At 43.2% G+C, this 227,297-nt stretch overlaps 5 protein-coding genes and 2 pseudogenes across 10 annotated transcripts; 3 read left to right on the top strand and 4 right to left on the bottom strand.

Annotated features, from left to right (window-relative positions):
* Positions 1-63,397: 63,397 nt before the first annotated feature.
* On the bottom strand, positions 63,398-103,711 carry Slc25a17 (solute carrier family 25 member 17). The gene is made up of 9 exons (XM_003470379.5): positions 103,537-103,711; positions 91,160-91,220; positions 87,947-88,013; positions 86,599-86,750; positions 70,495-70,611; positions 68,035-68,180; positions 67,855-67,950; positions 65,998-66,080; positions 63,398-64,147 (listed from the first exon to the last, which is right to left on the bottom strand). Exons 1-9 carry the CDS (start codon positions 103,588-103,590, stop codon positions 63,997-63,999), a joined length of 927 nt encoding a protein of 308 aa, XP_003470427.1. The 5' UTR covers positions 103,591-103,711; the 3' UTR covers positions 63,398-63,996.
* Positions 79,097-79,676, top strand: LOC106027861 (large ribosomal subunit protein uL22-like; annotated as a pseudogene).
* Positions 103,712-105,606: 1,895 nt separating the features above from the next.
* On the bottom strand, positions 105,607-132,318 carry St13 (ST13 Hsp70 interacting protein). Its single transcript, XM_063243680.1, has 12 exons — positions 132,011-132,318; positions 126,777-126,834; positions 124,184-124,259; positions 122,403-122,473; positions 117,987-118,053; positions 115,781-115,865; positions 115,432-115,542; positions 113,517-113,619; positions 111,172-111,288; positions 110,167-110,215; positions 108,067-108,191; positions 105,607-107,643 (listed from the first exon to the last, which is right to left on the bottom strand). Exons 1-12 carry the CDS (start codon positions 132,118-132,120, stop codon positions 107,515-107,517), a joined length of 1,101 nt encoding a protein of 366 aa, XP_063099750.1. The 5' UTR covers positions 132,121-132,318; the 3' UTR covers positions 105,607-107,514.
* A 246-nt stretch (positions 132,319-132,564) lies between these two features.
* Xpnpep3 (X-prolyl aminopeptidase 3) lies at positions 132,565-190,284 on the top strand. 6 transcript variants are annotated; one of them, XM_063243677.1, is made up of 11 exons: positions 132,733-132,802; positions 149,048-149,164; positions 150,295-150,442; positions 161,939-162,346; positions 165,966-166,168; positions 179,912-179,974; positions 181,248-181,361; positions 182,526-182,611; positions 184,492-184,672; positions 186,291-186,411; positions 187,796-190,284. In XM_063243677.1, exons 4-11 carry the CDS (start codon positions 161,995-161,997, stop codon positions 187,960-187,962), a joined length of 1,287 nt encoding a protein of 428 aa, XP_063099747.1. In that variant the 5' UTR covers positions 132,733-132,802; positions 149,048-149,164; positions 150,295-150,442; positions 161,939-161,994; the 3' UTR covers positions 187,963-190,284. The 6 variants fall into 6 exon arrangements, with proteins under 6 accessions (XP_003470428.3, XP_063099746.1, XP_063099747.1 ...); XM_003470380.5 differs by lacking the exon at positions 150,295-150,442 and having other exon boundaries at positions 132,565-132,802; XM_063243676.1 differs by lacking the exon at positions 150,295-150,442 and having other exon boundaries at positions 132,639-132,949.
* Positions 136,035-137,647, bottom strand: Dnajb7 (DnaJ heat shock protein family (Hsp40) member B7). Its single transcript, XM_013153175.3, is given in 5 exon segments — positions 136,035-136,520; positions 136,522-136,640; positions 136,748-136,866; positions 136,869-137,048; positions 137,051-137,647. Coding segments are annotated over 5 exon segments (897 nt in total). The 5' UTR covers positions 137,169-137,647; the 3' UTR covers positions 136,035-136,159.
* Positions 190,285-197,885: 7,601 nt separating the features above from the next.
* On the top strand, positions 197,886-207,325 carry Rbx1 (ring-box 1). Its single transcript, XM_003470381.5, has 5 exons — positions 197,886-198,077; positions 199,912-199,990; positions 203,332-203,402; positions 206,099-206,184; positions 207,168-207,325. The coding sequence occupies exons 1-5, from the start codon at positions 198,000-198,002 to the stop codon at positions 207,178-207,180; spliced, it is 327 nt and encodes a 108-aa protein (XP_003470429.2). The 5' UTR covers positions 197,886-197,999; the 3' UTR covers positions 207,181-207,325.
* Positions 207,326-214,387: 7,062 nt separating this feature from the next.
* LOC111757045 (small nucleolar RNA SNORA2/SNORA34 family) lies at positions 214,388-214,517 on the bottom strand (annotated as a pseudogene).
* Between the last annotated feature and the right edge of the window lie 12,780 nt (positions 214,518-227,297).

Raw genomic sequence — 227,297 nt, 5'->3', positions numbered from 1 at the left:
ATCATTGCAAGTTTGAGATCAATCGGGGCTACAAAGTGAGCTCAAGTCCAGCCTGAACTGCATAGCGAGACCCTGTTTCAAAAAGGCAAAAAGAAAAAAAAAAAAGGAAAGGAGTATCATATCATCAAACTCACTCCTAAATGCTCCCATTACCCTGATACCAAAACTGGAAAAGGATTTAACAAATAAAGAAAACTACAGGCCAATCTCCCTAGTGAGCAGATACAAAACCCCTCAATAAGCTACTGGCAAACAGAATGCAATGAATCATTAAAAGCTGGCTTTATCCCCAGGATGCATATATCAATAAATGTAATGTATTGCATAAACAAAAGAAGGATAAAAATCACATGATCATCTCAATAGATGCAGAAAAAGCTGTGACAAAAATCCAGCATCCATGCATGTTAAAGCCCTGATGAAAATAGGTATAGTGGGATCTTATCTCAAACTGAAAAAGTCATCCCCTGCCAATAACATACCAAGTGGGGAAAAACTGAAAAATTTTCCACTAAAATCAGCAAGGGTGGCCATTCTACCACTCCTGTTCAATACAGTACTCAAAACTCTAATGAGAGCTATCAGACAAGAGAAAGAAATAAAAGGAATAAATATAGGAGAAAAAGAAACAAACTATCCTTATTCACAGATGACACGATCCTTTATAAAGAAGACCCAAAAAACTCCATCCAAACACTCCTAGAACTAAGTAATAAGCAAACAGCAAAGCAGCATGAGACAAAATAAATACACAAAAATCAATAGTGTTCCTGTATGCTAACACTGAACCCATTGAGAAAGAAATTAGGAAAACAATGTCATTCACAACAGATTAAAAAAATAAACACCTTGTATTAGTCAGGGTTTTACTAGAAAGAACAGATATAACACGAGATATACAGATGTAAAAGCAACAAGATTGGCTGACAATGGCACCACAGAGTCTGATGCGGAAGTGTGCAGAGGGTGTCTACACACTGGAGGCCAAAGGATTCAATCCAAGATCTGGAGTTCACCCTGTGTCTCGTGCAAGTCCACACCAGCAGGCTGATGGGTCTGCGACAGAAGGCCGAAGGCTCTGTGATGAAAGGCTGAAGAGTCTACACTGGAAGCCAGGAGACAATGTCCAAACCAAAGGGGAAGACTGGAGCTTCTCCCAAGAATGGAATGCATCAGTCCTTCCTCCTTCCCTGTTATACCTCCAGGCGATAAGCATCCTAGGAGGGGTCTTCTACACCCTTGGGTCTGTAGATTTGCTAAACCCATGTAGTTAAGCTTTTAAATGTTTCAAGTTGACACAATCTGGCACTCAGGACTCATATATCTTTTATATAAAGGACATTTAGTCCATCTCTAAGAGTTGTTAAAGTCTTAACAGTTTTAGCATTGCTGAAAAGTCTAAGTCCCAAGTCTTTTTTAAGATCTATGGCAAACTTTTAATGATAACCGCCTGTATAAATGAAATAAGACTAAACATTTTTGAAATGTAAAGGTACAAGGTAATAATTACCATTTTAAAAGTTATAGACAGGGGAATATAAAGCATTGGAAACAAAGCAAGTCTAACATCTAGCAGGGTAAACATTAAGTCCTAGAGTTTTATGCTCAGCATTTGAAGCAATCTAGTTGTAAGCTCTAAAAGGCTTGGGTGATTTTACCCCCATGGCACTTTTAGGGATTTTAGCTTCTGCAGCTTTTTAAAAAAGCCCTCTCTACTTGCTTTTTGCAGCTTTCCTTGAATGATCTATATTTTTGGCTTTTTAAAAACTCTTGGGGTCTCTATTGTACTTTGACTTTACCTTTACATTTTTATAAATTGCCCTCTCAGGGGCACACTGTTTGGCCTCCCAGGCCCTTTGTAATTGAGGTGGAAGCCATATTCCCCCAGAATTTTTGTATTTTTTTTGCACCTAAAATCAGTGCCATGTGGATGTCACCAGGATTTGCTGCCATCTGGAGCAGTAGCCAGCATTGTTTTCCTCTTGGCTGTAGGGGTTGATTTCCTGGATCACTGGGCTCTGTGAACCTGATTGTGAAGAAAAACTTTTTTATGTTGCTGCCATTTGGGAACCTCATGTGGCTTTGTCACCATTTTGGAGCATGGCACTCTGCAGCCTTTTTCTCTAAGCAAATTTTTTCACTTTTGCAGTTTTGAGGCTGCAAAGGGTAGAGACCCACTGTTTTTTGGGATACCTTGTGACCATCTATTTTATTTCTCTGTTTTTTTTTTTTCAGCAATCAATATCTCAGTTTTATCTTTATAATCCACAGCTTTACTGGACTTCTTCTTTTGCCAAACTCACAGCATTTTAAACTATTTGGTTGGGCTCTTGTCTCTTGATTTGTAACATAAAGCTGGCTAATAGCCCCCAATAATAGCCATGCCACAGCCTCAACATTTGACTATCTTGAAATTTTTGCCAGATTAATCAGTCCATTTCCCTTAATCTCAGTCTCAGGCAAAGTCTCTGGGCATGAGTAAAATGCAGACCAACTTTCTACCAAGCCATAACACACATTGTGGGGAGTTTAACAACCAATAGTCTTTTTTTTTTTTTTTTTTTTTTTTTAAGCAGAAACCTCCCAAGCCTGGTCTTTACCATCATTCTTTTTATCAGCCTTTTGGTCTCCTGAGCTCTGACCAGAATCTCCTCTATAGAACAGCCTAAGCTGCTGTAGCTCTATGCATCCAGGTGACAAGTCTGAACCTTTTTAAACTCTGCCCACAAACCATTTCCAAAGCCTCTTGAAAAACATGGTCAGGTATAATCACAGCAATGACCCCACTTCTGGTACCAAATTCTGTGTTAGTTACTTTTTACTGGTTGCTGAGACAAAATACTGGATGCCCAAAGTTGGGAAAGGAAAGGTTTATTTTTTACAGTTTTTGGAGGTTTTAGTCTATACTCCATTGGTGTCAAGGCAGGGTGGCATGGCGGGGCCACAGTTCATGGTGGCTGCAAACAGCAAGGCGGAAACTGGCATGAGAGAGACACACCTTTTTCCTGCCATTACATTGTATTCTGGCTCCACCTCTATGTGGGTGTAGCACTGACAGCATCAGTCTAAATGCTAGACATGAACCAATCACAAATGCATAATGTAAACGCATGAGGCCTGGGGAGCCACAGACATAAACCCTGACACTTAGGAATTGACCTAACCAAGAAATGGGATTTTTATAACAAAAACTATGGTATTTAGTCCTATAAAAAAGAGACTGAAGAGGACATTAGAAAATGAAGGACAGCCAGGCATGGTGGCACATGCCTGTAATCCCATAAATAATGTAAGGATGGAGGGAGAGGGGAAGGGGAGGGAAAGAGAAATGAATAGGACTGAGACCCAGTATGTGTATGGAGCAACTCCGAATCATGGGTGTATGCATTAAGTCTCAGGAATCTGTACTAGCAAAGTAAAATAGAAGAATACTCCTCCCCCTTGAACACACGCCAAGTTTGCTATGATACATGTCTTCCCACCACAATCCGCTGCTTTTCCCAAATAAACAATCTTTAGAGTCTCTGAGTGTTATTTAAGCTGCTGAAACCAATTTGAGCCCCTGCCCTGAGGTGCTGTAAGTCAGCCAGTGCCTTCTCAAATACCTCTTTGGGTACTGCAGATTCAGTTCGGGGCCTTCTCGTCCAGCTCCATTTCTGACCATTTTTAAAAAAAGTATTTTTGGGGCTGGGGATTTAGCTCAGTGGCATAAGCGCCTGCCTTGCAAGCAGGCAGTCGTGAGTTCGATCCCTGGTACCGATAAAAATGAAAAAGACCAAAAAAAAAAAAAAAAAAAAGTATTTTTACCTTGAGACACAGTCTCGCTGAATTGTTAAATTGTCCGGGCTGGGCTCAGACTTAGCGCCGGCCCCAGGCTCCCATGCTGCTGGGGTTACAGGTGTGCACCCCTATGCTCGGCTTCGGCTGCCGCTTTTTGCAGGTAGCTTCACCCCTGTAAGCAGCAGCCACTACCTCAAGCCTGAAGATGGGGGACTGGGGTCAGGAAAGGACGGGGGCCAGAGCTGAGCTAGAAGGCTCCAGGCTGGCGGGCTGCCCTGCGATCCCCACAGTGCCTCTGGCTCATGAGTCACGGGAGGCCCCTCCTGTCCTTGCCTCCCAGGCTGGCCAGCTGCCCCGCTTCTAAGCCGTGGACGCTGGATGTGAGGGCTTTTCAGTTTCCTCTCTCCACCTGCCTCCGATTGTCCTCTCATCTGGCCAGCCTAGAAAACCTCTGCAGCTCAATAACGAGCGAAAAATCATTCATGCCAAAGAAGACAGGCTTCTCTACAGTGCCGAGGCTGTGTAACCGGGTCCCTGTGTTTCAATCCTTCTCACTGGGGAAAGGATGCAGAAGGGCTTGATCTCAAACTCCTCAAAAAAAAAAAAAAAAAAAAAAAGTTGTCAAATGTGTGTCAACCAAAAAGTCTTCAAAATTTTGTTAACAGAAGTTTGGGCCACAATTTTTGGAGTCGAAGCCAACATTTGGCTGCTGAGGAGCTAAGGCCAACCCATTGATGGGGTTTTTGTCTTGATTCTGAACAACCTAAAAAAGTATGTGAAGCTGGATGTGGTGATACATGCCTCTAATCTCAGCATTTGGGAGGCTGAGGCAGGAGGCTCACTCAAAGTTTGAGGCCAGTCCGAGCTATGTGGAAGCCCAGCCCCAATGACATATCAAGACCTTGCCTCAAAAACAAACAAACAAACAAACAAACAAACAAACAAAAAAACTGTTTATGAATTCATTGCCAGCTTTCAGGTTTACAGACTTACTTAAAAGTCTGGGTGACAAGCTTCTTGTGAAATATCAGGTACTCTGGCTACCAGCTTCTTGCTGGACCCAGGATTCCAAAGTTACACAGGTGTGCTGTGCCCAGTGTACCATCATGCCAGCTCTTCCTATTTGTCATTGGCTCAGCTGGCTCCATCTGTAGAAGTCACCCCGCTGCACCCCACAGTTAGCATCATCCATCCCTCGGGGCCTGGTTCCTGGACTGTTTTGTGGATCACATCAATTATTTTGGACTCTATACCAAATCCAGGGGGAACCATCAAAAGGTTTTAAATATAGGGGGGACATGATTAGATCTTCAAATTTAACTCATCACTTTGGGCGACTAGAAGGGAGAGACCAATCAGAAGCCTTTTTTGCGGGTCACGAGCACAGTGGTGGCAGGGATGGGCAGCAGAGGGGGACCCTGGGAAGTGAATTTGTAAAGTAGAAGCCACGGGCCTGGAGCAGGTGGGATACCACAGGGAGGGGAGGCTCCGTGACTCCACGTGGAAACAGGGAAGCCGATGGGGAGGGGCTTGGGAGGGCTCCACTTGGGGCTGGTGTCTGGGCAGAGCTCAGGGTCCCATCCATTTGCCAAGAGCCAGGCTAGAAGCAGGAATTTGGGACTCAGAGGTCCCCAGATTGCAGACCTGGCTCATCACAAGGCTGAATGCAGAGGCCAACGAGAAAGGGCCTCAGGCCTGAGTTCAGGAAATTCCACACACAGAGGGGGAACCGAGGAAGAACAGCCAGTTTTTGTTTCTGTTTTTGTTTGGTGCTGTGCCTCACACACGCTAGGCAAGCGAACATCCTGTCACTCAGCCATGCATTCCAGTCTCTGCGAGCAGAGATCCTGCTGAAAGTGTTCGCAGGCTGCCGGCGCTGAGGCCCATGCTGATGAAGAATAAAAAGCAAGACGGTGCAAGCAATCTGAAAAGCCAGAAAGGCAAGGAAGTAAAGTTCCCACTAGCCAGGAGGGGGTTCTGAGTAGGACACCCACAAGGGTTCCTTGTGGAGGGGCTTTTCAGGGGCTTAGAATGGAGCTCGGGCATCTATTCTAAGCAACAGAATCTTTATCCTCTAGGAGATGATGGATTTTTTAGGGTCCAGTCTAAGCAGTGCTGCCTGCTCATGCTCTGGGTGGGCCCACATGGCCGCAGGACACCTGGCAGATGTTTGCAAGATCTCTGGAGGATCTGACTCAGTAGACTCCATTTGGAGCTTCCTGACTGTTTTGGGGACACTGTCTTGATGCCTGCTAGAACCCTAACTCCTGTCTCACTGGTTTCTGCTACAGAAGGAATAACTGGCGGGGTAGAAGTAAACCCATGAAAGCCTGGCACCACAGGAACACAGAGTGGTACGGGGACTGGCACAGCTGGACCAAAGCTGCCCAGGAGGCCAGCCAATGTCCAGGTGGCCCCTGTGGACCACGGCTCCCTGGGCAGAGAGCAGCTGCCCCGCTAGGGGAAGCAAATGTCCCTCAGTTACCACTCTCATCGCTGCTCTCCAGGGCTTCATACTCAGCCTGAGCTACTCTTGCTTTGGAAGGATTTGTACTTGTGACCTGGTCCTGAAACACTGAGTAATATTTTGCAGCATGATTTTTTTTCCCAGTGCTTTACCACTGAGCTACATCCTTTGCCTAGTTTTTTTTTTTTTTTGTTTTGTTTTTTTGAGACAGGGTCTCACTATACAGTTCAGGTTGGCTTGAGCTCACTTTGTAGCCCAGGCTGGTCTCAAACTTGCAATGATCCTCCTGCCTCAGCCTCCTGAGTGCTGGGATTACAAGTGTGCACCACAATGTCCAATTTTTTTTTTTTAATTTTGAGACAGGGACTTTGCCCAGGGTGCCTCTGAACTTATGATCCTCCTGCCTCAGCTTCCCAAAGAGGTGATATAACAGTCATGTACCATCATGTCTGGCTGTAGTGTGATCTTAAGCATGCAGAGGTCATGGGTCAGGTATTCCCCCTCCATGGTATATAAGAAGATTTTGGATCTTTCAGCTCAGCCATGACCTCTGAAGGGTTAAAAGGGTAAGCATTCTGCTTGCTAACCACAGTAAGCACCAAATACTATTCCTGACAATTTAAAAAATGTTATTTGTTACGCCAGTCACCTTGGTGCATATAATCCCAGCTACTTGGGAGGCTGAGACAGGAGGGTCAAAAGATCAAGACCAGTGTGAAACACTTAGTGAAGCTGTGTCTCAAAATAAAATAAAAAGCATTAAAGATGTAGCACAAGGCCCTGTGTTCAAGCCCCAGAACAGAAAAGTAAAATAAAATAAAATAAAATAAAATAAGTTAGTCATTCATGTTTTCCTTTCCTACCTGCCATTAACTTCCCTAAGCTGCTCCTGAACCTTTCTCTTCTTCTCTGTTGATTGCAAAGCATGTACGAGCTCTGCTCTTGCCCCCTCTGTTCCCCTGTGCCCCCTGTACCTGATTTACCCAGACTCCCAACCCGATTCTCCAGGAGGCTTTCTCAGACTCTCACACGCATTCAGCCTCCAGTGAATTCATTACCTCTGAAACCTCTATGAACCCTCAGAGAGCCCAGCGCTGTCCCTGGACGCGTCTGAGCTGGGAATTTCTTTCCTTTCACAGTTACGGCCCTGCCTCTCCTAATTCCGAGGTCAGGGGCCTCTCAGTTCCCAGTGGCTGATTGCTGCCTACACCATCGCCCTTGAAGTGGCCTCCTGCCACACAGTCTGCCGAATCATCCTCCTGTCGTGGGAACTGTCCCCTGCCTCCTCGCTCCTCCCTCCTGGTGACAAGCAAAGCTTTGGCTGTGCAATGTGGGCTCTGGGCTCCAGCAAACCACAGGGCATCTCCCCAGGTTTGCGTTTACATTACTGAGGGCCTGCTGGGGGCCACAGCAATGCAGAAATGCCCCCGCCCCATCCAGGCACACACAGCCACTGTGACTGCCTGCGCGCTGAGTGACATCAACCAACCTCCCCTGCTCCTGGGGGAGGAGGCCACAGTGACCTCCAGTCTGCTCTGTTCCTCCTGGGTGGAACCCACAGTTCTCACACTCAGAACTCTCAGTTCTTCCCTCACCACTGACTCCCCCACTTTAACCCCTTCCTGGCCACAGGTGCAGTGCAGGCTCATGGTTCTGCAGGCCCAGGAAGTCCCAGCCCCCCAGCACCAGCATCCTGGGGTTGTGTGAGCTGATATACAGAGGGTGACAAGTGGCAAGGCAGAGAGGAAGGGCACTACGGCAAGTCCTTCTTGGCCCATCAAGGGAACCCACGAGAAGGGCAAAGGCCCTGTCGGTCCTAATCACTTCCTGAAGGCCTCATCTCCATCGCCCATACCCCACCCTGGACCTCAGCAAGAATCCAAGTAGAAGTAAGCAGCTTCCCCTAGGCCTGCTGTGTGTCACATTTAGTGCCACAGCCAGCTGCTCCTGTGCTGGCTCACGGCACTGCGGACCAGGGGTTCACGCAGGACCCGCTGCGCCTACTTGGGCTTGAGGGGCACCGCAGGCCTGGGGAGAGCAGGCCAGTGGCAGAGGCGGGGACATCAGAGCCCTAGCGTGTCACTCATGGAGATGTAAAATGGTGCAGCTGTTTCCGAACCCAGGCCCACAAGCTCGTCCCACAGAGCAGCCAGGATTGGAGACAAGCACTCATGGGGAACCAAGAAAGGCAGCACCTGGGGACTTTGCTCGCAAATCAAGGTCTCACCTGCTGTGGGGGTGGGTTTGTGGGGTGACAGGCATGGGGTGGGACTAATGAGGGACGCAGGCTTAGAAAGAGGGGGCCTATGCGTGTTTTATCTTGGAACTACAGACATCGCCCAGGAACCGGAGTGCTTTTCAGGGTGTGGTGTTTCCTGTCTCCTGGAGGGGAGGGACAGAGACCAGGCAAGCGCAGGGCGAGGTAACCTGCATCACAGCTCCAGACAGAACGCCTCTCCAGTGCCCTGCATGTCTACACGCAGGGCTGAGCAGGCTCTGACGCAGAGGTTAAGGCAGCTAAGGGGACAGACACACTACGAAGACAGAGACGCAGAACCTCTTCTCCGTGTCTGTCACTCACTGGGCGTCCACAGGCCCCAGCAAAGAGTCAGTGTCTCTGTAAAAGCAGCTTTCAAGTCCCTGAAAAGTAACCTAGGCAACCATTATCATCTTAACCCACTCCACAGAGATGTCATCTTGAGCAAGCTAGTGGGAGACCAACAGTGCATTGTCCAGCCGCCTGGCCTCCGAAATGAGCGATGCGTAAGTCAGCCAAAGACATGAAGCAAATGAACCTATTTAGTATTTCCCTTGGCAGCTCAGCCACTGTGGAAACGACTTGGAAATCCTTCAAAATGTTTACCATCTAGCGCAACAGTTCCACTCCTAGGTATGCACCTAAGAGATCTAAAAACACATTCACACAAAAACTTGGACAGAACTTGCACATGGACCCACCCTAATGTCCATTAACTAACTGGGAGATATGGACATGTGGTAAGTTCATACAATGGAATATTATTCAGCCATGAAAAGAATACAATACCAGTACATGCTAAGTCAAGAATGAATCTTCAGAATATTATCCAAAACTAAAGCAGCCAGCCACAAACGGTCATATATTGTACAATTCCATCTATATAAAATGTCCAGAACAGGGCAATCCATATTGACATCAAGTAGATTAATGGTTTCAGGGACTGAGAGGAAGGAGAAATAGGAAGGATCTGCCAGCAGGAGCAGGTTGGGGGTGATATAAAAGTTCTGGAATTAGATAGTGGTGATAGACTAAAAACCATAGAATTAAACACATTTAAAGTGTGGCTTAGCTCGGCAAGGTAAGCCTGCCTGTAATCCCAGCTACTCAGGAGGCTGAGACAGGAAGATCACAAGTATGAGACCAGACTGAGCAACTTAGACCCCACCTCAAAATAAAATAAGAAGAGAGTTCAGGGGTGCATTTTAGGGGTAGAGGGCTTGCCTAGTGTATACAAAGTCCTGGGTTTAATTCCCAGTGCAGCAACCACAGTACACAAAGGTAACTTTCATGAAATGTGGATTACACGTCCTTTTTTCGAAAGAAAAGTGGCCAAGTGTGCAGAACTGTGAGGCTGTGAGGGAGGGGAGCCGGGAACAGGGAGGGGTAAGAACACCAGGGAATAGTCCGGGCTCTGCATCAACCTGAGGTTAATTATTTCACGGAAATAACCCTGTGTGACCCTCGCAGTAACTCTGAGAGCCAGGTTTAAATGTGAACACTAGTTTACAGAGGAGGAAGGCAAGATCCTGGAGAGGGTGAGCGAGGTGGTGCGTGGTGTCCCTGTCCCTGCCATGTACCCCACAGGCCACCACTGGGCCCTGCTTGGGAAACCGAGGCCGGCAACACCTCTACTGCCACTGGGGACCTGGCTGTGCCCCACACACATGCAGGTCGTGGGCTCTGTGGGCCCCGACTTGCAGCTGTGCATGGGGGGAGCACAGCCAGGAGTCTGGGTTGAGTGCTGCTGGAACTGGACAGGAGCCGGGGTGCTGGGCTGTGCCATCCAGCCAGCCAGCCAAGGTCCTCACGAGGGGGCAGGGAACAGGCCATTTGCAGAGGACAGCAGGAGAGCACCAGGCCTCACCAGGAAGGATCCCCGCCAGGAAACCATATCATTTGCATTGCTTTGTTGGGTTGGGCTTTATTCTCTTTTGTTTTGTTTGATTATGTAAAATCCGATGGCAGGAGCAGCTATTTAAAAAGACAGCAAGACATAGTATGGTAGCCATTTTGGATTTACTGTTGGCTTGCTTTGAAGTCCTTTGTTACATTCATTGTTTTATTTTTAATGTTTATATTCTATTCTGTTCTGTTTGATTTTTACTATGTCCGAATATATCTGTAGCTATTTTGAAGACAACAAAAGGCATTATGGTAACTGTGGTTGATTTTGAAAGGTTTTGAAGTCTTATATAATTTATACTGGTTTATTTTGATTGCTTTTATTCTGTTTTATTTTCCTTGGTTTTTCCTCTTTAAAATAAATAAATAAGATCCTGGAGAGGTGGTACAACTTATCCCAGGAACCTGGAAAGAGGCTGAACCCAGGGCTCCCGTGCCTTGTGGGGACTCAGGTCATTGAAAAAGGACTTTTTTTTTTTTTTTTTTTTTTTTTTTTTAGGACTTTTTTTTTTTTAAAGAGACAAGGTCTCACCCTGTGGTTCAGTCCAGACTTGAACTCACTATGTATCTCAAGCTGGCTGGTGCTCCTGCCTCAGCCTCCCAGGTGCTGGGATTATAGATGTGTGCCTCCATGTCTGGCTTTGAAAGGGGATTTTGAAGGGTTGGCAGGACCTTGACAAGCAGAGATAGAGGAGAACAATTTTCTGGCAAGTGGACAAAACTTGAGCAAATGGGAGAAATGGACATGACCGGGGCGTATTTGTGGAATCATTCTTGACACTATTGGTGATCACCTGACAGGCACACCCCTTCTTCCTCACTGACAGAAGTCGTGGGTAACGGACCATCATTAGGCCAAGACTATCAGGACGAGTAGTTTCCCTGCCTCCCTTGCAGCTAAGATCTGCCTTAGAAACTCCTGGAAAAAGTTTTGCTTTCTTCATAAAAGGAAACCAATGAGGTTGATACCACCTGGAGTCTTTCTCCTTTCTCCGTCTGAATGTAGACCCACTCTCTGGAGCTGCAGATGCATCTAGGGACCACAAGACTGCAAATTGATGCACTGAGGTTGCTGGAGCAGAAGACAAAGAAGGCCCTCCAGGACATCACTGATTTTCTATGCAAACACTATCTTCCAGGCTCCTTTTTCCAGAAAATAAATTCTCACTTTCCCCCAAAATAAGACCTAGCTGGAAAATAATCCGTCTTAAAAGGTAGATCTCAAAGATGCTGGCACCTGTTGTCACTGTTCTCTTGCTGGGTGGCCGCTCTGTGAGGCTGATAATGGAAGGACAGGTAGATTGGGGCTGGCATTTTTCATCTCTACTTTTCAAGGCTGATTATTTTCAAGCTGGGTCTTATTTTCAGTGAAACAAGGTCCCTATTGGCACAAGCAACTTTTCTGTTAATTTCAGACCAAGGATATCCCTAAGTAATGAAAAATTAAGTGACAGAATTACTAAGTTCAGTAATTTGTTTGGCTAAAATGCAGTAAATGTGTTTCTTGTCCTTTCTATGATTATTCCATAAGATAAACTCTTAGGAGAGATATTACATCTAATGACACAGCATAGTTAATCATTGGCGTCTTCCAATTCTCCATTGCCCCTTTCTGACAAGGTTCTGATCTTCCAACCTGTGGAACAGGAAAGACTGATCCCCTCCGGCTCCAGGGATGAGCCTCATCGGCTTGTTACCAACCACTGCCTCCCATCTGGGGCCATTTGTCACTGTAGAAGCCAATAATTTTTCTTCTCTTTGCCAGGGGTGAAGGAAAGTCTTTTTCTGCCTGGTGTTCTTGGGAGAGCATTTCTCTTTCCTTCTAGGCCTGACCAGGGAAGACACAGCTCCATAGGTTGCCAGGGAAAAGCCTTCCTGCAACTGGAATAGCTAAGAAGAATTAAGTGTGGAGGAGAGAGAATCAGGTGCCATTGCTTGGGGAAAGGGCAAGGTTTGCTGAGCTGGGGCTACTTTTGAGCTGTTTTGCTGTAGAAGCCAATACTTTCTCTTTGGGTTTTGTTTGTTCATTTTGTTTTTGTTTTTTATCCTGGGGATTGAATCAGGGTCTTTGCACTAAGCTACATATACAATCCTTTTTTGAGACAGGGTCCTCCTAAATTGTAATCCTACCTCAGCCTCCCAGAAGACTAGGGTTACAGACATGTGCCATCATCCCCAGCTCCCTCCTGCCCCTTTTTTTGAGACAGGGTCTTGCTTTGTACTTCAGGCTGGCCTTGAGTTCACTATGTAGCCAAGGCTGGTCTCAAACTCACAGTGATCCTCCTGCCTCAGTCTCCCAACTGCTGGAATTTACATGCCCAGCCTTTTTTGTTTTGTTTTGTTTTGTTTTGGTACCAGGGATCACACTCACAACCTCGTTCTTGCCAGGCAGATGCTTATGGCACTGAGCAAAATCCTGGGCCTAGCCCTTTATTTTAAAAGTCATTTGAGATGGGTTTTCTGTTGTGTGAAACTTAGTAGTTATGAGTTATATCTAGATGTTCCCCTAGAGCCTCATGAGATCACAGGTGGGATTTTTGGGAGTTGGGTGGATCTAGGGTGTGTGATACTGGGATTAATGGTATGCAGTATTGAATTAAGCCACTGATTAGAATTAACATAATTATAGGTATAGATAATGGAAGCCTCACTCTGGGTGTGGCTGGCACCAATCAATAGGCTTATTTTAAAAAGAAGTGGAATATAAAGAGAGGGGGAAGGCAGGCTTGCTGCTGCTGCCCACTGTTTTCTGCCCTCTGCCTGCCCTGCCATGGACTGTTTCTCCTCTACGAGCATGCCACTCTGCCATGCTTACCTGCCTTGGAACCAGCTATGGGCTGAAACCTCTACAAACTGTGAGTCAAAACAAACCTTTCCACCTTTAACTTGTGGGTATTAGGTATTTTGTCTGAGCAATGAGAAAAGTAACTAAGACACTAGGAAACTCTGAGAATCAAGGTGTGAACACCGTAATGATTAAGCTGGTGTGTTGGTATTACAGAATGAACTGTGTCCTCCCAATCTCGCACGTTAAAGCCCTAAGCCAATGTGATGGGGTTTGGGAAGTGAACAGCTTTAGATGAGGTCACAATAGTGTGGCCCTCACAAGAAGAGACATCTGGCACGTGGTCTCCCTGTCTCTTTTTTTTTTTTTGTCTTTTTCTTTTTTATCGGTACCGGGGATCGAACTCACGACTGCCTGCTTGCAAGGCAGGTGCTTATGCCACTGAGCTAAATCCCCAGCCCCAACTCTCCCTGTCTCTTTTCACCCATGCACCCTGAGGACACAGTGAGGAGGCAGCCATCTGTGAGCCAGGAAGGGAAAGACCATAGCACTGAATCACTGGCTCCTTGGTCATGAACCTTGCAGCCTCCAGAATGATGAGAAGTGTCTGTGGTTGAAGTTGCCCAGTATTTTGTTGATCCAAGACAAGACCACTAGTGAGAGCTTTATTGGATTGTAAAGGACAGAAATCCAACAGCAACCAATTTGAGGTGGGGGGAGAAAAGGTAAGTATGGACAAAGCACAGGGGTCAGATCTGGTTCTCAGTCACGATGGGATCTGAGGCACATGGCCTGGTATTAGGGCAAACTCTCCTCCCTCTCTTCCTTATTCCCTCTCCCTGTCAAGTGGCTCCTTTTTTCTATGTTGGTTTCCTTTGCGGATGTTCTCCCACAGATTGCAGAGACGGCAGCAGCAGGAAGTGAACCTGCCCTGTCCTCCAACGCAGTAGCCACAAGAACGAGCCAGCTCCTTCTGGCTAATCCAGCATGAGTCCCACCCCTTTCCATTTCCGCCCGCTCAGGATCCTGGGAAATGGGCTGCTCCTATTGGCTGATATGCATCACGTGTTCTCCTAGTGGAACCATTCCATTGGCTGCTCCACTGAGCATGTGTGTCTGTGATACTGGTGTGTGTGGGGTGTGATGTGTAGGATGTGGGATGGGTGTATGTATGTGTGGGGTGTGCACGGTATGTGGTCCATGTCTTGTGTGTATGACCTGTTGTGTGGTTTATGTGTATAATGTGAGTGTGTCAGAGAGATGAATGGTGTGTATGTGGTGTGATGTGTAACATGTGTGTGACGTATGGTATATGTAGTATACATGAGATGTGTGGTGTGTGTGTGGAGTGATGTGTGTGTGCATTGTGCAGTGTATGTGTGATGTGTATACGAGGCGTGGTATGTGTAGTGTGTGTGATGTGTGGTGCGGCATGTGAGGTGTGGTAATAGCTCAGTGCAAGGCCTGGAGTTCAATCCCCAGTGCCACTAAAATAATAAAATGAAATTAAAAGGAAATATCATCTGAAGGAACTAAAGAACTGTAAACATAGCACCTTTAGGTGCAGTGCTCCCATAAGTCATGCCTGGATATCTCTGGCCCCGCTCGGCCTCCATCTCCTTGATTCCCTCAGGTCTCTCGAGCAAGCAGTGTTTCCGCCTGTCTATACCATCTCTGCCACCTCTGGCTTGATTGCTCAGGCTGAGCTCAAACTTGAGATTCTCCTGCCTCACTCAGCTTCCCAAAGTGCTGGGGTATAGGCACGTACCCCAACTCCTGACTCCTCAAAAAAATCTTTTTAGAAAAGCTTTACAAATGAAACAAGGGTTCTTATGTCATTAGGGTTGCAAGGACAGGATCCACAGTTTTACAGATGCTTGGGGCTAGGAGGAGCGTCACCGCCGCCTCGTCAGACCCGTGAGGATGGGGACACCATTGAACAGCCTTGTGTACACTCTGAGCCTGTCTGTACTCCCTTTGTGTTGCTCCCCCTTGTCTTCTGCCAGCAGCATGTGATTGCTTGGAGAAGATGAGGGATGCAAAGAGAAGGAGAAAGTCTATGTTCAGCTATGAACATACCAAAAAAAAAAAAAAAAGTATTTCTCAGTGTGAAGCAAGGTAATAGCGTAGGAAGCCAATCTTTGGCAAGACAGAAGAGGATTTTCTGAAAAATTTAAGTGCATGTCAACAGCAGCATCGAGGCCTGGTGGATGGGATCCTTGAGCTTCCCTGTGTGTCCAGAGTGAGAAGACTCTGAATAGGGACAGGGAGGTGGCTATAGGTGACCCTGAGAGCTGGAAGCAGAGGACACAGAAGTGGCACACATACATCTTAAGTACCTGGCATGGGGCAGGGGTGTCAGGAGAGGTGAAGGGACACTCCAAAGCTCTCTTTCCCTCTAACCCCACAGGAGGCTGTGTTGAACAAGACACTGTTCAGCAAGAAGAGGGGCAGGGAGTAGAGAGATGGCCTGGCTCCCTGTGACCACTGGGCCTCCTGAAATCCCCCTAGGGCCTGACAAGGGGTCTTGGAGGTGCTGAAGGACCTAGATGGCTCCAGAGACTTGGGGCAAAAAGAAAGATCGTAATATTTGGGGGCCTGGTGCCTGGGACTGAGTCATAAGCATTCACTGAACACGGTGTCAAAGGTCACTCCAAAGGGCCACAGGTAATCACTCGAGGAGAATGGCTATAAGAAGAGGACATTTAACAACTGAGCTGGTTGTGGTGCCCCATGCCTGAAATCCCACTACTTGGGAAGCAGAGGCAGGAAGAGCTCAAGTCTGAGATCAGCTTAGGCAACTTAGTGAGACTTCATCTCAATAAAACAAAACAAAACCCCCAAACAAACTTCTCCCACCCAAAATGAACAAATAAACATTTGACACACAGACACACATCCAGGAGGGACTATTTAACTGGAATGTGCTGGAGTAACATGAACCAGTAGATGAGGGAGTTTTTACATTTCCCCCATCCGGCAGGGGCTCATCAAATCTATTACAGGAAGTAAGGAAGTCACACTTGCCCCACATTTCCTTGTTTCCTGCTTCCTACTCCCCATGTCTCTGTGACCCAGGTCATCAGCAAACCCCACTGCTGCTTAGAGACATTTAACCATCATCGTACCCAAGATGAGGGATGGCTCCCCCCGCCTCCCGCCCCCCACCCCTGCCTGGCCCTCGAGTCCAAGTCATTGCACATTGCGTGGGGGTGGTGTGACCCCGGGGTCCATGCAGACCAGGGTTCCAACTCCCCACTGAGATCTCAGGCAAATTAAGCTCATAGAGTTGGAGCCCCACTTTTCAATTCTTATAAACACGGGGACAGCTGCTGTCCATTTATGGAATTGCAGAAAGCATCAGAAGGGCAAGTGACAGTGAGCCCGGGTCCAGCCTTCTGCAGCAGGGAGGGGAAGGCGCTGTGCTTTGACGCTGCCACCCATCTGTCCATCTGTCCTGCTGTTCCTGTTCCCTCTGCATCGGCCTTTCAGAGCCAAGGCAACTGACACAGATCCTTCAAGCTGACTTCAGGGCCATTTACAGGCAAGCTTCCCAGCCACAGACCTTTGGCGTTCTTAAAGAACAATCTAGAGGTCTGAGGATTTAGCTCAGTGGCTCAAGCACTTTCCTGTAAGTGCAAGGTCATGAGTTTGTTCCCCAGTACCAAAAAAAAAAAAAAAAAAAGAATAATCTAGAAAGGCCTTTTTTTTTTTTAATCTTTTTGAGACAGGGTCTTGCTATACAGTTCAATCTGGTCTTGAGCTCACTGTGCAGCCCAGGCTGGTCTCAAACTTGCAACAATCTTCCTGCCTCAGCCTCCCGAGTGCTGGGATTACAGGCATGCACCACCATGCACGGCTCTAGAAAGGCTTCTCTTGTGAAGGGGACAGACTAGTCTCCTTGGGAGGCTGGCACACTTGGTATCCCTGGGGACATCATGGTCCATGACATCAGTGCTTTGGTCCAGACCAGCCAAGTGCCATCTGCCCATGGTGGGGTGAGGCTCAGCCTGCTCTGTGCCCGAGGACACCGAGCATCACACAGCGACAGTTGGCCTCTGACAGAGACTATGCCTGATCTCAATAAAAGAACACAAACTCTGTTCTTTCTTCCTCAAGTGACGTGGGGGAAAGGAGCTCCTGCCAGGTGCAAAGAAAGAAGAGAACCCGCTCTTGGCAGCAGGGGAATCAGGTTGCCACAGCAACCAGCTTCTTCCCAAGTCCACTCATTATCTGGCTTTTGAATTCAACTTCCTCTTCTACGCACCAGCAGCACCGACTCCCCCCCCCCCACTCCCAGGAAAGGATGAGCCAGGGGAGCCACCGACTCCCTTCCAAGGCCCATCCCACCTGTCCCAGGACAGCACAGTATTTACCTTTTGGTCAGCGTGGGAAGTGTCAGGGTGACCGGTACTGCTCATAGCAGTGATTTACCAGAGTGGAAATTTGTACCCTTTGCACTGGAACTCCTGAGCGTTTAACCTCAGCATTGCAGCATCACTGAAAATAGCAAAAAGCTGGGCACAACCGTCGCCTGATAGGGCACTGGTTAAATACCAGTGTTAGTCACAGTGAGCTGCCTCAGATGCACCCGTATGGAAAGAGATGCTATGTTAAAAAAAAAAAAGTGGGGGAGGGGTTCAAATTCAAAGAGACAGAAAGTCGACTGGTGGTTGCCAGGGATTTAGAGGGTGGAGAGATGGGGAAGTGTTTCATGGGTGTCATTTCAGATTTACAAGATGAAGAAGTTCTGGAGACTGGTTGCGAATATAATCATAACACTACTGAATTTAGCTGGGCATAGTGACACATGCCTGTAATCCCAGCACTTGGGATGCTGAGGCAGAAGGATCACTGAGAGTTCAAGGCCAGTCTGGGTTACTCGATGAGACCCTGTCTCCAAAACAACAAACAAACAAACAAACAAACACCACGACCACTCCTGAACTCTGCACTGAAAAGTGGTCATGATGAGTGTGTGGCCCAGCTACTCAAGAGACTGAAGCACAGAGGCAGGAGGATTACTGCAAGTTCAAGGCCAGCCTAGGCCACCTAGTGAATCCAAGGCCAGCCTGAACTACATAGCAAGACCCTGTCTCAAAAAGTAAGAAAAAAAAAGAGGCTGAAGCAAGAGGATCGCTTGAACCAGGGGACCAAGACAACATAGGAAGAACCTGGCTCAAAAAGAGGAAAAACAAAGGCTAAGACAGTACATTCTTTTAAAACAAGTCCCAGCCAGGTGAGGTCCCACACTGTCATTCCAGCACGCTGGGGAACCAGTCAAGAGGATCATGAGTTTGAGGCCAGCCTGGGTTATGTAGCAAGTTCAAGGCCAGTGTGGATCAGTAGTGAGCACCGGTCTCAAAAACAAAACACCCCAAAACAAAAACAACCAACCAAGTTGTAGAAGGGGATGAATACTTACTTATGGTTATTTTTAGAGAGCTATTCAATTTTGGAAGCAGACACAATAAGCTTTTTTTTTTTTTTTTTAGAACTCACTTTAATGCACTCACAAAATTCTCTCCTGATATTTGTAGTTATAATGAATGGTTTTTCCATTTCTTACACATGTACAAAATTTCATAAATTAAAATAAACGATCTTAAATGTCACAGCACTTGTCTCAGTTCCTCCCATTTTCCCTTATTAATTGCTGCCCTACCTCACTCTGAAACTTAGCAGTGCCGTGGTACAGGGCTGGTATCACACACGGCGTAAGTGTGATGAGCCACATGGCAAGTGCTTGTCTTCCCTGGTGCCTGCTTGGTTCCTACTCAGCACTGTAACTTCATCTGACAGCTGAAATAGCCACTGGTCCAAGGATCACACAGAGCCAGGAGTAAACATATATACCTATAACAACAAAAGTGGACTTTCTTCTGTTTCCTCATAAGAGAAGCAAAAACCTGCATATTCACATGATTTACACTTAACAAACATATGAAATGTCCCATTTGGAGTTACAATATAAAAGCAACCAGTAATCACAAAATACACCCAAAGATTCAAATTGGATATTTTGCTTTTTAAAGCCTATTGCTTTTGACAGTTGTGTCGGGCTCATTTATTGTTATGTTGATTACTTTCTTTGATGGATAGAAGGATATTGCAGTCTAAAGAAAAGATAAAACTGTGAGGCAGTTAATGCTTGACAGAGAACTCTGCAGTGCCTGGAGAGACTGGGTTAGTCTCAGCATAAAGATCAGGACTATAGTAACAATGAATTTGACAACATAAGGCTTTGGCCCTAAGAGCTACTCTATCCAACAGCACTGATTTATTGGAAATACAAATATAAGTTATACAGAAAAATGATCCAGGAATGCAAGGGTTGAACGTAGTGATGCATGGTCAGTGTCTTCAGCCATCACCTGCCTTAATCTGTGCCTCAAAGTTTACTCTCTATGACACAGGCTTTGTTTTCTGCCGGATCTTGTTGCAAAACTTGATATTGAGGATGAGTCTCCCAAAACTTGGTGTGGTATGTTGGACACTGTTCAATGCATGTCCTATGGATTGGCCCATGGAACACAGAACAGGCAGACCTTAGTGTCTTCATCTTCACTCTGCTGTTGAAATAGTTTGCGATAATGATAACAGTCACAATAATGAGCGAAACCAAGTTAATAACAAGGACTCCCATATAGACTTCTCCAGGGAAGTCTTCCCCCGCTGCCTTTGGGCTGGAAACACATTTCAATTATTCAGCCACCTGCAGACTGTATCACTGTGCCATTCCCATCTGTTGGCTGTGAGTCCATGGTGGAGATGACGGGCTGAGGCTTTGTTTCTTGCAGTGTTGTATGCTGGGTTCCTACTGCTTGGATTGGAACAAGGAGAGTACTTTCTGTTTTGTTGCTCTGTGTCTGCTCTGGAGTTGGAGGGAAGTGGAGACACTGGCTGATGTGGGAACACTTGTGGACCCAGCTGGCATAACACTGAGGGGCACCGTTTTTTTATAAGACTGAACCAACTCAGAAACTCAATGTGGCAACAGTACTGGCCACTGTCACCCACAGTCACATTCTCAATGGTGAAGGACACATCTCCTTGACTAATCTTCCTATGGAGCCAATAGTGACTGTCCTTCCCATAGGTCACCCAGTGTCATCCGTCTTGATGAGTGTGCGGGAGCATCTAGAAGAGGGACAGGGTCCTCGGCCCAGCACATGTGTAAGACTGTCTTGATTCCCACTGAGTAGTTCAGGGTAGAGTAACCATCTCACCCACCATGGTATCCACTTGGTTAGGAAATACAGCACCTGTCTGGAGAAGAAGGAGACCTAAGGCCACCACCTGAGGCTGCAGAATCATGGTGACTCGAAGATATCTACACCACACAGGTCTTAATTCTCAGGATGCAGCTTCTCTTTTCACCTTGTTAATCACTGGACCCTGCTCAGTTAGCTGGAGATGCTTCCTCAGCTTCTTGCTGGCAGCTTCTCCTGGTCTGCTTCGACAAAATAAGCTTTTATCAACTGGTACTGATATAGGGGAACGAAACTCCCAACCTACTGCATGTCCCGTATGAGTTCCTATTGTCTAAAATTGAAGAACGAATTTTAGGAACAAGGGAGGTAAAAGCAGAGTGTATTCAGAAAGAGAGAGCAAGCTTCTGTCTGAGAGACAGAAGGGTCCCACGTGGGCTGCTAAAGACTGTCTTTTCCAGGGACTTCTATAGAGCAAAACCAGGAGGTGAGATGGGTCCAAAATGGAAACTTGTAAGGTGGGCATAAGGTGGGCCAGAACTATAGTCAACCAGTACAATTAATGGCTCAGGTAAAACTGACTGAATTGGGGACAAATGGGGAAGTGCGTCAGGTAGCAAGAAGTGACTCTTCCCATAGTGGGCTGGGTTAGTGACTCCTGGCTTCCTTGGGTGATGGAGAACTATTTAGAGTATCAGCCCGTAGGATGTAGGTGTATTTGCTTGATCTTTTGTCTTGAGGCCTGGTCCACAGTGGGGATGGAAGGGAGAGGATGATACTATTTATTGATTCTCCTCTGGAGAACTTTACTAACTGCAGCTGCTGCTGAGAGCTGGACAGACAGATACAGGGACAGAAACGGGAAGACCCTGGGAGGCCAGGGTGTGTGTTACTCAGAGGCTTGGCACCTTCTGCCTCTAAGGAGGTGGTACCCACACTGAGATGCTGAGATGGAAGGATGATCAGAGAGACCAACCGGGAGAGGGGAGGAAGCAGCATCCCAGGCCCATCTGCACAGGGTCTGGAGAGGACCTCGCCTTGCTGTGCACGAGAGGTCAACGTGATAGGAACAAAATGCAGGGACAAGGTGGGTGGGGACAGGTGGTGGCTCGGAGCCTGCCCTGTGAAAGGCACTGCAGACAAGGTGGCACATGCCTGTTATCCCAGCACTCAGGGAGGCTGAGGCAAGAGGATCACAAATTCAAGCACAGATTAGGCAACTTACTGATCTGATCTAGCGTCTCAAAATAAAAATGAATAAATAAATAAATAACCTGGGGATATAACAAGATGAGTGGAACCTGGGTTCACCCTATACTACTGGGTTCCGAGCAGGCAGTGACGTGATCTGACCTCTGTGTTAAGCGGGCGCTGGGGGGCAGGGCTGCAGGGGGCAGGCGGGGAGCAGAGACAGGGTATGATGACATCACGTCTTCATTAGCTTCCTGCCCAATGGCAGCCTGAAGATTTAGGTTTAGATGAGGATAGAAAATTGCAGCAATTACTGAAAGAGTTTAGAAGAGCTGGCTTTCAGAAAGCCTCCCAGCACTGCCAAAGGAGAGGACACTTGCTAGCTTAGCCGGGGTGGGCTGAGGCAGAAGGACTGCAGTTATGGGAAGCCATTCTCAAACTGCCAGGCACTGTTATCAGTGCACTCCTGATCAACACAAGGAGGCTGAGACCGGAGGTCTCGGTGCGGTCGGAGATCTGAATTTCTAACACATTTCCGGGCACTGCCAAAGCCACTGCTCCGTGAATCACACTCAGCACGGCAGGGTTAGGGGCCAGCTCTGTTTCCAAAGTCTCTGCGACAATCAAATTCCTTTTATAAGAGTATGAGTTGCATTTTTGCTGGGAAAAATAATTATAAAGCCTGCTTTATTGAGGCAAAACTGACAAAAGTCATATGTATTTACAGTGCTACAGCAAGATGTTTTGACATCCATCCACATTAGAGAAGATTCCCAGCAACATCGACTCACATAGTTACTATTTCTTTTTTGTGTGTGTGAGATAAGAAAATTTAAGACCTACTTTCCAGGCTTGGAATATAGCCTAGTGGTAGAATGCTTGGCTAGCACCCATGAAATGCTGGGCTCAATCCCCAGCAATGCCATAATTATAGTAATAGTAATAATAATAACAGTTCAGTACTTGCAATCAGTTCAGTTAAATATTGGGTTAACATGTTAAAGCTTTCTTAAAAAATTGTAAGATTTAAGATTTACTTTGCTAATAAATTTCAAGTAGACAGACACAGTCCTGTTGACCACAGTTGCCACGTGCTATGCATCGGGTATGGTTTATGGCCTCTGCTTGTTCAATCACCTTTCCAAATATGGCCTCCCGCTCTTGGACTACCAAATTGTGACGCATCTTTCCAAACTTACCCAGTCTTAGGTATATTCTTTTTTTTTTTTTTTTTTTTTGTACTGGGGATCGAACTCACGACCTCGAGCTTGCCATGCCGCTGAGCTAAATCCCCCACAGGTATTCTGTTAAAGCAACAGGACATAGCTAAGACCCTAAACTACACACTAGAAATCCAGAACTTACTCACTGTTTAAAAGCGAAATCATCCATTTACCTCCTCTAGCCCTGGTACCCACTATTCTATTCTCTGCTTCGATTTTTGTTTTTTCTGGTCTGAGACAGGGTTTCACTCTGCAGTTCAGGCTGGCCTTGAGCTCAGTTTGTATCCCAGGCTAGCTCTAAACTTGCAGTGATCCTCCTGCTTCAGCCTCCAGAGTGCAGGGATTACAAGCGTGTACCACCATGGCTGGCTGCTTCAGTTTTTTTAATTAAAAAAATTTTTGTGTGGTGCCTGCGATCAATGCTGGGGCCTTGTGCATACTAGGTGAGACCCTTGTACTGAGTTACATCCTCAACGCTAATTCAGCTTTTTTTAGATTCCCATATAAGTGAGATCAGGCAGTCTTTTTCTTTCTGTGCTTGACTTATTTCACTTCTAGAATGTCCTCCCAGTTCATCCAGGTTGTTGTAATGTAGTATTTCTTTCTCCTTTCTTTTTGCGGTATCCAATCCTTGCTATTTTTTATTTTGAGAGAGAGAGTTTAAATTGCTATATCAACCAGAGAATATAAATTGCTATATCTGCCTCGATTCTTCAGAGCAGTGATAATAAACCTTTTAGAGCTTTCAGTGATAATAAACAGCCCGCTATGGCATAGGACTGCTGCAGAGTGTAGATTTCCCTTTTTTTTTTAATAGATTGAACATGCTGGCCATGGTGGTGCACTCCTGTAATCCTAGTGTTATACTGTAGCCCAGTAAATGCTGTCACACTGTCAATAAGTGCTATCATCCCCGTTCTATTCTCGCCTATGCCCTGGGTATTTGACCTAATTACCTTGTAACTCCCTTTGCAAACACAGCTGTTTTTCACAGCTGACCACCCCAGAGCACTGACCACAGTGCTGTTATTTAACCTAAATGGCAGCCATACTGTTCTGCATGCCCTGTCACCCTGCTAACAAAGGTGTTAACCTTTGTTTCCCTTTGCAAGGGACAATTGTTCCTAGAATCAGTTGACCTCCAGTTACCTATATTCCTCTCAATCTTTGTCCCCCTTTTGCAAGAGACAATTGTCCCAGGAATTAGCTGACCACAAGTCCGCCAAAATCCTGTAGAGAAGGAACCGGCTGACCGCCGACTGCAACTCTGTCCTCAAGCAAGGGAAACAAAGGCCTTCCTCATTTTTGTCCCCCCCTCCCATCATTGGTTTTGTGGTTTTCTCCTATAAAAGTCTGACAAAATTTTAACCCAGTTACACAGCTTTGCAAATTCCAACTGCACTGTGTTGCTGGTGCCAGCTTAAATAAAGCACTTCTTTTTCTTTTAAAAGACATCTTGCCCTGTTTTTTGGACAACATCTTGGGGTCTAATTTTGGGGGTATACCACCTAGCACTTTGGGAGGCTGAGGCAGGAGGACTGCAAAGTTCAAACTTTGCCTGGTAAACTAACAAGACCTTGTTTCAAAAATAAAAAATTCTCAGTACCACCCCAACACACAACTAAATAACATTCCATTGGGTATATATTTTTCCCTTATCATTCATCTGCCAACAATTATGTTGATACTGGACGATAGCTGCTTTAAGTACTGTTGCAGTGAATGTGGGAGGGAAGACACCTTTTTGGGGTCCTGATTTCATCTGGACACTGTAAATGCAGAGGTGGGATGGTGAACCATAGCACAGCTCCACTTTTAATTTTTTTGCTGAGCCTCCATAATATAATGTTTTCCGTAACAGCTGTGCTGATTTACATCGTTGGTAACAGTACACCGGGTACCCTCTCCCCACGTCTTTGCCAGTATTTGTGTCTTCTGGTTTCTTGATAATTGCTGTGAAACAAGTGTGCTTTTGATTTGCGTTTTCTTGATAATTAGGAGAAGTTGCTTTTTTTTTTTTTTCCATATACCTGTTACCCATGAGGAGATCTTCTTTTTAGAGGTGTCTATTCAAGACCTTCACCCACCTTAAGTCAGGTTATTTGTTTTCCTGCTGTGGAGTTGTTTGAGTTCCTTACACGTTAAGCGTATTAAGCAATTATCAGATGCACAGTTTGCAAATACTCCATCATGTTCCTTAGGTTGTTTCTTCACTCTGTTGACTTTTCCCTTGCTGTGCAGAAGCTTTTTAGTTTGATATAATCCCATTTGTCTATTTTTGCTTGGCTTTGGGATCTGTTACATAAAATTCCCAGAGAGATGTAAGAAAATGTCTGCTTCGGAATTGCAAAGGAGCCCACAGACTGAAGAAAAACTCGGAGTCAAGCGTGGTGAGTGCCTGAGACTTTTTAGGGTTACTTTCACAACAGTGAACAATTTGGGGGGCCCAGCATCAGAGAAGCCACCAAGCCCCTGTGCCAGGCTACTAGTTTTACAGGGCATTGAAGAAACAGCAAAAGCAGGATCAAAAGCATGATAGGTCCTTGGAAAACCTGTGCAACCTCCGCTCTAGTCCAACATGTATTGGGAAACACTGCCCAGTGCATTGAGGGGCGACCTTGCGATGCTGTGGTCTGGTTGTGCAGCCTCAGCACCTGGTGGGGGTGGGAGCCCAGGGACCCACTGAACAGCTAGGAAGGCTGCAGCTGACAAGACCGAGCCACTTTGGCTCAGGTGCAGAGGACAGTTCTCACCGCAGCATCATATCCAAAAGACCACTGCCCAGAGCTACAAGACTTTTAGGGTTTCTTCTAGTAGTTTTACAGTTGCAGCTCTAACGTTAAAGTCTTCCATCAATTTTGAGCTGATTTTTGTATATCGCCTGAGATAGGCATCTAATTTCATCCTGCACGTAGCTATTCCACTTTCTCAGACTGTCCTTTCTTGGCACCATAGTAAAAGATAATCTGACCATAAAGGACCTCAAAAGGCAGCCCCACTAGGCTGCCTGAGCCGGGAAAGCACAGAGCAGCAGTGATGCCTCTGGCCCGGGCCACCAAGAGACAAGGTCACCCACCGAGTCTCACCTCTTCCAGTAAGACCCTCATGGTTCCAGTGCCAAAGGAGGAAACTTTCGTTTTCAGTGGTGCACATCAAGTCCACGGCCTTGTGCGTGCGGGCAAGCGCTCTGCCACTATGCTGCACCCCCGCCCAGAAAGAAACAGTTTCTAAGTGAACAGCAAGTACCAATTCTTATCAAGAAGCACGCAGGGGGCTAGGACATGGGAAGGCAGGCATTGGCGGGGAGTCAGCAGAGACAAAGCTGTGACCCAAGACCAAGGTGCTGGGTGCATGGCGGAGGCTGGCATCGGGTATGCCAAGCAGGGGGGAGGGCAGGACTGCTGGAGCCCTGGGTCAGCCAGGGTCAGCCAGGGTCAGCAGCTCACACACCAGGGTCTTCCTGGAAGTGGGCACTGCAGGTGGCCCTTTGCAGCCAGGGTGCAGCGCCGCAGGGCAAAGACTCCAGGACCAGAGTACCTGGGTTCGAATCCCAAGTCTCACTCACCATTTTCCCAGTGCAAACTCAAGCAGATAACTTACACTTGGGGCCCCAGTTTCCTCCTGTGAAAGGAACAGAAACACTTCGGCTTGCTGTAGGGTTAAGACACTGTGTGTCAAGCACTGAGATGGAAGATGGGCCAGAACAGGAGCAGGGAAAGCGCCGTTGTTCCCCTATAGCCTCTGGAGGCCTCTGTAAGCCCAGGCATGTGCCACGCCCGTTTTGTAGGGACAGACTCGGAGGACTGGAGGTCTCCCTGGACTCGGTAAAGGATCTGGCCCTCTGCTTTGCTCTCTCCTGTAGTTCCCATCACGGGCCAGGGCAGGGCTCCGATGCCCACTTCCCACAGCCCTGCTCAGGCGCCCAATGCCCACTGCTCGGTGCCCACCCCGGATCAACGGGGTCCGCAGGAGCTGGAGGTCAGGCGCAGAGGGCACAAGCGTGTCTCATCCTCCACCCGTGAGCAGATGAATCCACGCTGGAACTCACGGAGCCCCACCCCCACCCCGCGCTCCTGCTCTGCGGGATGGAAGGTTGGGGGCGGCTCCCGCCGCTATTTTACTTAATCCTGCCGGCTGGATGCAAATTGCTTTCTCACACTGCAGCGAAAGAACGCTGGTGGGCGGGGTGACGGAGGCGCAGGGCGGCCGCCTGCGCTGAACCTCCGAGCATCTCACCCCAGGCAGCCCCTGCCCCCCACCCCGTCCACCGGGGATTCCTCCCATCAGCATCTCACCACCCCTTCGGGACCCCCCCCCCCAGGGGTGCAATGAGGCCGCTGTGTCACAGGGGTGCGGAGAGGGGCTGGGGAACCCCGCCCCGCAAAGGCTCAGGGAGGGGCAAGTGCGTCACTGGGGCGGCCCAGGGGGAAGAGAGGCCCAACCCCCACCTTACTGCTGCACGGTTGGGCCTGGGCCCGTAGGATGTGTTTATTTATATCCACTCCCTTACATAAAGCACTCGATGTATGCAACGTCAAGGAAAAAAACAAATAGCTTTGGAAACTGATGCAAAAAGCACATAAGGGAAGTAAAATGAAACTAGAAAGATGCTGGCATCTAGCAGCATGCACTGAGCCATCCTGTGCAGTTGGGAACATGGGCCGTCAACTTGGCTCTGCCGACCCAGAAATGAAAACGAACAGAACTTCCGGGGAGAAGCTTGGCCTTACTTTGGTACCAAACACGCGTCCCTTTTGGATCTTTCAAAGGTGACCTTGCAATGTAGTGAGCAATGGCTAGAACAATCATTTCTTCTGAGGTGCTTCAGTGTGAGCCAAGGGTCTGAAATAGAACCCAAGAATAACTCTAATGTTCATCTGTACCATTTGTGATATCAAAATCTGGGCACAGCCAAAACGTCTCCCACACAGATTATGGTGCAAAGACTTGGTTTGGAGTATTACGCAGCTATTAAGAAGAAAGAGGAGCAACTTTGGTATTCACACAAAATAGTTCCCAAGTAGGATAGGCATGGAAAAAGCAATGTGAGAATGAAACCAAAAAGAAATGGAGCCCGTGGAGGGGAGTGAGGTTACTGAGAGGGTGTCCTGGGAGGGCACACTGGGACTCCCGCTGCTTCCTGTCTCTTGCTTGTTTCCTGGCTGCCATGAGGTAAGCAGTTTATCTGCCACATGCTCCCCAACATGACTTACTCTGCTGAACCAATGGAACCATGGACTGAAACCTCAAGCCAAAACAAACCTTTCCTACTTTTAAGTTGGTTTTCTTAGGTATTTTTCACTGATGGAAAGCTGCTAACATAAATGCCAGTACTATCCAATACACAGCTTCCAAGGCAATCCCTACCAAATTCCAATGACTTCTTTTTTTTTTTTTTTTTTTTTATCTTTTTCCTTTTTATCGGTACCGGGGATCGAACTCATGACTGCCTGCTTTCAAGCAGGCGCTTATACCGCTGAGCTAAATCTCCAGCCCCACAATGACTTCTTTTGAAGGTAGTCAAAAAAAAAAAAAAAAAAAAAAGCCATCCTGAAATTCTTATGGAGTCTCAAGAGATCTTGAATAGCAAGGAAAAAAACTATAATAATCTAACCAGGGTGGCAGTGGCATACGAGGAGACACAGACCAATGGAATAGAATAGAGAGTTCATGTGCCCCTTCACATGTGGTCAAATGTTTACTGCCAAAGATGCTTAGAAGGACACCTTTCCAAAAATGGTGTTGGAGTCAGGCATGGTGGGCTACACTTACAATCCCAGTGCTCTGAGAGGCTGAGGCAGGTGAATTGCAATTTTGAACCCAGCCTGGGTAATGTGGTAACTTAATAAGAACTTGTCTCAAAAAACAGAAACACAGTAGCCAGGCATGGTGGCTCATGCCTGCAATCTCAGCACTCAGGAGGCTGAGGCAGGAGGATCGTTGCAAGTTCGAGACTAGCCTAGGCTACAAAGTAAGCTCAAGGCCAGCCTGAACTGCATAGCAAGACCCTATCTCAAAAAGACAAAAACAAAAAAACAAAACAAAAAACCCAGGCTGGGAACATAGCTCAGCGTAAGGGTTCTGGGTTCAATCTCCAGTACACACACACACACACACACACACACACACACACACACAGACTAAAGCTATGAAACTCTTAGAAGAAAACAAAGAGAAAAGATTCACAGCATTGGATTTTTTTAATAAAGCACAAACAAGAGAAATACAAATTGAGAGGGGTGCATCAAAACACTCTTCTAGCCCAGCATGGTGGCTCACGCCTGTAATCCCAGCACTTGAGAGGCTGAGGCAGGAGGATTGTTGCAAGTTTGAGACCAGCCTGGGCTACAAAGTGAGCTAAAGACCAGTCTGAACTGCATAGTGAGACCCTGTCTCAAAAAGAAAAAACAAAACAAAAACAAAAAAAACCCCTCTCAACAGAATACAAAGGCAACCACAGAACAGGAGAAGACATTTGTAAATGATACATCAGGGAAGGAGTTGATATCCAGATTGGGTGAAGGACACATACAACCCAATAACAACAAAGCAACCTAACTAAAAGATAAGCAAAGGACTTCAATAGATATTCCTCCAAAGATGATATACCAATGGCCAACAAACCTGTGAAAAGACATTCAACATCTCTGATCAAATAAACCCCAACGAGATGCCACTTTCCACCCACTAGAAAAAAAGAGCACGGTGCTGGGGGCAGGCTGTGAATTGGGAGCCTGTCTGCCTTGCCAGAGGGAGCATGAGATGGCAGGGGTACCGTGGGGAGCAGCTCGGGACCCAGCAATCCCATTTCTGGAAGCAGGGACTGAACAGACACGCTCACACTTGTGTGTTGTTCACAATAACCAGAAGATGAAGGCAACATGAGCATCGTCACCAGATACAGGCATTACCACGTGGGCTGTCACCTTCATGCTGAGTGTCCTTCAGCAGGGGACCCGATAAAGCTTGGTCCTCAGGGGGCTCTGGGAGGCTGTGGCTCCTGTGTGAGACCTTTAGGTCCATGGCGAGGCCCTGAAAGTGGATCTTGGGGTCTGGTCTCTTTCCCTTTTGCTCCCTGGCTCGTGAGATGAGTGGTTTTGTCCTGCCAACCTCCCCAGAGGCCCAAATGATGAGCTAAGTGACCTGGCCTGGAACCTCCAATACTCTGAGCCAACCTTTTCTCTTTCCAAGTTAATTCTCTCAGGTACTTTGTGACAGTGACCAAAAGCTGACCGACACAGGCATCATTGCACATAGTGGAGTATCATGCAGCCTTAGGAAGGAATGAGATTCCGACCATGCTACAGCATGGGTGAGCTCAGGGGGCAAGCACAGTGCTGAGACAGGCAAGCCAGTCACAAGAGGACAAACCCTGGATGAGTCCACTTCCATGAGGTTTTGGAGCAGTCATATCCATAGAGACAGGCAGTGGAATGGTAAGGGCAGGAGCAGTGGGGAGTTACTGTTTAATGGGCATGATGTTTCCACTTGGGAGATGAAAAAAGTTCCGGAGACAGATATGCTGACAGTGAGACAATGATCTGAAGGTGCTTTAATGCTATGTTTCAAAATAGTTGAAGTGGGGGCTGGGGATTTAGTTCAGCAGTGTAAGCACCTGCCTGGCAAGCACACAGTCATAAGTTTGATCCTCCTGCCTCAGCCTCCAGAGTGCTGGGATTACAGGCCTGCACTTCCACACCCAGCCATCTTTTAAAAAGGCATTTTTTTTAATCGGTACCGTGGATCGAACTCACGACCTAAAAAACATTTTTTAATGTGGGACAGAGATTCTGTAAGTGCTGAGGCCCTGAGAGGTCCCCCCCCCGTGCCCACCCTGTCCCTTCCAGCTGCTGCTTAAGAAGAATGAGCCAGAGCTGAGACCAACACCCTGAGTGGAGCAAAAGTGACTTCTGCCAGCCAAAGAACCACAGCAGAGTTCCCTCTGCACACACGCCTCATGCAACACAAGCGCAGCGCACACTCTGCACACTCCTGATCCCACCCATCACACTGGGGGACACACGTACGCTGTGCATCCCCCCGACGGGTGCCGCTCACTGCAAACACACGCCTTACACAGCGTGCACTCTGCACAGCGGCATACCACAGGTACAGACAGGCACGTGTGGCAGTCACTACCGCCTCCCTCCCACTACGCACCCACCCACCACGTGTACCTCACGCGGTGCTGTATGCCACACGCAGCAGGCGCAGTCACACTGGGCACACCACACATACGCCTGTGCACTGCACTGTGGGCACTGCAGGCAGGCAGCCGGAGCCCTGAGCCAGAGGCACTCTCCCAGGCCAGCCCGGAGGAGGCTTCCCAGTGTCTGTGGAAAGCACACACACAGGGCTGCTGGCGCTCTGCTTATTCACCACGCTCCCCTGCCCTGGCTCAGGGACTGCTGTGAAATGAGCCCCCTCCTCGAGCGTGCCAGGGACTCCAAGGAAGCCCGTGCCCACCCCTGGCCGAGCTCTGCGGCTCCTCTGTGGGCCACTTCACTTTTCAGATTCCTGCTCTGATGGGGGGGGGGGGGATGGAAGCCCTGAGGCAGAGGGGCCCCAGGAGCCAGGGGACGATGGGGGCCACCTGACTGTGGGCATGGAGAGGGCTGTGGCAGGGCCGTGGGGAGCATGGGACATGTCAGCCTCGGGGTTTGACGCTGACTCCTGGACCTTGGAGGCAGCAGACACAATGGAAATCCGATGACAGGGACCAAGGATCCCGTGCCAGCCCCGGGGGAGGCTCCCTGCAGGATGGCAGAGAGACCCGGCCCAGGGCATGGCCTGTGCTGTGGACATTGTCCTCCCTGCACCCTGTCATGTACTCTGGATCTGGCGGTCCCCAAGGGCCCATGTGACACTTCGGGGAGGTCGCAGAGTACTAGAGGGTGCACAGGCTCTGCTGTGCTGCTGCAGGAGTCTGACAGCCACTTGGCTCTGGGCTCGGAAGCACCAGGGCCAACCCATCACCAGCAGAGACCTCCAGAGCCACTGGTCACTATAACCCTTTCCTCCCTAGAAGCTGATTTGTTTCTTTGCAGTAACTGGAAGCTGACCTACCCATCGAGCTGGCTTGAAGAACTGTTTTTCCAGTCACAATCCCCAACTGCTGCAAGTGCGGGCTGTGAGGGGCTCACACCTGTGCCTTCTTCCAAAGTCCTGCTCTTGGCTAAGGAGAGGCCTGGGTCCCAGCCACACTCCAGGCCAATGGCTGGGCTCATGGCTAAGGTAACAATAGCACAACCCTTTGTCTTTTGAGGGGAATCATCGCCCAGGGTGATTTCTGCTCCAGAGCTATCCATGAGGTCACACTGAGGTTGGATCTTTCCCAGCACCTCATCCTCCCAGCACTGGTTTCTCCCCAGAGCCCGCCCACAGTGAATCTCATGAACAGGAATCCCCCTGTCAGGGGTGCAGAATCCAAGGCCTCATGCAAACCTAAAGAGTCCTAATTTGCACTTAACAAGCTTCAGGGTGATTTCTTCGGTTCTTTGTTTTCCTCTTTCTCTCTTTGAGACAGGGTTCTCACTAGGTAGTTCAGACTGAATTTGAACTCACTTTTGTGGCCCAGAGTGATCCTTGAACTCCTGGTGGTCCTCCTCCCTCAGCCACCTGAATGCTGGGATTACAGGTGTGCACCGCCACACTGACCCAGATGGTCTGTTCATACCTGAAAAACGGTGAGCACTGCTATGCAACCCTCATCTTTATTCTTTATAGAACATCAGAGGGTTGGGGCTGGGGATTTAGCTCAGCGGCACAAGCACCTGCCTTGCAAGCAGGCAGTCGTGAGTTCGATCCCTGGTACTGATAAAAAGGAAAAAGACAAAAAAAAAAAAAAAAAGAACATCAGAGGGTTGAAGGCCCTTTGAGGCAGGAGTTTGGACTCCTACTTTTCAAGGTGCAAGCTCACTCTTGGATGCCCTCCTAGCAGCCTCTCCCTTCTCCTTCCCAATCATCATCCAACCACGTGCATGGGAGGGGTCAGCCCTGCAAGTGTGGACATTGTCCATCCCAGCCTCCCAAATGGCTCTGCCATGTCAGGTCTGCAGGGAACATAGCTGCCGGGGGCTGCACTGGCCAAAGCCTGAGTCCTGATGTATTCATTTCCCAGCACAAAACATCAGAAATGTACTGTCCTATACTTCTGGAAGCCAGAAGTCCAAAATCAAGGTGTTAGCATGGACCTGTTCCCACTGAGCCAGGAGGAAAGAACCCTTCTGGACCCTTCAGCTTCGGGGATCTACCCGCAGTCCTAACACTCCCTGGCCAGTGGCTGCCTCATTCCAGTCTCTGCCTCCCTTATCATGGGCCATCTCTGCCTGGATCTTTTCTTTCTTAAAAGGACTGAGGGTCTCCCCTCCTCCAGCTAATGACCTCATCTTAGCTAATGACAGACAATGACTCCGTTTTCAAATCAGGTTCTGTCCTAAGGGATTGGGGGTGAGGAATTCAACATAGCTTTTGTGGTGGGGACACAGAATTCAATCCTTAACAGCATCTCTGCTGTTCCTCAGCTGTAGGCTGCCCCAAGTCACGCTATGCTCTTGTTTCTCGGGCTGTGTAAAAGAAGAGCAGGCTGTTATGGTTTACATCTAGAAAGTCCCCCCAAAGCCCCAGGTGTTCAGAGTTGGGGCTTTGGGAAGGTGATTGGCTCATGGGGCCACTGAACTCCTGCGTGGATTCATTCACCAACGAGTTCGCAGCTGAATCTGCTTTAGGAGGCGCGGCCTGGTTACCGGCAGGTCACCCCTGGCCTGGCTGGGAAAGTTTCTCTAGCTCCCTGGCTCCTCTCTTCACCTCTGCTTCCTCCACACCATGATTGAGCAGCTGGCCTCCGCCAGACCCTTCCACCGTGCCTTCCCACCCAGAAGTCAGCTGACTGTGAACTGAAAATGTCTCTTTTAAATTGTGGGTGTCTGGTATTGTGTCACAGCCTCAAGGAAAGTGTCCAAGACAGAGGATGATCCTGCTGGAGAGAAGAATAAGCAGGGTCACCAGCATACACGTGTGCTGTGGCAGGAAGCCCATGGAGGCAGACTCTCCATGCTGGGCAGCACGCTCCCCACTAGCGGTCTCCTGGGCACCCAAAGGCTCTCCTGCTTTCTGTCCTCCCTGTCTGCTCCAAGCAGCCTAGGCCCAGGTGGCTCTGCAGAACAGCACATTATGTCAATAAAAGCTGACCCTGGAGCCTTTGAGAAAGTCAAGTTTAAGGGTCTGTTTTTGAAGTGCAAATGGGGCTGGGGTAGGGGACAAGCTGGGTGAGCTAATTGTGGATAAAATGTTCTTGCTGGTCTCATAATAACAGTGCAGGATGTGCAAATCAATCTTCCCAGGCAATTCCCGTTGCCAGGACGAAGCTGGAGCTGTCTCCTCTCTTCACCCTCCTGCTGCTGTGCTCCCCCTTCCTGCTGGCAAGGGTTGAACGTTCAGCATTTCTCTTAATTAATGCTCGTGATGGGTTCTTTGGCTGACATAGCCTGGCCTGTGTGTGCCTTACCACAGCACTGCATCAGCCAGAAGTCAGTTCTCTTCCTACCTGGGCTCAAAGCTCGCACTGATCCCCTTGCTGCAGGGGTGTGAAGGTCATCTCTACCCCCAGCCACCCAAAGAGTCCCTGAAGAGACCAGCTGGACTTTGCATCTCTCCCCACCACCTACCTGAGCCTTCATCTCACTCCCCTGCCCCTCCCAAAGGTTAATGCCTGGGGATTTTTTTACACACAAATTAAGGCTCCAGAGTAGGAGGCTTAATTTGCTCTAAAGCTATTCTGATTGGGTTTCTTCTGAGTACTGCAACCCTGTCTTGGTTACTTTTCTCTGGTTGCTGGGACAAAGCACCCATCACCCAAAATGAAGGAAGGAAAGGTTTATTTAGCTCACTGTTTGTGGAGGTTTCAGTCTGTAATCAGCTGGGTGCAAGGCAGGGTGGCCTGGCACAGGGGCAGCACTTCAAGCCAGCAGCCAGAGCAAAAGGGGCAAAAGCAAGCCTCTTCTCCTCCCTTGCATTGTACACTGGCAACATTGCCTTTCCAGGGCAGGTGTAGCACTCACAAAATCTCTGTGCTCCTGCACAGTAAGAAGATATTTACAAAGCAAGGATCCTGGCTTCCTGCTGAGTCCTCAGTTAAACTGCTGAACTTCTCAAGTGACACATGTATCAGCCATAACAAACCTTCTGCTTCTGATCTGCCCCTAACACTGGGCAGGATACAGGCCAGCTAGAGGAGAAAGTCACAGATCAGGAAATACATATGATCTCTTTAGACCTCAGCCTTATGAGAAGCTATGACAGTCTTGTCCTGTAACGTCACTCTCAGCCCAAGGAAAAGGCAAGAAGAGTGAGGACAGCTCCAGGGGGAGTTTTAATCCCTAGATTTTTTTTTTTTTTGAGACAGGGTCTCACTATGCAGTTCAGGCTGGCCTTGAGCTCACTTTGTACCCCAGGCTGGTGCCAAACTTGCAAAAATCCTCCTGCCTCAGCCTCCCAAGTGCTGGGATTCTAGGTATACATTACCACACCCAGCTAAAAATGTTTATTTTCTAATTTTTTTGTACCGGTGATCAAACTCACGATCTTGTGCTTGCCAGGCAGGCACTTCAGCGGCTGAGCTAAATCCCTGGCCCTATTTTCTAATCTTGCATCCTTTTCCCTCTAATAATACTATAAGCAACGAAGAGCAAACTGAGATGACTGCACTGGATTTATGAGAAGTCTTTTCTTCTTGCTCCCTTTCAGTCTTTGTTTTGTCCCCTTCCTGTCCCCACCCCTCCTCCTCCTGTTTTCTTCACCCTTCCCCTGTGCCCTGGTACTGCTCAGCCCAGGAGAAGGGTTGGCCAGCCTCTGGCGCTGAGGCTTCTCGGAAGGATGAGACCAGGCTTCTGCTGATGTCCAGGTGGCTTCTGGGAGAGTTAGGGCTAGGTGTAGTCACACAGAGGGGCCCCACAGCAACCGGACACACACGTGAGCACTTCCTGTCTCACCATGGGATGCTCTGTGCCTCTCTGATTCTCTGCCAGCTAGAAAGCCACTGCCAGATGTGCACTGTCCCCAACCTTGGGTCAGAACTATGAACCAAAATAAATCTCTTCTTCCTAACTTACCTAGTCTGTGGACTAATACGATGCCACTTCAAAGCCCCTTGCTGTTGGATCTTGAAAACACCAAGTGGAAGCCATCTCAAAGAAGCTGAAATGTTCCAAGGTCAAAGAAAAAAATGAGTAATTCCCCAGAGTTTACTGAATAAAGGCCCCCCAGGTGTCACAATATCATAGTGCAACAAATGAGGTCTTTTTTTTTCTATGCACTGGTAACAATTTTTTTATTCACACATGCTTCAAGAATTGCCTGTGAAGCTCTGAGGTGAACATCACAGGTAGGGCTCCCCCTTTTTAGGAAATCTAGTATTGCATAAATTCAATCAACGTTGCTAGTCACCCTGATTTTCCATTGAAGGGCTTTTTTTTTTTCCTTTTTTGAGCCAAGGTCTTGCTAAACTGTTATGTTGCCTAGTCAGAGTTTGAACCTGTGATCCTCCTGCCTCAGCTTCCCACAGTGCCAGCATCACAGGCAGGCACCACCATGCGTGGCTTTTTTTTTCATGCCTGGCTTTTTGAGAGACTGTTGATTTTGCAAATATGGTAAAGATGTTGGCTGGGGGAGCAGAAACCCTCCCTCCAATTCTGCTTTTGTGAAGGAGGGACAGTGACAAGGAAGGGAAAGCAGATAGTCTTGTCTCTAGAGGAATAGCCCTGTAGACACAGCACCGACAGGGCCAACTCTCTATCTACTCATGAGGTGAGAAAGGGACACTGGGAAGCCCAAGTCTAGGAGTCAGCAGAACACTTTCTGCACTTGCTGGGAAGGAACGATGTTGAATAGACTGATGTTCCAGCCTGTCCTCAAATTCCTTTGAAGAAGGAGACAATGGTGCCTTCCAACAAACACTGTCTTTGAAATCTGCGGTGAGCTCGTCAGAGGTCTCCTCGTGCCCAAATGACCCACCCTTCCTTCTCCCAGCTGGTCCTGACCCATCCATAAACCAAATCCTCCAGTGCCTGTCCAAAGTCAGTGAATTATTTATACCCTTTGAAGCAAGCATTTCAAAGCAAAATCTGGTGAGCGTAGTCACTCAGAGCTGTGGGTATGGAGCTGCTTATTAGTTACATCAGATTCTCTTTCTATTCTGCTAAGAACTGACTTTTTTGACTTGGTGATTGTTAGTCCTGGCTCTCACAGTGAGATCCCACTGGGGTTGGTTTGTTCGTGGTCTTCTGAGTGGCATCCTCCCTATTTTAATGGCCTAAATGCATAATGAGGAGAATGAATCACAACTAATAATGGGGAAAAAAAAACCTATGCAGGAACAAAACAAGATTCATTACCACAAAGCAGCAGCATTAAGGAAAGGAAGTCACTGAAGAACAGGGGAGAATACATAATAACTAATACATGTGCTTCTGGTGATTCTAAACACTTACAGGTATCTACTCATTTCATTCTCATATAACAATTTTTTTTTTGGTCTTTTTCCTTTTTATTGGTACCAGGGATCGAACTCACAACTGCCTGCTTGCAAGGTAGGCACTTATGCGGCTGAGCTAAATCCCCAGCCCCTTTTTAGTTTTTTTTTGGTCTTCATATAACAATTTTACAGATGAGGAACTGGGGGCAGACAGAGGTTAATTAGTTTGTTTCAATTCACACACAGTGTTAATCAGCTTTCCATGACTGTAACAAATGCCTGAGGCAATCAACTTAGAAAGAGAAAAGGTTCCCTTGTGTCTCACCATGTCAGAGGCTTCCGCCCATGTTAGGTTGGCCCCATTGCTTTGGGGCCTGTGCTCAGCATCTCATCACAGAGGGTATGTGTGGCAAGGCAAAGTCGCTCCCCATAAGGCTTTAAAACAAGAGAAAGACAGAGGGATAGACCACGGTCTCACAGTTCCCTTCAAGGGCACAGATTCAAGCATCTGAAGATCTCTGCCAGGCCCACCTCTTAAAGGTTCTACTCTCCCCCATAGCAGTACCCTGAGGACCAGACCTTGCACACATGGGCTTTGGAGGACATTCAAGATCCAAACTAGCACACAGCTATGAAGGGACCAACTTAGTATTTATTCATTTAGGTTTTTCAGACCAAGTTTTGTAATGCATTTCAGGCTGGAATGAACTCACCATGCAGCCCAGGTTGGTTTCAAACTTGTGACAATCCTCCTGTCTCAGCCTCCTGAGAGCTGGGATTACAGGCATATGCCACCACATCCAGCTCCAAGTTAATATTTAGACAAGGAAGCTTGACTCAAGCCTAGACTTTCCAGTCTTCTTATGGACAAGAAATAGCAAAAGCACAGAAAGATCTTAAACATGTGTTCCGAAAAATCAATGTACAGATTTCCATATGCACATTGATCATTATATTAGTTTCCCAAGGTTCAGTGACAAATACATATGCCCCTGATAGGTGAAAACAACACAAATTTATCCTCTCTCGGTTTTGGAAGCCAGAGGTCTAGGTGTCAGCAGGGTTGTACCATACAGCTTGAGGGGAGACTCCTGCCATCTCTTTCCACTGCCTGTAACCTGGCTGATGGCCGAGTCCCTCTAATCCCTATCTTCGTGTGTATATGGCCTTCTACTCTGTCTCTTTTTACTTTTATCATTAGATAATCCAAGATGAGCTTATCTTGAGGTTACTAACTTAGTTCCATGTGAAAAGACTTCCTTTGCAAGTCACTGGCACATCCACAGGTTCAGGGGTTACGATGTGGACATAGCTTTTTGGGAATCACCACTCAAATAGCAATAATCTCTAAGGATTATCCCAGCACTTGGGAGGCTGAGACAGGAGGATCACCGAATCTTCGAGGCCAGCCTGAACTACAAAGTGAGACCTTGTCTCAAAAGCAAAAGCAAAAACGAAAACAAAAACAGAAACAAACAGAAAAACAACCCAAACTAGTCACTGAACTGAACAGTGCCAGCTTCAGATCAGACTTTCTCCAAGGTTTAGAAAAACGACCAGAATGTTCCCCAGTTCTGGCTGCAGTGTCAGATCAACACCTCCTTTGTGGACTGGACAGGTTGTCTGCAGTTGCGGAGGTTCTGTGTTTCCTGCTCCAGTTCTTCTGGATGAGAGATGCTTTTCCTTCCCAGAAGTCCCAGAGCGGGTTTCCTTGCCCCTAGTGGTCTTGAGTATCAGAGGACTAATCATGGGACCAGAGAGGGCATGCTGGGTGGTGGCAGTCAAGACCATGCCTGAAGTAGAAATGGTGCTACACCACCTAGAATGCAGGCCTAAACGTGGGAGGACCCTGGACTTAAAACCCAGTACCAGGCCTTCCCTCTCTACTAAAGGCAGCAGAGCCAGAGTTGAAGCTCAGGTCTGTCACTTTTGGAGCCTTTCTCCTGCCAGTGGACAACTCTGTGGCCCGGTCTCTGGCCTGGGGCAGCTCCCTGGTCTCCTTTCTGTCCTGTAGCAAGTCCCCTGGTTCTCATTATGTAGCCCAGGCTGGAACTCATGGCAATCCTCCTGCCTCAGCCTCCTGGGTGCTGGGATTACAGATGTGCGCCATCATGCCCAGCTAAATTAATTTTATGATAAGCATAGTGCTAAATGTATACTATGCTGTCAAAGAATATTGAATGGAGTAGATAAGAAAACCAACAACTTAACACAGGGTTTTAAGGAAACAAATTTGGAGATAGGCAGAAGCTCAGGAAACTTTCCAGAGAAGGTGTCTTTTAGCAATGTTTGGAAGATACATTGGCCAGGCTTCTCCAGAGGAACAGAACCAACAATAGAACATATCTCTGTTGAATTATACAGGGGCTTTATTGGATTGAGATTAGAGGCTAACTAGTCCCACAGTGGCCGTCTGCACATTGGAGGCCAGAGGGCCCTGTAGTTGCTCAGTCTAAGAAACCCCAGAACAAAAAGGTCTGAGGCTGGAGGGTGAGGAGCTCCCTGGAGGGTCGCTGGCACAGCTGCCTGTACAGGCTGCAGAGCTGGAACACAGAGGCCATGGTCATGGCAGCCACAGGACGGGCCAACCCTGCAGACTCAAGCTCCCAAGGGCTGCTGGGCTCCCTCTTCCTTCCGCTGTTTCTTCTGGCTGCAGGCATCTTGTCAGTGCCGCCCATAATCAGAGTGGGTCTCCCCAGCTCAGTTGCCTGGTCCACAATGCACAGACATGCCAGATATACCCAGACATGTGTGTTACTCATCTCCTAGGTGTCTCTCAAGGCAATTGAACTGACAGTCACGATTAGCCCTGGCAGGAGGGCAAAGAGATACCCAGAGCAGAAACAGCAGGGAAGAGCAGTCCCAATGGGGAGACAGCGGGTGCAAAAGGAGCATGGAGCCTTGCAGACTCTACCAGGGACCTGCTCCAGGTCCCTCCCAGGCCTCACACGCCCTGGGTCCGTTGCCCGAATGGAGAGCCTGCCTGCACTGAAGTGGCCGAACTTGCCGTGTGCCTCAGACTCCTGATCCCCAAGCAATGTATCAGGAGGTGAGAATGGGGTCAGGAGGGTGGAGCCCTGGTGAGCAGGACTCCTGTTTTTCTAAGAGGAAGTCACACTGGGGCAGGGCACTGTGATTGATTCCACGTGAACACACACACACATACACACACACACGCACACACACGTATGAACCAGAGAGCTGACTTCCTCTATCACCCAGGCATGGATCAGTGACAGGTTGGCAGCCGCAGCCTGGAAACGTGCCTGGCCAGAACTTGATCTGGGACTTCCATTCTTCAGAACTGTGAGAAATAAATACTTGTTATTTATAAGCCACCCAGTCTGAGGCACTTTGTTACAGTCGCCTGGCTAAGACAATGTTCCTTTCCTTTCTGTATTCCAGGAGTCTTATACACACTGGCACATAGGAGAAACACGAAAAACTGAAAAACAGTAAATTCTGGCCAGAGGATGCTGGGTTCAAGTTCAGATTTGGTCCTTGTGCGAGTTTGCCCCACATTCTGCCAGCCTTTTGGCAAATACCAGCAGCATGCAAGGAAGATGGCAAGAGAAGACATTGCCACAACCATTTCCTCTTTACTGTGACAAATAAATGACTAAAACTGGACACAATCTGTTTGACAGTTAGTGCAAGACATACCAGAAAAGAACAGAACTCCAAAACCTTTTGTGCAAGTTTTGATTACAAATGTGTGCAGGCTCATCAAAAAGCTTTTCCCTCCATAAATGTTTTTGGAACAAAGGAAAACAGCCAGACCCCAGCAGCCACGCGGGTGGCGCAGTAGCAGTGCTGAGGCCCATCCTTCTCCACGAGCTGTCTACTGAGCTTTACATCTAATGCTACCACAGGCAAAAGTCACAGCTTGGTGACAGGGAAGGAGACTGTGCCCCCAGTGACTCTGGGCATCGTGAACACAGCGAAGAAGGAAGCAGTTGTGGAAGTCAGCACACCCCCGCCTTAGCTGCGCCACAGGTCAGGACGAGGCTGCAGTTTCTATAGCTACGAGCCGGTCTCACAGGGAGCACAGCATACCACAGTCATCTCCCTAAAAAGCTGGAGTCGGTCACGTGAGATGTGCATCGCTGCCGAAATGGAAATGCTTCTCCTTAGAACTCCTAATTAATAAAGCGATGCTCAGTAGCATGCATGTGATGGAACAGGATGCAATAGAAATAACGGGACTGCTTCCCTCTGGTGGACACATACAAGTGGTCCATTATGAGCGCCCAGGAGGACAAAGCCCAACCTCCAATCATCTACTCAGCATCAGAGATGGCAGGCATCCAGAGGGCCCTCTGTGGGCCAGCAGTGGTGGAGAATAAGCAACCAAAACCCTTCTTGGAGGGGCATCCAAGCAAAGGGCTTGTCCTACTGTCTGAAGATAAGGACGACGCTGCCACATGACAGCTTTTAATTTCCACTCTTTTGCATATTATTGAATTTTGGGGGGCACTGGGAGTCACGCATGCTGCCACTGGAGCCGCTCATCCTACACTGAATCCACTGCCATCGCGCTGAGATTGTTATGTAAGACACCCACTCCCTACAGGAGAAAAGCAGGCCTCTGCGATGTGATTTGCCCAAAGCCACTCAGACAGTCAAACTAAGGAAACAATTGGAACCTGAGCCCAGGCCCCCGGTCCTCTGCCCAGAGAGCATGGACTGAGCACGCGGCTCCGTTTCCATACGAGTCCTTGGGAGAGAGAGGGCGCAGGTGAAATGATTGTCAAGCAGGCAAAAATCGTAGAAGTAATCAGGGCTCACGTGGAGGGCCACGGGACAGGTGTCACCACCCAAAACCTCAAGCCCTGGAAATGGTGCGTGGAGTATTTATATATTAAGAGGTATCTTCTGAAGGAAAAAGAAGTTAATGATATGCTAAGTCTATGAGAGGATTTTATTTCCCTCAGTGCACTTCTCTCCCTTCATAATTAAATTCTAGCATCCGTACTGAAACAATACCTTTGATCCTCAGCAAAATAAAGGACCCTCTTGAAAGGCAAGAAAACTATTTCTTTCTTCTTTCTTTCTTTCTTTCTTCTTTCTTTCTTCTTTCTTTCTTTCTTTCTTCTTTCTTTCTTTCTTCTTTCTTTCTTTCTTTCTTCTTTCTTTCTTTCTTCTTTCTTTCTTTCTTTCTTTCTTCTTTCTTTCTTTCTTTCTTTCTTCTTTCTTTCTTCTTTCTTTCTTCTTTCTTTCTTTCTTTCTTTCTTTCTTTCTTTCTTCTGTCTTTTTCCTTTTTATAGGTACCGGGGATCGAACTCACGACTGTCTGCTTGCAAGGCAGGCACTTATGCCGCTGAGGTAAATCCCCAGCCCCAGGAAAACTGTTAAGTGGTAGTAGAAGCATAGAAAATCAAAGTATTACAGCTCATGCACACTCACTGTAAGAACTCTTCCCATAGCTAAGGAAGTAGCCAACACCGACATGGCCTTTAGGGCGATGCCAGGCACTGATCTATGTCTGCATCACAACTCCTTAAGGCTTCCCCAAACACCATGAGGAAGGAATGGTTGTCATCTCTACTTCATGGAGGAGAAGGCGAAGGCAAACCTGGAGCCGGGCAGTCTGGAGCCAGTCCACACTGTTAGCCACCAGACATGTCTGAGGTGACCTTACCTTTCTTCCTGAGGCAGAAGTTTGCACAGAAGGCTTCTGGCTTGTCTCTCTGACTTCTTTCTTTTACTCCCAACAGTGCCTAATTTGTGAGCTGTGGAGATCCCAGCATTCACGGGGCTCCATCAACAATGGCGTGGGCCTTTAAAAATTATGTTTACCGCTGGGTGTAGCGATGCATGCACATAATCTTAACACTGTGGGAGGCTGAAGCAGGAGGATACGCAAGTTTGAGTCTAGCTTTGGGAACTTAGTGACTTGGCAAGGACTTGTCTTGAAATAAAAAATAAAAAAAGGGCTGGAGATACAGCCAGTTTGTACAAAAATTATATTTACAAATCCATGACATAAGGAATTAGGAGTCATTTGACACACAGCAACAAAAAGGATGAAAGTTGTCTATCACGCTGATCTAAACTATCTATCTCTCAATCATAGATTTATCCACATACACTTAGATACTGACAAGTGAGAAACACCCCCAGTACTGACATTGGTTCAGGACGGAAGAACTCAGGGTGGTTTTTGTTTTTTGAAACTGTTTCCAGTCCAAGGCAGACTTGAACTCACTGTGTAGTGCAGGCTGGCCTCAGAGTCACGGTGATTCCTGTCTCAGCCTCCCAAGTGCTAGAATTACACACATGGAGCACCATTCTTTTTTTTTTTTTTTTTTTTTTTTTGTCTTTTTCATTTTTATTGGTATCAGGGCTCAAACTCACGACCGCCTGCTTGCAAGGCAGGTGCTTATGCCGCTGAGCTAAATCCCCAGCCCCTGGAGCACCATTCTTGACTTGGGTGATTTTTTAAATTCTTTCTTCAACTATTGATTTAATTTCGCTCAGTTTTTTTCAGTGAGGAAATGTGAATAATGAGGAAAGAAACTTTTAAATCATGTCACAGTTGGAGATCACTTGGGCAAAACTTGCCTGGGCAGAAGGAGTGCAACTACAATATCAAGGGTTGTCCTAGAACACCTGGCACGAGAGGGTGGCCAACGGGGGAAGAAGCGTGACAAGGGGCATGCACCACCCTGCCTCCCCTTAAAGTCTGACAGCATCCAAACGGTTTGATTAGCACTCAGGCTGGTGGGAGAATTAGCACAGCGGCACAGTCTGCTGAGGGCGGCACCCATGAACCTGCAAAACCTAAGCTCCTTTCGCACTTGGAGTTAAAGCTGCTGAGAGAGGACCGTTTCAGGTTTCAGGATGAGGCCCTGCCAGTGTGCACCTGACTCTCTCGGTAGAATCCCACTCTTCTGTTTCATCTTTCTGCCTCATTTGGTTCTTCTGCCCCTTTGCCCAGAGCCAGGGGAAAGGGAATAAGCACACAAGGCATCGACTCTGCTCTGCAACTGATCCAGTTCTGTCAATAGCACCCCCGACAGTGTGTAGAAATCCTCATGTCAAACCCCTGGCAAGCAATGCAATTTCTTTTCCAAATGAGCTCCCAGTTCATTACAGAGACAGGGTCAAGCCTGCAGGCCTCTTGGCTGTTCAGTGCTGGGGACAGAATTCAGGGGCTCATACATGCTACAGGCAAGCACTGTACCACTAAGCTGCCCCTCGGCTCACTGCTGTCATCTTTACAGCTCGCTTTATCCTCAATTTGTCCTCTGCGCTCCCATGTTAGAATGTGCAGTGAAACACAGCAGGCATCAAGCCTTTTGTTTACACAGGAAGAAATCACAATATAGGATTTATAGATCCTTGTTTTTAAGTACAGGAAAGTCAATGATTTTGTACTGTTGGTATTCTTGCAGAATAACTGCAGATTTTTTGCACAGCTAGGATTGCTTCCTATCTCTGCATTCTTCTCGGTGCCTCCTCAGTGCCTGGAGTACAGTAAGGCTCTGCCAGCCCTAGATCTATGGGCTCGTTCTCTGCTTTGTGAGCCAGTTCCTCTAGCCTGAAGACGAGGTTTTCCTCTCTGAAAATGATACGGTCAGGATGACCTAACTTTCACCTGGCCAAGGAGAAAAACGGGCTTTCAGTGCACAGCAGAAAACAAGAATGCAACTCAGGAGACACCTGATTCAAGTTAAAAGAGCAATGTACTCTCCAGGGAGGGGGCCCCAGAATCAGGATCTGTGCCCTTATACAAGGCCTGACCTTCACCGTGTCAATTTACAGCTGAAGGATGCTGTGGGTGAGCAGCTGGTGAACCTGCCAACACCTTGATCTTGAATTTCCCAACTTCCAGAACCATGAGTAATAAATTTCTGCTGTGGTTAAGGTACACAGTTGATGGTATTTTATTACTTTACATGAACAAAGATAGCAGTCCAGCTGGATACAGGTTTGAGACATTGTGGGAAGCAGAATTGTGACCTTCACTGTCTCCATTTGGAAGTGAAGCTGGGTGGAAGGAAGTGCATCTGGGAGTGATGGTGACAAGACGTGGATGTGTATGATGGTCCATTTCTGTGTGTCCACCTGACTGAGCTAAAGGATCCCCAGTTGGTTTGAGAAGTGTGATTTCTGGGTGTGCCTGTGAGGCTGTTTCCAGAAGAAACAGGAACTGGTGCTGTGAATCGGTCGCTGAGTAAAGAAGATCACTGTTACCACGTGGGCAGTCACCACGCAATCTGCTAAGGGCCTGGAGAGAAAAGAGAGCTGGAGGGAGGCTGTTCGCTCTCGGCTGAGCTGAGACATCGTCTTTTCCTGCCCTTGGACATCTGCGCTCTGGTTCCTGGCCCTTCGGACCAGACTGGAACCTGCGCCACCAGCTTTCCTGCTTCTCCAGCGTGGGGCTACAGATCCTGAGGCCTCCCCGCCTCTATAACAGCCCACATCAATTCCTGTCATAAGTCTCCTCTTAGGACACCTCACATGTGCTGTTTCTCCAGAGACCTCTAATATATTTTTAATCTAAAATTTCAGGATTTTTTTTTTCCTTAAGAAGGGATTCCTTAGAAAGAAACATGTGTTAGCTGGGCATGGTGGCACATACATGTAACCCCAGCACTCGGGATGCTAAGGCAGGAGGATCTCTGTGAGTTCAAAGCCAGCTTGGGCTACAAAAATGAGTTGACATCCAGCCTGAACTGCATAGTGAAACCCTGTCTCAAAAGAAAAAAGAAAGATGCTTTAAAATTCTTCAATGAAAAAGGCTGGCTGGGCATTATTAGGAAATAAAGAATCAAAAACATTGGGATTACTCGGCAGAGAATCCATTTAAATTTATAGAAAGAGATCAGAAGATTACATGCCAAACTGTTGATCATGGCCATTTCTAGGAAGACAATCCCTAAAAGATGTAACATTTTTTACAGTTTGAAGCCTATGCAGTTGAAGTGTAATTCATGTATAATTTTTTTTTCCAACAACGAATGAAGAGGAGGAGAAGGCGGGGAAAGCCACCACCATCTGTAAGGAAGGCTGTGAAATATGTTATATAACCGGGCACAGAGTCACGATTCAACATGTGAAGGTTCTATTACTAATTAGAAGAAAGAGGAAGTGGGAATTAGTAAGCAACCTAGCAGCCTCAGTACCAGAGAAGGAGAAGGACACGTGGAGAAATGCAGGTGCAAAGCATCACGGTGGGGCTGGAGGGCTGGGTGACAAAAGGCAACGCGAAGAGAGAAGAAAGGGGTGGATGATGAAGTGTTTTGGGTTCATCTTCGAGGCCAAGGCCATTCCTTGTCACTGTGACCAGATACTTTAGACATGTGTCTCTGGAGATTCTGAATCTACAGCCCTCAAATAAGAGTGGGATTTGCTTTTTTTTTAAATTCTCAGGTGAATCCAATTTAGGCATTGGATTATGTGAGGCCAGTGATTCTAAATTGAAAGGTTTTTACCCTTTGGGGATACATGGGTGTTGTATTTTTGATTGTCAGGAAAGAGAGAAACTACTAACATATAGTGGGTAGAAGCTAGAGGTATCACTAAAACTATGCATGTATGTGTGCATGTACATGTGTACATATAGCTTTACCTGTATCTATACCTAACCCCATGAGGCACAAAACGTCAATAAGGCCAGAATATAAAACTGCCCTAGAGGATTGGCAGCCAGTGAAGATTTTTTGCTTTTTGCTTTGCAGAGCTGAGGATAGAACCCATGGTCCTGCACAAGCCAGGTAAATGACCTTCCCCTCAGCCCCAAGCCCTGAGCCCACTGAAGTGTTTAAAACATCAAAATATTTTTTTCAAGGTGTAAAAAGTAAAAAGAACCACAACCTTTATTTAAAAGTATGTAAATATAGTAGAGTAGGTACAGGTGGCACCTGGTGCCAATTTTATTTGCAGCTACAGTACTCAAGTTTACAAGTTACACCTTTGCCACAGCTTTGACCAAGTCCTCAACGAACCTATAATTCAGCAGTGGTAAAATGTGGCTCTTAGCATGCTTAGCTGTGGCATACTTGTTCTTGGTTATGGTTTGTGTCTGGATGTCCCCTAAAAGCCTCATGTGTCATTGGTGGGGCTTTTTTGAAGGTGGCTGGATCTAGAGTGTGTGATGCTGGGATTGATTCATGGTGCAGTGCTAGGCTCAGGAGCACTAGAATTAAGGCTGTGAGTGCCACCTGTCCTGAGTAGCCTGGATAAAATATAGGAGATCTGCATGAACCAATCAGTAATGGAAACCCTCTTTGCTTTGTTATCTTCTGCTCACCATGAAGTATTTCTCCTCTGCCATGCCGCCCTGCCTTGGAGGCAGCTGATGATAGACTGACACCTCTACAAACTGTGAGCTAAATAAATCTTTCCTCTTTTAACTTTAGGTGTTGTGTATTTTGTCTCAGCAATAAGAAAAGTAACTAAGACGTTCTTGACAGTCGAATGCTTTGTAAGCCCATGACTCACCATAACTATTTCATAGCCAAGTCCTGCATTACAGGAGAAAGGGACTCATCCATGTATGACAGACAGGCAATGCTGCAGAGTTCTCACCATGACTATTTTATAGCCAAGTCCTGCATTACAGGAGGAAGGGACTCATCCGTGTATGACAGACAGGCAATGCTGCAGAGTTGGTATCCATTCACCATTATCAAGAATATTCAAGCAAGACCCTGTGTCAATAAGATAAAATGAAATAAAAGAAAAAAAATTTTCAGCACTAAGCAAGAAGCTCCTCCTCCAATTTGAGGAGGAGTGGTTCTATCAGGTATTAGGCTAAAGTATGTTGTTTCTCAACCTCCTCTCCAATCTTAGATGCTCTATAAAGAAAGTGCATGGATAATGGGTGGCCCAGGCCAAATTTTAAGACTTTTAGTAATCTCCATTTCCCTCTGTCTGATTTGGTGTTTAGTGTGTTGTTAGTCACATAAGCAAAGTCACTGATTTCTGGAGGATACATTTCTTCCTGGTTGCTTGCAGCAAATGCAGCAGTGACACCAAGCAGCTACAGCACCTTCTCAGGCACACAATTATTCTGCACGAACCAATCAGTAATGGAAACAGTCACACATGGTCTCTGCAGCAACCTGCGTTTCACGTTGAACTTGTCTGAGCCAGTCAGCTAGGACGGCTCTCATGTTTGCAGTGACTTCTCGACTCAGGAGGTATTTGCAGATTCAGGAGGAAGCCTGTCTTCCCTTATAGGCTCAGGTTCAGAGTCTGACTCTGGTACACACACACACACAGACACACACAGACACACACAGACACACACACACACACACACACACACACACAGGCACCTTCTCCAGAGGTTTCTATCATTTTTTTTAGCAGTGAATTTTCCAATGGCTGAAGTTTCTGCTCCCTTTTCCAGAGGCACTCTGGCTGGCAGTTGCTCACTGACTGTTACTAGCATCTCCTAGAGCTGCTGTGGGCCTCAGATCTCGCTTGGAGGCTGTAGCACCACTATGTGGGCACACGCTTTGTGCCTGTCATACTGATCACAGCCAAATTTGCAGTGTTAACTTTCACGTTCCCGGTGACTTGGAGCACAATGACTTCCTCTTCCCTGGGCAGTAGGACCCCCAGAGCCCCAGCAGAGCCCCCAGGCACACCCCACTGCAGACAAGTAGCTGATCTTCTGCAGGGCACTCAAACATCTAAGTATTATTGATTTACTCAGATTATCTTCAGTATTTTCTGTGTGGCAGGAAGTGTCCTAGCAACTAGGGATAGGTATAGTGTGTGTGCGTGTGTGTGTATGTGTTGTGTGTAGTGTTGGAATCAGTTATGGAGCTAGCCAGGGGTCACAGCATGACCTTGGGAGCCTTCTGGGTTTAATCCTAATTACTAAAAGCCTGTTGGGATGAGTGCAAGAGGAAACATGATCTAATTTACAAATAAAAGGACCCATCTGGTTCCAAGGTGGGGAAGAGAAGATGGAGGAACCACTGCAGAAGCAAGAAGATAAATTAAGACCTGTCTTGGATCTAGACAGAGCAGTGGGAGCTTGGACTTAGTGAGAAGCGGCAGGATTTGCAATGTGTTCTGGAAGGATTAGCTTAAGGCAGAGTACGAGGAAAGGACGATTCCAAGGTTTCTGGCCTGAACTACTAAGAGAACAGTGATGCCAGGCCCAGAGGTGAGAACCGGAGACCGCCAGTTTTTGTACAGGAATAGACTGATATGGGACATTTAGGTCTGAGACGTCAACTAAACATCCAAGAGGAGACCTTGGTTGTCTGCTGGCCAAATGCCCAGCATTTTCTGCTCTGGCGAACGGTACTTAGCATGTACCCAGATGTGGTGGTCAACTTCTCTTGTCAATAATCCAAGTGCAATCAAGGCAAATCCACAGAATAAAGCTACTGTCACCTGCCTCAATTACAAGGTCTACGTAAGGCATCGTGTGTGAAATGTCCCGCATAGTGTTAATTTCTCCTACAATGAAAGATGGGCCCTAGACAGAGGGGTCAACTGGATACACTCGGAAGGGGTAACCTGGAGGCAAGAGAAGGGAAACCTGAGTTCCAGGAGTGCTGCAGTAGAGAAATGGAAATACTGAGCGTTAAGGAGAAAGGGCTTGCTGGGTGCACGGAAGCTATCTTTAAGCCTTGGAAGGGTTCTTCTGGAAAAGTAACACGTCTCTGGGCTCCAACTGGCAGAACAAGGATCAGAAGATAGAAACCTCGAGACAGATTTTAGCTATCTGCTGGTGAACAGTTGCAAATGTTCTCAGTGTGTTTGAAAATGTGTTTCCTAATTTGGGGCTCAACAAAGCTAGAAAAACCCCCAAGTGCTTTTCCTACTTACTCTCTGCTGTCGCTCAGTACAACCTTGGCCCACCAAAATGCATGTGGGATTTTTATTCTCCCACATAAGATTCTCTGGCAGATTACCCTGCAGACACCAGCTGGTTGTCCTGTGATTTGATTTAATTTAATTCTGACACTGTCTAGCTGGAGACAGTACCAGATCCCACAGGTTGAGGGCTCAGTCCCACAAAACTGTCTTCTGCCTCAGATGCTGGTCACAAGCAAGAGTTGTGAACTGTGCCTTTGACCGGCTGCTTATAAACGCTGTTGATTTTCCTCCCACCTAAGGTCTGGTTCATTTGCTAGAGGGGCTCACAGAACCCAGAGAAACACTCACGTAAGTCATCAGCCTGCTTCTCGTTATTCAGTTACTACACCAAATAACTAACGTGATCAACTTCTAAAGGAAAAAGGGTTCATTTTGGCTCACCATTGCAGGCGTTTGGGTCCATGATCAACTGGGCATGGGGAGATGCAGGGAAATGCAGCAGGAAGTGTGATTCCCTCTTAACAGGAAACTAAAAGAGAAAGAGGAAAGGACCGGGTCCCACAGTGTCCTTCAAGGACATGGCCCAGTACTGGTGTCTCTTCAAGTTTCCACCACCTTCCTATGGTGCCAGGCTGGGGATGAAGGCTCTAACACATGGCCTTTGAGGGTCACTGAAGCACACACTTTGGCAGGCATCCATGTGTGCAAAGGGACATTACTGAAGACACAGGCAAATAGCCAGAGAGGGTGGGGGCAGGGGCAAAGCATGTGGCAAGGAGCAAGGCGCTTCCATGCCCTCTCCGGCTGCACCTACCTCCAGGCATCTCTCCAGACATGATTGAGCACATCGCTGGCCTCAGTTCAGTTGTCCTCCTACCCTGGTCACAAGTAGAGCTGAGAATCCCACCCCTCTCACTATGCCTTGGTCTCTCTGATGGCCAGCCCCCACTTCAAGGCTCTCTAGAGGCTTGGGGAGGCTTGGGGGGGCCCACCCCAATCTTATTAGCATATGTCCTTCTAGGCCTTGTCTCTCAAAAAGTGATTAGGTTATGAAGGCGGAGCCCTCACACATGGGGTTTTACCCTCACCCCCACCCCCTAGCCATTCAAAGAGGCCCCAGCAGAGCTGCCTTTCCCACCAGGTAAGCATTCAGGGAAAAGGTGCCATCTCCGTGCCAGAAAATGGGTCCACAGACAATACCCAACTTGCTGGTGCTTTGATCTTGGACTTCCAGCTTCTAGAACTCTGGGAAATAAGCTGCACATTTTAAGGGATTTTGTTTTAGCAGCTGGAATAGGCTGGGTCTCCAGAGGAAAATGTAGCAGTGAATCTTTATGACCTCAGATTTGGCAATGGATTCTTACATATGACACTAAAAATATTTATATATGTATATTTCTGTGTCATACATGAATGAACTGGACTAGATCGAGTTTTTGTGCTTTAAAAGATACTGTCATGAAAGTGAAAAGACGAGCTGCAGAGTGGGAGCAAACACTTAAATTCTCTATCTGGTAAGGGATTTGGATCTAGAATTGTTGTACTCTAAGAAAATACCCTCATTATTTTGTGTATTATAGCAAACCTGCAACGTGGCTTACTAAATGTGTTTTTTATCCTTTTTCCCTAACTGATATGTTAAGTGACCTAATTGATATGTTGAGCAATACTCTCCTCTGTAAAGAATTGCAAGAATCTCACCTAATTGATATGTTAACCATTGTTGCCCTCTACAAACTACAGAAGTTGTGCTAAAACAAACTAACAAGGGTTGTTAATCACTGTTAGGCGCCTCTATTCTCCGCTAAAGAGCTAAAGAAAACTAGGATGGCCCACTAATTTACACTTGTTTGAAGTAACCTGTTTATTGTGCAGGGAGATTTGCGTATGAGTTTAACCTTTTTACCTAACCTTGATTCCCTTTCCAGCAAGATAGATACCCGCCATTTTCCTGTTCTGTATCGCGCCTTATTGCCTCCCTCTCCCCTCACCTATCTATCTAAGCCATAAAGAATTTGGGTTTCTCGTGACCTCTTCCTGACCCGGGGATGATCTGTCATAAAATGAGCCTGCCCCGATTTTAAGAACTGTTTAGCTTCAAAGAAATTACCGGGAAACACTATGGCCCAAACCCCAATCGGTGCTTTCCTTTTGTTCTGTATGCATCAAATGAGTTAGATATCAGATCTTTGTAAAACTTAAGTTTCAGCTTCTTGTAACTCTTGACCCCTTCGCACCCACTAGCGAAAACGGGCTGTCCTGGGATAATTAACTCTCCACTTTCTTCTCCAAATATTGCTGCAGATGTGCCACTCCGAGATAATGTCAGTCTGTAGGATGGGAGTCATTTGAGAAACACCAGAAACTCCAGAGATTGTCAGAGCTAAGTGGACAGCAATAGTTTCCAGACTTGGGTCAACAAGTTTGATGGCTCTGCAGGTGTCTTTGTTTCTCCCCCCACCCTTTTCCTCCAGCCTCTTTTTAAAGTCCTCCCTTCAGTCTCTGGGGGACAGTCTCCAAATTGGCTCCCAGAGACTGGTCGCCAGGCCTGGAAATAAAGCCTTTGCCACCTAAATTTTTGGTCTCTTGCTTCCTTGGATTTTATACTGGGGCCTGAGTTATAACAGAATATATACAGAACCCTTACAACTCCATAATAAAAAGATAATGCAATTAAAAAGTGGGCAAAGGATTTAAATGGACATCACAAACAAAAACCAAAACTGAGACTACCAGTCATCCAGGAAATGCATATGCAACCACTGTGAGATACAATTTTGCACCTACTAAGATAATCAAAAAGCCAGACAATGAACGTCTGCAAGGATATGAAGTATTGGACACCTACAGTGGCTGGTGGGAAGCAACTGTGGTACACCTGATTTGGAAAACAATGTGACAGTTCCTCACACAGTGAACATAAAGTAACCATGTGACACCCCAATTCTACTCCTAGGTATTTACTCAAAGAAATAAAACCGTTGGGGCTGGGCATGTGGCTCAGTGGTAGAGCTCTTGCCTTGCATGCATAAGGCAAGTTCAATCCACAGCCCAACCCACCCCCCAAAAAGAAGAAAAAAAAAAAAAGAAATGAAGCAATACGTCCACACAAAAGCTGGGCCACTTATGTCCACAGCAGCCTTTCATAAAGGGAATCTATAGATGAGTAGAAAACGCCTGGTTCTAGAGTCCCGGTGCCTTCCTGGAAGAGCACACTGGCTGTAAGACCCACCCTGTCTCCCTCTTTTCCTCTCTCCTTTGCCCTGCCCCGCCCCCTCTGATGTCGGTAACTGAAAGGCTTGCTAAGTATGTTAATTACCGGGCTCCCTGCTTCTCATCCTTCACAGCGCTGTGTCCTTCTGAAATCACCTTACTGGGTTCTACCCTTGTTGTCTGTCTCCTCCATTCCAATGCAAGTCCGACAAGGCCGGGCACTGCACTGTCTCATTCACATCACACCCTGATGGCTTAGCAAAGTGGCTAGCACATGGCAGATGCTCAGAAATCATTTGTTGACCTCTTGATCAGCAGAGTGTCTTTCATACAAAGTAACTGTTATAGCCTAGTTTTAACCCTTGCGCCCCCTTCCTGTTCTGTATGCGCCAAGTTTCAATAGAGATTAAAATTCCATCTCCAGTAAAGACTTAAGTTTCAGCTCCTTGTAAATCCCCTTCTTTTCCTATCTTTCTAGATTAAGTTTCAATTTCCTGAGAAAGCTGTAAAAGCCTTAGGTATCAGTTTCCTGTAACCTTCTACCCTATCCCTCATCTGGCTATCTGTAATAAAATGTGCTGTTCTTTAAGAAATGCTTAACTTCAAGGAAATTACAGGAAGTTCTATAAAGCCCAGATGCTACCTAACTGTGTCAGCGATTACAACATTCCTGTGGTTTTCAGCTTTAAAACCCAACCTTTCTAGCTGTAAGGCGCGCAGTCTCCAAATTGGCTCCTGGAGACTGTGACGCCAGGCCTGGCCTAAAATAAAGCCTTTGCTCCCCAAATTTTAATTTCTTGCTTCCTTAGGTTTTATTCCAGGGTCCGAGCTATCACAGTAACTATACTGATTATGCACCATCAATTACTCTTGTGCCTCGGCAGTGGGGACAGAAATATGAAACTGGCACTCAGGAACAGAAGCCAACAATATGGGACATTCTTACCCAAGTCTGACAACTGAATAATGTGCCTATTCTTTTTACCATGAGCATTACTGCGTAAATTATACCTTAAGGAAAACTGCAAGGACTCATAGCTTTGAAAGAGTTATATTCTAATACATGTCAATCAAAAACTTTAAAGGATCTTTGTGAAAGAGAGAGCAAGAAAGGGATAGACAGAGAGAGAATGAATACTGAATCCACCTTTCATTTTGGGAAAACAGAAATACAATATTGGTAAAATACTGAACTTATTTACTAAGTTGCTCATTAAACTAAACAAACTCAGCAAGTTGCTATAATAAACCTACCAAGTCATTGGCATGGTACATCAAGCCCTCTCTTCTGCTTTTCAGAAGGCTGGCAGGGAATTGTGGGAAAAGCTAGGTCTTGGAGTCAGAGGGTCTTTGGCCACACTCTGTCACTTATTAGTTATGAGTGAGTCATTTACCCATTTGCATCTGTCTCCACTTATAAAATGGAGATGCCACCTCTCTAATCAACCTCTTAGCTCTGAAATAAATACCAAGTAAGATGGTAATTATCAGATTGCTTTGTAAACTACCAAGCAACATACAAAGATTAACTATGATTCATATTCATATGCCAGTGCTTAGCAAGTGCCTGGCATGAATGAACTCCATAAATACTTGTGAAATAAATTAATATCTCAAAAACTTCTGCAATAGATTAGTGAGATCTCTAGTCATCTGTAACCTAGAAGTCTCAATAATTCCAACATTTATTTCAGATGATGTGGAAAATGTATCAGTTTACATCAACACCATTTGTTTATAAAAATTTGAATTGATTTTTCAATTCATGGGTTGTCAAATGGCTTTTACCTATTCTTCCTGCTGATTTGTTTGCCTTTTGATTGTTTTTTTTTGCTTATTGACACTTCTGCCAGATGGTGAACTGAAAACAGTAAGTTAACACTGTAACAGTAAGTTTAACAGTCAATTTTGCAAGTGTTTAAGAATGTCAATAAAGACCACAAAGAGGTGTGCTACTGAATCACAAAGTATGACTTTTTTTTTTTTTTTTTTTTTTGGTACTGGGGATTGAATTCACGATCTCTAGTTTACCAAACAGGCACTTACACTGCTGAGCTAAAGCCCCGGCCCTCAAATTATGACTTTCATTTCTCCGACTTCAATTCCTATTGATAAAAGTACAGGGTAGAAAATATTACAAATTATAGATGGCAAATCAAACACATGCTTAGGGACAGGAGAAAGAATAAAACTTCAGTGAAATGCTACCTATTTCACCTTTTGCTTTTCTAGATGAAAATGTTGCTCAGGGCAGTGCTCCAAGGGCAAACCATGGCTCCTCTAGATTGTTGAATCAAATCGCTTCTTTTTCTGGCATTAGGGAACAAATTCCACTAGGCATCTGACAGCAGTGATTTATAATGAAGATGATATAGGAGGCCGACTGCAATGCCCTCTGGTGGTTTAAAGCTTTCTTCGTATCTACAACTACAAAATTAAAGAAAAACTGAAATAAAATAAATGCAACATTGTCTATTGAATGGGGGCTCATTTATGAAGTCAATAAAACCATAAATGTCTTTGATTCCCATAATCATAAACATAGAAAATACCTACAGAGGCACCTTGTGCAGTGTGAGTCCCTGGTTCATGGAGATTGACAACATGGTGAGAAGGAAGTCCTTGCACCCAGAAACTCCCTCTAACAAAGGCACATGGAGGGGAGACCCAGCAGACATGGACCAAAGCCTGAAAGACAGAACCGCGAACGATGCTGGGACCTCGGGAATGGCACTTGGGCCTAGAGAATGGCACCTGGTGGGCAAGAGCGGCTGGGTTCATGTCAGCTGTCATTATTCAACTTCGGTCTGTGTATTCCGCCACCCCAGCTAACTGCTGGGAGAAAACTAACTTTCAGCTGTGAATCTGTTTAACATTTACTTTGGTAAGCTTCACAGAACTCTGGCATTTGTAGGATTATCATAAGAATTAAGTGAAAACGCACGTAGAACATTCAGCCTTGTCCTTGGTAGACCATAATACCCTTCTTCCTTGTAACACTCGAAAATGTAATTTCTGCTGCAGCTTGCCAAGTGGTAGGAAGAGAGAAAGAAAATGTTCCCATTGTCCAATGTGACTTGGAGCATAAGAGATTAGACAGGGCCATGACTGGAGTTCAGAGAAGCCTGAGTGCCTGCACGCTCAAGGCTCGGGTTCCCCAGCATTTGGGGGATTGAATACGGCACGTCACAGGTGGCAAACTCTGAGCCAGGACTGGACTTCAGAAGTTTCTCTTAAGGAAATAAGTGGAAGAGTATAAAAATGTGCATATTAAGGATTTTATCCAGAAATAACCTAGAAGTTCATTACTGGGAATCCAACTAAGTAATGAAACATTAAAACACAGAAGTTCTATGCAGCAATTAAAATGATCATGTATTTATTGACATTACATGTGAGATGAAAAAGTTACAGAATTAAGTGTACTTTGATCCCATTTAAAATGTCCTTATTCTATAAATATATCTGTATATTCATACACTTAAATGGGTTGGAAAATAGATGTACTGAAATATTAACTGATTTCTAGATAATAGGAATATATATATATGCATGTGCCTATATGTACACAAATGTGTCATTTTTATTTTTCTGTATTTTCTGAAAAATTTGAAATGAATGTATATTACTTTTGAGAGAGAAAAATGTCTAAAGCTAAAACAAAAAATTTAATTAGAAAATACCAAGCCAAGGGAAAGATCACAGGGTATAATATCATTTGTGTTAGACTCTCAATCCCTTGCTCTGTGACCTGAGCCAGCCCTATGTCTCCATTTTCCATCTAGATAGTGTAAAAGTGGCTAGAAGCCAGGTACAGTGAAGCACAATTGTCCCAGCTATTCAGAAGGCTGAACCAGGAGGATCATTTGAACCGGAGGTTGAGGCCAGCCTGGACAATGCAGCAAGATCTCATCTCTTCAAGAAAAAAAAAAAAGTAATTAAAATAAATCTCACAATACAGAGAATAAAACAAATATATTTTTAAAAATCTGTAAATGCTACACCTATACACCACCAGCAAATTAAAGACAGAATTAAAGAATTCTCAATTTAAAAATTCTTCTTCACCCTAAGTCTCCACTGCTTTTATAATTTTTAATACTCTAACAAATGCAAAATAAAAACTAGTATTATCAACAAATTATATTGAGAGCACAATTCGTGGCAAAAGAATGAAGTTGGAGCTGGGCGTGGTAATGTATACTTGCAAGCCTAGGAAGTGGGAAGCTGAGGCAGGAGGATGATGAGTTTCAGGCCAGGCTGGGCTACAAAGTGAAATACTGTCTCAAAAAAGAAAAAAAAAAAAAAAAAAAAACCCAACACCCCCCAAGAAAAGAAAAAGAAAGAAAAAAAATTTGGACCTTTACCTAATACCCTTCACAGAGAATGAACTCAAAACTAATTAAAGTATACAAACTCTTAGGAGAAAATTTAGGGCACAATCTCCCCAGTACTGAATTTGAAAATGATTTCTTGGATATGACACTAAATGTACATGCAACATAACAAAAACAGTCAATTGGACTTGATAAAAAGTCAAAATCTGTGCATCAAAAAATATTAACAGAGGGCCAGGGATTAAGATCAGCGGCTTAAGCACCTGCCTAGCAAGCATGAGGTCGTAAATTCGATTGCTGGTACAAAAAAAAAATCAACAGAGTAAAAAGGCAACCCACAGAATGGGAAAATGTTTGCAAATCATGTATCTAATAAGGAATTAATATTCAGGATACTGCAGACACAGTGAACTCCTAAAACTCAACAAGAAGCCAAACAACACACACAGGGTTTGAAGACACATTTCTCCAAAAATAATGGCCAATAAACATACGAAAACAAAATGTGTGGGGAACAATAAAAATAGTTTCTTAAATCTGTGAATAGGACATGTTTCTTGAAATAGGCATTTGCAATTTATCAAGGCCCTCCATGTGTCACTCACACAGGGAGCCACCACCAGGCTGGTTGTTACCCCAAGAGGTTCCACAGAAGCCAGGGCAAAACAAGAATGACGCATTGAAAACAATTACTGGATAAAACCAGATGGCAGGGGCTTCCTTCCAAGCAAAACCTCATGGATTTTTAAAAGTTAAAAACTAACTGCCTAGCAAAGTAAAGTATACTTCAAGAATATTCCACAAACCAGGCATGGTGGTGTATGCCTGTAATTCCACCACTCAGGAGGTTGAGGCAGGAGGATCATTGCAAATTCGAGACCAGCCTGGGCTACACAGTGAGCTCAAGGCCAGCCTGAACTGCATAGTGAGACCCTGTCTGAAAAACAAACAAACAAGCGAACAAACAAAACAGTTCCACTAACTAATCTAAGGAAATCTGGGTAGTGAATAATCTACAAAGGAAGTCCAAAGTACACGAATTCTAAAAATATGTCACCCCTTAACTAGCAAATAAGTAAATTCAAGTGGATGGGGGGGAAAGTCTGCATTGTCTCTAGCAAGAAATACCCAACTCCTAGATGCCTATGTGCAAGCGGTTGGCTAACTGGCCGCTACTTGGTGAAGCCCATTTCCTGCCCATCAGGGAAGCCACAGGCAAACAGTGACGAGCTGCTGCAGGTCAAGGTGCAACGCAGCAGGTCTGATGATGGACGCACGCACAAAATGCTCTGGGAACATACACACAGCCCTCACAGCAGGCGGGAGCCAAGCTGACCCCTGACTCAAGGTGGAATTCGTTAGTAGCAGTAGGAAGAGATTCCTGCCAGAACAGAAGACATAAACAATGATACGGAAGTGAGAAAGAACATGGATTTGGCAGCCAGCGCTGCATAAGAAGGCCACACATCCAAGAGCTGTGTGGCATCAGAACAGTAATAGTTCATCAGTGAACTATGTGTCTTCAACCATGTGCCCCTGGGATGGAGATGGGAACAATGTACCAGCTAAGATGGTTTTCTTAAGGACAGCTGAAGGAACTAGCGTTGCAATGCCAAAGTTAAAAAATCAGCCTTACTCTCAAATCCTGAGCCCTGTTCATGAGGTGTGACCGTAAGCTCTTGAAGCCTCAGCTGTGCCATCTTTTGGCAGGAATAAACCACGTATCCTGGCAAGGGAATATAGCTCAGTGGCACAAGAACCTGCCTAGCATGAGTTCAATCCCTGGTACAAAAACAAACAAGTCTATTCTTGGAGTTAGGACAAGGATACTAAGATGTATGCAGATCAGTCATGGCTGATGTCCAAAGCACAGAAGGTCCATTCCCTATTCTCATGCACTGCGATAGTTCCCAACTGAACTGTCCTTCCTTTTCAATTTCATTAGAGACTGGGCTCTGTAGTTCACGGCCTTGCATGGACCAATCATGACCCTAGAACACTCTACTGAGATTGTGCTACGCAAGCTGCCTAATCTCTCTTCCTGACTCTTGTATCTCCTAATTTCCTTCCACTCTCTATTTTACTTATTTATTTTTTGGAGACAGGGTCTCACTATGCAGTTCATGTTGGCCTTGAACTCATTACTGTAGCCCAGGCTGGCCTCAGCCTCATGATGATCCTCCTGCCTCAGCCTCCGAGGTGCTGGGAATACAGGTATGCACCACCACGCCTGGCTGTCTTTAATTGCAATTTTCTTTCATTTCCTCACTCACAAACATCTTGGAAAATTTTCTGGCTCATTAATTCCCCCTGAACACATTTTTCAGGAGCTACCAGTATGGCCCCCAAACTCAGCACTAACCCTTCATTTATATAGTGGCAAAGAGATCACTGGTTCTCAATCAGCCACATTACTGTATGAAAGTCTTGCAGGTAAGCCTTCCTGGGTGTTTCATGTTCTGGTGACATCCTGCCTGGCCAGGGAAGTGCCTCATTGGTAAGTGGGGAGGCTCTCCTTGGATCTTGGCATCTGGCTCCACAAAGTCACTGCTGTTAAGTTTTCCAAGCATCACTAGCTCAGTCAGTAACTTTCTGCTATTGGACCAGTTCATGTTTCACTGATTAACTGTTAAGGCTGGGCAGTAGAGGACTCGGTTTAAGTACTAAATACAACAGCATTACTCGATTTGACTCATCTCTCATCTTCTCTGGCCCAAAAGACAAGAAACAAAAACAAAATGGAAAACATTGAACACTTGATGATGCGTCAGTCTTAACAGGGCGCCGTGCTCATCTCTCGCTGCAGCACTTGTGCTGGGGAAGCAACCACTTGACTTCTCTAGATAAAAACAAAAGGTTTGGGGCTGGGGATTTAGCTCAGCGGCATAAGCGCCTGCCTTGTAAGCAGGCAGTTATGAGTTCGATCCCTGGTACCGATAAAAACAAAAAAGACAAACAAAACAAAACAAAAGGTTCCCAAAATAGAAATATTCACAATTATAACAAACGCCCAAAAGTAAAATAGGGAAAATGGAATGATTTTCTTGGTTCAAACAGCATTTATCAAGCACATATATATGTCAAATGCTGTGCACACACATAGGCATGTGTGCACGCCCCTTATTTAACCCCAGGACAGCTTTGAGGAGTTATTTTTGACAGTGCAAGACACAAGGGCTCAGAAGGGTAAGTGATTGGTCTGAGGCCCTTAACACATGTGATGGAATGAAAACCAGAATCCAGGTCTGGCTCAGAACCCAGGGTGGAGTCCAGTTACAGCTACTCTGACAGCTGCATCTCTAATCAGTAATAACATAAGTCATCACTCATGTTACCTGGCTCTTCTCATGGGGCAAGCAGTGTGCTACGCAATTTATGGAACCTCCGTGACAGTGAGGAGCAGGGCCAGAGTGTGAACCGAGGTCTAAATCCAGAACCCATTCTGTTACCCTCACACCAATCTGCAGGAAACTCAACTCTGGTGCTGGCTCCAACCAGGCAGGTCACTTGACAGTTTGTCTTCATTTCTTTGCTATTTATATGGGGATACTGTTACTTGTCTCTATCTACTTCATAGAGGTATTCGGATTATAAAGAAATTGCTATATATTTTATTTATTTATTTTTAGAAATTGCTATATTAATCCAGGCACCGTCACCAGTTTCTCTCAGATTTCTCCTACCCTGTGATCATAGAGATTTAGCTGACATCAGCTCTTACACATCCTCTGAAGTGGGCAATGAGTGTTTTTATTTCCACATCTCAAAGAGCACAGGAAATGTAATTTGTTAGTCAATGGCAAAGCTGGGAATAAAACCCAAGATTTCTAACTCCCAATGCTTAGGTTCTTATGATAAATTATATATCCACATTTCAAAGTTAACTGTAAACTAGACAAGGGTTGAAATGTTACCCTTCTGAACAGAATGTCCACTTTACAACAGAGATTAAATACTTACAGTAATTAAATTTCCTCCCACAATGTTATGGGTGTGATTCCCGAAGGTTTTCTTAAGCTTTATATTCTAAAGAAACTACACAAAGAGCTCAAAAGAAAAATATTTCTACTTCCCTTGTACAGGTTCTAGCTTTTTAGTTTTCTCAACTTACTAACCAAAAGTTACAAAACTAGGTGAGTTACTACCTTGTTCCAATGAATTGAGTCTTTAAATTTCCACAAGGAACAGAAAATCTTATTTGCTTATCAAATAAAAAAAAAAGTAACATCAAATACACATCATATACACTGAATACAGTTGTATAATTTGAGCTGGTAGCTATTCTAAGTACCAACCCACAATATCCTGAGCTCAAAATTCAAATTTTAAAGGGTACAGCATAATTAAAACAGTAACAAAAGTACACTGACACCACTAAAAATCATTTTCCTGTACAGAGACTTAAAACCCCACTTAAGACCTGCCACAGACACGTGCAAACCTTTAGAGAAATCATAATGGGGCCCATTCTGTCTCCCTTTCCATCTCCGGCTTGCAGAGGGCATGAGTGTTCAGTGTAGTTCCTCCCAATTCCTGTTTTCTAGAAAAGCAAAATCATCTTTCAATTACTACTAGCTTAATCACCACATATTTTGAAATTACCACAGGGAATAAGGAGGAGAAAACAAGAGAAAGACATTGCCGTGCTCAAAATTGAACTAAATACTGGAGTCCATAAAAGCATCCTTATTATTCCCACTGGCTGCCTGAATCACAAACTTATAAATAAAAACCTATTGTTTTGTGAAAGGAACAAAAACCAAATCATAGGAATTCAAAGAATTATTCTACTAATGTCAAGAAAATTCACATCTTTAGTGGCCCCAGACATCTGTAGTCACTGTAGGCTACATGCCCTGAGGAAAGCGCATGATGACAGCAGCCTCTGAGACCTGCCAGAGGCTGTCTTCAGACATTAGTCCAGCTTTCCTTAGAGAGAAATCTTTCTCCTGCCTTCTACCATCAAAACCACCCCCATCTTCTGTTAGGCCAGGGGCCCCGAGGTCTCTTAAACTTTAATGTGAACATGAATCACCCAGGGATCTTGTTAAACTGCAGAGTGATTCAGAAGGTTGAGACGCCAGCCCAGGGAGCTGTCAGCTGGGATGAATGGTCCTGCCTGCTGGACCATGCTTTACTAAGTCCTAGGAATGTTTCTAAATAGAAATAACCTCAAGCCGATGCTGCTCAAGATACATGGCCTCCACCTAGAGTCTATAAAGGCAGAGAATATTCAAGAGCTTACACAAGCTCACAAGCTTTCTATACACTCACCCTACCATCGTCCCTTTTTGTGGTGGAGCTGGGGATGAATCCAGGGCCTCACACAGGCTAGAGCTATAGCCTCAGACTTTCAGAATGTTTCTTATTTTTTTTGAGGCAGATTCTTGCTAAGTTTCCCAAGCTAGCCTCAAACTTGCAAATCTCCTGCGTTGGCCACTCTCAGCTCTTTATTATTATTGAGATAAGATCTTACTGTCACCCAGGCTGGCCTCAAACTCACAGTGATTTTTCTGCCTCAGCCTCCCAAGTGCTAGGATTACACGTGTGCCATCATGCCTGGCTGTTCTTTTTATTGGTGAGAAAGGGTCTACACCAAGTTCCCTGTCTGGCCTTAAATTTGCATTATGCCTTGCATTCCTTGCCTCAGATTCCTGAGAAGCTGAGATTACAAGTGTGTCCTCCCCCTAGCTTTTTGTGATTTTCACCATTTGGTTATATAACTGGTTACACACCTCAAGAAAGAACAACTTTCAAGAACCCTCATTTGTGCTGACAATTTATTGGAGCACAGTAAATTGGGATAAAGTGATTGCAGCTTTATATGGATGACATAAAACTTCAGCCTTTTTATTAATAGAGTGGATTCAAAATAAATATTTTTAAAAACTGTACCAAACACTAATGAGTAAGTATTGTTTACCAAGAGTTTGCAAGAGAGTCACCTGGGATGAATATTCATTTCCTCCACAAAATAAATAGTTCATTTAACACTCCTTAAGCAGAAAAAAAAAAAAAAAGTCCAACAAAAATAAAGTCATGCCCACAGCACCAGCAAAATATGACTTTTAGTGAGGAAAATACTAAGACATATGAAAATATCTGAGGAGAATTACACATTATTGAATTTGTTCTAGAACCTGGGAGAGAGTTTGGGGAAAGAGATGAACTTGTAATTTTAAGATAAACTTCTGATGGAAAAGTTTTGCCAAATCCAACCAGCTTTCAGGCAAGTTTTGAAGCTCCCCACTTCTCTCTCCCTGCCTGTCCGACCGCTGAGGATAGCGTGTGGGGAAGGGGCAGGGTCTGCACTTGGAAGGTGAGGCCTGGTCTCAAGGATCTCGGCTCTTCGCAGGCCACGCGGCTCAGTGCTTGTGAGCAGCACGCTTCAGCCCCATGATGGTGAAGGTAGCGGCCGTCAATTTCTCATAAACGAGGAACATGAGTGCCGCGGTGAGTACTGTCTGCAGCAGCTTGGCTTCCAGGCCTTTGTAGAGTCCCATTATCCCAAAACGCCTGAAAGGAAGAGGTTGGAAAAAACTGGTTTTCATTGTAAAAGGCAACTCTTGCATCACAGAAATGGCCTACTCTAATAGCCACTGTGAGAGGCTTTTTCTTTAGGACCCAAACAAGCAATGGAGGTTTCAGATACTCAACACAGACTTCTGTTGTCAGAGCATTTCTTAGCATTGGAAGTATCTGGGGACTGATAAAGTTTAGTATTCATGAGCCATCAATACTTTGTCTTAATAGTTATCATTAATTAGTGGAATGATGACAATATCCCACTAACTGGTTTAGAACATTTTAGCCCTGAAGAACCAAAGACAAATGAAAAGCTGTCTCTCAGGCTTCCCATATATCTGATCCTCTAGCCTAGAGGTCCCCAAATTTAGTAAACATCTGAACCAAAGGGCTTGTTAAAATGCAGAGTGGGCATTTCCCAGAGTTCCTGATTCATTAAGTTTAGTAGGGATTCACAGATCGGCATCTCTGCCAAGCTCCCTGGCCTGGATGATGCCAGCTAGGGGAGGGGGCTCAGGGGAAGACGCTTCCACTAGGGCCTGGAATTCAAACCAGACCATCTCTCCAAGCTGTTTGCTAAGAGTGACTTAGTCTCACAGGCTGGCTCATCAGCAAGGTGGCTTGAGGGATTCAAATTACTCAAGTGCTCCATGCAGAAGCTCTCACCATATCTTATGTATTTGCTAGGTGAAAACATTATTAGGGGAAAATTGTAATGAACACCAGAAGACTTGACAAATAATGTTACACACACACACACATCCACCCCCAAAAAACCCTACTTCTGTGCTTCTCAAATTGAGCTCCACCCACATTAGAAATGCTACGGTTTGTTTAGCCATGGAGATTGCCAGGCACCACCCCAGAGGGAAGGCATAATTTTGCATTTACAAACTCCCTTAACGATTGGTTTTTGGTTGTTTGTTTTTAAGACAAAGTCTCATTACTAGTTCAGCCTGGCCTTGAACTTACTTGGTAGCTCAGGCTGGCCTCTCACAGACGTCTTTCTGCCTCAGCCTCCCAAGTGCTGGGATTAAAGACGTGTACCACTATGCCCAGTATTTCTCTTTGACTTTATTTTCTAACACATATTCTATTTTTATAATAAGTATTTTCTTTTTTTTTTTTTTGTCTTTTTCGTTTTTATTGGTACCAGGGATCGAACTCACGACTGCCTGCTTGCAAGGCAGGCGCTTATGCCGCTGAGCTAAATCCCCAGCCCCTGGTATTTTCAAAGCATTTTGTATCTAATAAAATAATAATGCTATTGGATCTAAAGGTCTTGGCCAAAAAAAATAACATAAAATAAAATAAAATAATGCTGGGCGTGGTAGTGTACACCTGTAATTCCAGCACCTGAGGCTGAGGCAGGAAGAGCACTGTGAATTCAATGCCAGTCCAGTTTACATAGTGAGTTCAAGGCCAGCCTGAACTGCACGGTGAGACCCTGTTTCAAAAAACAAAACAAAAGTCATATTCACTTTTGCTTCAAAGGAGGCTCTTAACTTATTTGACTTCTTCAAGTGTCAGTTTCTATACTTGATCTTAGCCAAAAAAGCCCAGAAGCAATCCCAAGGGTCAATTTCTTCAAAGGAAACAGGAAAAATTGTAATGATTAGGGAATAAAGACCTGAACTTTTCCATAATTTTCTCAAACGTGGTCAAATACTAAGCTCCTTAACTGAGAAATGTGTGAACACAGCACGGGAGAGGGAAGGGGAGGTTTCTGAGGCTGCCTCTTCCACAGCAGTGGTGCAGCAGTACACACAGGCACCCCGACCGACCGAGACAGGGCCCTGCTGGAACGCCAGGACAGAGTGAGAAGCATCTACAGAGCTCACTTGACTCGCTGATGAAGAAGATAGAGAACATTCCGCAGGCTCCCCAGCGTTCTGTTTTCTGGGTTTAGTCTGTGACGCCCAAACTGAAGGAGGAGGAAAAAAAAGACAAGTCACTACTTATTGCTGCTTTCTTTATCTTAATTTCCACTTGGAGAGGAAATTACATTGGAGTAGTGTCTGAGAGTATACAGTAATAAAAATATCCAATGGGTCCTGTAGATTTCATTAATCTTCTATTTTTCCATTAAACAAGTGAAATATTTCAATGAAATAAGTCAAATTAAGAAATATTTTTCAACAAAGGAAGCACAAGAAAATGGGGAGGTGGGAGCAGTACTGAGGGTTGGATCCAGAGCCCGTGCCTGCTAAGCACATATTCCACATCTGAGCTACTGTCCCCAGTCCCAAGCATTTTGATTGTAACAGAGAATTATGGGGAAAATTCTATCTCCAGAGACAAAAACATGCTCAGGATGATGATTTGGAAGCTCTATGGTATATACTCTTTACTTTATATGTTGTATTGTAACCACATTAAAATACATCTATGTGAATGCTACTGAATTCCTATTCTCTTAAGTACCAGTTTTAAAAAATATTTCAGTGGGGCTGGGAATTTAGCTCAGCGGCATAAGTGCCTGCCTTGCAACGAGGCGGTCGTGAGTTCGATCCCCAGTACCGATATAAAGGAAAAAAGACAAAAAAAAAAAAAAAAATTTCAGCAAAAGTACTTTTAAAAGAAAGAAATACATTTTTTAAAACTGAAATACTTTCACTGCCATCTCACTTTACCTACCAATAAATTCTTTGAATTTCTTCTCCAGAATAGACTTTTTTTCTTTTTCTTTCCTATTCTTTTTTTTTTTTTCCCTGGTGGTGCTGGGGACAGAATTCAGGGCTGCACACATGCTAAGCAAGTGCTCTACCACTGAGCTGTACCTTCAGCCCCAGAACAGATCTTACATCTGTCCATATCCTATCTCTCCTCTCCATGGCTGCCACTCTGGACTGGGCCTCTCGCTTTGCTCTAGATTACGGAAATGGGCTCCTACCTGACTGTCTCACTCTTCTTCACTTCTGATCAATCTACCAAAGATAAGCACATCAACTATTATGTCTCATCACAATACTATCGAGTTTAAAGCCCTTCAGAAGCTTCCTGCTGTGCTGAAAAGAAAATTCTACCTATACTTTTCACTCCAGCTTCCCTGCTCCTATTCCAATCTCACCCTGAGCGAGTCACTCTGTAGCCACTGTGGCTGCCTTTCAGGTCAGATTATACACTAGGGCTTGGGAGTCGCAATGCCTAGCCTAGAATGTATTTTCCTCCTCTTTGGATGGCTGGGTCTTTATTTTCCCTTGTATCTCGATTTTAACAAGCCATAGAACAGTATTTGCTTCTTTATTAGTTTTTGTCTTAATCTTGTTTCCTTGTTATTCTTTCTCTGCTAACTCCATGAGGGCAGGGACTATGACCACTTTAGTCAATACTGGGTACCCAACTCCTTACAAAGAGTGGGTGGCTTAATAAATATCTGAATGAATAGTTAAATGTATGAAAAACTGAAGTTGGAAGATCCTTTGGAAAAGCTAAATCATGAATTTCTCCCAAGTAAACTAAATGAATAACCTCTGATTTTGACCAAAGTGGATTTCATTCCACACCAAATAAGAAGCCAAGGGACAGCCAGCCTTATTCTTAAAGGATTAAGAACCAAAAGGGAAAATAGATGGGAAATATCATGCCCTAGCAACTTACTGCAATACTGCTACATTAAGACACTGAGATTGCTTTAAATAAAGGGGTTGTGCATTCTAGGGCATTTGACTCCATGCAGGGAAAAGCCCAGTACTCACTCTCAGAATCGACTGTATTGTCTGCATGGGGTAGGTAGCCGTGGTAGCAACTGCTTTGGCTACTGCACCAATGATGAACACATCCAAAGAAGAAAGCTGAAAGCAAAGGACAGATCACATGAACCCAAACAAGGAAGTACCAGAGTTCATCATTTGGCTGCTTTCAAAATCAGAGATTACCTGCATCCGTTTCTTTAAAAGCTGCCGTTTTAAACCTTCATAGAACATGAATTGGATAGCAGGATTGAAGACCAGCAGCAAGGAGGGAAATGTGCCATTCCACAAAGCCAAGACACCTTCATCTCGGATGATCTGGTGAAAAGCATCTAAGCGAGAAATCAGGGTTTTGAAAAGCACAACGACAAAGCCCTAACCAGAGAAAACAAGGTGCCTTCTGTTCAGAGGTACCCAGAACACAAACCACATTGCTTCTCAGGAGAGTTCCTTTTTGCAGAGCCATGTTAGGGGCAAATGCATTAAGATGCTCCTCCTTTAAGGACTGAATTCTGTTTGTGTGACCAGGTGATTAAGTGAATTGGTTGATAAATGAGGAACTGTATATCATATGTACATTACAATATTCAGAACAAAGAAGTGGTCATAGGCAACTCCAACTTGATGACTTTGCTTTTATTTGTGTAACCCTTACATGCAGCACTGTAATGTATGAGAGAACATAAGTGGCTGGGGATTTAGCTCAGTGGCATAAGTGCCTGCCTGGCAAGTGCAAGGTTGAGTTTCATCCCTGGTAACACCAAAAGACAAAAAAAAGACGACGAAGAAGAAAAACAAACCCAGTTTTCCTGGAAGACTTTAGGGCAGGGGGTTTAGCTTAGCAGCATAAGTGCCTGCCTAGCAAGTGCAAGGTCGTGAGTTTGATTCCCGGTACCAAAAAAAAAAAAGGAAAAAAAAAAAAAAAAAAAAAGAACAGTACAAGAACATAAAACCACAGTACAATCAGCAAAAATTACAGTACTATAGAAACAAGATGTACACAATAAATGGCACTGAAGCGCTATAAACAGAATGTACAGAATTGTACAGAAAAAGATGGGTCGTTAAATCTGAGTGGTGGGTCGTAAGTCTGAACAGTCACTAAATAGGTCACTAAATGAGGAATGTTTGTAGTTACTTGCTTTTTAACAATAATCAAAGCCAGGTGTGGTGGACATGACTTAATCATGGCAGTTTGGGAGGCTGAAGCAGGAGGATCATTGGTTCAAGACAAGCCCAGATCTTTGTGAAATTCTGACTAAAAAAAAAAATTTTTTTTCCTTTTGAGACCATCTTGCTCTATAGTCCAGGCTGCCCTTAAACTCACTAAGTAGCCTAGACTGGCCTTAAACTCACAATTGGGATTACAGGAGTGTGCTACCACACCCCACATAAAAAATATTTTTTAAAGGCAGGGCATGTAGCCTGGTGTGAAGGCCCTGGGTTCAATCATCCGTATTACAGGGGGAATAAATCAGATATTGATTATTGCCAAGCTACTTAATCATCTCAATCATCTCAAACTCTTAATCATCTTAATCATCTCAAACTCTTTCTAATTTTGTAGAATGTTAAATTTTTACCACTATTGCGAACATTGTATTACAGAGAATCGTCAAGTGATAACTCACTTTTTACAAGGTTCAGTGCAGCAAAAGATCAGTTGCTGGACCCATTACACTGGTTTTTGTTTTGTTTTGTTTTATTTTGCAGGATTTGACTTAGAAATTCTGTTCCCGTTGCAAAGACAGATGTGTAAAGAAGGAAAATCTGGCAATGTGATACCATTAAAAGGCAGGAGGTTGGAAAAAAAAGTATAATTATTCTTTAAAAATATTTAAATTGGTTTGGGCTTGTAGCTCAGCTGTAGAGTGCTTATTTACTATGTGTGAGGCTGTATGTGTGTATTTTACTCCCACGTACCTACAGTCTTTGGGAATATACTTTGCTATCCTTGTCATGGGCTTGGCCATAGGATGTGCTTTGTATTAGAATATTTCAGGACATTAGAGAAGCAAAAGTATAAAATGAACAGTTTTATTGAGTTGAGGATGTGGAAAGGAGCACATGATGCATGGCAGCTGGGCTGTCTCCTTAGACCAGATACAGAGAGATAGATGGTTACATGACCTCTGATTGAAGTGTCACATGGGGCGGATATTGATGACGTGTGAGGAACTAATTGGAATTCTCTGTGTATGTAAACAGGAAAGAGAGTTGCAATTAAAGCTGAAGAAGAAGCAGGAAGTGGTAGGCATTCCTGCTTTGGTCTTCCACCATGTTAGACCACCGCCGTAACTGTATAATAATTTATACTAGGGCAAAATTCTTTCATTTTGGTCACTAGGAAGTCATCAGGCTTGAAATGATTGCACATTGGGGCTGTGTTCTCTAGCATTTTTGGCATACCAGAATATGTTCAAGGCTCATCCCAGGAGGATGAGAGGGTACAAATGCACTTAAGCCTCTCTGGTGGGATTGGCCCAAATGAGTAAAGCCTTGTCAACTCACTGACACCTGAGCTAACCAAATACTCCCTGATGATTGCTGGGACTTGAGGTGGTTAAGTAGCTTTACTGTGGCAACAGACTCCAGATACAAAGAGGAAGAATACTTTGGGGAGAAACATCACTTAGAGATACTTGCCAATAATGCCTTTGTAGTTGGTTGGTACAATGTCTTCATTCCGAAATTTTGCCCCTTGCAGCTTCAGTCTGGTGTTTACCACCCACAGTGGAGTCGTTAGCAACACATTCACCACTCCTTAAAAAGAGATGGGGAGACAAAGTAAAGTGTAACTAGGAGGATTAGGAGAATACAGTCTGCTGCATACCAGTAGCATCTTTACATGTGTCACTGACATCAGGTAAAACCTGTGTGCCAGGGTACAACACATGCCACCATCAGAAGCAATCTGAAGCCTTTTTGATTAATAGCAAAATGGCTTGTAGGAGCACCTCTTCACTTGAATGAAAAGAAGTCAGTTTTTTTTATACAGCCCAAAATAATCATTTGATTTTTAAAGCATTCAAAGTAGCAATTTTGGGTTGGGGCTATAGCTCAGGGGTAGAGTACTTGCCTAGCATGCTGGAGGCCCTGGGTTCCATCCCTATCACAGAAAAAATTGAAAAGCAATTCTAATAATTTTTTAGATTCAATTTTTAAAATAATAGCTTTGTGGGGATGGACTTACTGGTAACATGCTGAGTCTATGTCAGTGTCAGCAAAAACAGAACTGTCCACTCACATAAGTAGTTCACATAGCTTTTCAGTGAGGGTGGATCTGGTACAATGAGTGACAGAAGGGAGAAAGTGGTGACATTTCAAAGTGCTTCAACGGGGACTAGAAGCTCACAGAAGAGTTCTCATGCCTTAAAGAATTAGGGCGGCAGGCAGGCAGGCAGGCAGAGTTATAGAGTCACGAAACACCTGAAACAGCCTCACAAGCATGGTGATCCTTACAAGCATAAGGATGGATCTTGGCCCCCCAAGGCTGACACAGTGGAACAACATAATAAGCCAGGTGCTTCTTTTTTGAAAACACATGGTCCCAATTTAACACCACCTTGAGATGTTAAAATGCTCATCAGCCCTGAAATGATGAAAAACATATCATATAGAATTGTAACCAAGTGCCTGGGACATGGGACACACTTTATAAATGTTAAGCAAGGTACACACCCAGCAAGCAAGCACTTGGGAGTTGTGTGGCTCTTGCCATGCCTTGCAGAGCCCAAAGGGACAGTCCTAAGGAAGAGATGCATTTGTTTACTAAAAGTCATCTGACCACAAATGAACAAGAATGTTTTGATTTAAAGAGTCTTAAAACACAGAAAATAAGAGTTTAGTCAAGCCATATTTGTAACCCAGCACTCTCAGCTCAAACTCTGAGCGCGGCGTAGGCACTTTACTGACTTAGTGAGAACTTGTCTCAAAAGAAGGGGGTTGTGGGAGGGCCAGGATGTAACTCAGTGACACCTTGGGCTCAATCCCTAGTCCAAAAGAAAAAAAAAGGTTAGCCAGGGATAAACCTGGTGAAACAGCATGATTCACAGTCAGTATTTTCATCTGCTGCATACAATTGCAAAAGTAAGATATTTTTCAACCAATAACTTAGGAGGATCAGGAGAATACATTTTCAAAATAAAAGCTATCATCAAATAACTTGGTGAGTTGTATATTTGTATAGTCACAAAAATACCAAGATGTTATCTTTAATTATGACAATATATGCATATGCTATCACATGAGGCACTGATCCCGGTCTGAAGAAGTCTCACCAGAAACCATTGCTGCTGGTCTTATTTTTAACAAGTGCCAGTGGCACAGAGGCCAAGATGGAAGGCTATCGATAGGGGCCTACCTGCAGAGCACAGAAGGGATCCTGCTCAGTGCAGCGCTTTGGACTAGAAGTGGACTGAGCAGTCTACTGCACTTTCTTTTTTGAGAGAAAAGGAAGAAAAAAACTGAGAACCCTGGATGTCACAAGCTCCCTGGATGCTATAAAAAGGCACAGGGTACAAACTTTTCTAAGCAAATGAAATGTGTTGCCCATTTAAACAAATTCTTTAGAAATTAAAATTTTCCTTCATGTTCTATTTAAGAAGTAAGCATAAAGGAAGACAAGTTAGAGGCAATGTAGCCAAGATGAAGATTCAGTCATCATTTAAAACTGTGCTTTCACGTCCCCTGACTGACGTGGCTGAAGGACTGAAAGGATTCTAAGGACAACCTCCATACACAGTGCACTGTATTACTTAAGAGCAGACAGTCCTCACAAAAACAATTCTTATGTCAAAGCTCTCTAAGTTCATTTTTCATCCTGAGTCAAGAGAGATTAAGAGGTACTTTTTAACCACTATAATTTTATGAATTTCTGGGAAATATGCTGAAAATACTTGAGAATCCAAAACTTTACTAAAATTTGCAACTTACATAATCAAGCAAAGGCCAACATTCCATGGAGGCAAAACATGCCACAAACAACCCATGAATACTAATTCCAGCTCTCCTAATAATGCATGACAGGCTGGAAAGATAAAGAATGCTGTCTGCTTATTTATGAGCTTGTATAGAAAACTCTAGCCAGTTACGATCTATGGACATGACTTCAGCCCTAATGTGGGAATACTAATTAGTACTTTATTTACCTAAGGACAGGAGGTTAATTTTCTCCTAATTTGACCATCTATGAGTCTTATGTTCTTTTCTTTTAAAATAACAATAAAAACAAACAAACAAAAATAGGACCAAAGTTAAGAACAGTAACTGAACACAAGAAAGTATTCACCAATTTGGATGTAGGATTCCAGGGACTATCATTCTAAAATGCAGTACTCTGGTATGCTGATTACCTTGGAGATTAGCAAGTATTAGAAAAGGCTTGACTCTGATGTTTGTTTGTCTCCCTAAAGACAATTTAGCAAAAGGAAAACAATTTGCCTTCCCACCCTCTTCCTGGGCTTTCCTTACTTATTACAAGAAGAAAGAGAAATGTTGTCACATCTGGATAGGATGTGTCACAATCTATTGTCGTTTCCCATTTGACTCATCCTCCCTGATAACTACTTACTCTCTCTCAAAAATGTTCTTCCTCTCTATGAAGACAGGCATCCAAACCTCTGGACCTCACTGAGTTATTGGGCAGTCACTCTCCCATGATCCCCCATCTACGTTAAACAAATGAGTGTGCCTTTTCTCCTATTTATCTGACTACTGCTAGTTCATTTCCATGACCCTTCAAAAGGTGAAGGGGAGCTTTCCCTTCATCCCTACAGAAGGAATAATAGAAACACAGCTATCTACTTCTTAAATCTTAAAAACAAACAAGATTGTCAGCAGTTAGCCACTTTGTCAGGGAGAGAACATAAAAATGCAACCCTGGAAAACATGACTAATGATCACTAATACAAGATAATAGCAGGCCAAAGCCAAATCTATAAGGAAGGAAAGAAGGGTTGCGGGGGGGGGGGGGGATGGAAAAAAAGAGGAAGCAAGACATATGTACAGCCACAAATACCATTCATGAATGATGGATGGTATCATCATCTATATCTAAAATGTACCAACAACATTTTTTTATAAGCCAAACCTAGCCATTTGACTCTAGACTTAGGAAGGAATTTAACTCGACACACAAAGAACAAACCTGACTTGCCAGAGTAAGGGCTGATGGCAAGAAATGTATTCTGAGCTCTCACAACAATGATAGTACCACTGGCACTCAAAAAGAATTATTGGCAAAAATTCCAGTTTCATAAAAATGGCAAGTATCTTCTTCATTTAACTAATTGGTATGATTTGGTTCCCAAATTCTTCCAGAGTGTTTATGAGGTTTTTTTTTCTGTGAAAATACAGTAAATAATAACAGAACTTAAATAATGATATGCTCCTAGGTTTCCTTACTGATAATAAAACTCATTTCCTCAACGATAGTGCCAACAGTGCTTTCCAGATGAAGTAAAAACGCTTTAATTATTCTAAGAATGTGTCCTTCTTAATATATAGAAACATTTTATGAAGAGAAATTTAAAACAAAAATAATTTCCAAAGAATTCTCTACAGTCAGAAAGAGAGATCTCTAATCAGAGAATCTCAGAATTATACAGTACTAGAACATTTTTTGATGTAAGATCGCTCAACTGTGACAATACTGACATTTTGGGCTGGATGAATCTTTGGTGTCCGTGTGTGCATACGGAATGCTTAGTAGTACCTGGTCCTCTACTCACCAGATACCCACAGCATTCCTAGTGTGATAGCAAGAAAGGCCTCCAGACATGGTCAGATGCATTCTATAAATCAAAATCAGCCTTAATTGAGAACCACTGATCTAATTCAATTGATCAGCAACTAATCACACTACTTTTTAAAAATTTTTAAATTCATTAAGTTTATTGGAACATTTTAAGTATATATAATGAACACATTTATCATAGGGAATTTGTTCCTGTACTTGATTCTTCTGTACGCAGGTACAGAAAAATCTGTACACTTGATTCTTTCCCCATTCCCCTACATTCCCTTTGATCCTCTCCTTACTTACAAAAGTTTTCCATTTTTTCCTTTTCTCATATTTTCCTTTTCCCTTCCTTCTTTTCCCTGTCCTTCCACCCAGTACCCCTTACCATTTGAACATTTTCTTCCTATTTCATAATATCTATCATATGTTGTGGTTTTTATTTACACTTTTGGTTTCCCACAACAGAGAAACAATGCAGTATTTACATGTGTGTCCAATCTATTTCACTTAAAGAGTATGCTCTCAAGGTACATTCATTTAGCTAGAAATGCCTCAAACTTCTTTATGGCAGAGTAGTACTCCATTGATTTCCAATCACTGGTTGATGGACATCTGAACTATTTTTAAGATTTAGCTATTACACAGGGGGTACACTGAGATGGAGGAGTGGTAAGTAGCAGAGAAAGAGCTTCTCTGAAAGTCACCATCCAGATGCTGGAATATAGCAACACAAGAAAGACAAGGAGGAGGGAAGTGGGTCTGCTGGATCCAGGAAGAATCTGAGGCATGAACTGAAGCCCATGGATAGAGTGAGCACAGAAACTTCATTGAAGGAGGAGGAGGTACCCAGCAGTAAGGCCTTCTCCATGAGACAGGATTCACTGCATAAGAGGAGCAGTACAAACTTGCAGATACCTGGTGACAGCTGGTGCCCCAGAGGCCTCTACAAAGTCACAACAGTGGAAGGGTGCAGTGGCTGTGGAGGACTGTATTAGCTGGAGTGCTGATGGCTCAGTCCTCCTGTGTGAGACAGTGACTGGCCAAGAGACATTTAGGAGATAGACTGACTGAGCTCAGAACTCAGAGCTGCTCTGGCTCCACCTAGCGGCTCTCAGTTGAGTTCATACCTGCAGAAGGTACACGGATGGCTGCAGGCTAAGAGTCGTCTCAGCCAGAAAGTGCAGACTCACTGAGATGATCCACTACTCTGCTAAAAAGCTACTGCTGGCTTGCTGGGATAAATCAACACGGATCGGAACTCTACTTCTACCCACTGTTCACCAGGGACAGCAGAAAAAAATCTAGAGTGGACTTTTTTCTTTTCTCTCGATCGTTTTGTTGTTGTAGTAGTGGTGGTGGTTTTTTCCTCCTTTGTTTTAAAATGAGTATGAATGTGGTTTCCATCCTCTTTGTGGTTATAGTTCTGTTTTGTTCTTTTTAGCTCTTCCTTCTCTTTCCCTCCAGTCTTCTGTACCAGTTTCCCAAAGTTAGCCTAATCTCTTCTCCTTCTTCTACTTATCTATTTTCTCCTTAACCCATTTTAAATTTTAATGCCTGGGGACAAAATTAACTTTTTTTTGGTAGCAGGAATCAAACTCAGGAACTTGCGCTTGACAGGCAGGCACTTAGGCCACTGAGCTATATCCTTAGCCTGCAAACATGATATATTAAGGACTTGCATAATGCATATAATTTGATGGCTTATTTTAGATTTTGTTATATAACCACAAATCTAGTTCATATGGTAAAAAGTAGCAAATTAATGGTTAGCTCAGTTTCTCAGTTGCTAGGCTGTGTTTGATGCTAATGGTACCACTCTAGCCAAAAGTGACAAAACTGTTCGAAACAGCTGTTCTTCCTGGTAGTCCAAGACTGAGATTGACAGAAAATATCTTAGCATGGCGCCAAAGAACCAGGGACTGTGCCAAACAAGCAGCAACTTCTCATCTACAAAAACTGAAGAGGCAGAATCATCCACCAGACTCAAAACCCAAAAACCAGCTATGTTTGGAAAATACCTCAGAGAAGCAGTCATTCCTCAAGGGTTCTAAATACTAACAATAAAGTAACCCACCATATGTAATTTACAAGTATCACCCCAGGAATTAAACTAAAAAAAGAAAACAAAATGAGAAGACACTTAAGATGCAACCCCTGATATCCAGTTCACCAAAGGCAAACCCAGGGGCAATGAGGTGAGACAATCCAAAAACCTCCCATTGGGCCTCTTTGAAGTGGTAACAACAAAGCAACTGAATGAGGCTCTGGGAAAAATCAAATCAGAAATAATTTCACAGATAACTGCACGGATGGTGTCCATAATAAAGACCATGCCTAGTGACTCCAGAGCAGATACCGATAAAAATACAGATGAGCATAAGAAAATTACAGAAGCCATGAGCACTCTGATAAAAGCCATCTACGACAAACCAATAGCCAACGCTATACTAAATGAACAAAAAGTGAAAGCTTTTTCTCTAAAATCAGGAACAAGGCAAGGATGTCCACTGCCACCACTCTTATTCAATACAGTTCTGGAAACATTAGCCAGAGAAATTCGACAAAGAAAGAAAAGAAACAACGAAAGGAAAGGAAGAAGTTGCATTAACTTTATTTGCAGATGAAATAATACTCTACTTAGAAGACCCAAAAACTCCACTGAAAAACTGGTAGATTTCATAAGCAAATTCGTAGTGTAGCTGCATACAAAGTCAACACTCAAAAATCAATAACCTTCCTGTATATGAATAATAAACTCACTGAGAAATTTGAGAAACAACATAGTTCATAATAGCATCTAAAAAATTAAAATACCTAGGAATCAATTTAATGAAGGATGAAAACTTACACTGAAAACTTACAGTACTCTGAACAAGGAGATTAAGGAGGGTATTAGAAAATGGAAGGACATCTCTTGCTCTTGAGTAGGAAGAACCAATATAATGAAAATGGTCATACTTCCAAAACTGTTACACAATCAATGCAATCCCAATCAAAATTCCAATAGCATATTTCCCAGAACTACAGAAAATAATCCTAAAATTCATCTGGAACCAGAAGAGACCTAAAATAGCAAAGACAATTCTGGGCAACAAAGGCAAGACAGGGGCAAAACAGTATCTGACTTGCAATTATGCTATAAAGCTACTGTGATAAAAACAGCACAGTACTGGCAAAACCAAACAAAAAAATCAGATCTGAAGATCAATGGAACAGATCAGAAGATACAGAAACAAATGTAGACACACTAAGCCACCTTATCTTTGACAAAGGAGCCAAACATGTTCACTGGAAGAAAGACAGCCTCTTGAATAAATGATGCTGGAAAAACTGGCTTTACACATGTCCAAGATTAAAATTGGACCCTATCTTTCACCACACACTCAACTAAATTCAAAATGGATCAAAGATCTAAATATTAAAACTGAATTCATCTTTCAAGGTTGTTTAAATTAGTGTGATTGCAATATATTGTGATGCAATGTTTCCACCATGATGCTTCTGCCTTGAAGCCAATTGGGCAGGGAGTGAAACCTTTAAAAGCCATGAGCCGGGGCTGGGGATTTAGCTCAGCGGCATAAGCACCTGCCTTGCAAACAGGCAGTCGTGAGTTCGGTCCCCGGTACCGATAAAAACGAAAAAGACAAAAAAAAAAAAAAAAAAAAAAAGCCATGAGCCAAACTAAACCTCTCCTCTTCAAACTGCAAGGGTCAGGTACTTTGTCTTACCACTGGGAAAGCTGACCAATACAAAATCCAAAGGAAATAAAATCATTGTATCAAAGAGATTTCTGCATGTCCATGTTCACTGCAGCACTCTTCACAACAGCTAAGATATAGAAAAACCAAGTTGTCCACCTACAGTTGAATGGATATGGAAAATGTGTGTATGCATGTGTACATAAAATGAAACATTTAACCACAAAAAAGATCCTGTCATTTGTGTCAATGTGCATGGAACTGGAGGGCATTATTGTAAGTGAAGAAAGCCAAACACAGACAAATTTCATAGGCTGTCACTCTAAGGAAGCTAAAACAGTTGATCCTACAGAAGTAGAGAGCACAATGAGGTCACTAAAGGTTAGGAAGGGAAGATAAAGAGGCAGCATCAAGAGATTGGAAAGGGTACTAAAACATAGTTAAATTAGTTCTAATATTCCTTTACACAGTACGGTAACTATAGTTTTCAACAATTTATTGCACGTTTGAAAATAGCAAAGAGTTTGAAAGTTCTCAACACAGAGAAATGGTACTACTTGAGAAAGTGGAAATGTTATTAGCCTGGTTTAATACATGTATCAAATTATAAAACTACAAACAAAAAACCCCAACATAATTCAAGGGCCAGGGATTTAGCTCAGCAGTATAAGTGCCTGCCTGGTGCAAGGTTATGAGTTTGATCCCTGGTACCAAAAACGTACAAATAAACAAACAATTATAAAACTAACCACCAAAATCAGTACAAATATTGTATGCGAATTTTTAAAAATATATATTAGGACTCTTCCTGTAAGCAACCTGAGGTCACCTGTGAAAATGGTTTGCTACTCTCTTGACCCAGAACACCCCATAAAATCATGCAAATCAAGACGCTCAAATCTTCGTGTTCACTTTAAGAACATCCATGAAACTGCCCAGGCCATGAAGGATATGTATATAGGAAGGCCACCAAGTATCTGAAGGATGTCACATTAGAGAAGCAATGTGTGCCACTCTGGCGTTACGATGGTGGAGTTGGTAGGTTAGCTCAGGCCAAGTGATGGGGTTGGACCCAGGGTCCGTGGCCCAAAGAGTGCTGAATTTTTGCTGCGCCTGTTTAAAAATGTAGAGAGTAATGTTGAACCAAAGGGTTTAGATGTAGATTCTCTGTTACTGAATATAACCAGGTGAACAAAGCACCCAAGATGTGCCGCTGTACTTACAGAGCTCAAGGCCAGATTCACCCACACATGAGCTCCCCTTGCCACAGCGAGAGGATCCTTCCTGAAAAGGAACAAACTGTGCCTAAACCAGAGGAGAAAGCTGCACAGAAGAAAACGATATCCCAGAAGAAACTGAAGAAACAAAAACTTAGGGCACGGGAATAAATTAAGCATGAAATAAATGCAAATAAAATTAAAAAACAAAACAAAAGCAAACAAAATACATATGTATATTGCAGAAAAGACTGTTCTAGGCCTGGTTCTAGGTGGAAGGATACAACAGTAAATAAAAAATGAAATCTGAAAAAAAAAAATCTGAAGCTTACAATCTAATGGTGTAAGAAAGATAACACACAAGATAGATGAGTAAATGAAGGGCAAGGACAAAATTTAAGCAGAGAAGAGGGACAGACTATTACAGAGTTTTAAAGGGTATCAGAGTTTACCATGCAGCTACCAGCAGCACAGTTTGACACAGTAGAACACACCAGCAGTGGTCAGGGAGAAGAGACCATGGCGGCTACAGCAGCATAGGTGAAGAGAAAAACGGGAGAGCTGTCATAAGCACTCTGATTCCTACTCAAGTGAGATGGAAGGCCACTGGAGAGTTTTCAACAGTGTAATGACATGGTCTCTCGTATGTCTTAATATGATCACACTGGGCTGAATACAGCCTAAAGGGGGCCAAAGAGGAAGCAGGAGATCAGATGGAGGCTCTGATGATAACCCAAGCAAGATCTCACGGTGTTTGGGCTTTAGGTAGTAGTGGAGACAAATACAGTAGTCCACCCACACCCTGATCCTCAATTTTGTGTTTTGAGACTTCCGGGAGAACATGGTGGACAGACAGCAGCAGCTACAGAGGCTCTCTGAAAGACCCAGCTTAGAATTCAGGAATGGTGCGGAGTAAGGAATCATAAGCAAGAGGAGATATGCCCTGCTGACCCAAGAATGAACTGGGCTCAGAGAAACCAACTGGGAATGCAATCCTGGTGCTATAACAGGAACAGAAAAGCCTCAGTGTGGAAGCTGGAGACCGCGTCATTGGAAGCCGCGATTTGGATTTCCCGCCGCCGCTGCTGCGTGTACATCGGCTAGGCAGGGAGAGAGACAAATGAAAGCTCTGAGAATGGAAATTGGTGAACGGAGTTGAAAGCAGGACGGGCGGGGAGCTGTGCATTAACCTGCGGTGAGTGAGAGAAACTGGGACTCTTCCACAGTCTAGGAGACTCCAACAGAGGCCATTCTGGGACTGAGCAGACTTGTGGGAACAGGGCGCTGCAGTGACTTCAGTCACATATCCCCCTCTTAAACGGGATTGGTGAGCAGTGCCTAGCCTACGTGATACTGCTGGCTGAGATCCAGTAGGCTAGCACAACCTAGGTCCCAGCGCCTGAAGGTAGACTGACCTGGAGGGGCGAGTCCCGCATAGGCTGCCTGGTCTGCAACTTCCTGGTGCGCTGCGGTGGGCGGGAACACCTAGCCAGTGCAATTCAATCAGACTGTGGCCAACAGGGAAGGAAGCTGGGCCTCCTATATACGCTTACATATATGAGGAACAAAGAATATGGGAAGAGGCAGCAACAAGAAAGGGTCCTCAGCCCCCAATCCTGAGAAAGAGGCAATAGCAGACACTGCACCAATAGATATAAAGCACTATCTCCAGAGCCTCATAGACAAGTTCAGGAATGAAGTTATTAATGACCTGAAGCTAGACATAAGCAGAATAGTTAGAGAAATGCTAAGTACCACCCAAGAAAAAACAGATGGTGGAATGGAAGAACAGAAAAAGAGGAGAGAATTGTTTGATGGAGAAAATAGAGAAAGCATAGAATACGTGAAGCAGGTTCAAAAAGATTACCAGGAAACTAAAAACTCTATTGAAAACTGGCATAACAGCTTGAAAGAAACTAAGGACAGGTTATCTGAACTGGAGGGCAAATTTGTAATATGGGAGCATGAAATGAAAAACTTCTTAAAAATAACAAAGAAACAAACAGCAATAATACAAAGACTAGAAGATGATAAGAGGATCTATAACTTAAGAATTAAGAACATAAAAGAAGAAGTAGGGACACAAACAAATGAACTACAAAAGCTACTCACAGAAATAATCCAGGAGAATTTTCCTAATTTAGCAAAAGATAAAAGATACTCAGTTGTATGAAGCATACAGGACCCCAGCCACCTACAACCCAAACAGAGCAACACCCAGGCATATAATAATTAAAATTCCAGAAATCCAATACAAGAACAGAATATTAAAAGCCGTCAGAGACAAGAAACAGATCACTTACAAGGGAACACCCATCAGAATTACAGCAGACTTCTCGGCACAAACCATCAAATCATGAAGAGCGTGGGGGAAATAATTTAAGCTTTGAAAGATAATAATCTGCAGCCAAGATTGATATATCCTGCACAACCATCCCTGGAAATTGATGGAAAAACAAGGTGCTTCCAGGATAAAGAGGAACTAGGGGAATATGCAACCACCAATTCAACTCTACAGAGAATACTGCAGGATATTCTAAAAAAGAAAAATATGAAGAATCCAGAAATAGTGGCAGAGAGGCCACAATGAATGGAGCAGAAAACAAAATGAAGAAGACAAACTGACAACTAATGACAGAAAAAGAGCTCAACAGAAATGAGGCAGAGAAGATTGGATGATAGGAACAGCTATTTTGGAGAAAATGACGTCTTAATAGGTAATACTGATTTAGTATCATCTTGTTTTGAAGTCTCATCAAGCTTTTGTTCTTCTGTCTCCATTGGTCTAAACAGGTGGTATCTTATTGGATTTTATTATATATGATAGTATAAGCAAAAACTTTTATAGACAAAGAGATTATACAGAAACCATTGTTCATTTTCTGTTAGTTGATTCTAAATACCCTGTAATATTGTCATTCTCTTAAATGGTTTTACATTGTTTTGATATATTTGATGCTACAGTATATGAAGTTATACTCAAAGATTGCAAAGAAAGAGACAATATGGTAACTACTTTTATGTCAGGATTATCTTGTGGTGAAAGACTATTTTGCTTAAATGGTTATGTTTTGTCTGTGCTGTTTTGCTGTTATGCCCTCTTTTATCTCAATCTCCACTCCATTATTTACTTTTTTATTTTTATCCTTTTAATTAAGGGAAAAATAAATTTTAAAAAGCAGGATATATTATAGTAACTCACTTTGGCTTTCCATTATCTTGATTTAAAGCCCTGTATTGCTCTTACCATCTTGTTTTGACTGATGTTCCTCTATTCTGTTTTCTTGATAGTACCAGGTTCGAAAGTTTAGGCAACAGCTGTAAAGATAGTGGGATTCATTATGACGCCCATTCTGGTTGACTATTATCTACTTTTGAAGACCTATAATGTCTCCAATGTTTTGGTTTTATTGGTTTTGTTCTTTACTGTTTTGTTCAATTTATTATAACTGATGATATAGGCAATTCTATTAGAGATAGCGGGAGGCATTATGGTAACCAGTGTTGATCACCTTGTATTATGCTTTTACATTATCTATTATGTCCACCCTTTTGATTTGACTGACTCTGTTCTGTTATGTCACATTTGGTTCTATTCTCTTCCAAAAAAGTAATAAGAACTGTGGGAGCAACAAAACCCAAAATGTGTAATTGTCATTGTACAAAAGAGAGGAAAAGAAAGTGCTCTAAACGATATAACTGCATGAATATTTAAGTGTATAAGATAGATAATGATATTACTGAGTTTTGTTGGATCACTGAACAGAACTGTTTGCAGTCTCACTGTTGGAACGTCCACTTTATAAGCTTTAATTTTGTAACTTGAACAATTATTTCTAAGATGACAATATGTAATCCATTAACTAGTGATTTCCTACTGTTTATTTTTTTCTGTAAATCTGTATCACTTGTACCCTTTCTCTGCTTTTTTTCTTTTTCTCCTTAAATAAAATTTTAAAAAAATTTTTGTGTTGTGTAGTTTCCACTATCTGAGGTCAAAAGTGGCCAAAAGATATTAAATAGAAAATGTCTTACATGAGCAACTCATGTTTGAAATAACTTTTATTATAGTATATTGTTATAACTGATAATTGTTCTATTTTATTATTGCTAATCTCTTACTGTACCTAATCTATAAATTAACCCTTACCCATGTAAGTACAGGAAAAACATACCATATACAGTTTATTACTAGTAGCAATTTCAGGCACCCACCAGGGACCTTGGAATACATGCCCCATGGATGAGAAGAGATACTGTAGTGGACTCTGGATGCCATATAAAGGAAAAGGTAACAGGAGTTGGTCAGGGATCAGAGGTGGGATCAGACAGCCAGGATAAATTCAGGATTTTCAGTAGGGCAACTAGAAGACTATTGTTGCTATTTACTAAAATGGGAAGACTACAAGAAGAGCAGTCTTTTATTTTGAATTAGCACCTTTGCCATGCCAGGCATTGTACCAAGACTCTGGGGAGACAGAGATAACAAAAAAGGCAACCCCTGATTTAAGGAGCATACTTAGACTAAACAGTGAGACTAAGGTGAGATAAGCACCCATGCTATTATTAAGCAGAACAGAGTCACTGTAGAGGAATGGGATTACTACTAAAGGGCTTGGTGCTGTAACAGAACCACAGCTTGGCATGGGAGGATACCAGACCATAACTCTTTGTCTATAGTAAGAAATAGTTGGCAGAAGCACGTTTCAGAAAAGACAAAAGTCACTCTTTGCCTTTTTTTTTTTTTTTTTTTTTTTTGTCTTTTTCGTTTTTATCGGTACCAGGGATCGAACTCAGACAAAAGTCACTCTTGGCAAGCATGGAGCCCACTGGACAGAAGCAGAAGAGCAGGGCATACCAGCTGCCTGTAGCCTATTGGTGACAGAACCCAACCTGCTCCTCTGCCCTCCCCTGTAGTCACATGACTGGTTGGTCTGGCTGTCAGCACCCAATTAGCATACACCCAAGGTATGGTCAAATTCCAAAGGTCTGAGGAACTATGCTGATAACAAGGACAAAATATATACAATATATATGGATGGAGGACTTTTATAGCTCCAGGACACACAAAAAAATCAACTGATTAGAAATTGGGCAAAACATTTGAAGAGCCAGATCTGCAGAGATGTTTAAAAGATGTTTAACACTAGATGTTTAACACATTAAAAGATGTTTAACACTAGAAAAATGCAAATCCAAACCAGAGTGATGCATTGCCTCATACCCACTCAGATGGCTACTGAGATGGGTTTGTGAACAACAATACAGGAATCCAAGCAGCCAAACTGATAAATTTGGAATTCAATTAACTGAGCCCAGGACCACTTATATACAGACCCCCCTGGTTCAGCGTCCAAACAAGTGGTCCCAAACTGGAAAGTTACAGATTTTTAAAAGAGAGTCACAAAAGACATCTTATTGGAAACAACTTAGCTCTAATCTTTCATTAATTTTTAGTTGACACCTGTATCCTGCTTCTTGGTTGAGCATGTTAAGTTTTCTCCTGCAGATACAGCTCATTCTGCTTTTCTCATGGGACTTGTACCCTGAGTAATTTCCTATTTTTCTGAGTCAAATACAGAGCACTAGTTAAATGTAAGACTCAAGATGGCTTCAGTTATGCCAAGCCACAACAGCTACTATCATAGAATAGAAAGTAACAAGTGTTGGTGAAACTGGAGCTTCTTTATTACTGCTGATATTACAATGGTATTATTGCTATGGAACAAGTATGAAGGGCCTCCCAAAAGCTAAACATAGAAGTTCACATCACCCAGCAATCCCATTTCTGGTGTATTAGCAAAAGAATTCAAAGCAGGCAAAGAGATATCTGTACACCCATGTTCACATTAGCACTATTTATAAATGCCAACAGGTGGAATCCACCAAAGTATTCAGATGAATGAATAAATACAATGAGATATATGCATACTAAAGATTATTATCTAGCCATAAAAGAAATGTTTTTCATAGGTCTCACTATGTAGTTCAGGCTGGCTTTGCACTCACGACATAGCCCAGGTTAGCCTCAAACTTGGGCAATCTTTCTGCCTCAGCCTCCCTAGGGCTGGGATTACTCATGTGCCACCATGCCTTGTATATATTTTTTGAAAAGGAAGTACGTCACACACTACAACATGGATGAACTTTGAGTATCATACTAAGTGAAATAATCCAGTCACAAAAAAATGTACTATATGATTGTACTGTACTGTACTGTATGATTCCATTTATATGAGGTATCTAAAGTAAAATTCTTTTTTGATAGTTATATAGTTTTATAAAGAAAATTCAAAATCAAAAGCCATACATAATACTGTAACATGACAAGCATGATGACTTTCTGTAACACACTTAAATTTCTTTTTTGGCATAAAATAGCCTTTTTAGTCAATATCTCTATCTAGTGTATAAGAAGCTTTTATCTAACAGGTTTATCTTTAGTGGAATGTCAATGAAAATTTGTGATGTTGTTTGGACTGCTAATATCTAGGCATCTCTAAGTATAGTGGCACATACATAGCATACACATCATATAAGTTTTTGTTAAAAATATTATTGACTGGTAACCTTATATTTGCTTAGCATGAACCTCCTATCAAAAGTATTTGGAGCACAAGAGAAAGATAGATGTCTGAATCTGAAAGAAAATGTTTATCAATATAAACAGTACCAGTTTTAGGTTTTAAAAAATGTATACATATCGAAGGCACAAATACATTAAAACACTATGAGATCAGCAATAATGAATTGAAACAATCATAAGAAAACCTTTGTTTTAAAGTAACTTTCTTAAAGACAGAAAGTAGAATAGTGATTACCAGGGCCTGGGCCAGGGAGAAAGGAGAGTTTATTAAAGGAGTATAGAATCAGGTCTGCAAGATGAAAGTGCTGGATATCTGCTTCAAAACAATGTAAATATACTTAACAGTGTTGTGCTTAAAATAATTAAAATAGATATGTATGAAACAATGCACTACAAAACTATACTCTGTAGCATAGCATGCATGGTGCTAAATAATCTCTTATAGAATAACATGAACCAAAGAGTATTAAAATATAAAAATATTTTTTGTCTAGGAAACTTTATTACCTGCAACAAATCCAATTACCAGGTCTTTTCCAGTAGTAGCACGTTGACCTTTGACCCACACTGCTTTGAGACTATTAAAAGTGTAGAAATAGACAAAATTGGAGCAACAGAGACTGGAAATAACTGGAAACCACCCTCGATATGGTGCCAGGCTGGGGAAGAAACACAAAAAACAAAGTGAAGGTCATGGACAAAAGCTGCTAGAAATTGCCAGAGAAGTCCTGAGAAACGCTGGCGGTTCTTCACACAGTCATCCCTGTTCCATAACAGACTCTATGTCCTATGCACACCTTATATTCTTTTTTCCTTCTCTTTTCTTTTCGTAATACTGGAGATTGTGAGATAAGAGATCAAGAGTTTGAGGCCAGCCTAGACTACATAGTGAGAACTATCAAAGAAAGACAGACAGACAGACAGACAGACAGACAGACAGACAGGAAGGAAAGGAAGGAAGGAAGGAAGGAAGGAAGGAAGGAAGGAAAGAAAGAAAGAAAGAAAGAAAGAAAGAAAGAAAGAAAGAAAGAAAAAGAAAGGAGAAGGAGAAGAGGAACATGAATGGAAAAGGGGAAGGAAAAGGAAAGAAAAGAGAGAAGAAAGGAAGAGCTAGGGATATAGCTCAGGGAACTGCACAGCGCCTGCTTGGCAAGCACAAGGTCGTAAGTCCAATTCCAGGAACTGAAAAAAAAAGAGAGAGCAAGTGATCAAGCAGGCCAATGTCACAGGGGTTAAAGGATTTGATACATCTAACTTACTGTCAAAAAAGTCCTGAAAATATCTGCGTGTGGTATATGTGTATGATAAGATAGCAAGGAGGGAAAGCGTGGACACAAATGGTACAAGAGTGGGAAACAAGGTTGATGACAGGTAAATCTGGGTAAAGTATATACTGTTGTTCTTTGTACCAACTTCAGTTTTGCAACTTTTTGTAAATCTGAAATTATTTCCAAATTAAAAAAAAATAAGGACACAATTTGTCTGAATGCATCTGACAGGAATGAACTAAACTACTATTATCTTGCATTTAATGCACAGTAAACAAACCACTGGTTTTCTGGAAGACTCTATGATAAAGAATCAAATGGCTAGCTGTAGGGTTTTTTTTTTTGGACCGGGGATCAAACTCACAACCTCATGCTTGCCAGGCAGGTGTTTACAACACCGCTGAGCTAAATCCCTGGCCCAAGACATAGACTTTAAGGAAATGAAAACAATTATGTACCTAGTGCCAGGCAGTTACAAATTCACACCGTTATAAAGCTATAGCCTAGAGAGAGTCAGGTGCACTGGAGCTCAGGAATCTCCCAACGAGTTGCTTTGTCTAACAGCTGTGCAGTGAGGCAGTACTCACAGGCCTTCTTCTTTAATGATCTCCAGCAGCACCATGTGTGTAGTTTTGGACTTCCTCTTTTCGTCAACTGTTAGACCAAAGAACATGCTTCAACTTAAGAGAATTATTGTTTCCAGCATCAGCAAATTTCACTGAAATATCATTTACTTCACCTGTGTCATCTCTTACCCTATTCTTGTAGCTAGCTAGATTGCCTCGGATTTTCCTGTCTAAATTCCCAACTATAGATCCTTGGACTTTACCTATTATTCATAAAAGACTGTAATTAAACTCACTTCTTATTGATTGATTGATTGATTGAGACAGGGTCTCACTGTGTAGTTCAGGGCCTTTGAGTTCACTACTCAAACTTGTGGTAACTCTCCTGCCTCAGCATCCTGAGTGCTGAAATTATGGGTCGTGTACACAATATCTGGCACTTATTTCTTATATTTTATAAATCTCTTGTTTTTCTAAAGTAATATGTATTCATAGTTTTATCCTAATACCCAAAAAGCAGAGCAAATAAGTCACTATCTTTCTTTTACAAAAGAGGCTAGAGACACAAAAGCAAAGTCAGCATTAAAACTCAAGTTTCTGGAAAGTGTGAGGTTGGGAATTCAATCCCCAGTACCAAAAATATAAAACAAGACAAAAAATTCCTCAATTTTCAACCTGTAATCCCAGCATTTTAGGAGGTAGAGGCAAGAGGATCATAAGTTTGTGCATAGCCTGGATAGCTTAGTGAGATTCTGTCTTGAAACTAAAAAAATGAAAAAAAGGGCTGGGAATATAGCTCAGTGTAAAGGACCTGGGTTCAATCCCCAGTGTCATCAAAACAAAAAGTGAAACAAAAAAAATTCTTAAATTTCAAGTGTTTGGCCTGAACTCTATATTCCTAAAACAGTGAGGGGGAACTAACAAAAGGACAAAAACTCCGCTTTTCACTGAAAACAAAACCTACCTCAATTAACCTCAAAATTTCTACCAACATTTGAAAATTAGAAAACAATATGAAAATTCACCAACTTTCTGAGAATTAGGTGCTACCTAATTCTCAGTGTGGCTTGTGAAATGGTACATTCGTAAACCTCTAGGGAAGGCAATCTGGCATAACTAGCAAAATTACAAATACATCTACCTTTTGATACAGTAATCCCAGTCTGGTAATTTCTCCAAGAGAATTTAGAGAAACAAATCCTATTTCTAAAAATAAAACAGTGAAAACAACCCAAGAATGCACAGCAGGGGAAGGGGACATAGGTTCAACACCATGGAACACTCCACAGCTCTAAGGCAAGATATGCTGTTTGAAAGACATCTAAAAACGCTATTTTACAGGGCCCAGGGATTTAGCCCAGCAGCACAAGTGCTTGCCTGGCAAGCGCAAGGTCGTGAGTTCGATCCCTGGTACCAAAAAAAAAAAAAGCTTAAAATACAAAGTGCCAATAATGTGTAAAGCATGCTTTTTTGTTTAAATAATGGAGAAAATTAAGAATTTATGTTTTTTCTGGTACTTCATAAAGAAAGTCTGCAAGGCTACTCAGGGAAGTAGGAAAGGTTGATCATCACTCAGTTCCAAGGATCACACCCATACTCCAAAAAGTACAGCTCCCTCCACTCTTCTTCCCTCCCTTCTCTTTTCTTCTTTTTGCTTTTCCCCGCTTCTTCTCCCTTCTCCTACTCATGCTGGGGACTGAACCCAAGGCTTCGTGCATGCTATGCAACTACTCTACCATTGAGCTAACATCCTCGGCCCTCTTTTTTTTTTTTGTAATTTAAAAAGATGGGGAACTTGGGAAGCAGAGGCACGAGGCCAGCCTGGGCTATGACAAGAGACCTTGTGTAGGAAATAAAGAAAGGGAGACAGAGTGTCTCTTGCTATGTTGTTCAGGCTGGCCCTAAATCCTTGAGCTCAACCAATTTTCCCTGCTCAGCCTCCCAACTAGCTGCACCTACAGGTACGAGGTACTGTTATGGCTTACTCTAACCAATGCGCCTCCATCTTGTTCTGTATGCTCCGTCTCAATAGGGTTAAGTTTCTAATTCTTGTAAAAGCTTCAGCTTCTTGTCACTTCCGCTATTGCTAGTGAGCTGTTCCGAGATAATTAACTCCCCTACCCCTTTTCTGCATGTTATTGCAGGTGTACTATTCCGAGATAATGTTTAACTGCAGGGTGGGAGTAGCACCAAGAGCTCCAGATCTTATCAGAACTAAGTCAACAGCTTTACAGCTTTGTGGGTTTTTTAGCTTTAAATATCCCTCCCTTAGTCTGTTAGGTGCACAGTCTCTGGGTCGATCCTGAAAGGGCTGCGACAGGCCTGGAATAAAGCCTTTGCTCCAAATTTCTTAATTTCTTGCTTCCTTGGATTTTATTCCAAGGTCCGAGCTATCTCAGTACCACTCCAGGACTACAGCTTCCATTCTGAAGATGTTCAAATAAAAAAGCTTTTCTACATTGATGGTATCAAGGAATACTACACAGTGAACATTAACAGCATGAGAGGGGCAGGGCAGACTAGAGTTAATGTTCCCTACACTGCATATCTTTTTACATATTATGCTTTTTAAACCATAAAATTATTACCTATTCAAAAGTTCCAACCACCAACAGTAGGCATAAAGAATTAGTATGCAAAGATAATCTCACGCATCTTTTTAATGCAAATTCAACACTGGTTTATAATTTCAAGATGAAAAAAATTGAGAAAAAAAAAAAAGCAAGAATTAAGTGAATTGCAGAGTCTACAGAGCTAACCAGGACAACAAGCCTTGACTCACAATGGCAGTGGGAATTGGCTCCACTATTTTCCTGTTTTCCCTCCTGTTTTGAGCAAATCTACTTCCTTCAAAATGCTCTACTATGTGTCTTTAAGAAGCCATAACAGGGGAAAGTCAAACTCAGACTTAGGCCCTATGTTCAATCTTCAACACTGAAAAAAGAAAAAAAAAAAAAAAGAAAGAAAGAACGAAAGAAAAACTCATGGCTTATTAGAAAAAGTCAGAATGATTCAAAATTACTCGTTCAAGCCCACCCAGGTTGTCTCAGACTGGCAAATGACTCAAGCTATGGCTCACCCCTAGATGACTCTCTGCTAATCAGGAAACAATGACGACCACTAGTAATAGGCAACCCTGGGTATCTAAAGAAACAGACTGCTTAATACAGAATTCACCAACAAAATATGTTCACTTCACAACATCATAGGTACAGGAATATGGTTAATACTCACCCTGAAGTCGAAGTCTAGCTGTATCCAAGGGAAAAAACACTGTCATTGCGGTCACACTTCCCTGAAAAGTTTGAAAAAGACTTTAGCCATCACAAACAAAATGAGTCACAACTTTTAAATGAATAAAAGTCCATTATTGTAATGGGTGAAATTAGCTTTTCAGTGAACAAACACATATATTTTAATCCAGCAGAACTATTATCATTCATACTTCTATTATAGTCTTAAACAGAAGAATTTAGTTTTCCAGAAGAAGTTCTTCTCTCACTGATACTGAAAAACAAATGTAGTAACTCCCCATAAACGACAAACTTAGCGCTCTTCCGCCCAGGACACATACCACTGCACACAAAGACAGCAGGTACATGGATGTTTAACTGTACAGGTCGTTGCTGCTACCATGCGAATTCCGATAGTCCCAAACCAAAACATTCACTAAGTACACAGATTTGTACTTCTATTTTCTGTGGCTAATATGGTCACTACAAAGTGAAAGAGCACCTAAGAACCATCCTGTTCTTAGCCGGCTGGGCATGGTAGCTATGCCTGTGATTCCAGCACCTGAGAGGCTGAGGTAGGAGGATTGCTACAAGTTTGAGGCCAGCATAGGCTACAAAGTGAGTTCAAGAGCAGCCTAAATGGCATAGTGAAACCCTGTCTTAAAAAGACAGAAACAAATGAAAAAAATCATACCATTCCTCAAAACAGTTTTGTTTGCTTGTGTTTTCAAGACACCAGCAATATTTTATTTGTTAAAAATTCATCCCAGGGGGCTGGGGATTTAGTGAGCTCAAGCACTTGCCTGGTAAGCATGAGGTCGTGAGTTCAATCCCCGGTACAAAAAAAAAAAAAAACAACCCACTCATCCCTGGTAACACAATGACACAAATTATTAATGGGAAAAAAAACCTGAAAAAAGTATTAATGGGGAAAAAAGGCTTCTCATTCCTAAAACATTAAAACAAATAAAAACCAGAAGCATTTATTTACGGATGAAATTATCTACATGACACTTCCAGCTGTTTATGATTTCAACCCAGATACAACCACCCCCAGTGTATTGTCTCAGGCATAAAAAAAAAAAAAAAAAAAAAAAATCAAGCTTCAGACTACTGACCTCTTACAATATAATCAGAGGTAAAAGCTGGGTCAATACTGAATTATCTACATAAATAAGCCTGTTTGACATGTGAGTTCTGCATTATAACACTAGTATTCCTCAAAACTCAGATTAAAGCCAGGGGTGATGGTGCATATCTATAATCTTAGCACTCAGGAGGCTGAGGCAGGAGGATCACTGTAAGTTTGAGGCCAGACTGGGCTACAAAGTAAGTTCAAGACTAGCCTGGACTACATAGCCTATCTCAAAAAACAAAAAACAAAAAAACAAAAAAACCAAACAATACAAAGATTAAATGCTACCCTCTCTTCTCCACCAAGTTATAAGATGTTCAGCTCTTAGGTACCCATGGAACTCATTTCTACAGTACTTGATTGCACAGTGAAACCTAACTCTTCTATATTGTGAGAACATCAATTTTTATCTTTGCACATTACAGATCCTCAAATATATATACAATTCACTCTATGCATTTTATGTTTACTTGTATTTTTCAAAGAGTCCAACATAAATGTTTTTTTCTAGTAATGATTGATATTCAATGTCTTATCAAAAGTGACCCACAAATGCTGAACCCGAAAGGTGTACAAGTCCTACTGAATCCAGTTCCAGTCTTCTTGTTTACTTTGTGGCAGTTTCTAAGGAAAATGGGGCTGGGAAGCTAGAGAAAGCCTACTCCTTTGAGTAAAGTCTATTCCATTGAGTGAGCCTTTTCCACTGCATGGTGCTGTGTGGATGTGCAGTACACCTACCAGCTGCACAGGGCAGCTCCACACAGAAAGTCTAGCCTGGATGCTACTTTTTCAAATAACTGGGCCACTTTCACCCCTCTTCTCTGCCAGCTTTAAACAGCCCTGTCTTATGCAGCTCGAAATCTTAAAATGAAACACCAAGATAAAGACAACTGTCACTCAGAGTTCATTGATCTACTAATCTCAAGAATTGGTAAAGAAAAATTCAAATATTGGGCCAGGGATATAGCTCAGCAGCACAGGACCTGTCTGGCAAGCACAAGATGATGTACGACTTCAAGTTTCAGGTACCAAAAAAAGAAACTGAATCAGATGCTGGTTGTGGTGGTGCCACCTAAAATCCCAGCATTCAGGAGGACTTAGTTTGAGGCCAGCCTGAAATATGTAGGAAGGCTCTACCTCAAAATATTAGGAATGAAAGAAAAGAGAAAAAGAGAGGGAGGAAGGAGGGAAGGAAGTTTTTGGTGGATACCCTAAATTCCAGTATCAGCATGTCACATGGTAGTTGGAAACCTGCAGTTTGTTAAACAGCTGATCTTAAAACAGGGAGATTACTTTGGATTATCTGAATGAACCCCATGTAATTAGCCTGTACATCCCAGAGAGACACAGAAGAGTAGTCAGGACTGATGCAGGTGAGGCCTGAACCCATCATTACTGGCTTTGAAGATGGCACTAGTGGCAGCTTCTGGAAAATGGAAAGGCAAGGAGATATATTTTACTCTGAGCCTCCAAAAAGGAACACAACTCTTACAACAAGCATTTTAGCTCCATGAGACCTGCGTCAGTCTGATCTGTAGACCTATCATAATTTGTGTGGCTTTTAGTCACCGACTGGTGGTCATTTGTCATAGCAGCAAAAGAAAATACAACAGAATTACTACAAACAGTGGGGACAAACACTGGATGCAGAAGGGAGCCTGTGGACGATTCTCAGGTTAACTGGCTGGGTACTGTGACAAGAGCAGCCAGGCAAGGGCCCCAGATAATAGCACTGAATACTGAGGAAAGTACCTAAAGCAACCTCAAACACCCAGCTGGTATACAAGGCTCCCCCAAAAGCTCATCACTGTCACACTGAGCCAGCAGCTCTGTCCATCTTCTTACTGCGATCCCTGGGGGCCAGCAGAGGCAGAGAGGCAAAGGTTAGGGAGGGATATGCAGGAGGAGAAACTAAAAGCTTACAGTGTCACCTTATTAAAGGAAGTGGACACATACGTAAATGAGCTCTAGCTTTGTTATAAAAGCAAAGCATAACGTGAGGGTTAAAAATTTAAGGTTGAAATGTGAGCTTCTAGTTCCAGTAATGGTTGGCCTTAAGCAATGTGCTGCAAAATATCTAGAAATACTCACACAATATAGCAAACACCCTGTAAAGTGCCCAAGCAGACTCATGAGAAAGTAAGGGAAATCCACGGGGGCCAACAGAAGAGTGAAAATCCATAAGGTTAAGCAGGCTCGTCTACTTTGGGTGACCAAGGAATTGGGGACGGGGAGGGGGGGGTGTTTGAAACAGGGTCTCTACGAAAGTCAGGCTGGCCTCAAACTTTTGATCCTCCTACCTTAGTCTTCCTAGGGCTGGAATTACAGGCCTGTGTCACATTTTTTGCCAGTCTGTCATCAAGGGGCTTTTTTGTTATCTGAAGTGGAATTCACCAAATTCAAAATCAGCCATTTAAAATCATACCATTTATCCAGGTGGCACACACCTGCAATCCCAGCACTCAGGAAGGTAAGGCAAGGAGGATCGCTGCAAGTTTGAGCCAGCTTGGGCTACAGACTGAGTTCAAGACCGGCCTGCACTAAATACTCAGGCCCTGACTCAAACACCACTCAGTGACATTTAGTACATTTGCAATGTTGTGTAACTACAACCTTTCAAGTTCTATAATATTTTTTTCACCCGAGAAAACACAAATCGCCTACCCATTAAACAGGCATTCCCCATTTTCCCTTTCACTCATCCCCTGGTAGCTAAGAATAAGCTATATGGTTGTAACTTTTCTAGATGACCCCTATAAAGAAACCTATGTAGCTGGCGACATTTTAAAACTTATTTTTTTCATTTATCATAACATTTTCAAAATTCATCTACCTTGCAGCATATACCAATTCTCCTCTTTCACGGCTGTATAATATTCTGTTGTGTGCACATGCTACACCGTGTTCATCCATTGAAAATATTTTGGAATGGGATAGAGGTGATGATTGTACAACACTGTGAATATACTACATACTACTGAACTGTACTTTTCCTTTCCTATCTTTTTGGTTTTTTGAGACAGGGTCTTACTACATAGTTGAGGCTAGCCTTGAACTCACTATGTAGCCCAGGCTGGCCTTGAACTTGTGGCAGTCTTCCTACTTCAGCCTCCCAAGTGTTGGGATTGGAGGCATTGAGTCACAATGACTGTCTTGAACACCACATGTTAAAATGATTAATTTTGTTATATGAATTACACCTCAAATTAAAACAGTAACATTCAATCCTCACGACAACCTGATGAAGTAAGTCCTGTTATTCTCTCCCATTTACAGGTAAGGAAGCAGATGCCAAGAGGCTTAGGAACTTCCCTAACAATACATACATAGTCTATAAATGGCAGAATTAGAATTTGAATATGGGCAGCTGGCTTCAGAGTTCACCTTCAATAATTAATGAAAGCTTTCTGCAAATTACTAAAAAGAAGTACAATATAAAATCTACTTTTATGTATCAAATTTTTTTGTGGACTAGTCTGAAAACACAGCCTACATCCTAGTGTAGTATAAGCCTGGAACTTGTAAATTAATGTATGCCCCTAATAAATTCAATTACCTATATGTACTCCAAATACTGAAGGTACACTTGGAACAAAGGTCTTTTTTTAACATCAGGAATTGCTATATTTGTCTCCTAGCCAAGCAAACACAAAGGTGACTCTTTACAAGCAGCTGTTACCTGAAGCAAACTATTTATTACTTATGTGAGTCTTATGCCAAGCTTAATAAACACATCATTTTTCAGAATTTGAAATTAAATTACTCTTGATGCATTTTTTTCTTTTTTCCCCGAGGACAGTTTGTTCACTTGTACAAAATTAGAAGGCACAAAATACCAGGACAATAACCACAATGTACGATACTGCTGTGCCACATAGGCATAAAATAAATCTATTAAGTCCCACAGAATTCTAACCATCTGCATAGCTCTGTTGTTGACAATAATTACAATTTAAAAGAATCTATTTCCAGAGAAATACTCTTCTTTGTATCTTCCCAAAAACATCCTGTCCCCTCCTCCCCACCCTTCCCACTTAGTCACCGTGCATTGGAAGAACACGTCCAGTCCTGCGCTCCAGGAACTAGGAGCGGTGTGTCCTCTGGCATGGAAATGAAGCCAGAGTGGCAGGTGCAGGGTTAGAACCAACATTGCCCTGTATCCTCATCCTACTGCTCATCGTTCTGCTTCAGTTCTCAACACTGTTCAGCCAACACACACATGACTTTAACTGTGCTCCTCTCTTACACACATAAAGGGTACACACCATAAACAGACAGAATCTAGAAAGATGAATTCTTTCCAGCGGCTATAAGAGAAAGAGAAAATTAAAGGTGGCTTCCATTTCTCATGTTATACAGCCTCCTCCCTCTGCTCCCCCATCCTCCTTTTGATGGTGATGGGGCTTAAACCCGGGGCCTGGCACACACTAGGCAAACACTACCTGAGCCACATCCCCAGCTCTATACAATTATTTTAATAACAAATGTTACTAGCTTTATTTTTGAAATGGGAAAAAAACAAATATATTTTTTAAAAGACATCAGAGTGCAAGACAGTAACACACCCTAGCCATTCTCAGCATAATCTGTAGTTCCTTCACCACCACCACGGCACTTCCAGGAATCTACAGTATGAAAACTCTTTCCATAAGCATTATTATGTGCTAATAAGACACTACTTGCTATGTTCCACCTCATTCTCTCACAATGTGAAGTGAAAATTTCCAGAGGTTACATAAATGTGTTCCTGCAATAGACTGAATGGAAAAGCAAGATAAAAGGGTCCAGCTATCATATTTGCAAAACTGTAAGACGATAGTTTTATCCCTTTTATACTTGGGAAACACAATTTTAAAAATATATTATGTATGTTAATATGTAATGGGGTCAATATTTAAAGAAATATCAATGATTTCAGTTTTAATTCCTAATAAAATTTTGTTGGAACTACAAAAATGAAAGTTCATTCAACTCTGCAATAATTTTTAAGCATATAAAGCAGTCCTCTGACTAAACAATATGAAAATATTCTGTTAAGTATGAAAAATACTACGTTACTAACAAACTTTTATTGTCTTTTAGTGGTCACCTTTTTTTGTTGTACTGGGGACTACCCCAGGGACTAAACTCAGTGCACTCTGCCACTGAGCTACATCCAACAGCAACCACCTCTCACACAGTCAGACTTCCCTTACTCCACTGCTTGGAAATTCCTCAAATTTGGTGCTCAACACATTCTGATGGAAACATTTTGTTTGTCTGCTACTCAAAGGGCAGCCTGAAACCTACCAGTGTCAACTGCCTTGTAACTCACTACCCTGTCAGGCCAAAATAATGTGTTGCGTATTCATCCTTTAGGTGCCTTCCTCTCTTTTCTCTTACATTTACTAAATAATGTTTTTAGATTGTGACGGAAAACTCTACTTTCCGGTTCTATGTGGGACCGCTGCTGCTGTCTACTTTCCTCAGTCCCACACTGTATTCTCCTGTGAGTGGTGTCCGTTTGGAATTAGCAGCTCACTTCCCTGAGGATTTTACTTGGGATATTCCACTGGACCTCATGGAGATGGATGTTTGTGGGAAAAAGGTGTTGCTTGACTAGAAATTTTGGGGCCTCACCTGCCTGGAATACTGTAAGTTAAATGATTTGTTTTATTAGTTAAATCTAATTTACTTGAGCTGCAATCTGAGTGAAGGTTTGGGATTTCAAAATCTCCAAGTGATTTCCTCTCATCAGGTCAGGACCATAGTTGGAAAAGCTTATTTTCTCATGAGATGAGCAAGATTATAAGATTATTTCTCATTCACTTTTATAACATATTCCACTGGGACTCCAAATTTATTTTTTAAAAAATCCAGGGCAGAAAACTGCCTAACTGCCTCTGGATTCTGCCCACTTTTATTTTCCAGTGTAAGTAGTCTTATCTTTATCTTTTCTTTTTTCTTTTCTTGTGTGTGTGTGTGTGTGTGTGTATTTACTCAAGATTGAACTTTGAGCTATGCCTCTAGTCCTTTTTGTTTTTTATTTTGAGACAGGGTTTCCCTAAATTGTCTAGCCTGGGCTCAAAACTGCAATCCACCTGCCTCAGTCTTCAGAACATCTTCAATTACATGCATGTGCCACCATACCCAGTGTGCATTCCCTACGTTCTATGTACTTTATACCTTTAACATGCTGCCTTTCAAATAATTCACATAGGTTGAGTTTGTTTGTTTGGCACCGGGGATCAACTCAGGACCATGTGCTTGCCAGGCAGGTGCTTACGTCACTGAACTAAAATTCCCAACTCCATGTTTTAAAAATTATGAAAAAAAAATTCTCAGGAAAAAATTTCATTAGCTCCTTAAAAAAAGAAATTCCATTTTAAATAAGAGACTTGGTAGGCCAGGTGTGGTAACACATACCTGTAAACCCAGCACTCAGAAAGCTGAGGCAGGAGGATCACCTCAAGTCTGAGGCCAACATGAGCTACATAGTGAGTCCAAGTCAGCCTGAACTACACAGTGAGATGCTATCTTAAAAAAAAAAAAAAAGGACAGTCTATCAAATAAATATTTTTAAATCTTTGGGAATTTATTTCTTTACTTGTTCTATTTTGTTCTTACTTTATAGTAATTTTCTTTTAGACAGGATCTCACTATGTAGTTCAGACTGACATTCAACTTACTATGTAGCACAGGCTGGCCTCGACCTCACAGTGATCCTTCTAGCTCAGCCTCCTGAGTGCTGGGATTACAGGTATGTGCCACCATGCCCTGCTCTTCATGGTAAAATGTTATAAGGATAGGTTAGCAACAAATTTGAATTTTGCCACAGTGATGGCATAAGCCCATAATCCTAGTACTCAGGAATCTGAGTTAGGAGAATTATGAGTTCAAGACCAGCCTGGGCAATGTTGGGACAGCCTATCTCAAAACAAACAAGCAAACAAACAAACAAAAACCCCTAAAAACAAATTTTAAAAGCCAGGTGTGGTGGCACATGCCTATAATCCCAGCAGTTGGGAGACCTTCCTTATCTCAAAAAGGGCCGCAGATGTAGATCAGTGAAAGACCATGGGTTCAATGCCTAGTGCTGCAAAAAACAGATAAAAAGGAAAAACATAGCAGGAGGGAGGGACAGGATGCTTATGATTGCCTGGCTCATGGCTAGCAACTGAAACTGAGTACTCAGTAAAACTGCTGGGGATTTGGCTCAACGGTAGGTATGTATAGGCAACTGCCGAAAAGTACAAGATCATGAGTTTGATTCGTGGTACTAAAAAAAAAAAAAAAAAAGAGTACTCAGTAAAATAAAGCAGTTTGTAATAACTAAATCTTGGAAACAGCCCAAATGCCCATCAATTGATGAATGAATAAAGACTGTGGTTTTTTTACAGTGTACACTACTCTGCCATAAAGCAGGAAAACTTGAGACATTTCCAACTAAATGGGTACACCTTGAGTACAGACTCTGAAGTGAAATAAATTGGACACACATGTTTAAATACCACACTGTTTCTCTAGTGTGAGAAACCAAAGGAGAAATTAGAATCAAAACATGTAATGGGTATGGGGAAATGGGAAGAAAATGTTTAAATGAGAAGGGGAACAAGGAAAGGGGAAAGGAAGAAGATATGATATAATTTTTGGTCCTAAATGTAAAGAATTCACAAAAATTCAAAATAACTAGATTTAAATTTTTATACATTTGAGTCTCATTAGATTCCTTCTGACAGATTTTACCTATAGATCTATACATTTCTAAAGAAGTTTTTTTGAGGGAGTAGGCATAGAACCCACACCCCACCTTTTTTTTTGACAGGGTGTTGTTGCCCACTTTAGGCTGGCCTTGAACTCACTATGGAACCCAGGCTGACCCCAAACTCATAGCGACCCTCCTGCCTCAGCCTCCCAAGTGCTAGGATCACAGGTATATGCCTTTACACCCATCAGAGGTGCCTTCAATTGGACATAAAGCGTTTTCCTGAAGCAGATCAATTCTTGTTTTGAGATAATCAAGATTATACGCATTTATCCCAGAAGGTGCCATAAACCCCTCAAAACCAGTAATTTTAATTTCTAAAATGTGTGTACACTGGGATTGAAGGCATAGCTATGTGGTAGCATAGGTCCTTAATATGGGCCAAACCCTACATTCAATCCCCAGCACACCAGAAAAAATTACAGTGTATATATTTGCATAACATCACACGTAATGTGCAAGAATGCAGAACTTGGAAGGAAATGAATAAACAAGCCTAAAATGTCCATTCAAAAAGGTTGTAAGAGCCAGGTGTGGCAGTTCATGCCTTTAATCCTAGCACTCAGGAGGCTAAGGCAGGAAAAGCACTGAGAATTTGAGACTAGCCTGGGTTACAAAGTGAACTCAAGGCAAGCCTAAACTGCATAGGGAAACCCTGTCTCAAAAAAAAAAAAAAAAACCATAAAAACAAAAACAAAAATCAACATCTTAAACAATAATCCAACAACCCTTTGGGAAGAAGCAATTATACCAGGCAGCTTTGGAGTCTATAGCAAGATCATGCAGACAGCGAAAAGCTGCTGGGCAGAGGCACAGTGGGGTTCTAACTCCAGCGGCCTGGCTCACAGAAGGCTCCCAAAAGGCACCAAGTGCTTTCAACCAACTGCACTAAGCTTACTTTCTATGACCTTCTCTAAGCATGGGTTGAACCCAATGCTCAGGAGGTTTAACTGACTATCAGCTTTTACTACACTCCTATGACATTAAACACTAATATTAGTTTTCTCATTAAAGGTAGTTACATTTTGTAGTTAAAATTTTTCTTTTTGTAACAAACAAAAGCAAGTATGCTCTAATGTGTGGCTTAATCTTAGTACAGAAGTCTGCAAAACAGAGTTTGAAAACCATTCTTCAGTGTGATGGTTCAAAAGAACAAGAAAACACAAAGCAGACTGGAATGGAACTTGGTGGTGGGTTTGATCTCCAGCACTGCCAGAAAACACACACACACACACACACACACACACACAGAAAACAACTTTTCATTCAGATATGTATTAAAAACAGTACTGCCCCACAAAAAAATTCTTACACAAGTATATATTAGAAGGTAGGTATGATGGAGCAAACCTATAATTCTAACACTTGGGAGGCTGAGACGAAAGGATCACCATGAATTCAAAGTCAGCCTGGGCTACGCAGTAAATCCAAGGCCACCCTGAATCATTCAAACAAATTGGTGTGGTGACACAACCTGTAATCCCAGCACTAGGGAAGCTGAGGCAGAGGATCACCACGAGTTTGAGGCCAGTCTGGCTACAAAGTGAGTTGAAGGCCAGCCTGTCTCAAAAAAATAAATACATAAATAAATAAATAAAGTCAAACAAGCAAACAAATAAAATAATGTATATAGGTATAGATATCTTAGATAACCTCGTGTATCTTATAGGAGTAAAAACTCAGCAATCTAGGGGCAAATAATTTCAAGTGGAGCTTTAACAAAAGAGAAAAAAAACTTTTGCAGATTAAATAGATAAAACTAAGATCTGTAAAAACTGCTTGTATTACAAATCAGAGTTTGGAAACACAGCTCTGCCCGTTCATTTAAACAGTGTTTCCAGCTGCTTTCGCAATGGCACAGTGTCAAGTAAGCTGTGACACAGTCCATTCACAATGACTAAAATACTCACCCTCATGATAAATGTTCATCAGCCCCATTTATTTTACAGCACTTACTATCTAGAACTACCTTATTTTTTGTTTAACTAATTATTGTCTGCCTCCCCTGTGAGAATGCACGCTTCATGAAGAAAAAAAGTTGTTCTCCACTGTATTCCTAGCATCTGTAACAGTGCATGTCACATGGAACGCATTCCATAAAGGTACTGAATGAACAGTATTTAATGAAAGGAAAAGAGAACAAGTCATTTCCTATCTCCCCATTCTATCTTACTCTCAAACTATTCAGCCTACCACTCTACCAGAATTGGGCTTCTCAACTGCCAACTGCATTCATCATGTTGATAAATCCAACAGGTAATCTTCCATCCTCACCTTACATGACCTATCAGTAGTATCTGATCCTTTGGTTAACTCTACAACCTTCTCCCCCTAAACATTTCTCGTGCCTTCCACAACGCCACACTCAGTTTTCCTCCTATGGCCCTTCCTTACTCTCTTTTTGTTTCTATGATCTTATTTCCCCAACCTCTTTGTTCTCTCCATTCCAGACATACAGGCCTTCATGACCACCAGAAATATGTTAATCAAGCCTCCATCTCAATCCCTCTATTTGGCCTCAAAGGCTTTTGTGGGGAATCAAATGAACTGGGCTTCCTGAATAAATCACATCTGTAAAATACTATCACCTAATTCTCAAAACAACCACAGGAGGGAGGTATAATTTCTCACTTCACAGATTAGGAAAGTGAGTTTCATGGCTCACTTAGCTAACAAATTATGGAGTTGAAGTTCAACTCATTTAGTCTACACAGAACATGAACTCTCAGTGAAGCTTTTGGGAGCCAAAAGGAGATGATTCAGTGATGGTCCTCTGAAGTTACAGTGACTCCAACAGCAGTTGAGAGTGAAGGACATGAGAAAGGACAGTGAGAAGAAAAGAACCATAAGCGGAAAGTTACTTAAGTTAAAAAACAGAAAATCTCAAGGAAAATGGAGGGGTGTCAAATGGAACTAGACATCCAAAAGTCCAAAAGTCTAGCACACGCCTCACAGTGACTACATCTGCGATAACGAGCAATACTGATTTTACCTTATTTTTTTAAAAAACACCTTTTTCTGCCCATACTAGACAGACATATCATCCTATTGGGTATCACAAATTGACTGTGGCAAGTTATGTGAAGTAGGCTGTAATTAGTAGGTTGGTTAAGCAACGCACTTTCACACTTGGGTTCACCCCCAGCCCAGTTTAGCAAAGTCTGTGAGCGCAGTGCAGGGGTCGGGGGGAAGAGGGGGGAGTTTGGGGAAGACACGACTGGCTTTAAACTCCAACAGGCAAAGAAAACTGCAATGCTTCTTTTGCCGACTCTCTCTGAGGCTATGAGACCAAAGCGGTGCCCAGGGCGCCAGGTGAGTGTCGGCCCTCACCCCCAAAATCTTCAGCAACTGTCTACGGTATAGTCCTCTAGATTCGCTCAGGACGGACTTCACCCACAGGGTCCTCCTCTCAGGCCCATCCCCCAGACACATCCAGGGGACAGCACCCAGGAAGCCCCCACACTCCGCTACGACCCGGGCGCGAAGACCCCCGCCTCACCACGGCTCCTGCCACGGCGTGGACCAAGCTTTCGTAGGACAGCACGGAGGCCATTGATGCGACTTCCGGCAGACTAGTCACACTTTCCTCACAGGCCGCAGCCAGCGGAGTTAGAAAAGAGGTCCGGGCAACCTGGCGTGAATACCACAAACCCCGCCCCCTCAGGCTGCCCCGCTTCCTCTTAGAGGAACCAGTTCCGGGTCGCGGGGAGCCTTCAGTAGCCTATCAGAGCCTCTACGGGGCCCGTACTGAGAGGAAATGGAACGCCCCCGGGCGCCGATTGGCCCCCGGGCGTGAGCGTAGCTGGGCATCGCGGTGCTCTGGGGCTACCCGACCTAGGGTGCCAAGCTGTTGTCTGTGGCATCAGTGCCAGTACTGCGGGTCTTGAGTGATAGTTTTGATATTCCGGAACCTCAGAAATTCTAAGGACTTTTCCCTACTTCCCTCCAACGGACGTGCTGGTTACAGCTAAAATGAGGGACTCCAAGGTTGTCTCCAGTCTCTTGTGCGACCTCACATTTCCTTCTATCCCCGTCCCAGCCCTAGGGGTGGTGGAAGCCAAGGCCTCCCGCTTGCCAGGCGAGCGCTGTACCGCAGAACTATATCCCCAACTCTTTTATTTTTGAGACAGTGTCTTAAGTGACTTTTATAAACAGCTAGGATTAACCTGTGCACTTACAAAAACTGAGGCAAGAATGTGATTAAAGTTGTAAATAATTTGATGGGTGTGAGGTTCAGCCAGTACTTAAAACCTGCCAACAGATGTAGCTAGCTGTATAACTGAAATACATCAATTCACTTGTCACTATAAAACCTGTCACTTTACACAGCTTGTCACCATAACAGCATTTTGACACTTAGAAAACAATTAGTCTCTATAGACTTGTCAACTTGTGTTTGCAGCTGTTCTCCAGTGCATCACCTTAGCTCCACTTTCAACAAAGTATTAAGATTCTCCTAAAGAGCACACACCCTAGCATTAGCTGTTCAGAGTAGCGGGGTCACTCCTATGAGAATCTAGGTGGCGAGAGCACAGGTAAGTGCTGGGCAGATGATCCTTCAACTGCACTTACTTATTGACTTTGGTTGAGTGTTGGGAACCCCACATATAGGCAATTTATGTATGTGGCTCAGTTTCCTCACCATTAAAATACTAACGTGGTGATAAAAACCTGGGCATGGTGGCACACACCTATAATCCCAGCACTCTGGACACTGAGGCAGGAGGATCCTTCGAGGTACAGACCTGCCTGGAATACAAAGGGAGCCACGGCCAGCATGAACTGCACAAATGAGGCCATTTCAAAAAAAAAGTGGTAAAGTATTTACCCTTACAGTGCCAGTATGGACAAAGGATTACAGCAGCGGCTGGTACAAGCAAGCACTGCTTCCTGATAAACCGTGCTGCTCAAGTATATTAAAGCCAGGTACAGTCCTAGCAAATTTTCTACCTTTACACTACAAAGCTAGTATGTCCTTGGGCGGCAGACTTTCAAGTTGATAACAAAGCCTGTCTTTTGGTCACATAGCCACACAGCTATTAACTATTTTTCATCTTTCCTAGTAGCTAAATATGGCATTAAAAGAAAGAAAATGTTAATTTTATCCTAGTTTCTGGATTTCAGCATGTTTCCCTGACTTCTCCAGCTTCTTCAGGCTGTTATGTGAGCAACCCCTTTGAACCCACAAACAGAAACTACTTGTCAAGCATGGTAGAACTACTTCTGGACACCTACTGGCTTAATTGCAGCTGCTTGAAAGGCTGAGGCAGCAAAATCACAAGTCTGAGGTTAAACTGGGCAATGTAGAAATACTGTAACATAAAGAAGGGCTGGTGATATATATATACAGGTTTGTGTTAAGATGAAGGCTGACCTACCATGTTATGAGGCACTGGGTGGAACACCTGGCAACCCCCTGCCTGCCAAAAAAAGCAAAGTGCAACCCTATACAAATTAGGAAAATTTTCAAACATTCTTGTTCACAGGCCTAACAATATATAGCTTACTATGCTCAACAACCAATTTCAGGTAAAATAGAACGAATGCTTACTCAAGGGGAGAGTCAATATTCAGTTTGAAACCATATTTTATTTTTAACGTGGCTAGAAATATCCAATGACTATATTTTTAAGCAGAAAATGCCTTTTCCTTTTCCTTCTTATAGCATCAGTAGCAAAAAAAAAACATTTGTTTTAGAAATGATATTGAATCTTTATGAAGACTGTGTTTTGTATTTAAGGAACTTTAAAATCTAGAAGCACAGGATACATTTTCAGAAGAGCAACTTCATGTTCACCCATTTATGGTAGTATCTGCGGTGTCAGCATATAGTTAGGTCATATATAGTAAGGAGTCCAGGAACAAAGGAGTTTTGAATTAAGCACAGCACACAACGAAATGTTCAAACAGCACACACATGAACAAAAAGAACACAGGCAAGCTCAACTCCAGTATTATATGGTGTTTCTAAAGATTGTGAAAGCATGCTCCATTAGCACACAGATTTCCTCATTTATGTGAGATGAATTTTTCTCTTTGTGTACAGCAAAGGGTTAGAACCAGAATAAACATGATTTCAGAAGTGTACTAATTTAGAAATGTACATTATGAAATTTATCATTTTCTTTACTCTTACAGGGAAAGGAGGGAGAGCAGGTGTTGGGGATGGTTTTTAGTACTTAAGAGCTGAAAAAGAAGAAATTCTTCATAGTGCCAACAACTCCATAGCAAATAACTGTGGCTTTCATCTTTTATAATTTATCTTTCATCAAGCAGTTACTTCCTGTATGTGTAGCAACTAATTCAAATTATATGCTCTTCAGAATACAAAGATGAGTACTTTAGGATACACTTTAACTACACATATGTATTTCTCAAGTTAAAGATCAAATGCCAGAGGGAATCCCTCCTTTCAATGTCTTGATATGACAAGATTTTTCCAGACTTAAGTATGACACTTAAATAAGCAATTTCAAGACCAAGGAAAGAAACCACAGCTGTTACAGGTATCACCTGACATGTATTATGTACTAAATTAAACCCAGCATTAAATATGCTTACACAATTATGCTGGGAATGGTCGTAACAATGACACTAGTGAAAAAAATATTACCTGTAGCTTCAGAAGATTAAAGGGGAAAATACAAGCAGAAAGCAAATAGAATTGGTCATTTTCTGATGAGGAAAGGTATTTCTGAGAAGATATACAAAAAGAAACATATTCCTATATTTTCCCTAGTGGAAATAATATGAAACATTTATTTGGTATTTTGGACAAGAACGGAGCTAAACAGCCCAATTCCACTGTGGCTTAGAAAAAAGATCACCCCTTCAGCACAGTGTACGATTTAACTGCAAACTGTACAAGGGTACATATTATATTAAACACTGTGTAAGACTGCTGCTGCCCTACCAGTACTTCCAGTCCTTAGCAAGATCAGATTCAAATACTGGTGGTCCCAATAGTTATACTGAAATAAATCATCTTAAAAAAAAAAAACGTTAAAAAGCCAAATCAAAATGCCTTAGTATCCATATATCCAACTCAAACTTTATCTTCCTAAATGAGATTTGCTACCCACACAAAAAAGACAACTTTATTCATTCATACTAAAGCCATAAATTTTCACACTGAAGTATCTTCCTTGCCCAGTAATTCAAAGGAAAAACCTAAAATGACTAATAAAAAAAAACTATAGGGGTTACTAGGCCCTTTGAATGTTTTAAATCTTTTTTTATGGTTTAGAAAGTGTTTAAAGTTTGTAATTCCTAGTAGGAAAACATTATCTGAATGAATCGCTAATGGTAAGCCATTGTAAAACACCTCAGCTCCATTTTGTGCAGAGGGGAAGGGATTATCTTTGAAGCACCCCAGCTCTCCTGATGAGGTCAGAGGTACACTGGTTTGTATTATTGCAAACATCCATTAAGTGATCTAGGTTGCTTTTCCTTGAGAAAGGGCTTTGTTAGATGAGCATTATGCTTGACCTCCAAATTTGGCTGACAATTTACTGATGAGATTCATAACCTTTGGATTACTCTGGTATTTTGACATATTTGCAGGATTCTGGGCCACATCCTGGAAGGCCACCATAACTTCTGGATCCTGCAAAGAAAGAATTTTTTTTTTAAGCATTTTAAAAGTCTCCCATTAAAAATAAAAGTGTTCTATTATATTGACAAGTTTAATATCCCAAAGCCCATCTCCTTAGCCTGATAATTTTGCCACAGTAAAATTAACTGGAGTTTAGACAGTCTGAAATACAACTGTTAATATGCACTTCTCAAAGTCAAATTCACTTGAACTAGATAATGAAATAAAGCACATTCAATACTACAAACTGGATATAATTACCAACTATTTTCTAAAAAAACCATTTTTAAAGACTTAATTTACTTTCTCCAAAAAGGAAATCAATGTTACCAACAAAATTAGATAAAAAGTGGCTAAGAAAGTGACCTCTGTCATAAAATAAATATGAAAGACAAGCCTGAATGGTTACAGTCCAACTCTCTTCTTCAGTCTTACCTGCATGGCTGCAAGGACCTCTGGATCACTGAGAATCTCATTGAGCCCAGGCATTCCTGCCATGCCTGCTCCCATTCCAGGCATCCCTCCTGGGAAATTACCAGGCATTCCCCCAGGAAAGCCACCTGTAAGAATAAAGGAAAGAATTGTATGGCACCGGTCATACTTCCAAGGTTTTTTTTTTTTTTTTTTTGGTCTGTGTATTTCAGGGTGGCCTAGAGGTTCACTACCTATCCCACATTGGCCTCGAACTGAAGGCAATTATCTTGCCTCAGCTTCCAAGTGCTGGGATTACAGACACATGTCACTACTCCTGGCATGAAATCAGCACTTATAACATGCACTCCTGGTAATTGTTCTTCACAGAAAACAAATCTCTAGCAAAAAGGATTTTCATTCCTTTGAGTTATTTTTAGATTATATTCCCACATTATCTGTTTCTTTGGTGCCATAAACTATATGTCCATTGGAAATATTCCGAAATCATTACTAAGCTAATAGAGGAACCCTTAAAAGGAAAAACAGGTAACAACATATTCTACAGAGTCAAGGCTACTACAAATAAAGTCATTAAAAAAAAAAAAAAAAAAAAAAAAACACATGTAACACTCATTCTAAGCAGCTCAGTGGGAATTCAAACATGGCCATAAATAATCACACATCAAGAAATCTAATGAGATTTGAAAATTTCTGGCCTCTCTTGTTGCCCATATTGATGCCAATGCTTTGAAAAATTACTTGTCAAGTACAAAAACCCCCCAAGTCCGAGTCCATATTAGTGATCATTTTCCAAACCAAAAGTGTCTACTATTTTACAAACATAATTATCTGAGCTAAAAGATTTTTGGTTTTTTTGGTATGGGGATAAACTCAAGACTGCGTGCATGCAGGCGTTTATGCCACTGAGCTAAATTCCTAGCCCCTTATTTTTTTTAAAAAAGTTACTGAGTATATACTCTTGAAGAATACAATTTACATTTTATAGCTTTGGACCAAATAACTAGTTAGTTCTAGCCAGTGGTATACAAGCATAAATGGCCTCTATTTAAAAAAAAAAAAAAAAAATTGTAGTTGACTGGTCTTGAACAGTATGTAGCCCAGGCTGACCCTGAACTTCAGAAATCCTAAAGCCCCAGACTCCCAAGTGCTAGAATTACAGATATACACCATGCCTGGCTACATATACTACCTAAGATTATATTTATGATTTTAGTCAGAGGCAAGACTTGAGAAGAAAAAAACATTTTCAGTGTCCTCTTGGTCTTGGTATAAATTTTCACTGCCTTGTTCAGGAAATATTCCATAATCATTTTGTCTGTCTATCTCTCTCTCCCTCTCTCTCTCACTTATACTTGCATGCTAGTCTCTTGGTACCATTCAAAGTTATGCCTTGTTAATAACTTCTCAACCCAACATTTGCAAGGAAGAGAAGAATGTATGTTTCATTCTGTAATTCAGGCTGGCCTTGAACTCACTGTGTCACGCAGGCCAGCCTCCAACTCAAGGTGATCCTCCTTCCTCAGCCTCCCAAGTGCTGTTATTACAGGCATGTACCACCATGCCCAGTTTAAGAATCTATTTTTGCTTTGTTGTTTTTTGAGACAGGGTCCCACTGTGTAGTGCAGGATGGCGTTGCTTACGTAGCTCAGGTTGGCCTCAAACTCACAGATCCTTCCACCTCAGTGAGTGCTGGGATTGCAGGTGTACACCACCACACTGAGCAGAATGTTACTATTATACTAGATTTGAAAAACTTTTTAGTGTATTTTACATGGTGTCTTCATGAATACTACTGTACAGAACATAATTCAAGGATGGCAACTCAAAGATAGGTAACATCATTAACAAATTAAAGTAAAATGTAGACTATTTAAAAAGTACACCTCCCAGACTGTGAGGAAAAAAGGACTATATTTCCATTAACATAAAAATTTTAGTAAGAATAAAACTCTATATGTTAACATTCTCAGTATTCCAAGAACAATGGAACTAAATATATTTAGCACATGAATCAATCTGTACAACACACATCTGAGCCTCCAAAATCAGAACATATCTTATTTAAAGTACTAATAGTTTTACTTTTTTCTTCAGATATACCTGGAAAAGAGCCATACTGAGCTCCTGATTGTCGTCTGGCTTCTTCCTCCTTTAAAACAAAAGGAAAATAAATTATTTAATGTGGTGCAGGGAAGTCTGTGCCTATCCCTAATTGTCCATTCAAATTCTTAAAAAAGTACATCAGGCTAAAGGATATAGTCTAAACCCACTTCAAAAGTTTCCTTCCTTCCGTCTCTCTCTTCTTTCTTGATAGCTCAGGTTGACCTCACTCCGGCCATGGCCTCCCAAGGGCTGGGATTAGAGATGTGTACCACTTTGCCCAAATCAATTGCCAGCCTCAGTATCTTTAATAGCTATGAATCCACTGTTTTAACTGAAGGAATCCAAAACCATTCTTAAAACATCCTCAAAATCCCCCACTTAACAATATTCCCAAACTGAAGCATTTGGCCAGGCAAGAATTCTCACTTAAAATTGATTTTCAATACTACGGATAAAACCTATTAGCTCTTAAGTGATAGGCAAATGCTCTACTACACAGGTATAGCCCCTTCCCAAATCTGATTTTAGAGAAACATTAAAACAATATAAACTTTGTGAAATACAAGCTCACTTAAAAATTTAAAGACTGGGCTGGGGATTTAGCTCAGCGGCATAAGCACCTGCTTTGCAAGCAGGCAGTCGTGAGTTCGATCCCTGGTACCGATAAAAACGAAAAAGACAAAAAAAAAAAAAAAATTTAAAGACTAACGTATCACCACAAATAAAACACATAGACTACTTTTAGGTAGTGTCAACCTATAGATTACATAAAGAACCTTGGAATCAGAATTCTACCCTAAAGCCCTGATCTACTTTAACACCCTTTCATGGGTTACAGAAACTTTACCCTCTGGTGGGCTAGAGATGTAGCTTAGTACAGTGTACTACTTAAATGCACAAGGTCCTGAGTCTAATCTCCAGCATCACAAATAGGAAGGAAGGAAGGGGAGGGAGGGGACAAACAGGGTGGGTAAGTGGGAGGTTGGGACAGATAGACATTACCCTCTGGGCCTTCTCATGCTCTTCTCGAGCCTTCTTAACCCTTTCTATTCTTTCTTTGATCTCTCGTTCTTCACGTTTTCGCTCATACTTCCTTCGATGTTCAGCAATTTTCTGGGCCTAGGACAAAAACAGTCATAGAAAGTAAGTCATTCCAAATACACTACTGTAGTAGATAAAGTCAATACGACAGTTACTTTTCTTTGAGGGGAGTTTATTCACTATGTAGTTATTTAAAAAAAAAAAAAAAAGACAAATTCATATCAACAGAAAAAGACCTAAGAACAAACTGAGCTTTAACAAGACTATAAAGTATACAAGACACTGTGAAATACAGAAAGAGACAGGGACGTACACTTATAAATGTCATATTCAGCCAGGTATGGTGACACAAACCTGTAATGCCAGCACTTAGAAGGCCGAGACAAGAGGATTGCTAGATGTTAGAGGCTAGCCTGAACTGCATAGCAAAATCTTGTCTCAAAAAAAAAAAAAGTTACACTGTTAAACAACTGTCTCAGCTCAAGGACAAGACATAGGCTCTTAACTGCAGATTTTTTTTTTTTTTTTTTTAAGATAAGATATCATTCTAGTCCAGCCTGGCTCTGAACTCACTATGTAGCCTAGCAAAGCCTCAAACTCAGTTATCTCCTTGCCTCAGGATTCCAAGTACTAAGATTATAAGAATGCACCACCATGCCTAACCAGCAGGACAACTGATTTTTTTCTCTTCTAGACAGGGTTTCAGTGTGTAGTTCAGGATGGCCTTGAACTCACAGCAATTCTCCTGCTTCCTGAGTACATGTATGTGCCACCACACCCAGCTTGGAGAATAATTCTTGCTTTGTAGTTTCTACCAACTGCTCAGTATTAGAAATTCAGAAATTACAGTCAGTCAGTAGTGAAAACTATCATTAGTGATATATGCCATGGGAAGGCAGACTGGAAACACATACCAAGTGTTTGCAGTTTAAAGTTCCTCATCTATAAAATGGAGGAAGAGGCCAAAAACCTTTAAGCTTGAGACTAGGAATGCAGTTCAGCAATAGAGAGCTTGCCTAGCATTCAGAAGCCCCTGAACTGAATCCCAACACTGGGGAAAAAAAAAAAAACCATACAACCTTGGCTGTAATTTCTTACAATTTTTATCTCCCACAAAGCTGAAGCACACAAATGCATTAGAATTATTTTAACAATTCTAAACAGAATCATAATCCTTTTAGAACATTCCAGATCAGTGGTGAAAAATCTATGGTACTGGCACACATCTGTAATTCCAGCACTTGAGAGGCTGAGGCAAGAGGATTGCTTCAAATTTGAAACCAGCCTAGGCTACAAAATGATCTTGAAGCCAGCCTAATTTGCAATGAGACTGTCTCAAAAAGACAAAAATCAAAACAACAAAAAAGAACCTATGGCATACATGTTACTCTTTTAAGATAAAAGATGTTAATATAAAAGGTATTTTTTCTAAATTAAAACCTCTGTACTGTGTTCAGGTTTAACTGCAGTGCTGGCACTGTAGAATAAATGAGTTTTAAGTCACAGTTTACTCTTGGTCTATAAAAAGTTCAGAGTCGCTTTCCAGGATTTGGATTCGATATTCTTCTGTGTATGTATGTATGTTTTGGTTGAGACAAGGTCTACAATGCAGCTCAGAATGACCCTGACCCCACAGCAAAACTCTTGCCTCAGTATTCCAAATGCTGGGATTACAGGTGTGTGACATCATGCCTGGCTCATATTCTCCTTTTAAAAAGGATAAATCTTTTTTTGTTTTTTTTTGGAGGGGGGGGTCCTATATATTTTGAGACAGGGTTTCACTGTGCAATTCAGGCTGGCCTCAAACTCATAGTGATCCTCCCACCTCAACTTCTTGATCCTTCTGCTTCAAGTTCTAGGAGTGCTGGAACTAAAGGTGTGCAACCACCACACTTGGACTGCATCTTTTGAACTTTAAGAAGGTCCTAATGCTTTGTTAAAGTGGCTGTACTGTGTACACCTATGGTACAGAAAGTCAAAACAGATGCAATCCTGTATCACATTTTGTAAATTTTCTAACTTTAGTTTAGTCTTGCCTACATGAGCATGTTTTGTAGATTTTTCTAGTTCCTCTGAAACCTGCCTTTTCCATTTCTGATACTGTAGTTTTACTTCCACTGTATTTCTGCAAACAAAGTAATAGAGCTTGCTTTAAAACAGCAAAACAAGCAAAAACATAAAAAAGTATTGAGATTTTAAGAGAACAGAGGTTCGGTGATTAGAACTTGCATCTATTTAAATTAAATTATGGCTGCCAGGGCCTAAGTACTTCAGCCATCACTTTCCTATTCTCCACATGAACGTACCCTTGGCTGAACTTCTTTCAGCATTGCACTTGCATCCTCATCATAATCCAGCTTACAAGCAAGGGCAAGATCATGGGCTGCTTCTTCCCAATGGCCCAGAAGTCTGAAACAGATATAAACTCATTATAAAAGTATTTTACATATTCATTCTAGTAACATGATGTCTTTCTTCCGATTAAAAAAAGTACCATGCTAGACACTGAGTTACATATCAATAAAATTTCATCAACCAACTCAATACTGTGTTACTGTGTTGCTTAAATCTATAAAGACTTGAAAGAGTTTATAAATTTCTTCTAAAGCAACTCAGAAGTTGCTCTCGTATTTAAAAAACTGTTTAAAAGATAAAATTTAAGCCATGCATTGTGGCACAGGCCTGTTATTCCTGCACTTGGGAGGCTAGGTAGGCTAGAATAGAAGGACCCTATCTCAAAAAACATAAACAACTTTAACTCAGATTAAAACATCAAAGTTTTTTTTTTCTTTCTTTCTTTTTTTTTTTTTTTTTGAGACAACGTCTCACTATGTAGAGTTCAGGCAGGTCTCCAACTCACAGCTATCTTTCTGCCTCAGTGTGCCAAGCAATGGCATTATAGGCACGCACCACCACACCTTGGGATTTCAACTCACCAATAAGATTAACATATTTACTCAAATGTTAATTTTCTATGTAATCAGAAGGAAACAAAAAAAAAAAAAAAAAAAAATGTGCCACGTGTGCCACTGTATAGGGGGAGGAATCATAAAGAAGAATGGCAGAGGCAGGTAAGAATGGGATGCACGTGATGGTGATGCAAATAAAAGGAGTTCTCTGGGTATACTTTTTAATTTAATTTTGCCTCTTCAAACAATGAAATTAAATGATAGCTCATTCAAACAACAATAAAAGTAGATTAGAAGACATAAATAAACCACAAACAAACATAAAACAGAGATAAAAAGATAACTGTACCACAAGGACAATAAATAGAAATGGATTCATTTAACTTGTTAAGTTCTTTTAACTATGTTCTAAGGATGAGAACCAAAAAAAAAAAAAAAAAAAAAAAAAGAAAGCAAACCTTAAAATAGAAGTTTCATTCATCATTCATACGATAGAAGTATGCAAATAAGTATTAAGGTCAAAGATCTCTGCCTACATGAGAAGTGTGAAAAGCACAAAATAAATGACAAAAACGAAAAAATCAAATGCTAAATTTTAATTAAAAATATCAACCCAAGTTCAGATTCATGAATTTTTTTCATTAAAATTATAGTTTGAAAGAAGTTTTTGCCTAGTACTGTTCACTGGAATGACAACAACAACATACCATGAATATACCCTGTTCCCCAAATCTTAGTTTTCACTAAAACAAATAATGGCTTCTTTTGCCACCATAGGCAAAGTTCAAGTGAGGTTATCTTACACCAAAAAAGCACACTCGAAGACTAGTGCAAACTCAAAAGGCTGAATTAAAACACAGAGCTTTTCCTATCCCACACAGCATTATTAAGTTTTATTTAAACTTTTTACCTTTCTCTTTAACATGTCTTTATAAAAATCACTAGTTATTTGAGTCACCTAATACCCAAAGAATGTCGACCTTCATCTCCACCCACACCTGAAGTTTTCAACTGATGCAAGACACAAATTTCGCCAATACTAAGAACTGAGGATCTAGAGTTCACTGCCTGCTTCTTGGGTTCAGTCACCAGTAATGAAAAACAAAACACCATCTGGAAGTGCCTATAATGCCAGCACTCCAGCAGGCTAAGACAAAAGATCACAAATCTGACTCCCAGGAGTCAAACTTCCAGTATCTTTTCTCAAAATAAAAAGGCTCTGGGGTCAATCCCAGTACCTAAATAAATGGTAATAAGTCAGTAAAAATACACTTAAAAGAGTTCTGAAAATAACTAAACTCCACTAATTTACCTGTGTGCTTTCCCTCGCCACTTGTATGGTTGGGCTGAATCAGGATTTATTTCAATGGCTCTGTCACAATCTCGAATGGCAGCATTTGGCTTTTGCAATTTGATGAAGACACTAAAAAAAATAACTGATATTAAAAAATATCCCTTTTATCCTTTGTTCCCCCCCCCCCTGGTACCAGGGATCAAACTCATGACCTTGTGCTTGCCAAGGCAGGCACTTATGCCACTGAGCTAAATCCCCAGCCCCCAAAATACGCATTTCAAGCAGTAAGAACTTTGGAATTCCAATAAAACAAATGAGCCAAAATTATTCACCAGGCAGTGCACTTTTCTATTTATAGAGTTCTCACCTGGCTCTCTTGGCATACAGAATGGCCAAGCGAGGATTCAGCTTGATGGCATCTGTGAACAAGTCAATGGCTTTCTGTAGTTCCCCTGAAGTGAAATAAAAGTTACTGAGAAATATTTAGAGTATAAAAATATTAAAATGTTTTATCCAATTAAGTCTTTTACAATCTTCTTTAAATCCAGTAAAAGAGGAACAGCACCAGGAAGGAGTAAGTTTATAGCTCAGTGGTAGAATACTTGCTAAGCATGTGAGAAGCCCTCAGCTGGATCCTCAGAATCCGGGGGGGAAAAAAAAACCCAGATGTGGTCATGCGCACTCTGGGAGGATCACCAGTTCCACCTCAGCCTGTTCAACTAAGCAAGACCAAAACAAAACACCAAAAACAAAAACCTGAACTCAAATACCCATCAAAGCTAAGTCCCCATCTCTATCTTCAACCAAATAAAACCTTCGTTCAGATTAGCTACTTCAAGAGTTGGCAAAGTTTCTGAAAGAGCCATGTAATAATTATTTTACACTTGGCAGACCATATAATTTGTCATAACTACTCAAAGATGCAACTGTCATGGAAAAGCAGCCCACAGTCAAGTGCTGGACCTGGAATCAAACTCCAGTGTGCAGTCTAATCTTTTTAACTATAGTCCTGCCTCTACAAGTAAAAATGCCTTTTACTCAAGGTGGGGCTTGAGTTCACAATCTCTGGCTTACAGTGCTTGTTTTATCACTTAGGAGATACTGTAAAAACTGTACAAATTCTAAAATTATAACTAGATCAAATTTACACATGAATAAAGATTTTGGAAATACTGCAAAACAAAAACATGACTTATTAGGTGGTAACTTCATTGTTAAATGCCTATAACACAAGTATTTAAATAAAAGTATTTAAGTAAAAAAATTAATTAAATAAAAAATTAAATTTAAAAAAGACAATATGCCCTAACTGACAAAAATATAAATGAGGTAACAATAAGGAACCTAGACAAGTCACAACCTTGTAAAATTCCATGCTTTCAAACTACAAATTGGTTTGTATGAGGTTCTAATGAAATAATGTACACTAAAACATTAAACCGTCAGGAACGCAAGGCATTAAACAAACGATGAATAAACAGTATTCTCAGGTGGTAGGGAAAATAAGCTTATTACAGAAAATGATTGGTTAGGAAGAGTAGTAACTGGGAATGTGATGAATCTGAATTCAAGTTAAGAAAAGAGCCAAAGTACATTCTAAGTAGACAAGCACAAGTAAAGAAACATCCTAAGACAGTGAAGTCTAACAAGAATGGAAGGTTAATATTTAAAGAGAGAAAACTAAGATGGGAAGGTAAAATATGGATATGACTAGTAGGCTGACGTGTGGTAATTGTAAATAAAGATCTTCAAAATGTATATAACAAATCATTACAGACTACAATAAAGTAATATATAAAGCAGTTCTTACTATGAATAATCTAGAGTGAACAGAAAGCAATAAAGAAAACAAGCATTTCAGGTAGGCAAACTGTTAATGCGATGGCAACAAAAACAGTGTTAAGCATATGATAAGAACCTAAACTAAGATGGTAGTACGATTACAAAAAAAAAGTGAATGTGTTTGCCAACTTGGACAGCAATACTGAACTCATTCTAGAATAAACTTCTATCTTCTAAATCCATTATGCATGAAGTTCAAATGCAAATCAGCTTTGTGATGGCATCTATTTAACTGCAGCTCTGTGACACTGTAGTCACACCACTACGCGCAGATTCCCATTAAATAACACTGGTAGTAGATAACAGCACCTGAGTTTATAATGGCTTATAAATTAGAACTGAATAAACACAATATGTTACACTAATAATCCTCTCATTCTGACAGAACTTTCTGAAGATCTAACATAGAATAGAACGTGTCAAGAAATGACACCTGTCAACAGTGTTACAATTCCAAGGTCATCATTCATCTTTGGAAAGTCGGTCATTTAACGGTCTCAGTGGACTTAACACCAGCAACACCCTCAGGAAAGCAGAGGTTGTGAATTCTACCAGGAGCTGTCTGAGCTTCAAGAAAAGGTTACTGAAACTCAGAGACTTCAACCTCTTTATCTCTGCTACAATATACCCAAATAATAAATTTAAGTTTCCTTCAACTTTCCCACTACAAACAATCACTGGTGTAGAAAACATTCATACTATATAGGTATGTAGCAAGGAGAAAAAATTACCATCATTTAGAGCATCAATGGCAGCCCCTTTCTTTTCATTTGCCTGATCCATCATCTCCTCAGTTATCTGACAAGAAACAAAGAGTTATCTTAGAAACAGCAGAAGAAATGGGGAAAATAAAAAGAATCAAGACATATCATGTACAGGTACAAATTCCTTATGATGAATATGATCCTTATGTATATGAGCTTGAACTTTTTATACTAAACAAATTGTACCGTCTTCCCTCTGATCTTGATGATCTCTACTTTGCTCCATCTCCACCCAAGCATGTTGTTCTGTTGCAGTTTGTAGTTTTAACCACCTTCCTCATAGCTGTCCATAAATAAACTCAATCTCCTCACAAAGACGTCAACTAATTCCTTTTAAGTTTGACTCCTTAGAAGAGAAAGGTCTCATTCCTTTATTTCCATAAAACTCAACTGAGCACAAACAAGATGTTGACAGCACAGGGGTTCTTGGAAGAAAAGTTTACAGCAAGCATCTTGTCTGAAATAAGAAGTTCAGAAGCAGTTCCTTTGACTATACCCACTTTAGCATCATTACTGTGTAAAACAGTTAAGTGGAAAGGCTGGACAAATGATGAAGAGAATGAGTTGATAGGTTTAAGAAATGGAAGGAAAGATACAAACTATCTAGAAAATCCAATGCACCTTTCAAGTTACTAGATCTAACAAAAGAACTCAATAAAGTCAGGTACAGGAGTAACATACAAAAAGACAAAAATCAGAACTCCTAGTTACATGGAGCACTGCGTGCGTACAATCTCAGCACTGTGAGAGGCTGAGGCAGGAGGATTGGAAATTCAAGCCTAAATTGGGCAATTTGGCAAGACCCTGTCTCAAAAGAACAGGACTGAGGATGTAGTTTGGCATGCACACCCACCCACTCATATCCCTCCCCCCACGAAGTTAGCTACACTAGAAACTAAGCCTATTCAGCACAGTTTCTAACATTATATAAGATCTGCATGGAATAAAAACCTAAAATTCTACTGAACAAAAAAAAAAAGACTTCAAGAAACTTTGATATATAACATGTTCTAGAAAGAAAATCACTGCATCTCAATGTTACTTCTAAGTTATTTAATAAATGCAAGCAATCTCAACAAAACTCCTTTGAAAACATTTTTTTGGTATCAGCGATCAAACTCATGACCTTTCACTTGCCAGGCAAGTGCTTGTGCCCCTGAGCTAAGCCCCTGGTCCTCCTCTGACAAATTTTTTTTTAAAAAACTTTTAAAGAAAAAAATATATTGCCAGCTAGTAAGACACTCTATTCAAGGCTACAGTAATTCTAGAAAACTACTGAAACACAAAAGACCTAGCCAGGGTGTGGTGCTGCATAACTATAATCCTAGTACTTGAGAGCACTGAGTTGGGAAGATCATTGAGAGTTCGAGGCCAGCCTCAATCTCACAAGGAAATCATCTCAAAACAAACAAATGAAGACTTCTGCTTCAGTAGTGTGGCATACATCAATAGTGGCAAACTTTTGGCATATGTGTTATTATGTTTTTAAGACAGAAGCCATTAACGTAGAGTTGGTTTTTCTACACTGAAACCTCAATATTCAGGCAATTTTAGCACTTTGTGATAAATAAGTGGGTTTTGTTGACTTGGGTCTCCTATGTTGTCTAGTTCGACCTCAAACTTGTGGCAATCTTCCTGCCTCAGCCTCCTGAGTGCTGGGATTATAGGTATACACTGTCCCACCCAGCAAAAAGTGGGTCTTGGGTTGCAGATTGGCACTTGGTCTCTTAGCAGGTTTACCATCACTGGTATGTATGATCCACTGAACAAATCTAAAAACAACCAAGCCATCTTTGCTCTGTCAGTACAGATAAAGAATGAATGAAGGCTAAAATTCAGTAAGGTAACCAAGTGTTCACTCTGCTTTCATCCCGTTAGCAGTATTCAAATCTAGCATCTTGGGCTGGGGATTTAGCTCAGTGGCATAAGCACCTGCCTGGCAAGTGTGCGGTGGTAAATTCAATCCCCACTATCAAACAAACAAACACAAAAACCCTAGCATCTTACAATTTTGTTTTTGAGGAAAATGCAGGACACTGGAGATAAAGTATAGATTCAGATGAAAATAACGTAATCAGGCACTGCCAGAATAAGTCTGTGCTCCAAATGTCTACACAGGCAAACGTAAGTATAAATTAAAAATAAACTATCCCACACAAAAGGTCAGTCAAATGCAGAAGAGGGAAATAAAAAAACACTCTCCTGAAAACTTCAAAACCATGAGCCAGCCTGTTCATTAGCAAAGCCACATTCAAATGAACACACAAAAATATCATGCTGACAATAAATAGGCCCTTGAGCTAATAGTGCCAATGGTGAGTTTTGTTTAAAGCAAAGATACTCCTTTTTGGAAGAATCTACCTTCTAATCAAATCTCAAAAACTTTCCTCAGGTGAAATTCGAAAGAACACATTATCGAAAAAATTTCATACATATGTACATACACAAGATACCAATATGGGAAAGAGCCACGAAAAAATGCAAAGTTTGAAAATGAGTAAAGAGCAACAGACTTTCAAATAACCAAGACTTCAACCAAAAATACCAAAATGAAAACCACAAACATTCCAATATCAATTCAACAAAATAGACAGACCTAGCACAAAGTAGTATGATAAACAGATAAAAGCTTAATGGTGAAAAGGGCTGACATGTATATGTCTAACAGGGCTCCAGACTAAGAGAATGGGAAAGACAGATGCAAGGTTTGAAAGGTACTAGAAGAAAGTGCTCCAGCACTAAAGAATGCTATAACCCTAGAATTTCAGATGCTCAACAAATCCCACTTAGAATAATTATTACAAACCTACACACACTGATATTGAAACATAAGCATACATTTTCTAGATAGCTCATGTCAACTTGAGATTATATTGCCCAACTTGTTTTGGGTTTTGCAATTAATTCTAATGCAGCCAGGAGATGGATCTAATTTTAGAGAAAAGGAGACTTAACAATCAGGTCCTAAATTTTTTAGGGAAATACAAAACACCAATGATAGCACCCAAAAGAGCCATATATAGAAACAGTAGTACTATTTCAGCACTGGTGAGGAAAAAATTCTTCAATAATGGTACTGCAGGGTGGGTGTGGTAGCTGTAACCCCAGCACGTAGGAAGCTGACACGAAGATCACCATGAGTTTTGAAGCCAATCTGGGCTACATAATGAGTTTAAGGTCTGGCTGAATTAGATAGTGAGACCCTGTCACTCCCCCCCTCCAAAGTGCTGCAAAGTAAATTACATGTGAAAAGCAAACAAAATTTTAAGAAGGGAAAAACAACTTACTACAGCAATTACATCCTTCAGTAACAAACAAAAGCATAAGCTAACAATTTCACTACATTAGATATTGTTTAAAAAAAGACATTGTTCATTAAGACAACATAAGAAAGGGAAAAGCCAGATACAGAGAGCCATAAATAGAGATAACAAATTGCTAGGGTCCAAAGTAGTAAAATGAACTAGAAATAAAAAAAAAAAAAAAAAAAAAACAGGCAACGTAGTACAAAAACTGAGGAAAACACTTTACAAATGCATGTGAATAACCAAGATATCAGAATATGTTCAAACTCTTTAAAATCAAGCAGTGCAAATGAAAAACTGAGAACATAATTACTTCATACAAGGCTGACAAAAATGAAAGCTGATGGTATCAAGTGTAGAGAACACCAGTAAATCTTTTAAGTTGCTACTATGATTAGTTTTCTAAACCTCTTTTCCTTATCAGTCACAAAATCTTTTTAGACATTTTTAATTTCCATTTCCCTATTTAAAACCATATATAAGGCACGTATGTGTCAACAGGCTATGACTCTGGAGAACCACTAACTACTATTGTATTCCCAAGTCCAGGCTCTCAAGGACAAACTTCCACCCTTTTAAAGGCCTTTTGTGGCAACCATTTTGGAAGACAATGTGTTATCAGATACCCTGTTAGGAGACAATTTTACTTGTAGGTATATACTTTAGGTTAACAGTCTAACTAAAGTGAAATTTAAGAGTACGTAAAGCAAATACAAACAGATTTCGTAAGATACTACTATAGAATACGGTTAAAAATTAAATGGGAGCTGGGGGTGGTGGCATTTGCCTATAATCCTAGAGAGGCTGAGGCAGGAGTATCACTGCAAGTTCAAGGCCAGCCGGGGCTACAAAGTGAGTTCAAGGCTGTCCTGAACTACACAGTAAAATCCTGTCTCAAAAATAAATAAATACATCAGAACTTTCACAAATATCTTAGCAAAATAAAATGGCTAAATGTCCCAAATCAGAAAAAGATTTAACAAGTGCTTTCCTTACAAGAATTATGTCATAAAATAATTCCAAAAGCAAGGAGATTCATATGCCTTACAACAATCAGAAAACATGTCACTGAACTTACCTCTACATTTTCATCTCCCATTTCTTGAGGGCTATCAGTGTCCGGTTCAATTACACCTTCATTGTCAATCTCTGCCAAAATTGAGAACATAATAGTAAGACCTGTGTTGGACAATATAGTAGCCACTACAAAAGTACATCAAACTATCATAAATGCCTTTCTCCTTGGTTTGCGAGAGAGGGTCTTGCTACTTTAAGTAGTCCAGGCTGGCCGTGAACTTGCTATGTCGTGGAGGTTGACTCTGAATTTGCAAACCTTCTTCCTTAGCCTCCTAAATGCTGAAATTACAAACATATGCCAGTAGGTCCTGCCAAAAACTAATTAAAAATGAGTTATGGACAGCGCGACTGAGATGAGTTTTTAACTGTTATTTAAGTATTAAGGTATTGTAAATGTTTTACTATTAACACATCTTTATTGTTTTTGTACAACTACCACTTTACCTTCACATCATATCAGACAGTTTTCACTGAATTATCAAGGAAATGTTGGAATATAGGTTCTACTATTACAAAAAAACACACCACTGAGCCAGATTTGGTGGCATATGCCTATAATCTCAGCATTCAGGAGGCAGGAGGACTGCCGACAGAAAATAAATTCAAGGCCAGCCTGAACTGCATAGGAGATCCTGTCTCAAAAAGACATTAAATAAATAAGTAAGTAAGTAAATAAATAAATAAATAAGTGCATTGAGTGTCAACAGAATGACTCAGTTCAAATACGTCTATTTTTTTCCCTTTTTTTTTTTCTTTTTCCTTTTTATCGGTACCGGGGATCGAATTCACAACTGCCTGCTTGCAAGGCAGGCGCTTATGCCGCTGAGCTAAACCTCCAGCCCCAATACATCTATTTTTTCTGTGTAATGTTTTAAAAAAACTCTTTATGCAGAAACAAGATATCCTGGGCTGGGGATTTAGCTCAGTGGTAAAAGCACCTGCCTGGCAAACATGAGGCCGTGAGTCGATCCCCAGTACCAGAAACAAAACAAAACACCAAGATATCAACTAGTATTACTGAAAACATTTTAATATGGCTATTTTCATTTTTAAAAATAACATGATGGACAACTGTGGTGGCTCACATCTGTCATCCCAGCATTCAGGAGCTCAGGCAGGAGCCTTGTGAATTTGAGACCAGCTTGGGCTACAAAGTTGAGTTCAAGGCCAGCCTGAACTGCACAGCGAGACCCTGTCTCAAAAAGCCAAAAAAAGGCCCGGGATTTAGCTCCACAGCATAAGTGCCTGGCTGGCAAGCACAAGGTTGTGAGTTCGTTTAGAGAACTATTTGAGTGTGCCACTCAATTTTTTCAAACACAAATATCATGAAATCTGGATTATTTCCAATGAAAATCTAACATCTGAATTGAGAAATTCAACTTCTGTGAATACATTTTTTATTCTAAAGGGTTAATATGAAGTAAGAGAAAAATAAGATTTCATCTAAGTTATGATTGTGACATGGACACAAGTAAAAAAATATACTATGTAAATTTATCTCATCATCTTCCTTTTACTTTTTAAAATGTGGGTTTCACTTAGACCTTACTTTTTTTTTTTAGACAAGGTTTCATTATGTAGTTCAGGCTGGCCTTGCACTCACTATGTAGTCTAGGCTGGCCTTCAACTCACAGTGATCCTCCTGCCTTGGCCTCCCAGATTACAGGCATGTACCACCACACCAGCTTCATTAGTATTTTTATTACTGCTGGTTCAGTTAATTTTATAAAAATCAACACAGGGTCATATAACGTTATCAAATACAAATTACTGACTCCTCACCTAGATCACTTTCCTCACTTGATGGCTCATCTGTCTTTATGTTTTCCTCCGTCTTCTTACTATCCGTTTTTTCTTCCTAGCAAAGGGAAGGCAAACAGTGCTGTTAGTGTTTAATAATATATCTGATACATTCATAATAACTTCTACAAATTTACGGTAACTTTATATGCCTTATATTTTAGTTATTAATGCTCCTAGGCTTCTTTTGGTAATTTTTCATTTCTCCTTTTTAATTATAGGTCTAGTTTTATATCCAAACCTTTTAAGACAATGCATTTTAGAACTTAAAAGTCTTGGATTTTAGAAAGTGAGCACACTGTAGATACCATGTAGTATGTAACAGCTAAATGGGCGATGCAGCCCATAACTCTCCACAATCAAACAGATTATTTCTGCAAAATAAAGTTTCAACACCCATAATTTGTAGAATAAAGACTATAAACAGTTTGGTACAATGGTGTACCTGTAATCCCAGCTACTAGGGAAAGTGAGGCAGAAGGATCACTTGAGTCAAGAGTTTTGAGGCCAAAATGGGCACAAGCTCAAACAGAACAAAACAGACGAAGACAAACTAAATAGCCTCATAATCATTTAGATATTTTTACTGAGATTTTCAGTTTGGGAATAGCAAGTAAGGATTTGAGTAACAGTAATACACAAACAAAATTTAAAGAATTTAGAAATGCACATTATGGAAAGCAAATTTTCTTCCCATCCTAGAAGTAACCAATATGGTGGTTCAAGTATGCCCCATTCTAGGATATTCTTTGTATACAGAGACCTCTGCACTTTGCCTTTTCCATCTAACAATGCTGTGTATCTTGGAGTACACCATTATCAACCCAACTGCATCTATTCATTCAACTATATTAGTACATTTGAAATTATTTATTTAGGTTCCTTCTACTTGATTTTTTTTTTTGGTCTTTTTCCTTTTTATCAGTACCGGGGATCAAACTCACGACTGCCTACGTGCAAGGCAGGCACTTATGCGACTGAGCTAAATCCCCAGCCCCCTACTTGATTTTTAAAAACTGAAATCAAAGCCTCACTTTACTATAAAATATTGTTGGGAGTCCCTACCAAATGTGCAAAATGATAGCTACATGTTAGCATATATTGAAAATATCAGTTATAATTCAAAACCAGCACTTTTTATGAAAAGATACTTTTATCAGGGACACAAGTCAAACAGCTGTGCCTCCATTCAATGCTCAAATGAAAGATGGGGAAGGGATCAGAAAGAACTGTGATAGACCTCATGCCTGTAATTCCAGCACTCACGAGGCTGAGGCGGGAGAATCATAGCAAGTTCGAAACCAGCCTGGGCTACAAAGTGAGCTCTAAACTGCATAGTGAGACTCGGTCTCAAAAAGACAAAACAACAACAACCACAGAAAGCATAATTGTGATAAATGACATCTAAAAAAAGGGTAACTACTTTATGGGCTTCTAGGTAGTTTTTCTCATTTCACTTGTTCATCGTTGTAACTTCTATTTTCATGTCCAAAATACATAAAAATAGCGAATTTTCTAATCAGAAAATTTAGGGGGAAAAAAATCTTTCAGGTATGAAAGCACAAGAGGAGAAATGAAAAATACAGTAAGTCCTATACATCCAAGTTTCATTTCAGGAGAACATTTGTAACTTAGATCCATTCCCAAATCTGACAAAGTCTTACACAGTACACCTGTGAAAATTCACAACTTCAATGTTTGTTAAATCCTTGTACTGAACAGTTTTCTGTTTTTGGTTTTTTTTTTGGTTTTTTTTTTTTTTTTTGGGTACAGGGAACCAAACTCACAACCTTGCACTTGCCAGACTCTGCTGCTGAGCTGTATCACTAGCTTGGGTTTGACTTTTTTTGAGACAGGGTGTCACTATCTTTCCCAGAATAGTCTCAAACTCCTGGGCTCAACTATTTTTCCTGTCTCAGCCTTCTGTACCGAACAGGGGTACCCAACCTAAAGGAAGCATTCTTCAAAGCACCTTTCTCCCATCTCTCAACTTCAGCTACTGGCAACCTTCCCCTATTTTCACTAACCCTTTCACTAACACCTTAATTAATTCATCCCTTAGACTTAGTGCAAAAAAAAATTGAGAATCACTGACTTGGAATACTTGCTCATTTTCTTGGTAAGCTGCTGAGTTAGGCACTAAAAAGGTTTAAGACACATCATACTCCAAATCTTCAGTTTTCAATCAGCCTTCAGAGGTTTGGTCCCCGCAGAGAAACTTTATAACAGACAGACAACTCTTAAAATCTTATTTCCAAAAAATACTAAGGTAACTGGCAGTGGTGGGGTTTTGTTGTTTGTTTTTAGTACCAGGGATTCAACTCACGACCTCACACTTGCCAGGCAGGAGCTTAAGCCACTGAGCTAAATCTCTGGCCTGGCAGTGGTGTTTTAAGAGCAAAAAACATTTCCTGAAACATTCTAATTCTAACAGTTGGGCCAGGGATTTCGCTCAGCATATAAGTACCTGCCTGGGAAGCACAAGGTCATGAGTTTGATCCCCAGTACCAAAACAAACAAACAAAAAATCTAACAGTATTTTATCACTAAACACAAAAATGAAGTTAAAACTTACCTTGATATTTTCTTCTGATTTAGCTTTATGGGTAGCAGGTGGTACTTTACCCCCCATGCTTAAGAGGAGAAAAAAAAGTGTTTAGCAAATTAAAATTCACTAAAAGTCAAGCCACATACGCCAAAAAGATGTTTAAGAGGGTATTTTTTCAAAATTTACAATAAGCTTTCAGTTAATTTGAATGCTTTGATATTATGATTAAATTTTTAATCCACGTAAATTTTTTATTTTTAGCATACTGATTAATGAAGCCCTGCCCCTTCCTTTATAAACCCTACAGGGCTAAGCATGGTGGCACACCTCTGTAATCCCAGCACTGCAGAAGCTGAGGCAGGAGGATTGCTGTGAGTTCGAGGTCCACCTAACCTACATAGTTAAATTCAAATCCAGTCTGAACTACAAAGTGAGATCCTGCATCAAACCAGAAAATGAACAAGCAACCCATAACTATATAACTTATCTATGTCCATTCCCAGAGGAAAAATAGAAAACAAAGGTCAACATTCAACAACAAAATTATTCATGTTAGCTTAGATTTCAGTAGTCATGCTGGGCATGGTGAGACACATCTGTAATCCCAGCATTCAAGAAGGCTGATGCAGAAGAGTCTCAAATTTGAGCTCAGCTTGGTCAAGTAATTTAAAAACAGCTGGGGTCTGGAAGCCTCACTGCAGAGATGGTCAGTAAAGCCAAAACAAACAAAAGACCAAGGGGTGTGTGAGGTTTCATATGATGGGACTCTACAAGGATTCTTCTTGCCCTCAACATCAGATTTTCACTTCATCTCCTCTAAACTGCACCTATTAACATTCCCTCGTCCTTGCCAATCCTTTTTTATCAAATACTCCAGTAATTACACACACATAATAAAAAGACAAGGACTCAGAACTAACATTATATGCTCCACTTGGTGTAGAAACCAAAGCAAATGGGGCCGTATACCAATGGTCTAATGGCTAAAGTAAAAAAATAAACCAGCAACCACAACAAAAACCCATTAATTTCTACATAAATCCAGGGTTTTATGCCTTGGAAAACAGAAAGGGACCAGTTCCAATATATGACTCGGCTACAGTTGTTACATCCACATTTACATTCATAGCAGTTGGGTGGCAAGTGTGGGAATAGGCTGTTTGTAGGTTAAATTTAAACGTGTACCCATTTTCCAAAGTTCTTTTTACCAATTTACACTAACCAGCAATGTATGAGAATTCTAGCTGTTATACACTTTGGTCAACACTTATGTACTGTTCACTCTTAAAATTTTGAGCCTTTCCGATTGGTACGTAGTGGCATCTTACTGTGTTGGGCCATTTTTTCATAACTGTACTACTGGCTGTTCAGTAAAGTTCAGTTCTCCAGTTTTCCATTAGGTTGTCTTTATTTATAAATATTCTTTTTATATTCTACATGAGTCCTTTGTCAGTTTCAGAATTACAAGTATTTTCTCTGACCCTATGGTTTGGTCTTTCACTCTTCTACAGTCTCCTTTGGCAGTACTGAGAATCAAACCCAGGGCCTTGCACTCAACTATATTCCAGCTACCCAGCCTTTTTAACTGTGACATAGGAGCTTCCTAAATTGCCTAGACTGACCTTGAACTTGTGATCCTCCTGAGCAGTTGGGGTTACAGGCAATTACAGGCATCCATGACAGTGCCTGGGCTCTCTTAATATCTTTTGATAAATTTAACAAAGAATATAAATGCAATATAGCAAAGGAAATGAAAACAAAACTTGGAACCTTATAAGCACCATTTGCTCAAAAAAAAAAAATGTGTAACTTTCTGTACTGTTTGATATTATTAAAAATGTTCAATTACTCAAGTTTTCTGAAAAAGATCATTACACAATTTCAAACATCTTAATTTATAATTCAGCACAGTTAAAATAATTCAAAGAAACACACATCTAAAAATAACAAAATTTCAACAGGAAAATCTTCCAAAAGCAGATAGTAATCAAACACTAGCTCTTTATAGTTAAATTTTAATGAAGACATGTAACTTTTTAAGCTGTGTTTTTCCTGTTTCAAAATGCAACATCCGGAGGCTGGGATTTAGCTCAGCAGCATAAGCGCTTGCCTTGCAAGCAGGCAGTTTTGAGTTCGATCCCTGGTACCGATAAAAAAAAGAAAAAGACAAAAAAAAAAAATGCAGCATCAGGAATGTATTCAGGGTAACATCCAAACACAGTCTCGAAAGTCTAAACTTTGTGAAGTGATATTCTTGCCAAGAAATGTAGTGAGCTAAAATCTAATGCTAAGAAAACATCAGACAAACCAAACTAAGGCGAAATTTTACAAAACAACTGGCTTGTAACCTTAAAACTGTCAAAAGTATAAAGTCAAAGCATCACGTCCTGAGTTTGATTCTCGGCATTTAATGTGAGACAGAGACAGACAGACAGAGAAAGAGAGAAATACAGACAGACAGAGACACAGAGAGAGAACCAAATATATGCAACATGGTAGTACATGCCTGTAATGCCAGCACTTGGGAGGCTGAGTTAGGATTGGGGGATTTTGAAACCAGTGTAGCTTCGAGGCTACATAGCAAATTCAAATCAACCCTGAACTGACCCTGTCTCTCAAAGAAAAAAAAAAAGGCAACATGAAATTCTGAAAATTAGATAGCATTAATACATGTGTATTGGTTTCCTGAGTTTGATGGTTGCATTGCAGACACTGACTTTGTTTACAGAAAATGATGTTGAGGGAGGGGTACAACGTTGGCAGCTCTCAAACAGTTCAAGAAAAATACGTAGTTGTACTGCACAGTACTTGTAATTTTTCTTTGAGCTAGAAATTGTCCCAAAAATATAGAAATTAAGCAGTTTACTAGCATGGATTTTTATGCCATACCACCAGGTAGGGCTGGTGCAGAGATCTTCCTCACACAGATTCACAAGACTGCATCATTTCTTAATTTGAGAATTAAAATCTTCAATCTGCTTTGTGCTATAGTTATTCAGATGACCAACAAATTGTTGTTATATTCAAACTGGTGTTATATCCTGAATTCTGTACTGTGGGTAGAAATGCAGTCTTTTCACTTCTATAATATTTACTACAACCATGTGCCATGCACTGTCCTGGAAAGCAGAATACAAAGATAGTGCACTTGACTTTATCATCAAATAAAGTGAGATAAAAATACAAGTGAGGTACAAAGTAGACAAAGTTATTAAATGAGGAAAAAATGTTAAGTATTTCTTCTTCAAAAGAGTAAAACAAGCTGGGCCTGGTAGTACATGCCTGCAACACCAGCTACTCTAGAAGGCTGAGACAGGAGAACTCCAAATTCATGATTGGGTAAGCAACTTTGTAAGACCTCATCTCAAAGTTTGAAAAAGGACTGGAGGTGTCACTTAGCATTATAGTGCTTGCTTACCATACCCCAGGCCCTGGATTTTATTCCCATTACTGGAAGGGAAAAAAAAGTAGAAACAAACAAAAAAAAAACCTCAAAATATATTTGTTGAAAAGAACAGTCTTTCTGGATCCCCAATGGGTACTAGTTCAGATTTCTCTCTCCTGTTTCTCCATGTGCAAGTTAAATGGTTATTAAATTAATAAATTTTTTACATCAAATAGAATTATTTACTAAAACCATGATACAGCAAATAAACTGCTGTGAGGGAAAGAACTCCACAAAAAAAATAAATAAATAAATTAAGCTCCGTGGCTATTTTGGAGAACAGTAATACCAGATACATTTTGCAGACCTTAACCGAATTTTCTACAAAGTCATAATCTAATCCCTTCAACACACATTACAAAATTGTTCTTAGGCATGTTTGAATTCAATCCTAGTCCCCAGTCGATTTTGAGAAACAAAGATTTTGCAAAACAAGAGTCTTGCTGACTTGTAGTTACAGATTTTAACTTCAATTTCTTCCCCAGAACAAGCTTGTTGAAAAGAAAACGTGGACCCATGACTTCAGGACTTCATCTTCCCCTACTAAACCAACACAATGTTTACACAATTGTAGTAGTACTTCTGTAGAAACACCCCGTGAAGTACAATTTCCACGTTTATATATATATATATATATATATATATATATATATACACACACACACACACACACACACTTTTTAAAAGTGATACTGGAGATGAAATCCACAGGTGCTCTACGACTGAGCTACACTCTCAACCTTTTTGATTTTGGTACAGGATCTCAGCTTCCCAGACTGGCATGCAAGATTCTCTGCCCCAGCTTCCCAAGTAGCTGCGATTCCATACATGAGCCATCATTCCAGTGAAGTCTCGGTATGTTGCTCAGCTAATCTCCAACTCCTGGATTCAAATCCTCTTGTTTCAGCTGTAACCTGCTTCTACATTCACCACCAGTAATGAGGACAACACCAGATGCCGCCCCCTACCTTGCAGAAGATAGAAAGAACACTTGGGCCTAAACCTAGTAGTATTGTTTATTTAAAAAAAAAAAAAAAAAAAAATCACCTCCCGGGGGTAGATTTCCTTTTTTCCTTGGGTGCCCTTCTAGTAAACAGCTAGTATTTACTACAAAATAAATTACTTACTCACATATATACGTAAATAGAACTATTTCACAGCAGCTGGCACAATGTCCCTTCCACAAATTCCTCGTGCGTAGAGGAGTAAAATATAAATTAAAGATAAAAATGTCTTCGAAGCATGCTGCCCTGGGGGGGGGGGATCATTTCCTTACCATCTGTGATTATAGTATTGTCACTAACGGAAGCACAATAAAGATTGCCAAGATAGTTAATTTTACGCAGTTACAATCACTGTAAGACAAAACCGATCAGTTACTCTACTGAATTGTCCTTACTCTTTGAAAGGACTACATAAAAAACGCTCCGACGTGCCCACGCGACCTACTCAGGACGGCAGAGAATTAACGCAAAATTCCCCACGCGATACCTAAGTTTTTTGCCCTTCTTGTCTCTCTTTCAGCACCACTCCAGTTTCCAGAGCCCAGGGCCCGAAATCGCCCGCATTTACTACGCACGAGATGCATGCCTGGGGGCCTTGGGGTGCGGGGAGCCCAGCTCTGTCTCCCCGCCCCACCTCTGTGCTGTCCCACGCTCGTGACCCTCCATCAAACTCCTCAAAGTTGCCTCCCTTCCAGGCGAGGGAGTGCGGAGTCACCAAAAGGCTCCCGAGCCCGCTCCCACGCCGCGCCGCGCCAAGCTTGGACCCAGCTCCCCTTCTTCGCGCTCCAACGGTCCCAGGGCCCGGGTCTTACCTCTCCACCCACTCCCTCAGGAAGCGCATCTCCTCGGTGTGCAGGACGCTCGGATCTTGCTTACACATTTTCACGAAGGCCCGAAGCTCGTTTACTTTGCGGGGATCCATGGTAGGGACACCGCGGGCGACTGCTATGGAGGTTGCGGCCCTATCCAAGGCCCGAAAGCTGGCTGGGCGAGACCTTGCAGAAGGGGGCGGTTGCCGCGAGGTAGAACCGACTAGAACCTCCCAGGCCGCTGGCTCCGCCCCTCAACGGCCTCGTGACCCTGGGTCCTTCGCTTGCTCATTGCTACCCTACCTCTGCTCCAGCACACTGGCTGGAATCTTCTAGAAGTGTGGCTGTTCGTGTTCTTGCCTGCCTCCCTACACAAACATTTTTATACCACTGAATCAATTGTCATAATGGGCCAAGCCATCTACGTGGACGCTTTGAAACAGGCAGGCGACACCAGCTCCTCTAGGCTCCTCTAAGGAACCATTTAGAATTGGACATCCTGTGAATGTAGGTGTTCAGTGGCGCGCGACAATTTCCAATGAAAAGGGCCACTGGCCCTAGCGTCAGGTTCGAATGTGACGTCAGCATTCTGCGCAGCCCAGAATGAAAGCCCGCAAGCTGCGCCCGCCGGAAGGGGCGGGGTCACCGGCCCGGTTTCTTGGTGACACGGCTCCGCAGGTGGCTGCTTCCTGCGCTGATTTCCTCTTTTCATAACGTGTGAGGTGGCCGTTATGTCTTGGCTCCTCTCGACTCTCAAGCTGCTTCCCGCCGTCCCAAGAACCCGTGGTTTCCCAGGTTAGACTTTTCTCCCACAGTGTCCTCTCGGGGACCCAAGTTGGTCTCAATCGGTACCTGAGTTGGCCTCATTCGATCCTTGGTTCTGTGGACCCTTCTGCTGGGGTCCCCGTGGACTTCATCTTTACCGACTACTCCTGGAAAAGGGTGGGCCTTGTGTTTTTTCTGCTTGAGGTATTCGGAAGCTGAAATAACTGCTCAGAGAAAACCGTGTGCCATCCACTAGAGGGACTGTCTTCAGAGTTATTCGGACTTAAAGTTGTGTCAGTTGTCATCGCGCTTGTTTAGGTGACAAAACCACTCTCTGTAGCTCTTGTTTCTGTCGAGTCGACATGAAACCCCATTTTCATGTTTTTTAAGAGTTGATTTAGAAGCTGGCCCAAAATGCACAAGACCGTGTTCAGTTGCCGCGAAGAACTCAATTTGTAGCGGAGGCTGACCTCAAACTCAAAGCAATCTGAGTCAGGCGTGCGCCCCCACGTCCGGCTAAATTCAGTCTTAGTCAGAGGTCCCAACCTAAGATTTTGAGCAGGAACCATCCTTTGCTTGTGACCTTTGAATTTGTCAAGACTTAGTGTTAAGTCTGATTAGTCAAAATTTAGGACTACATACTGAAGCCGGATATGGTGGTGCACGCCTGTATTCCAAGCACTTGAAGGCAGAGGCTGGATGATCGCAGCGCATTCCAGACCAACCCAGGCTACAAAAGTGAATTCAAAGCCATCCTGAACGGTATAGCGAAATCCTGTCTCAAAAAGAAAAGAAAAAAAAAAAAAAACAGGCTAGAAGAAAGGAACCGTTGTGGTAAAGGGAACTTGTGCAAAGACACAAAATGATTGCAATGCTTAGCAGTCTGTACTAACTATTACAGTGTAGTCGGAGAAGCTTTTTTGAAATACATTCCTGGGCATATTAATAGGTGTTATACCACAGTGAGTCAATGTTCAAATATTCACATGGGGTGCCCCATGATGAATTTTGAACTTGGTAACCCTGGGACACATTTTGCGAACAGTTGGACTGGATAGAAAGCCAAGTTTGAGTTGGATATGGTGGCACACGCCTGTAATCCCAGCACTCAGGGAAGGCTGCGGCAGGATTGTTGAGAATTCAAGACCAGCCTGGGCTACAAAGAGAGCTCAAAACCAGCCTAAACTGCATAAGAATACCAAGTTTGAGAAAAAGCTAGTGGCTGATTAATGGAGGGGCTTGTAGATTATGTTATGAAATAGTAAACTTTTTCTTCTAAGCAATGGGAAAACGTTGATGAATTTTAAGTGTTGCATAAAATGCTTAAATTTGATTTTTTTTTTTTTTTTTTGGTCTTTTTGAGATAGGGTCTCATTATGCAGTTCAGGCTGGCCTTGAGCTCACTTTATAGCCCAGGCTGGTCTCGAACTCACAATGATCCTCCTGCCTCAGCCACCCGAGTGCTGGGATTACAGGTGTGAGGTTTAAATTTGAATTTTTAATTCTCTGTTAAGAATGGAGAACAAGCCAGGCATGGTGGCTCACGCCTGTAATCCCAACACTCCGGAGACTGAGGTGGGAGGATCATTGGGAGTTCAAGACCAGCCTGAACTGCATAACAAGACCCCATCTCAAAAAAGACAAAAGAAGAGGGCTGGGGATTTAGCTCAGCGGCATAAACGCCTGTCTTGCAAGCAGGCAGTCATGAGTTCGATCCCCGGTACTGATAAAAAGGAAAAAGACAAAAAAAAAGAATGGAAAACAAGGGCTGGGGATCTAACTCAGTGGCATAAGCGCCTGCCTAGCAAGTCGTGAGTTCAATCCCTGGTACAAAAAAAAAAAAAAAGAATGGAGAACAGTTATGTAAATAGCATTTAAAATATCCTAAGCTTTTATGATTTTAGTTTCTGGAAACAAATTTTAGATGCTAATTGTGTCCAGACATTCCCTGTAATAAATTACCTTTCCTCCCCAAGATATACTCACTGGAAAAATAAACAAACAAAAAATAGTAATATTGGGGCTAGGGATTTAGCTCAGCGGCATAAGCACCTGCCTTGCAAGCAGGTAGTCTTGAGTTTGATCCCCTGGTACCGATTAAAAAAATAATAATAATAATACTGTGCCTAGTGTGATGGTGTAATCCCTGTATCTGTGAGGCTGAAGCATAAGGATCACCTTGAGTTTGAGGCCAACTTGGGTTACATAGTGAATTCCAAGCCAGCCTGAAGTACATAGCAAGACCCTGTTTCAAAAACCAAAACAAAAGACGAGACTGCCGGATTGCTTTGAGGAATCCTGGTTAATTCTGGCTTGAAACAAATAGGCTGGCCTGGCCTATGTAAAATTTACTATATTAACCATGTTAAGTGGTTAGTAGTGTTGAAAATGTTCACATTGTTGTGCAACATCTCCAGGACATTTCTGTTTTGCAAATCTGAAGCTTCATACCCATTAAGTAACTACCTTCCCTCTTTCCAGCCTCTGGTAATCACCATTCTACTTTCTGTGGCTAGAATTTTGACAATTTTAGATACTTCATTTGATTGATTTAGCATAATATCCTGAAGGCTCATCCATGTTGTGGTTCATAACAGGATTTTCTTCTTCTAATACTGAATATTTCTTTCCTGCCCCCACCATTGGATGTGTGTAGTTTATTCATCACTTTCACCTTTTGACTACTGAAGCATAGAATACATTTGTACAAATGTAAATCAATTTTTAATTTAAAATACTTAAGTGTCTTTAAGTTACATATCAGATCCTTTGCTTCTATTGAGAAGTTATTTTCTGAATAATTTCATAATCTGAATCTATGTATCTTAGTACTTTTTTTTAATTTTTTTTTTTTTTTTGAGAGACAGGGTTTTGCTATGTAGTTCAGGCTGGCGTGGAACTCCTTGAGTCCTGTGATTACAGGCATGTAGCACCACACACAGCCTCTTAGTACATTTTTGGTCTCCTAAAGTTCTATGTGTGTCAGAAGTTCGTAGAGTAGTTTTAGCTAAGTAAAAGAAATGAACTCTGCTAAAGACAAATTCTAAAACTGAGTGTGGTGGGCCAGGCTGGGCTGCATAAGCAAGGTCAAGACTAGCCAGCACTAGACCCTGCTTCTAAAACAAAAAAAGATATTCTATATGCAAGACAAAGTAAAAAAGAAAAAACCTCAGTTTTCCAAGCATAACATCACCAATTGTTATCATAAATTGATCTTCTTGTGACATTCCTAATCCAAACAACTACTAACCAAATGTCCACAAACTTGCTTAAAATGTTGAAGATATACCTTTAGGTAGTATTAAATAAGTATTATCTACAAAAACTGTGTTTAACCAAAATATACAGAATCATGTTCAAATGTTATAATATGTCTGAAGAGTCAGTTTAGCAATTCCTTTGGACTGACTTCTGTACCTCTTTGTGCTGCTTTTTTTTCCTCTTACCGCCTTTGAATCCTGCTGAGAAAATACAGGGATCTCAATTGCTAGGAATCCAAAGTATAACTTGCTCATCATTTTCTATAAAAGTATATTGGGACACATGCTTGGAGCTGTGGGAATTTAAATAATCATTGAATGAATGTTTTCTCCAGCTGTATACTTCTGCAAAGTCCCCTTTGTCTCTCATATCATTTTCAAGGAGAAATTTTAACTCAAGGCCTTTGACTTCTCTTTTTTGATCATTCTCAATATTTTTGTTTGAATTAATATTTCTGTCATTAACAGCTTTGCCTGAGGTTATAACATATGTAATTGTCCACCTTAGTATCATCAAATGCCAAGGAAGAGAATGAAATAAGGCCTTCATGCCCCAGTGAACCGTAAGAAGTATATCCTGTATCAACTGAAGAAAATGTCTCCAGGGGCTGGAGATTTAGCTCAGCAGCATAAGCGCCTGACTTGCAAGCAGGCAGTTGTGAGTTCCATCCCTGGTATCAATAAAAAAAAAAAAGAAAGAAAATGTCTCCAAAACTGAATGTTCACTGGAAGTAAAGTAAAAGGATCCTGCACCTTTGTTTCCATGCAAGCCTCTTAGAGTATTTAAAAGATCTTCAAGCGAGTCTTCAAAGAAGTGAAATAAAAATGTGTCCTTTCACCAAACATTTCTTTAAAGACATCATCAGGCTTACAGAATGTGAAGCCATAATCATCATCATCAGAATCACTTCCACCTCTGCCATTTAATTCCTTTCCATACATATCGTAAATGTCCTGCTTTTCATCATTTCATAATACTTCCTATGCCTCAGCTACTTCTTTGAATTTTCTTTTGCTTCTTTATTTTGTGGATTTTTATCAGGGTGCCATTTAAGTGCTACTTTATGATAAGCCTTTTTAATGTCCTCGGGTGAAGCATATCTCTGTACTCCTAGGACTGTATAATAACCCACCATGTTTTAACAGATTATTGAAAATGGGTGCACTGTTTGTTTCCTCTAAAGTTCAGGCTCTGCGTATGGTGGTAGTAGTGAGAAGAGGCAGTAACCACAAGTAGGCACGTGTTTTCACTGAACAGAATGTCACACTCAGGGAAGACATAAGGAGTCTGATTGTGTAGCAAGCCCAGTTACAGGCTTATGACAGAGAGGGCCACTTTATGTTGTCATGTTGGGGTCAGGGTTGGGATTGGACATTCCAAAGAAAGCTAGTTCAGAGTCACACAAGACCATACTGGGACCTCTGCTGTTTCCGTGGAGAGCCAGTGAACCATGTGAAAAAAGTTTTCAAGCTGACATTTATTTTAGTGAGATCAGTAAAAGATACAGATAGGTGGTTGAATCACAGTGTTTAATAAGGGCTATAATGAGGGAAGCACTGGATGCTAGTCAGCTTAAGACCCCTGAGGCAGACTAGGGGATCAGGGACAGCAAGTGCCTAATGGAAGCTTATTCATTGCAGGCCAGTAGTGAGTCATCCTAGATGATAGTATCTTTGTTCACCTAGAGTTTACTATAAAATGTGTAAAGATTTTAGAAATTATGCATTTTTGTATTTGTTATATAATTATTGAATGCCTATGCAGGGCCAGGCATAATTTTAGCCACTGGTGATAAAAACGAAAAAGACCAAAATAAATAAATAAATAAATAAAATAAAAAATAAAAATAAAAATACCTAAAGTATTAAACAGTATTTGAGCACCCTCTAACTCACTCTATACTATGATATACAGTTTTTCATTTAACTAACACAGCATTCTGGCAAAATAACTGCATATTTTATGTTGCTAAGCAGTTTAGGTATTGAGAGAGAAAGTAAATTGCTTAAGGCCATGTAGCTTGTTAGTGAAAAATCTGATTTTTAAATTTAAGTCAAATTCCAAATTCCACTGTATTTTCACTGTAAACAGAGTGCAGTTTCCACTGTACTGCATTTTTTTGGTACCAGAACTTAAGAGTTAATTTCTAGACATCTCACAAACATATAGTGAGAACAGAGTAAAGTAGAAAATTAAAAATTCTGCTCCTAAAGTAATCATTTGAGGATGCTAACTTTAGTAGAGTGTGCAAGTGTAGCACAAAGAATTGCTTTTGTAATTATCCTCATCCTTCCCAGCAGCTGTGCCAGTTTCTCTGATCCATTCACAATGAAATTTTTCAAAATTGTCTCAGAGTTAGGGCTTTCTTACATCCTTGGGATACTCTATCCAGTTTGGCTTCCATCTGTACTGTACCCTTCTTCCTTGTCAAAGCTTCTTTTTCCCAAGTACTGGATATCAAATCCAGGGCCTTCTCACTGAGCTACATCCCCAGCCTCCCCCCCCAACCCTTTTTTATTTTTTATTTTGAGACAGGGCTCACTAAGTCCCTGAGTTGCCCAGGCTAACCTTGAACTTGTTTTTTTGTTTTTTGATTTTTCAGAGTTTTTTATACTAGGAATTGAGTTCAGGACCTTGCACTTGCCAGGCAGGCGCTTATGCTGCTGAGCTATAACCGCTGACCCCTAGGCCTAGGCTTCAACTTGTGATCCTGCCTCATGTTCTCAGAGTGCTGGGATTCAGGTGTATGCTACCACACAAACTCAGCTCACTTTTGTTTCTTTAATTTCCTAAATACCACATTCTTCTGGTTTTCTTCTGTCCTATGCTTCCCTTACTAAAATATCAAAGCCTCAGATTTTATTCAGTCTCCCCAAGTAGTATCCAGTCCTGGTGAAGGAAACTCCCAACCTACTATATGTCCAGAATGAGTTCGAGTTCTCTAAAATCGAAGAATGAATTTTAGGAATAACAGAGGTTAAGAGCAGAAATATTAATTGAGAGAAAGAAAGCGTCTGTCTGAGAGAGGGACAGAAGGGGTCCCTTGTGGGTTGCCAAAGAGTCTATATTTTCTTGGGATTTTTATAGAGTAAAATCATGGCGTGAGACGAGTCTAAAGTTGGGGAAAACTGGGCACTTATAAGGCAAATGGACATGAGGTGGGACAGAGCTATGGTCAACCAGTAAGTTTAATTGTTTAGGTAAAATTGGACAAATGGGGAAGCAGGTCACATCACTGACTCTTCCTATAGAGGGTTGGGATGGTGACTCCTGACTTCTCAAGGTGATCCAGACTTAATCACTAAGGATATACTTAAGGGTGTGGTTGCATTTGTTTTGCCTTCTGTCCTGAGATCTGGCCCATAGCAAGAGATGTGTGTCCCCGCCAAGGTCATCAGACATCTGGTCCTCCATGTCAGCTTCTTTCAAGGCCTAGCCCTGTCTCATTGCCTATAATATTTCTGACTAGCTCAGTTACCTGTAACACTGGGACTTTAGAAAATGACTAGGTCTCATGGCAACTTAATTTATATATCTAGTCTGCCACATTTCCCACTAAATTTAAGACTTCCTGTTTGTCCTCTCTCCCATTGTAATAGCCAATAAATATTTCAGTCTTTTCTTTCTTTCTTTCTTTGTTTTAGACAGAGTCTCCTTATGTAGTTTAGGCTGGCCTTGAACTCACTATGAAGCTCAGGCTGATATCAAATTTCTGCCCCAGCCTCCCAGGTGCTGGGGTTACAGTTTACCACCTTACCAGGCTTCCCATTTCATTTAATGGTGCAACCATTCACCCATTTGTTCAGATCAAAATCTAGGAATTAATTTCTCTTTTTTTTCCTTACTCCCCACATCCAATCAAAAACCAAATTCATTGACTTTTTATATTCATGATAAGTGTATTCCAAATTCAGAGATAGGAAAACAAAGTCAAATTGCATGATCCAACGTTGCATCAATAGTAGTGGGTGAGACTATAAGAAAGATTCACTGTGTAATGTTCAGGCTGAATTGGTACAAGTTACATAATCAGAGGGGTGGACAAACTCCATTTTAAACCAAGAGAACTCTTTTTTAAAGCAAATGCTGTGGCACAGAATAATTTACTAACACTCTTCAAGTAGTTTAGTGTGGCTACAGTAAATTTGTTTAGTAAATAGGCTAGTCTAACCAACAAGATCTAGGTTGTGAAAGGTTGTAACCTAGAATTTGTCTTTGTTTTAGGTTTGGGCTTTGTTTTTGAGGCAAGGTGCTGCTTTATAGTTCAGGGCTGGTCTTGAATTTTCTCTGTAGCCCATGCTGGCCTCAAACTTGAGATCTTCCTGTCTTAAACTTCTGAGTGCCTAAGCTAAAGACTTTGAAGCTCTGAAAAAGTTCTGGTAAAAATTCTTACAGTGCGGGGCTAGGGATTTAGCTCAGCGGCATAAGCGCCTGCCTTGGAAGCAGGCAGTCGTGAGTTTGATCCCCGGTACCAATAAAACGGAAAAAGACCAAAAAAAAAAAAAAAAAGAAAGAAAGAAAGAAAAGTATCTTTAAAAAAAAAAAATTCTGACTTCTGGGAGAACATGGCGGATAGATAACAGCAACTACCGGAGGCTCTTTGAAAGGCTCGGCTCAGAAATCAGGAATGATGCGGACTAAGGAGACATGAGCCGGTAGAGATACGCTCTGCTGACTCAGGAACGAACTGGGCTGAGAGAAACCAACTTGGAATGCAGTCCTGGTGCTAAAATAGGAACAGAAAAGTCTCGGTGTGGAGGCTGGACCCCACGCCATTGGAAACCGCGGTTTGGATTTCCCACCACTCGGCGGCTGGCTGCCTCCACAGCGGCTCGGCAAGGAGAGATGCGCAGAAGCTCTGGGAACGGGAGTCTGCGAACGGAGTCGAAAACAGGATGGACAAGGAGGCGTACACTGACTGGTGGCGAGGTGAGTGAGAGAAACTGACACTCCACCACAGTTTGACTCCAGCGGAGGACTTTCTGGGCTCGGGCAGTCCTGTAAGAGCAGGGCGCGGTGGCGACTCCAGCCACACATTCCCCTCTCGGACGGGATTGGTGAAAAGTGCCTGGCCTGCGTGACGCTGCGGGCGGACTTGGTAGGCTGGCCTAACCCAGATCCCAGAGCCTGACGGTGGCCTGGAGGGGTGACTGCCGCGTAGGCTGCCTAGTCCGTAACTCCCTGGGCAGCGGTGGGCGGGAACACCTAGCCAGCGCAATTTGATCAGGCTGTGGCTGACAGGCAGGGAAGCTGGGCCTCCTATGTAAGCTTGCATTTTATAAGGAACAGAGAAAATGGGGAAGGGAAGCAACAAGAAAGGCTCCTTGGCCCCCAATTCTGAGAAACAGGCAATAGCGGACACCACACCAATAGACATTAAGCGCCATATAGAGAGCCTCATAGACCAATTCAGGAATGAAATTATCAACGACCTGAAGCTAGAAGTATGCAGAATAGTTAGAGAAATGCTAAGCACCACCCAGGAAAAAACAGATGGTGGAATGGAAGAACAGAAAAAGAGGGGAGAATTGTTTGATGGAGAAAACAGAGAAAGCATAGAGTACGTGAAGCAGGTTCAAAGGGACTATCAAGAAATTAAGAAGTCTATCCAAGACTGGCATAACAGCTTGAAAGAAACTAAGGACAGACTATCTGAGCTGGAGGGCAGACTTGTAATATGGGAGAATGAAATGAAAAACTTCTTAAAAATAACAAAGAAACAAACAGCAATAATACAAAGACAAGAAGATGATAAGAGGAGCCATAACTTAAGGATTAAGAACATAAAAGAAGAAGTAGGGACACAAACAAGTGAACTACAAAAGCTACTCACAGAAATAATCCAGGAGAATTTTCCTAATTTAGCAAAAGGTAAAGATACTCAGATGTACGAGGCATACAGGACCCCAGCTACCTACAACCCTAACAGAGAAACACCCAGGCATATAATAATAAAAATTCCAGAAATTCAATACAAGAACAGAATATTAAAAGCTGTAAGAGACAAGAAACAGACCACTTACAAGGGAACACCCATCAGAATTACAGCAGACTTCTCTGCACAAACCATCAAATCATGAAGAGCATGGGGGGAAATAATTCAAGCTTTGAAAGATAATAATCTCCAGCCAAGATTGAGATATCCTGCACAACTGTCCCTGGAAATTGATGGAAAAACAAGGTGCTTTCAGGATAAAGAGGAACTGGGGGAATTTGCAACCACCAATTCAACCCTACAGAAAGTATTGCAGGATATTCTAAAAGAAAAATACAAAGAACCCAGAAATGGTGGCAGGGAGGCCGCAACAAATAGAGCAGAGAACAAAATGAAGAAGACAAACTGACAGCTACTGACAGAAAAAGAGCTCAACAGAAATGAGACAGAGAAGATTGGATGATAGGAACAGCTATTTTAGAGAAAATGACATCTTAATAGGTAATACTGATTTAGTATCATCTTGTTTTGAAGTCTCATCTAGCTTTTGTTCTTCTGTCTCCAATGGTCTAAACAGGTTGTATCTTATTGGATTTTATTATGTACGATAGTATAAGCAAAAACCTTTTAAAGACAAGGAGATTATACAGAAACCATTGTTCATTTTCTGTTAGTCGATTCTAAATACTCTGTAATGCTGTCATTCTCTTAAATGGTTTTACATTGTTTTGATATACTTAATGCTACAGTATATGAAGTTGTACTCAAGGACTTCAAGGAAAGAGTCAATATGGTAACTACTTTTAGGTCGGAATTATCTGGTGGTGAAACACTATTCTGCTTAAATGGTTATGTTTTGATCTGCGCTGTTTTGTTGTTATGCCCTCTTTCTTCTCAATCTCCACTCCATTATTTACTTTTTTATTTTTATCCGTTTAATTAAAGGGAAAAAAATAGCAGGATATAGTATAGTAACCCACTTTGACTTTCTATTATCTCGATTTGAAGCCCTGTATTACTCTCACCATCTTGTTTTTGACTGATGTTCCCCTATTCTGTTTTGCTGGATAGTATCAGGTTCGAAAGTTTAGGCATCAGCTGAGAAGATAATGAGATTCATTATAACGCCCATTCTCGTTGACGTTTATCTACTTTTGAAGACCTACAATGTCACCAATGTTTTGGTTTTGTCGGTTTTGTTCTTTACTATTTTGTTCAATTGTATTATAACTAATGATATAGGCAATTCTATTAGAGATAGCAGGAGGCATTATGGTAACCATTGATGATCACCTTGTATTATGTTTTTATATTATCTATTATGTCCACCCTTTTGACTTGACCGATTCTGTCCTGTTATGTCTCACTTGGTTTTACTCTCTTCCAAAAAAGCAATAAGAACCGTGGGAGCAATGAAACCCAAAATGTGTAATAGTCATTGTACAAAAGAGAGGAAAAGAAAGTGCTCTAAACTATATAACTGCATGTATATTTAAGTGTATAAGATAGAAAATGATATCACAGAGTTTTATTGGATCATTGAACAGAACTGTTTGCAGTATCATTGTTGGAATGTCCACTCTACAGGCTTTAATTTTGTGACTTGAACAATTATTTTTAAGATGGCAATATGTAATCCATTAACTAGTGATTTCCTACTGTTCATTTTTTTCTTCTGTAAATCTGTATAACTTGTACCCTTTCACTTTTTTTTTCTTTTCTCCTTAAATTAAAAAAAAAAAATTCTTACAGTGTTAGTGCAGGAGGCTTGAAATTTGAACCTGACGTGGCTGACACAGCCTTTAGTGAGCTTGATGCAAAGCACTAGTTGAGTATGTGCGCTACCATTGAGCTGCATCTGCAGCCCAAGGTAAAGAATTAGATCTCTTTGGAACTAGGGTATAGTCATAGAGGATAAATTAGACAGGCAAAACCCAAGGTGGAGCCAAGACGAGCAGAATCTGTTGCCTTAGTCCAGGCATATGAGGGAGGCCTAAACTAGTGAGATGATGTTAAGCAGGAATTGGATATTTTAGAAGTATGACTTGACATACATGCTTTGATACTAATTATATGACCAGATCAAGTAAAAGATCTGTTTACTTGAAATTAAGTAAACAGCCATTAATACTATTTTTAGTCCGCTGAGAATAAGCAGTGTATCATGTTGAAGTATTAGATGGCTTTGAACTTGTCAAACTTGCTCTGCTTGGAGTGCTCCAAAGATGAGATTGGGTAGGCTAATACTATTTCATCTGAGTATTAAAAAAGAGAATTGGTTATCTTTTTATGTTCAGTTGTTTTACTGCTGAAACAATAGACAGTGTAGGCCACTAGCTATGGCATTTCTAAATTATTATTCAAATCATTGTTTCATCTGAGTACATCGTAAACAACTTACTTACCCTTTCTGTTTTCTTTCTCATCATTACAGCCAAAGCACTGCAATAGTACCTCCTCAGACACAGAATGTACCATTGGTTTGACTCGGTTTCATGTGAATAAAGTACTATATTTTTGGAGGTATTACCAGGAAAGTGATAATCTTGGGTGCCCCAAGGGAAGGGAATTTAGTTTGAGGTCTGGTATAGGTATTATCAATAAAATTGATCAACTGTGATTTGAAACCATTAAATATACTGTTCCTGTACTCTTCACTTTAGTAAGGAAAATTGTAGCTGCACCCTATGTGAGCTGTGATTAGGACAAGAATTGGTTTACAGGTGAGGGAAGCTGAGATAGTTCTGGAAAATCTCCACTGTTACCTTGTTTCTTCATAATAGTACTTTCTGGTCACCTAAGAACAGGTTCTACATCTATTATAGACCTCTATCATTTCTCCCTGTGCCCTCTCTCCCTTCCAGAAACACAAATGTCAGGGGACAGATAATGAAAAAATTAAAAGGGTTGTAAAGTGCTGTGCTTTTTTTGTATTGGAGACAGTGCTGTGCTTTTTTGTTTTGTCTCTCTGTAATATAGACTGGCCTTGAACTCATGGGTGACCCTTCCGCCTCAGTCTCGTGAGTGCTGGGATTATAGGTACACACTACAACACCCAGCTAAATTTGCTGTGCTTTTAAGGTTATTTCTTTGAGTATTTACAAGTAAGAATATAAAGAATCTCCTGTTTGGGTGGGGTAGGGAGTGGTCTCAGGATCCCTTTATACTATGAATAACCATTAGGGGCCCTCTCCCCTAGGAACTCTTCCCCAGCTGGAGCTGACATAAGAATAGAGACACAGCCTGGTAGTGCAGGGTTTTTCAGAATACACGTTGTAATGTTAGTATGTTGCTGTGTTAGTTCCCTGAGGCTGCCATAATAAATCACTGCAGATTGGCAGTCCAGTACAACAAAAGTTTGTGCTGTCATGGTGCTGGAGGCCAAAGGTCCCAAATCAAGATGTCGGCAGGATGGTACCTCCTCTAAGGCTCTAGGGGACAACATATTCTTCGCTTCATTCAGCTTCCAGGAGCTGAATATGTCTCAGCGTTTGTTGGCTATGACATCACCACACCTGGCTTGTATTTCTTACCGTGTTTTTGTTTGTTCAATTTGTTCTTGAGACAACAACTCATTATGTAGTTCAGACTGCCTTGAACTTCTATGTAGCCTCATATTTGTAATGATCCTCCTGCCTCAGGCTCCCAAATGCTGGGATTACAGGTGTGCACCACCACGCCTGGCCTTACTGTGGATTTTGTCCAAAAAATGTTTGAAAGCTACTACTTAATATGAGTGCTTTACTTTTTTCCACAGGTAAATATATAGGTACACAAGAATTCTGTAACATGTCAAGACCACATCAATCCTAGAACTAAACTAGAACCAGCTCTTTTCTGCTATGCCATGATTTTTCAACTGTGCCTTCATTTTGAAAAAATTTTATTCATTTATTTGTTTGCTTATTTGTGGTATTGATGACTGAACTCAGTGTCTTCACACTGAGCTACATCTCCACCTCTTTATATTTTTTATTTTGAAATGGGGTTTCTGCTGAGTCACTTAAGTTGTCTAGGCTGGGCTTGAACTTGTGATGCTCCTGCGTCAGCCTTCTAGAGTACTGGGATTACAGTTGTGTGCTGCCATGTCTGTTTGTTTTTAAAAATAAATAAAAACGGTAGTATAATGAATTCCCATCTACCTGTGACTCACTTCAAGTTATTAACTCCATGACTAGTTTTATGTCATTAAAACCCTCATTCATCCTTTCCTCAATCCATCCACCCCCCTATTGTTTGGAGACAAATCCCAGGCTATGTCACTTTATCCTTAAATAATCACGTATATCTCTAAAAAGTAAGATTTTTTCCTTTTTAATATAACCATACCACCATTATACCTTAAAATAAAGTTCTTCTGTAACAACATCAAATACGCAGTCCCTCTGCAAGTTGTCAGTGGTTTCCTAAATGTAAATAGTGTATTTGTTTTACATTTTGTTGCTTAAGTCAGAATCCATATAAGACCCACATAATAAAACTGGTTAATTATAGTTTTAAGGTTTTCTTAATCTGTATCTTTCTCTTCCATTTCTCACCAATTCAGCCTGCCTTAAAGCTACATGTTGATGTATGAGCTGTTTCCCATAGTCTAGACTTGGTTGATTGCATCCTTATTGGTGTCATCTAGCAAGTTTCCCTGTCTTTTAAATTTCCATAAATTGTTTATCTCATGTTTGTTGAACTTAAAGTGTATGTACACAGGGTATATTCTCTAAAACATATTCTATAGGTTTTCTGTTGACCCACCTGGCAAGTATGAGGTCATGAGTTTGATCCCAGGTCCCCCCCTCCAAAAAAAAAAAAAACACCTGTTGAATTTTTTATCCATATTCTCATTTTTCATTTTGTGTATGTGTGTGTGGTACTAGGAATTGAACCCTGGGCCTTCACAAGTACATCCCTAGCCCATTTTTTATTTTGAGACAAGATCCCACTGAGTAAGTCCTCCAAGCTGAGGTCAAACTGGCAGTCCTCCTGTGTCAGCCTCACAGTACTGGGTTTACAGACAGGTAACCATGCCTGGCTCATTTTTCACCATTCTTAAATGTACTTTCATATGTCCTAGAGTGTTTTATGTTTTGCCTGTCTAAAAAAGCAATATTTTTTTCCAAAAATCTTCCATAAATTCAGTTGAGTTACATTTAAGACTCCTACCTCACAAATACTTATGCCATTATTTCATCCAGCATATTTCCTACCTACAGAAAGATTTGTCTTGATCTAGATGTAGCATATTCTCCCATTGTTCTGGTTGTCTGCTCCCAATGAAATTGTATGGCACTGATTATGTGGCCAGGATTATAGGCAGAAATTCTGCCAAGCAACCAAGTGAAAAAGCAAGTATGGAGACTGAAATTAAATAAACTTGAGTCTGAGTGTGGGCTTTCTAGTGCTGTATGACTTTGCACAAATTACTTCTTTTTTTTTTTTTTTTCACAAATTACTTCTGTCTGATCCCTCCTTTATAAAAATAATGCCTGCTTCTCATCACAGTTAAAAGTCTAAATGCTAGGGGCTGGGGATTTAGCTCAGCGGCATAAGCACCTGCCTTGCAAACAGGCGGTCGTGAGTTCAATCCCCGGTACTGATAAAAATGAAAAAGACCAAAAAAAAAGTCTAATTGCTGTGCTCTTTTCTGCAGCACATATACTAAAAAAAGTCGTAATTCCTTAGTTTACCATACGAAGTGTTTAGAGGCCTGACCCTTACTCAAACTCTCACTGCAGCAGCCCTGACCTGCTGGTGGAGTGGGCCACTGCTGCCTGCTGCGTTAGGATGGTGTCCTCTGTCTCCCGCCAGCCTGGCCTGTTCCATGTAGGTAGAGTTCAGGCTCACATACACACAGTGCCTGCTCTGCTGTGCTTCCCTCCTTCAGCTTTAATTCTGCTCTGGACAGGTACCACTTTCTGTCTTCCGCTCACACCTTTGTGTGCTTCTGTGTGTGCCTCAAAGTACCATCTTCCTCTTGTTCGTCATTGCCTCAATCTTGAGGCACGGTAATAGTCTGTGCTTTTAAAAACCCTTGTGTATGGGGACTGGAGTGGAGCTCAGTGGTACAGTGCTTGCCAGGCATGTGTAAGGCCCTGGCTTTGATCCCCAGCACTGAAAAACAATGCCTTGTATGTGAATTCTCTACTACATTCACCGTACGGTACTATTGTGCTCCATGTTTTCTCACCTCACCTAGACCAGTGGTGGTGAACCACATAGTGTTTTCAGTGAGGAGCCAGCAGCACACATGCCACAGGTTTGCCCCCTCTGCCCTAGACTGTGTCCCTGGAAGACTATAGCAAACAGTCTTGACAATCTTGCTTCCTGCTCAATGTGTTTCAATCATGTGCTCAATATATTTTTGTTAAATTAATACTAATAATGGTAACATTGTGTGCCAACTATAAGTAAACATTTTTTCATAGGTTATTTTATGTGCTATAATATTTCAAGGTTAAAGGAGATAGCATGGATATATTTTCTCCTTTATTATCAGTACCGGGGATTGAACTCACGACTGCCTGCTTGCAAGGCAGGTGCTTATGCTGCTGAGCTAAATCCCCAGCCCCCAATATATTTTCTCATACTTAACATATTCTTAATAAAACTGTGGCTTGTAGCTGGGCATGGTGACATGTTCCCATAATCCAACACTCTGGGAGGCTGAGGCAGGAGGATTGCCATGAGTTCAAGGCCAGCCTAGGCTATCTCAAATATAAGTAAGTAAATAAATAAATAAATAAAATTGTTAATTATCTTTGCCTAAATTTTAGGACACAGCCTTAGGTTACCTCCGAACTCCTCCTTGACTCCTCCTTTGTTTCTGTTTGTTCTTGCCTTCAGTTCTCACAGCTCCTTATTCAAAGTAGCAGATTCAAATGGTGAGCAAAGAGTCATCTCATTTCTGTTTTCTTAGGCTCAACACAGGCTGTGATGTGGCAGAAGGACCATAATAAATATTGAAAGAGGAGAAAAAGAGAGATGCTAACTTGTACTTTCTAAGTATTCAGGTGGCTGGAAAACTATGAAAACCCTAGGGCTTCTTACACCCTTCATTCATTTTCATCCTTTTATTCTTGCTTCAGGATGCGTGTGGTGTTTACAGCGAAGGTACTCCCTCCAGCCCATGCCCGAGAGGAGGGTTCCCCGCCGGTATTTGGGCCAGCCCAGCCCCTTCACACACCCTCATCTCCTCAGACCAGGTAATAGCTGACTTTCCTTTGCAGTGCTTTGTCTAGAACAGTGCTGAGTTAAAGTACTGTGTCCTAAAAGAAGTGTTTTAGAACCCTGCTGTCCTGTAGCTCCTCTAGCTATGTATAGCTGGGAGCCACCTGTAACTGTTATACGCTGATGTTGCTAGTGTGGTTGAGGAATTGGTTACTTTATATTATTTTAATTAATATAAATTTAAAGTTAAATAGCGACATTTGGCTACTGGTATTGAATTGATACCCAGTGTAGAACAATAAATATAATAAACCTTAAAATTCAAAATAACTACTGAAAGGTAAGTATTTCAGGATTTTTTAAAGAAAAGTTCTATTACTATAAAGGTAGGTAATAGTTTCCAGAACTATATTCTAACTATTGATTATGAACTACTTTGTTAGAAAACATTTTTTTTTTTTTTTTTTTTTTGTACCGGGGATCAAACTCATGACTGTACTCTTGCAAGGCAGGCATGCCTTTGCTGCTGAGCTAAATCCCCGGCTTAGAAGATATTTTTAAAAACATTGTCTTTGTGAAGATGTTAACTGTTTGTTTCAAAATTTTGTGTAAGAAAAATATTTCTATATAAAGTAAGATTTCCAGATCTGTTTGTCATCACTTTGAGTGGTGGCCATATCAGCTGATAAAGATTATATGAAAATTGACAAAGGTTTATTTATTTCATTAATTTTTTTCTGCTATAGAGTCTCGGGGTTGCTGCTAGAAACTACAACATTACTTTTGTTCAAATTAAAGCCCAAAGGTGTTTTTGTTTGTTTTTAAAAGCATACTTCATGGGCCAGGGATTTAGCTCAGTAGCATAAGTGCTTGCCTAGCAAGTAGAAGGTCATGAGTTTGATCCCTGTTACCAAAAAATAAATAAATAAATAAATAAAATAAAAATATACTTCAGAGATGAACAATGGGAAATGAATATCATCCCAAAGACATAGATTAGGGTCAAACCTATGCTTTAGACAGAAAAAAGTCAGGTTTCTGGGGAAAGCTGATTGATTATTCCCTCTGCCTCAAGAAGGTAAATTTGTTGTTTACTATCTAGGCATATTATTAACAATATAAATTGCCTTTAGAAATATATTGCTCTTTCACTGTCTCCACTCAGTGAGTGATACCAGTATGTGTCTCAGTGAGGGCTTCCTGTTGCTGATTCTTCATCAGACTGGAATTCCTGCTGGGAAGTCGGCTGAGACTCAGAAAATGCAACTCACCACTGAAACACACAAGAAATCAGAGTTTTTCAAAGCTGTAAGGTAAGCTATTAAGCAAGCCCAATTGTCATTGATTAAAGTATGTCTCTATCCTAAGAATATTTACTAGTAGTCTTTATTAAAGAAAGAAAACAAAGAATTAATACTATGTTTTACCAGCTTTGAAAATTATTGATTTCTTGTGGTGAGATACTTTTATATGGTGAGCTGCATTTTCTAAGCCTTGAACCTAGTAATCATATTGTGAAGATAATGGGCTGTGCTTATAGACTGCTTTGCTGATTGCTTTATGTGCATGTTGAATGTATTTTTTAAAAGAATGTAGGTAGTTAAAAAAAAAAAAAAAAGGAATGTAGGTAGTTAGGTGTGGTATAACATTCCTAAAAGGCTGAGAAAGAGGATCACAAAAAGGACATTCTATCTCAAGATGAAATTTTTAAAAGGGCTGAAATATAATTCATTGTGTATGGCCTAGGTTCAACCCCCAGTACCACAAAAAAAATGCAGATGAATATACACACGTGTTCGTGTGTGCATGTATATGACACTGGACACGAAGGCCTGTCTCAAATTCACTCTCTTAGATAAGAGAATTTGAATAAGAAAAGATAGATGTAGATGGGAGTTTTGAAGCAGACTACCAAGTGAACCTTTAAATATATGGGTTTTAGGAAAAAAGGTTCCAAAATAGTCTTTTGCCTTTCTCCATCTAGAAGTTTGGCAATATCAAAATGATTGTGAAAGGGAGAGCAGTATACATTTTAAGAAAAATTAACAGGCATATAATACATACCTTAAAAATCTTCTGCTCAAGTCAGTGTGTTACTTTGTAGTATAAAATTATTTCATCTGTTACTTGATTTACTTCAAAATAAAGGTTTTGCCAGGTGCTATGGCACACGCTTGTGATCCCAGCACCCAGGAGGCTAAGCCAGGATGATTGCTGAGAGTTGGAGGACAGCCTGAGCTACATAGCAAGACTATGTCTCAAAAAAAGAAAGGGCGGGAAGTAAAACAGTATTAAGATATGTTATATAATGGACTTCTATCCCTTTTGTCCATTAAGTTCTTTGTGTGTGTGTGTGTGTGTGTGTGTGTGTGTGTGTGTGCTGGGGATTGAACTCAGGACCTTGCGCTGCCCAGCAGGTGCTTGTGCTGCTGAGCTAAACCTCCACCCCTCCATTAAAGATGTGTTATGTACATGTACCAACTCTCCACTGTGTAATTATCATATACCAATTAAAAGGGGTGGGGTTATGTAATCCTTTCTATCAGGACTTGTCTCATATACCTAGAATCATTTCTTAGTTTTCTTTCATTTATAGCAGTGGACAGGTTTGTTGGGAAGATAACAAAATACCACTATATGATGTGAATTTAACAATGTTTTCTCTGTTTACCTTTTTGCCTCTGTCATGAAATACAGCAGCAGAGATAATAGTGATTGCTACATATAATACAGTCATACGTCAGAGCTATGTTCTAAGAAATGTACTGTTAAAACCCAATGTATTAATTATTCTAACTCTCCTACTAACCTGTTTTGAAACTGTCATTTTAATTTTTTTTTCCTCTTAAAAATTAAAAAAAATAGAAATACATTTTTAGGCAGTTTTGTCGTTATGCAAACATCATAGAATGTGCTTACAAACTAAGAATGCTGTGACTTGACCAGCTCATATAATCTTGGGACCAATATCATATGTACAGTCCGGTATTGACCAAAATGTCATTATGCACCATGTGGCATATATTTTAAATGATTCACAGATAAGTTCTAGAGTATGTTATAGACAGTAATTCCCAGATTGTCATTCCTTAAAAGTTTCAAAATCAAGGCCAGATGTGGTGGTGGGCACCAGTATTCCCAGGTACTGGAGAAGCTGAGGCAAGAATATTGAGAGTTCAAGGCTAACCTAGACAACCTAATAATATCCTGTGTCAAAAAAAAGCTTCAAGGGGCTGAGGATTTAGCTCAGTGGCATAAGCGCCTGCCTTGGAAGCAGGCAGTCGTGAGTTTGATCCCTGGTACCGATAAAAAACGAAACAGACAAAAAAAAAAACTTCAAAATCTATTATGTACCCTTCTTTCAATATTTTCATTATAGGATCCGGGGATTTAGCTCAGCGCCATAAGCGCCTGCCTGGCAAGCATGAGGTTGTGAGTTTGATCCCTGGTGCCAAAAAAAAAAAAACCATTTTCATTGTAGCTCTCCCACAGAGAAGAGGAGCATTTTTAAAAACTAAGTTGTAAAACATGGTTGATATTAATAATACCTGCGTCTTAAGCTGGGCATAGTAGTGCATGTCTGTCATCCCAGTACCTTTGAAGGCGGAGGCAGGAAGATCACCACAAATTTAAGGCCAGCTTGGGCTGTCTGGTAACATCGAGGCCAACTATATAGTGAGATCCTGTCTCAAAAAAATAAATCTGAAAGTTGAAGACCTTATTTTGGTAGTGATCAGATTTTCATACTGTTTAAAATATTAAAAATTTATGTTCAAGAAATGACAGAAATTAAAAAGGATTTGAATCTATACCTTTAGAGAAACTTCGTATTAGGCCCTGACAGATCTGCTGCATCAGAATCTCAAGGGCAGAGGACTTAAAACAGACTTCTCACTGTTTTCCCTTGTGCATCACTGACTGGGTACTTTCAGGATACTTTTTATAGACACATCTGATGGGTAGAGTAGTGGACTAAGGTTTCATGCTCCAAAACTGGTCATGGAAGGCACACCAGGACTCAAGGCTGAGGCAGGAGGATAGCCAGGAAGTGGAGGCCAGCCTGGGCTATATACGGAGTTCAAGGCTAGCCTGAACTGCATAGTGAGAACCTACCCGCCTATCCAAAAATAGTTTTGTATTCTATAGTTTTTTAACTCCAAGGTATACTTTTTGCACTAACATTGCACCACAAAATCTGTTTTTTTAAGTCACATATTCTCTTTTCTTGCCCCTGGTATAGCTATATATTTTTAAAACCCTGTATATCCATAATGACAATGTTTTTAGCTTATCTCCTGAGTTGAACTTTAATGCAGAACAAAAACTACACTGTCCACACACACACTTATATATACATTTATAGATGAATAAACCTATGCTCCTTACCTATATGTTGGCTGTCCATTTCAGGATACATTATACTGATGAGTAACACATAGAAAAAATTTTTTTGATACTGGGGAACAAGTCCAGGGTCATTAGACTTGAGTTACACCCCCAGTGGCTTTTTATGTTTTATTTTGCACAGTATCTCTAAATTGCCCAGACTGGCCTCAAATTTGTAGTGATCCTCCTACCTCGGCCCCCTGAGGACTGAGATAACAACATGTGCCACCACATCTGTTTGAAATAAAGATTAAGATTCACTTCCAAAAAAAAAAAAAAAAAAAAAGATTCACTTCCAGATATAAATAGGGAACCTTCTGAAGAACCAAGTGAACTGGGTATGGTAGCACACACCTATAATCCCAGCGTTTGGGAGGCTGAGGCAAGAGGACTGCTGTGAGTTCAAGGCCAGCCTAGGCTATGTGGTAAGTGCGAGTCCAGTCTGAGCAATACACTTAAGACTTCTGTCTAAAAAAAAGTACTAAGTAACAGTATAAAGCTCCTAAATAGCTTAAATAGCCACTTGAGACTCATGTTATATAACAAAGCCAGATTTTCCAGTGCATCTATACAGATAATTATTCTCAAGTGAATTGTGGATATCCGTGTTAATTTTACTCTTCCAAGGTTTTACCTGGTTTTGGGTTATCAGGATGAGAAACTTGTAAATATAAATTCTTTATATGGTAATAATTAGAGCTAATACATATACATATATAGTGCTTACAGTCCTAAGTATTACATTAACTTCTTTTTTTTTTAATCAGTCCTGGGGATTGAACTCACGACCACGCGCTTGTAAGGCAGGCACTTATGCCGCTGAGCTAAATCCCCAGCCCCCTTCCATTCACTTCTTTAATCCTCCTAACATCTTTGTGAAGTGGGTGCTGTTGTCACCTCCATTTTATAGATAACGAAACAGCTCACAGAGAAGTTTGGGAACTCAAGTCTGACTCAGACTATGCACTGTGACACTGAACTGCATACACTCAGACCCAGCACCCATACTGTCAATCACAGTATGGTGCATAACATCTTTGCCCACTCCCACCCTCAATAGTGGGCTCTGAACCCAGTGCCTTTCCACTGAGCTGCATCCCCAGCCCTTTTTTATTTTTTTATTTTGATGTATAGTCTTGCTGAGTTGTGTAGGGTGACCTCAACCTTGCCATCTCCTGCCTCAGCTTCCTAGAGTTGCAACCTGCACCACCAATTCTAGCCTATTATATTTTTTGTTAAGATGAAAACGAACTGGGAGAAGCCTTATATAAAAGTTACTTCACGTTTAGAAAGTTGTATACATTTTCCTAATAAGGTAAAATTTATTGTAGTAAATTGCACAGATCTTAAATACACAATTTGGTGAGTTTTACCAGAGGTATACAGCAGTCTAACCTCAAGCCTAATCAAGGTATAGAACATTTCTGTCACCCCGGAAAGTTCCTTCATGCTTCCTTTCGAGATCATTTTGCCTATTCTTGATATCCTGTAAGTGAGTCATTTAGACTCATACAGTATGTGCCTTTTCTGTCTACTTTGTTTTGCTCAATACATGCAAATTAAATCTACTTTCAGTATTTGGGCATTCCTTCTTTTTTCAAAGAGATCTAATGTTTTACATTAGAAAGAAATACCTTTTTTTCACTATTCTCTGACTATACAGTTATAGATGAACTTATGAACTACTTTACTGTAGTTCATATTGTAAGATGAATATTAGACAGTTCTTTTTGGAATCAGACCATAGTAAAACTCTAATCCAGTTAATTTCCAAAAATGTATAAAATATATACCTAGAGCCAGGAGTGGTGACTCACACCTTGTAATCCCAGCATTTGGGAGGCTGAGGCAGGAGGATCATTGTGAGTTCAAGACCAGCCTAGGCGACAAAGTGAGCTCAAGGCCAGCTTGAACTGCATAGAGAGACCATCTCAAAAAGACTAAAAAGTAAAAAATAAAATGACATACGTACCTAGATTATAGCAAAAATCTGCATATTTCTATCCATTTTTAATCATTGACTTTCTTTTCGGGGTTTTCTGCTTGGATGACAAAATATGAAGAGCATTCTTCTTGCTGTCTTGAGACTCAACCCTACGTGCCCTGGCAGAGCTTTGCTTTTTGGCTTCACTCCTCCGTAATTGACTGTGAGGCATTATGGTCCGCAATATATGGTTGACTTTGTAGCTTTCGATTGGTTAAATAGACTTGTTAATATATCCCCTGTATCCTTGATTAGGCAAGAGGAAATACTGCCTTTATTTGTGAATACTTTATAATTTGACAGAGTGCCAGAATGTCCTATTAGATACTGTTTTATCAGCAGAAATTCAGACTAGCTTGACTATAATGGTTAGTTCTATGATCAAAGGCCACTGCAACTGTAAAGTTGAAAATTTATAATTTAGCACTTTTTTTTTCCTTCTTTCAAATGAAAAAGTTCCTTTTCCCTGGAGAGTTTTTCTGTTGTTCTGTAAAATTATTACTTTGATATTTTGAACATTGGAAAGCATTTAGTTAAAGATCAATCCAAAGTGTTAATAATTAGAAAGCTTGAGAAAATAAGCTGGTGTTTTAAATATTTCTCATACTCATTTAGATGAAATTGGATATGGAAGAAAGCAGAATGCTTTAAAAGGTGTGAAAGATTGTTTCGCAATTCACCTTTGATTTCCAAATATCTTTTCCAAACTATTTTTTCAGAGATTCCTTCTTGGCACATGCTAATATATACTCTGTTAGTAATGACAATGAGAGACACTTCCTTTTTTTTTTTTTGTACCAGGAATCGAACTCAGGACCTCGCGCTTCCCAGGCAGTCACTTTTGCTACTAAGCTATATCTCTAGCCCCGTAAGAGATATTTCAAAGTTATTATAATTGTGAATTTTCTTCTCATCTGAATTTTTTTTTTCTTTGCAGTGCTGAATGTTGAACCCTGGGCCTCACACATGGTAAATAAGTGTGTGGTCTACCACTGAACTATATACCCCTGGCCGTGCAATTTCTTTTAACAAGCAAACAAATCACAAAATGAATTTTTTTTTCCATAAGCCGTGACTATGAAATAACAGAAAGCAAATCTTAGGAAACGGAGAAGGTGAAAAGATAAAATAGGATAGGTCAGATAACTCACCTATTACAATCAGCCTCTGCTCTGATAAAAGAATATTTATTTGGACTGGGGATAGACTTCAGTGGGAGAGTGCTTGCCTGGCCGGAAGCCCTGGGTTCAGTCTCCAGTACAGCAACAACAACAAAAAGAGTTTTATTGCTTGGGTGCATTAGGAAATTTCCAGTGTTGGGTAACAGTGGATGACTTAACAGAAATAGTGATCAGAGTTAAGCCGTTCTTCAGCTTTGGTACAAAGTGCAGGGTTCTTTCTGCCCAGAAGTGCTAGGGGACTCTGAGCCAGCCCCACTCTCAGAAGAAAAGAATGAAGTGGGGCTGGGGATTTAGCTCAGCGGCATAAGCGCCTGCCTTGCAAGCAGGCAGTCTATCCCCAGTACTGATAAAAAGGAAAAACTCCAAAAAGAAAGAAAAGAATGATGTGAGCTCTTTTCCAGCCCACTTTGTGGGTTTCCCTGGTTCAGAGTATCCTGTAACGCCCTTGGCTGTCCATCTCTTCTCTTCTTTCCAACGTCAATAAAGTTTTTTTTTCTATTTTACCTGTTTAAAAGTTCAATGAAAAGTAATGCTTTTTTTTTTTTTTTTTTTTGTCTTTTTCCTTTTTTTTTATCGGTACCGGGGATCGAACTCAAAACCTCCTGCTTACAAGGCAGGCGCTTATGCTGCTGAGCTAAATCTCCAGCCCCAAATTAATGCTTTATTAATAGAAGTAAAATTATAGAATTTTCTGCTTTATATTAGGTGAAAGCAACTATATCGTTCCATAATCATAAACAACTGATTTGCATGTGCTAAGCATGGTTACTAGGAAAATTCAAGACTTTGTCCTAGCAGTTTCTCTCCTAGCTCTATTCTGTAGGAAAAAATACTAATGCATAAAATTACAGAGATGCCAGCACAAAGATATTTATTGTGGCAGCCAAAGGTTAAAGGCATTCTGAATGCCCATCACTATGGAAATGACTTGGTAAGTTATACATCCAACCCAATAAATGTTGTAGAGACATCAAGCTAGGGATTTAGCTCAGCGGCATAAGCACCTGCCTTGCAAGCAGGCAGTCGTGAGTTCGATCCCCGGTACCGATAAAAAGGAAAAAGAAAAAAAAAAAAAAAAGAATCAAGCTATATCAGATAACTTGGAGGGATTTCCATTGGTATTGTAATGTGAGAAAAGCAAGATACAGAATACAGTGTACAATATTTTTTAAAAAAACAATGAAAGCAAGTATGAGGTCATGAGTTCAATCCCTGGTACCTAAATAAATAAATAAAAAACACGTAAAAAATCTGCACGTAGACGTATGGATGATTGTATGAGTATTAAGAAAAATAGGCAAGGATACATATTAGATTACAAAAAAGAGATGGCAGGATGCTGATATGTGTAGTGTAGTGAAGATGAGTGAGGAACCAAACCATGAAGGTAAGGGAGGAAATGTTCAGTGAAAGATTCAGTATGTGATTATATTTATATGCAACCATTGTGAGTCTATGTGTATGTAGACATAGTTACTTTTTAATATGTGTGTAGACATAGTTACTTTTTACAAATTTAAACAGATATGATCTTGGCTAATCAAGGGAATCTTTTGAAGAACAGAGACTAAAAACACGTACTATTAAGCCAAGATCTTAGAGTGGGATTAGTTTGAAGGGAGAAACCGTTTTGGAAAGGGAACACATCTTAAGCAAGATAAACAGAGAAGGAAAAACAGATTTGACTTTTCTATGAGATAATGACTTAATTGCAGAATAATTGATGGGATAATAAAAAAAGTTGTCCAAGTCACCAAAGACCATATATTGTGCAGTTTCTTTATATGAAATATCTGCCAGACACAAATTGATAGAGAAAAAATAGACCTGTAGTTGCCAGGACAGAGGGATTTAGAAGAAATGGGAAGTGACTGCTTATGAGCCTGGGGGTTTTTTTCGGGGGGGGGGGGTTGTTGTTGTTAATTTTGTGTGTATTTTTTTTCACTGATGAAATGGGTAAATTGTAAGTTTATAAAACTTTTTAAAAAGATACATGAAATATTTCAAAGCTATTAAAAAAAGAAAGAAATTAGCCCGATAAGTTGGAGTCATAAGGTAGAGAACATTCTACATGAGGCCTGAGAATCAGTTTGCTCTAATGGACAAGGAGCTGTTTGTGGTTATGAATAGAATAGGCCTTTTTTTTTTTCTGTTGGGCAGGGTTTTACTATGTAATTCAAGTTGGCCTTGAACTCACTTTGTAGCCCAGGCTAACCTCAAACTTGAAGCAATCCTCCTGCCTCAGCTCTTGAGTTGAAATTACAGGTGTGTGCCATGGCTGGGTTCAAAATAGACTTTTATAGATTTACATTTTTTGCCTCTTTGTTTTATCTTTTATATTTTAAATATAAAAGTATGTTTGTTGAAAGAAAATTCTAGTTTCAGGGGCTGGGGATTTAGCTCAGCAGCATAAGCACCAGCCTTGCAAGCAGGCGGTTGTGAGTTCAATCCCTGGTACCGATTAAAAAAAAAAAAAAAAAGAAAATTCCAGTTCCCTGTGGATTGCCACTATAAAAAATGTGATTTTTTAAAAAATGGTTTCTTTATCTCTTTTGTTTGAGCTTGTACAAAGTTTTCATGCAGCCCATTTGTATTTGAAAATTGAGTACCACAGGGAGAAGTAAATTATCACAAAAATTAAATAAGGTGATACATAAGTAATTAGAGCGATTAGTACTGTATATGAAGTAAGCATCCAATAAGCAAGCATTAGATGGTGTTTCACTATTCCTATTGCCAAATGAAGACCGAGGAGGCACAATGTTTGTAGGTGATTTTTTTTTTTTTTTTTTTTTTGGTCTTTTTCATTTTTTTATCGGTACCAGGGATTGAACTCACAACCGCCTGCTTGCAAGGCAGGTGCTTATGCCGCTGAGCTAAATCCCCAGCCCGTTTGTAGGTGATTTTGTTCGTGGTTTTTTTGCACTGGAACCTAATGAAGAAGCAAGAAATGTTTCCATTTCATAAAGAAAGCATTCACCTAGTCATCACGGCTATCAGCCAGGTTCTAATTGTAACAGCAAATGGTAGCCAAGCATGGTAGTGCACGCCTGTAATCCCAGTCCTATGGGATGCTGAGACAGGAGAATCACAAATTCAAGCCCATCCTAGGCAATTTAGTGACACAGTGAAATGTCTCAAAATGTTTTTTAAAAAAAATAGCTAGGCGTGGTAACACACACTGGTGATCCCAGCACTTGGAAGGCTAAGGCAGGCGGATTGCCACAAGTACAGCCTGGTCTACATAGGGAGTTCAAGGCCAGCCTGAACTACATAATGAGTCCCTATGTCAAAATTAAATGAAAAGGCTGAGGCAGGACAATTACTGCGAGTTCAAGGCCAGCGTGGACTATATAGTGAAATCTTGTCTCCAAAAGACCAGAAAAAGGTCAAGAGTTTGGCTCAGTTGCACAAGTGCCTGCCTGGCAAGTGCAAGGTTATAAATTCAATGCCCCGGTACCAAAAAAAGAAAAAGAAAAAAATAGGGGGAAAAAAAGACCAGGAAAAAAAGTTTAAAAATTTAAAATTGGCTGGACATGGAGCTGAGGGCAAAGGCCCTGGATTTAATCTCAGTACCACAAAGGAGGGAGGGAAACAGAGAAAAAAGGAAACAAAACAGCTAGGCGTAGTGACACGTATAATTTCAGCAGTTTTTGTTTTTTGTTTTTGAGACAGGGACTTGCTATGTAGTTCAGGCAGGCTTGAACTCACTATGCAGCCCAGGTTTACCTCAAACTTGAAGCAATCCTTCCTCAGCATCCCAGTACTGAGATTGTAGAGGTGTGTCGCCACACCCAGCTATAATATTGGTTCTTAAGGATTCCCAACTTGCCAGGGATGCTTAAGAAGGTGTGAGACTTTTGAAATTTCATGTCGTAAGTTCACATGTGCCTACATGCACTTCAGTATACAGAATGATTCCATAGCTTGCGAGAGATCCCAAGGGAGTAGTCAGGGTTTAGCTTGTTTTGTTCAAGGAGAGGTTTATTTTGGCTCACAGGGGTATTTAGTTCTATGCTTTTATCAGATTTGATTCTCACGACACCCCCAAGTGGTGAAGAATATTATCAGGATTTTGGGCCAATACCTGGATGGTCTCCAGGGAACTCACATGTGTATGGGCTCACTGTAAATGCCAGGCAAAGAATGAAAAGGCTTACATTTCTAGCAAAATAGTGGATGCACCTTGAGACCATACTCTTAAGTGAAATAAATGAGACACGTGTAAATATTACATTGTTTCTCTGGTGTGAGAAACCAAACGTGTAAGTAAGGACCAAAATGCATAATAAGTATATGGTTAATAGAAAATATTCAAATGGAAGGGGAAAGGAGCACAGTGGGGAGGAGGAAAGGAAGGGAAGGAAAAATAAAAAGTGAGAAAAGAAGGAAAAAAGCTTTTGTAAGGAGGGGAAAGTGGTTGAAGAGAGAGAAGGGGAGTGGATATATCAAGCTATATCATGTACAGATAAAATTCCCAATGATATATGGGATCATTATGTATACCTAAAATGTACAAATAAATTTATTAATTAAAAAAGAACTCCTAATGGATAGCTAAAGAATAACCTCAAAGAAAGTGAAAAGTTTTATTCAAAAAGGTGATATTATATCTCCGGAATTCAGAGCAGGAATTTAATCTAGGTCTTAAAATTGTAGAAAGAGGCTTGGGGAGTTAGCTCAGCGGCATAAGCGCCTGCTTTGCAAGCGCATGGTATTGAGTTCGATCCCTGGTACCGATAAAAAGGAAAAAAAAAAAGAAAGAATTTTTGTTCAGACCTGTAAGTCATGAAACAAGTACTTACAAAATGCCCAGTGTATTTCAGTTATTACTCGAGGTCCTGAACAGACAAAATCTGTATCCTAATGGAGTTTGTACTCTTTCAGGAAAATCACACACAGATATGTGACCTTCCACCTGCTTTAGAGATTGAAGCCTCGGCAATTTTGACTGGGTGTAGCCTAACAATGCCTTGCACACCACACTGTTCAGTAAGCATTAGATTAGATGAGAAAGAAAGAGCTAGAGATCTGAAAGAATTCTTAATCAGCTGTGATTGCAGTCTTCAGTCATGACCATGTTTACTTTAATGTTTGCAACAAAATAGAAATTTGAAACCTGGATTGTCTCCTTAATTCCTGTGTTCAGAGGAGATTTAACTGGATGGAAGAAATGAAGTTGGGTCTTTGTGACTAATACTAAGCTATCTGGAGTACTGTCTTGTAGACATACAAACCATTGCTTTTATCATTTCTAGGGGAGGTGACACCAGGACTGTCTCAGGTGGAATATGCACTTCGCAGACACAAACTAATGTCTCTGATCCACAAAGAAGCCCATGGGCAGAGTGGGACAGACCAGACAGTAGTTGTGCTCTCCAACCCTATGTACTACATGAGCAACGACATCCCCTACCCTTTCCACCAGGACAACAATTTCCTCTACTTGTGTGGATTCCAAGAGCCCGATAGCATTCTGGTCCTTCAGAGCCTCCCTGGCAAGCAGTTACCATCACACAAGGCCATACTTTTTGTGCCTCGAAGAGACCCTAGTCGGGAACTTTGGGACGGTCCCCGATCCGGCACAGACGGAGCAGTGGCTCTAACTGGAGTGGATGAAGCCTATCCCCTGGAAGAATTCCAGCATCTGCTACCCAGAATGAAAGGTAATTCATGGGAGCAGAAAGCAAGCCACAGGCTCAGTTGGGATTTAGACCTTTCCCAAAATGATTATCATAACAGCATTTCTCTTAGCGCTGTGAAAGAGATATGTCTTCTTTTCCAGGATGCTGAGCTGCTTTGAAGAGTTTATGTGTCCATTTGCAAAGTCTTTCCTATAATACACACTGCTAACCAGCTTAGTTTGAAATCTTAGAGAATTTACTTTTAAAGTGAATACTGAGTGTGGATCTTTGACCACTGTTTCTTGTCCTAAGTATTTTGCCAGCTTTTCAAAAGGAGGCACTGTTCTCAAAGAATGATCCCTGCACAGTCTGCATCAGGATCACCTGGGGGTGTGTATGAGGGTTAGAAATGTGTCACAGCTATTGGAAATGTAAAATCTCAGGCCCCACCTCATGGCTTCAGACTCAGAATGCACATGGAACAAGATTCTCAGGTGGTTTCATAGACACAGTTGAGTTGTTGCCTCTCAAAATAATTTCCTCTCCATTTATTCTGCTGGAATTTTGATTACTTAGAATGTGTTGGATTCTTCATCTGGAACCATCTTCACAACTTGTATCACATTATAAACTCTCCTTAGTGATTCTTATAAATCATCAGCTCTGGGAAGCATTTTATTCTTGGAAGTATTCAAAAGTCACTTACAGCCAAATTTGGAAACTCCAATAGGTGATCAATTTAAGAAAGAGTGATTTTAAATGATAATAATACATGATTGTAAAGTTTTATTTGTTTGTTGTTTTGGGGGGAGGATATGGTTTAATAAATCATTTCTCAAGTCAGCTTCTAAAAGAGAATTCCAAATGTGTTTCTGATGACCATGCACTGTGTTAAACTTGTTTTCTACAGTCTTTGTTTTAAAAAAAAAACCTGAATATATAAGTTCTAAGATGTTTGATTAAATTATTTTGTTACTTTATAGAACTATTTTGTACTTTACAGAGATAACTACCAACTTAACTCTTTGAACTTTCTTAGGTCTTCAAAATCCACATAAATGGAACACAGAAGCCTTTTTTGTTGTTGCTTTTTAATGTCTCATATCAGTTGCTGGCTGTCACCTTCAATAGTTTAAATTTCAGGAAGCCTATATAGTTAAATCTTCATATAAAATTTTTGTGTTTCTTGAAAATACTCATCCACCATTGTATTTTGTTTTGTTTTTGAGACAGGATCTCACCATGCAATTCAAGCAGGGCTTGAACTCATGATGTAGCCCAGGCTGGCCATGAATTCATGGCGACCTTCCTGCCTCAGCCACCCGAATGCCAAGCACCACCATACCCAGCCTTTATCCACCTTTCTTAATGTCAGTTGTTTATTAGATAAAATTATTAGATAGATAAAAAGATTAATACAATAATATGTATTCCTAGAAAAAAACTGAGCTATGATTTCATATATAAGTAGTAGCAGTATTTTGTTTTTTCCGTTTTTTGAGACAATCTCCCTGGGATACTTAGGCTGGTCTTGACCCATCAATGCCTCTGCCTCAGCCTGCTGAGTGGGATTACAGGTGTACTATCATGCCTGACCTGAAATTATTTACCAGTTAAAAATATTAGCTGGACAAGGTGGACCTGTAATCCTAGTGCTCAGAAAGCTGAGGCAGGAGGATTGCTGTGAATTTAAAGACATCTTGGGCTACCTAATCAGTTGAAGGCCAGCCTGCACTACATAGTGAGATCCTGAGTGGTAGCAAATCTATAGCACACATGTTACTGTGTTTTTCTTTTAAGACAAACAGTGTTAATGAAAGAGTTACTTCTTCTTAAACTAAGACCTGAGGACTCATGTTTAATTACAGTGTTGGCACTTTGAAATAAATAAGTGGTTTTTGGGTTACAGTTTGGGCATTTATCTCTAAAAGGTATACCACCACCAGTCTATCAAAAAAAGAGGAAGAAAAATTTTAAGTAGGCCAGGGAGTTAAGTCAGTGATACATTGTTTGCCCAGCATGCATGAGGCCCTGTACTCAGTCCCCAACACTCAAAAAAAGTGGGGGGAGAGCTGGGAAAGGTGGCCCTCCAGAGGCTGAGGCAGGTGGATCACTGCAAGTTTGAGGCTAGCCTGAGCTACAAAGTGAGCCGAAGGCCAGCCTGAATTGCATAGTGAGACCCTGTCTCAAAAAGACCAAAAGAAAAGAAAAAGAAAAGGAAAAGAAGAAAAAAATTCCAGCACACCTAGGACATGGTGGTACATACTAGTAATCCCAGCTCTCAGGAGGATCACAAATTCAAGGCCAGTCTGGGCAACTTAATAAGAACTTATCTGAAAAACAAACAAAATACTACAAGAAATGACTATCTATTGTAATTAGAATAAGTATTTCCTTTTTTTTTTTTTTTTTTTTTTTTTTTTTTGAGTCATGGTCTCACTGTGTAGTTCAGCCTGGCCTTGAACTTACTTTGGCCCCCAGGCAGGCTTCAAACTCAGAATGATCCTCCTGCATCAGCCTCCCAAGTGTCAGTATACCCAGGTCAATCATATAAAGCAAAGCTTACTCTTCAGATTTAGATTGTTAGGAATATCATTTGTAGGGAAAAAATTTATATATAAGGTGTTAAGTACAAATCATTTGCCTAGTGAGACTTCATATTACAGATCACTGACAGAGACAGACAATCCTTTTTCTTAGGTCTCTGGAGTTAAAGGGTATGAGAAAAATAGCAGATACACATATTATCAACTATCATGTTTCTGTAGCAATGAATAATGGCACCAAAATGAGAAAGCCAAAGGATGCTTTACCTCTCAAGTTATATGATCTGAGTACTTCTTTCTATTTTCATTGTCTCTCAATCAGCAGTGATTGATGCTGGGTAAGTCACTGTGATTGTTCTTTAATAGTTAATAAAATCAAAGCTTTAAGCTTGCCAGGCATGGTGGCACATGCTTATAATGCCAGGACTTTGGGAGGCTAAGGCCAGAGGAAGGCAGATTCACAAATTCAAGCCCAGTTCTAGCAGCTTAATGACTTAGTGAGACCTGTCTCAAAATAAAAATCAGTAAGTAAATAAAAACTGACCATGTAGCTCAGTGCAGAGGTGTTGTGTTCAATCCCAAGTGCTACAAAATTGAAAGCTTTAGTGCTATCTATCATCTTTGTGAAGAATGCTGATATTTTGGAGCAAAAAACTATGTAGTTAGCCCCAGAATATCCTGCCATTTTCAGAGAATGGTCTTTGCAGTAATTTATGATCAAACCCATCAATTGCTTCTGCCCTGAGAGTTTTATTCAACCCTCTATAGTCCACATTGCAGGTTTTATAGCTTTGAGTAGTTCAGGTCATCGTTGAAGTTGGCATTTATATTTCTTGGGGTTTTTTTTGTCATTTTGAGACAGGGTCTCGCTATGCAGTTCAGGCTAGCCTTGAGCTCACTTTGTAGCCCAGGCTGGTCTTGAACTTGCAATAATCCTCCTGCCTCAGCCTCCCAAGTGCTGCAATTACAGGATGCGCCACCATCCAGGTAGTTTTACTTCTTGTTTGGTGCTGAGGATTGACCCAGAGCCTCACAAAGGCTAAACACATGCTTTAACCCTGAGCTACACCCCCTCCCCTGTTGATTTAAATGTGTTCTTTGGCTTTCCCTCTAAGCTGAGACGAGCACAGTTTGGTATGACTGGGTGAAGCCTTCGCACACACAGCTTCACTCTGACTACATGCAGCACCTGACTGAGGCCAAGGCCAGGAGTAAGAACAAGGTCCAGGGGGTCCAGCACCTGATACAGCGCCTGCGGCTAATCAAATCTCCTGCAGAAATCGAGAGAATGCAGATTGCTGGCAAGCTGACATCACAGGTATGGTTCCTACTAGAAACTTTTTTCCCAGATTACAAAAATCACTTGAGAAGCAAAGAAATACTAATCACAGACACTGGTTGCCATTTCAGGAGATCAGAGTTGGTCTTTCAACTCTTTCACTCCATTCACCTTCAGTGTCTTACATAGGTAGGGTGTCAGTGAAGAGCAGCAAGTCCTATTTCAGTTTGCCTGCAGAACTGCCATATAGGTTTCCAAATAACAGTGCCCCTCACCTTAGCACTCAGGAGCTGTGAATTTGAGGCCAGTTTGCACTGTATAGTAAGACCCTGTCTCAAAAAACCAAAGAAATAAAAAAGAAAGAATGAACTAGAAGACAAAACAGTTCCCCACATACATGATCCTTTTCTGGTTCACTTGTTACACCAATTTCAAGTCTATCTCATGATAGCACAAGTCAGTGTTTAACCAAATATTAGAGCTTTCATTTATGTTCAGTTCCTTTATCATGCTACAGATGTAGATTTTTTTTTTTTTCTTTTTCCTTTTTATTGGTACCGGGGATCGAACTCATGACTGCCTGCTTGCAAGGCAGGTGCTTATGCCACTGAGCTAAATCCCCAGCCCTTATCATCATGCTACAGATGAAGCCTATAATTCAACCCACCTTGTTCTCTCTTTTTTTTTTTTTTAATTTTATTTAAGGAGAAAAAACAGAAAAAGGTACAAGTTGTACAGAATTTCAGAAAAAATAACCAGTAGGATATTCCTTGTTCTTTTTTAATTGGTTTTTTGTTTGTTTTTATTTTTTAGTGTAGCACATGATTACATTTATCATAGGAAACTGATGCATGTATATATATATATAATACATTGTTTTCCATCTCTCCCTCCTTTCTCCTTGAACGTCTATTTTGTAATTTCTTCCCTAAAGAACATACCTTTTGCTGGACTCTGAACATGTGCTTTCTATACAAAGTTGCCTTTACTTCTGTAGTGATCATGTGAACCAGACCAGTTACCTGGCATCCTTCAGCAGATGGTTGAAAAGAGGAATGAGGGGCCTACTTGCTAATGCATCTTAACGAATTTCTCTTGAATTCCCTGGTAACAGGCACCATATAGCCAATGCATTTTCCTTTTTTCATTTTTGTAACAATGCTGAGATTAAAAGGCATTCACCACCATGAGTGGCTGGGTATTGACTTTATAATTAGAGTGCCTTTCTAACATCACCATCATTGATGTGTGTTTTGGATCTTAATATATTTTTACAAGTTTTATTTACAGAAGTTATCTCAATAACAACTCAGTAACTGTCTTTCAAAAGACATGCAATAGAGAGCAACATACAGTAAAAGTGTATAGCTTATCATTGAGAAGCAGTTACAGCTTGGGTTGAACGCTCCACTTGGCATGAGTGTGGGCAGTGTACCCTTCTAATACCACTTGAGAAGTACAATCACACGTGGTCTAAGTGTAATACTTGCACCAAAGGCTTCTGCAGTACTAAAAAGGTTGTTTGGCTCAGGCTGTAACTAAACATCTTTCTCATGGTGAGTTTTTTTTTTTTTAAATCGGTACCAGGGATTGAACTCACGACTGTGCACTTTCAAGGCAGGTGCTTATGCCACTATGCTAAATCCCCAGCCCCATGGTGTTTTTTAATTAGGATCAAAAGTTTCCTCTAGTGATGTCTTAAGATTTCTCTACATCAAACAGGCCCACTAGGTTGGTGATCAAACTAACCAAAAACTCAATTACTTATCACAGAGTCCCAATACTATAATTAAACCTGAATGCTGAGGATTTCGTTTAGAAAAACAACTCATACATTAACATCTTTTGTCTTAAAAAATAAAATAAAATAACATGCATGCCACAGGTTTGGCACCACTGACCTAGGTACTGAGCTGCTTATTTCATCTCAGAGGCAGGGAATAACAGTTTATTCCTAGCAGTATGTGCTATGTCACAAGCAGCTCCAACCTAAGTAATTGCCCAAACTTCATAGTCTGTGCATTGCCCTAGGTATTTATTTAGCAAGATTGAATATGATTCTCCAGTACCAGGCTGGGAAGTAGCTCAGTGGTAGGTACTGAGCTGCTTATTTCATCTCAGAGGCAGGGAATAACAGTTTATTCCTAGCAGTATGTGCTATGTCACAAGCAGCTCCAACCTAAGTAATTGCCCAAACTTCATAGTCTGTGCATTGCCCTAGGTATTTATTTAGCAAGATTGAATATGATTCTCCAGTACCAGGCTGGGAAGTAGCTCAGTGGTAGGTACTGAGCTGCTTATTTCATCTCAGAGGCAGGGAATAACAGTTTATTCCTAGCAGTATGTGCTATGTCACAAGCAGCTCCAACCTAAGTAATTGCCCAAACTTCATAGTCTGTGCATTGCCCTAGGTATTTATTTAGCAAGATTGAACATAATTCTCCAGTACCAGGCTGGGAAGTAGCTCAGTGGCAAGAATACTTGCCTAGTATGCACAAGGCCCTGTGTTCAATCCCTAGTACTACAAAAATTTAAAAAACATGATTCTCAGTCTTTTACATGATTTGTAACCTTAGTGAAGTTGCTTGTAGTTTGGTCCCCAGTTTCAGATGATGATGATAATAGCACAAACATAGGAACTGTGCCACCCAGTTGTTTTAAGAGGTGCCTGGTAAACTGGTGTGGTGGCACACATCTGTAATCCCAGAACTCTAGGAAACTGAGACAGGAGGATATAAAGTTTGAACCTAGCCTGGGCAAAGTGGTTACTTAAAAAGACCCTGCCTAGCACCAGGGATTTGGCTCAGCAGCACAAGCACCTGCCTGGCAAGCTCAAGGTCATGAGTTCGATCTTTGGTACCAAAAGACCCTGCCTCAAAACAAAATTTTTTAAAAAGGACTGAGGACTCAGTGCAGAGGCCCTAGATTCAATCCCCCGTACTGCAAAAATAAAAATAAAGAATACCAAAAAAAAGATATAGTTACTACATCTGTCATATTAGATGTGTATCTTAGCAGATTATGACAGGTGAGTTTAAGTTTGTGTATTTGCTTATTTATTGGTGCTACAGTTGAACCCAGGGCCTCATGGATTCTAAGCACTTGGGCTGCCTCTGATGGATATCCTGAGCCCTTTAAATAAATATTTTTGAGATGATACTATAGATATAATTGGAAATACTTCACACGAGTGCAAGCTGTAAGGGGTCTTTCTAGAGATTGACAGTGAGAAAAGGTATCAGCCAGGTCAGTGCAGAAAGTCAGGCACTGTTTCTTTTTATTTTTTCACTTAAGTAAATATGTATTTACTTGCAATGGAGTACACCTGTTAATCCTGCCATTTGGGAGGCTGAGGCAGTGGGAGAATCACTGCAAGTTTCAGGCCAGCCAGGGCTGCATAGTAAGTTCAAGACCACCCTGGATTAAAGAGCAACACCCTGTCTCAAAAAGACCTTAAATAAACAAATTACTAAAAGAAAAACAAAGCTCCTTATATAAAGTACTTACACTTCCAGATTGTATAACTCAAAATGAAGCAACTAAACTTGTAAATGTGTGAAGTTGGCATTATGTTATATCACACTTCAGAAATTTCAAAAACGTTTTACACCAGTTTCCTAAAAATGCCATTGCTCACTGGCTCATTTGTCTCAGCAACCTCGTTAGGGGCCAAGCTCTCTAGGGATGGATAGATGACTCATGCACTGAGACACGTCACTTTTTACCCTAACGAACTGTCATCAAGCTTGGAGTGTAAACCTTTCAACAAAGTACAGTCCCTTCACTCTCCAGCCCCGAGACGACAGGTTTGTGGTCCCCCTCACCTTCTGTCCGCAGCCTCTCTCTCCTGTCTGTCATTCTTTTATCATCAGAACCTCTTCAGGCTGGCTTTTCATTTCATCCTGTCCATGCTGCAGCTTTTCCTTGCAGCTGAGCACTATCTGCTCATCTGTCTCCCCAGACTGCGACCCAGGTACCCCTCATTCCCCACCAGCCATCGCCCCACAAGAGCATTGACCTGCACAATGGGTTTTTAAATCCATCCCACTCTGTCTCCCTGATCCTCCAGGCATCAGCCTTTCATATCATTGCAGCTATTTCAGGCTGGTCCCAAAATCCTTCCAGTATCACTTGTGTGGTCTTTGCATTCCATCGTTTTCCCACACGTTTCTGCTTTGTATTGACTGGTGAGGAACTGAGGCAGCCTTGGGAGGACTGTTTTAAAGGAGCCACTGGCACACAGTTTGTTGAACCATGTTGGGTGGTTACTGGCTGTTGGCCCCATCTCTTCCTTGTGGTGGTACAGGGAATAAAAGTGTCTTGAAGTTCTCTGGAGTTGCTCTGTGGACTCCTTCCATTTTAGACACAGCAGACTTGGAGACAAAACCCGAGACACCGAGGAAGCCTTTTGCTCTTGGCATCTTGGTTGCCAGACCCATGTTCTGCTGTGCAACAGAGGTGCCGTGCCAAGGATCAGTTTCCGCCCAGATCGGCTCCTGCAGCCACTGTTAACTGGGGCATGACAGAGGGCACAGCTCAGCGGTCCAAATGGCTGGACTTGGCAAGTGGAGATTCTGCCTCTTCCCCATCGTTCCTCAAACTCTGCTGCTGTTTTATCAGTTCCTCGAGATCCGCCGGACCCCAGAGAAGTCAGAGGAGCACTCAGTCAGAGGTCGCTGTCTTTGCCTCAGACCCAAGGCAGTTGTGCCTTTAGCTTGTTCTCTTCAGAAACTGCCAAGGCTCTCGGTGCTGTCAGCCTGTCGGCCTTTCTTTCTGGCCACTTGGCTCTTATGAGTCAGGGTATGGGTGCTCTTACTACTGATGCCTGACATTCTGAGTAAAGGCAGATTCCTTGCTGCCTTGTGGTGTTATTCATCTCTTTGTACGTGGTGGCAAGAGAACTCACCTTCACACATTACATGCTCATCAATTACACATGTCGCTAAGAAACACCACCACGGTGTGCATTTATCACTCATGTTAAGCTTTAATCAGACTTCACTTTTTATCCTCATGACAGCATGTCCCCTGAATCAGTCCCATCAGCCCTGGGGTCTCATTGACAGGCCCAGCCCGTAGTCCTGTACCCTGCACATGTCTGTCCACTACGCTGGTGTGTCTCTTCACCTACAGGCTTCACTCTCACAGGGGTAAGAGCTCCTTCAAGGACTGGGTCAAGACACCTTAGCCTTCCTATACATTTTCTTCATCGTCTCCATGTTAATACTAAAAGCCAGTGTTTTAAGTTAGCATTTTGGCATCTGTGGATAGGCACTCATTGGAACCCTTCTAAATTCCTTTAAGATGCGATAGTGCAAGTGTCTCTACCATGGGATTGCCATAGTCTGAGGAGCTCAGTCACAGACAGTGCTGGCCTTCTTCCTGTAAAAGTCGTCAGGGTTGATCCTTTGTCAGTGTTTATATCATTTTATGTAACTGTTTTGGGTTTTGTTTTTTATTTGTGTTTTTTTTTTTTTTTTTTTTTTTTTGAGACAGGCTTTCACTATGTAGTGCAGCCTGGCCTTGAATTCACAATGATCTTCCTGCCTTAGCCTTCCTGGGCTCATGTGCCACTACACGCAGCCTTTTTGTTTGTTTTTGTAATAATGGTGATTGAATCCAGGGTCTTTGCACTGAGCTACATCTGCATCCCATTTCTATTTATTTTGAGGCAGAGTTTCAGTGAGTGGCTAATGTGCCCAAACTGAGCTTGACTTGTAACCTGATCTTCCTGCCTCAGTCTTCCAGAGTCATTTTAACCTTTTCTTTTCTTTTTTTTTTTGTACTGGGAATCAAACTCAGGACCTTGTACTTGTCCAGGCATGCATTTGAGCCACTGAGCTATACCCGTGGTCCATTTTAACTATTTTTAAGTGAACAGTTAAGTGGTATTGAATATATTCAGTTTTTATAATTACTACCATTCCATACTGTTTCATTATCTCAAACAGAAATTCAATACCCAATAAATAACTCAACACTTATTGACCTTATTTCATTTTCCATTTGTATGAATTGGCCTATTCTAATTACTTCCTATAATTGGAATCATACAATATTTATCCTCGTGCAGCTAGTTTATTTCACTTAATATGTTTTCAACATTTATCTGTTGTAGCATTTGTCAGAATTTCATTCTATTTATGGCTGAATAATAGTCCCGTCTGTGTGTATGTTTGTATGTGTATGCATATAACATTTTATTCATGTTTTCATGTGGTGATGGATAAATGGGTTGTTTCCATCTTTGGGTTGTTGTGAATAATGCTATAATGAACATGACTGTACTAATGTACAAGTCCCTTTTCATTCTTTTGGGGTCATATGGTAAATGCATGTTTAATTTTTGAGAACTAGCCATACTGTTCCATAAAAGCACAGTCATTTTACATTCCCATTCGCATGGCACAAGGATTCGCCCACATCCTTGTAAATATTTTCTTTTTTCCATTATTTTGGTAATAGCTTTCTTGGTGTATGTGAAATAGCATTTCGTAGTGATTTTGACTTACCTTTCCTGATGATTAGTAATGTTGGTTATCATCTCATGTGGGTTGGTTGATTGTGTTTTGTCCTCTGTATATCTTCTTAGGAAAAATATCTATTCAAGCATTTCGCTGTGTTTTATCATGTATACTCTGGGCTGTAATGTAAGTTTTAGTGCTAGGCTGTTCTGCTTTGAATTCAGCCACCCCGCCAATTTGAATGTCCAGTGGCGCATGTGTGGCTGTCTAAAAAATGGGCACTGTTTTGGCCACAAAAGCCAAATGAGCCCAGGCATTGTGGTGCAAACCTGTAACTCACGCACTCATAGAGGCTGAGGCAGGAGGATTGTCACAAGTCCAAGGCCAGCCTGGAATAAAAAATGAGTTTAAGGCAATACTAGACTACATAGTGAAAAAAAAGAAATGCCAAGTGAGTTGTGACATACACGAATCAGCAACCTTTATATAGAAAATGTTATAATAAAACTTTAATTAATAAGAAATAGTATTAATATTTGTATTTGGGCAGTAATTATTCAAATCCAAGCAACAAAATAGATTCAGTTCATTTATAGACTTTGTATTAATTTTTTTTTTTGAGACAGAATCTCACTATGCAGTTCAGGCTGGCATTGGACTTACTTTGTAACCTAGGCTGGTCTTGAACTTGCAAATGATTCTCCTTTCCTCAGCCTCCAAAGTGCTGAGATTATAGGAGTGTACTACCACCGCTGGCTTTTAGACTTTGTATTAATTTTAGTATTAAAATGACAGATAAATGCAATGAGATTCGTTTGTATCGCATCATACATGTACCACTGGGGCTCAAGCTGGTGGGAATGTGTCACTGGGGCTGATTTTTGTTGTCGAGTTATAGGAGTCCCTTATTTATTCTGGACATCAATCTTTACAAGTATGTGATTTACAAAGATATTTTCCCATTCTGTGGGTTGACTTTACTCTCCTCTGATAGTATCCTTTAACTCACAAGATATTTTTTATTTTTATGAGATCCAATTTATCTTTTTGTTGTTTCTTGTGCTTTTTGGTGTGATATCCAGAAATCATTGCTAAATTCAGTGTTGTAAAAATTCTCCCCTATGGGGGCTGGGGATTTAGCTCAGCGGCATAAGCACATGCCTTGCAAGCAGGCAGTTAGTTGTGAGTGCGATCTCCAGTACTGATAAAAAGGAAAAAGACAAAAAAAAAAAAAAATTCTCCCCCTAGGTTGTCTTGTGAGATATATATATATATATATATATATATTTTTTTTTTTTTTTTTTAGCTTTAGCTCATATGTTTCGGTCACTGATCCACTGTAAAGTCCTAAATTTTTTGTTACTATTTTATTATCCAGAGTTGGGGTGAAAGCTGTTAGGGTGGTGTTTTTTTGTTTGTTTGTTTTTTACCTTTTTCTAAAGTCCAACAGCATAGTGACATCTGCAGTGCTTTCTAGTGGTACCCTTAGCACTGCATCAGGTTGTAGCCTGGCTGAGAGCCATCCATCCCTAGGGAGCTCCTTCCTGTCTGCACATGGTCATCAGCGTTTCCACAACTCCAGGGGTCCTAATTTACTTGACAAGGGAGGGGCATAGTAATTGCCCATCTCTGCCAAGTGTAGTAGAGCCCGCCCTTAATCACTAAGATGGATCCATCTTAGTGAACTTGCCTGACCACAGATGTCCTCCACCACGTTGTTTACTGGCCAAATTAGAAACAATGCTTCTTGACCTGAAATTTTCGAGAACTTTTTTTGAGACAGGGTCTCAACATATAGTCCAGGCTGGCCTTGAGCTTTCTTTTTTTTTTTTTTTTTTTTTTAAATCGGTACCCGGGATGGAACTCACGACTGCCTGCTTGCAAAGCAGGCGCTTATGCCGCTGAGCTAATCCCCAGCCCTTGGCCTTGAGCTTTCTATGTAGCGCAGATTGGTTCTGAACTCTCTGGCCATGCTCCTGAGCGCAGTGTGCCATCCCATGCCTAACGTCAGGACCATTATTATCAAGAGCTTCTCTGAAAAAAGTCTAGCAAATGGATCACTTCCTTCACTGAATAACAACTCCTTCCACAGTTTCTTACCCTCCTGTAGCAGTTTGCCAGGTGAACTATCCTAATTGTAGTTTAGTGTCACAAGATTAAGTCATCAAAAATTGAAGTGGCCCAGGTGCCTTCATTAGAGCGCCCTCTGTTGACTGTGAGAGAAGCTTATCCCAAGGACTCGACGTCTCTGCCACAGGGGAAGGCAGTAGCCACACCACGCAGGATTTAGCAGAGCTGCCATCAGTTTGCACTTTTCTCTTCTAAATCTTTTTTCTAGCTCCTGTGTTTCCCAGGTTCCACAGATCTTAAAGCATGTGTTACTTCAAACCAAGGATAACTTGACTTATTATTTTATTATCTGGTTTCAAAGTCAGCTTTTTTTTCTTTCAAAAGAACACTGTACTCATATTTTAATGCAAAATGAGTCAGGTAGGAAAAAGATGAACAAAGAACAAAACTTAAAAGAAATTTAGTCCAATATACTGGAATACAAGCTAACTCAAAATGGATTTGTTACATAAACCTAGGAGGAGAAACTGTAAAGGCAGCCTGCAGTACATAGTGAGCTCAAGGTCGGAGTGCACCACAAAAGTAAGATCCCGTCTCAAAAAAATAAACAACAGCAACAAAAAGCCAAGAAAAACAAAGAAAATCTGCAAAGTAAAAAAAAGACAGACAGACACAGAAATTCATATTTTTTCCATCAATTCACTTTTTTTTTTTTTTTTTTTTTGGAGACAGGGTCTCGCTATGCAGCTCACTTTGTAGCTAAGACTGGTGTGGAACTCACTAAATCCTGCCTCAGCCCTCGAATGTTGTGATTACAGTTGTGTACCACTACCCCCGGCTAAATTCACATTTTGTATAATTTGATGTATACATACTATCTAGAACCAGTAAATCTATAGAGACAGAAAGCAGATTAAAAGATTCCAGAGGTGGTATTTTCAGAACAGGAATTAAATACTCTGATTTTGGAGAGGGAAAGGATGATGAAAATGTTTTGTTTTGTTTTGTTTTGTTTTGTTTGTCTTTTTCCTTTTTATCGGTACCGGGGATCGAACTCACGACTGCCTGCTTACAAAGTAGGCGCTTATGCCGCTGAGCTAAACCCCCACCCCCGATGAAAATGTTTTGAACTAGAGACTGTGTTTGCAAAACATAGTAAATGTACTTACTAAATGCCACTGAATTGTTCATTTTGTCATGTCCAGGTCATGATCAGGGAACCAACGATGTTACATCATGGGACAAACACTGCTGCTCTGCTGTCCACGCAGCCTGCCACGATCATAAACTCAGCCCCAATACAAAATTAGAGAGACACAGCTGGGGATGTACCTCAGCACAGCACCTGCTTGGCAAGCACGAGGTCATGAGTTTGATTCCTGATACAAAAAAAAGTTAGAAGGACAGCATTTGATGAATGGATGACATTTTATTTGAAAAGAAGAAATAGGGAATAAAGAAGAGAAGATAGTGACCCTGATAAAGAGGGGTTAGGGGGTTCCAGAATGATGAGTGACCCATGGACCTTTATTCCCAGCTGCTTTTATAGGGGGATCAGAGACCCTTTATCCCCACTCGGAACTTACCATAACTGGGTTGGCTTCCAGGCACCTCTGTCCACTGTGTCTTCTTGCAGTGGTCTACTCTAGTGACTAAACACACAGTGTTAGCACATAGGTGTGAGTCCATATGCCTTAAAGTCAGCCCTCCCTTTGTTTTCTCCAGGAGGTGGAGGTGGCTTATCATTTGTGTCCTATCTGTCAGCTCATTCATTATTTAATCTCTTGGTGCAAGTCCCAAGGTCATTCCTTTATCTGTGGTTTTCTCTTTTTCTGCACCCATCCTTGACCTATTTCCCAGGGGAATTTCTCTAGTAAAGTTTGTTTTTGACTCCTCCTAGTCAGGATTAGCTAGAAGACCTAATGCTGCTCCTATTCTGTTTTATTCCCTGTCTACAGACCCCTCACCCTACAATTTCTCTTGGTTAATTTTATGTAATATGAATTTCATCACAATAAAAACAAAATGAGTTAGGTGTCTTTATGTATTCCTATGTCTTGAAGGCTGAGATTTGAACCCAGGAGCATTCTACCACTGAGCTACATCCTCTGCCATTTCCTGTATGTTTTATTTTAATATCATCTAGACAGGCCCTGGCTAGATTACCCAGACTTAGTTGAACTTGCCATCCTCCTGCCTCAGCTTCCCTAGTAGCTGGGATTATAGGCATACACCATGACCAGTTTAAGTATTCTCACTTTTGAAGTGAGATGCGTTAATCATGGCTTACATAGCATTTGATTTTTAAAGACACGGTGACTATGCTTACAGATCTACAGTTAATATGGAGGAAGTGCTTAATAAACAACATTAAAATATCACAGCCTCCAGGCATGGTGGCACATACATGTAATCCTGGCACTCTGAGAAGCTGAGGCAGGAAGATCACAAATTAGAGTCCAGCCTGTGAAACTTAGTGACTTTGCAAGACTGTCTCAAAAAAAGGGCAGAGGACTGGGAATATAGCTCAGTACAGAGGCTCTGGTACTGAAAAAAGAAAAGAGGAAAAACATAAGATCACAGCCAGTGGCAGTCTTGAAGAAGCAAGGCATCTGGGGAAGTCGTGTGCAGACTCCCGATGACCTCCTTAGTGAGGCCAATGGGGCTGCACTTCCTGTCACAGCCCAGGAGCTACCATCGATGCACAGAGCGACTCAGAGTTAACATGGCTGCTGTCAGGACTGCAAAGCTGACAGACTGCTCTGGAACGACTAGCCACACTTCATGGCCATGTTTCGGGCTTTGGCCAGGCTCCGTAGTAGCTTCTGCCTAACCCTGACGTCTATGTCCCTTATCTTCTGTGGGAAGGCAGAGTGGTACAGTGGAAAATGCACAGAGGCCTGTGTGTCGGTGCCATGCCATGTCCTTAGGCCAGGTCACTGGCCTTAAGTGGGCCCTAGTGTCCACAGCTATAATGAAGGTAACATCAGCCTGTCGTGTGGGTTGCGCTGCATAGCGTGTAAAAGGACCATGACTTCAGAACTCCTCTTCGCTGTCCAGTAAGCATTCAAGAGAAGAAAGAGAAAGGGCTCTTCTGAGTAAACGAACTCACCGGAGCTGTTACTTTTGTTATGTTTTGTTTTGTTTTGTTTTTGCTTCATGCTAAAATTAGTTACTGCTCAGTGTTTGTCTGTCCTTCAGCCATTGTTCACTGCTTTGTCACCCAGCAGCACTTTTTGTGCAACCACTCAGTACCATGCGCTACTGTAGGTCCTGAGGGTGCAACGCCCATTCCTCCCAGCCTCAGCCTTGGGTCTCGGTGAGGAGAACAGACAGACTTTGAATCCATAGCTAGGAGAGCAGGGTAAAAGGAGAGGCTAAGGCGGCCGGGTGGGCAGGGCCACCTCTCCCTGAGGAGGGGGCTCTCATACAGGAGATACAGGACTGGGTGCACACTTGCAGTTCACCTGTTGGGCTTTTTGCTAATGCAAAGTGTTGAGAAGTGTTGGTTATTTTCAGGGGGTTTTTGTTTGTATTTTTATTTATTTATTTATTTATTTATTTATTTATTTGGTGCCAGCTTATCCTATCTAAAAAAAAAAAAGAGAGAGAGAGACAAAAAACAGCTTTGCACTTGGCAGACAGGCGCTTACACCGCTGAGCTAAATCCCTGGCGTTTTTGTGTTTTGTACATGTTTGTGATACATGATGATTCCTTTCTTTACAGGGAGAGAAATGTTTGGAACATCCCTCTCAGTGTTCCATCCATTCTCAGCCTACTTCTTTTTTTTTTTTTCCCCCTTTTTATTGGTACCAGGAATCGAACTCACGACTGCCTGCTTGCAAGGCAGGCGCTTATGCCGCTGAGCTAAATTCCCAGCCCCCCATCCATTCTCATTCTCAGGTCAGAGCTTGAGAGAAATCCTTTTCATGATGCAGTGTGGTCTCTTCGTAACCCTCTGAAATTGGTTAGTTTTTATCCAGCAAACATTGGGAATCACAGAGCTGCCACGGTTTCCCTTTTCACATTGCCTGCTAGAAAGCAGAGATAAATTTGCTGCCCAGTCATAACAACCATAGTCATAAAGGAGGCTGTGCATAGAAGAAACAAAAAAAAAAAAGTTTTTCAAACAAAGTATATTGGTGACTTAGAAGCTTATATGCTGTGACAAATATTGAATATTTGCGTGCATTAAGTGTGGCTATCACAGAGAATTAATAAAAAGTCCCTGTACTAGTGAGTGGTTCTCAAGAACAGCTTTGTCCCCTGAGGGATATTTTCTTTCTTTTTTTTTTTTTTTTTTTTTTTTTTCCTCTCTCTCTCTCTCTCTTTTTTTTTTTTAAGATAGGATAAGCTATGTAGTTCAGGCCGGCCTTGAACTCAAGGCAGTTCTCCTGCCTCCACCTCCTGAGTGCTAGGGTTACTAGTGTGCACCACTATGCCCAGCTCCCTAGGGAACTTTTGGCAATGTCTGCTGGTCATGTGGCCACCAGTGTCCTTCACTGAACTGTGCAGCCCCCACAAAAAGGAACTATTTAGCCACAGCCTAACACTGCTGAGGCTGGGAAACACTGCTGCAGACGACACCATTCAACCTGTAATTCCAGAGGCCGGAGCTCTAGAAGCGTCCATCAGGGTACTTAAGTGGCAGATGTGTTTGTGTCTTACTCATTTGTTCTGCCCTAGCAATGCCTGAGACTGGCTGTGCTGTGTCTTCACAGTTCTAGAGGCTGGAAAGTGAGAGCAAGGTGACAACATAATCAGCATCCGGCTATTCTTCCTGGCATGTCTGTGTAGAGCAGTAAGGGCAGCGGAGGAGGACCTCTGTGTCCTCCGGGGAGGGACAGCACGCAGGGCCTGACTCCTCCAGCCCTGTGACGGGGTGCTTGGGCCCTGGTTCTCTAGCTTCTCAGAGGCCCTGGCTCTCATGTTGCAACATGCAGTGCTATAGGCTTTTACCCAGAGTCTCAGGCAGACCCGTTGCACTGCTTGCTTGGCACACAATGTCTTTCCCAGTAGGAGGCTCAGGTGGCCTTCCATGGAATTTGTCATCTGTCATTCCTAGAGGGAAAAAAACTGCTTTCAGTTCCCTCTGGGAATCTATATTGTACCCACTCAGTCACAACCTCAGGTTGACAAAAATAGAGGGAAAGTTGCCTTTTTAAAATGTGAACTGCAGTGTTTTGAATGTTTGAGTTCGCAACACAGTGAAAACGAGACCATGTTCTTGTTCTTATGTCTTTGCAGGCGTTCATAGAGACCATGTTTGCCAGCAAAGCTCCGGTGGAGGAAGCCTTCCTCTACGCCAAGGTGAGGGGGGGGAAGGGCCAGCGGGAGGCAGCTGGGCATCAGGTGGCCTCAGACTTAGCTTAGCACGGGAGTCTACAACATGCACGCCACAGTGCCCGAGAGAAAGCTGTGAAACAGAGCCAATGAAGGGAAGCAGGAGTGAGATGGGAGGAGCAGCATTGGGCAGACGGGAAGGCAGGTGGCGCTGAGGCTGTGTGCGGTGAACACGGATGTTGCACCTCCAGGCGCACTAGAAACCTGGTGGCCACTCTCACTCCTCCAGAGCCTTCAGGTTGGCGCCCTTTGAAAGGCTGGAATCAGACTTAGAGCTGCGTAAGGATGGCCTTCATCACTGGGAATCTGTACCTATATGAGATACATCTTGCTTCTTTTTTCTCATCCCCCTCCCCCTCATTTATAAAACCTCTGTGTCTGTGTTTACCTTCTATTTTATCTTTTCCCTTCCTTTCTCCCTTCCCTCTCCCTTGTCCCCCTTCTCGTTTGAACATCTTCTTCCCATTTCCCAATATCTGTTACATATTTTATTTTAGTCCTTATTAACACTTTCAGTTTCTCACCCTAGAGGAACAATGCAGTATTTACACACAAATATCCCATTTATTTCATTTTAGAGAGTATGGTTTCAAGATAAATTCATTTACCTAGGAAAGTCTTAACCTTACCCTTTTTTTTTGTTTGTTTCTGTTTTTTTTTTGTGGCACCAGGGATCGAACTCACGACCTCACACTTGCCAGGCAGGCACTTATGCTACAGAGCTAAATCCCCTGGCCCTAAACTTACCCTTCTTTATGACAGAATAATACTATACTGTATAAAGAAACCCATATTGGGGCTGAGGATTTAGCTCAGCGGCATAAGCGCCTGCCTTGCAAGCAGGCAGTCATGAGTTCGATCCCTGGTACCAAAAAAAACGAAAAAGAGCAAAAAAAAAAAAAAACCCATATCTTCTTTATCCATTCATCAGTTGATGAGCACTTAAGTTGCTTCCAAGATTTAGCTATTACAGACCATGCTGCTATAAACACAGGTACACATGTATTGTTGTGGGATGACGCTTTTAATTCTTTCCGGAAGACAACAAGAAGGGGAATGGCTGGGTCAAATGAAAGAGACAACATACAGGTGAGAAGGAAATGCACAGAGATACAGCACTGAAGTGCTGTAGTCGTGGCTTCCAGTGAGCGCTGCAGTGGAGGCAGAGGCTATAAAGACAGTCTGATTTGTGGAAATATAAAATGCAAGAACATGACTCACACCTCGTATTTCTTCACAGTTTGAGTTTGAATGTCGGGCACGCGGGGCAGACATCTTGGCCTATCCACCTGTGGTTGCTGGTGGGAACCGGTCCAACACTTTGCACTACGTGAAGAATAATCAGCTCATCAAGGTATATAGTATGCCTTTCAGTGCTGCTCTCTGAGGGCCAAGCAATCCAGCAGAAAGTTCAGCAACCTAATTTCTCAAGTTAATTTTCATTAAAAAGCGTCTGTATTGAGCGGGACATGGTAGTCCATGCCTGGTAATCTCAGCACTCAGGAAGCTGAAGCAGAAAGATTACTGCAAGTTTGAGTCCAGTCTGGGCTACAAAGTGAGTTCAAGGCCAGTCTAAACTATGTAGTGATACTGTCTCAAAAAAACCAATATAATGTTAAGATTTTATAAAATATATTATCTAGGGCTGGGGATTTAGCTCAGTGGCATAAGCGCCTGCTTTGCAAGCTCACAGTCGCGAATTCAATCCCAGGTGTCAAAAAAAAAAAAAAATATATATATATATATATATATATATATTCCAATATATTATCCTAATTGTTTCCTATTAGGAAATTTATTCCATCTTGTCACAACAAAAAAACATCTATTCTTCAAAATTGTCATTGTTCTATGCATAGTCTTTTTTTTATTTTTTATTTTTTGGTTTTTTTTTTTTTTTGTTCTATGCATAGTCTTAATGACTACTTCACTGTATATCAAAGTTTATACTTAGGGGGCTGGGGATTTAGCTCAGCAGCATAAGCACCTGCCTTGCAAGCAGGTGGTCGTGAGTTCGATCCCCGGTATCGATAAAAATGAAAAAGACAAAAAAATTTTTAAAAAACAAAGTTTACACTTAGATACAGATATAAAAAAGGTATGCCTTGTCCTCAAGGACATCAATAGGTCATGTCTAGTGATCAGTTAAAGATACTCTCAAAATTTTTTTTTCCCCCCATATATCAGGACAATGTGCAGAAGGGAAGTGGCATTGTGAGGTGAAATGGCTCCAGGTGGATGTGCTGGAATAAGGCACTGCTTGAAGTGGGCTCTGTAAGCAGTGCAGTAACACGTATGCTGCCCAGTGCCTTCCCTACCCATTCCCAAGCCTGGGCTCTTGCTCGCCAGGTGCTGCCGCGCAAACCCTTTGAAAAGCTCAGGCAGTGTGTGTCTCATGAGCAGCAGGCAGAGATGGGTCTGCTTTAGAGTGAAGCTTTCTTTAAAAAGACAGAGCATCTTTAGATTCAGGGAAGCGACTGTGCAACTGATCATTCATGTGGCCCACTCCTCTGTTCAGGACGGGGAGATGGTTCTTCTGGACGGGGGCTGTGAGTCTTCCTGCTACGTGAGCGACATCACGCGGACCTGGCCTGTCAACGGCAGGTAGGGCTTTGCAGGGGGCGGGCCTGCCATGGTAGGCGTGAGTGGGAAAGTGGATGTTTGCATAAACAACTGAAGAATCATATGGACACTCATAGGTCAGGCAAGCTGTTTTCCCAACCTCAATAATTTGTTTTTTTTTTTTTTTTTTTTTGGTTTTTTGAGACAAGATCTCATTGTGTAGTTCAGGTCGGCCTCGAACTCACTTTGTAGCCCAGGCTGACTTCAGCCTCCTGAGTGCTGGGATTGTAAGCAAATGCCACCAAATTCGGCTGTTAATAAAAGCCACTTCCTTTAAGTAAACTTTAGTAAGGGCCTTTCAGTCTTTACAGCTCCAGCCTGGACTACATTCTGAGACCTAGTCTCAGAAAGTCCGTGAGATGACTGTTGTACAGACCTGAGGTCATCACTAATCAAAACATTAGTGTATGGGCTGGAGATTTAGCTCAGTGGCATAAGCACCTGCCTGGCAAGTGTGAGGTCGTGAGTTAGATCCCCAGTACCAGAAAAAAAATTAGTGTGCAGTTCATGAGTCCGTGTGTGTGTGTACAGGTGGTAGGGAAGTAGAGTAATTCTTAGGGATTGATTCACACAGTTGCAGGAGCTGGCCACAGTTGTACAACTGGCAGGTGAAAAACTTGAGCAAAGGTCTGTGATCCAGCTGGATACAGTGGTGCATACCTGTGATCCCGGCACTCTTGGAGGCTGAGGCAGGAGGATTGCAAGTTCAAGCACAGCCTGGGCAATTAAGTGACCTATTGAGACCAAGGCTCAAATAAATAAATAAAGGAAAGAGTATCCTGGGGGAAGGGTGATAATGCAGTTCTGGTATTTGTCATGGCTTCCTTTTGGTTTGTGTTTCTGTAGAAAACAGTCCAAATTCTAGAGTTTCCCTGTCCCTCTGCCTAGTGGACCCTGATAGACTGCGCCCAGCCCAGCTTTCTGTTCCTGCCGCCCTTGTCCCATACTCAACACAGCCTCTGGCACACACGTCCCCAGATCTCTGCCCGCATGTGTTAGCAGTCCTACCTGCACTTGGGTGTGTGGTGCACCTTCTCTCGGGCCACACATCATACCTGACTTGGGGCCCTCTAGGGTCTGAGTCTGGTTGAAAGCCCAAAGTACGCAAGTAGCTCCCTCCAGAGAGGCTCCTGGAGGATCTCAGGCAGAAGGAGCCTCAGCAGAACTTAGGAGTTCAGTATCCTCAATCTTGGTTATTGCTGAGCCTGAGAGATGGGCGCCTAGGTGTTTATCCTATTGTTATATTTAACCATTCTTCTCTGAGAGGATCTGTAAAGTTTGTCCAGTATTTTGAAATTATAGAAAACATCGCAGTGAACTGTTTTATACATCAACTGTTTGAAATTTCAGTTATTTTCTTAAGATGAATTTTTCGATTAAAATTACAAACTTATATCATGGGGCTGGTGATTTAGCTCAGCAGCGTACCTGCCTCGCAAGCAGGCGGTCATGAGTTCGATCCCCAGTACGGATTAAAAAAAAAAAAAACTTGTATCTTAAAAAAAACATGATTATCTTTAGGCCTTTGATTTATTTGGCTGTATTAATTGACACTCCCAGTGTATGTGACTGGGTATCACCTACTACCCAGGTCACTCAGAAGCCCTGCTGAGCTTTGAAGGAGCGGCTGTGTTGCCACCCCAGCCTAATGGCCTGTCACTCTCCCTCTGAGCACCTAGGGCAGTGACGGAGAACCTTCTAGAGCTTTTCAGTGATACAAACACCACTGATCTGGGCATCCAGAGCCCTGTCTGCAGGGTCTGTGTAGCCATAACAATGTGTTGGTGCTTTTAAATGTGTCAGCCTGAGGTTTCCCTCGTCACACGTCTCACAGTTCCTGTCCTTTGGGTTTCTGTTCACAGGTTCACCGCCCCTCAGGCAGAGCTCTATGAAGCTGTCCTGGAGGTCCAGAGAGCCTGCCTGTCCCTCTGCTCAGCGGGGATGAGCCTGGAGAACATCTACAGCACAATGCTCACGTTGATCGGGCAGAGGCTCCGAGAGCTGGGGATCTCGAGGAGCGGCAAGGAAAATGGTGCCTTCAAGGTGCTTCACTTCCCCTGTGCCCACTCTATTTTCACCAGGATGCAGCTAATTCCACTAGAAACGCTATGTAGGGACTTGGGGCTCTGTGGATTAAAACAAAGGGAGTCGGTGCTCCCTTCTGCCAGAAGATGGCAGCACATTGTGATGCATTGCCACCGCATCACCCGCCCAGCATGGGCGAAACAAAATGAAGTCTGGTGTGTGCAGGGTGGGAAAGGACACAAAAAAAGCAGTCTCAGTTAACCCGAACCCTTTCTGAGGTCAGAGGGGAGAAGCTGGCTTCAACCGTATGCCCAGGAGCCACAGTGTTAGGGAATTTTACTTGCCAGATAGACCCAAAATATAATGCTAGATTGATTGCTAGACACCAAGTTTGCTGTTACAGTGGACATCAAGATGTAAGGGTGCCCAGTCAAAATTTGAAACCTTAGCTTTAAAATTAAATGCTAAGAGGTCAAGCGGATGATCCATTAGTATTTTCCACCTTCAAGTTAAGGTTCCCAGGGCTCCCATTACCCACAGAAAAGAAAGTTCCACATTCCTTAGATCAACAGATTTTAACTTTACAGATGGAAGTACCCAGCTGGTAATGCCCAGTAATTATGCTGCTCACAAGCTTCCATGGGGTACTTGAGGCTTCTTGAGAAGGCTGCATGGACACTGAAAAGATAACAGTCCTAGTACAGTCATGTTCTCTTCCTCAAGAAAAGAGATTTTTCATTGCCAGTCATCACTGGGGCTCTGCAAGGCAGCAGGTAGATAGATGTCATAGGGAGGTGGAAATGTGACTTGATTAGACTGCATTTGGCAAAACTGCTTATAAGAAGTACCAGTTTAGGGGCTGGGGATTTAGCTCAGTGGCATAAGTGCCTGCCTTGTAAGCAGGCAGTCGTGAGTTCGATCCCTGGTACCGATAAAAAGGAAAAAGACCAAAAAAAAAAAAAGTACCAGTTTATCAGATTTCTCCTCTGTCCCTCCCTCTCCTATTTTTTTTGGGGGGAGGGGAGTACTGGAGATTGAACTTAGGACCTTAAGCATGCTAAGAACATGCTATACCACTGAGCAGCAGCCCCAGTCCCAGTATCACATCTCTTAAGCAACAGCCCAAGGACAAATTAAACATAAGTGGCAGAACCATCAGGATGTATTAATACATATTGCACTGATTTATACATTTTTCCATAAGAGGTCACTGCTATAATAATACTGTGCTGATTACCTGTATTAATCACTTTCCCACTGCTGACTCAAAATATCAGACACCCACAATTTAAAGGATTAGAGGTATATTTGGCTTACAGTTTTAATGGGTTCAGTCCATGGTTGCCTGACTCCAAAGCATGGTAGATGGACAAGGTGGAAGAAAGCTCCACACTCCCTGGCAGCCAGGAAGCAGAGGGGAGAGGGAGGAGCTGGGGGTAAGCATATGCCCTCCCATGTCACACCCCTGCTAACCCACTTCCTTCAGTCAGGCCCCACCTTCAAACAACACATTCAACTAGACACTCATTAGTGGGTGAATCACAGATGATCCAGTCACCTTCCAAAAGCCCCACCCCTGAACACGAGAGACTCTTGGTGGCATTTTAGATTTAACCCACTACACTGTCTTTTGCAGGCTGCTCGGAAATACTGCCCTCACCACGTGGGTCACTACCTTGGGATGGATGTGCACGACACCCCAGACATGTCCCGCTCCCTCCCGCTGCAGCCTGGGATGGTGATCACCATTGAACCAGGTGAGGAGCTGGTTCACAGCTCCACCCTTTGGGCCACATGGTACTGTGAGGTTCACCTGTGTATTTTAACCTAAACCAACATAACTAAAGCAGAAGAGACTCCACTAGTACGGAAGGTGATGTTGAGATTTATCTTTAGCTTTCTTATTTATCATCACACAATTTCTTTAATTTGACTTTTCCAATAAACAACAGATGGTGAAGACTTTCTATAAGTAGCTATTAAGAAATAAATCTTTTTTACCCTGCCTTTGTGGGCCGTCAGCAGCAGTGGGCTGTGGAGGCTGCCAGAACCTGGCAGATGCATGCAGAGACACACAGACTCGCCGTCCTCTGTCATGGCCCTGTCCCCTATACTGGGCTGCACGGCAGACCCACTCCCTAGCACCCCATACCTCACACCCTCCACTGCTGTTTTCCTTGGATCATAATGCTTTCATCTCTCAGGTCAGCTGGGTCTGGGGAGTAGATTCGAACCCAGTCACTTGTGGCTCTGTGGCCTTGGATGTCATCTAGGCCAGTCAGTTCAGTCCACTAATGGATCCACCCCAGTGCTTCCTTCAATTCTGCTTATGCTTTCAGCTGCTGTTCTCTATCACAGAGCAGTTTCTGTGGTGAGCGTGGCAGAGGTTTGCAGTTCCTTCATGGTGAAAAAAGACTGAGTCTCGGCCGGGGGTTTAGCTCAGCGGCATAAGTGCCTGCTTGGCAAATTCAAGGTTGTAAGTTCAATCTCCAGTACCACACACAACAAAAAAAAAAGACTGAGTCTGGCTGATCGTGGAAGCAGAAAGTTATTTTAGTTTTTGTTGTATATCCTTTGTGGTTGTTTTGGACAAGGTCCTGCTATGTATTTCAGATTGACCTTGAACTCACCACGTAGCCCAGGCTGACCTTGAACTTGAGTTGATCCTCCTGCCTCACCATCTCAAGTTTTGGGATCACAGGCATGGGCCACCATGCCCAGCCATTTTATCTCAGTTTGACTACATGCCCTTTCTTCTTGGGCCCACTAGGGCAGAGGAGGAGTGCACTCATATTAACCTGCTGGCCCAGCTCATACAGGTATACTCATAAATATAGACAGAGTCATACATTAAGCAATTTTAATGGCCTCCTCGAGCCATAAGAAGTGGTAGAATCGTGATCAGCATTAGAGTAGTCGTATGAAACCTTGATCTGATATTCCAAATGACTATAATCGTAGTTCTAGCAGTGACAGCCGACATCACTGGCCATTCCAAACCAGGCTATATTGCTTGTATTGACTCCTTTACTCCTAGGATCCAGGTGTGGATGCAGGGTTTGTAACATGGAGAAGCAAGCTGGCCCCATGTCCCCAGTCACTGTCCCCACGGAACACTGTGCTCTTCTCTCCCCTTCCCAGGCATTTATGTCCCAGAGGATGACAGAGACGCTCCAGAGAAGTTTCGGGGTCTTGGTGTGCGGATTGAGGATGACGTAGTGGTGACGCAGCACTCACCTCTCATCCTGTCGGCAGATTGTCCCAAAGACCTGAAGGAGCTGGAACAGATCTGCAGCAGAGCATCCTGACCCCGCCGTGGCCCACAGCTTCGCAGGGTCAGGACAAGGCCTCTGTGCCTGTGTCTGTGCCTCTTGGCGCTTGCCAGGCCTCACCACGGATGTGCGCAGTCATGTGTGGGCTTTGTTAAGTAGATGGAAACCTGGAAAAGTGAGTTGTGGAATAGTTTGTTACTACAGCAATAGTAACATTAATTCTGTAGTTTAATTTTGAAATGGAAAGCAAGGTCTTGCTATATATGTCCATGCATTCCAGTGAGCACACTTAAACACTCACAAGACTCTCTTCTCTCTTTGGGCCCTTCCCTTCCTGCATTTTCACTGAGATCCAGCTAATGTCACAGATGTTTGTGCAATGCCTGCGTTCTAAGCTCACCACTGTCTCTGCCCATGCTGAGGGCCACCCATCAGTGACCTGGGAAGCCAAGTTCACCTCCCCTGGGTCCCTCCGTCCTCTTCTAGGAGCCTTAGGAGGCCTCAGGGGCTCCCTTCTTTCAGCCACAGTCCTGATTCCAGCAGCGGCAGGGACTGAACAAAACAGTTTTAAGCCTTTTTTGCCCCTTGGTTGCTGGGGCTTAGAGAATATTTAGCTTCTTCATAAAAAAGAAAGTGGAGGGGCTGGGGATTTAGCTCAGCAGCATAAGCGCCTGCCTTGCAAGCAGGCAGTCGTGAGTTCAATCCCTGGTACTGATAAAAAAGAAAAAGACAAAAAAAAAAAGTGGAAGAGAAAAAGCAGGGTTATATCTTCGTCTGCCTCAGATTCCACCCTCTAGCCGTCTCTTCCATGTAAAGATGATTCCTTTCCCAGACAAACATGTGTGCTTCACAAGTGCGAGTTTTAGTTTGGACATGGAGGCCACACTGTATTGCCCAAGCTGGTCTCAAAGTCAGGGTCTCAAGTGACCATCCCACATCAGCCTACCTAGTAACTGGGATGACAGTACACCACGTAGCAGCTGGCTCTGTCAAAGGTCCTGATTTTTTTTTTTTTTTTCTTTTTCTTTTTGGTACTGGGGATGGAACTCATGATCTTGCACTTGCCAGGCTTATGCCACTGAGTTAAATGCTCAGCTCATCATAGGTTCTTTTTTTTTTTTTTTTTTTTTTTTTTGTCTTTTTCATTTTTATCGGTTCCAGGGATCGAACTCACGACCGCCTGCTTGCAAGGCAGGTGCTTATGCCGCTGAGCTAAACCCCCAGCCCCTCATCATAGGTTCTTAATGCATCAACCTCCGAGCCACGCTCAAAGGGATCACACTGGCCAAAGGCAGCAACCCTTACTGAAAGCCTGGGTGTGGTGGCACAGGTCAGTAATCCCAGAACTCAAGAAGGTTGGGACAGGAGGATCTCAGCAAGTTCAAGGCCAGCCTGAAGTACATAGTGAGACTGAAGCCCCACCCCCAGAATATATTTTATGTGCATCTTTGTGTAGGACACATGTAGATCTTCCTCCCTACCCCCTTCAGTGGTGCAGATCAAAGGGCTTATGCATGCCTGGCAAGTGCCCCATGGCTGAGCTGCACTCCCAGCTCCTCACTAATTTTTGTAAGGTCAGAAAAGGAAAACCCCTCCATGATCATCATGTCCTGAAATTAAGGTGAATGAAAACAATCTTCAGATAAAGACACTGTAGCTTCTTAAGACAGAGAGAATCAGTGTTGTCCTGTTCTCCATACATCTGTCGTGCACTCCTCCTTTGGCTTTGCTACAGACACAGCAGCGTGACGCACGGTGCCCACATGGTCACCACGGACACAGCAGGGCTGCCCCAGGCCCCGTACCAATTTTCCTGTGACCACCGCACTAAGAGCATTGGAGTTGTGCCAGGACCTGCTGTGCCCTCAGCTGGCATGCAGTAGATGCCAGTGAAGTCTGCATGTGTGACAGAAAGTGAGGGCCCAGAAAGGACCTGCATAGAAGAAGCGTCTATAGCATGCTTGGTGTTGTTCATCTGGGTCTGCTGCGCTAGGCCCACAACCCAAAACCAAAGAGGCTAGGGGAGGCTTTCAGCCTGGATGAACACTCTGATCTCAAGGTTCCTGCCGCTGCGCTGCTGCAGAATCCATCTGCTCCCCCTTGTCCCTCCCAGGACTGCTCCACTCAGGGGGTCCCCTTGGACTTGCACCTCTCCGGTGTGTTGCACCAGGACCTGGGGAGGCTGCTCTTTGATAGCATTTCTTCATGCTTTCTATGACATGTGCAATTATGTAAGTTCAACTTGGACAAAAGGCTGTTACTTTTTAAGTCCCTCTTCATGGAAAAATAGATGTATCACTCCCCAACAAGGGGAAAGCGTTTGTTACTGTCACTTTTTAATATATAAAACTACAGAAATTGTGTGTGTGTGTGTGTGTTATTTAGAGTTCATAGGTTTACAGGTAAGAATATTTCACTTTACAAAATATTTTACAAAGTATTCATTTACTGGTGTCACAAAACATGACTGAACTCCACATGATCAGTCACAGGAAAAAACAGGTGGACAAGATTGGCCTTGAAAGACTGATTCTCTGCAAAACCAACCCTGAGGTCCTCAGACAGCCCATGATCCCTCCACGCTGCAGACTGTTGCACAGACGTCTCCGGGGCTGCTTTGGTGGGGAAGTAGGGTCAGCTCCCAAAACTAAACATGCAGACTTCCTCAATGAGCCCTGTAATGAAGCAGGTGTAGCCATCTCCCTATCAGCAACTATCATCAAAATGGTCTTGGGCTCACTTTGTAGCCCAATCTGGCCTTGAACTTGCAAGGATCCACCTGCCTCAGGCTTGGCTGAGCTTGATGATGCACACCTGTGATCCCAGCGCTCGAGGCAGGATGATCACTGCAAGTTTGAGGCCTGCCTGGTTACACCTTGTCTCAAAAAAACACGAGGCAGGAGGACTGCAAATTCACGACCAGCCTGAGCTACAGAGCGAGCTCAAAGCTAGCCTGAACTTCATAACAAGAGCTAGTCTCAAAAGAAAATCATACTGAAAACTGCTTGGAATCTCATTCTCATGCCTGATGCCGTTACATTTCTCTGTGTGTTGTGTGGGTTAAAGTCCCAAATTTTAGTGGGTCCTGCACTAATCACATCCAGGCTGTGAACTTCACATCACACTTGACGGTGCCCCGAAGCATAAAGTAGAGGAGGCTGGAGAAGGCCAGCTCTCAGCACAGACGTGCGTCACAGTGTGTCAGATCATCAGGACACTAAAGCCTGACCACAGCACCCAGAGTTCAGTTCAGGGTATGCGCCAAAGAAACCAAAGCAGAGGGTCACTTTTAGGCACTGTTTTCCCAGCACAGCACCCACAGCTGCTAAAGGCTTGGGAAAATCAAGTGCCTGCTAATGGACCAATGAACAAATGCAACATGACAGATCTGTGTGATGGAATGTTACTCAGCCTTAAAAAGGAACAGCCAGGCACAGGAGTGAGCACCACTCACCCCAGCCACTCAGGAGAATAAAGACATGAAAAAGAGAAACATTTTGCCATCACAAATGAAAATCTTTATATTTTGCTAGTAGGTAAATATTCACTAATATTTAGTGTTGAGGCAGTCTTCTGTCAACTGCTTTGGAAGCCCAAATCCACACACTTCATAGATCTTGGTGTTTGTGGATGCGGGAAAAGAGACTGCCACAGGAGCAGGAGAGCACCAATTTAGGGAGTCTTTCCTCAAAGCAGGGGTCACTGGATCCTGTGAAGTATGAACACTTGAGGGTGCTTTTTTATCTCTTGTTGTTGGGTTTTTTGTTTGTTTGGGTTTGGGGTTTTTTTCCCCCTTTTTTGGTCTTTTTTGAGACAGGATCTTATTATGCAGTTCAGGCTGGCCTTGAGCTAACTTTGTAACCAATGAACTTGCAAGAATCCTCCTGTATCAGCCTCCTGAGTGCCGGGATTACAGGCCTGTGCCACCACACCCAACATCAATTGCTTGATACTTTTTAACTTTTTTTTTTTTTTTTTGTCTCTTTTGAGATGGGATCTTGCTATGCAGTTCAGGCTGGCCTTGAGCTCACTTTGTAGACCAAGCTGGTCTCGACTCCCAAGGATCCTCTCTCCTTAGCCTCCTGCTGGGATTACAGGCATGAGCCACCACGCCCGGCCACCTTTCCACTTTTAACTTTGTTGTTTGTTTTGTTGTGTGTGTGTGTGTTTTGTTTTGTTTTTGTTTCTGAGACAGGGTCTCTCTCTGTAGTCAAGGATGACCTGGAATTCATAGCAACCCTCAGCCTCCCCAGTACCGGGGTTGCAGGCAAGGGCCATCACTCCAGGTCTCTAACTCTGGGTGTTGGGTATTTTGTCTCAACAATGAGAAAAGTAACTAAGCATGGCTCCTGGAGCTGGATCAGGTAGAATTTTATCACAGATTTTTTTTTTTCTTTTTTTGGTGCCAGGGATAGAACTCATGACCTCAAGCTTACCAGGCAGGCACTTAAGCCACAGAGCTAAATCCCCAGCCCCGAATTTTATCACAGATCTAACGGGAAGGCCTTGGAGGGCTTAAAGCAGGAGACTGCTGGGGGCACAATTTTTTTTTTTTTTTTTTTTTTTTTTTTTGGTCTTTTTGAGACAGGGTTTCTCAGTGCGGTTCAGGCTGGTCTTGGGCTCACTTTGTAGCCCAATCTGGCCTTGAACTTGCAAGGATCCACCTGCCTCAGCCTCCCAAGTGCTGGGATTACAAGAGTGTACCACCACACCCGGCACAATTTTGTCTTTAAAAACTGTTGAAGCTTGTGAAGGAGCAGTTGCAGGGATGAGGGGTAGGGGGAGTGAGCAGCGATGTACAGCTCGCTGGCTTTCTGCAGGCCTGTCACAGACCTCAGAGATGTCACCGTGGAGCCATGGAGACTCACAGCAGGATTGCATCACTGGAAACCCGCCTGCCATGGGGGTGGCTGCAGCCTTCTGAATCCTAGATGTGACCACACAAAGCTGAGACAACTGTTTGAAGACTCCTTTTTATTTTATCTATTTATTTACTGGTACTGGGGATCAAACCCAGGCCCTCTGCACTGCATCCCCAGCCTTTTTCTATTTTTGGAGACAGAGTCTCACTAAATTGCCCAAGCTGGGGCTCCAACTTGCCATCTTCCTGCCTCAGCCTCCCACAGAGCTGGAATTACCACGCATGGCTCTTCATACTTCCACTGTTTAAATGCAATAGATTATCATTTTAGTGGCATTTTTGTACCCATTCATTCAACATACTTCTAAAATATCCACAGAACCTTCTGAGTGTCAACCGCTCCATGCTGACTGAGCCCAAAAGATCTGCTATTTAACTAATCATTTGCTAAATGCCCCTTTTATTTTTTAAATTATGGTACAGTAGCAAGCAGACAACAACGATACTTCCAGTGGATTTTTAGGAAAGGGGAAGTACAAGGTATTTTGGGGGTTTTTTGTTTTGTTTTGTCTTTTTCATTTTTATTGGTACCAGGGATCAAACTCACGACCACCTGCTTGCAAGGCAGGTGCTTATGCCGCTGAGCTAAATCCCCAGCCCATGTACAAGGTATTTTGAAACAGGAAAAGGTGGGAGCTATGGCATGCTGACAAGAGTTTCCAAACAAGGTCTTAACTGCCAGGCATGGCAGGTATCCTAGCACTCTTGGGAGGCTGGGGCAGGAGGTTCACAAATTGGAGCACAGCCAGGGCAATTTAACAACTTAACCAGACCCTGTGTCAAAATTCATAGAAAAAAGTGGGGAGTGGAGGGCTGCAGATGCAGCTCAGTGTAAAGGCCCTGGGTTCAATTTCCAGTACCAAAAAAAAAAAGGTTTCAGTTACTGCTTTAATAGCCAGCATGCAAAATTACTGAACCAATTGGTTTCATGGGCTGGTACTAAACTACTTCTCTCTCTCTCTCTCTCTCTCTCTCTCTCCCCCCCCCACCATGGGAAATGGGACACCCACCTTGTGTCCTGCAGAGCAGGCTGAGGCTGGAGGCTGCCCAGTCATAAGCGCTTGACCGGAAGCATCCGCGGTGGCAGGTGCATCACCTATTCCCATTCCTCCAGCACCCACTGTGGTGGTATCTCGAAGTTGGCCCCAGCTGTAGGATTTGCACAGGAAGGGGCTGGGGATTTTAGCTCAGCGTCATAAGTGCCTGCCTTGCAAGCGCATGGTCGTGAGTTCGATCCCTGGTACCCGTTTAAAAAAAAAAAAAAAAAAAAAGGATCTGCACTGGAGAAATGAGCGCATATCACACAAGAAGGTTCCTCTATGGGCGTTAAACATTGCCCGCCTCCACAGGAGGCTCAGTGATCCACAGGGGAGGCCACACAAGCGATCCAGCCCTCATCCATGGTGACAGAAACACAAGTGATACCAGAAGCTTGAACTCAGGAGACACACAGTCAGGTCACCATCGTTTTGGTTCTGGGACTCGCTCAAAGTTGCCACGCAGGCACTTGTGCAGCTGAGCCACATCCTGGCTCAGGTTGCCTTTGAAAGCTTTCCCCCATTCCTCTGCACTAAGGCCACCACACAGCCCCAGGAAAGAGCCATTAGATGAAAGAAGACCCTGAAAGATGGAGAGAAGGCAGAGTAACTAGGGACTTTCACAGAAGAGCAATCACAAGGTTCCTGGGTTTTCTTTTTACATCATATATGCCAGACACAGAGTGGAAGCTGGCAACTGGAAATATCGAAGAGTACAGAGGAAAACCCAGGTGAGATGGCACCTGCCTGTAATCCCAGCACTCAGGAGGCTGAGGCAGGAGGATTGCCATGAGATTTGAGGCCAGCCTCAACTGCATAGTGAAGCCCTGTCCCAAACAAAACAAAAGGTGAGGCAAGGGTTGAGGATATAGCTCAATGTAAAGGGCCTGAGTTCAATCCCTGTTATCACACACACTTTAATGTTTTGTCTTATTTTGTGGCAGAGGCTCACTATGTAGCCCAGGCTGACCTTGAACTGAACTGGTGATCCTCCTGCCTCAGCCTCCCAAATGGTAGAATTATAGGAGTGTACCACTACACCTGGCTCACACATATTTTAGCAAGATCCTGTCTAAAGGGATGTAGCTCAATGTGAAGACCCTGAGTTCAATCTCCAGTTCCATAAAAATCCAAATTAAAACAACAAAAGGGTGTAGCTGCACTTACCTGTAACTCCACTATTCAGAAGGCTGAGGCAGGAGGATTGCTGCAAGTTTGAGGCCAACGTGGGCTACCAGACCCTAACCCAAAACTAAACAAAAATACAGGGCATTGCTCATGCTAAGCAAATGTTCTACAACAGAGCAAGTTCCAGCCCTTTTATACTGCTTTTATTGTTTACAGGGTCCTACAATATTCAGCAATGCATCAGGCCATACCATATAGGTGTTTATGTTAACCACATTCTGTTCACACAACAATGAAATTTGGAGTGCCTCTGGGGTTGGGGGAGGTGTCAGGAATCAAACTCGTGACCTTGCGCTTGCCAGGCAGGCACTTCTGCTGAGCTAAACCCCCAGCCCAAAGGTGAAATTTGAGATGTCTTTTCTCAGAGCGTATCCACAATAAACAGTGGGTGAGGAAAAATATGGGAATGGGAAGCAGATCAGTTAGGCCATCTGGTGGGGTGCAGGGTATGAGACAGGGGTTTGAACTCTGTCTAAGCCCACATTGGCCTTAAACTCATGGTGCTCTTCCTGCCTCAGCCTCCCAGGGGCTAAGATTACAGGCCTGAGTTTAAATGTCACTCTTCTCAGAGCCAGATACTTGGCACTTGCTAATGTACTTACATGCCCATCTGTGTATTATTTCTTTTTTTTTTTTTTTTTTTTTTTGTCTTTTTCCTTTTTTATCGGTACCAGGGATCCAACTCATGACTGCCTGCTTACAAGGCAGGCGCTTATGCCGCTGAGCTAAATCCCCAGCCCCCTGTGTATTATTTCTAATCCAGAGTCCTGGGGGGGATCCTTTTAGGCCAGGAGCCTGCACATGCAGAGTATCTGCTCAATACCAAGTTAGTCCTGGCAGTGTCGCAAGATCTGGCAGCAGAGAATGACTAGCTGACAGTGTAACCACTGGAACTGGCTGAGCACTCAGGAGGCTGAGGCAGGAGGATCACCAGGAGTTTGAGGCCAGTCTGGGCTACATAAGTGAGCTCAAGCCCAGTATACACTATATAATGAGACTGTCTCCAAAAAAAGAACTCCATGTGAGAAAGATGTTGGTAAGGCTCAAGGAGCCTTCCAGTTTTCCCATCAGTTTTCTCTTCAAGTTAAACTGCACTGAGATGTTGGCACAGATTTACTCTTCCTGTTTGTGGCAGAGGGAAACGATCGCAGGTTTCCTGGTCCAACAATAAAAGTGGACACATTCCATCACTCTCCATTTTTCTTTGTGTGCTTTTCTGATACCGAGTGGAACCCTGGGGCGGGGAGGGGGGGGGAGCTTTACTACTAAAGTGTGTCCCTAGTCATTTATTTATTTATTTATTTTTGAGACGGTTTTGTTATGTAGTTCAGTTGGGCTTGAATTCACAGCAGTCCTCCTGCCTCAGCCTCCCGAGTGCTGGGATGTTACAGATGTGCACTGCCACACCTGGCTGGGTTGTGTGTGTGTAGCTTTTATTTTTTTTTTTTAATTTATTTTATGATACTGGGCATTGAACCCTGGGTTTTTTGGGGGGAAAGGAAGTGGGGTGCGGGATTGAGACAATCTATGTATCCCATACTGGCCTCAAAATCACTGGAATTCTCCTGCTTCAGCCTCCTGAGTGGTGGGATCACAGTCATGCCCCACCACACATGGCCTGAACCCTGGGCTTTCAACAGAGCTACTACCCAGTCCTTTTTATTGGGAGGAGGGTTTCAGGAATCGAACTCATGACCTCAGGCTTGCCAGGCAGACACTGTGCCACTGAGCTCTATCTCCAGCCCTTCTTTTTTGAGGCTGTGTCTTTGTCACTGAACTGCCCAGACTGCATTTGAATTTGGAGTCCTCCTGTTTCAGCCTCCCAGACTAATGGATTATCAACCTGGGCCACCATGTCCAGATTTATTGTTTAAAATCCATTTTATTTCAAAGAGAAAAAATGAAATAAGACAAAATTTCAATCTCTCTAAATTGCCCAAGCTGCTTTGAATTTGGAATCATCCGCCTCAGCCTTCTGAATAGATGGAATTAACTGTGCACCTCTTCAGGGCCCTCAACTAACAGAATACCTGATCTCAGGTAAACTGGGTACGATTTAAGAATGATCTAGAGCCCACGCTCTGCAGGGCTACATATCTAAGAAAATCCAGACAGGACAGTGGCTTGGAACTGGCGCTCTTGGCAGGGAGTCATGGCAGCAGGATGCAACCCCAAACCAAGCTGGGCCGCTGCTGGGAGGGCAGCTTCACAGCGGCACAGATCCTGGCAGAAAATGAGGGCAAAAAGATCTCCACAAAAGTGGGCTGGGGATGTGCACTCGAATACATCAAAGAGAAGCCGCGTGTTGCCCCCCTGTGGGCTGAGGCAGGAGGATCTTCGCGACTTCCAGGCCAGCCTGAACTACAAAACAAGACCTTCTCTCAAAAACCGAGAAAAAATAAAAACAAAAACAAATCGAAAAACCTGATGGAGCCTGGGCCCTGGCCTCATGCCTAGGGGCCCGGGCTCGGGCCCGGGTCTGAAGCTCGGAAGAGGCTCAGGTCTGCGGAAGGCCACAGTGGGGAGCCGACGCTCGACGGCAGGAAACCGAGCGCCCCGAAGCGGCGCAGTGAGGCGGGCCGGCGGAGAGAAGCGGAGGGAGCGCAGCCGGGATCCCCGCGGAGGGGCACGGCGCGATCCCAGCGAACATCTCCACCCGAGCCGCTCACGTCGTCAACCCCGCCCCGCCCCGCCCCACCCCGCCCCGGCAACGCCGCCCGCTGCCTGCTCCCCGGCTGACGCGGGGTGGGGGGGTGGGGCAACGGAGGCAGCACCTTTAAGGGGCGTGGTCACACGCTCCGCCCCCTCCGCCCTCTCTCGCGCTACTGTGGGAGGGGTGCAGTAGGTGGTGCCCAAGCGTGGGGAAAGAGCGAGGCGTGCGTCGTCGCGCAGGCGCATTGGCGGACGACGGGCCCTGTGTTTCCAAAATGGCCGCAGCGATGGATGTGGATACCCCGAGCGGCACCAACAGCGGCGCGGGCAAAAAGCGGTTCGAAGTGAAAAAGGTTAGGTCTCCCTAGTGCCTTCCTCAGGAAGCTGGAGAGGCGCGGATCTGGCTGGCAGGCCAGAGGGTGGCCGAGGCGCGGAGGAAAGTGCTAAATTTCAGGGCGTTCCTGAGACTGGGTACCACGCAGGGCAACTAGGGGCGGGACTTAGGCTTGATGGGCGTGATGGCGGCCCACTCGCCTGAGCAGTGTGGGTTTCTCTGGAGGCGCGCTGGACCCAATCACCGAGGTGCTTCTTGACATGCGTGTGGTTGCGACTTGGCCCCAGGAGCCAAGTGCCTGAGCTGTGACTAGAGTGGCCGAAGGGTGGGGAAAACCCGGCGTGGGGTGGGGGAAAAGGGGAGTCTAGCGACTGCGGTGGGTGGAGGATGGGGCAGTGCGGCGAAAGCCGGCAAGCTGAGCTCTACTGCATTGGAGGCCCCGCCCCATCTTGGACCTTGGAGTCCTCTCACCCTGGGGGACGCCAGTTTGATCCTCGCCAAGTGGAGACCTCCTTGAGACCCCTCTCTGGGCGTCGCCCCCTCAGATTTAAGAGCCGAAAGTAGTAAAGCTTGGTTCTTAGGAGACGACTGCAGTTATCTCCCGGGCCTTGTTCTCTGTCACGTCCAGGTCCCTCGTTAAGACCAACAACTCAAAAATCGAAAAAGCACTGTGGAATTTTAAAAGAGAAAACGCGAGCTCTGACCTTGTGCCTTTTAGGAAGAGTTGAGTAAATAGTAGCAAATGAGCTGATGAGAGTGGGAAAGTAGAGACGGGAAACGTGTCATTTTGCCCACGGTGTCTCAGTGGTTCGCCTACGGTTGGGGAGAAGAGCGTCAGTTCCTACCTGAGATAAAATAAATCTGTGGGAAATGAAGATTGTGAAATGGGAAGGGAAGCTGTTATATACCCTAACACTGGCTTAACGCAGATGCCGTTCCACCTCCTTTTGAGCATTTTTCCCCCCTTTGCTTTGGGGCGGCTCATTGTGGCCGCTGCTGCTTATTTAGTGCCCGCAGACATATTTAAGAATGAGAGGGTGGGGGTTTTCCTCCAAGTTAACACTGCTGAGGTAGAAAAAGTGCGGGATAAGTTGCTAGATTCCCAAGAATCGCCTCTGAGAAAAATAAACACTTGAGAAGTGACATCAAATTCGTGAAATAAAGGGATGTTTGGGAGTAAATGTACTTGTGGAAACCAGAGAGTAAGAATTATTTAAGTACTATTCGATAAACTTACAGGAATTCTCCAACTTATGAGTCTGAATGTGTAACGTTTGAGAATATCAGTGTATTTGATGGTAAGAACTAAACAAGATTCTACTGGCATTCTGCAGTGTTACGAAGTAATCTGTTAAGATTTAGTGACCTTGTTGTGGGTCCTGACACCGCTGACTAGTTAGCCTGCTTATCCCACGATTACCCACTTTATGATCCAATCGTCTTAGTTCATTTAGTTTAAAGCTTTCCACCACTCCTGCTCATGCTTCCAAGTTGCCTGGAAGAGCACACGTTTCCTGCAGCTCGCACAGCAGTTCAAGTTTCTGCTTTTACTGAAAACAAACCCTTCAGAGTGACTTCTAATTTGCTTGCATTACTATGGCTAAATTACTTCAGAGGATAGAGGAAAAAAGTAAAAAATGCTTATTCATTTCAGGGTACATAGGATGGGAGAGCAAAAGTGTAGCGTATTGTCATCCTCCGGTATAATAAGACTAGTATATACCTGCAACTATTTCTATGTGCTGGTCCCTGCGGCCATAGAAATGGTATATGGTAAGTGTAGCCAGCGGCACAAATCCCTGTGTGTATGTCCTGTCTCCAGGAGAGTGCTCTGTCCCCCCTTCTCTTTGCAGTGGAATGCGGTAGCCCTGTGGGCCTGGGACATTGTGGTTGATAATTGTGCCATCTGCAGAAACCACATTATGGATCTCTGTGAGTAATCGGAGGAGGGCGGGAGGAAGTGGGGAAGGGTGCAGAGATTGTAGTGTCTTGCTATGACCAATGCCTCCTTCACAAGGAGATGCAAAGCATAACACATGCAGGTTCTGTGTCTGGGCCACTGGTGTATTTGAACAGAGTGGTTTGCTTTTTTTTTTTTTTTTTTTTTTTTTTTAATGATGTCCTGGAACCAAACCCAGCTCGCAGAAAAAGTTAATCTAAAGTTGACAGGGATGCATTCAGGATGAAGCACTGTTGATCCTGCCTCAGCCTCCTGAGTGCTGGGATTACAGGCGTGCACCACCACGCCCGGCTTCAGCATTAGTTTTTTGTTTTTTTTTTTTTTTTTTTTTTTTTTTGTCTTTTTCAATTTTATCGATACCAGGGATCAAACTCATGACTGCCTGCTTGCAAGGCAGGCACTTATGCCGCTTAACTAAATCCCCAGCCCCCTTCAGCATCAGTTTTAATACTGCTGTATTTAACCTGTCATATCTTAGATATTGTCAACATGTAACCCATGTTTTAAAAAAAGCCAGCATGATGGCACACACCTGTAATCCCAACACTTGGGAGGCTGACGCAGAAGGATCTTTGCAAGTTCAAGGCCAGCCTGGGCTACAAAGTGAGCTCAAGGCCAGCCTAAACTGCCTAGCGAGACCCTCTCTCAAAACAAACAAAAAAACACCACGACTCACAGCTGAGGATATACTTGGGTGGTAGAGTGTTTGCTTGGCATGCACAAGGCCCTGGATTTGATCTCCAGCATGGCAGCTTAAAGAAAAGAGACAGATACACTACATTGTTTTTGTACCAAGTCTTAGAAATTCAGTGTGTATCTCAGATTCGACCCACGTGTCCTGTATTGGAGGGCAGCAGAGCTAGTAGCTAAATCAGTGGGTGATGTAGGACTAGCAGAACTGAGCCTCAGCTCTTACTTTGAAGTTGCTCAGAGGTATTTTTTCTGACTGTATTTCCCCACAGCCATCATTTAGGGGTGTATTGTTACACCCCAAGACATCCTGTAGTTTTTTGGGCTTTTTTTTTTTTGAGACCGAGTCTCACTATATAATTCAGACTGGCCTTGAACTCAGTGTGTGACCCAAATTTGTAACCATCCTCCTGCCTCAGCCTCCTGAGTACTGGGATTACATGTATTTCCATGTACAGTTTGGATTTATGATTCTTGTAACGATTATTTTTTAAATTATAGTGATTGAACCAGAGTCTTGTATTCTACCACTCCACCTCCAAAAGTAAGAATCTTGGGGCTGGGGATTTAGCTCAGCAGCATAAGCGCCTGCCTTGCAAGCAGGCAGTCGTGAGTTTGATCCTGGTACTGATAAAAAGGAAAAAAGACCAAAAAAAAAAAAAAAAAACAAAAACAAAAGTAAGAATCTTGATTTAGCTGTGGCCATTTTCCAACAAATTTGATTTGGTGTTAAATGATTAGACACATAGCTATAAATAAATAACAATCATGACCATGCCCTGGTCAAGCTAACTCCTGGGAATATACGTGGATCCTGTGGACTATCCTATGGTTTCATGTTTAAGTTTTTGTTTTTTGTTTCTTTCCTTTCTTTCTAAGACAGGGTTTTGCTTTGCAGTTCAGGCTGGCCTTGAACTCATGGCAGTCCTCTTGCCTCAGCCTCCCAAGTGTTGGGATCACAGGCATGCACCACCGTACCCAGCTCAGCTTTGGTATATTGGCCCACATCTTGTTTGTTTGAAACACTGAAACGCGTAGTAGACCAGGCCATTTCTCCATTATCTCTGCTAACCTGGCCTTGAACTCACTGTGTAGCCCAGGCTGGCCTCACAGCGATCTTTCTGCCTCAGCTTTCCAAGTGCTTGGACTGTAGGCATGTGCCATCATGCCCAGCTTTGGCCCTTACTTTGATCGTGGTTCTTTATTAGCTTATTTTTTTGTTTTTTGTTTTTTATTGGTACCAGGGATCAAACTCACGGCCATGTGCTTGCAAGGCAGGTGCTTATGCCTTTGAGCTAAATTCCCAGCCCCTTTATTAGCTGATTTTAAGAGTAGGAAATTTTTTGGAGAAAACAAATAGGGAATCGGAATGGGAAATAAGAATAACTCCTGAGAGACAGGAGTGGTCTGGAGTGTGTTGTCCTTATTTAGCTAATTTCATAAAAATAATCCTCATCTGAGGAAATCTAAGGATCCAACTTGAAGGATATCAGATTTTTACTTTCTCTGCAACCTTTGACATGTAGCCGTACACACCCAGCCCCAGTAAACCCTGGAATACATTGCACGGACTCCATGTCAGGTGGCAGGCCAGGTGCAGCTGTTTGTAGTGTGACTCTGGAGCAAAAGCAGGTTCTGTGATTACAGAGCCTTTGATCTCACAGTTTTGAAAGGGAAACAAAAACTTCACTGTAGCAGGTCATGGTAGTGTATGACTGTAAGCCCAGCACTCAGGCGGCTGAGGCAGGAGGATTGCTATGAGTTTGAGGCCAGTTAGACCCTGTCTCAAAAAAAGAAAAAGCCTCAGTATGGTACATCTGTTCCCCTAAGACCAATATACTCAGGAACATCTGAGTTTCTTTTTACAGTTTTATTCATTTTCACCTAAGATCTTTTGAAGTAAATGTCCCTGTTTAAATTGTATCCTGAATCTCTTTTTCAGAAGAGAGGCTCCATGCAGCTCTGTTTTCAGAGAGCACACTCTGCTAGGACGTTTAGGCTTGGAATGCGGTGTTTATGCCCCTCCGAGCTCTCCCCACCAGTTCCCATGCTCACATGCCCTCCTCGTCCTCTGTGAAGATGCCATGTGACTGTGGGGGGGTCGCTCTCATTCCAAGACACAGTCACTTTGGGGTGCTAAGTGTCCCAGTATGGTGGCCCCAGGTTTCCAGCTCCAGGGCCAGAAGGATCCACCTTGCCAGTGCTCTAGGAACTTAAGTTGCTTCTATCTGGTTCACAGTCCACTCCCCATCCTTGCGGGTTGGAGCCTGATACCAGCCTTGCCTGAGCCCCATGGCATTGGCCGAAGAGGGGAAGAGTCAGCTCGGAAACCCACAGGGGTCGCTTGGAGACCACCTGCAGCAGGTCAGGAGGTGGTAGGTCCTTTGTAACAAGGCCACCTGTGCAGAACTGAGAAACACCTGTTTGCCCCAGTTGTTGACGCAGCTTGGAGAGAAGGCTGGGAAGCCATGGGGAGCCACACTGCAGAGCCCCATCTCTGCCTTCCCTGTTCTTCAGCCTTTTTCACGTTAATCAAGAACCAGTTCCGGCCGATGAACTCCCTGAGCACTGCTGCAGGGCCACCGAGGCCAGCCCAGTGACCCTGTTGCTCTTGTCCCCACAGGCATAGAGTGCCAAGCCAACCAGGCATCTGCAACATCCGAAGAGTGCACCGTGGCCTGGGGAGTCTGCAATGTGAGTTTGCCAGTGTGAAATGCCTGGGAAAGGAGTGGGCAGCCTCAAGCAGCACAGAGACTCCCAGAGTGGGAGACACACTGGGTGACTGCAGAGGCTACGCCCTGGGAGCCTGGGACTCCACTCTGGGATCAGCACTAGATGTGACTCTGGAGCAAGGCAGGTCCCCAGCACCGCCCCCAGGATAGGTGTCTGGGGTGCAGTTGGGTTGGTGACTTAGGGTTCGAGTCCACGTGTGTCATGAGTGTGATTGGGCTCACGAGCGGGGATACACTACATGAGCTTGTGCTGGGAGCGCTTTGTGCAGCATCATTGGACTGAGTATCCAGTCTTGCAGGATGTGACAGCTGTGAAGGGGAACAAACAGCCTAAGTGGCATTTATAGCGTGTTCTAACAGTACATCCCTTGCAGTCCCAGGCATCCAGATGCATACTGAAATTGTGCTGTTCGGGACTGCTGTGCCAAGGAGACAGAGAACCCATAGTTCCCAGGGCCTTGCTAAGTGCATTGAAGCCAGGGCATTGAACACATATACCCTAGGTTCCCTTGTGCAAGCCTGTAATCCAGCTACTCTGGAGGCTGAAGCAGGAGGATTGCTAGTTTGAAGCTAACTTGGGCAATGTAACAAAACTGTCTCAAAATAGGAAGGGCTGGGAACATAGGTCAGTGCCAGAGCACTTTCCTCGAATGTGCGTGGTCCTGGATTCCATCCCCAGAGTCCCCCACAATGGCTGAGGTGGGGAGGGCTCAGAATTACTCCTGTAATTGGTAAGCTAAAGTGTGGAAGTATCTGAATAAACGCAGATTGGCGCCCAGGTCCTTTTTCTCTTCCCTACCTGCGCCTGCAGTGCACGCACCATCCTCATTTGTTGGGGCCCTGCACCAGTCACAGGATGCCTCACTTGACAGGCGCTCTGTCTCCAAGCTTCCACTCCAGCACCCAAGCGAGGCCAGTCGCCTTAGCTTCCTGCCTGTGCAGTGCAGATAGCACTATCAGACGGGCCTGCTTGTCCATCACTGTGGGGCTTGGGTGTGGCCTCAGTGTCAGCATCTCTGTAGGCCACGGTCACCAAACAGAGACCTTTGTGCACATCCGCCTAATGCAGCCTGAGTGGCTTGCCCTGCTGACATGGAGAGTGCTGGCTCTGAGGCCTGACAGCCTCCCTGTCCTGAGTGCACTCCCTCTCCCATGCCAGGGGTGGGTGTCTTGAGAAAGCCCGTCCACAAAACCTGGGGGCTGACAAAAATGACTTTTCTGCATCTGGGAAATGTGTGTTTTTCCTCGTGAGCCGTGAGAGTCAGCAGACACTCAGCTTCCAAAAGGCTGTCACTCTGGAAAATTTGTGGTTGGCTTACTGAGAACCCACAGCAGACCAGTTGTAGATTCTGTTTTTGTTCTGTTTTGTTAGTTTTTTGGTACTAGGGATTGAATGCAGGGCCTTCCCACTGTGCTACATGCCAGCACTTTTATAAATTTTATCTTTTTGAGACAGGGTCTCACTATGCAGTTCAGGCTGGCCTTGAGCTCACTTTGTAGCCCAGGCTAGACTCAAACTTGCAGTAATCCTCCTGCCTCAGCGTCCTGAGTGCTGGGATTACAGACATATGTCACCATGTGTGGCTTCTAAATTTTAAATTTTGCCGGTGGTTTAGCTCAGTGACAAGTGCCTGCTTGGCAAACGCAGGGTTGTGAGTTCAATCCCCAGTAGCAAAAAAATAAATAAATAAATTTTAAGATCTCACTAAGTTGCCCAGGCCATGCTGAAACTTGACCATCCTTCTGCCTCAGCCTCCCAGACTGCTGGGATTACAGAGGTGAGCCCTACCCTCAGCCGGATTCCATTCTGAGTTACAGAAGTAAATTTTTGGTTGCCAAAAGTCAGTTTGCAAGATAATAATCCATAATGTCTGATTCCTAAATGTGCATGCCTGTTTTCAGAGACACACTGACTAGATTTCAGGGCAGTTAGACCAAGCCTCTGTGAGCTTCTGTTGTTCTGTGGGGTGTCTATTTCTGCCTGAGCCCCCTGCAGCCCAGCAATCACAGCTTGAGGGGACCTCTCTGCTGCTCCTGGAGCAGCCAGGAGGAGGATGAGTGTCCATTGTGAAGCTGAGACTGTGCCTGTTTGTGGCCGCCCAGACCTGCACAAGGCTTCTCCTGCCCTCAGATCTAGCCAGCTCCTAGTGCCCTGTCCCTACTGGTACAGTTGGGACTCCTGCCCTTTGCCTTCTTGTCTTGGTCATGAAAATCACTGTTGGTGCCCTCACAGCTGCTGCTATGCAGTTTATTGCCCAGAATACTTTCACCCCAATTTTTCTCTTTTTGGGACACAGTCACCCATCAAAGGCCTGTCAGGGGCTGGGCTCGAGAGATGCTGGGGTGGTGGCAGTGGCAGTGGCCCTCGAAGGGGCTGGAGGAGGCTCTGATTCCGGGGCTTGGTTTCTCAAGGCCGGGTGGGCGGCCTGAGAGGGTGACCCAGGATGGAGAGGTTTGGGGCCCGGTGTGGTCAGGGTCTGCTGCCCCCGCCAGGGTAGTGGGCATGGTTCCTTTCAGACCAAGTGGAGCTCACACTTGCACTGGCGTGACAATCCCAGCCCACGTGTCCTCGGAGATGTCTGCGCCTGCCAAGGACAGGTACTGAGCTGCGCAGCCCGAGCAGGGCTGTTTCTAATCCTGAGTCTTTGTCTCTTTCAGCACGCGTTTCACTTTCACTGTATCTCTCGCTGGCTGAAAACGCGGCAGGTGTGTCCGCTGGACAACAGAGAGTGGGAATTCCAAAAGTAGGTGTCCCCGTCCTGGGGCCAGGGCGGGCACGGTGGCTTTAGAGCCAGCCCAAGGTTACTGAAACCGTAGAGTATGCAGGGTTAGCTAGTGTTAAAGCTTTGCAGCCCATGGCTTCCCAGCGTTCTAGCATCTGTGACAGCACAAAATCCGGGAATCTGCAAACTGAAATTTTTCCACAGTGACTTCCCCCCAGGCGGCTCCCTGGGCCTCCTACATTATAGACAGGTGCCATTGTGTGTCACTGGGGCATCATATGCTGCTTAGTGCTCAGGAAGCGTGCATGGGCATCCTCATGAACCTGTCACCATAGAGGGGCAGGGTAGGTCCTCAGCAGTTCACACCTTCCCGATGGTCCGCAGCCGCAGCTGTTCTGCCACTCCTGCAGACACTTGCATGTATGCTTCTGTGAACAGTGGGGGCGCCTTGTGCAGTGTGCCCTTGATTTTTCTCACGTGGTAGCTATTTCCTGTCCGCACATGGTAAACTGCCCTCTTTCCGTTCCCTGTGTAGCTGCGCAAGAGCCTTTGCTTTGACACAGGACCTCACCGTATAGTGCAGGCTGGCCTGGAGCTGTGACTGCAGGTGTGCGGCACCACCCTGGCTTTTAATCAGTTCCTGTTGATGGACATAGAGCGTGTCACCAGGAAAGGGTCTGAGCCAGGCCAGGGCCACTTCTGTCCGAAGCTTGGTACATGCTGTGCCCTCAACTGTCTTTTAGAGTTTTGCCTAAGTCATGCCTGTGTTTAAGCAGATTTTATCTCAAGTAAGAAACTATCTGGGCCTGGCAAGCATGAGGTCCTGATTTTGATTCCTGGTACCCAAGAATCTTATCTGGATGTGATGGCTCACGCCTGTGTTCCCAACACTTGAGAGGCTGAGGCAGGAGGATCACTATGAGTTCAAGGCCAGCCTGAATTAATAATGACTATCACACAGGAACCTTGCCTGGAATTAATGGTGGACCTTGCTTGTCTTGCAGGTATGGACACTAGAAGAATTTTTCCGATGTAACTGTTACTCACTCATCAAGCGACCTACTTCGTATTGTTATAAGTTAGATAGGACTGTGTCCTTCCCCGTCGTCTTTCAGTTTGCTGTCCCCTGCCCATAGTTCTCAAATAAAGTTCTGTTGGGTTATACAGTGGGCACTATCTCTCGTGTTCACAAAAGAAGCCGACAAACCAGGAGTCCCCTCTTGCGAAGCCAGAAAGCACATGCTGACATGCTACAAAGCAAGGCCGCCTCAGGCTGGGGTATGAGTGTGTGTGTCTGTGTGTGTAAAGTGAACCGTTCCAAGCTGGGGGGTGTTAAGTGAGCCAGGGCTATGTCGCCAGCCAGGGAGCTCCCGCAGCTCTGTCCTGGGGGACTCAGCAGGCACTGAGTGAGCGGCCACAACCCCGCCTCAGCCCTGTTTCCCGCCACCCCTTGTGGCCCTGGGCACTGGCCCTGCTCAGCTCCTTGCTGCCCAGGATCCTGAGGGCCCCAGCGTGGGAGGTGGCCACGCAGAGCAGCACAGGCAGAGACTCTGTGACACTGCTTTCCCATAGCTTAGAAAGGTAAACCAGAACGGGCCGCTACAGAGTCATCATAAATTCAAGTTGAAAACTGATGTGTGGAGCCAGAATGGTGGCAAATACCTGGGATCCCAGCACTGGAGGGTGAGGCAGGAGGATCATGGGAAGTTCGAGACCAGCCTGGACTACAAAGTGAGCTCAAGGCCAGCCTAAACCGCATAGCAAGAGCCTGTCTCAAAAAAGACTAAGTAAATAAAAATAAATGTTTTTGGCCAGGGTGATGGTGTATGCCTGCGATCCCAGCTACTTGGGAAGCTGAGGCAAGAGGAGCACTTGCGCCCAGTTTGAGTTTGAGACCAGGCTGGGCAACATGGTGACACCCTAATGAAAAACAAGAAAAAAACCCAGTAGTTTTGGGGCTGGGACTGTAGCACTGGTAAAGTCCTAGCATGAGCAAAGCCCTCAGTGCAGTCCTTATGGCCACCAAAAGTAAAACTGCGAAAACTGATGTCACTTTGGGCTGAATTGACAAGCTTACATTTCCTTCACTAGCACCTGAACTGCCGGTTGTGATACTGATTGATTAGCTGCAGGCTTAGTTTTTGGTGTATGTGTTTTTTTCTTTTGTTTTGGTTTGGTTTTTAGTTTGTTTTTTAAGCCAGGTTTCACTGTGTGGTGCTTGGCCTTGAATTTACTGTGTAGCCCAGACTGGCCTCCACAGTGACCCTCCTGCCTCAGCCTGAATGCTGGGATTACAGGCATGCACCACCACACCCAGCTTGCATGGACACTGACTGACAAGCATCGAGATTTTCTGTAGTGGTTCTCATCTGTAGTGGCCTAATCTGGTGGTTTCACACAATGCCCCTTCTTCAGCCTCAGGTTTCTGTGAGACTACAGTTTGTCAAATTGAGCCTGGCACTGCCAACTGGAGAACTTACCTTCTGCTAAGTGAGACATAAAAAGTGATTTGCAAAAATGTGAATGCTAGTCTTTTTTTTTTTTTTCTTTCATGTTTTTGAGACAGGGTCTCCTTATTCGGTCCAGGCTGCCCTTGAACTTTGTAGGCCAGGCTGGTCTCAAACTTGCAATGATCCTCCTGCCTCAGCCTCCCAAGTACTTAGATTATAGGCGTGCACCACTATTCCCTGCTCAAATCTAGTTTTTTTCAAAGTTTGGTTATATGTGATCTTTCTGTTCTTTTAAAAACCATTTTTAGAGCCAAGGGTATAGCTCAGCAGCTCAGCTCGGCATGAGGGCAGAAGGACATGTGCAGTCCTGAGACTAGAAGGTATGAGACTCTAGTTTACTGATTAGGAACTGGCAAGTGATCCAGGCTGAAAGCCAGCTTCCCCAGCCTGTTCCTGTGCAGTACCTGATAGGTGGCAAGCATCCTGCAGAGGTGGCCATCACCTGAGGTTTGGCATTTGAGGGCCCCACCCTTGCCACAAGTCCCCCATGAATCCCTAGCCAGTGTTCATGTGGCAGCAATGCTTTCCATTGCTCTGGGCAGGTCCAGACTCCTCACTTGAGGTGCAGGGTACAGAAATCCAGCTTTTGGGGGGCAAGAGGAAGAGTTCATAGAGCGCTCCTGTGCTCTGCAAGACTGAGGCAGGAGGACCCCAGGGTTGACCCTCGTCTGGGCAGCTTAGGGAGTTGGTGAGACTGCTTCATAAATGGGTCAGAGACAGGTAGTGTGAATGAAGGCCCAGGGTTTATTCAGTGGCAGGTCAGTCGTTCCACTATGGCAACCTGTTAGTCTCTGCAGAGCTGTTTCCCGGACAGCAGCCTCAGGTGAGGGTTCACCCTCACCCTGTCCTGCCTCCCTGGGCCCCTCTTATCTACCCAGTTGTTCCTGGGCCAGACCTTTGCTTTCTGCCAAAGTCAACTGGTCCCTGTGCCTGGCCCTTGTCATCTGGAGACCTGAGCACTACCTCAGTGCTGCCCCAGTCTGCTCAGCACCCCACACCTGCCTCCTACATGCACCTCTCTCTCCACAGGTCCCCAAGCTTAGGCTCCTCTACAAAACAAGACCAAGAATAAAAGCAGTCCCCCAGGCCGGGCTAGGTGGCACGAGCTGTAATTCCAGCACTTGGGAGGCTGCCAAACCATTGTCTGCATGAGTGCAAGAGCTCGTCGAGTGCTGGTATTACTGTCCCAGTGTCCCCTGCATGGTGGTGTGGCAAAGGAGGGTAGCCACACTGGGGACCAGGTCAGCTAGGGTCCCCCAGGGGATTGGCCAACCAGAATGCTCCCCCACTGCATGCAGACTGAGCCCGGCATTGGGGCCCCGTTTGGGCCCTGGTACAGATTGGGGAAACTGAAGCTTGGATCCAACCAGATGTTTAAGTCCCGGGAAAATCACAGGAGTGCATCATCCTTTGCTGAAGTCCCTGATCAGCGCCTCCAAGGTTTCTGGCCCATGTCGCTGGCCCCTGTCTCCCCTGCCCATCTGCCATCCCAAGCCTGATTCTCATCTTTCATTTGAACTTCAATGAGATGCCACCCATGGCTACATGCAGTGTTGCTCCAGCCCAGGAGCTGACAGTAGTTTCTATACCTTAAAGCTGTTGGGGAAAAAAATCCAAATAGCATTTTGTAATATCTGAAAATGAATGGGCTGGGAATATAGCTCAGCGGCATAAGCGCGCCTGCCTTGCAAGCAGGCAGTCGTGAGTTCGATCCCTGGTACTGATAAAAACGAAAAAGAAAAAAAAAAAATCTGAAAATGATATATAGCTGGGTCCTGTGGTATACAGTGTGATCCTAGCACTCAGGAGGCTGAGGCAGGAGGGTCACCATGAATTCAAGGACAACCTAGACTACACAGGGAGACCTTGTGTCAAAAAGCTAAATAAGGACCCACAGATGTAGCTTAGTAACACAGCATCTGCCTGGCAGGTGTAAGATCCTGAGTTCTGTTCCAACTACCAAAAAAGAAAACAAAATTTTTTTTTCTTTTTATGGTACTAGCAATCAAACTTGGGATCTCCCACTTGCCAGGCAGATGCTGTGCCACTGAGCTATATCCTGGCTTTTCTTTTTGCTAAAAAGAGAAAGAAAAAAGAAATATGCTCTTACTAAGCCACAAACTTATGATCCTCCTGCCTCAGCCTCTCAAAGTACTGGGATTACAGATATGTGTCACTACACCTGACTTACAGTTCTCTACTACGCAAATTTGTCCATCATATATGTTGCATGTGTTATCATTTGTTGTTTTTTGACTTTTTGTTCTTATTTTTTCCATGGAAACTTTTATATATGTACACACACACACACACACATATATATTTTTTTTTTCTGGTTCTAGGGATCAAACTCACGACCTCGTGCTTGCCAGGTTAGCACGAATCTCTGGCGCCTTATTTATTTCTCTCTTTTTTTTTTTTTTTTTTTTTTTTGTCTTTTTTGAGATGGGGTCTCACTATACAGTTCAGGCTGGCTTTGAACTTACTATGTAGCCCAGGCTGGTCTTGAACTCACAACTCATCCTGCCTCAGACTCTTGAGTGTTGGGATGACAGACATGAGTCACCACGCCTGGCTCTGATGCTAGAATTTTAAGTAACTAATTTGGTGGCACAGTACTCGGGACAGAACCCAGGGCCTTTGTACCGCACTACATTCCCAGCCCTTTTTTTTGTTTTCAGACTGGGCTCAAACTTGTGATCCTCCTGCATCAGCCTCCAAGTGGGCCATACTTACTTATTTTTTGGTCTTTTTAAGACAGGGTCTCTGTGCAGTTCAGGCTGGCCTTGACCTCACTTTGTAGCCCAGCCTGGTCTCTAACTCGAAAGGACCTTCCTGCCTCAACCTCCCAAGTGCTGTGATTACAAGTGTGAGCCACCATGCCTGGCTATTATTTATCTATTTTTGAAAAATGTTAAAATATTGGGTCATTTAGCCAAACCCGAGGTTCTTAATTCTTCTTAAGTTAAAATGTTTTCCTTGAGTTTGATTCCCGGTACCAAAAAAAAAAAAAAAAAAGCAAAATATGACTTGAGTTTGCTTATGGTTTGGTATTTGAACTAAAAAACTCAACATTTTATTTATTTGTACCAAGGATCGAACTCACGACCTCGCGCTTGCCAAGCAGGTGCTTGTACCCCTGAGCTAAACCCCTAGCAACACTAAGCATTTTTGTTTTTGTTTTTCAGTCAGGTCATTGTGTAGCCCATGTTGGCCTAAAACTTGCAGCAGTCCTGCTTCAGCCTCCCGAGTATTAAGACAGGGTCAGTATTTACTTATTTGGTTGGTTGGTTTTTTGAGACAGGATCTTGCTGTGAAGTTCAGGCTGGCCCTGAACTCGGTATGTAGCTCAGGCTGGTCTCAAACTGCTGGTGATCCTCTTGCCTCAGCCTCCTGAGTGCTGGGATCACAGGCCTGCCCCCTTTCCAGCTCCCGTCTGTTCTGGAGGTCATTCTAGCTCTCAGTGGACAGTGTTCTTTTCACCTGTAGAGCTCTACAGATGATTCTGGAATCATCTGTTTTCTCCTTCCAAGTCACAGGCTGGCAGTCAGCAGCCAGCCCTGGCGCCTCACACCCAGGAGGCCTTGATCTTGGTGGACATGTGCGGGGCCAAACCTGGACAGAAGGGAGGCTCTGTGTGAATAGGAGTCCCTGCCTCCGCCCTGCTCAGCCAGCGCCTGGGCATGGGGACCTGGGAGAAGTCTTTAACTTCTTCAGCTTCCATTTTATCCTAAGTGCCTTCTTTTTCCCAATATTTTTTCCTTTTCTTGATGGGATTGAACCCGGAGCCTGCACGCTGAGCTGCACCACCAGCCCTATTTATTTTTTATTTTGGCACGGAGTCTCAGTCAATGAGTTGTCCAGACTGAGCTCCAGCGTGCGATCCTCCAGTCTCAGCCTCCCAGAGTGCTGGGACTGCAGGCACCCGGGCGGGGGCGGTGATCTGCGTCCCTTGCAGATAGGGAGCTGAGGAGCCTGCTGGGGTTAAGCTGGAAGGAAGGAAGCCTGGTTCTCCGCAGGGCGTCTCCGTGCTGTTCCTCGCCCAACCAGATCTCCTGGTTTGCACCTTGGGAAACCCGTGATCTCACCTGCCTGCGCCGGGGAAATAAACATCCCTTTGCTTCCCTGGCTCTGGGTCACTGTTGTCCCGGGCTGTGGCTTGAGCACCGCGGCATGGGGCTGCAGTGCTGGCCCTAGGAGCCTGGACTTCGGCTCCTTGAAGGACTGGCACTTTTTCCTTCTTTGCAGAAAATTGAGGTGAAATCCATACAAAAGAAAATGGTTTTTTTTGTTGTTGTTGTTTTGTTTTGTTTTCTTAGAATTTTTTGAGACAGGGTCTTGCACTGAGGGCCAGGCTGGCCTTGAACTCAGTTTGTAGGCCAGGCTGGCCTCGAATTTACAATGATCCTCCTGCCCCAGCCTCCCAAGGTGTAGGAATTCTAAACATCAGCCTCTGAGCCCCACTCACTGGCTGATTCCTCCAGGGAGGTCAGACTAATGTTCTGTCCAGACACAAAATCAGCCTCTCCCTAAGGAGCCCAGGCTCCTTTTAAAGAGAAATGATATTTACAGATCACAAGCTGTGTGCCTGAAGTAGAATCAACATTTTATCTTTTTTTTTTTTTTTTTTTTTTTTTTGTCTTTTTGAGACAGTGTCTGACTATGCAGTTCAGGCTGGCCTGGAGCTTACTTTATAGCCCAGGCTAGTCTTGAACTCACAAAGATCCTCCCACCTCAGTCTCCCTAGTGCTGGGATTACAGGCGTGAGCCACCACACCCAGCTAGAATCAATGTTTTATCCTTTTTTCCTTTTTTATCGGTACCAGGGATCAAACTCACGACTGCCTGCTTGCAAGGCAGGCACTTATGCCACTGAGCTAAATCCCCAGCCCCAAGAATCAACATTTTAAAATGGTTTTCTTTTTTGGTGGGTTTTTTCCTTTAACTTCTATTTTCACTTTTTAAAATTTTATTTTTATTATTTTTAATGATATTTTTATTTTAAAGGAGGTAAAATTAAACAACAAAATAGGACAGAAGAAAACAATGTAAGAGATATAAATTTCAAAGCTAGACAAGCTGAGATCTTGACTATCTATCCTATTGTCTCTGGTTTTCTTCCAAATAGTTGCCCATGTCTTCGCATACAGAGAATTCATACAAAACAACATGGTATAAAACTGATCTGAACAGAATGAGGAGGCGATTTAGGTCTTCAGAACTAGACAATAGGGAAGTCACTAAGGCTGTCCTAGAGTCTCTCATTCTCTTTAAAATATGTCCAGGGCTGGGGATTCAGCTCAGCAGCATAAGTGTCTTCCTTGCAAGCAGACAGTCGTGGGTTCGATCCCTGGCACCGATAAAAGGAAAAAGACAAAAAAAAAAAAAAAGGAATGTAAAATAGCTGTCCAAGGGGCTGGGGATTTAGCTCAGCGGCATAAGCACCTGCCTTGCAAGCAGGCAGTCGTGAGTTCAATCCCTGGTACCGGTAAAAAGGAAAAAGACAAAAAAAAAAAAAAAAAAAAATAGCTGTCCATACTTTCATGTTTATTGAAGTTCAACAAAACAAAACACTCAGAGGGGGAGGGGTTGCTTGGTTTCCTAGCACTCCAGGTCCCAGCTTGGTGCAGGTCCCAGTAAACCCTGGAGGCTCCAGTCCTGGGCCACGCCACCCTCACAGGGGATGGGGGGTGGGGATTGGGGAGGTTGCTTCCAGCTGTTTCTTTCTAATGAATTTCACTGCCCAAGTTCTGAAATGGCCAACAGACCATAGAAAGACATCTCTTTAGGATCTTGCTTGAAACCAACAGCATCCAGAAGCTGCCGGCCTTGATTCAGGGCCAGTTAAAATTTTGTATTTTGGGGGGGCTGGAGATTTAGCTCAGTGGCATAAACACCTGCCTTGCAAGCAGGCAGTCGTGAGTTCGATCCCTGGTACTGATAAAAAGGAAAAAGTGAAAAAAAAAAAAAAAAAAAGTGTAGTTTCAGCCAGGTGTGGTGGCTTGTGCCTGTAATCCCAGCACTTGGGAGGCGAGGTTCGAGACCAGCCTGGGCTACAAAGTGAGCTCAAGGCCTGCCTGAGGTGCATAGCGAGACCCTGTCTCAAAAAAGACAAAAAAAAAAAAAAAAAAAAAAATGTAGTTTCAATATGATGTGATTGGGCTGGGGATTTAGCTCAGCAGGCATAAGCGCCTGCCTGGCAAGTGACAGGTCATGAGTTCAATCCCCAGTACCACAAAAAAAAAAAACCCAAAAAAACATCAATATGATGTGATTGTAGTTCTTTATATGAAAACCCTAGGCTGGTATGGTGGCACATGCCTGTGACCCCAGCACTCTAGAGGCTGAGGCAGGAGACTTGCCGTAGTGAGTTCCAGATGCGCTGGCACTACAGAGTGAGACCCTGTCTTAAAAAAAAAGAAAGATAAGAATAAAGCCCTGGGTTCAGTTCCCCCTGCTAAAAAGCAAAAACACCAGGGCCTGGTCCTTGCCTGTGCCAGCCCCGCCCTCTGTGAGCAGCACTGCCCACCATCCATGGTGCTCATGGTTCACTCTGGCACCCGAGGAAGGCAGGGGCTTCAGTGCAGCCTCGGGGACCGTGGCCTGACTGGGGACAGGAAATGAGTGGCCCCGGTTGACCTTTCTCCTGCCTGCGAGACTGCCCTGTGCTGTGGACCCCACCTCTCCCCCTCACCTGCTCCTCTCTTCAGGGGAGGCCGAGAGTGCCCTGAAGTCCCAGCCTCCTGTCATTGGCCCTGCAGTGGCCAGGCCAGGTCAGAACCCGTGAGAGGGTTTCTCTTTCTGTTTCTGTTTTTGTTTTATGTTAGGGTCTCATGATGTAGCCCATGCTGGCTTTTAGCACAGGGTATTCCTCCTGCCTCAGCCTCCCAAATGCTGGGATTACAGGCGTGCACAATTGAGCCCAGTTCTAAACCTGGAAAATTTTTATCAGTGGTCCTTTTTGGGCTTTTCATCCACTGCTGTCAGGATACTGTGAACCCCTGGTAGGTCCTCTCTGTCTCCCACTGCTCCTTCCACCAGCACTTCTTTCCTTCTTTGTTTGTTTGCTGGGGCCTTCACACTGAGCTACATCCCCATCCCTTTTTTTTTTTTTTTTTGCCTTTTTTGTTTTTTGTTTTTTTATCGGTACCGGGGATCGAACTCACGACTGCCTGCTTGCAAGGAAGGCGCTTATGCCACTGAGCTAAACCCCCAGCCCCTCCCATCCCTTTTTAATTTATTCTTCTTAAGACAGAGTCACTATTCACTAAATAATTGCCTAACCTGGGCTCAAACTCTCAATCCTCCAGCCTCAGCTTCCCAAGGTGCTGGGATGATAGGTGATGACTATCATCCTCCATTCAGTCTTGGGTTTGATGACTGCATGTTGGTGAGGACTTCTGTCTGGACCACAGGTCCTGAGTGGCCACGATGAGCCTCCAGCTCCTGGCTTTGTCACCAGCTCTTGGCACAGCCTCCAGCCACAGTGACAGACTGAGGAAACAGTGAGCAACTGGACACTTGTAGTGGGAGGGCAATAGGGACATCATTCCAGTGGTGGGAACTGAATCTGAGCCAGCCTGGTGGCACACACCTGTAACCCTTGTACTGTTGTAGGCAGGCTGAGACAGGGGAATCACAGTGCATTTGAAGCCAGCTTAGGCTACATAGTGAGTTCAAAGGCAGCTCGGACTGCAAAGTGAGTCCTTGTCTCAAAAACCAAAAACAAGCATCTGGGCTAGATATGGTGGCATCCACTCCACATCTGTAACTCCACTGAGAGGCTGAAGCAGGACAGTCCTGAGTTCATGACTGGTTAAAACTGCACAGCAAGACCCTGTCTCAAAAAACCTAATAAGGGGCTAGGGATTTAGCTCAGTGGTTTAAGTGCCTGCCTTGTAAGCAGGCGGTTGTGAGTTCAATCCCTGGTACCGATAAAAATGAAAAAGACGGCTGGTCTGACGGCAGTGGGTTATCAGAACTTATTAACATTAGTGTCACTAAAGTTGGTATACCACCCCCGCCCACTGCTAAATTTGACTGGCAAAAAAAAAAAAAAAAAAAAAAAAAACCCTCAATAAAATTAAGAATGTAGGCCCAGAGCTGGGGATTTAGCTCAGTGGCGTAAGTGCCTGCCTTGCAAGCAGGCGGTCCTGAGTTCGATCCTTGGTACTGATAAAAATGAAAAAGACAAAAAAAAATGTAGGCCCGGCTGAGCCAGGGGATGAGTGTGAGAGAGGAATATAAGTCAGATAGGACAGGATTTAGAGGAAACTAGATGTTCTGTTTAACTTGTCATCACTGTTACTATTGTTATTTAAAGTGCTGAGGAGCCAGGGATTTAGCTCAGTGGCATAAGTGCCTGCCTTGCAAGTGCGTGGTCATGAGTTTGATCTCTGGTACCAAATTGTAAATAAATAAATAAAGTGCTGGGGAGCAAACTCAGCAAGCCCAGTGCTGGGCAAGTGACCAAGCACTGGTCGATGCCTAAGGCCTAGAGTCCCCTTCCCACTCCACTCTGGCAGTACCACCCGCTGTTTGTCCCAAAGGGCCAGTGAGCAAGGGACCTGAAGCTGGGAGGTGACATCCACACTGTGTGGCCTTCCCAGAAGGGGACAGACCCCATGCCTGGCAGGAAGGGTCTGGTGTGAGGCTGAAGGCCCCCAAAGTCCTGGCCCAGACTCCACTCACCACTCTGGGGCTCCCAAAGGTATAGGCCGAGAGTGCCAGTGGCTACAACATCCTGTTGTCATGGTGACACGGCCCTCCCCATGTCCTGGAAGTCTCCCGTAATTCATGATGGAAGAGGGGCCAGGAAGGAGAATCCTGGCTGGAGGCACCCTTGGGGACAGTGGGTCTAAATGCAGCCTCTTTGTCCACTCCTGTGCCCTCCCTCAGCTACACAGTGCTGGAAATCAGAGACAATCCTAACAGGTGTGGTGGCTCATGCCTATAATCCCAGCACTCCTGAGGCTGAGGCAGGAGGACTGCACGTTTGAGTCCAACCTGGACAACTTAGCAAAGTAGCAGCATCCAGTTCCAAAAACAAAACAGCAAAAAAAGAGAATCAAGACACACAGTCAAGGGCTCACGGTGCCTGCGGAGAAAGCTGGAGGCCACGAAGTCTCACTGGGTTCCCAGGTGGACAGCGCAGGGACATGGCCACTGCTCAGCTCATGTGGCATGTCCAAGCCTGGGGTGGCAGACAAGGAATAAGCCAAGCCGTGGCCCCGGCCTCGTGGCCCCAGCAAGTGTAGGGTGGGGGCAGAGCACCCTGCCAAGCTCTCTAAGGGTGGGATTTACATTTGCAGGAACAGTCAGAGTAGGGATGGATTAAAAAGGGAGTGTTGAGCTAGGCATGTAGGCTGAGGCAGGAGGATTGCCACAAGTTCAACCCCAGCCTAGGCTACAAAGGTTGACCCTATCTCCAAAACCAGAAAAGAGACCAAGCAGTGGACAGGGGCTCTGTGTGATGATCTGGGGACAAATGGGGAGACTTGAGGGGCTTGAGGGACATTCAGGAGTAAAACAGGTAGGAACTGGAGCCTGGCTGAGTTTATGGTTCTCGAAGCACCCAGAATAATGGTCCCAGTCCTGGATGGGAAGCACTGGGGTTACCCTGCTGCTGGGCTCCCAGCAGGGTTGCTCAGGCCTGGCAGGGTGGGGTGGGAAGCCCCTTGCCTGGTATCATTCATCCCTACTCACCAGATGCACAGCTTCCTCCTGCAGCTGGGCACAGACCCTGCACAGGATCCAGGGAGTCTCACTGAGTATCACAGCTGAGGGAAGGAGGGCAGGGGGACTGAGTATGTAGGGGCTGGGAAGTTAGGGAGAGCCCCAGTTTGGGAGCCGCTTTGATTCAGAGGTGTCAATCAGAAAGGGTCAGGCCTGAGTTCTCACAGTCCACCAGGCCTTTTGAAAACAAACAAACACAATATGTTAGATAGGGGCCAGGTGTGCTGTCCTGGGCCTGTAATTTTAGTACTCAGGAGACTGAGGCAGGAGAGTCATCATGAGAGTAAGGCCAGCCTGGGCTACAAAGTGAGTTCAAGGCCAGCCTGAAGTACATGGTGAGACCCTGTGTTTAAAATAAACTATCTTGGGGCTGGGGATTTAGCTCAATGGCCTAAGTACCTGTCTTGCAAGCAGGCAGTCGTGAGTTCGATCCCCGGTACCGATAAAAATGGAAAAAAAGACAAAAAAACCAAAAAACTATCTTAGGCCAGGGATTTAGCTCATCGGCATAAGTGCCTGCCTTGCAACTGTGCAGTTGTGAGTTTGATCGCAGGTACCAATAAATAAATAGATAGATAAATATAAACTATCTTTGGATCCAGGTGTGATAGCAACACACTTGTCAACCCCAAACTCTGAGAAGCTGAGACTTTAAGTTCAAGCCCAGCCTGAGCAATTTAGGGAAGTAAGGGATTTATTGAATCCCTGCCTCAAAATTTAAAATATAAAAAGGGCTCAGCGTACGAAGACCTTGGATTCCATCCCCAGTACAGAAACACACACACAGAGGAAGCACCTGGGTCCCTGGGCAGCCAGGCATCGGCTGTCACCAGCCTCTTCAGGCCAGGCTCTGCCCGCAGCTCTGCAGCCTGTGCCCACACAGGCCTGGTGTCCGAAGCCTCAGGTTAGGTAAGCAGAAGTGGAATGGCTGAGGTGTCCTCTGTGGTGATATGTGACCCCAGATGTGCCGAGTGTCCATGTACAGCTTCCTTAGGAACAGGCAGGCCCAGCGTGTCACACAGCTAAGCACTGCAGGTGACAAGTACAGGCTTTATTTAAAACTGTGCTCCCCAGTGGGAGCATTGGGGCCTGGGGGTACTGGGGAGGCTGAGGTGAGAGGATTACCAGGAGACAAGCCTGGGCTATACAGCAAGTATAAGACCAGCCTGAACTACATAGGGTGACCATGTCTCAAAATGCAGAGGCACACAAAATTCTTGCTGTCATTAAGCCAGAAAGGCCCTAGTTATTGTTTGTTTGTTTGTTTTTTAAAAGAGTCTCACATTGTAGTTAGGATGGCTCTGAACTCACTCTGTAGCCCTGGCTGCCCTCTAGCTTGAGGCAATCCTCCTGCCTCAGCTTTCACGGTGCGCCAACAGGCCCGCTGCTTAGCCCTGGTCTTTAAGAGGAGCAGGGGTCAAAAAAAAAAAAAAAAAAAAGAGGAGCAGGGGTCACTCAGGCCCTGTGTAGAATCGCAATCCTCCTGTATACCCTGTCCCCTCACCCCATGCTTTCCACCCCATCCCCAATCAAGGGTAGGCGCAAGGCGTCTGACGGGAGTCACCAGCCTGTGTTGGTGGCAATGAATGACTCAGACCCCATCCCTCGCGGTGCTCTGCAAAGGGGCGGCAGGAAATAGCGGGGAGCGCGGGCCCTGGGCTCCCCCATGCACCACGCAGGCTGCAGCCCCTCTGGCCTCCAGGGCTCCCCAGAAGGCGTTCTGACCGGGGCCAGACCCCGGCGCCATTTCTGGAGCTGGTGCAAGAGGTGACAAAGTCCTCCTTCGGAGCCCCGGCGTCTCCCGGGTGGCGGCGGCGCGCAGGGGACAGTGCGCCCCGCGCAGACCGCGAGCGGAGCGAAGGGCATCGGGCGAGAGCGGGAGGGACGTGATCGCCCAGGCCGGGGGCGGCTTCGCAGCGTGGGGCGGGGACACAAAGGACGCGGGCACAGGAGCCTCGGGGACTGCGGAACCGCAGCTCGCGCCCGTTCACTTCCTCAGAGGCGGGGACGGGGACCCGGCGGCCACACCCGGTACCTGGGAAGCTTCCCAGCTCGCGTCTCCCGCTGACCTTCGTCACGGCAGAGCGCGCGACGCCCCCGCCCCAGGCCGCCCCGCCCCCAGCCTCGCCCGCGGCGTCACGTGGCCGGGTGGGGGCGGGGCGGCCGCACGTGCGGGCGGCGGCCACAAAGGTGTAGCGCGGGCCGCGGGGACTGTGCTACTCCGAGGCGGCGCCCGCATCGGAAGTCCCTGCTCCGGCAGCCGGTGGCAGAGGCGTCGCGAATGCGGGTTTTCCGTGCGTTTCGCTCTCTTTCTTCCTCTCCCCTTCGTCTTTTGATTTTTCCCTAGCGGGGCACGAACCCAGCGCCTTTGCCCTGAGTGTCACCACAGCCCTGGGCTATCGCCACGAGTACGAGGCCAGCCTAGGCCGCAGAGCCGGAGCCTGGCTCAGAGAACCGAAACCCAGAAACATTTTCCCAAGTGCCGGCTCCCAGGACGCACACCCAGCCCTGCCTGCAGCAGACGAGCCCGGGCTCCCGCGGCCCCCTGACAGTCAGGGACGGGACGACGCCCCTGTCCCGCGGGCAGCTGGGACCCGTCCCCGCCTCCGCCCAGGCCCTGCCCGCGAGGAGGACGCTGGCATTTACTGTCACTCCCACCTCCCTCCGAGGGCCCCTCCGGGCCGGGGACTTCATTTGGGCCCAGCGTACAGGCTGGAGTCCAGGGTGTGACCTGAGGCACTGCAAGGCTCCTAGGAAGCATCTGCTGTGGTCCCCGGCTTAGGGCTGGGAGCTGCACAGCCTCTTTTTCGGGGAGAGGGGGCGGGGAGGCATAAAAAGATTTATGGTTTATGTGGTCCGTTGGTTTTTGATATGTAGTTCAGGCTGGCCTTGAACTCAGCGAACTTCCTGCCTCTGCCTCAGAAGTGTTGGGATCACAGGCATGGGCCACACCAGACCTAAAAACATTCTTTTGAACTCTCTCAATTCCTTTATCTTAAAATCAGTTTTCTGCCCATTATCAACAAATCCAATTTATGACGTTAAAGGGTCTTTAAGGGATTTTCAGTGTCATGGGCCTAGAAGAACAGAAATATAAATAAAACAAACTGATGGTTACTGATACAGATAGTCCTGGGAACTGTGCCTCAGAGTTGCAGTGCTCTTTTTCAGTGTGTATTTTTGAGATGGGATCGCACTGTGAAGGCCAGGCTGACCTTGAACTCACTAGGATCCTCCTGCTTCAGCTTCCTGAGTGCTGGGAATACAGGTGCGCCACCACACTTGGCTTTTTTTTTTTTTTTTAGCACTACTAGGGATCAAACTCAGGACCACCAAGCTTGCAAGGCAGGTGACTATGCCACTGAGCTAAATCCTCAGTCCTACACTTGGCTTTTAAAAGTACCATGTTTTAGTTACGATTTTCCTTGTCTCCTATTTGTGTATCCTACCTTATCTTCCTCTCCCAAGATTTTGATCCTTACTCCCCTTTTTAGAGACAGTGTCTTGCATGTAGCCCAGACTGGTCTCAATCCTCTTGCTTCAGCCTCCTAAGTCAGGCATGTACCACACTTGCCTTGACACCCTATTCTTAAGGGGTGCAGAGTGGCCAGGAGTATAAATAGTTCAGGATGAGAAGGGGTTGATCCTGCTGAGGCAGGGTTGAATGTCTCACCAGGCTTTTTCAAAAGCCAGGAGACAAATATAGTTCTTCCTTTGAACCATCATCTCTCCTAGAGCCTAGAACCAGTGTCCTATTCTATTTGTCCTGTAGGGGCTGACTTTTCTTTTCACCTTCCATTTTATTTTATTTTGTTTTGTTTTTGTTTCTTTTACAACACAGTCCAACTCTATACTACAGGCTGGGCTCCAACTCATGCCAATCCTGCCTCAGCCTCTGCACCTGGCTCTTGGATATATATTTCCTAAGCCTTGTCACAGATCTCTGCCTATTGATGTGGAGCTTGTCTGTCACTCACATGCCAGGCAGTCCCATTCCTGGGGGCCTTGCTTGTGATATCCCATTGCCCTGGTGGGCCGAATTTTCTGGTCTTTGTGGTAGCAAAATCTTGCTTCTCTCTCAAGACCTAACTGGCCTGGCGTGGTGGTGTACACCTGTTATCCCAGCACTCAGGAGGCTGAGGCAGGAGTATCCCTCGGAGTTCAGGTCAACGTGGGCTGCATAGTGAATTTCAGGCCAGCCTAAACTACATAGTGAGATCCAGTCTCAAACCTCCCACCACCACCATCAAAAAAAGAACTAAATTAATCCCCTCTCCTTTGGCTGGCTTTCCTGTAAAAAAAAGAAAAAGTGGCTTCCTCTTTAGAATTTATATAATATAAATTTACATTACAACTTTCTTTTCCTCTCTGTATTGGGGATTATTTTAATTTTTCTTGGAGACAGGGTCTCATTCTGTAGTTCAGGCTGAACTTGAGCTCACTTTGTAGCCCAGGTTGATCTGGAACTCCCAGGGGTACCTGCTTCAGCCTCCTGAGTGCTTCGATTGCAAGCATTGTACTGGGAATTAAACCCAGGACCTTTGCAGTAACCCACGCCCCAGCCCATTTAGTTAGTTAGTTTGAAATAGGATCTTGAACTCACAGTAATCCTCATGTCTCAGCCTCTGAAGTGCCAGGATTACAAGTTTGCCCGGCCATGCCCAGCTCTTATTTTTTATTTTGAGCCAACGTCTCATTAAGCCACCAAGTTGCCCAGACTGAGCTCTGAGTGCTGGGATGCACAGGTGCGAGTCACCACACCTGGTTTATGACTTTTTTTCTTTCTGTTTTGTCTTTTCCCCTACCTTCCTCTTGTCCTCATTCATCCCTGTGTTTGCATTCATTCATTCATTCATTCATTCATTCATTCATTCATTCAACAGATTTTGAGTGCCTGCCTGTCCTGAGTGGGAGCCTTGTGGTTGGAGGGATGAATGGGCTACTGGGTTGCTAGGTAACAGACTCCAGTGTGGATCAGAGAGGAGGGGGCACAGTCTTCACATTTTGCTGTGGGATCAAGGAACCCTGTGGGTGGCAGCTCCATACCGGGGTTAGGTTTGTGCTTCTGAGCAGGAGCTTCTTGTATCTGGGGAGGGGGTAAGGAGGCAGGACAGGGGGAGGGAGCTGGCTTCAAATCCTTCTAACTCTGGGTGCTGGGGATACAAGCCAGGCCCTCAGCCCAGACAGACAAGGACTCATCCACATAGCTCCACAACTAGCCTTGATATAGTGAAAAAATCCCTACAATAGCTTTCCTATTTTTTTTGGGGGGGGGGGTCTTTTTCCATTTTATCGGTACCAGGGATCAAACTCACGACTGCCTGCTTGCAAGGCAGGCTCTTATGCCTCTGAGCTAAATCCCCAGCCCCTACAATAGCTTTCCTATGTTCTTCTGGTTGAAATTTACTGACTAAATAACAGGAGAAGCTGGGTATGGTGGTGTGTATTTATAAATCCCAGTACTTGGAAGGCTGAGGCAGGAGATTTACTGCAGATTCAGCCTGTACTACATGGTGAGTTCAAAGCCAGCCTGAACAGTGAAAACGAAACAAAACAGGTCAGGTGTGGTGGCACAGGTCTTTAATCTCCGCACTCAGGAGAGGAAAGGATTGCTGCAGGTTCAAGACCAGCTTGGGCTACAAAGTGAGTCAAGGCCAGCCTGAACTGGATAGTGAGACCCTGTCACAAAAAGACAAAAAAAAAAAAAAAAAAAAAAAAACCCTCAGGTCTCCAAGCAAAATACTCTGGGAAGCTGAGGTAGGAGGGTGGTGAGTTTGATCTCAGTCCAGGCAGTTTAGCGATTTAGCTGGAGCCTGTGTAATGGTTCATATCCAGATGTCTCCCCCAAGCTTGGAGTGCTCACAAGGCAGGCCTTTGCCAGGTGCCTGGATTTCTAGGGGTCCTAAATGACTCGTTTGGGAGCTGGGATTGGGCAGGTCTGAGGGGTGCGCCTGGTGAGGTTCTTCTCCCTCCCAGCTCCTCCCCATGCTCCTGGCTTCTGGTAAGCTTGGCCTTAAGCAGCTGGGCTTTGCCATTGTCCAGTCCAGAACCAGCTGGCTATGGACTGAGAGCCTACAAACCGAGAAGCAGAAGAGGTCCTTTGTCCTTTAAATTGTGGGTGTCCAGTATTGTGTGTGAGTGATCAGAAGTTACTGAAGCTCAAGGTGGTAAGTTTGATCCCCGGTACTAAAAACCAAAAAAGAGTTACAGAATGGGGGGAGAGGCCCTGGGCTCAATCTTCACCACTGAGAAAGAAAGAGGGTGGAGTGGGGGTAAAAAGCTTTTTGTAAAGTCCAGAGCTGCTGGGTTTTTTTGTTTGTTTGTTTTGTTTTTTTTTTTTTTTTTTTTTTTTGTCTTTTTCCTTTTTATCCTTACCAGGGATCAAACTCACAACTGCCTGCTTGCAAGGCAGGCACTTATGCCACTGAGCTAAATCCCCAGCCCGCTGCTCCTTCTTATAAGGAAGATTTTGCTCACAGATGCGGGCTCCTGGCACACCCCTGTGGCAGGAAGTCTCTGTCCTCCCCACTTCCAGTGTGCACTCACAGAATGAGGGCTCTCTGACTGATCTCCCCGACTGATTTGAGAGCTACTTATGCCCATGTCTTGCTACAGAGTCCAGGCTTGAATTTATGGGATCCTCCTGCCTCCGCTTCCTGAGTGCTGGGATTACTGAGCAGGCCAGAGGGAAGCATTTTTAAAAAGATAGGTGACCTGGAGAAAGGAAATTAGCTGACTGTCCCTCGAGGCATCTGAGGGGACAGCGCTGGCCCCTGCCTAAATGCTGCAGGGAAGGGAGGCTGGTGGCCCACCTGTCCCCTGTGGGCCACAGCTGGCCTCAGCCTAGGCACCAGCGGGGGAGGGGAGCAGCTCTGGCCTCCCCTCTCCAGGACTGCCTCCTGCAAAGGGAGGGGGCTGGCGGGATTAACAGGGCATTCAAACCAGGGTCTGCACTGAGCTGCACGCTCAGCCTCTTTTCAAATTTGCAGGCAAGTTCTCACTAAGTTGCTAAATTGTCCAGGCTGTGCTCGAAGAAGGGTCTCTCCTGCCTCAGCCTCCCCAGGCCAGCACTACCTCGCAAGCCTTCTCTGTGCTTTTCTTTCGCCCCAGAGCGAGTGGAATTAAGGGTACAGCCTTTCCAGAAACCCCAAATCCAGCCCGGGATTCCTCCGTCTGAAACTGGCATGGGAGGGGGGGTTCGCACGTCAGGAGACTGCAGTGCTGCACGGTTGCCTTGGCAACCAAATTTGTTAGCGCCGAAACCTCCGACCCGCGACCGTAGGGTCGCCTTGTCGGGCTGCGGCGGCGCGAGTGAGGCCGGTGTTGGAGAGGGGCTCGCCGGGAGGGGGCCCCGGTGTCCCTGCGCGGGGGCCTCGAGGTGCTGTCCCCACCCCGCAGAGGCAAGGGCAGGTGGGGGCGGGGCGCCTCCTTGTCCCCCCCACCCCTATCCCCCGGGCCTGCAGCCTCACCCGCGAATTCCCTGTCTTTGGTATTTTCGTGTTTTGTTTCGCGCTTCCTGTTTTTGTCCTCCGAAAGCTTCCCTCTGCTTCGTCCTCTGAGCCGCTCCGACCTTGCGCTCCGCTCCTGCTTCCTCGCGACGGGAGACCCCGCAGATGCCGCTCTGAGCACCCCGAGACTTCCCTTCCGGGTGGGGGCGGTAGCTGGGGACTGAACCCTGGCCTTGGCGCCGAGCTGCCGCGGTGCCGCCCGCGGTGTAGGTCTGATTTTCAGACAGCGCCTGGTTGCATTTCTAAGTCACTGGGCTCTGGATCCTCCTGCCTCAGGCTCCCAGAGTGCTGGGATTCCAGGGTGCACCCCCTGGCCGCCGCCCTCCCGCCCTACCTGCTTTTTTTTTTTTTTCCTTTCGTACCTTTCTCACTACCACTACCTTTGGTTTATTTTGTTTTGTTTTTTGGTGTTTTGAGACAGGGTCTTGTTACACACTTCAAGCTGGTATCAAACTCACCATGAAGTTCCTGCCTCAGCTTCCCCAGTGTGCTGGGATTTCAGACATGCGCCAGCACAGCCGGTTCCATACTTTCTTTTGATGGTGCCCTGCTTTGTTGTTCCCAGGATTGTTATTTTGAGGCCTGACCCTGGCCCTGCGGTGGATGAGGTCCCCCCCCCCCAAATCTGCTTTCACTTCTGCCCCTGCTACCCATTCCATTGGTTTATGCGAGGTAGAGGAGCCGGGGACGCTGAATTGGGACATGAAGGAGACAAGCGTGGAAGCTGTCACTCCAGGCCTTGAAGCCCGCACAAAGGGAGGGAATTTGGGACCTGTCCTATGTATAAGAAATTCTTCTCAGGCTTCCAAATGAGAGGGTTATGTAACAGTTATTAGAATTTATTTTTTTAAAAAAGTATTATTTGGGGGCTGCGGATTTAGCTCAGAGGCGTAAGCACCAGCCAGGCAAGTGCGAGCTCATGAGTTCAATCCCTGGTGCCGCAAAAAAAAAAAAGTATTATTTGGTTTCTTAGTTTCCATTTTTTAAAAATTTTATGGTAAAAAGGTAAAGGTGCTTTTTACCATAAAGCACAATTTCATAACAAAATAATATGAAAATACCGACAGTCAGTACATTACATGTTGTTAGCTTTAAAGTAGTTGCTCGGGGTCTGTTCGTTGTGAAGCTGGTACCCCTTTATAGGAAATTTTGCAACACAGCTGTTAATTTTGTGTATTTCTTTTTTGTCTTTTTTCTTTTATTGGCTATCCTTTAGTTTCTAAATATGATTGCAGTCATAGTATGCGTAATTTTAGTTTTCTTTTTTGAATTATATAAAAGCATTTTTACTCTGATAAGTACATGAAAATGAGCTTTTCTAAAACAAGCTTCGTGAGCGTATGTGTGTGTGGGGTGTTACTGAGAACTGAATCCACAATGA

Source organism: Cavia porcellus, unplaced genomic scaffold (genome assembly GCF_034190915.1).
Source record: "Cavia porcellus strain 051 isolate PalLab524CR breed Dunkin Hartley unplaced genomic scaffold, mCavPor4.1 scaffold_40, whole genome shotgun sequence".
NCBI classification, from domain to species: domain Eukaryota; kingdom Metazoa; phylum Chordata; class Mammalia; order Rodentia; family Caviidae; genus Cavia; species Cavia porcellus.
Note: the sequence above shows the minus strand (reverse complement) of the source record. Positions and strands in the feature narration are given on the sequence as shown.

What these genes read in the sequence shown, in the direction of transcription:
- St13 (XM_063243680.1), bottom strand. Translation starts at nt 132,120, where the DNA reads ATGGATCCCCGCAAAGTAAACGAGCTTCGGGCCTTCGTGAAAATGTGT. An exon ending in TGGGAGATGAAAATGTAGAG is followed by an intron (nt 118,054 to 122,402) that starts GTAAGTTCAGTG and finishes GTTTCTTGTCAG; the next exon opens with ATAACTGAGGAGATGATGGA. An exon ending in CATTGATGCTCTAAATGATG is followed by an intron (nt 115,866 to 117,986) that starts GTAATTTTTTCT and finishes ATTTCACTTCAG; the next exon opens with GGGAACTACAGAAAGCCATT.
- Rbx1 (XM_003470381.5), top strand. Translation starts at nt 198,000, where the DNA reads ATGGCCGCAGCGATGGATGTGGATACCCCGAGCGGCACCAACAGCGGC. An exon ending in AGCGGTTCGAAGTGAAAAAG is followed by an intron (nt 198,078 to 199,911) that starts GTTAGGTCTCCC and finishes TTCTCTTTGCAG; the next exon opens with TGGAATGCGGTAGCCCTGTG. An exon ending in TGGCCTGGGGAGTCTGCAAT is followed by an intron (nt 203,403 to 206,098) that starts GTGAGTTTGCCA and finishes TGTCTCTTTCAG; the next exon opens with CACGCGTTTCACTTTCACTG.
- Xpnpep3 (XM_003470380.5), top strand. Translation starts at nt 132,739, where the DNA reads ATGTCTTGGCTCCTCTCGACTCTCAAGCTGCTTCCCGCCGTCCCAAGA. An exon ending in CTGGCAAGCTGACATCACAG is followed by an intron (nt 166,169 to 179,911) that starts GTATGGTTCCTA and finishes ATGTCTTTGCAG; the next exon opens with GCGTTCATAGAGACCATGTT. An exon ending in GGTGATCACCATTGAACCAG is followed by an intron (nt 186,412 to 187,795) that starts GTGAGGAGCTGG and finishes TCCCCTTCCCAG; the next exon opens with GCATTTATGTCCCAGAGGAT.
- Slc25a17 (XM_003470379.5), bottom strand. Translation starts at nt 103,590, where the DNA reads ATGGCCTCCGTGCTGTCCTACGAAAGCTTGGTCCACGCCGTGGCAGGA. An exon ending in ATCATTAAAGAAGAAGGCCT is followed by an intron (nt 86,751 to 87,946) that starts GTGAGTACTGCC and finishes TTTCTTCCCCAG; the next exon opens with CCTGGCACCATATCGAGGGT. An exon ending in TTTTAAAGAAACGGATGCAG is followed by an intron (nt 67,951 to 68,034) that starts GTAATCTCTGAT and finishes CTTTGCTTTCAG; the next exon opens with CTTTCTTCTTTGGATGTGTT.